Source organism: Canis aureus, chromosome 12, assembly GCF_053574225.1.
Source record: "Canis aureus isolate CA01 chromosome 12, VMU_Caureus_v.1.0, whole genome shotgun sequence".
NCBI classification, from domain to species: Eukaryota; Metazoa; Chordata; class Mammalia; order Carnivora; family Canidae; genus Canis; species Canis aureus.
In genome coordinates, this window is record NC_135622.1 from 47889625 (window position 1) to 48121269 (window position 231645).

The 231645-nt window shown below is 36.5% G+C and overlaps 2 long non-coding RNA genes across 4 annotated transcripts; one reads left to right on the plus strand and one right to left on the minus strand.

Annotated features, from left to right (window-relative positions):
* Nucleotides 1–74348: 74348 nt before the first annotated feature.
* Nucleotides 74349–196083, plus strand: LOC144281156 (uncharacterized). Of its 2 annotated transcripts, XR_013349604.1 has the most exons (6): nucleotides 74349–74706; nucleotides 75031–75102; nucleotides 75414–75486; nucleotides 177600–177685; nucleotides 177883–178005; nucleotides 195624–196083. It is a non-coding gene; the product is annotated as an uncharacterized LOC144281156 (long non-coding RNA). The 2 variants fall into 2 exon arrangements; XR_013349603.1 differs by having other exon boundaries at nucleotides 177600–178005.
* Nucleotides 163804–201686, minus strand: LOC144281155 (uncharacterized). Of its 2 annotated transcripts, none has more exons than XR_013349602.1 (3): nucleotides 201505–201686; nucleotides 176555–176665; nucleotides 163804–165959 (listed from the first exon to the last, which is right to left on the minus strand). It is a non-coding gene; the product is annotated as an uncharacterized LOC144281155 (long non-coding RNA). The 2 variants fall into 2 exon arrangements; XR_013349601.1 differs by lacking the exon at nucleotides 201505–201686 and adding an exon at nucleotides 177193–177330 and having other exon boundaries at nucleotides 163805–165959.
* Nucleotides 201687–231645: the final 29959 nt, after the last annotated feature.

The window sequence follows — 231645 nt, forward strand, 5'->3', positions numbered from 1 at the left end:
TTGTTCCTAACTGCTGGCTACCTCCTCCTTACTATACTTGGTCATCCATTCCCTGCCACTCTTGTCAGGCTTGGCCCTAGTGTTTAATTCTTAACCCAGAACCTTAACAGGATAGAAGAAATAATCTTTTGTAGAAAATAAGGAGAGAGACCAGTGACTGCACTTTACAAAGCACTTCATTCACTCAGCTGATACTCACCAAGTACCCATTTCATGTTAGGTATTGTGACAGTCTCAATGATAAGGGCTGCTTAGGCTCTGACCTTCAGGACTCAGTCTAGGGAAAGATATAGAAAAATTATTGGCCAACCAAAATGAAATATGATTATACTGATATTAAATCTGTCTCTGAATTAGATTCATGCAAGATATTTCATATAAATCCAGATTTCTTGCCCCCTACCCGTTTTTTAAAACTAGATCTCTCAGGATGGAACCTAGAATTCTGCATTTAAAAACATGAAACCTTTTTCAGGTGATTCTGATGGCCTAGTTCACGGACTTCCTTTGGGAAACACCACTGTAATAAATGTATGCAGCATGGACAGTAGGTAAACAAAAAGGTGGTGTTTTCTCAGTCTCCTGTTTCCTCAAAGGTTCTCCTTCAACCATCTTTGACTTTATAGGTTTCACACTTTCTATGCTTAGGGAAACTGTTTTACTTTTATTTGCTATCACTAACAGAATGCCTCCAAAGGGTGGCTCCTTTTGTCTGTGTAATATTAGAAAAAAATTACACTATGTACTACACATCTGTAGAAAAGTCTTCGACTTTTATGTACTATGGATTTCAGCTCATGTTTTGAGCTTAATAGCAATGTGCTTTAACACCTGGTCTGTGATATATTTTGGAATGCATTCAGGAGCCTGCTACTTCCTATGCATAATTTAAAAATATAGGCACCATGTGTCGTTTAATGGAGGAGAAACCACCAACTGCAAACTGACCTTGCTTGCTCTTCCATTCAAGTGCTCTGCTAAGTTAATTGTCAGTAAGAACAAAATAACATTTTATGAGAAACCATTCCCTGTGATCAACCCCAAGTCCCCATCTCATCCCCTGCTAATTGACTTGACCAAGACCTTTTTGATGAATACATTGTGTAAAACTGGCAAGGAATTTTCTGTCTGAAGCTCTGTTGACTCTCAAATCTAACGTTTCAGCAGAAAGAAAATTGATTTTGTTACTCTTTTTTTATGCCAAGAAGTATTTAATATAGATAGAACCAAAACTGCTCTGAATACCCTGGTTTGTACTTCTTTGCACTTTATTTGGAGAGAGTCCATGATCTAGGTGGGGCCCTATTTTTCCATCTCTAAAGTAAGGAGGGCTGTATTCATATACTTAGAAGAAATTTTGAAAAATAGGAAAAGGAAAATGACTACAAATCTGATTCTGACAGCATTATCACCATCACTACCACTATAATTTGCCCCAGCTAATAGTTTAGAAATTGTATATCTGGCCGTATGGGAATCAATACATTTCTTTTAAGATGTTATGTTATGATAAGTCTCTGAAGGGGTAAAGTTTATGTCCTACTTCTTTCTTGTTTTTCCCCTGCATAACCTAGAGCCTATATCTACTTAGCAAGTATGTAGCATCCACTTAATAAGTCTTACTGATATTGTTTGCTTGGTTATGGTCTTATGGTTCAAAATCTTAACTTTGAAAGGTGCCATTCCATAGTTCACAAAGTCTACCCTCATGCAATACCTCGCCACCCCAGGAGCCCTCCTATGGAAGGAGATGTGCCATGATAGTAATAATATTACCATAGTGATACTATAAATATACTATCCTATAAATACTAATACTATTTATTGACTGCACCAGGCATTGTACCTAAGAAGCAGATGCTAATTGCCCCTAATTTTACATATGATGAAATTGCAGCATTATAGTAACCATGACTTGCCCAAGATAAGGTTGCAAAGTCAGGAAATCTAATGCCAGAACTGCCATCCTAATCACTACCCTCTCTGAAGTGCAGGTATCATGTTGCCCATTCACCTCTCCAATACTTTGCAAGCTCTAATTAAACAGTATAGTTCTGAGTTCATTAGTTTTATGTATTGAGTCTTTACAGGCTATTTCAAATAAAACTATTGGTGAATAAACCACTCTTGTACATAACAGAGAAAAATATCCTGTAATGTGTTCATAAAATGTCTTTTCTAGAGCTTTTCTTATGCTTCAAGTAACATCATAAAAACTAGTATTTTAATTCAAAAATGATATAATTTAGAGGAAAATGCAAAGAAATGCCAATACCTGGACATAAATGAGTTTCATTCATCATTTATTGTAAGCTAAGCTTTGTGTAAGGTACTAGGTTTAGACTGAGCTACCTGTGCTTAACATTCTTTGTGGCTGAATGTATTGATGTTCTAAGTTAACTAAGCTACAATGATGAGGCTGTCATTTTTATTGAATGTAAGACACTGTATATAGCAAGATGTATCATTATTTTATGTACCATTAAGAAGAAAAAATACAATTGTTAACTGTATGATGACATGCAACAAATGCGAGATGAATTTCATTTCAGACATCTTAAAAGGTGAAAATATGCATTTAGGAATTAATTAAATGTAATTACCTTCAATTCTCTTGTGAGGTTGCTAGTCTTAAACTTTTATCTTAGAAGAGTAATAATTCAACCTCTGTAGATACAGTTGTGGTTAAGAAAATGAACTCTGGATTTGAACTTCATAGGTTAGAATCCTGACTCCACCTCACATAGCTTATTTTTGTGATTTATTTTCATTGTTTATAAGTAGTAATGAATAATATTATCTACCTCATGGCATGGTGAAAATGACACAGGTAATTTACATAAAATTATTTGACACATAATGAGATTGCTCGGTGCAAAATAGATATTAAGTATTTGTAGTTTACAATTACATATGAAAATAGTAAAGATTATGAACATTTTCTTCAAAGGTAAAAAAAATGACCAAAGACTTTGAAGTTCCTTCTATCAAAAGGAACTCTTCATTTCTCTACTCTTTGAATATGAGCTTGGCCATATGAATTTCCTTAGCCAATGGGAAACCAGCAAATATAATACAAGCAGAAAGGCACCTGTGTGGTGTTGTCACTTAAGCATCCAACTCTTGATTTCCAATTGGGTCATGAACTCAGGGTCATGGGATCAAGCCCAGCTTCTGGCTCTGTGCTCAGCATGGAGTCTACTTGAGATTCCCTCTCCCTTTCTTTCTCCCCCTCCCCCTGATCATGCTCATTCTCTCTCCTTTCTCTCTCTCTCTAAAAATAAATCAATAAAATCTTTTAAAAATAATACAAGAGGAAACTTGAAAAGTGTTATTTTCCACTATCATGTGAATTAATTATTGGATGATGAGAGACATGTAGGCATCATTCCAGCTGACAGCCAACCATCAGGCACATAAGGGAAGTACTACCCCCATATTCACAGCTTGCCAAATACCAGAAATGTGTGTGAGGCCATCTAAGACCAAGGAGCCCTCATCTGAACTGTTGTCTGACTGTAACTGGGTAAATCAGCTCAGAAAAGCATAGCAGGAGGACTGCCCAACCGAACTGAGCCCATGTTGTTGATCCACATAATTGCCACCTCTTAACAATTGCTATTCTAAGCCACTAAGTGTTAAAATAGTTGTTATGCATCACCTAACTGATACAACTGCAAAAGAAAATATTTCCCTGTGACAGTTTTTTACGGTTTCTTTTTTTACAATGTGAAAAAAAGTCCTATTGGCCTTACTGGTCTAATTTTTATTTTTAAATGAAGGTCAACATGTGTAAAATCCTACTTTTAGTCTACTAAATACTTTAGCAAGATCTGAGAAGCCTTCAAGCTTTTTCATTATTTTTTGTGGTGGAAACAAATTTCAATTCCTTTGGAGTTATAATTTTTTAATTTTGAAACATTCAATAGTAAAGAGATATTTCAAATAGAGGTATACAGTAGTTTCTCCACATTTCTGATTTGGAGTGTTATGAAAAATAGTAATAAAAACATGGGGCATGTAGGGAAGCATCATGTTGACAGTTCACTATTTAAAATGTCTATGAAAGCCTGTTTATTTTTTTTAAAGCAATAACATACTATTTAAGCCTGGCCACAATTAAAAATAAATCCATGGGAGAACCTTGGGCATGCAGGAATAATGCAAAATCCCTGATGGTGTCAAAGAACAGCAAAATGAATGTGCTATAAACACAGACCCCAGAAGAAGTGTATTTAAAATGCTAACATCTCAGAAGACACTACCCTTCTAGCACCAACTTAAACATCTCAATCTTTCATACCATTGAGAAGTCAAATCAGTCTTTTTCTGAAAGTCCTCAAAGTCCATGGAGAGCTGAAGAATTGTGTGCTGCCTTTTTAGGCAGGCCAGCCTTAGTTAAGTTACAAAGTTATATTCATTAAAAACATTTTTTAAAGAGTATTAAAACCCCCTGGCCTCACAATGAACAGGACTGAACAATGACAAAGTAGCAATATTGTCTGATTTGCTGTATACTTGCTATTGAAAAAAATTCTATGAGATTCATTTTAAAAAATGTATGTCAGCATTTGAAACATTTCATTAATATAGAAAACTATTCCCTGAAATTGGAGACAGCTTCAGAAGTGTCTGCCTTGGTGTTGGTTTTATTTCCTACAGAGTTTACTGCAATGTTCATTTTATTTAAAAAGATAAAAGATATTTATGTGGAATTATTCTTATAATTGTGGAATTATTATAAAATTATTATTATTAGACATACTAGTAGCACTAGTAGCATGTGAAATTATCATATAAACATGAGTTGCTTTCTCCAGTACAGAGTTTCTTCATGGAGGGGTCAAATCTATGCCTAATATACTTTGGACTCCCCTCACCTTCCCCAGCCCATGTCTTTTGGTACCATCCTTGTCCTGTTGCAGGTGCAGAGTAAAGCTGTTTCTGATAGACAAGTTTTTAAATATGTTTGCATATGTGCTTTTACAGAATATTTTCCTTGCTTCTTTTCCATCTTCATGGCCAGTATAGCGCTGAACATAAAGAAGGTGCTTAATGTAATACACTAGCTTTGAGGATAATACATTCTCTGAGGATGATAATGCCAGCTAAGAAATTATTTTATTTTTATTCTCAACATTCTAGATTTTAATGCATGTACTGAATCAAAAAGAATACTTCCTTCTGGCACGAATGACTTAATTGGAAATTATTAATACTCCTTTAATAAAAAAAAAAAACTAATTTGAAGAACTCTGGAAAAACTAGGAGACACAAATTAGGAATTCTCTCACAATTCTCTTTGCCTTCTCACGTTGTCAAATGAAAATAGCAAGGAATTTTCAGACTCAAACTTTATGATTATTGAATAATTAAGGAAAGGACAGATCTGAAAGTCTATGAGGTTCTTCCAAGAACCATCTCACTACTTGTTTGTTTGTTCTTACCACAGCAAAGAAAGTCATTTTTTCATGTTTTGCACCAAAAAAATAGGTTAGTGATAAGACAGTTGCCATCACACTTATACATGTTTTTGTAATATGTCATTAAATATTTATATACCCTTCTCTTCTACCCATCACTGAGTTATTCTAGGATGTATACTTCTACCTTTTATCTTTTATGACTGGCATAGTACCAGTAGCATAATGCTTCAGTTATCTATTGCTGCAAATTTAGAGCCTAAAATAACAGCAGTTTCTTTGTTTTTCATGATTCTGTGAGTTGATGGGTCTCTACATTCTGTTGGGAGCTGAGCTGTGGCTGAAAAGTCCAAGATGGCCTCATTCACATGTTTGTCTAGCAATGTTGGCTGCTGGCCGGGCAGCTCAGTTATCCTCCACATGGTCTCTCTTCTTCCATTAGTGTAGACCAGCTTTCCTAATGTATGGTGACTAGATTCCAAGAGAATAAAGCTCAAGCTGCCAGGCTTCTTCAAGTTGGGCCCAGAACTGGCACAGTGTCCCATCTGCTGCTTTCTATTACTCAAAAAAAGTCACAAACCCAGATCAGATTCAAGTGGAAGTGAAACAGAACCCATCTCTGGAAGGGAGGAGGAGCAAACCAATTCCTGGATGGGAAGAGTTGTTGGTAATCATCTCTGAAGGCGATCTTAGTTTTTTTTTTTTTTTTTTAGCTTCTAGTAAATATTTGTGGAATTAACAACTGAGTAGTAGGAAAACCCAGTCAGGATGACAATCAGAATTGAGAAACATCAAATACTGGAGAGAGAACATACATATTTTTGTTTTCTCCTCTTTCCCTTGTTCTCCTCCACCTCTCTCTTTTTTTTTCACTTATTCGTAAGTTCTGAATAATAAATCTGCATTTGCCTGAAAAAGAATGAAGTGACTGACATTTCAGATAGAGGAAATTCCCTATTCAAAGAGCTAGGGTGATGAGATTACATAATGGGTCTGAAGAACAGCAAGTAATTGGACGTGGCTAATAAAATGAGATGTTTGTAGAGGAGTGAAGGGGCATGAAGATGAAAATGTATGAGGAGTTTGTATATTATAGAAGATTAGCATCTGTTCTTTAAGCAATGTAGAATTTGAGGATTAGAAATAGGATAACATCATGAACATCATGGTGAGTTTTCCTAGTATGTGTCTAAAATAGATTATTTATGGACTCTATTGAAAACAAAAGTCATACATGCTTTATTCTTTGCTAGGTCTTCTCTTCTTAAAACTCTGCCATAGTGTACCTACCATATGCTAGGTAATGTTAAATTAACTTAAGAAGAAGGTTGAATACTTGATTATTAAGTGAATGAAGCTATCATGTGCCAAATTGTTCAGAAAAAACTAAGTATGAGGGAGCTCATGCACAAGATTTTTTGCCATTAACTGGAGCCCTAGGTGATGAACTTTGCATACAGGCTTTGAAAGTCCTGATGAAGATGAATGGATCAATGTGAGATCTTGTTCAACTAACCCTTTCAAAAGGAAAGCTTTGCATAGATCACATCACTTTATTTATTTTATACCCAAGACATATTCTAAGTAGATATTTCCTGTTATTTATATAATTAAATGTAAGTTACCTCTATTATTTTAACTCATTATTTTACAATAACAAATATTTTATTTTTGTCATTTTACTTGTTCTCTTTATCTGTTTGAATTTTGGCCTACCTGGAATAAAGACTCATTATATTCTTTGCCTACACCATGTTATGATTGGTCTGGAGGGAATAATGGTTAACAGTTACCTTTTCACAGTTAAAATTTTCTAGGTACATAAAATTTTTTGTACATAATTTAATTATAATATTGATCCCCACTGCAAGTATGTGAGATAGGTTGTTTGGGTATTAGAATCCCTTTTACAAATCCAAAAGGACAAAAGTGTGCCATTTTGATTGTTTTAATAACTGATGGTAGAGAACCTATGCATTTATTCTGATTTTGGAGAAATTGCTCCCAATGAACCATATAAGTAGAAGCAAATAAAAGATGGACTCAATGAAATTTGGAAGAGACTGGAACTACTTCTTGTATCTGACATCTGGGTTCTTTGCTCTGTGACCTGTGGCTTGTCGATTTCATGTTTCTCAGTAATTGCTTATTTAATGCCTCAAGCTGAATACCTCCTGGGTGACCAAGACCAAGAACAAGTACACATTTCTCCTTCAGATCACCTGACCATTAGGGCTACAGGCCAAGTCCAAATTTACATCATTCTGTAATATACAGGAGTACCCAGTTACCATGCTTCAGCATACACAGGGCTCCAGGGACATGCCTGTGGCTCTGCCTTCAGGTTCCCCGACAGCCTTTGGACACAAGTTGGAGAGCAGACTGTGGATTTTTATAAAGTCTTCCATATGCATTTGGAGCCTGTTATTCTATAAACTGAAAACAAATTCCACTAAGTATTAAAAAAAATGAAAATTTGGCTCAAATTTCCTTAAAGACGGTCACTAACCTTGATTAATAGAATGGTTACATTTATGGAAGTAGTGGTAAGAAGATAAGTTGATTTTTTTCAAAAATTCTCTCTTCTAAAAAGGGAGTGCTTTGTAAATAAGAAATGAGCAGGTACCTTCCTGAGTTTCATCAAGGATGTATGGAAAGAATAAGCTCAAGTGGGCCGTTCCTATAATCATTCTTGCTTACATCTCTTTCTTCCTCCTCTGCTTACCCTAGTGTGTTCACTTTCACATTTCCCACAGCCTTATTTATTCTTTTATTTTTAATCATATGGATGGACCCAGGATGCTTTTTAATTCAATATATTCAGACACAAATTCATTCTGGAGATACTGCTGGGTAGCATTGGAATGCATTAATTCTGGTATTAAACTGTCTTCCCTCTGTCTTTCTAGTATCAAGAATTATATTGTGAATGAATTCATGATCACATTTTTAAAGATGTTACTTGGGAGGCTGATCAAGTTACTTGTAGCTGTCTGAGTATCCAATGTTGTATTTTTAATGTCCTACTATGGGCCATCTAGATGTGAAATTACAGGCTCTCATACATACCTATTCACACACCAACACATACACATTCCTTTACAAACTGGCCACTACTCACCCTGATTTCTCATTCACAAGTAATGCTATGTGATGTCCATGTGGATTGCTTATTTCTACTGCTCAGGTTTCCACTGAGAGAATTTTTTCCTTACACTTCAAGCTTCTTGCTCTATTCCCTCACTCCTTTCTAGGAAAAAAGGAGTGTATTCTAACTGATGCTACAGGGAGTAGAAACTAAAGATGTGAAACGGGATGCTCCCCCTTTTCTCTTTGGGATATCTTGCTTGCAGAGAGCTTACGCTTTGGTCTGTCCTTGGGCGTGTGGTGTGCTGACCTGCAGGTGAGGCCCATGGTTTCCGAGCATTGCTTGCAATGTGATAAGTAAATTCAAGGATGTAGTATCCCTAAGTCCACCTAGTTAATAGTCTTAAATCCTTATCCTGCAAGCCAGCCTTTGAAAGCCATGTATGTGATATATTTATCTCTATCTTCCTGATTCATTTCTCTTTCAATGTGATCAGAACTGGGATAGGGAAGCAAAGGTGCAATTGATTAGTCCCCTTGAACTCTAACATCTATGACTGAAATTTTTTTATCTATAGCTCGTTGTCAGGCTCCTCTGAATGTCCTTCCATGTGATGAGAATGATCTCGTTATATCCTCTTTTGCTTCAGTTAGTAAGCCCATATTAATTCCCTCCATAGAACTAGGAAGAAAAGTACTTTGCCTAAGACATGTATGGTGGTGAATAATATAACCATAACTGCTGACAAATATGAACAGGACTGTGGAAGCCCAGAGGCATGCAATTTATTTGGAACTTTCCTATAAGACACTGTTTTTTCTTGAATGAAGGAGAGGTACCAGAGTAGCATGTGATCATTTTTAATTTTTTTCTTTCATCAAAAGAATCCCTTTGTTTGAAGATTTATTTTAGTTCAATTCGTAGAAGAGGTAAAAATGATGCCATCATAGACAAAATGGGGTGAAAGTCCACAGTTAGATACTACCTCCTTTTCCATTATGATGCCTCAATAATACCCTTAGAATATATGGCTGGAACTCATTTTTAAGACCAGAGAAGAAAGATCACTGCACTGGAAGTCAAGCATATGAGAATTTATGTCCATAAACACCTAAGTGAACAAAGAACATTTGAACTGGTCCATTTATTTTTTCATCTCCTGTTGGAGACAACTGGTCTCTTAAAATGCCTCTGGCTTATAGAATTAAAGATAATATTTTTAAAACTAGAAGATGACCCAGTTTCTGAATTCCTATGGTACCACATTTCAACATTCCATTCTTTAATTTTCTACAGTGTCTAGAATAGTACACCTAGTGCAGAGCTGATAGTGAATGTTTCATGACTGAATGAGTGAATGAATGAGTAAATAGAAAAAGTTGGGGGATCCCTGGGTAGCTCAGCGGTTTAGTGCCTGCCTTTGGCCCAGGGCATGATCGTAGAGTCCTGGGATCGAGTCCTACATAGGGCTCCCTGCATGGAGTCTGCTTCTCCCTCTGCCTGTGTCTCTGCCTCTCTCTCTCTCTCATTAATAAAAAAAATAAAATCTTAAAAAAAAAAGAAAAGAGTTGATAGCTGTCCTTAGGAGAAGCAGAATGCAGGAACCAAGCATGTACTATGTAATAAAGAATCTCATTCAGAAAGTTCTCTATTGACTTTTCAAAGATCAGAAATCTATAGACCTAAAATTACCTTCTCCATTTTCAAAGGTACATTTTCACAGAGAAGTCCCTGTCTGTTGAAATATACCTCTCACCTGCTGAAAACTCCTGTTCCTGATATATTTTGCTTCTTTACTCTGCCAATGCATTGTGAAGAGATTACCCATAGGCTTCTAGAGCAAAAACAAAACAAAACAAAACAAAACAAAAAAACATTGTTTCATTTAGTGGCAAGACTGAATCTTGATGAGAAAAATTCTTTTTCACGTGTATCTAAGTTTCTAATTTCAACCACCCTTTTTTCTTTTCCTGTAGAAAATAAATGCCAGGACTTTAAAAAAAAAAGTATTGTCTCCTCACCCTCATCCCTGTCACCTTGTACCTCTAAACCATAACTATTGACATTTATAGGAAGACTGTGAATGAGAGGTTAGTATCATTCTTTTATATCTGTGGATCCCAAAATGTTTGCTAAAGTGCTCCAGAGCACTGTGGCAAATTCATAGGAGGCTTTTAGGATAATTTAAATGTTTGGGTGAAACAAAACCTTTGTTGGACATTGCCTAAACTACTACCTAAACGTGATTCACAGTTTCAATATTAGATTAAGCTACTTTCCTTCAGATGGTGTCATATCTTTACATGACTGGACTTCAGAGGATTGCCATAAAAAAAAAGGTCATAGGGTTCATTTCTTCTAGGAGTTATACCAGGGATTGAGCCTGAATTGCTCTTTCTCATGAACTGGTGAGTTAGTATTTCCTATGTGACATCTAGTTACTATCATTCATAACCACAGGAAAGAAGAGTTGCAGAGAAGACTTAATAAGGAGAAAATTGATGCTTAGATATCTAGAAATTAAAGAGCGTGTGCCACAGCCAGTGGCTCTATTACCAAAGGGAGAGGTTATAGGTAAAATATATAGGAAAAATTGTGCAGAACATTGTGTGAATCCTGCATGAGCTACAGTAGTGCTTCAGAATTCACCGGGAAAATGCAACAACAGAGATTGGGAAAGGACATAAAACACAGTGTGCATCCTGCAGAGTGAGGCTTCAGAGGAGCATCCTGATGCTGGGTATCTCAATGGCTTGCAGGTTTGGCACACTGGGTGGAAAGCAGAAGGCACCATGGAGGGCACCTCTCTTTGTTCATGAGGAAGAAATTCCTTAGTTGGTTGGTAAACAGTGAACATGTGAGGAAAGCAGAATCAGAAGGAGTAAAAAGAACATATTAGAGACTCTACCTGGGGACTCCCAGAAATATCTGAGGAGACTTCATGGAGGGGGGTGCTGTTACATCAGCAAGTTAGGGTGATTAATATGTTAATATGAACACCATTATGGGGCAGCCCCGGTGGCGCAGCGGTTTGGTGCCGCCTGCAGCGGAGACCCAAGGTCAAGTCCCACATCGGGCTCCCTGCAAGGAGCCTGCTTCTCCCTTTGCCTGTCTCTGCCTCTCTCTCTGTGTGTCTATGAATAAATAAAAATAAAATCTTTAAAAAAAATATGAACACCATTATGTCCACAAACTGCTGGGTATGGAATTTTTCTTTTTGCACATTCCCAATAGAATTTATTTCTTCCTCTACTGTGCCTTGGCTTTTTCCCGTTATCTGTAGAGGGTAGAAAATGGAAAAAAAGCCATATGGCCATTTCACTTCTGTTTCCAGATGCTTTTCTCCCTGACTATACTATAAGCTCTTTGAGGGCAGGCACCATGATCTTTCCTGTACTTTTTATTCCCTCACTGAATACAGTGCCAGGAAAAAGAGTAGATGCTCATTAATGCTAATTAACTAGAATTGAATTGCGTCTGCAACCTTAGAGAAGACTAGATGACTGAAGTATTATTTTCTAATTTGCAACTAAGAGGCAACTAGCAAGCTTCCTCATAATCAAAGAAGTGATAACTATCAAAGCACTATTAATCAAAATGTGTTTTATTTCCTACCAGACTTTACTCATTAGGAAAATGAGGGAGGGGATTTATGTGCAGGCATAAATCAAAGTTTGTGATGCTAAAAGAGTTGTGTGCTGCTAGAACCAGACAAATGACCCCCAGCTTAAAAGAAACAACATTTAAACCTCTCTATGCATAGAATTCTCTCCAAGAACATTGCAGCTTTCTGTAACTATGGGAATGTTGAAACAAGATTTAATATTGAAGGAGAGAGATTTACTTATACATTGAAGCATTGTTTGTATCTTTTCTATGTAATTCCAAAATTATTTGGGTTTTCTTTTACACCATGTTATTGAAGGGTCCCTACAATTTATACACTTCAATAATAGAACTAGAAATTGTGATGGAAATAAAAATAAATAAAAATTGCTTTCTTTCTATTGATAGTTATGAAAAAAATGAATATTCTTGTTAACTAAACGTTCACCATATTCCAGGAAGGAGCTAGGGCATCACAATATGGAAAGACAGGCAAAATCTGCCCATGCCTGGGAACTAGGTGCAAGTCTCAGTTATCACTGGATGCCATGATTGTATTGTCTGCAACAGTGAACATAGTCCTGCCTCTGGTTTTACAACTATACATAGAAAGGTTACTGGCTGGAACATCCCTTACTTGAGGCAAAAGTGAAGGTAATCAATAGAAATGTAGGGAGAAAATTTGATATGGCATATATGATCTCTGGGCTTCAGTTTTTGGATTCTTGCCCTATAAAACAGAAGGGAAAGGAGAGTTTTGTAGATGCCTTAGATAGAATAGATAATTCTTAAGGATTCATTTGGTGATAGCCTTAAACCCCACTAAAATGTCCTTTATACTCTCAGATGTTCTGGAGGCTCATGAGTTTCATCCTAGGTTCATTTAAAAATGCTCTTGAGTTCCAGCCTTGTAACAGTATATTGTTACTATACCACTTTCTGTTTGCTCTTTATACACATAACTCATTTGCTTCTTACAAAAATCTTATGAAATCAATAACATTTTACCATTATCTCACAAGAAACCTAAGTTTAGGGAGTTTAAGAAATTTTTCCAATCCTTCATGTGGCTATATAACATAGCTGGATCTTGAACCCATATCAATGAATGAGATTGATTCACCACTAATTATATTGCAACAACCTCACAGAAACAGAATATGACTTGTAAAAAATCAACTAATTTAAGTCATCAATAAGTGATGAAAGAGTCCTTTCTAGATGGATTTACAACTTTCTGTGCTAATTTCTATAATTCAAATTTTCTATATAGATTTCTACCTCTGGGCTAGACATCTTTGTATTCTCTTATTCCAAGAAGGTCTTAGGGGAAGAAACATTTCTAAGTTTCCAGCCATGAAATACCATGAGAAGTGCTATAAAGAGACATAAATGACAATGACATGAGAGGTTCAAAAAATGAGAGATTAGCTCTGAGTTAGAATATCTACTAATTTTACTTTAATTCAACACAGGACCTGGGTGGAACAAGAGACCTTGAGAGAGAGAGATGGAAACGCTAGATCTTATAGGCAAAAGGGTAGCATAAACAAACGTGTGAAAGCAGTGAATGAAGATCTTGTTTCAGCATAAGATATTTTAGGTAAAGAGTTGGGACAGGATATAAAGAAAGGGAGGTGTAAGATAAGGCTAGGATCTTAATAGATGTAAAACAAGTTGTTTGATATAATTTCTCCTTTCCATTTAACATATTCCTGGAATTTCTAACATTAAGATTTAATTACCATACTTGAGAGAGATTTTGATCAAAAAGGAGTGCATCTAGATTTAAAAACTTTTAAAAATGTTTAGAGACTAATGTCCAGCATATTAAAGGTAATAAGTAAATATTTCTTAAATGATTGAGTAATCACACCATTAGTGGCTATCTAGAATTTGTGATGAGTTTTCAAAATCACTGATTTTTTTATTGTATAGGCAATGTGAATTAAATTGTAATGAGTTTTAATTTAAACTTGTTCCAAATGTGAATTTTTTTCCATAATAAAGTATGTTCTAATTATTACCAGAGTAGTTCATATTTGGTAATGGCTGGCATTGCTGTTGGGTAGTCCATTAAATCATGAAGTGATTGATTTTCTTTTCCTTTTCTACTTTCAAGGGGATTATTTCTACCAAATATAATTGCCCTTTAGTGAACAGTGTTAGTTTGATGTACTGTGAACTTCCTTGGGGATGATCAGCCTCTGTGAATAGTAGCATTAATCTAATACAGAAACATTAGTGGCTTGTAAGGATTAATTCTATTTTAAGAACCTTTTACGAACCTTGAGTGTACACATGCTCCATAATAACTTGTTCCCAATTTCTCAACTGTCACATCTTTAATTTGGTTATTCACATTGTTTCTTCACAGTTGTTGATTCAAAAATCTGCTATACATTCTTTACATAACATTTTCAACCACTTCTTTCTTTCTGAGAATAAAAAATGGATGACAGAAATGCCATTGGTGTTTAAAGCACATGCATCAAAGGTAGAATGGGTCTTTCGATCTTCCTTCCTACTGTAGCAAATAAATAGCCCAGGTTTTTCCTGATTAAGTTCTGTTTCTTATATGTTGTCAGCAGAAATTTAGGTTTAAATTTTGCATTCAAATTTCTAAAACAATTATCACTTCACCTGGGCCTTCCAACAAGTTAATCAGTGGTTGAACTGAGATCATCATCACCTCATCAAGCAATTGCACAGAGTATCTGCTAATTCAGTTCCAGTCAATTAATCCTCAGTGGAATGAAGCTGCAGAGCAGATGGAGATGGAGGGAGTTTCTCCTATCCAACTTATCATTGGTCCTAACTCATCAAGGAACCAGTAAGCTTTCTTTCTGGAACTTACAGTTGATGCACGAAGGCCATATCATTTTCCTATTTAGCATGATGGATTATAAGATTCTCTGGGAAAATATTTGCATTGTGTAATGATCATAGGCAGGAAATGTTTTTCTTTAGAGAGGGCTATTCAACAGCAGATAAGGGATGCCTGCCTGTTTCTGGCAAGAGAATTAAAAATAAATAAATAAAAGGGAAGCATAGTCTAATATTATGCCTGGGATTAATTCTAATTGATCCCAGAGAATTTAGAACCTAAGTCTGGAGAGGTTAACATATGAAGTAAAGCTCCTTAAAAATAAATGACTTTTCTATTGACAGTTTGATGGCTATGACATCTCTGGGCATAATAGCCTTTTTATCCTGAAAGATCCCCAAATTGGGGGAGGACAGAGCTGAATTTTGGCTTATTATCATTTGTCACACCTCAGTTCCTGTGGATGACAGTATTGTTTACTAGCATACTAGAGTGGCTCTAAGCACTTAAGAGAGTATACATGTCATTTGGACATAGGAAAGCTTACTTTATAACCTCCCACTGGTAAATGTTTTCTGGCTGAAGCCCAACATAGGCTAATAGGAACATGGTAAATTAATGAACCATTTATTCTTTTTTAAAAATAATTATCTATGTTCTCAAGTAAATCTTTTATCTGAAAGGATATAGCTTTTGAGGTAGGAAGCATGCACAATTTGAGAAATTCAGGGAAATGAGCCTGCCAATGTATCACTGTGGCTGGATCCAATTATTCACTTTTTCACCTATACGACTCTTCAATAATTTTGACTAAACATATTTCATGAAGATAATGCTGTGAAAAAACAAAGCTTGAATGAGAGAATTCCTTTAGGCAAAAAGGTTTAAGGCCATCATTCAATGAACTATGATGGCTGGTTTAATGTTACAGGGGGAAAAAGAAGAATAAAGAATTTAAGCTCCAGCAAATTAAGCACCATGCCATTTCTCAGACACTTTTTCTTTTTTTTTTTTGGCTAGCATAGGGCCAAGCATACATCAGACATTTGCCCAAAAGCTAAAAGGATAATGTTAATGCCAGAGTCATGAGTCTGAGCTTTTCTGTGCAGTGATCCCATACTTCTCTCGTAGTCATGTAGGTGAACTGTAGATGTTTCAGGATAATAATGCCTTTGTTTTAGTCAGTAAATCCTTTCTTAGCAAGCCATTGGTTAAGGTTGGGGTGGGGGTAAATGCTCAGTAGTTAATTTGAAGAACTGTAAATATTTGGAGCAAGCCAGAAAAATGGTGTAACTTTGTGTATGTTGCTAATTTCTAAGTCTCGCTTTTTATTGCTCTAGAAGGACATTTTGAAAGTTAACAGACATCATGCAGAATCCTCTAAGTGATTCAATTTTTTTAAAAGGCAAATCTGTTAAAAAAAAAAAACCTATCTGATTAATATTCTGCTTTGTAACTTACATAATCCATATTCAATTGCTTAATGAGTTTTTGATTGTCACAATGTTCCTTGTATGTACTTGAAGGTGAATTGAAAACAAAAGTAGTGGAAAAATATACTGAATTCTCAAATGCTATAGAAAAGCCATTCAATTAATAATCAATATTTGATATTTGAGATATATATTTGTATATATTTAATTATTAAAATAATATTAAGCTTGAAGTCAGATTCAAGAAAAAGTATATAACATGGGCTTTAAAAATTGTGTATTTATATAAACTAGCAGATCCAGACTGGGAAGAAACAATGCATTGATTGTCTATATACAGTTATAAGTAATGTGGTAGAGATTTTCTCCCAAATCCCTAACATGCTAACATATCCTTAAATAATATGACCTGATTTTCAGATGAATTACAAGCATGGTCATCTGTCATGACAAAGAAAATCAAGAATCCTCAAATAGATCATTCATAACGTCATCGTACATACCATTGTTTAATCATTTAATACATTATATTATGATTGTATATTTTCATGTTTTTATTTCTTATAAGACATTTGGGTCTTATCATTTTAGTTTTGTAGATTCAACTCCTTACACAGGTGCTATAAAAGAAAGAAGTATTTATTTGATAATTTATTAGATATTAATAACATATTAATTTGCAGAACTTACCTTATTCTTTGGTTAGTACTACAAAGAAAAAAAAAGAAAATCAGAACATTTCATTATTTTGAAAAAGAGTGAGACCAACATTACAAAATTTATTTTTGTCTAACATTTCACAGCATTAAAATAAGCAAACATTGAATTTCACCAAATATCAGCTAGGGATTCATTTCACAATGACTTGTTCTGGAAAAAAAGATGCATTCAAAATTCATATGTTCTATACAAGCCATTCTGGGATGGCAGACTAGTTGCTTTAAATATATATATATATATATATATATATATATATATATATATATATCCAGACCCTGTGGTCCATCTCTACTACACTATGATGAAGAACTGAGAGTTACATACTTGGGCAAGGTATATACTTGGACAAGAACAACCTTGGGGGAAAAAAAGTGTTCCTTTGAGTATGACATGCTTATAGGATGTCCTTATAACTAGTCAGGAAACGAAGTCTGACTTTTATTTGCATAGCTGAATGTTAGCTTTGCCATCTGGTCATCTTATTGGTCAAAGACAAAGATATCTAGAGCTCAGGATAGGATATTGAATTGATCTTGACTGGATAGTTATTGAGTTTCCAAATATTTTCTAGAATATTTGTTTTTAGTTATTCTATTTTAAATATTATTTTATTTTAAATTACCTCAAAACATTCTTAAAATATCCACAGTATATATTATGTCCATACAATGCTCATATTTGTTTATGTGACAAGATATATGTACCTAGCTATGCAATTTTTTTTGTATGAATACCTACTCATGAAATTTTGAGACTTTAATAAACTTTTTGAAAGGAAAGAGATAGTGGGTCTTGAAACATGGTTAGGATTTGGATATACACATATTTATTCAGAATTTTATGTGAGATTGGCTGGATCCTCTCATTCATGGCAGAGCAAACTAGTCTGGATGACTGTGTAGTAGAGGTATAATAAAATAGAAATAAGGAAAAACATTTTTAAGATTATTTATTTATGGAATCTCTATACCCAACATGGGCTTGAGCTCTTGACCCCAAGATCAAGAGTGGCATTTTCTATTGACTAGCCAGCCAGGCTCCCCAAAATAAAGAAAATTTAAACACAGGCTCCAATAAATGGGCTTTAAAACTAGATGTTCTTTAGTATCTTCTTTTGAGGTCTTTCTCAGCTTGTTGATTCACCGAGATGTTTTAAGCATGATCAAAAAAATTAAAATAATCATTATAGATAAAGTAACCAGAATTTGGAATTTAATTATTCTTTCGCATTATTTTTACATTGTTCCTTTTATATTTGCTATCTAAGATTTTGTCATAAGCTTCTTTCTGATCCTGATGGATAAGTCAATGATCTACCATTTAATTCCCATTTATTTAAGGCTATTTCTTAAAGATGATGTTTAAAATATGGTATACATATAATTTACTCTGATTCCTACTTGAGGAGTTCTCTTGCTAACTTAGTAGCCTTTATTGAACCCAGAGAAAATTGCTAGTTCAGTGATTGCCGGGTCTTAATTAATTACAAACTGCTTTGCATTACCTGTGACCTATGGATTTATAGTTAGAGAGGAAGCATCTTGCAAAGGATCTTTGGGGCAGAAAGATATGGAAATAAAAATCCATCTCTCTGTTTTGCCTTTGTAAAGAGTGGATATTGTCAATGTAATTATGTCTGTGTGTTAGTAAGGAAGCTTTATTCTCTGCTTCTCAAATTAACATGTGGAAAGTCTTCAATTAGACTAACTGTCCTGGCTTTTCTCTCCATCCTCCATCCCTATAAGAGGAAGAATATGTTATCAGACTGATGAATTTAAAAGGATAAATTCACCAGGCTCAGCTCAGCCCGTTTGTTTCTCTTCTCTTGGATCTTTTTGCTGTGGAAGATACATTATGATCTGCTGTTACATTCCAGTAAAGGGACTCTGGCAATACTAAATACTAGATTCTGGGGAAATAACTTGGCTTTGGATAAATCCTTTAGTTAGGATTGGTCTGTTTGGTATGCATGCTAAACTGAAATTCTTTATATTCTTTCATGATAAAGGCACATAAGAGACTTGGTATTGTTGAACCAATGCAACTTATATATTCCTGAAAGAACATTTTTCTACACTGGCGTCTGGAATTTGTCCAGTTTTGCCAATAAGGGATGAATAAGGCTGTTTAATATTAAGACAGTGAGTGTTAACCAACTCTTTTATTGGCAGATCTAAAGTTATATTATAGAGCTTTTTTTTCTACCATTAACGTAGCTAATGTTTTCTTTTCCATTTTTCTGTCTTATATGTTGCACAGTTGGTTCCAATCTTAGGAAATAAAGAAACGGGTAATGTTTACCAATCCTGTAAAGCCCAAGTCATATGCCTATCTAACGATAGGTAGCAATCAATTTTAACACCTCCTATCAAACCTATTTCAGGTATGAACATAAGCACATTAAGGGTACTTTCTACGTGACCAAAAATTCTGGCCCCTTTACAATAGTTGTAAAAAAAAAAAAAAAACAACCCACTGTAGTTAATCTTAATCCCTACACTGAGCTTCTATCTTATCTTTGATCAAAGTTAAGTGTATCTAGAAATTTCTTTATGATATGGATCACAGATAACTGTGAAAACTTACGGTATATTATATTATTATTCCCAAATGTTTATTGCCATTCTCTATCACATTTGTCATTTCAGGGCCCCACCCTTTGGGAGGAATGTAAACCCCACCTTCCACTGGTGTTCAGCTTGGCTCTCTGACTTGTTTTGTCCAATGGAATGCCAGCAGAAGTAAGGTAGGCCATGTATGAGAAGTTTAAAAAGCCGTCCTCAAATACATCATTGCTTCTTTCCCATGCTTTGAAGTATGCATGTCTCAGATGTGGGCTGGCCACTACTTCAGCCTGGATCTCAGCTAATAAAGGTAAGAAATACACCCTTGTACTCATAAACCACTGAGATTAATTGCTTCTGTACATGACACAGCCTGTCACATGGTGGGTAATATGATACAGATTCAGCAGTAATCATCTACACACATATTTTTTCATTTCTCATTCTTGTGTTTCCCTTTATCATTATATATATATATAATATATATCATTATATATATCATATTATCATTTATATCATATATCACATTATATATACATATGATCATATGTATATATATGATCCCTTGTCCTTTTCTCCTCCCTATTTTATTCTTCCTTTAGATTTCTGATTTTCTGCTCATTTGTGTCTGTTTGTTGGTTTGACCTCCTCAACCCCACTTCTTTTTTAAAAAGGCTCTGTCAGAAATCTGGTCTTAGCCAGAGTTGAAAAAAAATCAATTTTCCTAAATCGACTCATCTGGGTGGGGTTTATATCCAACTTATTGTATTTTTGAAAAGGTCTATGAGAAACTTTTGACATTGAACGTTTTGAAAAATTTTACTTATAAACATTCTTTGGTCTCTTAGCATTGTCATACCATGGAAAAGAAGAAGGAGGACATGCATAAGATTTATATAGCTGACAGAGATTTCTATGTACTGTGTGCACTACATTTATATTTTCAGCTTAAATCATTGAGTGATTATTTTCTGAAAGAATTTCGTCTTTCTTGGGGGAGGTTGAAAATCATGTCTACTCGATGATTTATTAAGTGAATAAGTAAGTGAAAATGAACAGACTGGTACTGATTTTTACCATAGGCAGCAAATTATGAATAATGATTCTTCCATGCTTGAACTCCTTTGCAGTGATTCTGCAAATAATTCTAGTTTTCTCAGGTTGTTTCAGCCAAATGGATTTGCATAGGCAGGAGAGGCTGAAAGACAGCAGGTTAGGCTTGAAGCACTATGTCGGGGGGCACGTTAGAATTTTATTAGAAATATGGGCTTTTGTGCCATTCGGTGCCCTGCGTTTATCACTGTCATATGCTTGCAGCTCTGTAACTGAATGGAAGACTAGAAAACATTTAGAATAGGGTGATAGATAAACAATATATGGGTTAAAGAACTTTTAAAATGTACTTAAAATACTAAAGGTCTTATAATTAAACTGAAGAGCTTTAAGAAATCTGTGGAATCTGTCACTGCCTACCTTTATAAATAAATACTGTTAACTGGCATTCTTTGAGAGGAAAACTGCTTCTTTTTTCCAAGGTAGCACTTTTAATATATAAGACTGAACCAAAAGTCATTTCCTTTTTTTTAGATCAAAAGTAGTTGAAATTTGGCAATTTCATATTGTTCAAGCAAATAACTTAAAATTTGCAATCCAAGTGCACCCCATGACAAAACGTCCATTTCTCAGTGTGCACATTTGAATCAACATGCAGAATGTGCATTTGTAGATTTATAACGATCAATTTCTATTATAACATAAATATTTTATACCATAAGTATTTTGCTCCTACTCTAGGAGGATCTCTAGAATACGAGATTTTTATTGATATGTCATAATTTATTAAATTATCTTAATATTGAGCACATAGTTGTAGTAGCAAATTTTGTTTGCTTTTGCTTCAATAGATTATAGTAAAATACCCCTCTCCCAGTATATATCATGTGTACATACTACATATGTTGCATGCTTTTCTTTTTCAAATATGTCTATGGTTTCTTTATTTTATACCATTTTGTTTTCCTAAAGTATGAATTTAAAGTAGGATTGTAAATAGTTATCATCTTTAATTCCATTACATAATTATAATATCCTTATCTTCATATGTCAATGTATGTATAATCATTATCTCACTTGCTAGAATTTGAATTACTACATTTCTAGTGAAATCTAATGTTTTAGGGGGTAAATTATCTATTAATGTTTTGGGGTCATTTTTTCTATTGCAGGCTTTCATGTTTTCCATGCCTTAATAATTTTCTCATAGATACATGCAGAGATGTTTGATAAATGTGAGAAGGCGGGGAGCAAGGGAAGTCAATGTGCAAGGAGAAGCAAAGGTGACCCAGAGAGAACATGACTGGGAAGGAGGAGGAAATCTGTCAGAGCAGTGCAAATGTAATATGAAGCCTCAACAATGCAGAGTCAGGATAAAGTGTGGAGATGTGTCTGATCTCTTCGATTTTTTCTTGTCCCTAAAACTCCCATCCCCTCACCCTGCCATTCCCTGAATTTGTACCTTTGTAAAGTGAAGGCTGCATTAGAAAGGCGAAAGACAGTTTCATTATGCTGTGAACCTCAATGGGAAGAGGCAGTAGGCAGGATTGTGGTCTGGAGTGTGTGATGACAGGATGTGTGCTCTGGAGGCACAGGTCCTCAAAAGGGGACCCCACATGAGCTGGACTAAAGCAAAAGGCAGTGGTGCCTTGGAGGCAGGACACAGCTTCTAGTGTATCTGAGTCCCTTGAAATCCCATGTGGGGACACAGATGAGAACTCAAAAGGAAAAAGCAGAGGTTCCTCCCCAAATATACTTAAGCTTTTAATTTGTTCATATTTCTTATTTGTAGGGAATCTGATTTAGAAAAACAATTATTTTTTGGCATTTAGTGAAATCTCAAAATATTCTTTTATGTTTTACATTTTCACCTGGGAGATTTAAATGTTCTTTTATTCAAATCTTTAAAAAACAGTTTTAAAACTTAGTATTTTTCTCTTTTCTTAATAATTTAATTTTTTATGATGAAATATGTCACCCATGTAGAAAGTTTATAAAATGCATATGTAAAGCTTCAAGAATAATAAGATGATTACTCAGGTAGTTAAAAACTAGCTTAATGAAAAGAATATTACCAGACTTAGAGCCTGTGAGAGTGGCCCCCACAGACTGCATACCCCTCTATCCCCCTGGGGAAACACTGTTCTGGATTCTGTGTTCATCACCCTCACAGTTTTATTAAAGATAGTCTATTTTCTTTTTATTAAAGATAGTCTATCTTCTACCCATGCACACCTGAACAATATATGGTAGGAATGTTTCTTTGATTTGTCTCTGCTGCAAAATTATGCTTCAATTTCTCATCCAAGTGGTTACAAGTTTCTGAGTAGTGGAGGCATAGTTCACATTTTTATTCCTATAAGGACATCTTAGAATTTATATTTACATTTTACAATTGATAGACATTTGGGTTTTCTTATTTTTTAAAAAGATTTATTTATTTGTCTTGAGAGAGAGGAGATAAGGGATGGAGGCGAGGAGTAGAGGGATAGGGAGAAAGAGAGAGAATCTCAAGCAGAGTCCCCATTCCAAGCTCAGTGGGAAATCTGATGCAAGGCTCAATCTCATAACCCTGAGATCATGACATGAGCAAAAATCAACAGTCAGACACCTAACTGACTGTGCCACCCAGGAGCCCCTGGCTTTTTGTATTCCCTTGAGTGAGTCTATTTAACATAAGAGTTTAATAATTTGTCTCTTATATGAGACACATATATCTTTCCTATTGTAGAGCTTGCCATTTACTGACTTTATGAAAACAGAATTTCATGAATCTGTGATATTTTCTTTTCATGTTCAAACTTTTTACATGTTGCTTAAGAAATTTTTCTAGGGGCAGCTCTGGTGGTGCAGCAGTTTAGCGCCGCCTGCAGCCCAGGGTGTGATCCTGGAGACCCGAGATCAAGTCTCATGTCAGGCTCCCTGCATGAAGCCTGCTTCTCCCTCTGCCTGTGTCTCTACCCACCCCTCTTTGTCTCTCATGAATAAATAAATAAAATATTTTTTTAAAAAGATAATTTTTTCTATCATGAGATCATGAAAAAGTCTCTGTTGTTTCCTAAAAGTTTTATTGTTTTTTCCATTTAAGTTTTTAACCCACTCAGAATTGATTTTTGTAGGGTATGAGAGAGGGATAGAAATTAATTATTTTGCATGATAACCAATTATTTAAGCACAGCTAGGTAGATTGTTCTTTTTCACTGATCTGATGGTCCAGTTCAGTTGTAAACCACATTTGCATACATGTATGAATTTTAATGACTACAGTTTACAATAAATCTTGCTAACTATTAGGGGAAGTCACCCCATCTTGTTCTCCTCTAAAAGGACCTCGCTCTTTTTCATCTCTGGTGTTTTCATATAAATTTTAGAATCACTTTGTCATTTCCATGAACAATTCTGTAAAGATTTGGTTTGGAATTTCATTGAAGTTAAAAGTATATGGAAAACATTTACATCCTTGGGATATTCACTCCTCTTGTCTTACAATATATCACTTACTTTATTTAGATATCCTTTAATACCTTCAAAAGAGTTTTTAATTGTTTCCTTAAAGAATTGATAAAACTTCTGCTAGCATTATTTCTAAACACTTTGTTTTTCCATCATAAATAGCAGTCCTTTCACCTTTTAGTCCTTAAAGTCTTTCTGACATTTTACCTTCATTCTATCTCCCATCCAAGTTATCACGTGTAATCACATATATTAGTTTTGATAATTTTTAACCTTATAATCATACTTATGCTGTACACTCTTTTGTGTCTGACTTATTTTTTTCAAAAGTATATTGGTGATAGTGAGATTAATACTAAATAATGAATAAATAAATAAATAAATAAATAAATAAATAAAGTATAAAGTGTAAGTATTATTCCATTCTAACAATGTATTAATCTTTATTGATGGACATTTGATGTATTTCCAGCTTTGTGTATTAGTTAAAATGACACATACAATATTACATACTTATAATAAATATACTTATGAATAATTTGATGAACATAAGTATGCATTCCTGTTGGGTGTACATATACATTTAAGTGAAAGTATGGTGTCATAGTCTATGAATATGTTCAGCTTTTATAAATATTATCAGTTTTTCAAAGTGGTTGAAAAATTTTAAAATTATCCTTCCATAGTAATATATAAGAGTTTCAGTTTCTCATTATTTCTATGTCCTTGTGTAATAGGCTTTTTGATTTAATTTTTATTTTTTCTGGTGGGTATTTAGTAGTTGTCTCTCATTATGGTTTTAGATCATATTTCTCTGACGTCTAGTGAGATTGGACACTTTTTCATAATGTCTATTGGCCATTTGATTTCTTCTCTTGCAAAATGCCTGGCTATGTCTTTTGATACTTTTTAAAAGCACAAATTGGAGTGCCACTTATTTTCACTTTGAAATGTATAAGAATTTTTCATACATATTTGATAACAGTTTTCTATCATATGCAATTTAAATATTGTCTCCCACTTGGCATTTGCCTTTCACATTGTTGATGGTGTCTATTGATAAACATAAGTTCTTAACTTTGATTTTTTTCTTCATATATTTCCTCTTTACTATTGTCTTCTTCTAGAGATTATGTCAGGAATTTCTTATACTTAATTCTGTACATCTTTTTTTTATATCTTAGCATTATCAGGTTGCGTTATATATAACTTCATCAAATGTGTTTTTCATTTTACTAATTCTCTCTTCAGCTATACAAACTCATAGTTTTTTTTTTTTTTTTTTTTTTTTTTACTTCTTGATGAAGATTTGCCCTCTATATCTAAACTCAAAGGAAATAAAATTTCCTTGCTGTTCTCTAATGTGTAGTAAGTAGGTTTAGAATTTGTTTATTCTTGCCATATAGGTGTGCATTATGAACTCAAATTTATGTGAAACTTTCCTGATACTTCATCTTGGATACTTTCAAGACTTAAGGCTTATTTTATATCCCATAAATTTGTGTGGCTATAAATTTGAAAGCTCAAGATCTCCAGGGATTATTAAAAATCTTCAAGGTGGATACAAAATCAATGCCCAGAAGTCAGTGGCATTTCTATACACTAACAATGAGACTGAAGAAAGAGAAATTAAAGAGTCAATCTCATTTACAATTGCACCAAAAAGCATAAGATACCTAGGAATAAACCTAACCAAAGAGGTAAAGGATCTATACCCTAAAAACTACAAAACACTTCTGAAAGAGATTGAGGAAGACATAAAGAGATGGAAAAATATTCCATGCTCATGGATTGGAAGAATGAATATTGTGAAAATGTCAATGCTACCAAGGGCAGTTTACACATTTAATACAATCCCTATCAGAATACCATGGACTTTCTTCAGAGCGTTGGAACAAATTGTCTTAAGATTTGTGTGGAATCAGAAAAGACCCTGAATAGCCAGGGGGATATTAAAAAAGAAAACCATATCTGGGGGCATCACAATGCCAGATTTCAGGTTGTACTGCAAAGCTGTATTACAGGGAAGCTGTAGCCATCAGGGATACACAGATCAAAACCACAGTGAGATACCACCTCTCACCAGTGAGAATGGGGAAAATTAACAAGGCAGGAAACAACAAATGTTGGAGAGGATGTGGAAAAAGGGGAACCCCTTGCACTGTTGGTGGGAATGTGAACTGGTACAGCCTCTCTGGAAAACTGTGTGGAGGTTCGTCAAAGAGTTAAAAATAGATCTGCCCTATGACCCAGCAATTGCACTGCTGGGGATTTACTCCAAAGATACAGATGCAGTGAAACCCCGGGACACCTGCACCCCAATGTTTATAGCAGCAATGTCCACAATAGCCAAACTGTGGAAGGAGCCTCAGTGTCCAAGAAAGATGAATGGATAAAGAAGATGTGGTATATGTATAAAATGGAATATTACTCAGCCATTAGAAACGACAAATAACCCCACGCTTCCACGTGGATGGAACTAGAGGGTATTATGCTGAGTGAAGTAAGTCAATCCGAGAAAGAAAAACATTATATGGTCTCATTCGTTTGGGGAATATAAAAAATAGTGAATGAGAATAAAGGGGAAAGGAGAAAAAGTGAGTGGGAAATATCAGAAAGGGAGACAGAACATGAAACTCCTAACTCTGGGAAACGAACAAGGGGTGGTGGAAAGGGAGATGGGCGGGGGGTGGGGGGATAGGGATGACTGGGTGATGGGCACTGAGGGGGGCATTTGATGGAATGAGCACTGGGTGTTATGCTATATGTTGGCAAATTGAACTCCAATAAAAAAAAATCTTCAAGGTAAAATCTATTTTGGGATATGACTTATGAACGAAAGTCTGGCTTTTACTTTGATTTTGATTTTGGCCTCTGCAGGTAGCTTCAATTTTTCTAGATCAGCAATGTGTTCTTAATGATTGATTTTCTTTTAATCAGCACTTTTATTTTATCTGTTATTTAATTTGTAGTAAGAAAGGCCATTGAGGGTATCTGGTCTGCCATACAGCTAGAAAGAGAAGTCTAATTATCTTGATCACAAAAACTCATGCACATCAAAATAAGTGTATTTTATACCTTATTTTGAGAAAAAATGATTTTTTTTGTTGTTGCATCCATTGCTTTCATTAAATAAAGTTACTGAGGATTTGTCCTGTATTTAACTCAACTATCTTTCCAAGTATAGTATTTTTAATGGATTTATTTCAACTTATTTTTAACCAAAGTGTTATGTTATTCATAAGTATTAACTTTCGCTGATTTTCAATAGCATTTTCATAAAATTATGCCTATAACATTAAATAATTTAAACTTTTATGTTTTGTCAACTTAAAATTGGTTTTCATTTGTATACTTTTGAATTATTTTTTTAAGATTTATTTATTTATTCATAAGAGACACAGACTGAGAGAGGCAGAGACATAGGCAGAGGGAGAAGTGGGCTCCTCACTGGGAGCCCGATGTGGAACTTGATCCTCGATCCCAGGATCATGACCTGAGCCGGAGACAGGGGCCCAAACACTGAGCCACCCAGGCATCCCTTGAATTATTTTTATATAAGCTCTCATAATATTTGTATACTGTTTGCTTATCAGAATACTTGTTTGGTTTTGTAAAGTTTCATCTTGTATCTATTGAAGTAAAGGCTCTCACTCCTAACATCTTCCAATGAGTCCCATTTAGAAAGTTATTCCTAGAGTACACAAATATACACTAATGGTTCTTGAAATAAAGTAAGTGAGCAAAGGAAAAGAATTCTCAAAGCCAAATTTGGAACAATTTTAACAAGATAAATGAAGTAGCACTAGGTTATTACCCAAAATATAAAATATATACCCATGAATCCATATTGATATAAATATGGATAAATAATGCTTGAATAAACTTATAAATGGAGAAGAGACAAATTTCCCAAGCAGAAGAATTCCAAATAAATCAAAAAGATACTCTACTCTTAAAGAAAGGGAGCTCAACTCCTGACCTTTTAAATTTGGGCTTTGCATAGTGACTTCCTTCCAAAGAGTAGAGTATGAGAAGGGGAAAAAGTGTAACTTTGCAATATAGAAATCTGACAACCATTACTTCAAGAAATAGATGATCAAGGTCAACATTAACCATAATAAATCATATTAATACAATGTATCCTTGACATGATATTATGACAATGACATTTTACCTCTATTATATTCCTCCCTAAAATCCATAACCTCTGTCTCACCAGAAGAAAAATATATCACAAATAGCAGTAGTGGGGCATCCCCCAATATCTCTAACCATCACTCCTCAAACTCCAAGTCATTGAAAACAAGGAAACTTTGAGAAACTTTCATAATGAGCCTTAAGAGACATGAAAACTCAATGTAATGTGGATAGAATTCTAGAACAGAAAAATGAGATTAGGTAAAAATAAGAAAATCTGAATAAACTATGGACTCTAGTTAATAATAATATGTTATGATTGGTTCATTAATTGTAATGAATGTGACCTGCTTGTGGAAGATGTTAATTGTGGATGTGGGACATATGGGGACCATTTGTACTACCTTCTTGATTTTTCTATAATTCTAAAACCATTCTAAAAAAGTCTATTAATAAAATAAATAAAGCCAGGGAAATGTGTAAAGCTGAGGTGCTTTCAGGGAAGTTGCTTTCAATTCAATTCCGAATATTCCTTGATCCAGATATATTGCCATTCAATGTATTTTACATCTTGAATGCAGTGACACTCCTGATTATCAATGATTGCCTGTAAGTTACTTTGGAACCATTGCATCCAAATGAGTGAGCCTTGTCCAATTTGTAGTACAAGTGAACATCTTTTTTAAAAAAGGAGCTAGGTAATTGAAATAATAATTATCCATCATCATTTATTATAGCCTGTGATGGGAGCTAGTGCTCCAACCTAGTACACTTAGCAGAAACATGAACTTTTATAAATATTGAATGATAATTAATCAAATTGAAATACTTTGCTCCAAGACATAAACCTTAATTCTTTAGAAAATTAATTGAATTTAAAGTAATATTTTTGTAGGTTTGGGTAACTATTCATTAATACCGGGGGACATTTACAATTGCAAGACTTTAAGAACATTTAATAGAAATACAGACTCATAGAACTAGAAGGGAGATCATCTGCTTCTAGTCTCTCATTTACTCTACTAAGGAGAGAGATCAAATGACCTGGTCAAGACTGCTGCATTGTTTGTCACAGAGTGCTTAGAATTTATTTCATTTTTCCACTGAAGCTTAGAACTTGAACCAAGGGATTTGGATTTGGGTCCTGAATGTGTCCTTCAAAGGCTATATGAAAATAAGCTGGTTCTTTAACTTTTATTTTTCTAAATATTATTTTTCTTTATTATGAAATGAGGTTAAAGATGATGATATAGTAATCATTCTCTGAGTACTTCATAATGCTCTTTAAGGTTTCAATGGCAGCTTGTCCTGGAAGGAAATTTTAAAGCTCTAAAGTAAAATACAACTTGTTAATATTGTTCTTATTTTTAAAAATTTTAAAAATTTTAAAAATTTTATCTGTCTTTAGCCTCTGATTTTCCTTTTCTAGATGGATACATTAGTAACCAAGCCAAGAAGCCCAGTCTTACAGAACTGTTGAAATTTTACATATACTTAGGTATGGACAGATTGTACACTTTTCATCAATTTCTGTATATCTTTCTCTCTTTCTTTCTCCCTGTCTCTCTTTCTTTATTTGCCTGTAGCCTGTTGGGTGCTTTAAATTGGTTTGCTAAGCTTTATAGTACTAAGAGTAGGAGACAGTATTCCTCTGCAGCCTTAGATTGTCTTCATCCTTTTTCCTTCTTATATTCTCTTTTCCAGGGATTTCTACAAGGATGCTTCTGCCCAGTTTTCCTTCTACTTCTTTGAACACCCCTTGGCAATGTTTCCTTCCTCCTGTGCCTTAGACAGTAATGTAACTCTGAATTCTATAGTTAGCATCCTTGTCTTTTCATTACACATATTTTTCTTGGATAACTTCATTTAACTTCCCATGACCCCAAGTTTACAGTATGCATCAGTGAACTTCATATTTCCTCCTCTAGCTCAGACCATTCTCTTGAGTCTCAGACTTATAAAGCTAACTACCTACAGATACTTCTCCCAGAAAATTTAATAGTCACATTGAATTCAAAATATCCAAAGATAAAGCCATAGCCCCAACCCTCCTCTAATTTTTCCATAACCTTTTCTCAACTTTCAACTCATATCTATTGTACGCTTCAGAATTCCAGAAGTTATCTGAAGCATTTCTTCTCTTAACATTCTCATTTCTAATTGTGAAAAAAATATCCTGTTGAGTTTATTTCCCAATAATTAACTAAATATGTCCCCTTTTCAGCTTTTCCACTTTCTCTGTTTTGGCTAAGGTTTCCATGATCTCTCCTCTATACTCTCACAATAGTCTCTTAGCTAAGGTACTTGGGATTCAGGTAACTGAATCATCCTTTTTTAAAAATAATTTTTTAAAGATTTTATTTATTTATTCATTAGAGACAGAGAGAGAGAGAGAGAGAGAGAGAGAGAGGCAGAGGGAGAAGTAGGCTTCATGCTGGAAGCCTGACGTGGGACTTGATCCCGGGTCTCCAGGATCATGCCCTGGGCTGAAAGCGATGCTAAGCCACTGAGCCACCCAGCCTGCCCTAAATCCTCTATTTAATTCACATTTCCCCAGGTTTCTAAGTTACATGTATGCCATGTGATTTTACTGTTTAAAACTGTTTGTTGGTTCCCTGTTGATAACATACACATTGAAGACCAAATTTCTTAGAAAGTAATGAAGGATCTTCGTGAGCTGAGGATCTTTCCAACTTCATCTTAGTTCTCCACATAATATGCTTAAAGTCCCAAATGAAATGCCTTAAAATTTTTTATTTACTCATTTGAGAGATAGAGGTGCATATGAGTGGGGGGATGGGCAAAGGGAGAGGGAGAAGGAGAGAATCTCAAGCAAACTCCTCACTGAGTGCAGAGCCCAAGGGGCTCCATCCCACAATCCCAAGACCATGGACACAAGCCAAAACCAAGAGTCAGGTGCTCAATACACTAAGCCATCCAGGAGCCCCAACTGAATGCCTTTTAATGAGTGTTCACTTTATGTAGGATGTATTATATGTAGTTAGTCTATTGTGTTCAAGATCCAAGTCAAATGTTACTTCTTATAATTCTTCAGACAAGGTATAGCAATCCATGTCTCTAACAATTTTTCATGGAAATGAAATTGGTTAAGTATATACTTTTATGGTTAGGCTACAATGCACCATATTGTTCTATAAGATAGAATAGTAATCCAGTCCTGGGTATTCATTTGACAAAGTTAAATTAGAAGTATAAAGTGGTAGAAGATTCCCTTTGGTGTATATCACATGAATGATTCTAACGTAATTAATAAATATCTAAATTGGTGGAAACTGGATCATTTGAGTATGATCAACTGCCATTGGTTTTCAACACTGAAGTGAAAGGGATCAATCAGTATAGGAGTCCTTGGCCCAAACTCCCTTCCAATAAAAAAGGATTTTTTAATTTGATAATTAATTGAAATATTCTGCTCTGGAAACATTTACTGAAGTGTTGCTTATGCATTTTTCCTATGATGTCTTCTCAGGAAAACTTCTGGTCACTAGTGTTGCCACAAGAAAGTTGTTGTTAAGGTTGGGTCTGCTAATGAACTCTGTAAACGCATTCAGCATCTGGCAGACATTCCAAGGTGAAAGCCAAGCAGATGGCTAATTTAATATAATCTAAGTGACTTTGGATCAGATAAAGCAATTGAATTAACAGCACTTTAACTCCGCATACATCAGTTCCCAGCCATTCCTACCATTTCATTCCAATAGGCATTTCTTCAGGATGAAAATCAATGCTAATTGAAAGCTCATATGGTGATGTTTATGCCTGTAAAATGTGTGGTTAAATAGCATATTAAAAACATGTGGGCATGAATATTAGGATTGGGAAATGGGTTTAATATAGAATAAATCATAATGCCCTTAGAGTTGCTCTATGGATTTTAAATCACAAATTGTATCTTATCCATTGTGCCTACTGTATTAATCTCAATTTCTTCCAGACTCTTTCCATTAGATCCACTGGGATTTATGGTTGATTCATAGTGACTTTCAACTTTCTATCCTGTGGGATAGGGCTCTCTCTCTCTCTCTCTCTCTCTCTCTCTGTGTGTGTGTGTTGATAGATATTTTATTTTGTTATTCCATATTATATGTGTTTTTAATATATTCACTGCACTTGGCAAAGTATATTTTAATCTTATTTTATAAAGAGAGATTCATGTGCAGCACAAAGTTGTAAATAATTAGTCTCAGGTCACTTAGCCAGGAGGTAGCAGAGTAATCTCACAATTGGTGACTTTTAGCTATAGTGATGGACACAGTAATTAGAAAGACCAGGGTTCAAATTCTAGTTCTGTGACTAACCACCTGGGTAACAGACCAACACTCTGCTTACTGAGAGGACAGCATGGCATGATGCTTGTAACTCAGGGAACACAGTATATCAGGTATTTGATAAATATAAATCATTATTGTCAATACCTTCCCATGTTTTCACCTTTAGCACAATAGCCCTAGCCATCCTTTAATCAATGTATTTAATAAGCACTCATGTACTGTTTGCAGAGAGCTACTCTAAGTATTAATAATGGAAGAGTAATACAAGGGAGGGAAGATAATAAAGTAAAGTGAACAAAGATGTAGACTTTGAAGTCAAAGTGCATGGGTACGAATTCTGGCATTACCACTAACTGGTCCTTTCCCTTCAAGCAAAGCACTAACACTCCCTCTACTTTAGTCCTTCCATGTTAAGTTGGAATTAATACCAGTACTTACTTCATGGGTGGTTCCTTTAACATGTTTATAGTTGTCTAGGCTTTGAACATTGTTTGGAATACAGTAAACATTACAGAAGTGATAGGAAAATACTAAAATATAAGCTGCATGAGAAAGGAGATTAGTTTACTCTTTTGTTTACTACTTCAGAAAGTTACAAATATTTATTTAATAAATGGAAAGCAAATTCCTTTTGTTCAAGAGACATAGTAAAGACTTTTAGAATCACACAGATCACAATCAAAGTATCTTTTTGTGTATGCTAAATAAGATATGCTTACACATGACTCCTGCCCTCTTAGAGGGATTTGTGAGAAGCAAGAAAAACATTAATAAAATATGTGTGATGACTTCACAATTAATTATTGTACCGAAGGCATAGACTTTTGTCTTTGGATAATTCAATGAGAAAAGAGAGAGTTCTCTTAGAACTCTCTAAGTTAGAGTCTGATGAAACCTCATTGATGCCATGATCTCTCTGATTAGGGATGATGCCATTTTACACTCACAGCTCAAGAGTACAGTCGATTTAAAACCATGCCTTTCTCTCCATTGCCCAGCACTCTCCAGTTCAGCACATCTTCTCTCATCACTGGTGTCTCACATCAAAATGAGCTAAAGGACATTTTATTAAGGAAATATAGGGGAGCAACCTACAAATATGATCCAAACTTTCAATTCACAGGTAATTTTATTACTTTCTTGTAGGACATTGACATCTTGTGATATGTAATACTCTAATAAACATTACTTTTCACACGGAAAGTTTCCAAGATAAGGAGCTATTAACCATTGAACTGCTCTTGATGATACTTTGGCTCTGTATGTACACACACACACACACACACACACACACACACAGTATCCTTTAAGTGTCTTTCAGGCAGGAGAGATGATTGCAATAGAACTTGGCTGTCCCATATACCCCACAAGCATATAAGCTATGAGAAAGATCATTTTTCAGTTTTCACCTGGAAGTGCCAGATTAGTAGCTTCTAGTTTTAAATGGCAGACTCTTATGCTCTCTTCTCTGTGTGTCTCTCTGGGACTCTCCAAGAAGATACATGAGCAGTCCCTTTATTCCTAGGTGTGGTGCGTACTTTTACTGCTGTCTTCTCCCCTATAACTCTCCCTCACTGTAGACATCTGTCTGCAAGTCACCCACATGATTATCCCACTCCTAACTTCTAAGGCCCTTGGCTTATCTGCTTTATTTTCCAACATTCTGTCTAATGGAGAAAATGCCCTTTGCAAATCTCTTGTTTTAAAATATGGATCTCAGGCAGAGTATATCAGACCCCTAGATGATACAATATTTTGTTCATTATTATACCAGCTTTTCTTTCCCAAACTTTAGTGCTCACTCTCTCTTGGGCTTTGTTGCTTTGCTTTTTTTTTGGGTTCCACCAACTGCTCACTCTCTCTTTGGGCTTGTTGCTTTGCTTAAATTTGGGTTCCACCAACTGCTTTATTCCTTTTCTGTGTCTTTCCAAACTCCAATTGAAAATAAGTTTCAAATTTTTCCTCCACAGTAACTCCAGAACCATGAAGCAGGGGATGTGACAGGACACCTGTAAATGTCACAGTCTATTTTACCATGGTTATCCACTGGGAGACATAAGTGACTCTAAGGGGCCACACGCTAGCTAAGTCCATGGGGAGTGTACAGAGACATGTGAACACAGCACATCACTGCAAGCTATGTTGAGCAAGTAAAAACCATTGTTTCAAAAATAAATAAATAAAAATAAAACAAATTGGGAAGATGAATGAAAGACAGGGGTTTGAACCATATACAGCAGGCCCTTGCTTTTAAGTTGAATGTCCAATTTAGCTCATCCCAATTTTAATTGAGCATTTCCTTTTATAAGCATTCATAAAGCAAAAGACATATTACCATGTCTGAACAAATGTGTAAGAAATAGTATGAGGGACACCTGGGTGGCTCAGCAGTTGGGCGTCTGGCTTTGGCTCAGGGTGTAATCCCGGAGCCCTGGGATTGGGTCCTCGCATCGGGCTCTCTGCATGGAGCCTGCTTCTCCCTCTGCCTGTGTCTCTGCTTCTCTCTCTGTGTCTCTCATGAATAAATAAATAAAATCTAAAAAAAAAAAAAGAAAGAAAGAAAATAGTATGAGCAATAATGGTGTACGTGAGTCATGTGACTGAATCTAGTTTTAGATCCTATTTAGGACAAGTCAACAACTTCTTGCTTGTAGTTTGACATGGCTAAAAGCCTCAACACTGTCCGGTCCCTCCCTACCTCTCCTGGCCAATTATCCACAGTGCTCATACCAACTCTCTCAGTTCCATCTATACTTGCCTTCATTTCATTTCTCAAACGTGTGATGTGCTTTCCCATCCCACAGCCTTAGCATACGCTATTCCCTTCCAGACTTGAGTTCCATCATTGTTTCCTTGGGGAAATGCTGCAAGACCCACTGGCTATACCACATCTCCTCATCATATGCTCTCATAGCACTAACACATGTCAACTGTATTACATGTCGCTTTTGCCACTTTATATTTATCCTGAGCTAACTTGCCTAAATATCTCTGTCCACCTCTAGCCTGGAAGGTTCATCAAAGTAGGAACTCCATCTGTTTTGCTCACTGTCTGTTCCTTTAGCCCTGACCCAAGGATCTGACACATAGTGGCTCATTGAATATTTGTTGAACAGATTACTGATTTAGATTTTGCCTCTTTTTTTCTTCTTCATTTTGTAATATTTTTCAGCTTTGCCTCTGGCCAAGCACTTTCATGTTTTAGTACGTGTATTTTTTCATGTACTTCTGTTATTACTTTGAGAGTTATTTCCTGATTAATTAAAGCATTGGTTCTGGAAATTCTTTAATTGGAGAATGGAGAGGATCTTGATGAACAAAGAAAGGATCAGATCAGATTTTGCAAGAAGGTTTAGAATTGATCTTTGTTAATCAGGAATGAGAAATAGCCATATGGTGAACAAAGAGAAGAGAGAGAAAGAGAGAGTATGAGAGAGAGAGAGAGAGAGAATGTACAACCCAGGGGCCTGTTCCCACTGCTATGTGTCCTAGGAGGAGTGGATGTGAGTATTTGGGATTAAATAAGCTTGTTCTTGGCCCAAAACTTAAAGTACCTGTCACTGCAGCTGGCCATGATGAATTAAGTGGAACCTGTTCTAAACAGGCCACCCTGCATATTAAACTTCTCAAATACACTAACAAAGCACTTTTGGAAGTATTCTAACTAGGTCAGCAATACATTTGCCATATATCACACGAATAATTCTAATGTAATTCATAAGTATCTAGGCTTATGGAAATTGATGTTTTCTGTAAATATTGGAGTGTGAACAACTCTCACTGCCAGTCAAAACAGAATTAAATTTCAGGCTGGGCTATATCAAGGGAAATAATAGAGATTCATAGATTATAGGGTGAGAGGGGTCAAGTGCTACGTATTATCTGGCATAAACAGAAACTTCCAGACTTATAGCTTTTTTTTTCCCATAGAGTTATAGACAATCTGCTCTCCCTTTGAACTATGTTCCTGAAGGCACCTCAGTGAGATTTTCTGGAGTAAATGATTCTATTGCCTGCTTGAGCTTATTTGAAAGGATTCATCCTAATGCATCCTCTGAGCTTCTCTTTCAAATCACTGGCCCTCTTGACTGCCTTGATTAACTTTTCCAGACTTATATCAGTATGATCTCTTCAGAAGCCTCAATAACTTTAATAAGAAATCATCCAAAAATTTTCACTGAATTGTTAACAGTGGTTAACTCAGGATAGTAACATTACACACACGTACACATATCTATTTTCCAAACTTTCTATAATTAGTATGTATTGATTTTATAATGTGTCACTCAATTATTTATTCAGCCAATATTGATTGAGTGCCTACTGTGTACTCTCAGTCTTCTAGCTGATAGAGATACAGAGGAAATAATGATTGAAATAAATCACCAGAGTGTCATGTGGGAAGGTGTCGGTAAGAGCCATGCTAACTCCTGCCATTACATTCTACACAATACCTTTCAGAACCAAAAGAGCAGTCTGTGGCAGGAGCTCCTCTGGTCTAAAACTTGGGAAGGAAAAGGCGTAGCTGAGAGGAGAGGAGGTTCTACTCTTTAGTTAAAGTCCCGAGTTTTTATTTCAGAATCAAGTTAAAATTACTTCCTGAAGGTGAACTAATTTTCTCTTCTATGTTTTTGGAGTTTCCTGTGGAGTGAAGCATTTACTGACCTAATTCTTGGTAAGATTTTGTAATCTAGAGGAATGAAAATTAAAAGAAGAGATGTGTGCTCAGGAAAGAAAGGAAGAAGAAGTCAAAAAGGATGGTTGATCACCACAGATTCTAGCAAGAAAAAAAACAAAACAAAAAAATCTGTTAACTTGCTACTATATTGATTTTGTGTTCAACTTTTTTTGGGGGAGTTGTTGACATAAAAAGTTATATGATAAAAGTATTTAAATTTACTATCCCAGATTCTCTAAATATCTAATAGGCAAGAATTAGATCTTTTAAATACTAGGTTTAGTTAAATATTTATTTGGTGTCAACTGTGTGCTCAGCAATAGACAAAATGCCTAACCTGCCCATAGAAGCTAGTCAGTTGTTTAAAATTTTTTTATATGTGACAGGTAGCTAAGGCATAACATATAGATGTCAGCTGCCATTCTCATGGCTTGCCCCAGGCACCTGTCACTTCAAGAAGCTTTGAGAGGAGACCTGGATTTCCTGCCCAAGGCTTCAGAAGGAACATATGGCTCCAGGAAGGCTGTCAAAGATGATTCTCTTGCTGACCCTACCCTTGATGGACAGCTCTGTCTTTGAGCTGCCTGTCTCAATAGGAGGTTAGCCTGGTTTGTGCCATAGGACCCTTCCTATGACTTATCTTGCGCTAGCCTGGTCCCTGGGAAGATGCCACCCCCCAACACACACACACATTTAGTTCCAGAATTCCCTGTACATATTCAGGAAGTGGGACACATCTTGGGATGTGTATGCTTTTTTGTCAACCATAAATAGTCACTGTGGCTCATATTCAGAACTTGACCTATCATGGATGGGCAACAGAGAGAAACTGGAGAATATGTAGGAAGATTCTTATTAGATGTATATCTCTACTTTCTTTTAATACAGCCTTTTCTTGATACACTCAACATAATGGAATTTACCATCACAGAAATTAGGTGAGCATGCAAGTATGGGTCCACCTTGAGCTCTTCTTTTTCTCTAGGTCTTTTTTCTAGCAGGACAGCTTCCTCAACTGTGGTGCAAACCTCTATTAAGCACATCATACCCACTGTGTTACAAACAAACAAACAAAGCAAGGCACTTGCTAAGGGAGTCTTTTTCTGCCTCCTCTGGCTAGTCTCCATACACAGGGAAAGCAGTCTTTTAAAAATGCAAATGAGATTGTGACAATAAACATTTTTCTTCTTTAATCTTCATTTTTAAAAAAGATTTTATATATTTATTCATGAAAGAAAGAGAGAGAGGCAGAGACACAGGCAGAGGGAGAAGCAGGCTCCATGCAGTGAGCCCGATGTGGGACTCAATCCCAGGACTCCAGGACCGTGCCCTGAGTCAAAGGCAGACACTCAACCACTGAGCCACCTGGGAATCCCTAAATCTTCATTTTCAACATTTTTAAGTGGCTTCCATCACCCTCAGAATAAAATCTTGATTAAGACCTGGACATCCGTGAACTTTCTGGCTTTATTGTGTGCCCTCCGCCTCTTGCATTCTTGGCTTTGTCCACGTAAGTTTTCTCTTAGGACACCTAAAACTGCCACTTAATTTATATTTCCTTTGTGCTTTTGCACATAAGATTCAATTTGTCTAGAGAGAACCCTTTCCCTAAGACTCACTGCCCCATCTTCTAACACATGTTAATGTCTCAGCTTACATACCATTTCCTGTCTTCAAGGCCATGCTAAGTCTTCATGGTCAACATGCCTATATATCCCAGCACATTGTCCACAAGCACCAATGATGCTAACCAGCCTTGCCCAATGTTGATCTTTATTGCTGATTTAGATATTCAGTACAGATAAGAACACTTTCTTTATATCTACATATTTGACAAGAAATAATCAGGGATTGAGTGAATTGAAAGCCTAGAGTTTTCTCTTGCTCTAGAGTCTTTATCTTTCTGGGAGAGAAAGCAAACACAAACATTTTAAATGAGTGCCATACCTGACAGGAAGAAAATCTGATTATGGACCAATAGCTTGTATTTACATTATGGATTGAACTGTGTAACTTTTAATACCATCTTTGTGGTATTTTTTGGCCCTTAAATAGGTTCATCTCCAGCTATATAACACAAGTCAGAAGGGAAGTATGGTTCAGGAAATGGAATCCTGTTTCATGTATTCTCCACAAAACTTAATTCAGGGATCCCTGGGTGGCGCAGCGGTTTGGCGCCTGCCTTTGGCCCAGGGCGCGATCCTGGAGACCCAGGATCGAATCCCACATCGGGCTCCCGGTGCATGGAGCCTGTTTCTCCCTCTGCCTGTGTCTCTGCCTCTCTCTCTCTCTCTCTCTGTGACTATCATAAATAAATAAAAATTTAAAAAAAAAAAACCTTAATTCATACTGGCCCTTGAATCTTTGACTAGGCATTAATGTCAGAAACATAAAAAAATAAACAAACACATACATATATACATACATAAATAATTGAAATTCACAGATGTCTACAAGGTACCCATGATTCTCCCCACTTAAGACACAAGGACAACAAGAAAGTACTTCATCAGCAATTTATCAGTAAGTGTCTTGCAACTTTCCCAAATTTTCTCCATCTGAGCAATCAGGAGCATAATTGAACACAACGAGGTGTTGAAAGCTTTTTCAAAGTAATACAGAACAAGATTAACTATTCAGTTATCCTTTACAAATCTAGAATATCACTTCTCTTGTTTCATAACCTTACCTTACAGAAAATTGTTATGACTCTTTTGAACTCTTTAGTAGTTACTACCCCATCATTATTGGCTGTCGTTCCACCCATTTTTCAGATGAAAAGACTAAAGTAAAGAACAATTTATTCTTCAAAGGGCAGCAACAATATAAGTTATCATGATGTGAAAAAGAACGGTGATCACATATTTACATCATTTTTATATAAAACAGAATAACTATGACAAGTATTTTCACTGTACATATCAAAGCAACATCAGACAGTGCTACAGGAGACATAAAATCATACGAAGCAGATATAGTAATTTAAAAACATAGCAGGCTGGGTTATTTATTATGGGGGAAATATGTCCTTTATGACTCACTAGTTTCTGGGTCATTGCTGAGTGACAGTCCAGGATGGTTTGTGTATTTAGCATAATGACCCAGAGTCATCTAATCAATTTGAGTTATTTTTATATCCTTAGGTTCAGGAGTCAGAGAATTGTGTCATGCATTTTTTAAAGATTTCAAGCTTAGAATTGAGGTATAAAAGTTTATTATGGATACTTTGTGCAGTCAATAAACAACATGATTTCAGTGGTAAAATTCAGGCTGGTTTGACTCAGAAGCCCTGACAAGAGGAGCTGCTCCCCTGGGGGCCCCCAGCATCTTGCAAACACTTGTCAGATTCTACTGTAATTGGTTGTACATCTGTCTTCTCAATTATGCTCTTAGCCCCAAAGAGGAAGAATTGAATTTTCTTCTGTATAACACACAACACCTGGAGCATAGTAGGCAATCCATAAGTGTTTCCTAGAGGAAGGAGACCCACTTGGAATAGTCTGTGTCAGTCTGCATTGGCTGATTGGAGAGCGGCCAAGAAACTCTGAACTTCCAGATTCTTCAAATCAAGTCAGGGAGGAAAACTCAACTCTTTTTTTTTTTTTTTAACCAAATATGGGCATGTTTATAGTTAGGTCAATATGTATGTGAGGCATTGATGATCAATCATTCAGAAATTTAGATGTTAAGAAAAATGACTCAAAACATGGGAAGGATTACGGAAAGTCTTTTCAAATTGTGCCACTAGACATTATCTCACAGCCCTGCCAAGGGATTATCCAATTCTCTTGTCTTGTATATTCCCTTTGATTTGCTATTTATTATCATTTAGAATAGTTTGAAACTTTGTAAGGATACGTGTTTCCCTGCAGAAAATGGACAGCAATGTAGATTCTAATCCTGTAGCAATGAGAATTAATTGCAAGTGATTTTTGACTAAAGATAACAGAATTACTTGTTCTTGATGAACTTTAACTTATTTTGCACATGGACTAGCAATCTTTCTCAAACTTTTTTCCTTTTAGCCACTAAAATATCTCTATATCTCAACGCTTTTGAACCAGCTTCAGTGTCCTGGTGATTTCATCAGCAGTAAACTAAATAATCTTTGACATGTGCTTACTTTATATTTGCATATAATTTATTATTTTAGCTTTTTCAAAATTACACTTTGACAAAGTAAGATCTATATATAGTTTGTATAACCATGTTTTAAAGGTACTAAAAAACACAGAAATAACCATCCAAATCCCCCCACATTACATTTTGTATTATATTTAATTTTTTAAAAGATTTTATTTATTTATTCATGAAGGACACACTGAAAGAGGCAGAGACATAGGCAGAGGGAGAGGAGCCCGGTGTGGGATTCGATCCCAGGACCCCAAGATCATGATCTGAGCAAAAGGCAGATGCTCAACCACTGAGCCACCAAGGTGCTCCTGTATTATATTTAATTTTTAAAAAAATTTTTTCAGGAAGAGAGAGTGTGAGTGGAGGTGGGGAGAGGCAAACAGAGAGGGGGAGAGAGAATCTTAAGCAGGCTCCACGTTTGGCGCAGAGCTAAACATGGGGTTTGATCTTACAACCCTGAGATCTTGACTTGAGCTGAAATTAAGAGTCAGATGCTTAATTGACTGAACCACCCAGGCACCCCTACATTTAATTGTTTAAATATTGATGTAAGAAACCAAATATGTGTGTGTGTGTGTGTGTGTGTGTGTATGTGCAGGTGCTAATCTATAGATTACAGGTTGGATTTTGCATGCAATTATTTTTTTAAGGAAAAACAAGATGGCACAAGTGAAGAAAATAGATTTTGACAATGAGCACACCAGTGGGAAAGTGATACATTTGTCAATATGGAGTGCAGGCAATAAAAATACAAGGAGGCCAGGAAATATGCCAGTAAGGGAGTCTGGGCAAAGGGGAGGTGTTGGGTGGTAAACTGACAATGTTGAGGCATTCTATTCCAAATATCCTTGGAAAATAAAAATTAAAATAAAAATTATAACAGCATAGTTACATAGGCTTTTTTTAAAAGATTTTATCTATTTATTCATGAGAGACACACGGGGGCGGGGGGGGCAGAGACACAGGCAGAGGGAGAAGCAGGCTCCATGTAGGGAGCCTGATGTGGGACTCGATCCCAGGACTCCAGGATTGCGCCCTGGGCCACCACTGAGCCACCCAGGGATTCCCACATAGGCATTTTTTAATGAAATATTTGGTTCAAACTCCATTTTAAAATAGGTTATTGAGGGGAAATTCAGGGACTGATGTTAAAACAGCAATGCCAGTTAAAGCATGGCATATTTTTTATTCAATGCATATGTATATATATGATACGTGAGATATATATGGTATACATATATACATATATGTGTTATATGTGTGTATATTTTATATCTACATATACATACATATATGTAGGTATGTGATTTACATATATATGATATATATATACTTATATATATATGGGGTTTCTACTATTTGCCAAACTTTACAAAGCACATGACAGATATTTTTTTAAATGTAAATCATGGCCTTTTTTCCCAGTAATGTGAAATTTATTGAGAATATAAGGCATAGAAATGCAAAACAGTGGAAGTGAGAGGAGAAATTAGATACGTATATCAGAGGTTGTGGGGAAAGCAGACTATGAGAATAGCTTCTTCTTGAGTAGCAGATAGTTATGATCATTTCTAAACCCTTCTTGATATTTGTCTTCAATCTTCAGCTTAGGGAAATTCTTATGAACAGATAAAATAACTGAGTAAGTTAATATCATTTTATTAGGAAATGGGACCCTTTCAAGTGAATATAGGCATCATCGACCTGGACTCTTGCATGAGGCCCTCGATCATGTGTCCACAGCACTTGGCTCAGATATGGCTGTGGGCAGTGTCTACTCCTCTGTACATCTCAGGGAGAAAGCCAGGGAACGTGTCCTCGGGCAGCTCTAGTCTTCATTTCTCCTTTCAGTTCTCTGAGTGGATAAAGGGGAGGTAGATCTGTAAATCTCCGAATTTGTTACATTTCCCTTTATTGCACAGATACCCTTAGAACAAAATTTGGTTAGGGAGGGGGTTATGAAAAAAAAAAAAAGAATCTCCTCCAGCCTCATTGTTGGGAATATTTAAAATGCTCTATAATTTTTCCAGCTATATATTGCTCTAGTATTTATCCATATGTGAGCATGCTTCTACAGAATTTTATCTGTAGTATTGAAATAGTTATTTTTCCTGTTCATTTAATGCTCTTTCATAAATATTCCCCTTGTAATTATATGTTCATAATTATTTTATATTGCTGCATAAGATTTAGACTTGGTATACTTCACTTAGATGTTTATCTAGTTGTAGGCATTTATTTAAATATTAGTTTTCTATTTTAACTAATTCTGCCTTAAATATGTTTGTGAATGTCTCCATGTTTTCATCATGTGAATGATTATAAACTCTAAATCCTAAAATAAATATTTTTAATATATTAACTACTCTAAAATCAGGGTATGTTTTACAATCTATATGTATTTAACATGGTTATTAAGTATTATTAACAAGCTGTATTAAATTGATGGCATGTCCGAGAATCAGTATTAGTTTGGAATCTAGAAGTTTAAGTATTTCCTTAGTGTAAATTACTAAATTGGTGATAATAAACATATAGGAGGATATGAATGTGATAAAAATAAATTGTAGGATTTAAGATAGAATACAAAAAAAGAAGAAAGTTTTGAAATGCTCAGTATTATATACATGAAACACATTTTATGAAAATAAAATATCAATATTTTATGAAAATAAAATATCAATGAATTACAAAATATTTAAGTATTAAGTTTATAGAAGTTGTAAATGCCATTGCCACTTACAACAGAAATACAAAAATAGATATTAAGAATGAAAATAGAAACTAAAGTAGGGAGAAACTATCATAAGTAATTGTATAAAATATATTTTTAAAGATTTCACATTTAGCTAGGTAAGTCAAGAACAAAAATCAGGAAATTACAAATAATATTCAGAAATAGAAAAAAAGACAAATACTAAGAGGTATAGAAGATTATACATGTATCTACAGAATCTTACAGGAATCATTTGGAAAATCTAAATCAAATGCAAATTTCTAGAAAAAACATGTTAATAAAGGTTACCAAGAAAACACATAGAACATAAAGGATGAACTAAAAAAACCTAAACAGACTGATATCCATATGAAGTTTTGAAAAGGTAGTCAAAGAATCATTTCTAGTTAAAATTGAAGGGTTCAGATATGTTTCTAGATAAATTATGTTAAATATCTAAATAATTTTTATATTCTTTATCAACAATTTGTGACATTGAGAATAAATCAATGTATGTATATTTAATGTCATTTTTAAAATATCATTTTGAAAAAGGTGCCTGCGTAGCTCAGTCAGTTCAGCTCCAACTCGATTCCGGCTCAGATTGTGATCTTGAGGTCATGAGACTGGCCTGCATTGGGCTATTTGCTCAGTGGGGAGTATGCCTGGGAATTCTCTCTCTCCCTCTCCCTCTGTTCTTTCCACTCTCTTTCAGAAACAAATAAGTCTTTAAAAAATAAAATGTCATTTTAAGAAAATGAAAAGTAAGCATGTGCTAAAAAGTATAAGTCAATTCATTTAGGAATGCCAATGCAAATTCCAAATAAAATAAATATTAGTAGTTAAACCTATACATAAAATACATGGCTTCTCGATTCAGTAAATTATTTGAGCATTTGATACATGTGAATTACTGTCCTAACACTCCTAAAAATGGCATAAATGAAGTAGATGCATAATAGACAAGGTCTTTAGAGAACTAACACTCCCTAGGGAGAAATAGACAGTAGCCAAATAAATGTTTACCAGTTACTTAGAGATTTTTGACCTATGCTGTAGAGTAACTATAAACAAAGATGAGATAGAAAGTATTTGAGGACATCACTTCAAATAAAGTGGTAGTAGGTGCGTGTGTAAGTAGATGGCATTTGTCCTCAAGAGAGTTTCATTCTAGAATAAAATTATTTGATAAAAGTCAACATTAATTTCTTGTAAAAGCATTAGCAAAATTGAAGTCAGTGGACAGTTCCTTGACTCTCTTTCATCCTCTTCCTCCCTTCTTTCACCACCCCCCAAAAACAATATTTTCCCCCCACCTAATAAAATAAATGATATAAGTAATCCCATTAAACCAAGAGGAAGACAATGGGCTCGTTATTACCAGTATTATTTAAATTTGTTCTGGTAATGCTAAAAAATGTAATTAGATAAAACCACAATGTAAGATATACAAATGCTGCTAAAGAGGTAAAGTTGTCATATTTGTATATTGCATATTATATGGTTATTTATAAAGAGAATGGAAGAAAATGAGCTTAAAAAGATTAGATATAATAAGGTAATATAGCAAAGCAGGTGAAAACAAAAAATCAATTTAAAAGAATCAATAGCTTACCAATGTATATTGTATGATAAAATCTAATTACATAGTATAACAAGGGGGAAAAATCCCTTCACAGTAAAAGTAAAATAAAAACCAACCTTTTAGGGATATATTTATCAAAAATAAATAGGTTTTTATATAAAATGAATTCTAAAGAGTCTTCTGAGGACATAAAAGAATTAAAGGAACCACAAACATTGGAGAACATCAATAAAGAATAAAGATAGTCATTTTAAAAAATACATAAATAAATTCAATGTGATTCATTCAAAATATCAACCATCTATTTCTTAATTTAATGAAATGATATGGAAAGTTCATCTTGAAGAATAAAAGTGCATAACAAAAAAGTTTTAAATATATAATAAAACTTACCATGACTTTATAATACATTTTGATGCCTTGCAGCATTAATTTTCCCACCTCCCACTTCCCATTTTACATCCTTTCCAGATTTGTCCTGGCTAGCTTCACCGGCTGCTTCTTATTCTAGATAACATCAGTATCAGGTTGTTGGTACTAAACCAGAGATACTTACATCACTGAGCAGAAATGAGCACCAATTCACCCTCTGTAGCAATTGACTATACGTTATACTTTGTATTTCAAGTAAGTGAACAACAATGTTAACTTAATTCATGCTATAGGGATAACTGGCTAAATTTTTGAAACCTAAAAAGTGAATTAACATTGATCATCATAACAAAATATTGAAAATATATAAAATGCTTATATGTAAAGAAGAAAACTCTACAAGTGCTTGAAAAAAGTGTAAGTGCATTACTCTTAAAAATATATATTTTTAATGCTTCAGACCTTTCTAAACATAATATGTTACCCAGAAATTACAAAAGAAGGATTAAAATGCTTCATTGTCTTAAACCTGTTAGGGTGGTCAGAAATATCCTAACTGTGGTTAAAAGACCAATGGTAAGTTGATAACAACCATTTGTAATTTATGACAGAAAATGGCTAATTTTCATCACACAAATTAGTCCAACGAATGCATGGACAAAGTACTTAAAGAAATCCAAGTGACAAGCAAAGAGAGAAAAACACATAACTTCAGTTTTCATTAAAGAAATGAAAATGAAATGAAATATTCATTTTACCTATCATAGTGCCCTGTCTTCTTCCTGCTTTTTTTTAAATTTTTATTTATTTATGATAGTCACACAGAGAGAGAGAGGCAGAGGGAGAAGCAGGCTCCATGCACCGGGAGCCTGACGTGGGATTCGATCCCGGGTCTCCAGGATCAGCGCCCTGGGCCAAAGGCAGGCGCTAAACCGCTGCACCACCCAGGGATCCCCTCTTCCTGCTTTTTAAAAAAGTCTGACAAGAGCATTTGTATGCCAAGACAGAGGAAAACACATGGGGCTGGTGTGTTTCTGTGCAGAAAGGGTTAACACCACCTGAGACCGATGTTCTTAGAAAGGTCTGCTTGCAAAGAAGGCAGCTGGGGACTTCAATTTCCACAGTTTTTCCACTTTTTCCTAATTGGTAAGAATGACTCACTGTACCTAGACTGTTTATACAATAATATGGTTTCTGCCGAACACTTCCTTTCCTTCTGGAATTTTGATAAATGCCAGATAGAAGATGTCTACATGGGGCACCAAGGTGGCTCAGTTGGTGAAGGGTCTGCCCTTGACTCAGGTCATGACACCAGGATCCTGGAATGGAGTCCAGCATTGGGCAGAGTGGGAGACTGCTTCTTCCTCTTTCTGTCTCCTCCCCTGCTCATGTTCTGTCTCTGTCTAAATCTCTCAAATAAATAAAATCTTAAAAGAAAAAAAAAAAAAAAAGGTGCTACAGGAAGAGCCTCCCCTGGAAACCTCCAGCACTGCAACCCTAATGCACTGGAGAGAGAAATCACACACATGTTGTTGCCTTTTCATTGTTGGAGGGAGAGGGCTCTGTGTGGCTCCTTGTGAGATGGAGAGTGTCTAAGAAGACTACACGTGGGCTCCTCCAGACTCTGCTGCCTGTTTTACCTTTGTGATCTAGCTGTGTGCCCTTACTGTGTCGCTGTGATAAACCCCAGCCATGAGTATAATTGTATGCTGAGTCCTGTGAGTCCTTTCAGTGACCCTCTGAACTAGCTCCTCAGTTTCCCATTTGTGCCTCCTTGATGGAAAATGTTTGGCAAGTACTGTCAAATATGCATAATCTTTGTCTCAGCAATCCCATTCAAATATACACTTTTATAGTTGAAAACCACGGGAAGATATGATGGGGCAAATTCCAAACTTAATTCCAGTATAAGAGAATGTTGCATTAAATATGGTAATCCTAGGCAGCCCGGGTGGCGCAGCAGTTTAGCGCCGCCTGCAGCCCAGGGCCTGATCCTGGAGACCCAGGATAGAGTCCCGCGTTGGGCTCCCTGCGTGGAGCCTGCTTCTCCCTCTGCCTGTCTCTGCCTTTCTATCTCTCTGTCTCTGTGTGTCTCAAATAAATAAATAAATAAATAAATAAATAAATAAATAAATAAATCTCAGTAAGTAAGTAAGTAAATAAATAAATAAATAAATAAATAAATCTAAGTAATATAGGTAAATAAATAAGGTAATCCTGGAAGTGTAATTGCTAGGTGAATGTATAACCCTGTAACCATGGCTCTTGATACAGAGTGCTAGATTTGTTTTCCAGAAGGGTTGCATCATAATGCATACAGATGCTACGTTTATTATCATGTTAGCTTATCACAACCTGTCCTTCATTGGTTTCCATCATACATGTATTGTTCCTTTAATAAAAATGTAAAATTCTTTATTTAAATGGATGTTTCTTTTCTGAGTTGAATATTGTTTTATTTGTTGTATTTTTTTTTTCTGAGTTTCCTAATTCTGTCCATGGTTCCAAAAGTGTTAAAATGGGGATCCCTGGGTGGCTCAGCAGTTTAGCACCTGCCTTTGGCCCAGGGCGCGATCCTGGAGTCCCGGGATCGAGTCCTGCGTTGGGCTCCCGGCATGGAGCCTGCTTCTCCCTCCTCCTGAGTCTCTGCCTCTCTCTCTCTCTCTCTCTATGTCTATCATTAAGTAAATAAATAAATAAATAAATAAATAAATAAATAAATAAATAAACAAATCTTTAAAAAAAATAAAAATAAGAGTGTTAAAATTCATTTCAAATTATAAAGACAAATATTTGAGTACTACATCAATATTTTCCTTACTGATTTCAATTATTATTGAAAAATTTAAAATTAGCAATTTGACGATATAAAAATTATGACACTAATGTGTCTGTATATAATTCTCATTAGTTTAGAGATAATTTCTGTTATTTACTTTTCACTTTAAAATATCGAAGTATACTCTAATTTGATATACTACATATAATTTTCCTATCCATAGGTCTTTTGATGACTTATCATAAATTTAAGTATTATATAGTCTAAAATCTTTCTGAAAATTTATTAGGAGGTGTATGTATATATGTGTGTGTATATATATACATATATATATATATATAAAGAGAGGAAGAGGTAAATATATAATAAACATGTGATAAATAAATATATAATATATATTATGTATAATATATTATGTATTCTATATTTTTCTTCTGCACTCTTAATTACTATTGCTTAATGATTTATTAACTTAAATTTTATTTATGTAAAACAGTTTGTGCATATTGTGGACTAATTAAAAAAATAAAGACAAGGAAAAGGCATTAAGTATCATCCTTAATCTAGCAATTGACAGTTAATCATTAGTCACACTTTGTGCATAGCTTCTAGAATGTTTCCTATGCTAATATGTACTCGTACCGTGTATAATGATTTTTATCCTGTTGTTCATTGGTTTGTTTCTTCTTGATAATCTACCATGACCTTATTTTCATGTTATTATTTTTCTATTACCTAACCTTTAATTACTAAAAAGATTTCCATAAAAAGATCTGGCATGATTATCTAACCACTTCCATGTTTTAGGAAATATATGTTATTTTCAATTTTTTATCAACTGTGAGCAGATGACTATTATTGTAAATTAATATTTTCACACATGCTTAATCACTTCCTTAGGATAAATTCCTAGTTGCAAAATTATTGGATCAAATGTTATGATTATTATAATAATCTTTGATACATATCATAATATGGCCTCCCAGAAAGATTTTACCCTTTCACAATCTCACCAGGAAGGTATGTGGGGCAAGATACATGTTTGTTTACATATTTTCCAGTATTAGATTTAATATACTAGCCCATCCTTTAGAGGAAAGTATCTTCTCATTAATTAACACATTTATTTTATATGAACTTTCCATAAGTGTATCAGCTATTTGTACTTTTCACCTTTAAAGTTTTGGGGTTGGTTATTCTTTTTTTTTAGATAGTTCTGAAGTTAGCTTAATTTTCTTTGAGATGCAAGTACATGAATCAGTAAGGAGTAAAATAGACCCCTACCTGGCTGATGAAATAATGGAATTAAACATCTATTTCTCTATTGCTTGTGGTATGGTAGAAAAGTGACAAAATTAGGTTTATCTTTAATTTTGTGATTCTTGTTTTTATTTCAGCCTCCACTGTGTATGTGAGGTGTGTATGTGTTTCAGTTGTGTTTTCTGTGTAATTGATCCTGATACCATTTACTAAATGTTATATTAGTTCACTGGAGACAGTTTAAAATTGTTTTCCATTTGAGCTCAGACTGAAAAAAAAAGAAAATCCATTCATTTATTTGTTGCTGACTTTGCTTATTTGATCTTCACTCTAGCTTTTTGATCTTTCAATGAGCCAATAAAAACATGTTTCTTCAAAAAAAGAACTTTTTATTAGTCAGCTTAAATTTAGTTATTGTGCAGTGAGAAACAACCCCAAAGTCTCAGTAGCTTTCACATAGTAAAGGTTTATTTCTCACCCGTGCTGAAAAATATTGTGGATTAGCTGCTGCTCTATTCCATGTTACCTTTACTAAGGGTTCAAGCTGTCAGAACAACCTCTAAGACATCACCAGTCTCCTTCCAGATGGAAAAAAGTGCATGGCAAGTCATGCATTGGATTTTAAAGCTTCTTCCTGGAGGTGAAACACATTATTCAATTCACAGTTCATTGGGCAAAGAAGTTATATGGCCAGACCTGATGTTAAAGGAGCCAGAAAATATAATTCTCCTCCCAGAAAGATAACAGCAAATATTTTGAACAAAAATGCTATCACCTTATCTGTTCAAGTTGTTTGCTAATATTTGGCTCTAGAATTATAAAGCCATGCCAGTGTAAAGCCCCTTGTGCATTAATTAGCTCAAGAAATTGTACCCCAGGGCAGCCCTGAGTGATTTAAAGCAAGGGCCTGCAAACTTTTCCATAAAGAGCCAGATAGTATTTTTTTTTTTTTTCTGGGCCATACAGTCTGTTGCAATACGTGGAACTTCTCAAGTCTGCTAATATAGCCAGGAAAGTGCCATAGTTATTGCAGAAACAAATATGTATGTCTGTGATTTAATAAAACTTTATTCAAAGATAGGCTATGGGCTGGATTCGTCTGGATGGTCGTTATTTGCCAATCCCCTAGATAAACCAGTTCTTACCTGGTTAGTGTAGAAATTCAGAACATCTTGTTGGAATCTGGAGTTTTATCTGTTCTTACTAAAAGAAGTTCTACTAACAGATAGAAACTGTGAAATTTTGTTTATGGTAGGTCCTGCTCCAGTCTAAGGCAGGCCATATTTATTTTAATAGCTGTTGATTCTGTGAAAAATATTCCAAAATAGAGACATAATTTGAAACATCATTTTCAATACACTTGCTTTCTTAAAAAAAGGCTTAAAAAAGAAAGCTCTATGAAATTTGCTCGGCTAATAGGGACATGCAAAAAACTGGGAAATATTGTAAGGGACATGGATTAAGAAAAAGATGAGAAATTCTGATTTAATTGTTACAACAGAAATAAAGAGAATAGTTTATTCAAAAGGGTAGACACATCACCGTCTTCTTGGAAATGGCATATTACTATTTAGCATCTAAATAGATACAACATAGTTATAATCAAAATCTAGCCACAGAGTGTGTGTGTGTGTGTGTGTGTGTATACATATATGTATACACATATATGAAACTATAGTCACAAAAATAATGAGATCACAAAATATAGCCAAGGATGGTGATGTCTATGTCTTTTAAACCTTCAGAGGAGTTATTATAGGTAAACATAAAAATAGAACTATCTATAGTTGACAAATTAAAACATTATCATTCTATTGGTTTGAGACTTGCTGAAAATATTTAACAAAATTATATTGCTCAATTTTGTTTGTAGAATAGGTATGAAGTTTTCAAATTTCTTTCCCCAAAAATGCAGGCTTAAATACAAAGAAATGTTAATTGATGCATTGAACTTTTGAAGCAACTATTTAACATTTTCAATAAAAAGAAGCCTACCTCTCATCCCAGGTGGTAGCTTTACTAAGGACATACATTATAATTATGCTTCTGTGTTCACTTTCTCCTAATAACAGAGACCGGGGAAGCCTGCTTTCTACATCTGGATTTCAAGTCATCATTCAGACAAAGCTTCATTAAATCCTACCAAACACTAAAGGTCACTGTGGTTTCATATGTTTGTGTTATAGCAACCAAATGTTGCAAAAACTCTATCAGCAGCCAGAAAAATTCCAAAATACCGGAAAATGGCAAGAGTCAGATGAGGACATAGGTGATAAGTTCATCTGTTCAACAAATAGAAACACAGATGAATAGAATATAGTTCTTTTCCTCAAGGAAATCATTCTACATAGAAGAGTAAAACTAAATTGACAATTAGAATATTTCATGTAAATGCAAAGTTGATTTCCATTAAAGAGCTGGCCCGGAAAATCTTTTTCCTATTTCAAATATATAGAAATGCCATTTAAAATATAACAACTGCAAATGTAAATATTTTGCGGAGTTTAAGATACAAACAAGGAAAAAAGTCTCTAAATACAGAGGGAATTCAAAATTGGAACAGTGAATGGAACCTGAAGCCCAGGGCACACAGGCCTTACTGGCTGGGGCTTCGGACTCTGCTAGCCATTGGCAGAGCAAGACACCATGTTGAGGATTAGAAATGAGTTATTGGGTAAAACCAGGATTCATAAAGACTGACCTAGTCATAAAATAGAAACTATTTAAATTATTAATAACCCAGGAAAATAGCACAAAAACTTTCAGCCTGCCTGAGGGCATGGACAGAAACAATGATCTGAAAAGAATTATAAACTCAGGTCTTTTCACCTTTTATGAAGTCTGAACTCATACTCTATAATCTACACCTCCAGCTAATCAAAGGAAAATACTTATTAGAGGCACATATTTCTGAAGAGATATTCTCACAATCCAGGAAAAGAGAACTTCTACTGAATGTGGCTTCTTGTGAGATGAACTTATTCTAAAAATTACAAACTATGTATGAGAGTCAGCAAGCACATCAAATAGAAAAAAAAACTGGAGATAATAAACTAACTTAAAGAATTTAAGGGGATTTTGAAATTTTCATACAAAGGAAAATAATACTGTAAGAACAAACTATGATAAAGGGAAAGGCAATATTGAAAAGCAACTAAATAGTCTAAAAAAACAAAACACACAATTGTTAAAATAAAAAAAAATCCCTCTTTGGATCAGATGATAAGTAGATTGGATATAGTTAAAGAGTGACTATATTAATTGGAAGACAGAATGTAGGAAATTGTCTGGGGTAATGTATAATAGACCCTCATAGTATAGAGGAAAAATAATTAACCAAGCCAAACTTTACTTAAGAATGAGGATGAAATGAGGGAATTTCCTACAAAGGTTGAGGGAATTTCCTTCTGGCAGATTGATAATAACTACTAAGGATATGTTTCAACAAGAAGGATATTGAAGCCAAAAGAAAGGAGTAAGATAAAAGAAACAGCAAATGTGGATCAATTTAAATAAGCATTGAGTGTAAATAAGAGGACTGACTCAGTTGGAAAGTGAAGAAACTAGTAGATCTGAAATACTGAACAAAAGTAGGAAAAGTGAAAAAAAAATAGGAAAAGTGAGACTTAGGGAAGATTGTTCTGAAAGAATTCCAATGTTCTTATAAACAAATTCTGAATATTTATGTTAAATGTTAAGTGCTACTAAAACAATACACATAATATGTACATCTTTCCAACAGATAGAGGAAACAAAATATACAAAACAAAACAAAACAAAAAAACAGGGTATTATACTGGGTGGGATAAACCAGACTGAGAAAAACAAATACTACTTGATTTCACTCATATGTAGAATCTTAAAAAAGACAAAAACAAAGAATCAAACAAAAGGCAAAATCAGACCTTTAAATACAGAGAACAAACTGATGGTTGTCAGAGGGGAGAGTGGGTGGATGGGCAAAATGGGTGGAGAGGAGAGGAAGGTACAGCCTTCCAAGTTATTGAATGAATAAGGCAGAGGAATAAACGGCACAGCATAGGAAATATAGTCAACGATATTGTAATAGCGTTGTATGGTGACAGATGGTGACTACACTTGTGGTGAACACAGCATAATGCATAAACTTGTTGAATCACTATGTTGTACACCTGAGACTAACGTAACAGTGTGCATCAACTGTACTCAAGTTAAAACCAAAACAGCAGTAACAAAAACAACAAAAAACCCCAAACACTTGGTCAATCCAATTAAGGGCAGAAAATAAGAAAAACACAATGAACAGTTAAAGGAAGACATGCAATGAGATGATATAAATCATGTACCTAATGTACAACAGAATGTGATTATATTAAACTCATCTATTTCATTGTGATGTAAGGAATTGGAAAAATAGAATAAATTCAGCCATGTGCTAGTCAAAAGAGCTATGCACATAGTAAAAATAACTTTGAAAGACTATTATAAAGCAATGGAAATGAGAATGTGTACTATTAGATTAGTTCAAATGTTACATTATAGTTACATTACTGTTTGAAATAAATTTTTTCCATGAAGTGTGTTTCAGTGGGGCATTTGATAAATATTTATATTTTATGTTTTGATTTTTTAATTATATTCTTCCACTATGTTTTTCTAACCAATTATTTCCTGTACACATAAATATAATTACTTTTATGTATTTATTTTGTAATCATTTATATTCTTAAACCTTGTTAATCATCTAATCTATACAGAATTGTACATTAGCTTCTTTTTTCCAAGTGATGGAAAAAAGATAAGTTTGTGATATTTCAATGACTAGACTTCCAGAGAAATACTAAATTACATGGTGACGGCTGGTATATGTGTTTTGTCCCTGAATTCAATGGGAATTCTTCTAATATTTCAGTATTAGATATACCATTATTTGTTAGTAAGATATAGTAAGATATTTGTTAGTAAGATATTTTTTATCATATTAAGGCAGATTCTTTATTTCTTATTTTATATAATTTTTTTGTTAGGTTAATGATTTTATTATAGTTCATCATATCTAATAATATGGTCAGATAAGTTTTCTTTTTTTCCCTAATGATAAGAATATTAACAGTTTCTTGTTATCAACCATTCCTGCATTTTTAGGATAAACCCTAATTGGTTATAAAGTGTATTTTTTTGTTAGAGTGATTATTTGGGTGGTATTTCATTTGGAATTATTGGATCTATTTTTTTTTAAAGATTTATTTATTTATTTATTCATGAGAGGCAGAGACACAGGCAGAGGGAGAAGTAGGCTCCATGCAGGGAGCCCAACATGGGACTCGATCCCGGGTCTCCAGGATCAGGCCCTGGGCTGAAGGTGGCACTAAACCGCTGAGCCACCAGGGCTGCCCTGGATCTATGTTTTTAAGTGAGATTATTCTGCAGTTTTCTTGAAAATTGTATTTTATCCTGAAAAAATCCTTTAACATTTCTAAATTCAATAAAGAAGGAGCTAAGTTTGTTAAACATTTATGCTTATTTAACACTTATGCTTAGCACAGTGCTGGGCACATAGCAGAAAATCAATAAATAATTGTTAAATAAATAAGGCAAACTGACTTTTATCAGCAGTCTTCTACTTAAACTAAGCTTTTTAAAAATCTTTTATTCTCTTCAGGCTTTCCTTTCCCAGGTTCTTCACTAGCAAGGTAATTGTCAAAGATCTCTTGTCCTGAAGAAAATCACATTAGGGCATCTGGGTGGCTCAGTGGTTGAGTGTCTGCCTTTGGCTCCCATTGTGACCCTGAGGTCCTGGGATCAAGTCCTACATCGGGCTCCTTGCAGGGACCTGCATCTCTTTTCTGCCTATATCTCTGCCCCTCTTGCTGTCTCTCATGAACAAATAAATAAAATCTTTTAAAAAAAGGAAAATCACACTAAATTCTTTATAACTCATTTAAAAGTCTAAGGAAAGAGTCTTCTTTTACTTTTTTTTAAAATAATAATTGAGGAGAAGTTTATCTGTTTAATAATTCCTAGTTATGCTTGCCTGCTTTTGGAGATGGAAGGAATGAAATCTCTAATATTTTGAAGAGTAAAATTTTATTTCAAGATGTTCCCTTGTTTCTCAGAAGCACTTTGATAGTAACTGTCTTAATTCTCTGCAAATGGCAATAACCTCTAAGTATTCTATTGGATCATAGGGAATAACAAGAAATAAATTGATCCCCTTTTGCAGGCAGTTTAATTCTTGGTTCCCTGGCCTGTCTAGCTGGAGTACTGGTGGACGGGGAGGGTGCTTTAAGACAGTCTGATGAACATGCACTTCTGGATCATACTTAATAAAATGTTAGTCTGAATTGTTTGTGTGGAGCTACTGGAATATATTGTCAGCACCTTGGCCAGCGATTATTCTAGGCCAATAAGAGCAGGGCCTGGATTTGCTCTCTTACATTTCATGTGGCATTCATTGTTCCTTTTCTCTCTTTATCCTCCTCATAGGGCTACCACTTTCTCTGACTCTTGCAGATGCTTTTGCCATTATGTGAAAATTTTTGAACCAGAAAATAGAAGTTACTGAATCTCTCTAAATTCAGCTTCTCCAATTATAAGCTGTAAGAGAAAATCCCTAACTCAGTAGGTTGCTATAGGAGTGTGAGTGTTCAGTCTTACGAAGAATGCCGTATGGTTGCTAGCATACAGTAGGGTCTAAAAAGAGATAAATGGCTGTTAGTTTCCACCAGTGTCTCATGGTTATATAATGCTTTAAATATGGTTTCTCTTTTATTCTTTAATTATTTGTAATATGTAATACAAAATCCCAATATTATCTGTTGGGAAAGGCAGTCTTGTGTGTGCCGTCTTTCATCCCCATTCAGCTGAATAAGAATGAGCCTGGGGCCTGAAACACTCATTTACCAAGAGATAAAGAGCCCCCACAGCCTTGTGCTGAGCTTATCACCTTGTGGGGGGCTATTTTTCCCTGTTTCAAACTCAATGTGCACTCCTTAATACTGTTTAGTGTGTGTGTCATTAAGCACTTGACCAACCCCATTACTGTATCTGAAGTACAAGAGGGTAGCATGCAAGACAACAGCCCTGTGTTGGCTTCCAGGACTGACTGCTGGCCATGGGGTCCAGCACCCCCTATTAAAACTGATCTTCCCTGTCTCTTCTCCATGTGAGCAAAGCATTGTTCTATTCATTGCTTGACTGCACTGTGCTTTCCTTGATGACTCCAATACCAAGATGCAGTGGGCAGAAGTGTATATTCCTTGTGGTCTTGGCAGTAAGCAACAGATGCCACTTGCTCAATAGTTTTATAACAATTCCAGAGAATTGCTATAGATGTAGAATAAAATATGAAAGTCTCCTTATTAATTCTCACTTTTTTCTCCTGTATCTTACCCAGAGGTAACCGTCATTAAAGACTTAATGTGCATAACACTAGTCATTTTTAATGATTTTAATGTATATATGTATATATGCATGTGTATGGTATCATCAGATAATCACATATCATAATTTTTGTGACTTTTTCTTAATAATATAATCTTAAAGATCTTGTTCTTTCTTTAGAATGCTCATAGAATACCGTGGTATGGCTATATTACAATAATTTTTTCTCTATCCTTTGAGGAGTGTTTGAATTTTACTCTTTTAATTCTGAAAAATATAGCCAATTTTTCTTCCAAAAACAATTAAATAAATTTACACTTTTCCCATTGATGTATGTAAATATCTGCTTTGTGAATGAGCAAATTATTTATTTCACTTAGCATAATCCCCTGCAGATTCATCCATGTCACAAAGAACAGGATTTCCTTCTTTTTTGAATTTATATTTTACTTTTACATTTACAATAACACTCCTTTGCTTACATGTTCTTTATCCATTCATCTGTCAAAGAACATTTAAGTTGTTTCCCAAATTGGCTATTGTGAATAATGTTGCAAGGAACATGGGTGTGCAGATATCTCTTTAAGATACTAATTTCAATTTCTTAAAATACATATCCAGGAGTGGGATTGCTGGATCATATGGTGGTTCGATTTTTAATTTTGAGGCACTGCCATACTGTTTTCCATAATGGCTTTGCCATTTTACATTCCCATTGATAGTGTATGAGTTTCCTTTTCTGCATATCCTTGCCAACATTTGTCTTTTTGATAATAGTCATCCTAACAGATTTGCATTTTAAAAGGATGCTCTTCTGTAGGTTGGGGAATCTAGAGGTATAAGAATGAAAACATAAAGATCAAGTTTTTGTTTTCCTCAAAGAGATGACCAGTTCTCTCAAAACGATATTAAATAATCTTTTTCTCACAAAGTTGAGGAGGTAAAATGTAATAGATCTGAAGCTGATTCTATTGATACCCCTCTTCATTTCTTTTTGTATGTAGGACTATTCTAGTTAACATATGGTTTGAATTGGGCCAAGTTTTACCTCATTATTCTTCTCTTTACACTTCTTTACTGTTGTGCATTTTCTTCCTTATCAATTGTAGAATCAGCATGAAAACATACATTTTCAAAATGTATTGAGATTTATTTATAGATGAATATGGAAGAAATATTACATATTTGCAATATTGAGTCTTTCTAAGGAGGGCACTTTATTTAGGTCTTTTAAAAATGTCTATATCACTTTAAGCAGAAATCTAGTACACTTCTTGTTAATGTGTTCTTAGGAATTTAATGGCTTTTGGAACATTTGTAAGTGGATTTTTTAAAGTACACTTTTGGGGTGCCTGGGTGGCTCAGTCAGCTAAGCTTCTGATTTCAGCTCAGGTCATGATCTCAGGGTCCCGGGATCCAGCTCTGCATAGTGTGGTGTCAGGCTTTCTGCTCAGTGGAGAGTCTGCTTGTCTCTCTCCTTCTACCTCTGCCCCTCCTCCCACTCATGCTGTCTCTCTCTCAAACAAATACAATTTTTAAAAAAATATTTATTCATGAGAAACAGAGAGAGAGAGAGAGAGGCAGAGACACAGGCAGAGAGAGAAGTAGGCTCCATGCAGGGAGCCCGATGTGGGACTCGGTCCTGGGACTCCAGGATCACGCCATGGGCCAAAGGCAGGCACTCAACTGCTGAGCCACCTAGGTGTCCCTAAAATCTTTAACATGAAAATTACGTTTTAAAAATTTTTACCGGGTTAATTGTGTGTTTTATACAAATGTTTATCTTGTATTCAGAGGCTTAATTCTGTTGTATTATCTTTAATAGTTTATTAGTTAATTCTTTATAATTTTCTTTAGAATTTTCTAGGTAAATACTTGTGTTACTTTCAATGAGTGACTACTTTGAATATTACTTTCCAATATTTCTACCTCTCATTTTATTTTATTTTAACATATTTGTTAGGACCCTCAATAAAATGTTAAAAAATGTTAAAAAGAAAGTTGGCATTGAACATCTTCAGATGCTTTCATCACTAATATAGTGAGACACATGTTTTATCATCAAAGGCATTTTTAAGCCATCATTTAGGGACTACTTACCAATTATTTCGTTTAATCTTCATAACAACCTAATATTGCTGTAATCTTAGCACACCACTTTTTGTACGAGGAGACTGAGCAACTTGCCTGGGGTACATAATAGAAAGTTGAATACATAACTTAGAAGACTAACTTTAGAGTGTATGCACTTGGAAAATCTTTTCAGGTTAAGAAAGTTTTCTTCTCTTAGTGTACCGAGGGTTTTATCAAGTATGAATGTTGAGTTTTATCAGCACTCTACTGAGATAATCATATAGTTGTTCACCTTTAATCTTTTAATATACTGAATTACATTAATAGATTTCCTGATGTTAATCCATTCATGCATTGCATTCCTGGGATATACCCTAGCTGGTAATGACACACTGGTGTATTTGATTTGCTAATATTTTATCTATGATATTTCATCTAAATTTATAAGTGGAATTGACATTTTTATTTCATTTTACTAGCCAAGATAAATATTAGGATTAGGATAGGCTTTTAAAATGAAATAGAAAGATTTCCATGTTTTCTAATAACAAAATAATAATATTAATCATCAAAAAATGTAGCTAAAATTTTTGATAATATTTTAAAGCTTTGCACATATAACCTCACTGAATCCTTACAATAAGCCCTATGTAATAATAATATAATTATCCACTTATTAAGAGATAACAACAGCTAGAATGTTGAGTAACTTGAGAAGGGCCACACAATTATGGCACAGTCATGATTACAACAACTGAATTTTTATGTCTGCAATGTCTTTATTTCTATGGCATGCTTTCAAAAGGTAGTTTAGCTGATTAAAGAATTTAAACTTGATAGTTTCTCACTCAGCACTTTGAGGATATTATTCCTCTAGGTAGTAGCATCTACTATGCTGATGCTAAGTCAAACTCCTGGCAATCTGACTGTTGGCCTTTGAAGATCTGTTTTCTCTCTCTTGAAGTTACTAAATGTTTTTGCTTATAAAGTGACTTTTTCTTATCATTTTTACAATAGGCCCATGAGTGTGGACTGGGGTGGGTACTTGGGTGTTTTAATCAAAGGATTTGGTATTCAATTTTTTAATTTATTCATTTAATAAATATATATTGGACACTTCTTGTGTTCCAGATACTGTTCTAGGTGTGGCATATAAGCTAGTGAATAAATAAGAGAGAAAATCCTACCCTTACAGAGATTATTGTCTAATCTGGAGAGTTAGGCAAAGGATAAAATAAATAAGTAAATAAAAAAGCATGTTGTACAGTCATAGTTCTATGGGGGAAAATAAAACAGAAAGGGCGATGTGGAAATTCAGGTTTGGGACTAGAAATTTTAATAGACATGATCTTCACTGGGAAGGTGTGTTTGAGAGAGTGAACAATGTGTATGTGATATAAGGAAGACACCATAGTTGCAGAGAAGTCAGAGAAGTCAACAAGTAGGATAGAGATAAGCGATGCAATAAGAGAGTTACCATAGGTCTAATGGTATAGAACTTTCTAGGCCATTTAAAAAGAGCTCAATTTTAATCTGTGTGAGATGGTCAACCACCAGTGCTTTTAGCAGAAGAGTTTCTCAACTGGATTTGTGTTTTCACAGGATCATTCTGACTACTCTATTGTAAATAGATTATAAAAAGGCAAGGGCAGAAAGATGGATGCCTGGAAAACCAGTCATCAAGTTATTGTATTATTTTTAAGATTATAAGAGCATAGAACAGGTGGTAGTAGTGGAGGTTATAAGAAGTAGTACGATTCTGTACATATTTTGAGAGTAGAGCCAAGTGAATTTGTAGGTGAATTAGAAGTGGGTTAAAAGAAGAAAGGAGAAATCAAGGAAAATTTTTTGTCTTAATCACAGGAATGATTGAGATACCGTAAGTGGTCTAGAAAAGACTGGGAGAAGCAAGATTGAGGAGAAATAATAAACCAGGCTGGGATCTATTACATTTGAGATAGTTATTAGAACTCCATAATGAGTAGGCAGTTGGAAATCTGAGTCTGTGGTTTTAAAGAGAAGTCTGATCTGAAATACAATTTTTAGACTGTCCAATTTACGCATGGTATTTAAAGACAAGCAGTTGAAAAATCTCCAAAAAAGAAACTGGATGTAAACAGAGAAGAGATTAGAAGGAAGGACTTTTTTAAAACTCAAAAAAACAAAGATTGAGACCTGCAGCACTCCAACACAAACAGTGAAAAGATTATTAGTTTCTTTCAGCAAAGGAAACTGAAAATGGTGAATCAATAAGGTAGGAGGAAGATCAGAAGTGTGTGATGTCTGAGAAATTAATTGAAAACATTTAAGAAGCATAATTCAGATGCTACTAATATGTCAAAACTTACAGTGGAGTTTTGGGGAAGGTCTAGTTCAAGTTGGTTTAAGAGAGAATCAGAAGGACAGGACAGGGAGACAGTAAAATAGACATATAGACAGTGGTTTCAAGGACTTTTGCTTTAAAATAAAGAAGAAATATACACTGCCAGCTGGAGGTAGAATTGAAGACAGCAGTGGGTATTTTTTTATGAGAGGAGAAATGAAAAGAGCAATTTCATATGTTGATAGAAATAATTCAGTAAATAGGGGGAGGCTGATAATACAAAGAAGGTAGGAAAAGTTGCTGGTGTGATGTCCTTGATTACATCTTGAGGGGCTGAGAGCAGATACACAAGAGAAAGGCTTGATCTCAGTTAGGCATAGGGAGTTCATCTGTAGTTGCAGGAAATAACGCAGCATATCTGGCTGCAGATGTTGGTAATTGCATATGCGGCAACTTGTGAAAGTTATCTTTTAATTGCTTCAGGTTGTCAATGAAGTAGGGAATAAGGTCTTTAAGGAAAATCAAGGATAGTGGGGGAGGTAATATAGGGTTGACAAAAAAAGAAAATGACTGAAGTAGCCTTCTAGGAGATTGGGAGAGTCAAAGCACTAGGGAGATATATTATGATTAATATATATAAAGAGCTCTTATAGATGAACAAGAAACGGATAAACATGCCAATAAAACATGAGAGAGAAGGTACATCCATAATTCATACACACGTACATACAAATACATATGGCTAATTATCATTAACCTCAATCGTGGTGTAAGAAAGGAAAAACTAACACATTGGCTGATATCACTGGAGGGACATTCTTTCTAGAGAGAAATTTGTTTTTTGTTTTTTAATTTCAAGTTGTTATTTAAATTCTAGTTAGTTAACATATACAGTAAAATTGGTTTCAGGAGTAGGATTTAGTGATTCATCACTTACATAGAACACCCAGTGCTCATCACAAGTACCCTCCTTAATGACTGTCCCCCATTTAATCCATCCCCTTCCCACCTCCCTCCAGCAACCCTCAGGTTGTTCTCTATAGTTAAGAGAGCAATTTGTAAAAGAAATAATTTGTTTCAACAATATGCTTATCCTTTCACTTGCCTTAAGGAATTTTTCCTCCAACGAAATAATTGATTATGCTTGAAACTTATTTAATCCTATATTGTTTATCTCTACTATTTCTGAACATTCGTGGGGGAAAGTAAATGTTGAAAGAAGAAAAGCAGATAGGTAAATTGCTGTGCAAGGCAATTCAATTATATTCAACTAGTAAAATATCATTAATTGTAGACGAATATTTAATTAAAAAGTTTATGAGACACATAAATGAATTCATGATGCTAATTATGGTAGTGTCTTCTTTTGAAATTGTGATGCATATATTTCTATTATGAAAACATGAGATAGGCTGTATATGATTTTGTTTTTTGTTTTTTGTTTTTTTGTATATGATTTTGGTATTGGTTTGTCTTTATTTGTTATTTTAATTCCATGGAAGTTTTTCTTGATTTTTTTTTTGTTGTTGTTGTTGTTGTTTGTAATGATAATTTGTAAATTGGTGATTCCACTGTCATCTTTCTGGGAAGCTCAATTCACTGATTGTTTCTGCTACATCTTGGCCTGATCTGACTTTCATTTTAAAAAGATTATTCAAAAAAAAATAAAAATAAAAAAATAAAATAAAAAGATTATTCAAGTACCACAAGTGGTATGGTTTCGATAAAGAGAAATTGGGCACATGGAGAACACTTAGAGCCCTCTTTAGGAATCCCTGAGGGAGGTAATGAGGATCAGGGATGTGAGCAGTGGGAACAGAGAATAGGGAAAAGCATAGTGGATCTAGATGGGCTGTATGAAGGAAAAGTCCATGACATTCACCTGGAAAACCACAGACCAAAGTGAACATTCAGAGAAATCTACAAATGCGGCGGCATAAGCATGAAGCAGAACCGATTTCTTCCCTACTAAAAACGCCAATCTCTGCTTATACCTCAGCTTTACTATCACAATTTAAAATTATAGGATTATTTTTGTCTTCAGTTACTCCGTCTGTGTTTAATTATACACCACTGTGATGATAGGAAAATAGCAGCTATTTTGAGGACACTGTACCTTTTCAGGCTCTGTATCCCCTCTCCATGTGATACTGGAGTTAAAAAGAAGAAAATGAAACAGAAGAGGCGCAGGTGGTTGTGTTTATGGGCTTCAGGGAGATATGATTACCTCACTCGGCTGATTGCTACCTGAAGGAAGTCAGATTACAATTAAGACTGTCAGGTAAAGCACACAATTAAAGTTCATTGCAAATGCTGTCGACAAACTGGTATTAGCTGGGAAATGCACTCTGGCAAACAGATGTACCTTGGAAAATAGAAAGGGAATGTTTCCTTCTAGAACAAATCTACTTTATCAAATCTGACAACTTTCACTTGAGCTCTGGGTCCTGCGCTAAAAGGAGCTTCTCATTTGATTTAAGCAATTGGCACGTAACATGCAGGTTGAAAATGAGTTGACTCATTAACTTATTTTGCTTAGTAGGAAAGGTAAAGGTGAGAGAAAACATCCTTACATCGCTACATTTTGCTCGTTGCTCTCCAGATTTGCTTAAAATCTAGAAATATTGCATTCTACTATGTTTATTAAGAGGTGAGGTTGTGGTTCTAGAATTGGAATATTCTTATCACAAAATGTTGGAAAAAATCATACCTATCTGTTTTTAAAAATTGGCTTTTAGTCATTCTAATGATGTGGCTATACCTGGCCCATGCATTATCAATCTCTTTAAGTATCTACTTACATTTATATGACACTAATAAGAAAGAGTTCCTATAGACAAATAGCAATTCTGCTATTTGACTTTACCCCATAAGTAACTATATATATCATTTGCTCTTAATAAAGTGGAGTATTCCCTCAGCTTGCACACATCACAGACATTACTGCTAATGGAAGTTATGCATGGGGACTGAGTCGAAACTACGGCTCCTACTCTCAAGCTTCCACTCTGTGTTTTCCTATAGAAATGATATTTTTCATCTAGCCAGTAATGGGGCAGTTGCTCTGGGGAATGGCTATCACAGAGAAATTCTACTCTAGGGCAAAGGGTTTGCTTTTCTCCGTAATACTAGGAACCAATGGTCTAGATCAAACCTCTTTCTATGAGAAGCTGCTTCTGACCACCATGAGAATCTCAGGAAAACACCCAAATTAGAAATGTAGAAAGTAAAGAAACACATAGTATTCTGGTTTAGGATGAGAAGAGTTTTATGGTATAACCACTGTCTTCTCTTTCTCATGGCACATCGCTCCCTTGGGAAAATTAACCTCTCCAAGACCTGGTAGTAAGCCCTCAAGGAATGAGGGTGTTCATCCTCCTTTCCTCAGAATCTTTGGGGTCCTGAGTGCACAGCCATTGGTCCCATGCTCAGTCTTTCTAGAAGACCCCTTCACTACTAACATAAGCTGTAGTGTCTATGGAACAGCCAGTACAAGGCCTGAGTCGTGTCTAGCTCTGCTATTGGCCACTAGAGGCAGTAAGCCAGTGTGTTCTGTGGAATTCAGAAGGTGCATTGACCTACTATATTCCTTCTAAAACGTGTTTTTTTGTTTTGTTTTTGTTTTTAAACTGCAGGTTTTTTAAAAGAAAAGATTTATTTATTTATTTATTTATTTATTTATTTATTTATTTATGATAGACATAGAGAGAGAGAGGCAGAGACACAGGAGGAGGAAGAAGCAGGATAGGATTGGGCTCCTCCATGCCAGGAGCCCAATGTGGGACTCGATTCCGGGACTCCAGGATCGCCCCCTAGGCCAAAGGCAGGCGCTAAACTGCTGAGGCACCCAGGGATCCCTAAAACTTGTTTTTAATTGGAGTAACCATTACTTACAATAAGGTCTGAAAAATGCACGAAGCTTAAGTGAACAGCCTGATATATTTTGGTCTATTTCTACATACCTGTCCATTCCTGTAAGCACCATCACCTCATTTTAACAAACTTTATTTCCACTTCTTTTAGTAAAATATCCAAGAATACCTCAGCTTCTACTTCCTTCAGTATATGAAAACATTATATTCCTACCTGCTCTTTTTTGAGGTGCTTTGGAATTATTGTTGCCCTCAGATATGCCCCACTTTTAGACTTCTGCTACCTGACAGGGAAGTTTGGCTATGGAAATGTAAAAAAAAAAAAAAAAAAAAAAAAGCCACACCAAAAAAACAAAAAACCAAAACTCTTCCTAATCACCAAGCATTTATGTAGCAGTAGTAAAGACATTGTGATACACTCCAAAGCATGAGGGATAATACCTGCTTGTAATGTGTTCATGTTAGTCAAGGCAAGGGAAAATACAATGACACTAACATTGAATCTGTGCCTGTTCTGGATCAAAGGTTATCCTGGGTGGTTTACAGAGGTGTAACCTTTAACCTTTAACCTTGCAAGTATTTTCTGCAGAAAGCCACACTTAATACTCTCCTGCATCTCCATCATTTTCTTACTCTTCTAAACCCCTTTGTAGTGACTATCTTGCCACAGAACTATTCTTTGTAGGTATTGCCTTGTCCCTAGCCCTTATTTCTATCTCTCTCTCTCTCTCTCTCTCTCTCTCTTGTTTACACTCTCCCTTCATCTCTCTCTTTCTTCCAGTCTCTCTCTCTCCTCCCCCTCTCTCTGGCCCTTCCTTTAGCCTTACATTCCTCTTTGACATTCATGAGCTTCCTTTCTTGTTTTCTTATCTTCTTTTCATCTCTATCCTCTCCACTGCACTCTGATATCTCAGATTGATAAAAATCCATCTGTTATGGATTCCTGAGAACACTAGTCCTCAATCTTGAATGCCTGGCCAGCTCATAAAGTGTTTTCTTCAGTCATCTCCCACTGGTACAGGGAGACTCAGGTTCCAAAAGTAACAGTTCTTTTGTGGAAAGGAGCATATGTTGCTTTACAAATTTGGCCACTGGTCCTAGCTGAGTCATTTCCCACCCTTTTTAAATGCCTGATTTCTTCACTTGATTCCAGTTTATCTCTCTCTCTCTCAATGGTTGTAGGCATCCTTCATCATTCTGAGCCAATATCCACATTAATCTTTTCTATTATGTTAATTATCATAATTCCTTAACATCCTGCTCAAAGCAATTCAAAACAATGAAATAACATCTTACTTGAATAGAATTACTAATGTTTCTCAGGAGCTCTTTCATTTCATTCTCACCCTACACTGTAATCTAGGAAAGGTGGATATTTATTATTTTCATATTTCAGAATATTGAGGAAAGGGACACAAGAGAACTAAATAACATGCTGTGGGTCACTTAGCCCAGCCTGCAATGAGATCTATGCTGGTTTTGCATCTTCTCTCTCCTCTACTACAATATAAACTTCAGAGGACACAGGAGTATATCTGTGTAGTCCACTTTTTTATTCTCAATGCTTATCTCATGCCAAGCCCTGAGAAAGTAATAGTGGCCTGTGGATTTGAACCTGGAGCTCCAGTCTAAAATTGTGCCATCGTGGGCAGCTGGTGTGCTGATACTGCTCATCTCTGAGATTTCAGTTTCTATTTCCCTTCATCTGAATTGTCCCTTATGACCTGTAAGCCTTTTGTTGATGTGCAGGTTTTCCACGTTGTAGCTGTCTCCAGTAATACTCCTAGAGTTATTGATACTTCACCTGTTTCGCTGCTAGGTCCCTTAGACATACTATCTCTTAAATATCCAGGTTTTCTTCAGCTAATCTTCATAAGCCTGGGGAAACCAGTACTCTATAGCCTGAATATTGCCACATGGCAGAGACTCTTTCACCTTATGCTCAATAGTATGGTTACTGGGGTGAAGAGACTATCCCTAGGGTCCTTTCTGATTCCTTTTATTCCTGGTTCTCCTGCTATATCTCTGTTCCTAGTCTCTGAGACCCCATATGTCTTAATTCTCCAGGGCTGTCATTCCCTTAACCCATATTCAATATACACAAAAACAATAATGGAAACAATGGCCCCCAAGAAATAACAATTCTTATTTTTGTAATATGTTTTCAAATTATGATGTGACTATGCGAATAAATTATCCTGAATAAGTTCTTTTCTGAAAAGCATTTTTAAATGAATCATATTGCTCTCTTTCTTTCTTCCTCCAGCCTCACTTGGGATTAATCAAATCAATCATCACCAGATTAAATTCATCCATAATGTCAGTAGAGTTTTATCATGTTCCAAAATTTCCGACGTCTGCAATTATCAGGCACCTAAGAAACAAATCAGCCCTTTGAAGAGCCCCATTTTGTATGATGTTCAGCTAACGAATAGGACAAGTACCTTTGGCTTTAGGATAAAAGTCAGGCTTCCCACCAGAGTAGACTTGGCCGAGCATTGCATACAACTTCAGTTAAACTCTAACTTGCAATATGATGGTAAAATGAGATTCAGTTAGAGTGAATTTTTTGAAGAACAATCATTTTGAAAGAGCAAAACACCTGTACTGACGTTTTAGAGCTGGAAGTTCCTCTGCCCCCCCCCTACAGGCATACATGCTCTGGACTCCTGGAGATGATTGTCAATGGATTTATTAGTGCTGTTGTATCATGGACTTGCCAACTCAACCAAGCACTAGACTTAGTGCTATGAAAACGAGGAATTCAAAATTTTAAGGATATGTGTTTTCCTTAAAAATATATATATATATAGGTGGAGAAGGAGAAAATTATGGAATCCAGGTTCAGTCTGAAGTTAACACTAGGTTGGGGGTCTCTGATAAGTCCATTCATGTGCTGAATATCTCACCCCTGGTTATACCAGTGCTTTGGATTCAGGCAGACATCCATGTGAATCTTGGTTCTTCTGGTTGTTGGCTGTGTAAACTTGTTTGTATTTCTCATTCTTTCTGAACCTCTGTTTTCTTGTCCATGAAATAGGGATAGGAATACCTCCCTTGTGGTCCTGCCCAGAGGATTAATTGGAATAATGTATATATGGCACTTCACACACTGCCTTCAATGAGAAAAACATAGCAAAGGCATTGGTTATTATTATTATTTTTTGTTCAACCTTTATTGCTTTATTCATTCAACAAATATTTGTTGTTCCAGGCACCTTGTGAAATGCTATGAATAGAGATACAAATAAAAACAATAAAAATAACAATCAGTGCCCTTCATGAGCTCATGCTCTGGTTGGAAACACAGGTAAGGAAATCCTGCAATTGTAGTTCAGTAACCTAAGTGTAACGATGGGGGGAAAATAGAAACTGGAACTTCTGTGTCCCCACAACATTGCACTTGCTGCAGGGAGGAAGTTTTCCCTCTATTTAGCACCATGCTAGGAACACAGAGTGTTTGCTTTCACTTTCACCTGCTGGCCCAAGCTGTACTTGAACCGCAACAGTGGGGGGCTAGCAATGCAACCCACACACATTGTTTGCTGGGCACAGGGTCAGATTTTCCTCCCAGAATCCATATTTTCTCTCTGTGCTTACTTCTTAACCAGTTGTGAAGAAGCACCAGTCCCCTGGGAAACTTTTATCAATATGCTGGTGGTGTCCATCTCTAAAACAAGGAGAAACTGGAAACCCAAAAGATCTTCTAACAATGTGTCTCCAGTTCTTTTATCTCTATAGTTATATCTGAGGCTAACCATAGCCCTCTTAAGAAACTGAGACTCAGAGGAGAAAGTTATTTGCCTTAGATGAGACAGCTAGTTTGGGCAGAGCCAAGACTAGGACCTAGGCCTCCTAACTCCTGGTATACAGCTCCTTCTATCTGCTAAATCTGTCAGAGCAGTGTGACAGAGCAGCACTGTAGGGGAGGAATCATGAAAATCAGTGTCATAGCAACTCTTAATAACAGCATCTAAGTATTACCAAGTGCCTATTTTGTATCAGGTACTGTTCAGAGATTTTGTATAGTGCTAATTTATTTGGGTCTTATAACAACACTAAGACCTAGATCCTTGTATTCATATTTTATAAATAGAGTAATAGAGCTATTAAGTAGTTGTCCAAGATCACATGCTAGTAGCCGGCAGGGAAAGGCTTTGAGCAGCCTGTCTGACTCTCTGAATGCCTCTCTGTACTGTTCTCCCTTGGTACTATTTTCTAAATGACCACTGCCAGCTCAAACTTGTGTTAGGCACACCTGGGTCAAAGGCATCATGTGACTCCTGGTCACAGGGTTTAATCATCACCTTCATAGTGGAAAGTATTAGTGACAAAATCAGAGCAGAGTCCCATTAGACCTTGAACTGCAAGAGCTGGTCTTTAAAAATATCAGCCTTTTTGTTAAAAATAAGGAAATGGGTTGGAAGCCTTGATCAGTAAGCTGGCTAGACCCTGATTGCTTCATTCTTTTAAGCATTTACTCAATTTATACTTGGAAGTATCTTATGGGGCAGCCCTGTGGCCCAGTGGTTTAGTGCCGCCTTTGGCGCAGGGCATGATCCTGGAGACGCAGGATCGAGTCCCACGTCAGGCTCCCAGCATGGAGCCTGCTTTTCCCTCTGCCTGTGTCTCTGCCTCTCTCTGTGTGTCTCTCATGAATAAATACGTAAAATCTTTAGAAAAAAAAGTATCTTATGAAGCAGGCACTGTCCAATGCATTGGGAGAGAGTTTGAGGGGACCAGACATACCCTGGCACAGTGAGTAAAGAAAGAGAACTATAGGGTCTTGCCTTTCTGAAATGCAGGGAATCCTGATATCTACATTTGCCCTCACTTATTTTTTTTTCTTCCTGAAATGTACACCTTCCTCTTCTGGCAAACTCCAATTTGTCCTTCAAGACCAAAACAAAATATTACCTTGTCATTTCAGCTTTCCCTACATTTATGGGGAAATTATTCACTGTTGTCTCTGTGTTCCCAAACCACTTTCTATATGCAAATCTTATAGCACCTGTTGCATTATATTTTAGTGATGAATTTGTGACCCCTTCCCAAATCCCAGCTGAAATCTTATGTTGTCATCATCATATTTCTAATACCCAGAATGGAGCTTGAATCATAATGGAGTTTTAGTGAATGCTTATATTCTGTGTATTAGTCCTATCATTTCTTTGATTCTTACCATTCTCATTACTCTTTTTGTTTGTTTGTTTCCTGGGTCCTGACTGTAGATACCTTGATGTATCTTGCTCCTTGTTTTTCCTTACTAAAGTGCTGAGTGCAATGCTAGGAAGATGGCAGTTAGCATCTAAGTGCCAACAGGTGAGTGAGGGATGATATGTATATTTTCAAGTTTAATTTCTCAGACTCTTGGGTCTTTAGAAGGTGGAAGTACTAGTATGCCTCCAGCTTGTTCAAAGCTTGTGTCAACAAAGATCCCAATAGGGTCCAATACTGCAGAGAGGATTCTGACATCCAGTCTTAGAAACCATGTGTCTGGCCTCATTTGTATATACTCAGATAGTTCTGTGTCCTTGGAAGTCTTTTGACACCTTCTCTGGTTGCACTATCTCTAGGTGAGCCATTCTTGAATTACCCAGGGTTTGGTAAGGATACAGCGTCTACTCATTCTTTTATATTCTATGAAAACAACTTCCTGATTATCTCCTAAGTGCCTGGCACTATCCTACACATCTGTAATGCATGAGTGAACAAAAGCAATAAAAAATTGCCAACCACATAGAGTTTACATAGTGAGGGGACATACACTAAATAATACATGGAATAAATAAATGTATTTTATAAGATGTTAGAAAAAGGATCAGGGTAAAGAGGAAGGAAAGAGTTCAGGGATAACTAGCAAGGTGAGACAATAACGATTTTAATTCTAACGGTTAAGGTAGGTCTTCTTCTGAAGATAACATTTAAGCCAAGACTTGACGGAGGTGAGGGGTTTAGCCCATGGACATTTTTGGGGAAAGAATATCAGAACAGAAGAAACTGCCACTGAAAAGGTAATCTATCTTTCTTTCTTTCTTTCTTTCTTTCTTTCTTTCTTTCTTTCTTTCTTTCTTTCTTTCCTTCTCTTTCTTTCTAATGGTGTAACAGATTTTTATAATTGTGTGCCTGCCCCTATATCTCCCTCTGAGATTTCTCCAACATTTTGAAATATAAGTTAAATTAACAGGTTTTAAATGGTAGAGTCTGTCACGATTGATAGTAAAACCCCACAAGGATGAATACTACTGCCACAAATGAGGCTTAGTCCATTTGATGGTTACAGATTTGAACACATCAGAAGTCAGAAATTGTCACAGTTATTAACACATTCCAGCCTTAGGGAAAGAGGTTTCCATGCAGAGATCTGTTCAGGCTTGCCTCCCTTCAACTGCCTTGGGTAAAAGCCCTTTGGACCCCAGATACATAAGGGAACAGGGAGGTCAAAGGGCAGGTGGTGGGTCCCTGAGCCTGATTTATTCCTTTTACTACCCATGAGGTAGCCTGATCTCATTCTGGAGTCAGTTTTATAGTAAGAGGCAATACTGCCAGGGTTTCCCAAGAGGATTCAGTCACCCTCATGCTGTACATTGTTGTGTCTGTGTCTACTCTGCTTGCCATGTCTCTGAGTCCTGGCCTATGGTATGAGGGTGAGTGGCAGAAAAGGAGCTGCAGTTACAGCAATGAGCAAATACAATCTCTATTCAGAGTGAGTCAATAAAATACTATGGAAATAAGAATCAGTCATGTAAAGGTAGTCAACAACTGAAATTCCAAATTAAGATTCTAGAAGTCACTGATATAAGAGCTCAGAAAAGAAAGAAATCTTCATGGATCTAAGGCATCAAAGAGGGCTTCCTGGGGGAGGTGAGGACCTGAATAACACGTGGAGAGTAAGGGGCTGTTGAAGGAAGATACTTCCAGGCTAGATTCAGTGACTGGCAGAGTAAGAACCTGCATGAGAATTAGAGGTTGGCAATGGAAGAAGCTATGAGATCATTTAAAAGCTTCCAAAGTGCCTAATAAGTCTCCTGGTCCCACTCTGCATCTGCTATGCAATGATTGTTGTAATAAGAATCATTAGCAACAAAAACTGAGGTGCAGTCTGGTAACAGAGATTGGAATTTGTCTTTAGAGCACCTGGTTAAATCCTGGAACCATCAATTCAATACCAGCTAACAGGACCAGGGATTCAGTTTTCTTACTTATAAAATTAGGACTACTCACAGAATTTTCAGTCTGTTGGAACAATTGTGGATTCCTTATAAAGTATTAATGAGGTACATATGCCTGCTCCTAAATTAGCACTATCTTGATTATGTCACATGGGTTGTTGCCTTCCAGAAACTTCTAATTTAACCTTGAGATAGCTGATAATTTGATAAAGCAAATAGACAACAACAAAAATGTAAGTGAGGTCAAGTATTAAGCTAGAATGAGATCAGATTGAATTGACGAAACCTTATTTGCAAAGCATGGTAGGGCCTTTTGTCTATGGTACAGTTTCTAAACAGTTTTTGTGTTCTCCACAAGGGTACTTCAAGCTATCCTTCTGGTTTACTTAGAAGTCTGCTGCAGGAAAATAGATGTCTGTGGCTCACCTCTGCATGTCTTTTAGAAAGAAGGGAATAGTTAAGAGTTCCCATATAGTTAATAATCTAAATAAGGACATTTTTGAGAGTGAAAAATACTAGGAACTGGAATTATCCTAGAAAAACTGGGTTATTTGGTCACCCAGAGTACAGTTCCTTTGCTTTGATGAGTATAGTAATCTCAGGGGCTCTGAAATGCACCCCAGAATTACAGAGCATTGTGTTTATAGAATTGTTGCCACAGATCATAACTACCATTATTCTGGCTCTGATGAGGTCATCTCTGGGGAGAGACAGGAATGCATATGGCATATTCAAGGTTAGGGCTATAATCAATATCTCTCTACTGATTCTGCATGAACAGGCAAATATCCAAGGATTTCTAAGATAATCCTCTGGATGATTTATATTTTCAGTCTCTACTACATTTAGTTGCCAATCCTGTGTGTATATTGTGCTATGTAAAGACTTTCTGCTTTGTTGGCATCTAAACTGCCTTTGAATCTTGTGGGTTGCCACTTTCTTAATTTACCTCTCCATCCTGTTCATAGAATCAATGGGTCAGGTAAAAAAGGAAGGTGGATCTGTATCCATTTTAAAAGCAGAGAAGCTGGGGTTTCAAGTTCACACAAAGGTTCAGATTCTTGTTAACAGTCATGACTTCCAAATATTATCTCTCCCTCGAAGACTCCCTTGTCCAAGTATTGACTTGTTTTTTTGTGTGGACCTATTATACATTGGGTATGCCTTCCTTTTGGTAGTTAATGTTTGTTACTGTGAATTCTTCTAGATAATTAACCTCTAGAAAGCAGAGACTATCTGTAAATTAGCTCATATTAAATCATTCTGCATACTCCTGTTTTCTGTATTTGTTTAATGAGTGTGTCTCAACAAGCATTGTGCCTGGAATTACTTTAGTCTCATGGCTGGTGATAATACTCCAGGTTCTGAGGTCCCTTTGGAGATAAAGAACATCAAGAACCTGGTGCAAAACAGTAGATGTAGATTTAGATAGGAAGAGTTCCAAATGCTGATGCTGCTGAATCAATAATTAGCTGAAACCCGTAAGAATGGATAGATGTGTAGCATCTTCTCTCATAATGCCAATAAAAACCTCTGGCATGCAGGAAGCACTTAATCAGCTCTGCTCAATTAATTAATGGATACATTCTATAGTAAGAGAAGAGAACTGAAGTGTCGTGGAGTTTCAAGCCATCTCCACTGTATCCACTTATTGAGGTCAATTCTCTCCTCACTGGAAGACACTCTGATGAGGCAAGATGATGACCTGTCAGGGATGATGGGAGAAGGTGAAACCAGATGACAAATAAGGCTCCCTTGGGATGAGAAAATGTATGATTTAGGTACTATTTTTATTTTTTAAATTTCTGGCTTTTAAAATTTTGTCTTATGAAGACAACTAAAGTATCTTGACTCAGAGACATTTACCTGAGGGTTTTTCATTTTCAGTAATTTCCTAATTCATGTCATTGCTTATATTTTGCTGTCAAACCTGGACTGTGATCACTGAATAATGATGGTGGAGATAGATAGAGGAACATTGTTGGTGGAGGAAAGATGGATCTAAACTTTTTCTCTTCTGAGAAGTCTTAATCTTCCTCAACACTACCTTTTTGGAGTTAGTGGGAGGGGTATAATATTTTGATATTGCCAATTGTCTGTTCTAGATCGTTTGTCTGTTAGTGACAAATATAGAACAACCGTCTTAAATCAACAAAATTTGGTATGCCAGATAAGAGGTAAGATACATGATTTATCCCTTTCTATTTTACCCTTGTTAAACTATTGTGACTAATCTCAAAGTCTGAGGGCTAGTTTTCTTCAAAAGCCCAAAAGTAGCACAGTTGCTGAATGAGGGAGAAAAGAGAGAATCATGATGTAATACCCTACCATTCAAAACATTCTGCTTTCAGGAGCCTAGAACTGAGATGGGAGAGATGAAGTGTTTGACACTTCTCTCCAAGTTTACTCACATCATATGACTGCTATTATTGTTATTGTAATCATGTGCCAACATGATCCAGTGTTTTTTTCTCCTGCTCTACACTAGATAGTCATTGGACCTGAAGCTTCTGCCTCATTCTTTAAAACTGAAGATCATATCAAAATGTACAAAATCACAGGTATGTGAGGAGAAATATCTGAAGGCAATGTCTCTTATAAAATAATCATTTTCATAAACCTAACTTAATCATATCTGTAAAAGACTAGAACCCTGGATTCCTATTATAAATGTCAAATTATAAACATGTCATTGATTTAGAGTAGAGGCTGCAATGGAGATCCTGGAAGCAGCCTAAGAGCACCAGATAGTTGGTAGGGGTTTGGAGAAGGAAAGAAGGGCAGGTAGTAGCATAGAAAGTGTTTCTTTTTATCTAGGCCAAGTCTCTGTCATTTCCCCACCCAGGGTTTCACCACCACTTATAAAAGATTATTTCCCCATCAGGGAAGGGCAGAGATTTGTGGAGTTAGTAGCCACTTAGATAATAACTTCTTCATCATTTTTTTAAAGATTTTATTCATTTATTTGAGAAAGAAAAAAAGAGAGAGCACAGAGGGAGAGTGAGAGAAGCAGACTCCCCACTGAGCAGAGCCAGACATAGGGCTTGATCCCAGGACCCTAAGATTATAACCTGAGCCAAAGGCAGATGCTTAACCAAGTGAGCCACACAGGCATCCTGGATTAAAACTTCTTCTCTTCAGCTAAGTCAATATTCATTCTTCCAACCTCTGCAAAAATGCAGAAAGTTTTACACCTGGTTGCATTCTCTTTTATTAACTTTGTCTTCCTAAGATAATACAGGTTTTTAAATGTCTGTTGTAACTTTAATGGACTCACAGAGAGAAAGGAGATAAACAATGGTAAAATGAAAGTTATTATTTGGGCTTTCTTATTTTTAATATATCCTGCTTAGTGTTGAGGTAAACATTAACAAGTTAAAGCGTTTATATGGTGTTAGTGCATAGGAAATACTCTAATGATATCACCATCATTATTATTATCCTCCTTACTTGTATAGCCCTTCTATCATATATTCAATGTGTCTCTGATTTTTGCTCTGCCCTGTGGCCTCATACCTTTGTGCCCTGACATTATAGGCAGTTCATCTATTGGATCATAATACTTAGTTGTAAAGCCTAGCTTACACTTGGAATTTATGTCTTGGCTTTTCCCTTTTAAAACAATGACACCAGACAAGTCTTCTCCCTAATCATTGACAACTCTCCCAGGTTCCTAGAACCAATACCTGGAACCTGTGCACTGATTCCCATTGGCTTGGGAGTAAATGTCTTTTCCAAAGAAGCTAGCAATCCAGCATAAAGAAAGATAAGAACAAATAAGTAGCAATAAATCATACAATGCAAACTCTACAAAAAAAGCATGCACACATTATAGTGAAAATCCAAAGAAGGTAGCAATTAACTGCATGGAAATCTTAACCTAGAGAAGATTATTTCTTGAATTGCAAGTGTCTTCCCCCAAGATTATTCTTTGTCTTTCACCCCACAGTCTAATCTTTTTCTAAAGTCTCTCATTTTTTTTTTCTGACATACTTTCTCTTACTGCGTACTTCTCCCCATTAACACTGTCCTTATCCCAGGCCTGACCTTCATCACATTCCTAGAGCATGATACTGTTTGCCAAATGGGACTGCTTATAACTATTTTCTCCTAGTCTAACATACCCTACATATTGCTATCAAGTTAAGCAACCTTCAATACTATTTAGATCATGATACCCTATGATTGGAAAGGTAGAATTTTTCCTGATTCTATTACCATGAAAGAGACTTCTAGTATGTTTCTAATATCTTCCTAACTTGCTCTCATTTGCTACTAAATGTTCATTCCTGTATTCATTTATTAATTCATTTGTTAAATCAGTTAGCAGTCAACATATATTTAATAGTTGCCTTCTACTCATGAAACCAGTGCCATAGCCAAATTTAGGCATTCAAGTTCATGCTGCTCCTTCCCTCCTTCCTCTTTCCCTTCCCTCCCTCCCTCTCTTTCTTATGTGTGCTTATTTTTCTCTCTTCCTCTATGTATATGTGTGTGTGTGTGTGTCTGTCTCTTTCTCTACCTCTGTGTAATGAGAATACTTCCTTTCCATTTTGCTGCCCACTTTGCCCAGACACATGGCATCCATACCTAGGTGTTCCCTGGTCTCTTCTGGCTGGCACAAAGGCAGTAAGCAGGTGGGTGTGTGAAATATGATGAGCCAAAAGATTCATTCCTTTATTTTCTTCTAACTGCTTCAGCCTTCATAAAATCCAGTTCTATAGGTTATTGATTTTCACAAAAAGAAGAAAAACGAGTGGGGGTGGAAAATTATGATGTTATGTCCTAAATGAATTTTTCAGAGAAAAAGAAGAAGAAGAAGAAAAACAACAACTATTCTCTGTCTTGGACAGTTGGTCAGAAATGAGGTTTGGGGTATGGAACAGGAAAGGCAGGAGTCCGTCTGTCCCCAGGGGAGAACAAGCATTGATCTCTTGGGTGATTGCCCTGACTACCTCTGAAGCTGAGAATTAGGTTCAATATGTTAGTGCTAACATTTAAGTCCTTTCAAATCTCCAGGGGCAGAATCTGCTTTCTCTCCCTCTACTTCATTTATGGTTAGGTGAAAACTGACTTAACTCTTTAGTTTCCAGGTATGCTCTTTATGCAGAAACTTAGGTGTCAGGAAATCCATGAAAGCTTTGATGGGATGTTTTAATTATTGTTTCATGAGCAATATTGAAAACTGAGATAAATAAAGCCAAGTCTCTACCTCTGTAATAATTCACTTTCTAGCTAAAATAGCAGTAACAGACCCATTTCTTTTGTTCATCATCTATGAAGAACACTCAGCAGCACGGTGTTATAAAAAGCCATACATCAGAATCACTTAGGGAGATTTTTAAATGTGCATTTGCAGATGCAGCTTCAGACCTGCAATCTGAATCTCAAGTGTGAGGCCTGAGAATCTGTATTTTAGCTTTCTTATAGTTTACATTAATTGGCTCCTAGATATAAAACAACAAAGGCAATGAAGGCAGGGGCGGGACACCAAACTCCATGGAGAAAACTGCTACAGATCAAAAATTTAAAGCTGCTTTGCCTAATTTCATGAATATAGCACCAAAGAAAGAGCATAATAAGAGGAAAATGTTCAACTGCAGACTTCTAGCAACATAAAGATGTCCCCCAAAAGCATATTTAACGATCTATTGATCAGTGTTATGAGATCTAGTGTCAGGCAAGGGGTAAGGAAGAGGTGGAAAACAGTCCTGTGGAAAAATTCCTCAATGTCTCTCAGTAGTCAGCAGGGAAGGCTTGAGAAGAAGCATACCTACCAGCTATTTCTATCACCTAAAATGCAACTTGTTCTCTTAGAAGAAAATCTGGTGAGGGAGTGCATTGAACAGAGATTTTGTAAGCTAAAGGACTTTGATTTGAGCCACACGAAGCTAGTACATACAGGAACCTGGGTAATATGTGCCCTTGAGGCAAAAGATAAATCAGATTTGGCCTGAGGACGTTTGGAACAACAAGGTCATATAGAGGCTGATAAATACACCAAATTGTTCCCCTCCAGCTTTCTGAACAGGATGTTCCAGCAAAAGCCAGAGTTACTCAAGAAAGAATAATTTCAAGAGAAATAATTAGAAATAAGCCAAGAGGAAACCTATGAACGAAAACCAGTAAGCCATATTTTAGCCAAGTTAATGAGTTCCAAGGGAAAAAGAAGAATCACAAGCCACTGACACTGTGATGGGTGGGGTGGGAACATCTGATTTCTGTATAGAGAGCAAAGAGGTCAAAAGAAAAAGTCTTCAGCCTCCATATCCATAAAAGGAGAATTCATTTATTCACTCATTAATTTATTCAACTACTATCAATTGAATATATACTATGTGCCAGTCACTATTGGAGGATTTGGGGATATAGTGCTTCACAACAGAGATATGTCCCAGCTCTCAGAGAGCCAATATTCTAATGGAGGAAAGAAACAATACAAAAAATAAACAAGAAAAAGTGTTTTGGAGTCAAAATAACCTGGTTTCAAAGCTCAGCTCTGCTACTCACCATCTGTATTGTACTTAACTTTGTTGTGACTATTTTCTTCTCTGCAAAATTGATAGGAATGCCATCCTTGAAAGGTTTTAATGAGGATAAGAGAAAATTTGCGCTGCTGACTAGTATCTGGAATATAATAAGCATTTTATAAATGTGTTGGATGAAAAATTGGCAACATGTAGGAACCAGTTAAAAGAGAGAGAATGAAATTCAAAGCACAGTAGAAGAATGTACTCTTAAGGAAGTAAAAAAAAAACTGACTGATGCACACACACACACACACACACACCTCTATATACACATAAATATGAATTAATATATATATGTCTATAGGAAAGGCAGAGAGCCACAAAGGGACAGAGAGAGGCAGAGAAAGAAGATATATGGTTGAAGATAAAGGTGAGGTGATTTGGTGAGTTTGGAACAGAGAGATGAGGAACTGGTGGTTTCCATTTCATCCATAATATGGAAGTGAGGAAGGAAGAGCTAAATGTTTAAGGAGGGTAATTATGTTGAGGAGAATAGTTGTGTAAAAGAATTCATGACAAAATGGCATAGTGAGTTGAACAGAGTTTCACTTTTGCAGGCTCGGAATCCTAATTTCATCATATGGGAAGAATTCTATCTTTCAAAGATATCTATAAGAAGTTGTTGGAGACATAGGTACCTATCAATATGTACCAAGAAATCAGATGGTCACAGAAAAGTCAGAACTCATGGGCATAACTAATCTTTTACAATCTGAAGGCCTACGTGGGAAGCCAGATGGCGATCATGGAACTATCATAGTGTCTTACAGAATCTCAGAACACATCTGGCTAAGGTAGCTCAAGGAACACTCTTTGCACTTTTAGGGAAGGTTTTGTCAGTGGGACTAGAGCATTCTCTCCCCCACCTCATCTAAATGAATACTAGCAACATTGATTTCTCTGACTGTCCTGCTAAGCTTTCATGGAACCAACACTCGTTCTGGCCAGCATAATCTTTCCTAGATATGTTAATACATTCAGTTAGTCTCATAATACCATTCAATTGACCTGGAAACCTTTCATTTTCTTTAAAGTAGCTTTGTGTAACTTTATTTTCTTATTTATCTATTGATTTATTAACTTAGAATCAAGTACTACAGGAAGAGTTTTACTGTTTTCTAAAGTAATGGGATGACAGAGCCCCCACTTTTTTTGAACCCCAGGAAGAAGATAGATTCTTCATTCACTAAGGAGTGCCATCAGGGAGAATTTCTAGGTCACATGATTAATAATTAGAAAAAATAAAAAGTGGGCACAGAATCTTCCAGAAAGTCTGTAATGTCTTACTGTTTGGAATCCTAAATTGAAGTAAGCTACGGGAAAGCCAATGGCAGGTTAAGGCTGTATTCATTCAGAAAGACTCACTCTCCTGTTTACTGTGGTTAAGATTTAGCCTGTTAACCTAAAAAGGCTCCTCCCACCACCCACCAATCTGTATTGTGGTATCCTTTATAATTTGCTCTTTAGTAATAATTCTAAGGTTTTCCTGATAGCATGACTAAGGGCTTTTTCCATCCAAGATTTGAGGGTAGGATTTTTGGTTCCCAAGATGCACCAATTTCACAGTCCCTGTCATTTCCCTATTTGTGAACTTTCATTCTTCCTTACTTTTCAGTTCATAGTGTAATGAATAATCTATGTGGCTTATCACCACAGTGATGCACAAGAGTGCAATTGGGAATAATCAGTGCTAAGTACCCTAATGGAGAGGTGAACTCACTCTACAGAATTCTAGGTACCAGTAAATGTTCAATCATACCAAAACCCATAAATATGTCCACAAAAGAGAATAGAATCCAGAGGGGTCTCTCCATTACAACTTCAGAAGGTCATTATAGATCCTGGTTCCTTAGAGAGCTATGCTCCAATTTAGGAAGAATTACCTTAAATTTCCAGAGAAGCTACTTTTCTATTTGAAATCATATGTCCCCGATGTGGCTAATAATTGTGTGTATAATTAGAAAAGAAGCTCTGACTCCCAACTAGATCCTTCCCAGACATTGACTCTTAGTAACATATGCTATTTGCATGATGATGGCTCACATCATGAGATTTATTTTTTTTTAAAGATTTTATTTATTTGTTCATGAGAGACACAGAGAGAGGGGCAGAGACACAGGCAGAGGGAGAAGCAGGCTCCATGCAGGAAGCCTGATGTGGGACTTGATCCCAGGATTCTGGGATCATGCCCTGAGCTGAAGGCAGACTCTCAACTGCTGAGCCACCCAGGCATCCCTCTCACTTTCCTTTCTTTCTTTCTTTCTTTCTTTCTTTCTTTCTTTCTTTCTTTCTTTCTTTCTTCTTTCTTTCTTTCGACTTCTTTCTCTCTTTCTTTCCTTCTTTTCTTCTCATGCAAATCCCTCCTTCCTGTTCTTTCTCCTCTATGAAGTGCTTCCTTTTTTATCCATCATGGCTCATGGGTAAAGTGAGTATAAGGGAGACTGATTCATGTGTTAGGATGATGAGTTCCCACTGATTCTGATTAGAGAGCTGCTAATCAATCAAAACCAAACCTTTGTTAGGGTTTACTGCATTAAGGGAAAACATCTTGACAGAGCCTCAGTAGTGCCTGAACTGAGGAGCCAGAATTTGAGTATTTACAAGGATTTGGGGTCTGAGTTTAAGTGGTTAAAGGCAGATCTTAAAAGGTAGGAATTGACAGGGATTGGGTATACTTTGTAATGTAATTGGTTAGAATGGTAGACATAGCAGAGTGAAAGTCTTGAAGTGAGTCTTGATATGTAAACTGTGGTTAATAAGTAAGCTGTTACCTAGGTGTCTCTTATAAACTGACCTGTGGAAGTTCCTGAAGCAAGGTGTGAAATTATTTATCAGATTATAGCTTATGTTTTCTGGGCAAAGCTTTCTTGGAACAAATGACCAAATTATTTTTAGATCAGAGGCCTATACTCTTATCTAAGTTATTGTAACACAGATGGCCTCAATTCTAATGAACTAGTTGACAAGACAAGATATCACTGACGACACATGATGAGTCTTTGAGGGTTGGATATAACTCACCAGTGCAGAAGGAAACATCTTTCAAAAAAGGTGACAATAAATCCTAATGCACTTTAGCTAGGACTTAGAGAATGGATAGGATGTGTTTAGAGGAAAGGGTGGAGTATTTCACCTGGGGTTAATGATATCAGGAAATATATGGAGGTGACAATTATGTTCATGCATTCATGGAATTCTGATGTGATGTATCTGTATGAAGCAGAGGTTAAATTTGGAGAGCTATGCTAAATAAAGTCGAGTCATGATAACTCATATTATGAAAGGCCCAGAATTCTAGATAAGTTGGTTTGAATTGGTTAAGGTTATCATGGAGGAATATGTGTCATGGGCTTCCCTGTAGTCTTTTTGGCCATTTGAGACCACGTGGTAACTTTAAAGAGAAGGCCAATCTGTTGACAATTATTGAAGATTTTGCTATCCACATGAGACCAATGAATCCAGTAAGAAATAGACAACAGAACACCTCAAACTTCCTTCAAACATGTATTTATTTATAATTTACATAATTCCCACAATACAAAATCATCATTTTAATGATTTTAAGATATATAATTCAGTGGCATTTATTATACTTATGTTGTAAAACTATCATGTCTAGTTTCAAAATATTTCATCACCTCAAAAGGAAACTCTTTTCCCAATCCCCCCTTTCCTTAGCTCTTGGAAACCACTAATCTGCTTTCTCTCTCTATGGACTTGCGTAGTCTGAAAATTGCATATAAATGGTATCATACAATATGTGACCTTTTGTGTCTTCTTTTCCCCCCTTTAGCATATTTTCAGGTTTCATCTATATCATTATATGTATCAGCACTGCATTCTCTTTCAGAAATGAATAGTATTCCATTGTATGGATATACCACTTTTGTTTATCCATTCATCAGCTGATAGACACTTGATTGCTTCCAGTTTTTGCTATCGTGAATATTGCTGACATGAAAACTTGTGAAAATGTATACTTTTCTCCAAGTATTCTACAGTTTATGAAAGCTGCACTCCTTCATAATTTTAGGATATTTCTAACCTAACATGATAGCCATCTACATCATTTAACAAAGACCCTGAATGCATATGGTATCAGGATATACATAAAAAGAATTAAGACACATTTGCCAAATTAACTTTGGTTCTAGTAGATCATCTCCTGTTTTTCCCTTGAAAGTTCTTGGAATCTTTTTATTATTAATATCTACTCTAAAGCACTAAATAATCTAGACATATTAATGCTTGATGATTTCTTAGCCATAGAAGGCTGTCAAACTTACAAAAATCTTACATGTCAAGGGAGAAGATGAAAAAAACAGGGGTTCCCTGGGTATCTCATCGGTTTAGCACCTGCCTTCAGCTCAGGATGTGATCCTGGAGTCCTGGGATCAAGTCCCACATCGGGCTCCTTGCATGGTGTTTGCTTCTCCCTCTGGCTTGTTCTCTCTCTCTCTCTCTGTCTCTCTGTCTCTCTGTCTCTCTCTGTGTCTCATGAATAAATAAATAAAATCTTAAAAAAAGAAAAAAATAAATAGTATAATTAATGGATTATCAAAAGGTGACCCTGTTAACTAGCTAACTAATGGCAAGTTAAAGTTTACACTTACATTACAGAATGGTGCAAAGTTGTGATTTGCCTCATCTGGGAAGTTCTGACTCTGGAACAATGATGGTGAATGGGAGTGTCTAAGAGAAAATGATCTGAATCTATTCTGAGAGAACTGTTGGAGCTGATGGAAGATTTGGAGTATGAGAGCAATATGATAAGAATGATATTTTGATATCATTGAATGATATTTTGAAAGATGACTGATGTGCAACAGGATGGATTCATGAGTCAATTCTTAAAAAGTGTTTAAAAGACTACCTGGCATGGGGCTCCTGAGTAGCTCATTTTGAGCATCTGACTCTTGATTTCAACTCAGGTCATGATCTCAGGGTCATGAAATAAGAGTCCCATGTTGGCTTCCCACTCAGCAAGGAGTCTGCTTGAGATTCTCTCTCTTTCCCTATCCCTACCACCCTCATACTCTGTCTCTCTAAAGTAAATAAATCTTAAAAAAAAAAAAAAGACTACCTGGCAGACAGCATTAATAATAGAAATAACAATAACAATAATAATAATATTGATAATTTGGAGAAAGAGGACAGACGAGGCAGGGAGAACAGTCAGGATGTCATGAAATAACACAAAGGCACTGATGCTTGTCCAAGGGTGTAGGTAACGAGGAAAAGTCAACCCAGTGCTAAAGCAAGATAAATTAGAAAGTCAGATAAAACACTGTGCCACTTTTTCTTTGCTTACCACAGCATTTATTAGCCATAGGCCTGGTTATTCAACATGTGACACAGCAGGAGCAATTGTTTCATCTGGAAGCTTATCAGAAATGCAGATTCTCAGGCTCCACCCCAGTTGTTCTGAATCTGAATCTGCATTTTAATAACTTACCTAGATGATTCTGTGCCTCTGATTAATGAAGGAAAATTCAAGTGTTTCCTGGGTGCAAAACGTATTTTCATTTATAAAAAGTTCATGGTCTTTATTTGTTTGCCCTCTTTGATGCCTATGTCCACAACCACTGACATTTCCCAACGTCAGAAAAGATAACCTCTTCACTCCTTCTTTTAATATGAGTATTTAAAAGACAAATTACAACCCTACTTAATACCCTTCAAATTCTAAACTTCTTGTACTTATTTACTCATTTATTCTATTAGTTTAATCAGAACAGTTTCCGTACAGATCTGTTGTTCAATGTTTTTACTCTTAAGACATTTTGAGAATTTGATAAAGTCTATGGAATTCCTTCACAGAAAAATGTACATAAATACATGCAAGGATTTTTTCCCCACACAACTTATTTTTGCATTGTAAATGTATTTCCTTCACATGTATTGACTATAAAAATCTTCATAAATATTATACCTCTTGTTTTTCATGCAAAAATAAATATCTTCTTCTTGGAAAAGGGCAAATAAACCCAAACCATACAAAATAAACAGAATATAAAACACTTTATAACTGAAAAGTAAATTCCAATGAGATGCCAACTTTGACATTCAACTGATTCTAACTTTCTGTTTTGAATCCAACAAGTGCCGAAAGCTCTTGACTTACAAAGGTAAGGATAAGCAGAGAGTATCAGAGTTCCCATGGCTCACATTGCAGATGAAAGTAGGCTGTCTTCAAGTAATAAGAGAATTCTTTAAAACCCTTCATGTTGAATCTATGTCCCAGTATTTTCTTTTCTTTGTCCTCAAGTCAACAGGACAATCTTAGGCAAAGCCTGAAACACTGATGTTATCTAAATAAGTGTGAGACAGGTTATGAATTTATTACTTCTCTGAATCTACCTAACTTTTAAAATTATTGAAAAGAACCAACCTCCAAAAGAAATTCTGTAGTTTCTTTGAAGGTATAACTGACTTCCAATTGCTGAAAAGCACACACACACACACACACACACACACACTTCTCTCATCTTGGCTATAGCCAATGAGCCAATGGAAGTGGTTCTTTTATAGCAGCACAATCTTTCCTTCCAGAGTGGAAACTTACTTTAACCAAGAAAGATTATAGTTTTGTTTTGGATTTTATTCTCCATACCCCTACACCAGTGGGAGTCATAACAATGATTTCTAGGTTATATATTAAAATATTTGTTTTATTGATAAGGTTAAATACATGCAGCACATAAGTGAATGATTAAAGAAATTCTTCCCAAATTGCCTTTAGAGGCAGTTAGAGGATTTTTTTTGGAGGCAATTATAGACAGATTTGTTTTTCTCTCTTTCTCTCTCACCAAAATGAAAAGAAAGAGGGAGGGAGAAAGAAAGAAAGAAAAATGAAGTTCATTCAAGTTTTAAGAATTCCCCAGTAAGCCAAATGATTTCTGTATGATACTAATATTCACATTTTACTCTAATTTCTTGAAAATTGTCTTAAATAGTAACGTTTCAAAGTCAGGCTGATAAAGATAACAGTTTGCATGACAATAAGCCAAGATTTCTTTAAATTAAATTATGTGACTCTAGAAAGCAATGAATAACAGTAACTTTCCTTCAGCAAAACACCAAAATCATGTATGTTGTACTCACATATTACCGTCTTTCCTAAAAACACATGGCCATCTAGAGTATCTTGGCCTGATTCGAAAGAATCCGCTTGGAAGGAAGAAATGCCACATGGTATTTCATTGGCTGATAGAGGAAGTCAGGAAGTCTCTTCTTTCTTAACTCAGAGATAAGGGCCTCCTTCAGCACATGTGAGTTATCACATCCCTCATAACTCCCTCTGTCTCCTCCCATTCACCCCATTTCCAAACCCTGCCTTTGTAGAATGAATGAAGAAAAAGCCTTTCATGCTCTTTTGTTTGGTTCCTTTATCTCACACTTTAATAATTCAAATTTGACCATGAGATTCAAAGAAATAAATTACTTAAAGTTTACATATAGGTGGGGCTGGGTCTCATCCAAATAATCATATAAGAGGCACACTAAAGCAACTTTGTGAGACAAAGGAAGGAAAGACAAAGGAAGGTCACATGGAACTGTCATTGACCACCTAAAAAAAACCTAGAGAGAGAAAGTGGAAGGTATGAGACTTCTTCTCTGTTGAGTTCTTGATATCCTTATAATAATAGCAGCTGCTCTGACCTATTCCTTGTGGAGTAATAAGACTTTATATTCATGGAATTCTCCTTGTCAAAGAAACCTTTTCCTTGCTATCAGCCACTTTGAATCTCTAATGTGGTTACTAATAGAAAGTCATCCATGATTTATTGAGTCTATTTAATTGATTTTATTTTAGTGTATGATTTTTGAGTGATTATCGTATGCCAGATGCTGCATGAGTCAAGGAACAAACATTCAAAAATTTTTGACATAGGTTCAATGTTATCCCCATTTCATAAATGAAGAAACTGAAGGTCAGAAAAATTAAGTAGTGTGCAGGCAGAGCTAGGATTGTGTTTTAGATTTATTTTACTTCATAATCATCAGTCCTAACTGCTGTACTTCACTACCTCCCATGAAAACATGTGTTCATCTGGCAGACAAAATTCAGGAGCTAGTTGCATGCACCAGAGAAATCCGTGAAACTCATTCAATATGTTTTTGAAAAAAAAAATCTCTACAGTCGTCCCAAATGTATGCTCTCCCTAAGATATTCTTGGACTTTTAAATATTGTTTAAAACTTGAACAAACATGCAGATGTTCATGGTAGAGTTGCCCATGTGAGAAGCCACTAAGTCACACATCATTGCCTATAATTTAAAATATCTGTGCTTGTGACTTCCAGTTTAGAGTTAACACCGTTTGTTTTTCATGTACACGATATGTTATTATGTATGACTCTTCCCTCCTGGTTGATAATCGAAGAAACCTCTCAGTAAGCCTCACTTTTAGCTGCTCTGGTGGTAAGGGTGACTTAAGAGATCCTCCAGAGCACTTTCCCCCAAACTGAATGTCATGAATGCCATATAGTCTATATTGTAAGCCAAACGCATGCTCCATGTGTGATGCCAATTTATCCAGCTTTGGGGGTTGAAGTAGTATTAGGCAAAAATAATTTTATGTGCATTGCTACTAAGTGCTCTCTACATATTTAAAAACAGCAATTGTAAGAACCAAAATACCACTACCCTGATGTCTTCACAAAAGAGTCCAGGCTCTGTGTGGGCTTCTGCTCTGTAAGACTGGTAATCCCAATAATGTCCTATTACTGTTCAATGGGCAGAAATCAGACAGTCTGAAAGTAATTTTAGTAAATGAATCTTCTCATACAGAGGGAAATCCCTCCCCTCCTATAGCATAAATATTTCATTAAGGGACATGTCTTCTGCCTTCCCAACAAGGAGACTCAGGTAGTACAATTTCCTGGAGTACACATTTGATATGTTTCTTTTCTAACCTAAATCATAGAAACTTGCCTTGATGAAGGAAGTTTTTTTTTTTCTTTTTTTCTCCAAAGGGTTTGCCTGTCAAAACTGTTTTACCACTTTATAATTTTTCATTGCTTCAATAAGTTCCTCATGCCCCCTAGGGAAAGTCCAGCCAAGCTTGTTTGCTGACGTCAGAGACTTCAATACAAATGTTCCTTTTTGTCCACAGGAAAAATAATGGACGTGGGGAGCCACAGCTACATCCAGGCATTAAGTCTGTTTACCAAAGACGGTCATTATTCTGTAATTCTCTCTGCTAATTTTGTGTGGGAACAAAGCCTTTTGGCTCCCTGATGCTAATGAGCTTAGGGCATTTCTCTTGTTTCAGTTCCAAGGCAGGGATTTTTCTTATTTTCCTTTCCTGTCACCTTCAGGTGAGCTAATCAGCAATGAGCAGCCACTGCTTTTGGAGCCGGAGATTTTCCAGCTTCCCTCCTTCATACTTCCATCTTTAGCCAGGTCCCTTTTCTTTCCCAAGTCATTTTTGGCTCATATATCCTTTGTGTTTGGCCTCCCATGTGGATGCCTGATAGCTTTCCTCCTGGAAACTGCTCTGTGGGGATTTCTTTTTGTTTTCTGAACATGACTTTTAATTACACTTGGATTATTTGGCCATCAGCTGCTATGTTAAGCCTGAGTTAGTGCCATCTAACAGCATTAGGGTAGAGAATGGCTACTAGCCAGAAAGGTGGCCTTTGCTCTTTATTCTGAAATGGGCCATCTGTGGAAGAACAGGGGCTATGGAGATATTCCCTTATATACTTGATCCAAGCTCTGCACGTAGCTTATGAGTCCTACCTGATAGGCTTGGCAAGGAAAGACTTTAGCATATTAAAATTCTTTACTATGTTCTCACTCCTCACTATACTATCTACAGTTTTTAAATACCTCAATGGGAAATATGGAGCTGTGGTTACAATTGGCATCTTATATTCTGGATACATATTTGATTAATGGAGAAATTGTGCTTTATTCATTGATGTCTGGGTATGGTATGGCCTTAAATGAGTCTCCCTAATTGATTATATGAGTTCATTGATTGTGTGCAGTGGGATCTTGTCTCAATCATCTTAGAAGAGTCTTTGAATTTTCATTTCTTCTTAGAGTTCTTACATTCTAGCACACTAGCTTGATAACAATAGACATTTAGAAGAAGTTTGCTAACAAATCAGTGATAAAGCTCATTAATAGTAATGCAAGGCTAAGAATGTTTGTAGGAAGCTCACTTTTAAAGATCACAGTCTTCAGAAGATAATTCTTTTTAAAAATGAATGATATAGTCTAGAAACATTTATAATAACTTTTTCACTTTATCTCTCATTTGGAAAAACTAAAAATAGTCTTGTTCCTTGGTGGAGAATTACAAAGGAAATTATCAAATGATCAAAACCTGCTATTTCATGTAACTTTTAAAATTATGGTCAAAACATCTTATTTGACAAGACATATTTTGGTGTTTGTTTGTTGCTGTTGTTGTTTTGAAGTACCTTTCCATCATTTAGAACCAGGTCTTAGTGCATCATTTACTTGTTTTATAGAAACATTTACTTCTAGTTCCTATTAAAATAAATTGTAGAAGAGGAAAAATATATGCAAATGTAGCCAGATTTTTAAAATCCCTTAGCATGCATTTTGTAAATTTATCATAAATTCTTATCCATTCAATTGTATAAGATGACAATTTATTTCCCTGGTAGTTCAAAAGATACGTCAGGTCCCCTTAGGAAATCCATACTCACCAAACAAAAGCAGTACAGTGTCACAATCCTGGAATAGATAGCACAGATAACAAGGAGAGGTAAAGGCAAACACATTTCTTTGATTTCCCTGTGGACACTTCTGGTCATGGTATTTAAAAGGAGCAGCCCAATGGAAAATGTTTTTCTTGCAAAACTCAAATATCTAATACTAACATTTACCTGGACCTGGATTCACCTTTGCAAGCTGTAACTGACTGATCTCATAAACTTGAAACATACCCAGTAAGTTCAAGGTGACGTCTGTCTGCACACTCCTTCTCTCTCTGTCTCTCTAGGTAGTCTGTGTCAAGATCTTTTGTTATGTGGAAACTAACATGCCAAAGAAGCCAAGAGAATTGTTCATGTAGCACTAGTATTTTGGCTAGAACAGAAAAGAAGCTTTAGATTGAATTTTTAAAATATTCATTTGATCACTGGCATTAATGCAACTAAAATGGAGACTAAACTTGTCATTATAACTCTTTCTTGTACAATGAGCTAAGCTGTTCTTTTTTTTGCTAGATCATTTCACAAACTAGTATTGGCTTCCCACCATGTATTAGGAGCTGGTTGAAAAAAAAACTAGATAAAATATATTCTCTGCTCTCAAGGTGTACACTGTCTGATGAGGGGGACAAACAAATATTTCCAAAACATTGTGGAAATGAATAGATAGCTCTATGTTGAAAGCACCACGGGAATGGAGAGAATAGAAGAAATGCAATGAAACTAGATGTCAGTATCAATCAAGACTGATTTTCTAATTATTTTCTAGGAAATAAATGCTCATTTTAACTTCAAAGAATAAGGAGGAATAAGTCATGTTCAGTTTGCTTATATGCAGTAGGTATGGGAATGGTCAAAGAAGCAGAGAAAAGATCAGGAGAAAAGAGACAAAACCTAAAATGACATGATGTATTAAGCAGCAAACAAAAAGATTGGTGTTGCTGGAGTATAAACTATATAATAGTAAGTTCTGAACATGTTGCTAGATAGATAAAACCAGCAATAGAGAGTTTTGTATATATAAACACTGTAAATATTATCCTGAAGGTTACAGTAAGGAAAAACCTTCAAATAAGGAATTGAGTCATCAAATTTGTGTTTTAGGATTAATTCTTCAGTGGTTATGTGGAGAGTGGTTGGGGGATGCAAGAAGATCAAATCAGGTAAGGACACTTAGGAGGTCCCAAATCCAGGCATGATGAAGAGGGTGTACCTAAACTAGAGAAAAGGTAGAGAGATGAAGAGAGGAAATGAAGAGCTATTTAGAAACCAAAACCAACAGAAAATAGTACTTTGATAAAGGTATAAAAGAGAAGCCAGAGGGAAGTTTTGATCTTATGTGTTTAGCTTGAGGACTGAATAGATAGATCTCAGTGATACAAATAGAGCATCAACAGTTTGCTAACGTCAGGTGCCTCAGTTTTATACCTCTGCTGAAATAACTGGCATTTAGTAGATGAAATACTTTCTCAAAAGGTGATAGTTGAGTGAGGCCTTCAAAGGTGAATATTGTTTTAATTGATGGAGACCAGAAATTATTTAGACTAGTGGAATTAAACCAGGTAAACTGGAGATTAGAACCTAATCTCCATTCAATTGTATAAGATGACTACTGAGTAGTAATGATGAGAGAAGACAGCAGTGCTGATCTTGAAGAAAGACCCATATAATGGCAAGCGATTTATAATCTATAAGTAAGAAAGTGGTTGTTTATTTAGGTTTTCATTATTTTTCCTAATCAATAGGGGCAAGATATCGTGAAAGAAGTAGTTTAGGGAAGCTATCTTGTGCAATATCTAAGATGAGAGGACAGAGGCTGCTGTCAAGCAATAAAAATATGATACATTGAGATAGTGGGACAAGGGGGGCTTAGTTTTGGGGGGTGGTAATAGAAATGATGGGCAGGCAGAGCTGGTGGTTGAATAGAATTGGTTTCTTTGAGAGAGGAAGTCGAAGAGAGAGAGAGAGCGAGAGCGAGAGCTATTTCTTCTATTTTGGTGGTATTGTGCAAGCTTTTAGCAATCCCATCATAAGGCCCAAGGGTGAACCATATGTTAACTACATTTCCACAACAGAAACATCAATTGCTCTCTGGCAGTGAAGACTGGCTACTCAGATTTGTAAGATGCTTGAACACCCATAACAGGACATCACCTGGAAGACACAGAGCTAGCCAAAAATACCTTTCTATGCCAGTTTCATCTTTTTATTCTAGTTTTCTTAATTGTGAAAACAATACTATAATATCAATAAGGGGGATTTTGAAGAAGAAAAACAATTCCTTTAAAATTTTATTTCCCTTATAAAAATTATCTTTCACATTATCTTCCAGTTAATTTTTCTGTCCAAATACTTTTTTGTGAAGTTCTATATGTATTACACACACAATTCTTTTGTTCCCTTTTCCACTGATACATGTATTCTACATATTGCCGTTTCTATCACCTGCATACCATGAATCACTTCTACATTGTAATGCTTATAGCCATTCTTTCTGAATGAAGATATTCTGAAAAATATTTCGGTTGTATACTGAAATGCCTACATCATGAGCTATTAAATGTATAATAGTAAACATCTTTATAAGCTTGTAGCTCCCCTTTTTTTTATTTTTAGGACATTTGTCCAATAGGAATAAAATGTAAAACACAAAGGCAAGCCGCACACACAACTTTAAATTTCCTAATAGCCACATTAAAAAGGTAAAAAGAGACAGGGGATATTAAATCTAATAATATATTTTATTTGAACCAATATCTTAAAAATATTTCATTTCCACATATGTCTAAATTAAAATTACTAAGATTATCTCCTATATTCTGTTTTTTAAAAATTGTCTACAAAATCCAGTGTGTATTTTATTTCTATACGATAGCACATCTCAGTCTGACTAGCCAAATATCAGGCACTCATTGTGGTTTATGGCTACTGTGTCGAACAGCATGTTTTTAACATGTTCCCTAAAGAGAATTTCATAGTCATAGAACCAAAGGTTCAAAAAGTTGAACTAAAATAAGACTTTTGCTTCATATAGTTATTCATTTTTTCCTAGTAAATCTATAAACTTAAGCATTATGTTTATTTTAATTGGCTAACTCAATATTTCCTATATATTGATCCTGAGCCAGATGTTACAGAAAAAGTCCTAGAGAAGAAAATGCTGCCATTCAACTCCAATATGAAATCATACAGAAAGGAAGGTTGAGATGCCACAGCTTTACTTCAGAACCAAACACAACCAAGTGTTATGTTGTAAAAGTAAAATAAACATATAAATACACTTGCAAATTTTAAAATTTGGCCACATAAACAAACTGACTCAAGAAATACATTCAGCATTGTTTAAAGTTCCTTATAAAAATCTATCCTCCTAATAATTATATGCCATTATCATAATAAAAAAAATAACCTAAGTCTACACAAACATAATCAGAGAAAAACTGTTCAGTATGGCCCATCCAAATAATTCCAGTCCACCCTAAATAAAACATGTGTCTTCATCCTACCCCTACAGATGGCTGGTGTCTATAATTCCCTCAGCAGCAAATACCACTTTGCCCAGGTAGATGTTTTCAAACAGCACATATCTGGGGCTGTTCCACTCCACAGGCATGAATTGCCAATCCTATCATAGCAGCTTCCGCGTGAATTTTCGGCTGTAATTGTTCACATTCTTGCAGTACTTATGCTACGAGGGCAACAGCATCAACAAACAGAAGCATTTGCAGTTTCTCTCCATCTACTGGGAAGCCGCCTTCCTAATCAATTCTCCTCAGCAAATGCTCCAGGACAGTGGAAAATTCCTTGGGCGAGAGATAATACCACCCAAGGGAAAATGCATTTATAATTGATGTGGTAAAAAGCTGTCAGACAGACATGGGTTTTCTCAACCATTTTTGTAAACACTGTTAGCAGCACTTCCTACAACAGCAGAAGTCTACAATCTCTCTACCTCTGGGTAGAAAATTGTCTGCAGCAAGGAAGAGCCCACATGCCACATCTTGTGCTGCTGCGTATCAGAGTCTCCCCCAAACTGAATAAGTACCGTAGATACTCATGGCTCACATTTACCCAGCCATACGTTTATTTTTAAAGTATGCTTTTAAATGAAATGGTTGATTTACTATTGAGTACATTGCCAAGGATGGGAAAGAAAGAGAAAAATGGAAAGGAGCTCTATCCAAAATTGAGGTTTCCTTCTTAAATGGTCTTAGAAGTTATCAGGAAAAGGACATGCTTTGTCATATTTTTGGGTTATAAAAGATTTCAGAGATCTGTGCCTTACATAAAGCCAGGTATATTCTGCAAGTGTCAGAGTTTTATAGCGCTTAACAAGTTTAAATTATTTCAGCTATTGGATGTTAAAATCCCAACTGTATATACGGAGTCGTGTTCTATTCTTACCTCTCTTGTGTCTGCTTTCAGGGTACCTTAAAAAAGAAAACAAATAAATTTTTATTATATCTGCATAATATCAAAAGTCAGCCAAAATAACATACATATTACAGAACTAGGAAAAGCTTAAGTAGAATTCAAGGTGTTTTTCACCTTTCCAAGGACATTGAATTTTGAATTACTGTGTAGTTCTGCACCTTTGAGTACAATAATTCAAAAAACATGCAACATTGTGAGTCATATTTGGAGTTTGAATCCTAGTTTTCCACTCACATTTTGAGTCTGAGAAAAAAACTTAATTAGTCTGATCCTCTACTCTCCACCTGATAAATGGGACTAATAATATCTACCTTTAAAGGATATGGAGAAAGTTAACAATAATTTGTAGGTAAAGTGCTTCAAATATAGTAGGCATTTAATATGCAGTGAGATTAAAATAATATTGAATTTATGGGTAATTTATGACCTGCTGTAGGATTTGAGTATCCCATCAACTATATTGACTTCATGGGAGTCTCCTTTCCAAAGTTCCTTTTGTAATTAAAATTCAATCTCACTATTGGTTTTAGTTTGGGCAATGGACTGGCTTCAGTCTTGGAAGTGTCCAGTTGGGGTTTTGATCTTATACTATAGTTCTTTATTACTCCCTTGTCTTATGTTTTTAATTGTGTGATATCCTTAGTTTATCTTAAATCCATGTGTCTATCTCTACTGTTTAAATGCAAAACAGGCAACAGTAGAACCCAGAAGATCATATGAAAACCATGGCCAAAAGACATGAACAGAAATCTCACAGAGGAAGACATAGACATGGCCAACACGCACATGAGAAAATGCTCCGCATCACTTGCCATCAGGGAAATACAAATCAAAACCACAATGAGAAAAAAAAAAAAAAAAAAAAAAACCACAATGAGATACCACCTCACACCAGTGAGAATGGGGAAAATTAACAAGGCAGGAAACTACAAATGTTGGAGAAGATGTGGAGAAAAGGGAACCCTCTTACACTGTTGGTGGGAATGTGAACTGGTGCAGCCACTCTGGAAAACTGTGTGGAGGTTCCTCAAAGAGTTAAAAATAGACCGGCCCTATGACCCAGCAATTGCACTGTTGGGGATTTACCTCAAAGATACAGATGCAATGAAATGCCGGGACACCTGCACCCCGATGTTTATAGCAGCAATGTCCACAATAGCCAAACTGTGGAAGGAGCCTCAGTGTCCATCCAGTGTCCATCGAAAGATGAATGGATAAAGAAGATGTGGTCTATGTATACAATGGAATATTCCTCAGCCATTAGAAACGACAAATACCCACCATTTGCTTCAACATGGATGGAACTGGAGGGTATTATGCTGAGTGAAATGAGTCAGTCGGAGAAGGACAAACATTATATGGTCTCATTCATTTGGGGAATATAAATAATAGTGAAAGGGAATAGAAGGGAAGGGAGAAGAAATGGGTAGGAAATATCAGAAAGGGAGACAGAACATAAAGACTCCTAACTCTGGGAAATGAACTAAGGGTGGTGGAAGGGGAGGAGGGCGGGGGGTGGGGGTGACTGGGTGACGGGCACTGAGGGGGACACTTGACGGGATGAACACTGGGTGTTATTCTGTATGTTGGCAAATTGAACACCAATAAAAAAATAAATTTATTATTTAAAAAAAAAGAAAACCATGGCCAAATGCAATACTTTCTCATAGTTCACTTTCCCCACACCCTTTCTGAAATTGATCTGATGATATTTAGCTCCTGGCAAAAAAGAAACCTTTGCTCTTGGTTTCAGCCAATGAGAAGAAATTGAAAGCCTATATACATGTTAAAACCATTTATCTGGCTAAATTTGGAGACCCAGAGACAGTGTAGGGTAGTCATAGGAGCACAGATTGTAGATCCAGACAGCTCAGATTTGAATCCTAGCATGGCTACTCACTAGCTGTATGATCTTGAGCAAGTAACTTAATATCATCATGCCTCAGTTACCTTACTTGTAAAAGTTGGTGTCCAGGAAGTAAGATATGTGCTCAAAAGGGACAATTTAACAGAGTTTAAATGGAGGAATATTTACAAAGCCATGAAAAGACTTAAGGAAAACTAACAATAATACACTCTGACAATAGAAAAATCTTACCCTTCCCAGGTATGAAGGGGCCAGGGAGAGAATGGTTAATGGAATCTTAGGAGAGTTATTGCTTATAGAGGTGGGCCAGCTGTGGAGATTATGGGCTTGGTGGAGAAAAGTATCTATTGTCAGAATGCAGCCTGGCATAAAAGAAACTGATGGAGTAAAAATATTGACCTTTCTCTCCTCCTACTTTCTCACATATTTCTGGTATCTCTCATGGCTAGATTTAAGGACAAACCAGAGGGCAAGGAGCCTGAAGCAGATGAAGAATGAAGGAGACATGACATAGGGTGGTGAAGGGAGACTATTCAGTGGAGTAATAGTATCTATTTCATGACATTTGTATACAAGTTAAATGAGTTAACATCTATCAAGCTCTAGGAATTATACCCAATACACAGTTGGCATTATATAAGAGTTTTTTTAACACAACATTTACTATTAACTTTAGTATTACCAATAACTTCCTAAGTGATCAGATCTAAAGATAGCTCAAGATTCTATAAGAATAGGATTGTCTCATCTTTAGAAAAATTTAAAATCTTTATTATGAAATTTAGGAACAAGATGCTAGTCTCTGAGATACCAGAATGTGTGAGTAAACCTCAGAAAGGAAAAGCGTGCCCATTAGCATGCCCATATCTCAGCCAGGATTACATTAGCTATTTTAGCTTGATTTTTCTTTGTTTAATAACAGGTACTCACCCTAAAAGATGAAACTATAGTCAGGATGGGTGAAAGAAGAACAGGATGGAAATGCAGAAGTTACTGGACTGAGTTCCTCAGCTTAAAAGGAGAGCAGGGTCCTGGAGGAGATTGGTCAACTTTGCTTAACATGACATTAGCAAGAGGTTTGAGTGCAAGCATACCTATACTATTGATTCAGTTTTCATTAGGTAACTACATGCAGTCAATAAGCTACATGGGTCAAATATACATAAGATACCCCCAACACAGCCCCAGATCATCAGGTGTCATTAAAAAAAATTTTTTTTTAAATTTTTATTTATTTATGATAGTCACAGAGAGAGAAAGAGAGAGAGGCAGAGGGAGAAGCAGGCTCCATGCACCGGGAGCCCGACGTGGGATTCGATCCCGGGTCTCCAGGATCACGCCCTGGGCCAAAGGCAGGCGCCAAACCGCTGCGCCACCCAGGGATCCCATCAGGTGTCATTATTTTGTTAGGGAGCAAACACAGAAAACTAACCATGCTAGAAAGACATAAAAAGACTCCTAATTATTGCTAACGAGAATAAGTGCTGGAGGATTTTGGCACCTGGACAATCTCCTTAGAGTAATGGGGTTAAAGGCTAAATGGAAGAATAGAAAATATAGTCTTGGGCACGGCTTTTATTACAGGATGATCTGTTTAGACAGGAAAGAGATGGAAAGGACATTTATGACAATGATGGAGTTGAAAGGTAAAGGGTTGCTATTTGTGGATACTGGAAAATATGCACAAAGAAGTACATATTGCAGGGCAAGGCAAATTAGACCAGTCCAACATAAATGTCTGGAAAGAAGACATGATGAAGTCTGAAGAGATAACACGGATCCAGAAAATGTAATATTTTTAGTACAGAGCCAAGAATTTTGTCATGTCCTATTTTCTATTCAGCTAAAGATGTAGCTCGAGGAGTTGATTTCCCTATTGGCTTTTAGATGTGGATACAAACACATTAGCTCTGGACTACCTATATCTGAATCAATGACTAACACAGAGAAATCCATGCATGCTAACCGGTTCATATACACTATGTATTTTCTGACTTGTTGTTTGGAATTTATTGATCCCTCTCAACTTTCTATCTACTCTGTGATAGACAGAGAAGTCAATGTAACTATATTAGAATTGATCTTGTATTCAAAAAGCTAACTTCGAGCCAATACTAATGGATTGGGGATATAGAACTGAAGCTGGACATGAGTGCCTGTCAGTCCTGCATTGGGAATGACATTGTTTGGTGTGATGAAGTACAAGACACGAGAAGGCTGCAATCTTGTAGTCAGTCTTCTTGGTTAATACACACAGCACTTAGAACCTTTCAAATCAATAAATGTGGATGAGTGCTTATGCCTTGCTTCTCTCTTCCTGGTGGTTGGAACCATCTCAAATAATAGTATGAAACAGCAAAACAAAACATTCCAGTACCGTTTTTTCCAGTGGGAGATTATGTCAAACCTACTACCTTCCTGTGCTTAGGAGTTATAGGGTACAGCATAGCTCATACTGGGATAGAAACAGACCTTGAAGAAGACAGACATTATTACAAGACAAAACAACCCAAGAGAAAAATAAGAAAAGAAAAGAAAAAGCATCACAAAATAGAAAATCTGAATGGATATAAACATGTAAAGAGTTGCCAAACATGATTAATAACCAGGGGTTGTTGAGTTACCATTCCATAACCGCAAAATGGATAACAACTGAAGTCTGAGAATTCCAGGTGTTGATGATGTTTTGAAGCGGTGAAAACCATCAGACACTGGAACAGGGGGTATAAATTAGTACATTTTGAAAAACAGTGTGTTTTTACCAAACACCATTGAAGATGGGTGAATGCTATAACCCACAAATTTGATTCCTGGACATATATCCTAGAAAAAGTAATGCATTTGTTTTATCTATTAGCAATAAAATAGGTAAAATAATTTTATTATATCCATATATCAAAATAAATACTACACAGCAGTAAAACTGAATGGGCCATAGCTACATAAATTAAAATAGGTGAATCTCAAAAATACAATGTCTATTGAAAAAGTAAGTCAAAGATATTTAGAGAGTGTGTTCCCACTTAAATACAAATTATTATGATGAATTGGAGTAAACAGTAATACTGTTTGGGGATATATATGAGGATAGGCACCTGGGTGGCTCATTAGGTTAAGACTCTTGATTTCAGCTCAGGTCATGATCTCAGGGTTCTATGCTCAGAGGAGAGTCTGCTTCTCTCCTTTTCCCTCTCCCTTGGCCCCTCCCTCTGCCCACATTACTCTCTCTCTCTCTCTAGTAAATAAGTAAATCTTAAAGAATATATGATTAAACTATTTTTAAAAAGCAATGGTATAATTAATACAAAACTCAAAGTAGCAGGATAAAGGAGAGAGAGATGCAATCAATGAGGGGCATGCTTGTAGTATATTCAGTTCCGCTAATGTTCTGTATCTAAAGTTGGGCAATAGGTAAATGATATTCCTTTTTAATTTTTTTTTAAATTTATGATAGTCATACAGAGAGAGAGAGGCAGAGACACAGGTAGAGGGAGAAGCAGGCTCCATGCACTGGGAGCCTGACGTGGGATTCGATCCCGGGTCTCCAGGATCATGCCCTGGGCCAAAGGCAGACGCCAAACCACTGCGCCACCAGGGATCCCGATATTCCCTTTCATACTAATGTGTAAATGCATTCTCCTCTCTCTCAGTGTCTTTCTCTACACATACGTACATTCATACATACAAATATATGTATATGCAAATGTAAATACATATAATTACTTTTCTATGGAAGATATATTTAATAATAGAAAGCCTCTTACATTCATTACATTGAATCTAGACAATGGCTAGTTTGGGTTTGGATTTTGCCCACTTGAGGAGACGTACTTGCTTTAATTCCATTGGTATAAGTTGTCTACTTCCCACACAGAACAAACTGGAAAGCAAGGTTTGCCTCTAGTTGTCTTCCTATTCTCCTCTCTTTATCACATAAAATCTTGAGCTTTCCATTCTCTCTGGTTTTTTAACTCACTTCAATCAGATTTTTGTCCCCATATCACCACTGAAACTTTTTTTTCCTAATACCAATCAAGTCCATCAGCAACATGAATCATTATTTCTTAGTCCTGGTCTTATTTGATGTATCCATTTTAGGTGGTACACTAATAACCTCATTTTTTTTGAAGCAAGATGAACACCCTGACCTCTGGACAGCTCTCAGTAATCATAATTTTCTGATCTATATTCTCAGTCTCCTTGGCCAATTTCTATTCAATTTGAAACTTCTTAATTTTGGAATGCCCCAGGTTTGGTCCTGAATTTCTTCTATATCTACACTCATTTTGGATGAATTCTCCACCAGTACCATTGTTTTAAATAACCATCTACATTCTGAAGGCTCTAAAGTCTTCTTTCCAGTCCAAAACACCAGACTTATAATCAAGTGCCTACTCACTGTATCTACTTTTCAATGCCATTCCTGCCAGTGTGCTCTTCTTCCTGGGTCCCCATCAGGACACGGTGCTACCATTAACTCAACTGTTAAAGCCAGAAACTAGATATTCCTTGATGCCTTTTTTTTTCACTCTTCCAGTATTCGATCCATCCTGTTGGCCTTAACTTCAAAATCTATCCCCAAGCTGATCATTTTTCACCATACCCAAGTTTCCACATCTCTTGCTTGGACTATTACTGTAGTCTCTTATGTCCCTACTCCTATACTTTCTTCCTTCAGTCTATTTTTTCACAAAACAACTGGAATGAATCCTCTAAAGGACAAATCAAATTATATCAACTTTATAAAACAAAACAAAACAAAAAAACCTTCCTAAGGCTTTTCATCATATATTGATTCAAATTTAAGGTCCTTAACTTAAACTAAGTGCTTCTGTTATTTGACCCTCTGGCTAACTCTCCAGCCTCATCACCACTCTTCTCTATCTCACTATACTCTAGCTTCATTGACTTTTTTCTCTTCCTCCATTGCAGGAAACATAATCCTGTATTAAAATTTTATACTTACTAATACTTTTACCTTTAATAATCTTTCCCTAGATATGTGCAAGACCATCTTCTTCTCATGGGTCTGATTTCTTCCTAAATGTTACATAGGCTTTCCTTGACCACCGTATTTAACAAAATGCCTGGTGAAACTCTTTATCCTTCCACTCTGCTTATTTTTTTCTTTAAGGAATTTACCATTACCTGACATAACACTAACTTCGTTTTTTGTTTGTTTCTTATTATCTGCCTCCTTCTAGAATTAATACTTCATGGATACATACTATTTTTGTTCATTGCTACATGTTCAATACTTAGAATGATGCTTACCATATCATAGGCCTCAATAAATATTTAATTGAATGAATGAATCTCTGGATGAAGTGAGTATATAGTTTAAAATTTCATTCCCAATTTTTACTATGATTTTTTTCTTCTTAGCCATTCTGAGAGGAGGCTCATCAGTTGCTTATAATATCTAGGTAACTTGTGTATTCTTGGCAAATATTAGTGGACAATTCTCTGGATAAACAATTCTAATAAATTCATGCTTAAGTGCTAAAATTATATTTGTTTCGTCCTTTGTATGTCTTGTATTCTTAAATGGCAAGAATTTGATCAGAACAGACTGAGTGGATTCTGACTCACCACTTGACACATGATTGGTTATGCGTCCCTCTCCTACAGTCACTATGAGAGTGTGATATACACAGTGATATGCAATATAATCTTGGCCTCCACTATGACCCATCTATGGCCCAAGATTACACATCATGCTGACTTTTTGCCCGAAATTACTTTGATGACTAATGATTTGATAGAGTGTAGATGTAATTCAATTAGCTTTTTGATAGTTTATTCAAAATGATTTAAAATCTTGTTGAAGTTTTGGCAAGTCAACCCATTGCTGACTCTTTCAGAGTCTTTATTATCTCTATGAGATAATAAAATTATTCAACAAAATTAAATTGCCACGAAGTAAAGCTAGGTTTCCACAAGCTTATCTAATAACTATTAAAGTACTGAATACTGTAATGAATTTAAAACATATAAAATCACATTTAATTGTCTGGCAGCCTCTGTAAGAAACCAACATTTCAGATATTCTCTGAGATTAATCTTCCTTTCATTCAGTTATTAGGGCCAATGTTGGAACTGCTTGATGCTGTGCATGATGACTGAATCTCTCCTCCTTAATCCTCATGGTCCTTCCTTTTATTCTGGTAATGAAGGACCTCTGTAATCTTGCCAAATGGCTCTTTTCAAGATTTACCTGCTTTTATCTTCTGCACAGATCCTTTGTTCCCACTTAAGTGATCCCATGGTCTTCTACACAGGATTGCTCAGTTTGTCTTTAAAGTCTTCAATAATGATATTCCCAACTGATCTGGCTATATGTTTCCCTTTTACACAAACACACACACACACACGTGCACGCGCACACACACAAACATACACAAATACACGCCTGTGGTTTAAGGTAAACCTAATCAAGGCCTCCTCCATGGAACCTTGCCTGCTCCTCAGCAGGAAGGAATTCCTTCATTCTCTGAAATCTTAGAGCCTGTTTATGCATGAGCACCTATATATTTGACAGCTGATCAAACATATTATTACTTTGTAATGTTAATTCTCTCTACATACACAAATGTGCCTATGTTCTTGTGTGTATAAACTCCTAGAAGACATTTGAATTTTCTTGTTAACAAGGGCTATCTTTTAATTCCACAAAGTATTCATATAATTCATCTTCACAGGTTTTTGAACCTTTTTTCTAAAAAGCTTTCCAACATGCCTTTGCAACTTAAGAGACTGTTGTCTGTGTTTCACTTTGGAAATGAGGTATTCCAAGCTTATTGCTCCTCATTATCTTTGTGGTCTATGGCAGCTGACAAAGAGACCCTGTACTTGCTACATACAGCTTTTTATGACTTTGATGCATCCAGGGTGGGGTTCAGGACACTCCCGGTTGCTTTGGTGGCAGATGGCACCACTCTTTCATTCCTTACATATCTGCCAAAATATTTAGAGGAGATGAAAACAGGAAGGCTAGGGATGATTAACTATCTAGTGGTATTAAAAACAAATAAACAAAAAATATAAGATGTGGCAATCCCCCAAGTGGAATTGCTACAGAAAGAATGGTGTCAGTGGATTATCCAACAAGCAGGAGAATCTGCTAACCTTCCAGCCCTGATTAATAACACAGTCCCCAGGACACGTCTGCTTTCCTCACATCTGTCAGGATTCTGGGTTCACAAAGCATTTTTCCATGATCTCAAATTCTGTCACAGCAGCCTTATGAGTAAGAAAAAGTAGAAATTGTCCCAATTTTTATATTATCCCTATCAAACAATGTTTTCTGATTCAAAAATCCCTTTCCCTATCAGAAATGGTTTTTTCTCCCCCTTTGAAATCTTTTCTTATGAAGTCCTACAAGCCAGGAGTATGCCCATTGTGGCTTCTGAAAGCCTTCAACTGATTGGCTTGCCTCTCAGACCTTCTCCTGCTGTGTGCTTCTTTTCAGCACCAAATAAGTGTCAGACAATTAGAGATGGGACTGGAGATGTGTAAATTGTACTGTCGCCAGCAACAAATTAGTAATTTCGTGATAATACACTGTCCTTGTAACATGGTTAGAGTTAGCACAGTTACCTGCCTCTATTTGTGCTAAAAGGCCATGGGTAAGATTGATGAAGATCCTGTGTGGTAATTCATTTTCCTTCTTGACACTCTCCCTCACCACCCCCCTCCCAAGAAATGAGATGTTAACCAGCCTCTGGGAGTTGAATGAACAAAGCCTCTAACCTGGCTTTCCCAAACTCATCATGCTTTCCTTGTAGTCCTTACCTGGAAGGTATTGTACCACCCATGTTGAATGGGTGCAGGCAAAAAAGCTCATGACGCAGTGGAGGGAGTTAACATCCCACATCTCTTGATCTAGCCTTCTTTTATTCCATGATACCGGGGCCTTAGTGGGAACAGATAGTGGGTTCAGAAATCGCAGTTACTACTTAAACTTGAAAGCTTATAAATATGAATGGAGGGTATCCTGGTCTTTGTCCTTCCTTAATAGGTAGATATGGGAATAAGTCCTCCACAGAGTTGCTGTTCCCAGGCCTTGACGCTTTCCAGCCTTGACCTTTCTGCAGGGGGAATTTGTGCATTTCTGAAAGGTCCTCCCATTGATGGATAGGTGCCTGCTCACTTGCCTTGTTAGCACTCTGATTGCTCTTCTAAGGAACAAGAGAACAGAAGTGGAACCATTTACTCTAGAAAGTCCCGGTTAAACTGTGCCTGGTGCTCTGATACAATTTAGGAATGAGGCAGTCTTATCAGTGGGATTGGTCATGGTGCTATTATAATATTGTGATTTATAAGAAATACATTCAGATGACCAAACATATTTCTCATATATATTTGGTCTTTGTCCACAGTTTCTGGCTCACAGCTCCCAAACCCTTGTAATTTCTGAAGTGTTAAGGTCAATAAAGATATCTTTTGCTGTGTTAATGAAGGTGAGATTTTTATCTTGTCCTAGGCAGGGAGAGTGGGGGGCTTGTTGCCAGGAGGAAATCATGTGATTAGAGCATTGGAACTTTCAGTCCCCCCTGGTTTCAGAACCCCAGGCCCTCTGGGAGGAGGAGAGGAGCTGGAGGCTGAATCAGCCAATGGCCAATGATTTAGTTAATCATGACCATACAATGAAACCTTCATAAAACCCAAAAAAGAGAGCTTCAGATTGGTGAACACGTGGAGATGCAGGGAGGAGGGCATGCCTGGAAAGGGTATGAAAGTTACTTGCCCTTTCCCCTACCTTGCCCTCTATATCTCTTTATGTGACTATTGATTCATAACCTTTATCATATCCTTTAATAAACTGGTAAAGGTAAGTGTTTCCCTAAGTTCTGTGGGCCACTCTAACAAATTAATGGAACCCAAAAGGTGTCGGTCACTAGAACTTCCAACCTGCAACTGGTGGGTTTGAAGTGGAGGTAACAGCTTAAGCTTGTAACTAGCATCCAGAGAATGGGATAGGTGGGCACTCTTACAGGACTAAATCCTTAACCTATAGAATCTGATACTAGCTCCAGGTAGATAGCATTGAGTTGAATTGTTGGACACCCAGCTGGAGTCTGCGAATTAATTGTGTGTGGGAGGGAATGGTTCCCCTATTGAAAACGGGCCTGGGAACCCTAAGAGAGCCATCAACACACTATTTGCTACCTACGTATAATTTTCTATACCTTTGTGGCAATGATTTGCCCATAATCATGATAAATTTACCACACACTAACTCCACCACAATTCCCACAGGAAAGTAAAGGTTCAAGAATAGCCAGGGAATTTTAAATAGGAAAGGAGAATGAATCTTGCTGTTTTTTAAAATTAGGATGTTACGTAGTTATACTAATGTGTGGCAATAATGTAGCAGTAACCAATATCTAAGGTGAAGGGAAAGAGAGTCAGGAGACTGACCCAGACATCTATAGGGAAATGGAATATGATTGGTGTAGTTACAAATCAGTTGGGAAGTGAACTGGTAAAATAAAAGTTTATGAACTAAGTAGAACTGGGAAGGAAACTTCAATCTCATATTCTCAATTCAAAACTCATAGCAAATATCAAAAATAAGACTACTTTTCTTCCTTCCCTCCCTTCCTTCCTCCTTTGCTCCCTCTTCTTTCCCTCCTTCCCTCCTTCCTTCCTTACCTCTCTCCCTCCTTCCCCCTCCCTCCCTCAGGTTTTTTCTTTTCTTCCTTTTTTTCCCTCTTTGTCTATATCTTTCTTTTCTGTTTCTCTCTCTTCCTTTCCCCTCTTCTCTCTCCCTCTCTCTGTATCATATATATGTATTATGCATGCATGTATGTACCTATCCATCTGAAGAAATTTAGAAAGCATAATATTGAAGAATATAAGCCAGTTATAAAACAATATTTAAAATATGCACTAAGTATATACATATTTAAAACATATGCTAAAAGCCCTTGGTGTCTAATTAATAAAGTGTGTGTTTATGTACATATAGGTGAAGCAAATAGAGGGAAAAAAAACAAGCAGAATAAGCAACATACTAACAGGAAAGATACCCGTATATTTCATAATAGGGTGCACCTCGAGGGAGTCAGGACAGAAATGGAGCAATGGATATGGGACAAGGGATGATACTTATTCCTTAGGAAAAGTTATAGTGGATATAACACAAAAAGTTCACATTTCCTCTCTGAGCATTGGGTATATGACATATGTAATAAATATTTTTTCTCTATTTCAATAACGAGAGAAAAATGTCTCTGCTGACCTGCCAGCTTACTAGAATATATATTCTGAGTATTGTCCTCTAATTGGCAGGGCTGTGTTTATATACACACACATACACACACACATACAACCAGCCAGATTTAGGAGTATTTTCAAAGTCCACAGAATTCGGAAAAACAATCTGCTTTTACTCTAACTTTCCTAGTCACTTTGTCTTCAGAAGGAACTTACTGGGAGGAAAGTAAAGTGGCATTCATATATATTTCTCCTCTACTTTTAAAAAAATCTCTAATAAATCTTCGATAAATTCTATACCACCTCAGCTTTTTGATAAGGATATGGAAAAGTATTTAGATTTGCTTCACACTGAAGAAGAAAGGAAAGCTTTAGATCAAGCCTGATGAAAGCTGTGTGTGTGTGTGTGTGTGTGTGATGTGGCAGCTGGGATGGTGATGGTGGTGGATTGATGAGTGATGATAGTGATCAGAGGAGGAAGACTTGGTGGGAAAGCAGAAAGAGTCCTCTAGATTTTTCCTATAGCTACTTATCTGTTCAAGCCACGAAACTTTTTCCAGCTTTAAACCAAGCCAGAGACATTAACCCAATCTCTCAAGTATTCACTGGTGTTTATGTTGTTCATGGAAGGGGTGCAGCAGACGGAGGTTTGCTGAAAGAATAGTTATCAGAATTTTTGATAAATGGAGGGCAACATAGCAGGAGGGAAGTCTTTGTTGCTGAGTGTCCAGGAGAGGGGAGGGGAAAGCAAATATATTCTCCTGGATATGTGGAGGCAAAATGCCCAGTGTTCTAGAGACCAATTTCACTGACTTTCTCAACTTTAGCAAAGCCATTCATTTTCCTCTAAGTAAGAACCATTGTCATTTTCTGCATTGCAGGATAATTAACTAACATGGATAAAGAGCTATTGAAATGTTGAGTGTCATTACCCCGATGACTCATTTTTTAGAGTAGCTTTGGAACATGATTGGCGAAGTTTGTGAGTCATGGTAGGGAAAGTTTCCAGAGTAATAAAGCCCTAGATTTCTAACTATGCCGAACTCAGGGTGCAGGGCAGAAATAAAACTTAAGGGTGACAAGTTTGAAGCTTTTGTCACCTGTCTGAAGATATTAAGCTGCCTGTGGAGAAGCGCTGAAAATTCTAGGTGCTTCCTAAGATCGGCTGTTACCCTGACTAATGAAGCAGCTTCAGATCTAATCATCAGCAAATGATCTCACTCCATCCCTTTTTTTCCCCAGTAGGTGTGATGTGAATCATTTGACCATCAAAAATGAAATTTAGATATAAATACTCTGTTATTATTAAGTATTAACTATGGAAGTTAACACTTACTTATTTAGTGTAAAGTATGGAAAGGTCAGTGGTCTTAACCTTCAAAATGTTGATTTTATTTGTACAGAAGAAACTATCTTAAAACAGAAAAGGACAATAGCACAATTTAACCAAGCATTTATATTTGATTTTTTAAAATGATGCCTGTGTTTTAATACAGACTGAGTATCAGAGAAGGATCTGCAGATAATGGACAATGCCCACATATGGGTAAGGAGATAAAAAGCAATTATTTCAGAAGTAGAAGCCCGTGATATAACATAAATAGTGAAAGCTTCCTTTCCCTCCATTTTCTTTATTTTCTCCACTCATGTTATTTTAGGAACTGCAGGGAATATGTAGTTGGATCATAAATGCTGTTCAAAGATCATATGGTTAATGTTGCAATTTTTTAAATATAGAAATGGCTTCGGGCTGGCTCTAATTGAGCAGTCTCTGCAAAACATACTAAACCACAGAGAACTTATGCAGAGAAGGAGTTTTTAATTTATTTGTATGGCCTCTTTGGTGTGGAGGCGGAGGCATTAACAACTTAGAATGGCATTTTTTTTTTTTTTGTAAAATCAACATAAATATGGGCAGTTGGATTAGAGGATTAATGGCGCCCTCATTGCCTGATCTTTTTTTTTTTTAATATTCTTTTCAGACAGCATATTGTCCATAAGGGTTTCTGATTATCTTTCCTGTTACGCTTAGCAAGAACTTTGAAAAACTATGAAATTGGACTCAGTAGGTGTTAAAAAAGTTTATTAAATGCTGATGGGAATCTGTCTAATTCTGGAGACTTTCCAGTTCTAAGGAAATTGCCTTATTTGCAGCATTTCCATTCCATTGTTAAGTGATTGTGTTTGTATCTTTTAAATATATGTCACTTGATAGGGAAAAAAATCAGAAAGACAAGTTATGACAAAGAATTATTACTGCCTTTCTCTGTTACTTATTCCTTTGTTTGTGCATGTGCTATTTACCAGAGGACTGGACTCCTTTATAGGTCTCTGGATTAGTCATTAACACCTTCATGTGGGGGCGAGATACATGGGCATCCTGTGGGGAAGATAACGAGTTTGGGATTTTATTGCAGGGACTGCATTCCAGTTCCCAATTTTTTCTATAGGTCACTCATATTGCAAGTAATTCTTGAGCAAACCATTCCCCATCTGTTCAGATCTTGTTATAACAAAATCAGCCATGACAGATTATGGTACATAAAACAGAATAAACTTTGCCCAGCTGGATGTACAAAGTAAGGAGAGGAAGGATATACAGGGCCCTCTGGCTACAGAAAACTGCAATCAGGAGAACACTCTCCATCAGAAAGGGTGAAAGGTGTGAAAATGTTACGGGGAGAGAAAAGAAGGGTTGCCTTTTTGGAAAACCACTTCTCACTGCTAATGAGTGATGAGTGTAAACAGGCAAATTAGAGCTTTTTCTTTTAAATTTTATTTTATTTTTTTGTGGTAAGGACACTTAACACGAGACCTACTCTCCTAATACATTTTAAGTGTATAATATAGAATTGTTGACTATAGATCCATTGTTGTACGATAGATCTCTAGGTCCTATTCGTCCTGTTTAACTGAAACTTTATGCCCATTTATTAGTGACTGCTCATTTCCCTTCCCTTACCCCCAGCCCCTGGCAACCCACTATTTAACTCTTTGATTGTACGATTTTGACTATTTTAGACACCTCATATTTAAGTGGAATCATGTAGTATTTGCCTTTCTGTGACTGGCTTATTTCACTGAGCATGCTGTTCTCAAGTTTTATCCATGTTGTTGTGTAAGATTGGGTTTCCTTTTTGTTTAAGATTGAATAGTATTCCATTGTGTATCTATACCACATTTTCTTTATCCATTCATCTGTTGATGAGCATTTAGATTATTGCCATAGTTACTCCATGTTTTGACTATCATACTTAATGCTGCCATGAACATTGGAATGCTAGTATTCCTTTGAGATCCTGATTTCAGTTCTTTTGGGTAAACATCCAGAAGTGGGATTTTTGGATCATATGGTAGTTCTAGTTTAATTTCTGAAGAACCTCTGTACTGTTTCCTGTAGTGGCTACACTACTTCACATTCCTAGCAACAGCGTGCAAGGGTTCCAATTTCTCTCATCTTCACCTAGGCTTCTTGTCTTTTGTTTTTTGTTAATTACTTTGTCTTGCTATTCATGTCCCCAGGACCAGCCCTTTGCTCCCTCACCTCAAAAATGTGTGCATGGAGCCTGATTTCCTCAGTGGGCATATCCCATTTTAGGGAACATACACTAGCCACTCTGGCTGTAGTCGCTAGCAATGACAGAATTCCATCATCATGAGTTGAAAAATCTCTAAGGGATTCTAATGAAAAAGTCATTTTGTTCATGACTGATCTAAGAATCCCAGAGTCTGCCTCTGAAGATCTGCTTTCAACTTTAAGGCAGCCATGAGTTCACTTTGGTGGGGACTATTCTGGAGAGTAGGCTTGTTTATAATATTTGCTCTGAATTTTTCACCTTTAATGTGAAAGGAACAGCCTAAGTTATGGAAGTCAAACTAAAGGTGGCATTTCTGATGTCCATGTTCTTTTTTTTTTTAAGATTTTATTTATTTATTCATGAGAGATACAGAGAGAGAGAGAGGCAGAGACACAGGCAGAGGGAGAAGCAGGCTCCATGCAGGGAACATGATGTGGGACTCGATCCCGGGACTCCAGGATCACGCCCTGGGCCAGAGGCAGGCACTAAACCACTGAGCCACCCAGGGATTCCCAGATGTCTATGTTATTGAAGAAATTCTGTGCAGGCCACCCATAGGCCTCCCATGTCTCCCAAGTGCCCTTTTTCGGAGATAAGCTGTAGCATCTGGTTGGTGATGGTGTGACACAACCACTATTTCTTTCTAGTCCTAAAGTAGTGGGGCCGTTGGGTCTTTTTACATTGCTTTGGCAAGAAAAGCAAGAACTCCACTTTTCATTCCTTTCTCAGTTTGGTGGGCGTTTTTGATTCATAGACCTTCTTTAGAGAAATCCACTGACCCACTGCCTTCCTTCTCGCCCAAACTTTCCTACCTGTCACCAGGTTCATTCTTTAGTGTTCTTCAGAACCAGTCAAGTCAGTTGCTCCTTAAATCGAAAAACAAAAGAGCAAATAAATCAAAACCGCAACAATCAATCAGGTGCTCTGGCCTTTCCTCTTCTTTGCTTTCTTCAACTCACTGTCAGCTTCATAGATGGGGAAAGGCCAATTATTTGCTATTGTGTTTTCATAGTTATAGAGGTTATTGCTATGTGGTCCTTAGGTAGTTCTTTGAAGTGATCTAGAATATTTCTTTTGAGAGGTGTGTTATGCCTGACCAATAAGATAGGCTTTCAGGGGGCAAATGGGTGGCTCAGTTAAGTGTCTGCCTTCAGCTCAGGTCATGATCTCTTTGTCCTGGGATGGAGCCTGAGTAGAATTCCTTGCTCAGCAGGGAGTCGGCTTCTCCCTCTGTCTGCCCAATTCCCTGTGCTCTCTTGCTCTCTCAAGTGAATAAATAAAATATTAAAAAAAAAATTATTGGAGGTCAATTTGCCAACATATAGGATAACGCCATTCTCATCCTGCCAAGTGTCCCCCTCAATGCCCATCACCCAGTCACCCCAACCCCCTGCCCACCTCCCCTTCCACTACCCCTTGTTCATTTCCCAGAGTTAGGTGTCTCTCATATTCTGTCTCCCTCACTGATATTTCCACCATTTTCTCTCCTTTCCCTTTATTCCCTTTCACTATTTTTATAATCCCCAATAGAATGAGACCATATAATGTTTGTCCTTCTCCGATTGACTTATTTCACTCAGCATAATAGCCTCCAGGTCCATCCACATCGAAGCAAATGGTGGGTATTTGTCGTTTCTCATGGCTGAGTAATATTCCATTGTATACATAAACCACATCTTCTTTATCCATTCATCTTTCGATGGACACCGAGGCTCCTTCCACAGTTTGGCTATTGTGGACATTGCTGCTATAAACGCTGGGGTGCAGGTGTCCCGGCATTTCACTGCATCTATATCTTTGGGGTAAATCCCCAGCAGTGCAATTGCTGGGTCGTAGGGCAGGTCTATTTTTAACTCTTTGACAAACCTCTACACAGTTTTCCAGAGTGGCTGCACCAGTTCACATTCCCACCAACAGTGCAAGAGGGTTCCCTTTTCTCCACATCTTCTCCAACATTTGTGGTTTCCTGCCTTGTTAATGTTCCCCATTCTCACTGGTGTGAGGTGGTATCTCATTGTGGTTTTGATTTGTATTTCCCTGATGGCAAGTGATGCAGAGCATTTTCTCATGTGCATGTTGGCCATGTCTATGTCTTCCTCTGTGAGATTTCTGTTCATGTCTTTTGCCCATTTCATGATTGGATTGTTTGTTTCTTTGCTGTTGAGTTTAATTAGTTCTTTCTAGATCTTGGATACTAGCCCTTTATCTGATACGTCCTTTGCAAATATCTTCTCCCATTCTGTAGGTTGTCGTTTAGTTTTGTTGACTGTTTTTTTTTTTTTTTTCTGTGCAGAAGCTTTTTATCTTGATGAAGTCCCAATAATTCATTTTTGCTTGTTTCTCTTGCCTTCATGGATGTATCTTGCAAGAAGTTGCTGTGGCCAGATTCAAAAAGGGTGATGCCTGTGTTCTCCTCTAAAATTTTGATGGAATCTTGTCTCACATTTAGATCTTTCATCCATTTTGGGTTTATCTTTGTGGATGGTGTAAGAGAATGGTCTAGTTTCATTCTTCTTCATGTGGCTGTACAATTTTCCCAGCACCATTTATTGAAGAGACTGTCTTTTTTCCAGTGGATAGTCTTTCCTGCTTTGTCGAATATTAGTTGACCATAAGTTGAAGATCCACTTCTGGGTTTTCTCTTCTGTTCCATTGATCTATGTGTCTGATTTTGTGTCAGTACTACACTGTCTTGATGACCACAGCTTTGTAGTGCAACCTGAAATCTGGCATTGTGATGCCCCCAGATATGGTTTTCTTTTTTAAAATTCCTCTGTCTATTCGAGGTCTTTTCTGATTCCACACAAATCTTAAGATGATTTGTTCCAACTCTCAGAAGAAAGTCCATGGTATTTTGATAGGGATTGCATTAAATGTGTAAATTGCCCTGGGTAGCATTGACATTTTCACAATATTAATTCTTCCAATCCATGAGCATGGAATATTTTTCCATCTTTTTGTGTCTTCCTCAATTTCTTTCAGAAGTGTTCTATAGTTTTTAGGGTATAGATCCTTTACCTCTTTGGTTAGGTTTATTCCTAGGTATCTTATGCTTTTGGGTGCAATTGTAAATGGGACTGACTCCTTAATTTCTCTTTCTTCAGTCTCATTGTTAGCGTATAGAGAGGCCACTGATTTCTGGGTATTGATGTTGTATCCTGCCATACTGCCGAATTGCTGTATGAGTTCTGGCAATCTCGGGGCGGAGTCTTTTGGGTTTTCTATGTACAGTATAATGTCATCTGTGAAGAGGGAGAGTTTGACTTCTTCTTTGCTGATTTGAATGCCTTTTATTTCTTTTTGTTGTCTGATTGCTGAGGCTAGGACTTCCAATACTATGTTGTATAACAGTGGTGAGAGTGGACATCCCTGTCTTGTTCCTGATCTTAGGGGAAAGGCTCCCAGTGTTTCCCCATTGAGAATGATATTTTCTGTGGGCTTTTCATAGATGGCTTTCAAGATGTTGAGGAATGTTCCCTCTATCCCTACACTCTCAAGAGTTTTGATCAGGAATGGATGCTGTATTTTGTCAAATTCTTTCTCTGCATCTATTGAGAGGATCATATGGTTCTTGTTTTTTCTCTTGCTGATATGATCAATCACATTGATTGCTTTATGAGTGTTGAACCAGCCTTGAATCCTGGGGATAAATCCCACTTCGTCATGGTGAATAATCTTCTTAATGTATTTTTGGATCCTATTGGCTAGTATCTTGTTGAGAATTTTTGCATCTGTGTTCATCAGGGATATTGGTCTATAATTCTCCTTTTTGGTGTGGTCTTTGTCTGGTTTTGGAACTAAGGTGATGCTAGCTTCATAGAATGAGTTTGGAAGTACTCCATCTCTTTCTATCTTTCCTAACAGCTTTAGTAGAATAGGTATGGTTTCTTCTTTAAACGTTTGATAGAATTCCCCTGGGAGGCCATCTGGCCCTGGACTTTTGTGTCTTGGGAGGTTTTTGATGACTGCTTCAAATTCCTCCCTGGTTATCGGCCTGTTCAGGTTTTCTATTTCTTCCTGTTCCAGTTTTAGTAGTTTGTGGTTTTCCAGAAATCCATCCATTTCTTCTAGATTGCCTAATTTATTGGCATATAGCTGTTCATAATAAGTTTTTAAAATCGTTTGTATTTTCTTGGTATTTGTGGTAATCTCTCCTTTCTCATTCATGATTTTATTTTATTTTTTTATAGATTTTATTTATTTATTCATGAGAGACACACACAGAGAGGCAGAGACATAGGCAGAGGGAGAAGCAGGCTCCATGCAGGGAACCTTGACGTGGGACTCGATCTCGGGACTCCAGGATCACACCCTGGGCTGAAAGCAAGGCTAAACTGCTAAGCAACCTGGGCTGCCCTCATTCATGATTTTACTAATTTGAGTCTTTTCTCTCTTCTTTTTAATAAGGCTGGCTAATGGTTTATCTTATTAATTCTTTCAAAGAACCAACTCCTGGTTTTGTTGATCGGTTCCACAGTTCTTCTGTTCTCTATTTCATTGAATTCTGCTTGAATCTTTATTAATTCTCTTCTTCTGCTGGGGTGGGATCTATTTGCTGTTTTTTCTCCAGCTCCTTTAGGTGCAAGGTTAGCTTTTGTATATGAGTTCTTTCCAGTTTTTGGATGGCTGCTTATATTGCGATGTATTTCCCCCTCAGGACTGCTTTTGCTGTATCCCAAAGATTTTGAATGGTTGTATCTTCATTCTCATTAGTTTCCACAAATCTTTTTAATTCTTCCCTAATTTCCTGGTTGACCCTTTCATCTTTTAGCAGGATGGTCCTTAACCTCCACATGTTTGAAATCCTTCCAAACTTCTTCTTGTGATTTAGTTCTAGTTTCAAAGCATTATGGTCTGAAAATATGCAGGGTATGATCCCAATCTTTTGGTATCAGTTAAGACTTGATTTATAACCGAGTATGTGGTCTATTCTGGAGAAAGTTCCATGTGCACTTGAGAAGAATGTGTATTCAGTTGCATTTGGATGTAAAGTTCTGTAAATACCTGTGAAATCCATCTGGTCCAGTGTATCATTTAAAGCTCTTATTTCTTTGGAGATGTGCTTAGAATATCTGTCAATTATAGAAAGCGCTATGTTCAAGTCACCAAGTATAAGTGTATTATTATCTAAGTATGTCTTAACTTTGGTTATTAATTGATTGATATATTTGGCAGCTCCCACATTCGGGGCATAAATATGCATGATTGTTAGGTCCTCTTTTTGGATAGATCCTTTAAGTATGATATAGTGTCCCTCTTCATATCTCACTACAGTCTTTGGGATAAACTTTAATTTATTTGATAAAAGGATGGATAACCCTGCTTTCTTTTGAGGACCATTTGAATGGTACATGGTTCCCCAACCTTTTATTTTCAGGTTGTAGGTGTCCTTAGGTCTAAAATGAGTCTCTTGTAGCAAATAGATGGGTCTTGCTTTTTTATCCAGTCTGAAACCCTGCGCCTTTTGATGAGGTCATTAAGCCCATTCACATTCAGAGTTACTATTGAAAGATATGAATTTAGAATCTTTAAAAAAAAATAGGCTTTCAGGATTCTAGCCAAAAGAAAATGGGCTAATAACATTCTTTAATACATCGGTTATGTACATTATTTTTACGCAATGATACGCAATGATGAAGAGAAATGTGCATCTGAAATGTATATCTGCTATATTTATTTATTTATTTATTTATTTATTTATTTATTTATTTGAATTTCCCTATTTACTTACTGCTCCTGATCTTAGGACATTTATCTAATGGGATTAAAATGCTTAAAGTTATAAATATTTATACATTTCTTATTAATATTTATTACCTTAAATATTTAATTTAATGTTTTTATTTTTTCTGTTTGTTTTAGATTTTTAGGAAATAAATATTTCATTGTTAATATGTCAATATATTAATTAATTTATTTTTTTCTTTGAAAATGTAGTCACATTATTATGAAAATGTATGAAAATAAATGTACAGTATATTCGTTTGTTTATTTATTTATTTTAAGGTTTTAAATTTTAATTCCAGTTTAATTAACTTACTGTGTTATGTTAGTTTCAAGTACACAATATAGTGATTCAACAATGCTATGTATTACTCAGTGCTCATCATGATAGTGTACTCTTTAATCCCCTTCACATGGGGTGGCTGGGTGGCTCAGTGGGTTAAGCATCCAACTCTTGATTTTGGCTAAAATCATGATCTCAAGGTTGTGAGATTGAACCCTGCATCAGGCTTCATGCTGGGTGTAGAACCTGCTTAAGATCCTCTCTCTCCCTCACCCTCTGGACTACCTTTCATCTTTCTTCTCCTCTCTCAAAAAAAAAAAAATGCCCTTCACCTATTTAACCCATTCCTTTATTATTTTTAAACTTAGATTATCCTGCTCCAATCAAATATATTTTTGACTTTTGAAAATATTTTCTATAATTTTCATAATTGAAAATTAATCTGAATACCAATATAGAATTTTTTCTTGATATGTTTTTTGAGATTTTATGTAAGATTTGATGGCTTACTCAAATAACCAATTTTCTAGTATCATTTAATAAATTATTTTTGTCTTTTCCAGTGATTTATAATTTTTCCTCTGTGGATATGAAGTTCTTAGATAACGTAAGACATACACAGATGTGCACTATTCTGGCACACTCACTACTCTTCTGTAAACATTCATTAATGGATAAAATAATACATGGGAATTTCTGGACTAATATCTTTCCATCTACTTCCAAAATGATCTTCTAGCTGTGACCAATTCAAACTATGTTTTAATATCTGAAAGTAGAAGTTGCTTATGATAACTTCATAAAATGATTTATATACCAGTGTCCACTGGTTATTCATTCAAGGGAACATGAGAATCACTTTAAGATTAACACTGAATTGCTACTGGGATTTTGACTTTTATTAGGTTAAACCAATTAATTAGCACATTTTTCCAAGATGTTATTCTGCACAACACTGTGTCATAGGTTAATAAGGTGCTACCAGAGACATGTATTCAATAAGTCTTGGTTAAACAAAGCTGCATATACTGTAGATTTACATATGGTGGATTATCTGAGAACTACCAACATTTGAATTCCTGTATGATTATCCAGTAAAGAAAGAGAATAAGTAACATTTCCCAAACTTCTTTGTTATGAAATGTGTGCATATGTGTGTGTACTTGTGTGTATATATATTTCATCCATACTGACATACTTAAATTGATGTCCTCAGCATTGGCATTTGGAAACACTGACATAAATAAATTTGAAAATAAATGTCATTTTTATAAGACCCAGCCTTCTTAGTCAGGGATGTAATAGTTCTCCATTCCTTTTATTTTTTTAATGTCTCAACAAAGTTTTATTTTATGCTTGGTTCCCATAAGTTTTCTTTAAAGCATTTCAACATATTATTTGAATCTGTTATTATGAATAATTTTTCTAATGTATTTTCCAAATGACTATTGTTAGTATATAGAAATATTTTCTAATTAAGTTTGTGTTTATTTTATTTAACTTTCTTGTTAATTTTCATGGATTTTCAGCAGATAGTCCAATGTTTTCTCAGCAGAAAACTATAATATGTAAAATAATTGTTTTTTATTAATTTCTCTTTATATTTTTGCTTTAAATAGGAGTTCTAAAATTATGTTATATAATAATACTTTTAAGCAGTATAGTGTAGTATAAAAGAGGTAGAATAGAGCACAAAATAAGCATTTAATAAATGTTAATTCAGTTTATTCCTACTTTAATAGATACACTCGTAGTCTTCCACCATTATGATAGGATCATTTTTATTTCTTAATTTGATGAGTATAACTGAATTTGTAGTATATATCATTCAGAATTTTATACAGATACTTTATTCTTATATTTTTCAGAGGTGTTATTTTTACTCAGTCAGAATACTCTGTAGAATTTATTAGGTTAAATGCCTTTTTAGTGTCCTAGAAATACAGCAATAAAAAAAGTTTAAAATCTATACCCAAAGTAGCATACATTTGAATGAAAGAAAAATGGATAAAAATAAAATTAAAAAGTCAAATTCAAAGAACACGATATAGATGGGAAAGGGTAATAATGTTCATGATATATCTAACCAGATTTCACAGGTGACAATGGGGAAGAGACAATAGCTGAGAAAAAGGCCTGAAATATTGAGAGATATTGAAGAAACTCGATAACCCTAGGAAGATTAATGTGCTTAAAATAGTCATTTCAACATTCTTGTCTCCTGAAATCAATATTTAGATTATCTGTTCATCTTCCATTATGTGTCTTTTGCTTGATTTTCAGATCCTTTTTCCTGGCTTTTCATCTTTCATGACTTTTTACGATACCAAGAACCACAGAGACTGTGAATGATATTATTTTCTCAGAGAGACTGTCCACTCTGTGCTCTGTTATAAGCAGAGGGTGGTGGGCAAGTAATCATCACAGCTAGGGATTAGAATGTTCCATGTTGGGCTTCAGTATTAGTAACAATGTCCATCTTGAATTCATCTGTTTCTAGAATGTGGGGTTTTGAATTTAGCTTCAGAAGAATGAGAGATTCACTTATACCCTTTAGTTCTAATCTTAGCTCTTTAATTTCTTTTCCAAAGTCTTCAGAAAAGACTAGTCATAACTTGAGTACTTTTGATTGAACTTTATTTTCAAAATAGTATGAGACCACGAGGCATTTTTTTCTGCCTTTTACAAGTTTCTGGTCTAGCTCCCTAAATTCGCATGCCACCTAGAACTTAACAGATGGGGATCCCTGGGTGGCGCAGCAGTTTGGCGCCTGCCTTTGGCCCAGGGCGCGATCCTGGAGACCTGGGATGGAATCCCACATCAGGCTCCCGGTGCATGGATCCTGCTTCTCCCTCTGCCTGTGTCTCTGCCTCTCTCTCTCTCTCTGTGTGTGCGACTATCATAAATAAATAAAAATTAAAAAAAAAAGAACTTAACAAATGCTCTGTAGGGAAACCAGCTGTGTTTTTGTGCCCCCCCTCCCCCAGTCTGTTTCATCAGCCTGTGCAAACTTCAAAAACTTCACTGTTTTCTATTTCCTTCAGCAGAATCCTTCTGCCCAGGTAAAGTCTGATCATTGGTTAATGTCTAGAATGGACAAATGCCTTCAGGAGAGAATAATAGGCAGTGAATGTTAACTCACTAAAAATCCCACTCTTTTCTTTCTGGGATTTTAATTTATCTAGTCTTCATTACTTTCACAACCCTCTTCTGTCTTTTAAAATATAATATTTGTACGTCATGTATTTTTTAGGTGTTATGAACATTGTTGACCTGGTGTGATCTACTGCATTCTATCCAAAAATAATAATTAAAAAGTAACCACACCTAGACACATTGTACTGAAATAATAGCAAACCAACAGTGTTAAATGGGAATAGAGATGGAAGAAGGGCTTGTGCCTACTAATTTACTCTGCAACCAAGTGGGACACATTCAAATTGAGTAGACACCCAATTTCTTGAAAAGCTTTTCAAAGTCAATTGGCATAAAGCAAATGCAATGAGAATATATGGACAAGTGTTCAAATAGAAAGTAAAAAACCAGACACAGAAGGATGATGAATTTTAGAAAATAACATACAGGAAAACATTAGGAAAAATTCTCAAGTAATAGGTTCCAAAAACTTTGCTGGGTTTTAGGCATCTTCCTACCATGGAAGACCCTAAAATAAGCAAGTTGTGACCTGTGACCTCATGTCTAAAGTTGCTATACCACTGACAGGTGATTGAAGCAAGTCTCGTTGTAAGAATAGGTGTTAAAGGCACAAGCCGTGTTTCTAGGACTGTTACATAGATCAGAGTGGAATCAGGATACAACTGACTTCATCCTGAATTTTCTGAATCCCTTAGCTGAAATTCTGCAAAGTCAAATTCTCTTGTCTAAGGGTACGATTATTCTCAGAGCCTGAAACAGACCTGAGAGGAAAAACATGGACCTGGGCACCACGCTTTGCTTTTCTTCCTAACTCTGCCTTGATGTGCTTTCCTACAACTTACCCTTGATCAGTCGTCTTTTGACCCTTATCTGTCACTTGTCTTATTACTTACTAGTGTGTTTTAAAGTGTTACAACTTAGAAAGAAGCCAACCCTGAATAGCATTTCCCTTGGTCAAAAACTTTCTCTGGCAAAGAGAAAAGACTGTAAAGATCAAAATAAATGGAAATCAATACAATGAAGACATTGAAATTCCAGCCCATTTGCTACTGTCACCTGCACAGGGCAGACGGCCTGGTAGCAAAGAGGAAGCGAGAATTGTTGAAAACAAGTTAGAAACAATAAAGTTTGCCAACTCAGGGGTCCTCTGTGGATTTGAGTGGTCCCTGCTACGGCTGTAGGACCTTTTCTCACTGCTGAACATTATGAGTGCATGGGGTCTTAACAGAACTTGGGTTCACTTAGATGCCTGCTTCCCTCTCATACTCCTGCAGAGGTGAAGAATGAGGGAGAAGCTCCTGAGCTCTCTCACTGACACAGACAATCAGAGCTCTGAGAAGCAGTCAGAGAGAGACAGACAGGGCCCCAAGAAAATAGCCTGACAATTTTTTAGAAAGTATGGCTAGGATCAAGTGACTAAAATTCAAGAATAACTGGACATACTTTGAGTGGAATGAGAGAGATGATTAATCTGCCAAGAATGCTACTACATTAGGGGAGGGTTGGATTACAAGCATTGAAATAAGATAGGGTTTTGTTTTGTTTTGTTTTGTTAATAGGACAGGGTTTCTGGAGAGTGAATTGAAGGTGAAGTAACCAGATGTTTCCTGTTTTATAGTTAGGAAATGTTTATTATGCTAATCTTTGAAGGCACAATTTATAGTCAGAGGTGCTACATTTTCACCCTTTCTGGTGTTAGGATAGTTACCAACTGGTATTCTTCTTCAGGAAAAAAACCCAAATCATTTGGTTAATTCCTCTAGGTTAACTTCCCCTGTAACCAGCAATCCTACACTGAACTTAGAAGTGCACTACAGATACAAGTAGACAAATAATCAACAGACTAACCCCACCTACTCACCACCATCACAAGTATTGATTCCAGATCACAAACTGGATGTCCACCAGCCAAATGCTGGCAAAAAAAAGATGTGTTTGTGACACATCTTTTTTTTAGATGATTATAGATTAATTATAATTATTTAAATACTAGAATAACTAGAATATTTCACAAGTGCAGAATTTCCACTTAAAAAAAAAGACTTAGGCATTCTTGGAATATGGGGGCTAACATTTTGCAAGACAACAATTAGATAGAGGGTGCTTGCTTTACGTGGGGCATGCACTATACATTATTTTCTTTTACATCCAGCTTCTTTATTCATTCATATTCCTGGCTGGATAGCATCAGAAATTAAGTTTACAAACCAGGTAAACATTAATTATTAAAGTTGATATATATCAAGAAGTTCATCTTGATAGTTTCATAAAATTTTTGGAGATAAATAGAATTTCCATAGTACCAAGCACTGCCATCACTAATCAAGAAATTTCTATCTTTTCAGTCATGTTTTTTGTTTTGTTTTACTTTGTCTGTAGCTCAGTTTATTTAATAGTCAAAAGTAATGGCTACAGATCAATTTCTTCATCTATAAGATAAGGTCATAACTCAGAAGATATTAATAATTAAATAAAAGTAATGCACATACAATTTTTGGAGTAGTTACTATAATCTCATAAGTGTAAAATGATATTATTTGTGTATCTATTAACTTTATTCCATAAAAAAACTGCCTCAAAACTCTGTGGATTAAAACCACCATGTATTTAACAGTTATTTGGATTGGTTGCTTAGTATTCCTGGTCTGGAGTAATCCGGTTGGTCTTTTCTGGATACTTCTAAAGTCAGCTGTCAGGTCACCAAATCACATCATGGCTTGGCTAGTGGCTGGATGATCTAGGATGGCCTCACTCACATACATGGCTAGTAACAGGCTGATGGGGCAACAGGGTAACTGCGAAATATGTCTCTGATTATCCAAGAGGCCAGACCAGACTGCTTCACATACAGTTTGAGGTTTTCAAGAGCAACAGGAGTAAGGAGCCTCTCTATTAAAGCCATTTCTAAGTCTCTGAGGGCTCTGATGGTTGAATTAACCAAAGGATATCAAGAATATCGCATACCAAGCAAAGACTCAATGATTAGAGAAACTCATTTTGACTCATTAAAAAAAAATATTTATTTGAGAGAGAGAGAGAGAGATAGTGAGTGAACAAGCCTGGGAAGAGGCAGAGGAAGAGGGAAAAGCAGGCTCCCCGCTGAGCAGGGAGCCCAATGTGGGGCTCAATCTCAGGACCCTGGGATCATGACCTGAGACAAAGGCAGATGCTTAACTACTGAACCATCCAGGTGACCCTATTTTGCCTCTTGATAGGTGTTGCTGCAGAGTTATTTTTCAAAGGGACACACATACAGGGATGGAGAAATTTTGTGGCCAGTTTTGCAACCTACCATTATTGCTTTTGCAGTCAGACTATTATTATTATTATTATTATTATTATTATTATTATTATCCAAATAAGAATATCTGGACACCTGGCCATTTAACTTCCCCGTGTCGCTCCTCTCACCAGCTCTCCATTACCATAGATAAAAAGCCCTCTAAACTCTTTATGCTAACATTCGGAGGATCCTCTGGGATTTGATTCCATGTACCTTTCTAGTCTCATACCCTCCTCACCATATATTGGATAGGCTTCACTCATTCTGAACTACTTGCTAGTGTCCCAATACTATACTTTGAAAACTGTGTACTTTTTATATATCACCTGCTACTCAATGACCACCTAAGAAACTCTAATTCAGGGATCCCTGGGTGGCGCAGCGGTTTGGCACCTGCCTTTGGCCCAGGGTGCGATCCTGAAGACCCTGGATCGAATCCCACATCGGGCTCCCGGTGCATGGAGCCTGCTTCTCCCTCTGCCTGTGTCTCTGCCTCTCTCTCTCTCTCTCTCTCTCTCTCTCTCCCTGTGTGTGTGTGACTATCATAAATAAATAAAAATTAAAAAAAAAAAAAAAGAAACTCTAATTCAGGTCTCAAATTTTGCTCAAATTTTAATTCCTCCATAACAGTTTTCCTGACCCCTTTTTTTCTCACCCAGAGTAAGTTTCTCCTTGCTTAATAAGACCTTTATTTCATTTTAATGAAAATGCCCACATAACTGCAAATATTGTGTAACTATAAGCGGGGACCTCTATCTTCTCTATGTCTGAAATTTTATCATTTGCCAAAGTATCTAGAATCTAACTGGTTCTCCATGAATGCTTGGGGGAATGAGAAAACAAATAACAGAGTGACATAAATAACATGTCTTTAAATGTCCCCTAGAATCAGGGTTGAAGAAACCACCATTATGCATCCTATAGTATATGAAAGGCCTAAATATCGAGGTCATATTTGTGTGGCCAGATTTCCTTAGCCTCAGATAACCTGCTCTTTACTCATCCAAATTTATTTCATAACAAAGGAAACTCTCTCTCCTTTCACTCTCAGTGAGAATAAATGCTTTGTCTAAAGTAGACCATTCCCTGCTATGAATTGATAGGATAGGGTCAAGCATTTTCCAGATCCTGAAACTAAGTTTTGTGTGCAAGTGCATAAATGCTGTTAGTAATGTATCTGGAGAGTAGAATGTAGTCAGTCTGTGCCAGGGGACAGACTGCTCTATGAGAAGGATTTATGATCTGTCAGGTGAGAACTTTTATGGTGCTGTGCTAAGAGACAAAGAAATTTTAGGAGCTGCTAAAAGCAACACAAAATATGCTTTCAAGCTTAATGAGGAGAGGCGATAAAATCGGGTTGGCATGTATGGCTGGCTCCATGTGTTAGAGAAAAGCTGAAATGTTCTTAGTGTTACATATTTTGATTTTGCTAAATTTGTTTTGGGCAGAATGGATATTTATGTCCCTGCACGATGAGCAGCAATTTCAATGTCTATCAATATAATAGAGTTTTATTTGAAAATTGTGCCCCACGAACAGTTTTTATGTGAGTTTGTCATAATTTTTTTCCCACAAAAGCTTTTTTTTTTTAAGGAAAAGTAGATAATAAATCCATTTTTCATTGTCTTGGCTAAAGAAAATAGCCATACACTGGCTGAATATCATTTTTATTTCACTGATTGAAAAACATTCCCACAGGAATGGGTTTAAATAGGTAAAGTGTTCAGATTGGCAATATTTCTAAACTTTTTCTCTACAGTCCTTTGATCTAACCACTAACCAATAGTCTCTAGAATATAATAAACTTCAGGATGGACAGGAGTAACAGACAGACTCAAACAGACCACACTCATAAAAGTTAAAATAGAAAGCACTGTTTTTAACATTTTAATCTGAACCAATATATTAAGGATAGAGATCAAAGCAGTTTAAATGATAGATTAAGGTTCAAATTGCTCAAATATATGTTGAGCATAAGGGGTGAATTCTTTCCACACGTTGGGACTGTTTGATGTCTGAATTAAAAGTTGACAAAGCCATATTTCTAGTTATTCTAATCAGGCTGCATAGTATACTCTCAACTTCACTATAAACTAGTGGAAGAAATTATTGATTTGGTAGAATTCACTTCAATATCATTTGCAATGTTAAAGGCACCCAAACAACCACATCTCTTACTTTAAACCATAATACCACAGGTATGCATAAAAATTTGTGTTTATTGATCTAGGGAGCAATGAAAAGTATCAATAGCTCACAAAAATTACATTTCTTTTCTTTTATGACAAAAAGAAGAGGCATGATTAATGTTTTCCAAATCTTGATGCCATATATAAAATTATATATATATAATTTTCAAAGATAAATGTGAAGTGTTGTATTCATCCATTCATACAGCCATCTGAAAAAGCACTTACTTGTATGTTTAAGTTGTCCTGCAATAATGCATGTTGGTATATGAAAACTGCTTAGAACTGTAGGGTGACCATTAAACAGGTAGCTAAATCCTAAACCAGGAATCCTGACTCTCCCCTTGAATCGAAAAGTCTTCAAGTGTAAGCAGTCTTGTTTCATTAGCTGGTGACCATCCAAGTGGTGCAGATGGAAATGCTTCAACTCCTTGGATTAATGGGTGCAGTAGATTGCAGAGATTTTGATTCAGTGTATCTGCAGTGTTGTGAGGGAGTACAAAATTTCTCACTTTTTAGATTATCACAGGTGGAAACTGAAATTTGGTCCATAGTACTTTGAGAATCATTGCTCCAAGCTTTAAATGAGGAAGTATATGGATTCCTGGGTCAGAGGTTTTCTTATAGCCTGATGAATTGTTGTGCATTTGGAATAAGAGAAGGTGAGTGGTAGAGAAATAAAGATAGAGAGAGAAAGAGAGAGAGAAAGCAATCATAGGAGCTGCACAACTATGTTTGTGTCAGAACTCCACCACAAATTAGCTCTGTGACCTTAGGCAAATAAACTAATCTCCTTGAATATCAAATTTCTTGGCACAACAGAGCTAATAACAATACTTACAAGGTTGTTTTGCTGATTAAATTAATTGACAGAAAGAAAAAGAATATTTTAAAAAGTGTCTGCCACATAATAAATTCATAGTACAGCTCTTCCTTGACTTATGAAGAGGTTTTGTCCAGAAAAATCCCTCATAAATTGAAAATATCATAAGTTGAATATGAATTTCATATACTTAACCTACCAAACATCATCATGCTTAGCTTTGCCTATCTCACATATATTCAGAAATCCCATTAGCTTTTGTCGGCCAAATCATCTAATACAAAACCTATTTTATACTAAAGTGTTGATTATCTCATGTAATTTATTGAAGACTGTACAGAAAATGAGGAACAGAATGGTTGTATGGGTGCAGAAGTGTTGTTGTCAGTGTGTTGGTTATTCACCCTAAGGGTCATGTGGTTGACTGGGTGCTGTGCTTTCTGACACTGACCAGCATCATGAGAGAGGGTCATCCACATATCACCAGCCAAGAGAAAAGATCCAAATTCAAAATTCGATACATAGTTTCTACCAAATGCATATTGCTTTCACACCATTGTAAAGTTGAAAAATTATAAATTTAACCATTATAAATCAGGAACCATCTATGATATAGAAATTAAATTAAGGTATAAATGTAGGGAGAAGTACTAGAAGAGTTCTTGTGAACTCCTTTATTTTGTGGACAATGAATTTACTTAGAAAATAAGAAAGTAAGAAGACAACAGAAAGCCTTTCCCATGACCTGAAAAAAGAATCAATGTGCATGGGAGAAGATTAGAGAAAGTCATAAAGGATTCACCATCATGCAAGATTGACTATCTTGATCCTTTTTTGTGTTCTCCTCTGCAAATCCATGGGTAGACACCTGCCCTTTAGAGAGCATATTCAAGGGAGCACCCCTTCAATATCTAGCAATTATTTTCCAAATAGACATGGTCTTGTAGGAAGTTGAAGTAATTGAGAGATGGAGCTATAGTGTGTGTATTTTTTATAGGCTGTGATCCTGAGTCTGACATCTAGCTCTGGTTATATCAAACAGTAGAAGAAAGGGATTATGAACCGAAATTCAACAAAAGCAATATAGATGTGTTTCTCCTCAGTGAGGAAGATTCTCTCTCTAAGATTATATAGGGATATACTTTGAAAAATGCATTGGCAGATACAAAGGGATTTGCACTGAGAAAACAGACAGTATATTGTTTTTTAAACAATCTTTCACTGAAACAATACTTATTCTTAAACAACAAAAAAAAAATAATGTGCTGCAGTAGCAGAGATATACTCATGCATTTTCCAATACTGAGAAATTATACAATTGATAACATTTGAGGGTGTGTCAGGTCTTTTGAAAAACCTCACTATATAGCCATCTATGAAGATTATACTGGATATTTGATTTGTATCCCATATTGTTCATTAAACATGGCCTCATGGCTAGGCTTCTGTGTCTTTAAAATTAGTTGAAAACCTAATTTATATTGATGCCCTCTAATGGGTATGGAAGCCTTCTGATTTTGGAAAAGTATATTGTTTCTAATTCTTCTCTAATACAAATAATTATTTGTGTAATAAATTGTTCTAGAAATGCAATTCCAATTTATCAAGTTATAGCACAAGGGAAAGTCCATTTTTCTGCACCCTTGCTAACACTGAGTATAGATGAATTTTTTAAATTTGTAAATTAGCGAGTTAAATAAAAAGACTCTCATTATTGTTTTGTTCTGAATCCATTGTTTACTAGAGAAGTAAACTTAGTTTTAGCCAATCAAGGGTATAGAATTTGGAAATGAAAATTTGATGCCAACTTTTATGATCTGCCTTGGATTCTTGACTTCTATCCCTGCTGGTTGGGATTAAAAATGAGCCTGTCACCATCTGTCCGTGTCTGCCCCATTTCTGTTTCTCGGAGTCATGCATGGGCGCAATCACACAGACACCCCTTGATTCCACACATAATCAAGAGGAAAATTTAAAACCCCAGGAAAAAAGCTTTTCACAGAACAGGAATTGTGTCCTCGATCTTTACATGCTAGAAACAGTCTTCAATTTTCTCCATGGAGATCTGTTTTATGTGTTATTTTGGTTTGCTTCTAACCCTGTTTTCTACTGCAAAAAGGCAATTTCTATTACTGGACTCTTGATTCGATGTGCAGTTAAATGCTACATCACAGCTGAGTTTCGATATTTCACAGTGGATAGGAAAAGTATTAACAAAGTTTGTGTTTTCCTCCGCATGTAATAACCACTAATTCACGGGAGTTAGGGGTTTCAGTGGGCTGACTCTGTACTTCCATAACAGTAGATTTTCTACCTTTTTCATCAGAATTTCACCCAAATATAGTGTTTGTCAGAAAACCCTCTGGTTTGACTATTTGACAGAATGTCAATCTCTTAGTCATTTAACTCAAGTACTTCAAACTTCTGACCCCTTTGGCCAAAAAAAAACACTCAAGGACAAGAGTCAATTCCTGGCTCAGTCTATTATTAACAAAGTTTTACGTTTCATCATGCAGTTGTGCTATCATTGTCTGTTCTCTGTGGTAGGTAGTTTTTATTTTAAAAAAGTCACTTATATGGGCCAGTAAAATCCAACTGGTATCTGTAAATTTGTCTCAAAGATGGTGGTAGAAGAATTCACTCTCTGAAAGCTATCAGGGTTCTTTCTTGTCAAGAAACTTCATTTTATATATTCAAATTTAGGAGTACTAAGTGACCTTAAATATCAACATACATTCTGAATGATACAAATCAGTGAAAGGTGTGGACTATTAGGGGCGTCTGGGTGGCTCACTGGTTGAGCATCTGCCTTTGGCTCTGGTCGAGATCCTGGGGTGCTGTGACTGAGTCTCACATTAGGCTCTCTGCAGGCAGCCTGCTTCTCCCTCTGCCTATATCTCTGCCTCTCTGTCTCTCATGATAAATAAATAAAATCTTTTTAAAAATATAATAAGATGTGGACTGTTAGTCGAAGTCCAAGAGCAGAGAATGAACTCAAAAATGAGAAAACAGAACCTGAGATGAAATGGATAAATGAAAGAGCAAGTATTTCCTTAGCAACATTCCTAAGGGAAATGTTTTAATGTTGTTGTTATGTTTGATTTGTACTATTTTCTCACTGATTTCTCTTTACATTCTATAGTCTCCAAAACTACACTAAATTTTTCTAGGGCGGTTTGGATCCTGATAGATTTGGATTGTAAACCAAGATTCACCAACTAGTAGCTGTGTGACATCAACAAATATATTTAACATTTTTCTATTAATCTCAGTTTCCCCATGGACTAAAAAAATATATAATAACATTGCTATGGGTATTAAATGCCTACTGTATAGCTTGGAACTAATGAACATTAATATATGGTTGCTGTTTTTAAATATCATTCTTTTGAATCTCTACAACCTCAAAATTAGGTTGGCCATAAGATCAGTATTTAATTGGGGGGGGGGGTCTGAAATGAACTGGGATATTTTAATCTGTCTTATTAATGTATTTATCCTTTAAATACCCATGCCTTCATATTTGAAAGATTTGTTTGAAATATGTCATAAAAACAGAAATGATAGGAGAGAGAAAAACAAATGATATCATTTTGAAAATAGTGGCTGGCACACAGTTGGCATTAAATAAATATTTGCTGAATGAATAAACGTATATGCATATTCCCAAGCTACTCAGCTCAGTAGAGGAAATTATGTATTTTAATCATGGGTCTCAAGTATGGTAGAGAGGTGAGGAATGCAAGGGATTTCAAGCTACCAGATAAGTGCTAGAAATTTTAGATGCAGAGCATCTAACAAATTATAAGTTTGTTTTACTGAAAAATTAGTCTCCCTAAAGGGGAACCTTAAACAAAGCTCTATCTCTATCAAACAAGGAAGATTTATGGATTAAAAGCCAAAGTACCTTGGAAGACAGCATAATGTCCAAAACTTATGATAGCTGGGAAAAGAGGACTGTATTTGGGGAGTCTAAGATATTAAGAACCAAGAGGAAAAAATTCACAATACAAGGTTTTAGATGGGGAGGTGATTCAGTCTTGCATAGAATATTATGAAAATTAATTCTAAGTCTACAATGGTAAATGCTCTAGATGAGCAATACAGTGAAAATTCCTCAGCATCCCTATAAACATGCCAAGGATCTCAGAGACAGAATCGGATTTTGAAAGGTACATAAGAAATGGTGTGAGAAAAGCACACAACAAAGATCATTCACAACGATGTGCAAATTCTTTTTTCTCCTTAATAAGTTAACTTTTAAGAATTACCTAGATTTCCTAACATTTGACTTACCTTCTTTGTCTATTTTGATCCTGCTACCACTCCCACCCTTCCATTGGCATTGTCTCATTTACAAACATTAATCAAAAAGAAAAAAATTCAGTCCTTGACTTGCTTGTCCTTGCATCTTTAACTGTTTTATGGTTTCTCCTCAGTCTTCAGTGCCAATTCTTGACATTAATTTCTTTAGCAAGTCTTGAAATGTTGGTATTTCTCAATGCTTTGTCCTAAGCCTTCTATCTTCCCTTTCTTTTGCAACAAACTTTTCACGAGCCCATTTATTTCTATTTTCTACTTGTTAATTTAATATAGATCTGCTTCTGCTTCTTAAATTCATGTTTGCAACTCAGTTTTCTCTTCTTAGATGCTACTTGGCAGCTCCATTCAAATTCAACAAATTCTGCAGATCCAAAATTGAATTCATGACTCCAATGGTCTTTTAATGGCTGAAGCTCATTCTCTTCTCTGTATTCACAACTACCTACTCAGTCATGCAAACTAGAAACATTTGAGCTATTCTTGACCACTCACAGTGATTATCACCAGATATTTCCCTTCTGAATATGTCTTAATTAAGGCCAAGTCTCCTCAGGTTACTGATCACCCGATTCCTAAACTATCATCCCTCACTTGAACTAAATTGAGAGGCTGAAAAATCTACATTCTGTCTTTATAGTTGAATAATTTGAAGGCATTGCTTCCAGGGTTGCTACTGAACAACTAATGTCATTCTGTCTCTTGATTCTTTTTCTGTAATCTATTCTTTCCCTGCTCTGGAAGCTTTGAAGGTCTTCTATTCATTACTGGTGTTTTGAAATTTCATAATGAAATATCTTTGTGTCAGGTCTCGATTTATTTTGCCGGGAATTCAATGGTTCCTTTTAATTCAAAGATAACTTTCAGATACAGGACAATTTCTTAAATTATTTCATGTGTAATGTTCTTTGGTCAAAATCCTCTAACCAAAGACAATCAGCACTCATCTGTAATTGAAAAAGTTGGTTTTATTGACTTTTGTCAGTGTTGGAGAACATATACCATGATGAAACATGGGGCATCTCAGGAATAGGGTATAATAAAGGATAAATTATAGATTTTTGTCTTGTGGCAAGAGAGTCTGGGGAAGGTAAAATGAGATGGACTCTGCTCTAGGGTGCTGTCAGGAAGTAGAGATAATTTTTTGGGGGGGTTTTCCTAATCATTCTCATCTCAGATGAAGCCTTGCTCAAATGCAATTGATAAAGAACCAGCAATTTTTATTAGTTAGGAAAAGAAGTTGTTTGGGTATTTTTGTGGTTTAGACAATGTTCTCATTTCTGTTTGTGCTTATCATGCTTATGGAGTAGTCTTGTCTTTTTCTTGCTCCATCATGGAGCAAGAGTAGCCTATTCTGATGTTAAATTTTTGTGAAATTATTTATGTTCAATAGGAGAGCAACAAAGCCTAGCCTACCCTGAGCATTTGAACACCTCCTCCCAGTACCACCGTTCAGCTCTCAGCTGCTTTTCTCTTTCTCACTACTATTTTTTCTTCATTGTGGAATTTATATTGTTTTGTTGTTGAACAAGGTGGGCTAGCCCTTTAATTATCATCCACTTTTGTTTTGTCTTTGCTACTTTCCATCTTTGTCTATTTTTGTTTTCTTTCTGGGAGATTTCCTAAATTTAACTTGCATCTTTTCCAGTGAATTTAATCTTTAAGAGTTCTTTGTGGATCTCCAGACATTTCTTTTCATGGCATTCTGTTCTTGTTCATGCATGGAATAGCTTATTTTATTGCCATAAAGAAAGGAGAATTTTAAAAAGGCTGTGCCTTTGTTTTGCTTTATTTTTGTTTTAAGTTTTCTCTCTCTGCATTTTTATCTTTATTCATACATCCTATTCTCTAGTTAATTCTTCCCTCTTCTATTGATTCTTGTTTCTTTTTTCATCTTTAACAGTGAAACACTAGAAAGCTCTATACATGGGAGTGTTTTTCATATTGGTAGACTTCACGGTAGGGTGATATAGTTGGTCTGTTTTATTGGACCATCTACAACTGTTGCTATCTATAACTCTAGTTAGTTAGTTTAGTTATTTAATTTTGTCTGAATCTAAACATTATGTCTGTCTAGGAATCCACCTATGGCTGATAGGGATTAAGGGGAAGCAAATCAGGCAGGAAGCTTCAGGTTTCATACTCATTATGTACGTTTTTATTATTTTCCCTTTTGAGTACAGCATCCCTGCCTTATGCTGGTCAAAGTGTTCCAAATCCATAATCACATGATAGAAAGAGTAGGAGCAGTTTCCCATTATTACCTAGTCAGTTAGGTGGGAGAGTTTCTTAGAAAATCTAGTTTCTTCTCATAGATTTTCAGCCAATTCTCCTGAGCTTCACTTGGACCTCGCTTTTAGAAATTACTGAACTTCTAATGTGTTTCCTTTTTTTCTGGCATATATCCACATTCATTTGATTGTTTTTATTCTCATTGCTAGCTTATATATTTATTCTCTGTGTACATTGAGTTACTACCTGTTCATCTATTCTCTACCTTATAATTTTTTTGTGATTCCTTAATTTTCCTTTTGCTTTGTCACTGAGGACTTGAGGGTTACCAAAAGGAATCAAGGGAGCTCAAGCCTCTGTGTTTAACTAGAAGTTTCAGTTCCTACTTTAGAAACAAGAAAAAATGAGATTCTGAAATTTGAGATGGTTATGGCATGGACACTGAACTAGAATCTAAAATGAGATATTAAAAAGAAAATCTATGCAATTGTGGTATATTACATAATTGCATATAATTATATATATTATATATTAAATGATTATATTATTATGTAAATATAATGGATAGTGCGGAGTAATGTGGAAAAAAGAATTGACCATGAGTTGATAATCCCATAACCAGATAACTTAATGCTCTATTCTTGACACAATATCCCAAAACGTATATACTAAAGCACTAGGACAAATGAAAGTATTACACTTATTAGAGTGTAAATATAACACAGGACTTAGGTCAAAAAAGGAAGATAATGGAATCCATAGATTATAATTATTCTGTCTTGGCTCAATCAAAGAAAGTTTTAATAAAGATTTTTAAAGTTTGTTAGTATTCTAATGAACCTGTCATCTTTCTTTGTGTTTGCCCTGGATCTGTGTCTTATTTGAGCAAGTGACCTTGTACTATGGAGCTCCACATTTCCCTCAGCACTTAGCACAGAGCCAACCATGTAAAATATCCTCACAAAGACTTATTAAATTAATTTTCTTAAATCCCTTCTGGACTGCCCATTTGCCTTCATTAATTATGTTAGACCAAGAGGAGATGACCTCTACTTGCTGTCATGATTGAATTACATCTTAGACTTGTGGATTCTTTGAACAATAAAATTTTTGAGGGGACGAGATAAACTACAAGCATTAGAGCGTATTCATTTCACATATGAGCATACATTCTTCCTCAAGCATGGATTTTTCTACCTCCCTCTCCCAAGCACATATATGCATTCATGTCTTCCTTACACACTTTCTCTCACAATTATTTCTAGCTGCAAAAGAATGGACTTGGAATAAGAATGGAGATATGCCTTATCTTTTGTCTTTTCAGCTGGTAAACTACAAATAAACATCAGTCTTAACTATTGTAATGCAAAATACAAATATGTCAAGCTATTTTTTTAAATGATAGATTTTCATTTTTTAATTACACCAAGTATTTCTTTTGAGATTTAAGAGATTTTAAGCTTTATGAGCATTAATACCTTTGTGATTGTGATTTGCTTGCCCCTAATTAAAAAGAATCAGGAGCATAGTTGGGAGAGAATATTGATGCACTAGGAAAAATTATGAAGAATACAGCTACTTATTTTTTTCCTTTTGTGTCAAAGATCAAAAACCTAGCACGTGGCAGAAATGAGGCAAATCTGTTATGATGGGATAATTGTGACTGTAGCCTCTGTTCCATCATTCATTAACAACAGGATAAATATGAATCCTGGATTTTGCTAATCTGATGGTCTTGGCTCTGTTTTCAATAAACAGTATAAATTATTTCCCGAAGAGCTGTGGAGAAAAGTGTGAGATATTATTGCAAAATCCAACATTCTCATAAATCTTACAGAATTTCTGTCTGGCCCAGGAGACACTAACTACCAATGTGTCTTCAGGAGCCTAGGGGAAGACATCAGACAGGCTCTCTCACACTCAGTACCCTCATCCCCAGTTCTAGTTGCACCTGGATGAAAGAGAGTCTGCCAGAATTTCTTTAGCAGGCTTCTGGCTGTCAAAACAAACTAAAGCCTCATGGGGATGCTCACACTTGCCTGCTGAGGAGAAAACACTGTGTTAAGTGTTTTACACACATTATCCTATTATATCCTTACAAAGCCTTTTGAGTAGAGTCTCCATTAAACAAATGAGATTGTTAATACTGTATGTCTTTTCAATGGAAAAGCTGGGATTTGAGTCTCTATGGCTTGGTACTGAAGAAGGAAGTGTAATATACCACTTTCCAGAAATGGTCTGTTGTTAACATGAGCCCTAGGACCCTCCTCATTCCATTCCATTCCTTTGATGCTTGAGATTATCTGGTGAATGAATTAAGGTATTTCAAGTGATGTAAAGAAAGTCTTTCTAGCCCACTGTGTCCTAAGAATGCTGCTGTTACATGATAATATTGGCAGTTAATTAAAATATTATTACTGCTGGACTGCAGGTTCCATGAGAGTGGAATATCTGTCTGTTTAGGTCAATGATGTATCTCAGTTCCTAGAAGAGTCTTTGACAAAAGGAAGAAACTCAAGAAATAACTGTGGATGAATGAATTTTCCAGGTTGAGATGACTTCCAATGCCAACTTCAGACTGCTCACTATTATTTTTGTTTTGCTGCAGAAAAGAAAGGTTGCACTTTGGAGAAATAAATGAACCTTTTAGAATTCACTGAGAAAAAAAATAATAGAAGTTCCTACAAGCCACAACTAAATAGATATAAAGTCTCCAGCTGCTCTTTCAGAGTGGTTCACCACTGGTTATAAACCATAGGCATTTCTGCTTCCAATCCACTAAAAGCATTCATTTTTCTTCAGAATAAGTTTTAGTCCATTAATCACACTCCTACCAGCAATGGTTGGTGCACACATGGTAGGAAGGAAAGGTTGCCTTGGTCTAAACAACCGGAATGCTAACTGCCCAAAGAAACAACTTTCTTTTCAGAGAACTAGGTTGCTTGTTTGATTGTTCCTAATTAATTTCTCTCTAGTAAGGAGGAAATTCAAAGAGATACCTGACTTGCACGGGGTTCCAGTAGCTGCTTTCCTTGTGTATGTGCATTTAAAACCAAGAGAAAGGAGAACAGATTTTTTAAAATGATAGAAAGGCATAAAGGGAGAGGACAGAGATGTGTGCCAGAAAAACAGAGAGCAAAATACAGACGCTAGGAAGCATGGGGTTGACAAGAGAGGGAATTGCATTATATTGCATAGGAAATGAGTCTGAAAGTTGACTATTAGAATGTGATGAAAAATATTATGTCCGTTGAGAGAAGCAATGTTGTGAGCTAATGAGTTCTTCCATATTTTCTATTATCCACATCTGAATTGCACAGCCATCTGCCAACACCTGGTCACAGCTGACCCCCCTGAAGGCATGGTATCTAGGAGAACATAAGCAAAGCAAATATCAAAATTTTGAATGTGTTAACTCCTAATTTATATTTTTCACTGATCCCCGTGTATGAAAGAGAGACTATTCACCAGTGCATGGTGTTACTCTAGCAAAGGAAAGATTGCAGTCTTTTCTTCTAACTATAGCATCCAGGCTTTGCAATAAAATAGGTATTTTGATCATTTATATAATCATTATTTTTAAGGGAGCAATTCAATCCCCAAATTAAAGAGCTGATGTATGTAAACAGATAGGATGCTCCCTTAACACTCTCATTGAGAAGTTACTTTTTAATTGCTTTGCTTATAATTTCAACTTCAAAGCCAGTAATAGCTTTCGAATTAATAGCTCATAGCCCATTTGATACACTGATATTTAATTAATGAGTTCATAACTCAAGCAGCACATTGCCTTTCTGACAGCTCCTCCAGGTTGTTAGATTCTGGTCTGCCATCCATTCTTAGAGAGGTCATTTCGCCTATGTGATCTTTTCCAACTGAATGGTGAAAAAGAATGGGTTCAATCAGAGGGAAAGGTGTCCCTATCCTGTTCGGTGGAATAGCTAAGCTTTGTTAGGCCTCTGGGGATAGCTGGAATTTTGTATTGTTTTTTTTTTTTTCAACTTTAGGATTATTCACACTGATGTTTTCCACAGTACCACTAAGTAAATAGTTGTACCTCTATAGGGTACCTCCTCTAATGGAAAAGTAGATAAATGGGTCCATATCTCTGCCTTTTTCTTTCAAGAAACCTTCCCAAACCATCCCATAGCCCACCATATGCTTCCCTCCTCAGGACTTGCCTTGTCACTTTGCAGGAGTTGACAAACAGTGGCATTGGAGTTAAAAATGTGTTTTACATTTTTAGAGGATTGTGACCAAAAGCAAAAAAGAGAGAAAGAAAGAAGGAAAATTATGAAAATTATGCAAGCCTTTACAGAAAAAAGTTTGCTGACCCCTGAAGGATAATTTACACTTACCATCAGCTTCTATAATTGAAATCTTTTTTCATTGGCCATGACTTGGCCAATTTTCCTTTCCAATGCACAAAACACATTTTCTCCTGGTATTGATGACAATGATGAGGCCTGTCCACAAAAGCCACTCCTACTAACAGGCTCTTCCTGCTGAGGAGGCAGACAGCCACTCATAGGTCTACTTGGCATTCTTTGTCCCTCCTTTTAGGTGAACTAGCACCACCTACTATTATGGCCTCTCACAGAGTTTCCAAGTAAAATAAAAATCTCCATTATCCATTATTGGATCTCCCTCTATAAAATTCCTCCTGAATGTCTTCAGTTATGACTACCAGCATTGAGACCACCATTTGAAATCAGCTTTGTTGACTTTTAAATTTTGACCTTTTAGTAGTCTCTATTAATAAGCAGTGACTAAGAACATTCACATGTATACTTGTAAATGGCCCATGTCACCCACTGGTAGTTGGTTGGTTGCCAGCTGAGCGCCAGAGCCAGAGAGAGTATGACACAAGACAAGTGCTGAGAGAGGGACAAAGGACCACACCTTGTGTGTATCAGCCAATTCCCCTTGCTGAGAATTTATTTATCCAGAACCTTTCCAAGAGCAAGTCTTCACAGGAGAAAAGAAAGAACAATACCAAAGGAATAGAGGAAAAGAAACAAATGCAAGTACGTCTACTTGGAGTTTAAAGTTTAACTGAGGACTGGCCCAGCCAGAACATTATAGATTGCCATGAAGTTAGAAATAATTAATGATAATTGAAATAGCTGTGAGTTATTAGTAGTATTTGGATTATTAAGATAAAGATAATTATAATAAAATTAGGTACTACAAATAGTGATTGCAGTAATGATTTTAACTTTAATGATTGCTTTAAAAATGTGCTAGAAATAGATTTTCCATAAATGGACTAATAATAATAATGATAATAATAATACCTACCATTTATCGAGGGCTTACTATGCATCAGGAGCTATGCTATGTTCTGCATATACATTATCTTAACCGATTAAAAATGTGTTGATGATGTGGATTCATGAGAAGAGGGTATGAATTTTGTGGGAGTATATGTCTAGAAAGTTACCCGAGAAAAGAATTAGCTGAAGAAAGGTTTCTTTAGAATTCTACATATAAGGACTTTCCATTATAACAATAGCACTTCTGAGGTGCATCTTTCCAAGATCAGCAAGGAGAGAATATTTGAAATTGACTCTGAGCACTCTCCATGGACTGCTGTGCAGGAGGCTCATTCCACATGCATGAATAGGAGGCTCTGGCAGTAAAAGCAACCTTGGGAGGAACCCTTACTCAAAACTACCCACCAAAACTACAGCAAAAGACATTTCTGCTTGGCTTGAGTCTGGAATATGTCATCTGTTATCAGATCCTGAAAATGTTGAGCATTTGTGCAAAAGGAGTTCAGGTATGTGCAATTATATATAAAAGTTTGTGATAAACATGATAAATAAATTGGAATATCCTTTATATATTGATTAGTTTTGAACTTGTCTCTAAAGATATTGCATCAAAAAGAGATGAACAAACAATAATAAAAGGTGTTATTTTGTGACTGTTTAGAATGTGCAAAGTACCGGACAAGCATTTGGTGTGTGCTATATAGCTTTTGAGTGAGTTGGTAATATGATCTTCACTTGTAAGGAACTGAAGCTTAAAGAGATTTCTTAATTGCCTCCATGCCATGCAAACAATATGTAGTGTAGCCAAGATTTAGGTGCATATTTATAGGATCTTTTAGCCAGTAAGCCATTATTTGTTCAATTTGGGGGTTTGATGTAGTGTGTGTGTGTGTGTGTGTGTGTGTGTGTGTGTGTGCCTTTGTATTAGAGCCCAGGAGAATAGGGGCCTCTCCTTTCACAGCACTGAGTAGTGTTATGCATTTAATTAGCACGTGCTTAGATGATGTTGATAACATGCAGTATTTTCCTCTTTCCTCCTCTGAGATATCACCATGGATCAGCCTCCTTCTTTTTTGTACTACTGGGAAACTAGCCTTAAGGTTTATTGGGAAAGGAAAATCATTCATCTGATTTCAGTTTCTTGCTCTGCTTTTGTTTCCTCTTTTTGTATGTGAACACAGCTAGCTGCTCTAGAATTTTGAAGATTGCAAAGCCCTCCTGTCTATTGAGTTAAAATCCTTCCCCTCTGTTTAGTCTGTGAACTAATGTCTTTTTCTAATCAGAAACCTTCTAAAAAGCTAATGGATAAAAAGAAGTGTTTATGTAATTGTAGAACCACTACTTATTTTTTATGCCACTCAGAATCTGTTCAGCACACAAGGGTTGGGAATTGGGTAAAAACTCTAAAAGTCATTATATACATTAATACAAAACCTAACCATTAAAACAAAGAGGGGTTATTTCTTGAGCCCTCTGAAGGTAATTTTCAAAATGCCTTTGTCCCTCCACAGAGAAACATTCTGTAAGCATCAAGCTCCTTCCTTGGCACAAATTTAGACAAGATGGCCTATTGTGTGGACACATTAGTTTGAACAAAGTCCAATTGAAGCCCAAATGACGTTCTAAGCAAAGCAAAGATCACTGGAAACTTCTATTACTTGTAATGATCTTTTGGAATGTATAGTACCTCTTTTTTTTTTTTTTTTTTTTTTTTTTTTGGTTTATGGGATGGTAGCTTGCAGTTGGCAAAGCAAATCAAAGGAACACCCAAAGTTAAATGTGTGAATAAAATACAAGAAAAACATAGTAATGACTAATAAGATGTAAATGCCAAGAAATTTTCTTGTCTTTTAAATTAGACATCTGTGCCCTATTTTTACATGCTCATCACCATAAGCGCTTTAGCATGTTTTCCCCAATCTGTCAGCACAGACATATTCAGAAGGCCTTGGAGCTTTAACACCTTCACTGCTACAGAAATGCCCTGGCAGCCACTCTCACGGAACATCTGCTGAAAGCAAGAGATGTGTGATGCGGACCCCGCCCTTGAGTGCTTTGTTAGAGGGGTTGGCACAGTGCCTCTTCTCTAATGAAAGAAAGAACTCTGTTTCTGGGTTGCATCTGTAGGAAGATCAGCTTGAGGGACACCACATCTCCCTGACAGGCCTCCTTGTCATATGGATTCACCAGTTCAGAACTTGGCCTTGTGTCTGCACAGGAGGAGATGAGCAGATGAAGGGCTGTCTCAAAACTGAGCTGCCTCAAGCCCACACATGTTAACACAGCTTGCATGAGTGTGGGCTGGTCCTATCTGCAAAGAAACAGTTGCTCTGGAGTGCTCACATCTGACCAGAGAAGGTGCCTGCACTTGGCTTCGTAGCACCAGAAAGATGAGAACCAGGGACTGGGTAACCTGCTTTGTCCACTAGTGGGGAGCCTTATTTGAAGGCAGAGGGTCTTTAGAGGACCTTGAGATCTCTGACACTTCCAAAGCTACTAGTTCACCTTCCAGATATCTCAGAACCTGCCTCTCTCTACCATACCCTGGAAAAATCTGTATTTGAACAGTGTGAGATGGGCTTAAAAATCAAATCCCTTGTTGTGGTACACATACAATGAAGTAGAAATGTCTGATAAGTTTGTGGAGGCCGAGAAAATTAAGGCCATTCCATTTTAAGTTCAGCGTTAGCACAAGTACAGCCATCCCAGGCCCCTGTGAATAAGAGCTGAAATTTACATTACTTCAGTTACAGGGAAAAAAACAGCTTACAGCTTAATGTCCTAGAAAGCCCCATATTAAAATTAAAACAGAGTCCAAGCCAGTGGCAGGAAGCCCCATATTAAAATGAAAACAGAGCTCAATGCCCTTGAAAGCCCCATATCAGAATGTAAACAGAACTTGAGAAAGTCTTCCACCCCTTCTGGAGGTCCCCTAGACCAGCCCATAAAACTAAGCTGAAACCCACCTCAGGGTCCAAGTCCCTGCTCCCCTGTGTTGGGTATACTTGGACCCAAGCTCGAGCTTGTAAATAAACCCTCGTGTGTTTACATCGGTGTCGGCTCCTTGGTGGTTTCTCGGATTCGCAATCTTGGGCACAACAAATTGTTTCAGAGAGAAAGATGAGAACATCGACTGGCCGAAATGCTGTATGAAGAGTTAGGAGAAGAAAGGCAGAAACCTCAAAAAAGACAAAGTCAAGGACACCAAAACCTATTTGTGGTTACATTATTAAAGCTCAAGGCCAAATGCATTTTCTACTTTAAAATGTACCTGTTCCTTTGTTGAGCATTATATTCACCAACTTGTTAATTTAACCAAGAATCCTGTGAAATTCTTTCCATTTTATAGATGAAGAAAGTAAAGCTCCAGAAAGATCAGTGATTGGCACAACGTTAGCTAGGAGAGGTGCATGGATTATAATAGAAAGAAAATGGAACTTGGAATCAGATAAGCCTGAGATGTGAATCCCAGTTTCAGAAATGATGAGTATTTGACCATGAGTAAGGTGCTTCAGCAATCTGTGCGTCTGTACTTTAGGGGTGAGAATATCCTTTCATGACACTAAAAGGTTAAATGACTTGCCTAAGTTTACACAAATGGTGAAGAGTCAGCACGTAAAGCACAAACTACAATTCTCAACACATGACGAGTTGGTGAATAAATGTTTGCTAGTATTAGAAGTGGCAGAGCCTGGATTTAAATCTCTCAGGTTTATGTGTTTTATGTCCTGTCACCTGTTATACTATCATATTCACAAAGGATGATTGCACAGGAACAAGGAACATTTTGCCATTTATGCTTTTTTTTTAGGCACGACTGTGGCCAATGACAATGTCAAGATAGATCCAGAGAAAATTATTCATATTGATCATCACCCTCTGTTTAGGAGATAAAAGCAATTTCTGGAAATGAATCTCAGCATAACTTAGGAGAATAAAGAAGCATTTCCATATACACAAGGTTTAGTCTGTTGATCTGTGCTTCCTGGAGCACCTCATTCACTCACCCTCTCTGGCAGCTTTCCCTCAGCCCAGCCCACTGATTTCAGCTTCTTCTGAGGTCTTAACGTCTTTGATACAAATGTTCATTCATTTATTCTTTCAAAAATATTGAAATATAGCCCAAAAATATTGGGCTTCTGTTTTATGTCAGGCACCATTTGGAATGTTGAAGATAGAGCAGTGAACAAAATAGAAAAGGCCTCTGCTTTCATGGACCACACATTCTGGTGTATGGACAGGGAATGACAAACACACAACTAATAAGTAGATAGCGTATTAGTCTCCTGTGGCTTCTGTGACAAATTACCACATGCTAGATGGCTTGAAACAACAAGAATGCATTCTATCACAGTTCTAGAGGCCAGAAATCTGGAATCAATATTACTGAGATGAAATCAAGGTATTAGCAGGACAAACTCCCTACAGATTCTCAAAGGGAGATTACGTTCTTTGCCTTTTCCAGCTGCTGGTGACTGCTGACATCCTTTGGCTTGTGGCCACTTTAGTCTCTGCCTTCTCCCTTCTGTGTGTGTGTGTGTGTTTCTGCACAGGGAGAGAAGGGCCAAGAATGCCTCTTATGAAGCTGAACCAAGAAAATCTTTTCTCACTACTCTGCCTGTCAACTTCTCACTTCTTTTCTGAGAAAAACACAAAATAATTCATCTCTGATCTGTCCTTTCTTATTTCCACATTGACCCTTTCTTTCCTCCTTTAGCCTAGTATATAGTTCTTGTCACCAGAAGTCCAAAGTCAGCCTCCTGAGGGCAAGGTTCCATGTCTTTTCCTTGTCTTCTTGCTCTCTGGAATATTATAGAATATGCATATAAAAGCTCCTCTTTGAAACATCTATTTTTCAGATTTTGATAATGCTGAATCCTCCTGGATTTTACTTCTTTCTACCTCACTGCCAGCAACTTCTAATTCCAAGTGCTTAACCCTCTGCCAGGTTAGGCATCTAAATGTGCTTGCCTTGCTAGCTTTCTAAAAGTCTCTTTTCTTGTTAAACTATCCTGTTTGAGCAATCATATCCCATCCCACAAGTACAACTATAACCCATAAGCTGAAACAGTTATGGAAGACTATTAGTTGTTCTTCCACAAATCTGTTTGCTCCAACCTCCCCAGTGATAGGATTTTAGCTGGATATCCCAGGCTCTCTTAGAGTTAGGTGGAGGCAAATCAGTAAGTTTTCATCAATGAAATGTTTTTTTTTTTTTAATTTTTATTTATTTATGATAGTCACACACAGAGAGAGAGAGAGAGGCAGAGACACAGGCAGAGGGAGAAGCAGGCTCCATGCACCGGGAGCCCGACGTGGGATTCGATCCCGGGTCTCCAGGATCGCGCCCTGGGCCAAAGGCAGGTGCCAAACCGCTGCACCACCCAGGGATCCCTCATCAATGAAATGTTAAAGAGGGAATCAGTGCAACATTCATGTCGGGTTTTTTTTTTTTTTCTTGGTAATTTTTTTTTCATTTCCTCTGTTCTTCCTTTCTACTAGTTTGGGAATGGCTCCAATGATAGCAGCCAGCATAGACCTAGAAAGGGGAGTCACGTGTCAAAGAGAGTAGTCTACAGAAAATAGTCTCTCCAGATCCTTTCTAAGAGGTCTTTAAAATTTTTGAGTCTCCCTTCCAGTACTTTTACTTTCAACTCTGCATCTGGAAACTTCTGCAAATAATTTATCAGACAACAAATAGCAGGTCAAAAAAGAATTTCTTTAAATAAAAATGAACAAATACATATACCATCATCATGTGAATAAAAACCACAGGGAACTTAGAACAATCAAAACTAAAGATACCTAACATTAAAAAATAAAAAACTAAAAAAATAAAATAAAGATACCTAACATATATACTCTCAGTGTAAAATAAAATAAAAATAACTTGAAAATAAACCTTGCTGATATCAAGAATAATATCCTATCACCAATCTTGGTGTGAATAAAAGCTTAAAAAATCAGGAGACAATAACAAAATTGCAAGCACATAGGGTTTACAGTCAGAATTTGTACTATGCAGGTAGACTTAAAACTTAGAGAATTTAAAGAAATCCTAAGTTAATAGTGTTCTTAGCTGCCTGAAAGAAGAAAACACAAATACTCTCTGGAGAAAAGCACCATCAAGCTAGGCCTCAAAGAATTTCCACAGAAAAACTTCTAAGGAATATGAGCTGACTGTCAAAATTAACATAACAAGCCAAGAAAAAAAAAGGTATCACGAGAGAGAGTCAGCAGAAATATAGATAACAAAGAAACTCACAATTTTTCTTAGATTTTTCAAAGTCAGATATTGAGTATAAAACAAATGTATGTAGCTCAATAAATTTTTAAAAAGTGAGAGATATTATTGAGAAGAGAAATATAAAAAACAACTGCTATAATCTGATTCTGTCCTCCCAGATTCACAAGTTAGAACCTTAACACCCAACATATCGGTGTTAGAAGGTGGGACCTCTAGAAGAGGTTATGACAGTGGAGGGTGTGTTCATAAAAGAGACTCCACAGATCTACCTACCCCTTCTACCATGTGAAGAAATCTGCAAACTGGAAGACGGCCATTGCTTGGTCATACCGGCACTGTGATCTTGGACTTCCAGCATCTAGAACTGTGAAAAAATGAGTTGCCTGGTGTGTGGTATGTTGTCATAGAAGCATAAATGGACTAAGATAGAAACTAAGTTGAAAATAATCAAGCAGAACTTCTAGATATAAAATATGAATATTAAGGAAGGACAGAAGAAACAATTAGGCCTGAAAGATAGATCTACATAAACTATCCAGAATAGATCACACAGAAACAAAGACAGGGAATGTGAAAGAATAAGAGAAATTGAAGCTAGAATACAGAGACCTAACATTTTTCTAATTAGACTTCTGGAAGAGAGAATAAATGATGACTTAAATATTTTCCACTAACCATAAATCCCCAGATTCAGTAAACCCAATGAAACCTAGGCAGGGGAACACCTAGGTGGCTCAGTGGTTGAGCATCTGCTCCAGCTCAGGTCCTGGACCCTGGGTCCTGGAATCAAATCCCACATCAGGCTCCTTGCAGGGAGTCTGCTTCTCTTTCTGTCAATGTCTCTGAATCTCTTTCTATGTCTCTCATGAATAAGTAAATAAAATCTTAAAAAAAAAAGGAAACCTAGGCAAGTCAAAAAAAAGTGTCTACACCTGGAAATTAAAAATAATAAGACTGAAGAACACTAAAGAAAAAAAAAAAAGAAGAAGAAGAAAAAAAAGCAGGGTACCTGGATATCATCAGTGAGTTGAGAGAAAATAACTGTTAATCTTGAGTTTCATACCCAGCAAAATTATTTTAAGTTACTATTAAAATTAAGTTCTGTACCTGGGAAATTTATATTTTCAAAAACAAAGGAAAGTTAAAAACATTTTTGTTTCCCATCAAGAACAGAGTTTTTCCCTACACACACACACACACACACACACACACACACACACACACACACACACACAGTCTTAGCATTCACTAAAGGAAATTTTCATGAAGGTAAGATGAAAGAACTAAGGTACAGGAGAAATAATAAGCAATGAAAATGGTGAATGTAAATAAATGTAAAACAACAATTTCCTACCGAAAGAGTAATTCTGTATTATAGGATTAAAGTAAGGTAAAATAAAAATAGAAACAATGACATAGAAGTTGAGATGTGAGTGATTGATAATATAAATATCTATGTATAGTTTGGGAGGAGAGTAAAAGTAGGTTTTTCCCCCCTTATTTTAATAAGAAAACATTGACTTCTCTTGGGTACCAATCAAAGAAAACAGCATATAATTTCTAAATTGATACAGTTGAAAACAAAATGAGAAATACAATAAAAAAGCAGGCCAAAAAAAGAGAAAGAAATACAAAAGTTTGTATAAATGAAACCATTAAAATGCTTTTAAAATGTACACAAATATATTGGAAATTACAATAATATAAGCTGATTAAATACTCCAGCTAAGTGATAAAGATTGTTAAATGTTGTTAAATTGGATATAAACAAAAACTCAAATATAACTGTATGCCATTTGTAAGAGATGTATCTAAAATATATAAGACAAATAATTAACATACATAAAAAGATCACTATACACTAATAAAATATTCAATTCACCAGGAAAACATGGTAATACTCAACTTAGGTTATATAATAACTGACTAAACATATATAAGCCATTATACTAGGAGAGTTAGATATACTTCTTTCTGTAATTCATAAATTATATAGGAGAAGTAGGTGAATAATTTTATAGGAGAATTGAATTGCAAAATTAGTTACATTGATCCAATTAACATTCATGGAATGTTGCACCCATGAAATGATTAATACATATTATTATCAAGTACTCAGAGAACATTTATGAAAATTAATCACATATTGGAACATGAAGCAAATTTAAAGACACATTTAAAAAATGGTTTTATTCAAACCATATTCTGTGATCTTAATGAATGTAAGTTAAAACTCAGCAATAAATATGTTGCTAGAAACATTCTTACATTTTAGAAATTAAAAATCTAATTTTTTAACACACATAAAAATGAAATCATTATGGAATTTAGAATAAGCTTAGAACTAAATGATGCATATGCCACATATCAAAATTGTTGAAATAGTTACAGTGGAACTTGGATGGAAATTTGTAGCCTTAAATATTTTTTTAAAAGTCTGCAAATGAATGATCTAAGCACCCAAATTGAGATTTTTTTTTTTTTTTTTTGTCTTGGGAGTGGGGAGATGAAAGTGAGAGGAAGAATCTATAGAAAAATAAAACAAAAGAAAATGATGAAAACAAGTAAAAGCAAAAGAGCATGATAAACTTGTAGCAAGACTTATCAAGAATAAAAGAAAATGGTAAAAAAAAAATCAGTATTAAGGAGACATAACTATAGTTAGTGCAGATTTTAAAAAATTAATGAATGGACATGATGAACAACTTTAATTATATGAGGACTTTGGTGAAATGGACAAATGTCTAAGAAACCATAACCTATCAAATCTGTCTCAACAAGAAATATAAAATGGAAGAACAGTTCTAAAACCACTAAAAAATGATCAGTGGTTTACATTTTTTTTTCATAGAGAAAGCATCAGACAGAATGCTTTATGGCATATTGTATCAAACATTGAAAGAATAAGTAAATCAAATGTTACAAAATGAACATAGAAAGAGTGGGAGTGGTCTGCAACACATTTTATGAAGTCCACATAATCTTGATTTCAGAACCTAACAAAGATAACTGACAAAGATAATCTAACAAAGAATTTGGCTAGTACAGAAATGTACTAGCTAAATTCACTTGTAAATATAGATGCTAACACTCTAATTTAAATAATCAAAACTGGGATCCCTGGGTGGCTCAGCAGTTTAGCGCCACCTTCAGCCCAGGGCATGATCCTGGAGTCCCAGGATCAAGTCCCACATCAGGCTCCCTGCATGGAGCCTGCTTCTCCCTCTGCCTGTGTCTCTGCCTCTCTCTCTCTCTGTGTGTGTGACTATCATAGATTAAAATATATATATATATATATATATATATATATTAAAAAAAATCAAAACTGTCTGTAGTGAAAAAAATAACATAATAGACCATGAATGCATTGGATTTTCTTAGAAATATAATATTGGAATTTTATTTTATTTTATTTTCATTTATTTATTCATGAGAGAGAGAGAGAGACAGAGACAGAGACACAGGCAGAGGGAGAAGCAGGCTCCATGCAGGGAGCCCAACCTGGGACTCAATCCTCGGTCTCCAGGATCAGGCCCTGGCTGAAGGCAGCGCTAAACTGCTGAGCCACCCCAGCTGCCCTAATATTGGAATTTTAGATTGAGATTTAGTACTTAGATATAATGTTTGGATTGGTATTTAGGTTAGGAAATCTATTGAAATAATTCAGTGAAGGTACAAAAGCCATACATTAAGTCAACAATTTCAGGAATAGCATTAGACAAAATTTAATATCTATTCATGATGGGAAAAATATTAGCAAAATAAAAGTAAAAGTAATAAAACAACCTTTCTTAATATAATAAAGGATATATTTAAATCCCTAAACAAATATTCTTAATGGAGGAATATTGAAAGCAATTTGTTCAAGATCAGGGCAAAGAAGCGAGAGAGTCCCATGTTATCCCCACTTCTAGCTCATGCTATATTGGTAATTCTAGCCAGGCCTATAAAACATAACAAAATTTTTGGTGAATGAGTTAATTGACTGGTAAGGCTTGAAATGAATTAAAATTGTATATTTGCAGATGATTTATCTATGAAAAATCTAATAAAAATAAAGTGAATTAATAGAATTGATAAAATTATTTACTAAGGCTGCTATACAGGGTCAATATTTGAAAAAAATCAATTAACATTTTATAGAATACAAATCAATATATAAGATAAATTGTGTTGTATTTTAATAAATGAAAAATAAAAATACTCGAATGTAATTAAAGAGTTTTAAGAAATCTACAAAAAATGTAAATTTGTATTAGATTTGTTAAAAGCTAATTAAAATAGTGAGATATCTCATTTTATGGATAAAATGAATCAATATCCAAATGATGTCAATTCTTCCCCTATAAATGATCTATAATCCAGCACAATTATAATAAAAATTCCAAGTGATTATTTTGTTGAGTGTGATAAGCTGAATCTTAAGTTTATGGAAGAATAGAGGGCCAAAATTATTTAGAATAAATAAGAACAAGAGGGGGATATTTTATATATTTAGGATTAATGGCATCTGCTACCATTTCTAAGGCATGTGCCTCCTCTATTGCTTATTCGTAAAAGGCGTGAGAACTTGGCTCTGGAAGGAGGGCTCCAAGTACAAGTCTTTCATCCAGACCACTCAGCAGGTCTTCCAGGAAAGAAGTTACCTTGCCTTTTTTTTTTTTTTTAAAGATTTTATTTATTTATTCATGAGAATACACAGAGAGGAGAGAGAGAGAGAGGGAGAGACACAGGCAGAGGGAGAAGCAGGCTCCATGCAGGGAGCCTGACGTGGGACTCGATCCTGAGTCTCCAGGATCACACCCTGAGCTGTAGGCAGTGCTAAACCACTGAGCCACCGGGGCTGCCCCTACCTTGCCTTTTATAGAGTATTCCTTCCCCAATTCTTCCTGCAGACAACAAATACTGTCATTATGTTGTCTACTTATGAGTTCATTGTGTACTTATTAGAAGACCATAGTCTGTAACAGGCCAGAAAACTGTGCTCTAGAGGAATAACTAACACTGAAAAACTACAAAAAGTATAGGTTCTCAGGCCTTTAGAGTCAGGATTATTTATACCACTGATATTCTTCATTCTTCAGCTTAAAAGTTTTGAAGGGCAGATTTTAAGATTTCTTGGTCTCCATAACTATGTGAAGTATTTCCTATAGTAAATTTTCTTGAATACAATTCCTTATATATCCCATTGGTTTTGTTTCTCTGGAAAAATCTAACACATCCAAAGGATGCCATATATTGGTATATGCTCTAGGCACTTGAAAACAATTTGTATTCTGCTATTGTTAGGTGGAGTATTGTATAAATGTTGATTATATCCTGTTGGTTGATGGTATGCTGAGTTCTTCTGTATCATTGCTGATTTTCTGTCTCATTATTTTACTAGTTGTTAACAGAGGGGTGTTCAAGTCTCCAACTCTAATTGAAGATTTGTCTATTTTTCCTTTTATCAGTTTTTGTTTTACATATTTTGCAGCTTTTTTGTTACATGCATTCACATTTAGGATCGCTGTATCTTTTTTGTGGATTGACATCTTATCATTATAAAATTTCTCCCTTTGTCCATGATAATTTACTTTACTCTGGATTCTACTGTATCTGATATTAATTTAGCCACTCCTGTTTTCCTTTGAGTAATGTTAGCATGACACATCTTTTGTTGTCTTTTTACTTTCAACTTGCCAATTTTCTTATATTTGAAGTTTCTTTGTAGGTAATATATTGGATTGGTTCTTTTTTTTTTTTTTACAATCTACTTTGCTAATCTCTGTCTTTTAATTGGTATGTTTAGACAACTTATATTTAATGTGATTATTGATCTGTAAGGACTTAATTTGTAGTTTTAATTTTTTTTTCTGTTTTTCCTCTTTGTTTTTGTCCAGTTTTTCTGTCTTCCTATGGGTTATTTGAACTTTTTAAAAATAATTCCATCTTTATTTATCTACACTGTTTTTTATTGTATCTCTTTCTATAGCCTTTTTAGTAGTTGCTCTGTGTATTACATTATACATATATAACTTATTGCAGTCTAACTTTTTGTTGACTCCCACTGGTGTTTCCAAGTTATTGGTTTCTTCAGTTCCATGTCTGGGCTATATGAGTGAAAGGAAAATCCAGGAAATTTACCACTTCTTTGCATCTTGAGGTGTCTAAGTAGTCTGCATTTCTTTAACCTACCTTTTCAGGTTGTTTTTATATTTGTTGCATATACAATGTTCACAGTTTGTACCTTTTGACTACCTTCACCTATTTTATCCCTTCCATTTTCAAAGCTAACGATTATAGCACTCTGACCACTGCTTCTATTGTTGCATCTTCTTCTCTGAATCTTACTCCCCTATCTCCCTCTTTCACTTAGAGGAATCATTTTGATTACATTGGTCCCACCTAGGTAATCCAGAATAATAGTCCCATCTCAAGATGAGTAGTCATAGCTATAAAATCCCTTTGCTATAAGAAGGTAACATATTCACAGATTCTGGAAATTAGGACATGGACCTCTCTGAAAGGTCCTCTTTCAGTCTATTGCTGAAAGCTCTGTTTGGAAGAGCTCTTTCCTCTCACTTTTAAACTATAAATACATGTAATGAATTTTGAATCAAATAAATTGGGGACTTTTCCAAAATAACTCTAAATAAAAATTTTAAGGTTTTTTTGTTTTTTTTTTTTTTTAAACAGATTTAGCAAAATACTTACTATGCTAATTCCAATGGCTTAAGGTCTTCTTAAAGGAATATCAAATGCATCATTTCCTGGAGATAGTTATTTTTTTTAATTTGTAAGATTTGTTTTTGTGCAGAATCCATTAAAATGACTTTTTTCTTTTCTCAAACATCATAGAAAAGACTGTCTTGGGCTGGTTATGTAATAGTTTGCTATATGTATCCAGTACACAACCCCTTTCTTGAGATTTACCTGGCATGTTATGAACTCTTGCTCTAGCAAATGCTTCAAATCACTAGTTTGCCACATTACCTGGAAAAAAACTCATTTATTACAAAATGGGCATAAAGAGTTGACTAGTACTTTGATCTCAGGAATCAGAGATCTTGATATATACTTGCTTCAAAGGTGACAAAAGCATATTTGTTAATTTGTCTGCTTGTCATTTATTAGCATTCATTGAGAGTTCACTATATTCCATGCTGAAAACTACACATGCACTGTGCAAGGATTTAAAAAAAAAATATGGGCTTTGCTCCTCAGGAGCAGAGGTAAGTAGAATTGGGAAGTGAATCCAAGGAATAGACTCAGCCTATTTGGAAAAGAAGATAGGAGGAAACTCAGAAAAGCTTCCATGAGTTGGTCTTATTCTTAAAGAATTGAAGTGAGATGCTAACTAGGAGAGCTGTTACAAAGGGAGAAGTTGACCAAGTGATTAGTTACCTAACAGGAGAGAATAGGAAAATGATCCAAAGACAGATGACATCTGCAAAGTCAAGACATTTCAGAAGTAAGTTTTGAAGAGCTCTAAGAGATTTAATGATTTGGAGTGGGGATGTGAGACAAGGAGCGGCAGGAGATGAGACTGCAGAAGTATTTAGGGCTGGATCAGAGAAAATAAAGTTTTAATTACTATATTCCATTTAGAAAACACAGACTTATCAAAGCTTTTTTGAGCTTTCCAAACTGCACATTATTTTTCCTTGAGCCAATTAGACCTGAGGTGAGTGATCTATAGGGCTCAATTTACCCAACAATCATTTATGTTCATAAACATTGTCCTAGAATAATCATCAATAGTACCCAATTTCACTCTCAAAAGTATCTGGTTTTCACTTATAAATTATACAATAACCCTTAGACAATGGCATTATTTACTGAAGAAACATAAAAGCATTACATAATTAATGGTGTGTCTCATTTTATTTTATTTTTTATAATCCCTGCCATCTGAGACTGAAGTTCTGAAAACAAAATTGGATTGATCCTTATAAAATGAGGTTGGGCAACTTACTATTCCTCTCTACCCACATTTGGGAAATGACTGTAATAATACTCATGGTACTATTGTAAGGATTAAATGCACAAAACATTTATAGTGGTATTTGCCATAAAGTAAGCACTATGTATGATTTTCGATTATTTCTAAGTGGTTTGCTTATCCTAAATTCTAATCTTGACTTTAGCTGCTGTGTAACACCCAGAGAGTCCATTAGGGGTCAGCTCCTTCAGAAGGTCACAGCACACCCTGCTAAAACTGATAACAAATTTGCCATCAATACCATTATACTTGACCCAGTCTATCTCCTCCAGTGTCATATCCCCCACTAGTTTGTGAGCTCCCCAAAGGCAGGGCAAAAATATACTGCTTACTCAAATTTACATCCTTAAGGCCTGAAATAACTCGGCCTGGAAAATAACCAATGCTAAATGGATGTTTTTGAAAGACATGAATGAATGAGTTGATACTGTTATTTTTTTGTGGTAAAGAGAAGTTCCTGGAGGATTATCTATAATCTGGGTTCTCTGTAATTTTTCTGACATGCTAGAGAACCAGAATAATACCTCATATGGCTTTCAGTAAATTGCCTTAGGTCAGTGGTCTTAATCACAGGCTGTTTTGCCACCCATGGGACGTTGGCAATGCCTGGAGAGTTTTGGTTATCACATTCAGAGGAGTATTACTGGCATCTAGTGGGTACAAGCCAGGGATGTTACTTAGGATTCTACAATGTACAAGGTAGCTTCCAAAGAATTATCTGGCCCCAAATGTCAGTGTGCTGAGGTTGAGAAACCTGATTGAATCATGGATATAGCACATAATTTGTGTGACCTTACCACATCTTTTTGATACTCTTGATTACAGTTCCCTACTTTAAACCCATATGATACTTCTGACCTTCTGTTTATTTATTTGTTTGTTTACCTCAGGAATTTATTTCCCACAGACTTGGGAACTTGGGTAGCCCAAATTATGTGTACTGGGCAAACTGGAAGTGGGAGGAAATTAGTGGTCCTTCAGGACAACATTACACAATGTGGGACAGAAGTTAGAGGATAAATGGCTGAGCTTCCAGATAGTTCAAAAGGCAATTTTTTACTTCCTTCTTCACGGTTATTCAGATGCTTCTTTGTGGGATTGAGACCCAGTTGACCCAAGTGGTAATCTGTACACTTGATTGGATTTTTCTTCTTCCCATTCTTGTTCCCCTTGCTCCGTCATTCCCACTCCCAGATAAACTACTTGTATTCAGGTCCCTGCCTTGGTTCTGCTTTTTGATGAACCCAAACATAGACAATGGATCTTCCACTAAAAAGCAGTAAACTAATAGTTCCCAGCATTAATGGGGCAGGAGTATGAAAATTCAGCTATTCCAAATCCACTATTTAATATACTAGAAATATAATAGTGAAATGAAATAGTCAAACTAAACAGGTTACTGTGGGTCAGTTTCATTGATGTCAGTCATCTATCTGACTGAAGCATAAGGAAGGAAGGTTTATGTGCCCTGAGTATTGAGGCAGTGCTAGAATAATTACTAATTTAGAAGTAGTATCTGCCATTCTTGCTTACTCCTTATCTTACTTTCCTTTGACCTGAGTAGAGTGTGAGATATGGGGCAAAGAAAAAGACCTAGCTATTATAATAATCAGGAAAGAGGAGATGAGACAATTGGTATTCATTTACAGTATTTTCCCCTGTGCAGATGTCATAGATGCTTTTTGAATCACTTCACAAATTTATAGAGTCTGTCATTCAGTGGAAAGCATTAATGAAACCCTATTGAAGGCATTATATTGTGAAAAAGGACACAAAGAAATGAGGAAGACATGTAAGTCTTCTAGATCGAAACAGAATCCACACAAGTCTCATAGTATAAATTTATGCATAATTTTCCTGAAGGTTGGTAAGAGTTGCCTTAGCAGGTAGTGTTAGCTGGGGACCTTGCTATATTGTGATCCTGACATCCAAAAGCTTTCAGGGTTCAATGCAATCAGTCATATGAGTGCCTACATGCAATATTATTCTGCCTGGAATTCTTCATGCATTATATATAGGTTAAAAGAGGTTGCCATAAATAGTAGGTTCATAGAAAGGACAGATTGAACATTTGAACTCGTTGCAAAAGAAAAAAACAAGTGAGAGAGAGAGAAGGACCATTTTTCACTTTCTTCCTGGACTCCCCATCACCCCTCTAATGTGGGAGACTACAGAAGCAACATTAGTTCAGCATTAAAATCCAATAAGCCTTTTTCTTGATTCAAGTCTGACAGTTTCCCTGCATGGCAGAGAAGCCACAAGGCTTCTCATTCTGAATGAATGAGTTTCTAAACAAATTGGGTCAGATGTTGCTTTTGCTTGACTTACTTGAGATTGATTGGTAATTAAGTGATTTAAAATTGGTACTTTCCGAGTGGAGCAAAGTTGCAGCACAGTTTTTCAGGTTTTTTGAGACCTTCAGAGGATTGGGGATAAGCAAATGATAGTAAAGAGACATGTTTTTGAAGGGCCTTGGTGTCAAAAGCAGAATGGGATGTGGTTTACCTTTTTGAACATGCCTCAAGCATGGGGCAGATATATTTAATGATGGAAAATCCATCACTGGAATTATAGGGGGTAACAAGTGCTTTCTCTTCTGGAGAATGCAGAAAAATAAGTGTGCATTGACCCTCCTCCTCAAATCTAAACTGGTGATTTATGGACTGACCATCATATATGGGATGGAATTGATTCTTGTTGCCTAGATGTTTGGGAGTGTAGAGAATAAAGTAGAGGAAGATGAATTCCAGGAAGAAGCCCAAGTTGGAGTCCTGGATAGGCAGGTAATCTCAAGGTGAGACTAAATAGATTGTGGAGCAGGACTTGATAGAGTACAACTAAGCATTACTAAAAATCAAAGTTAAAGTCACTTATTTTGTACTTCTGTGAAAATGTAGAAATTTGTGCATAGTTATCTTGTATTAAATATAATGGAAATTATAAATATTATGAAATATGAGCTTATTTGTTTATCTCAACCCCTAACATATGCACTCTGCTAATTCTACTGTGTCTATTCCAAGGTGACAGGTGTTATTTATTTTTATTTCTCTTTTTTTTTAAATTTTTTTATTTATTTATGATAGTCACACAGAGACAGAGAGAGAGAGAGAGGCAGAGACACAGGCAGAGGGAGAAGCAGGCTCCATGCACCAGGAGCCCAATGTGGGATTTGATCCCAGGTCTCCAGGATCGCGCCCTGGGCCAAAGGCAGGTGCTAAACCACTGCGCCACCCAGGGATCCCTATTTTTATTTCTCTAGAATGTGACGCAAGCTTCTATAGAATTTGATGCAAGCTTAAATCTTCAATAATATTTAGGGCCAATCAGAAGACATTGTTATTATTGTTTGTTTGGGGGAAGCAAGGGCATAGAGAATTTTATCTGGTTTTATATTTTGAGTTCCCTGGAAATGTCAAAAGAACTTCTAATGCATACATTAATCTAGTGAAATTTTCTGGAGAATAAATAGTTGCAAGATGCTGAAGAAAATAGGACAGTCAATCAATTAGACAGAAATCCTATCTTTAAAATCTTATATATCCTACAGGTAATAAGATGATACTGACTCTGTAAAGTAAAACATCATAGGGTGAAAAAGTACAAATTAATCATTAGTTGGATTAAGTAGAGACTTTTAAAGGGGGAAACATCAGGGAAAGCCCTGGGGAATAGACACAATTTAACCTGAAATTGGATGGTTGGTTTGAATAAATTGAATTATAAGTTTGTATAAGTTGAATGTACTATATGAAGTTTTTTTTTTTTTTTTTTTTTTTTTTAGGAAAGCACTATGTGGGGAAGAGTAGGGATATATCCACAGAGCATCAGGTGACTTTATACTATGTACAGACTGTGAAGGAAAATAATGAATAAGGTGGGAGAGATTGTCCATGATTTAGATGATCAGGGGCATTAAGTGGAAGTTTGAGAATCTGAGGCTCTGTTCAGTGATCAATGGAGACCTACTGAGGATTGATGAACTCAGTTATGCCCAAGGTAGATCAATTTCAATCATGGTATTTAGGATGGATTCAACTAGGGAGATTGGAGTTGGGCAGTCTGAATTAGCGTTGAAAGTATGCTAGAGGAGAAGTACAATGTACACAAGGCATTGGCTCAGTAGTGGAGAAAAGATGAGAGAGCAGGTGGGGTTTCAGACATGCTGAATTCAAGTACCACAACCTAGTACTTCAGTGAAGAGGACCTGATTTTCAGATCCTTTGTTTATGCATCATTGTACCAAAGATACTATATGTAATGATACTTTTTTAAAAGTGCGTTTCTTAATTTCACTAAGCACTAATTACTATACAGTAATCTTAAGGATTACTTTCAAGCTCTAAACAAATATTTTTTCAAGTTGGACTATATATTTAAATCTCCTGAGATGTTCTTAAAACTGAGAAAGCCTGGGGAACCACTCCGTACTTGTTTAGGATAGGGCCCAGGAATCTGTATTTGCAGTGTTCCAGAGCCCATTCAGATGCGTATCCTAGCAAAATTGGACAATAGTGCTCACTTTGTGAGTTTACCCTCCCATGTGAAAGGCAGTCTTATATTATCTGCTGCCTGTGTCTGCAGAAAGGGACGGTAATTAATGCAATCACAGATACTTAAGTTGGGCGATTCATGGAACATTTTAAAATTTTATGAAATCCTTAAAAGAGTTTATGGTTATGCATTTTGAGAAGCTTTTTTCCTTTCTTTACTAGTTGATGACTAGCATTACTATTGAAAATTCATTACTAAGTGCTTATTTTTGAGTTATTATTTTAAAATCGCACTATCATTTGATAGGCTGGAGCTAGAAAACGTTTCTAAGTGTCCACCCAAAGCTGTTTTTTAAGTTTCCAGTGTATATATTTCAGTGTTCTAAGAAGGTGAGCAGAGAGCACTCTGAAAAAGCTATCATACTATGTGAATGGAATTTCAGTCAATTGTATCTAAAATATTAAATTTTAAATATAATCTAAAAAATTATTTATTCTGAAGAAAAAAATTCAACAAAGAATCTACAATCAACCATTTTTATATTTCTGTGATATTTAGGTTATTTCATTTTGCCTCCTGATTCCTTTCATGTATGTACATTTTTGCATAGTTATTATGTAAGATCTTCAATAAAATTTCCTTCTTTTTCATGAACTAGATTAGTTTCATTATATCCTTAGGATTTTTCAGCATTTGATTTTACAATAGCATTTTAATGAGTGTGCAATACTTCATCAAATGGATACATTGTAATTAACAGACCATGTCCCTCTCTCCCCCAGTAGAAATTTGGGTTGTTGTTTTCACTGATATACAATGCTGATGTGAACATATAGTCTATTTTCCTTTCAATTAACATATTTATTAAACAATAATTTATAGTATTTACAGTTGGGGAGATTTAGATCTAAATAAACTACTGTCTAGCTTCATGGAGCTGACAATCTCATAGGAAATTATGTGAACCATATTATAATATCATAACAGATGAATGTACAACTATGTAAACACAATGGAGGAAAACATAATCATTATATATGGACCAAGGTCAGTTGATAGGATGAAATAACACTTGCATTCAGGCCTAAAGGTTAAAGAACGGTTTAGTAGGAAGACAAGGTAGGGAGGGAACCCATTCTGAAGAAATTAAACAAGACTTTTTGTGGAATTTGGAAGCTTATGGAAAGGAATAGAAGCTAAGTTGGAAGAAGCAGGTTGTTTGATATCATGGTAGTTTAGAATGTTAGATAATGCATATAATTAGAATGATAGATAATGCATGTGGAAAAAGAGGAAAGATTTTGATCTTCCATATTTTTTTCCTTATAATAAAGACAAGTAGTAATATTATGGGGTCAAAAGGAAAGTACAATTTTTATAGGTATAGAAATTATTGCTAAGTACTTTGGAAAAGGTGCGTTAACACACAAGATTTACTAGCACATCATAGGTGTTACAAATATAATTAACAATTTAGGTGTACTGTATAATGATTTGGTTAATGTTACATGGTTAACTTTTTTATTGTGAAATGCATTGTATACACTGAAAAGTACATACTATCTATAGCAGAGTAAAATAATAAGAATTGAGCACACATGTATCCAACTCTGAACTTAATAAATAAAAGTCTTCCAATGAATTAAAAGTCCTACCATCTTATCTCATCCTCTTTACTGCTCCCCCACAGGAATAACAATTCCCTTAAATGCACTAATTTTTTATCTTTCTATAGAGTTCTAATATGTATGTATATAATGCTAAATAATATTTGTGAAATTTTCTTCATTTTAATCTTTGCATACATAGAATCATTCCCTTTGACCAGCTATTTTGGTTAAACATTTTATTCTTGAGATCCATGTTGTGACTGCTTTGCTATAATTCATTTATTTTCACTGCTTTATAGTGCCATATGCATATAATACATAGCACCATTTATTTATTTACTGGTGTTTCTTGTCTTCTGTTGAATTTTTGCATCATTATTACTGTTTTGAACATTTTGTACCTGACTCTTGGTGGCCAATCTCCCTGAGATATATATGTAGGTATGAAAAGGCCAGGTGTAGGTATGTGCATTCAACAGCTTTACTAGGTGATGTCAAACCTTTTCCAATGTAACTGTGACAATGGACACTCCCACCACCAAGAGTGAAAGTTTCATTGTTCTATCACTACATTTTCATTTGGGTTAGTCTAGTGCATATTCAATAGTGTGTCATTGTGATTTCATTTTGAATTTCCTTGATTTTGATTAGTATTGAACAGCATCAGTGTTTTCAAACAATTTATGTTTCTCATCCTAGTCACTACTACCCCATTGTACCCTTTGCCATTTTTATCTATCAGAATTTTTGAGTTTTAGAAAAATGCACTTCATATATAATTGGCTTATTATGTTTCAAGTTCTTCTCTCAGTTTGTTGCTTGTCATTTTTCTTTATATGTTTCCAATTGGCATTAGAAAAAGAACTTTGTGCAATCATCTTCTGTGAGACACAAGGATGCACAGTGCTTCAGAATTGAGATAGCAAAATAGATTTATATAGGGAGAGAAGAAGCAGGCCCTGATCACTTTGTTTGAACTCTGAGCCAAGGCATGCCTAAATATTGTCCCTGAAATATACAGATTCTAGTAGATTCCATTTTTATTAATGCCCACCCAGGTTAGGTTTTCTTTTAATTGCAACATATATTGTTTATAATGGACAGTGATATCTATTAGCTAGGATTTTACTTACACTACTTCATGTCACCAAGTTCAAATTACTATACAGTTGTTAAATAAAAGCCCAACTAACTTTCATTTGTCTTATTTCAAAATCTGGTGATTTTTCTCTGCACAATCCCTCAGGATTCTTCATTATTTTTCCAAGCATGTTTCTTACTTGCCTTGAATGTAGGCAACTCTTGAATGTAGGTCTTTGTGAACCAGAACAAACTTCTCCCTTAGGGATTCAGAGAGGTAAAAAAAAAAAAAAATGCATTTCACATTTCTGCTCTGAAGGACGTTTTCTTCAAGATGAATTGGTAACCTTCAAATATTGGATGACTGACTTTTCCGGCCTAATTTAGAAAAGAATGACTTCAAATCCTATGAAAAAGACATCGCCTACCAAAAGACCCCTCTAGTGGGCCAGTCTCTCCCCTTGGACCCTGGGTCTCAATCCTCCTCGCCTTGTCAAGGGCTTTGTTCCTTTATTTATTTCTCCTCTTCTGTTCCAGCAGTCTCTGTTGTATTGTTTTCTTATTTCTATAAACAAAGAAACATGCTTTAGAATCTCTCATTAAGAAAAAAACAAAAACTAACAAGCAAAACAAAACAAAGTCCCCTTTCTCCTCGTGTCCCTCTGACTACATTCCTACTCCTTTCCTCTCCCTTTGGAGCAATACTTTTCACAATAGTTTTCTATGCAGGATGTTCCCAGTTCCTTCCCTGTCAATCAAATCCTCATCACTCCACTGAAAGTGTTCTTGTCCATGGTCACTTTTCTGTCCTTGTCCAACCCAAACTCTTCAGTTTCTCCTTGATGCAGGATGTTCCTCTCTTGACCAACAAGACACCATACCCTCTTCCCGGCTTTCATTTGACTATCTTCCTTGACTCATTTCTCCTTTTTGACTATTTGCCTACTAGAAGAACTGCATCACAAAATAATATAGAGCCTTATTTTTCTTTACTTTTACCCCTAAGGTGATCCATTCTTTACTATACTTTTGACAACCACAAGATTCTTATCTCCAGCTAGATTGCTACACTGAAAGTATAGGTTACAGACTTGTCTACTGCATGTCTACATTTAGATGTTTCAAGGACATTTCAAATTTAACATGAGCAAAGCTTCTCATTTTGAAACTTTTCCAGAAAACACCTTTTCTCTTATTCTTCCTCATCTCTTTTAAGAGTGCAGATACTACTCACTTGATCAAATCACAAACCTAAAACACATCCTTGAGTCTTCTCTTTACCTCATTCACAAAATCAAACTTATTGACAAGTCATGAGTATCTCCACCAAATATGCCTTGTACTTTCCTTTCCTCTTGACAAGTACTTTTATGATCATATTCTCAGAAATAATCATATCTCATCAAGACAGTTTCTAGAGCTTCTTGATCTTTCATATTTACTCCACTCTGTTTCATTTTCTTCAAAACAACCAGACTGATATTTTTCTAACATGAGTAAAACTATATCATTTCCCAATTTGAAAACTATCAGTCATTCCCTACTCATTTTAGAACAAAGCTCAAACTCCTTTCTTTGGCCTACTTGGCCCTGCCTGATCTTGCCCTGATCTCTATCTATTCTTACTTTATGATAGTCTCTCCTTCTTTTGGTCATGTCCTTTCTGACTTCAGAGACTGGATTTTCCAGATGCTTTGCCTGGATTCTAGTACCATTGTACCATATTTCATTCTTACAAGGCCAGCTCTTTCTCATCCTTCAGGTTTCATCAAAACCGACAACCGCTTCATCTCAAGTCGTTTACCTGAACATATGATTTTTTTCCATCACCTGACTTTCCTGTATTAATGATAGCACTTGCCACAAGTCTAGAATTATTCATACATTTGCCTAGCTCATTGTAGACATTTAAGAAATATTTATTGAATGAATTAATAGCAATGATTTGCTAGAATTAAAAAAAAAAAGATGTATATGTGGAAATTATCAGTCTCACATCGGCATGAATTTCTTCACAAAGCTGTGGTTCTTTCCATTGATACTGCTTACCCAGTCTATAGATCATAACCTGAAGGAGTGCTGTAAGGTGCTTGTCTCTGTTTTGTAGGAGGTTGGACTAATTTGCCAATAAAGTTAAAGTTTGGAGGAACTAAGTTACATAATTAAAATACTAACAAAAATGTTTAAGTGACAAAATTGTATGGCTCAAAAAGTAGATAAGTAAGAAAGGTAAACAAATAAGGAAAATTTTACTTGACAATAATTTTTTAAAGATTTTATTTATTTATTCATGAGAGACACAGAGAGAAAGAGAGGCAGAGACACAGGCAGAGGGAGAAGCACGCTCCATGCAGGGAGCCTGATATGGGACTTGATCCCGGGACCCCAGCATCATGCCCTCAGCCAAAGGCAGGCACTCTACTGCTGAGCCACCCAGGCATCCCTACTTGCCAATAATTTTTATACTTGCTGTAACCTGCCAAATCTCATTTGATTCTCTAGAAACCAGCTGCTACAAAGGTGGTCCCAGTGCCAGGTGCCCCAAGCCAGAGGTCATATATTGGCATTCCCCAGTCAAGAGGCTAACTGACAACTACAATCATCCAGGTTTATCTTCCTGAACTTTTCTATTCTTTCGACATTTCCCTTAGAAATTTTTACAAATATATTTCAGAGTCTGGCTGCAATTTTCTTGACATCTGGCTCTTATTTAAGCTTTTTACATTTGTGTGTCGTTTTTCTTTTTAATTTAGTCCAATTCCTCAAACAAGAAAGTGAACTTCAAAAGTACAAAACATGATGATCTGATAAGAGAAAATTAAAGTGTTTATGATTTTGAGGTTATTTTAGGTCTACATCTGGAGCAGGTCTAGAAATGTGTATAGTTACAAGCTAATTTAAAGAATGTTGGAAGGTGGTGAAAAACATTCCTTGAATTACCAAACTTGCATTCTTATTTTGTTAACTACAATGACACTCACCTAATTAAGTGGCTGAATGGGCCAAGGTTCCATGATGCCATTCCTATCTTCATGGGTAAACACAAATTTGGAGAATTGCCAAACAAGAATCACAAGAATTCATTACAAAGAAACAAACTAGGACATTATTAGCCAAGCCATGTATTGATATAAAACAAGTAAAAGGCTCATGCCTAGGGCTAATTACGCACATACAATAGCTGAGAAACATAAATATCTGAAGTTGTTCATTGTACCAGGAAGTTCCAAGTTTGTGAACTAAGTTATTTATTCTAGTTTTTTAAATCCACTGCCAGATAATGAGAAGCTCAAGGAATATGGCTTATTCATATTTACATCATAGATATATGGCAAAGCTTTTTGGCATACAGTAGCAATTTTGAAATTAATGAAATATTATTTGTCCAACCTTCTTTTTTTTTGTTAAATAATAAAATTTTAGAGTCACTACTTTTACCATGAATAATAATGGCTATCATTTCTGCTGTTTGGTTTTGGATTGTGTCCTTTTAGGAAGAGGCTATATGAAATTCTATAGAATTTCTTCTTTCTAAAGAAGTGAGTATATATTTTTTTAAAGATCTTATTTATTTATTCATGACACACACACACACACACACACACACACACACACACGCTGAGGCAGAGACTCAGGCAGAGGGAGAAGCAGGCCTCCTGCTAGGAGCCCAATGTGGGACTTGATCTCAGATCCTGGGATCACACCCTGAGCCAAAGGCAGACACTCAACTGCCGAGCCACCCAGGTGTCCCAAAGTGAGCATATATTTGACAAACTTTTTCCTTGCCCTAAATGTACTTTTATTTATATTGCAAATATGTTAATTTCTACTTCTATTTGTTTGTTTTAGGAATTGACAGTATGGTAAAAATATAGTATACATAAAGGCAAACATAGATCTGTTTTTTAAACGTTATTATAAATTTCAGATAATGGTGTATCTCAAGAAATTTCTGATGATAAAGCTTTAAGAAGATATTAAACTTCCAACTAATCTAAAATTTAGGAGTGTCTTTTACTTATGTTATTAACCTCATAAATTATGTTAGAGTTCGGGATAAGAAAACTCAACAAAATTATCCCAAATTTTGACTCTTTAGATAGGAAGAAGAAATAACAGCCACAATGAAACTGTTTTTAACTAACTATAGATGTACATCAAGAAGTTAAACAATGATTTAGTGATCTTTAAAGATGCTACATGGCAAGTAGGAAACAAGGCAAAGAGCAACAAGGCAAATTCCTGTTAAAAGTTAAGCTGCCACTTAAGGACTACACTTCCTCATATAGTATTTTTGTTGTTGTTATTTTGCTTTTTACTTTTTCTATAATGGGACACTATTCTCTCTGTTCATGCTTATCGCTGAAACAAAGGAAGATGAGAAGGCTTCTAACTTTAAGGAGGGAATTGGGAGAAATTTGTTATTTAGATCAGGGAGATATAATCAGATTTAAATTATTGAGTAATAGATAACAGCTAAGATTTACTGTAAGGTATTGCAAATTATGACCAGGTGTTTCTACTTTTAAAGTTGTTTTAGATTTCATCTTAAAGGTGATATGCAAATGGTAGGGATTTATTATTATTGCTATTAACATAATAGAGATATTGGTGCAGACTAATTTAAATGCATGCTATTTAATGACCTCACAGATATTTCTGCTCATTAGAAACCTAACTGCCCCCAGCCACCATGAACAGTGTCGCTCTTCATCCAGTGGCAATGAATAGAACAATTAACACAGTTCTGAAAATGACACGGATTTTAGGAAGCTGATTTTATTCAAGAAAGGATAGGAAATGTCTGTCATTGTGAACAATGCTTTGATTGAGGAATCTGTTGTATTTTTATTATTTAAAATAAAGATATTTAAAGTCATCAACTCAGAAAAATTTTTACTTGTAACAGAAGATATTATAGGTAGTAGATTCTAAGGAAGAGGTCATAAGAAACCATTGTTAGCTCTAAATGATTTGTCACTGCACCTCTGTGCATCTGATACAACATACAAGTTCTGCCCAGCTATAGATTATGCATGTGTTTTGGCCTCATCCTTAAGGATTCTGATCCAACAGTTCCAGGTAAAATCTGGAAATTTATGCAAGTATTTTATGGGCTTCCAGTCTGGTTCTTGAAGGAAAACATATTGAGAAGCATACATTTAAAATACCCTCCCCACTAGCAGAGACCGGAGTTGCCTCTGTAAGATCTTTCTCTTACGGTACTGAATTATCGCCTTATCCCACATGTTCATCTTTACACTCTGAAATCTTTGCAGATCGCCTTCACAAGCAAACACTTCTTCCCAGTGCTCACTACCTGTCCCTTTTTGCCTTAGCACTTAGAGCTATAATTATTTTATTTTATATTGTTCTCAACTAGTTTGTAAGCATTTTAAGGTCAAGGACTGGAACTTTTTTTCTTTTTTTTTAATTCTTGGAACAAAGGATACTGTCTAGTATGCACTCTCTCTATATTTATATGTATATATTAAATGTACATACTGAAATGAATGGATAAAAACAACTAATCATCTAGGATTATCTGTATAAACATGGCTCTGGCTTTCAAAGAATATGAAACACATGGAAAACATCATTTTGTAGGATCTGTGTTCTTCCTTTGTGTCCTATTTCATCATCATTTTGCATTCTCTGCATAATTTTTAAGAACATAAGTTCTTGGCAGATTTCCTGGTTTATAACTTAAGTAACAAGTGTCTGAGAGTCCAGAGTCATTAGTATCTATTGTGTATATCTATATTTAGTATCATAAAATCTAATGGAATCCCAAATTACTGATCATAAGAAATGGCTGATTTTTAAATACTGAAAGTAAAACATCATGCTAAGTGCTTTAATTATTTTTTCCTTGAAACGGATGGTTTTATTATATCTGACACTATTAAGAAAAATGAATTCTTTGGGGAACTAAAATCTGAAAAAGCTGCACATTTTAAGTGCTTTCTCTTTGGGTGAAGATTTATTTTACTTTAATGTGGGACCACTTAGTGAGTGAGGAGGTTGTAAAAGACTTTTGTGTGCACATTAAAATTTTACATGCTCTGTGTTCTTAATATTTTACAATGTATATCATTATATATTTCCTGAAAAAGCAGAGGATCCCTTGAAATGGAAATGATAATACTTAAAATTGCTATTTGTGTGTACCTACTATGTGAAAAACTACATGCCTGCCCTGCTTTATGTAATATATTTGAAAGGGTTCAGTGGGATATGGCTTTTCTTGGTGGGTGAATTTTTTATTGAACAAGAGACTTAAAAGTTTGAATAGATCTTCTAAATGGCACCTACTTGAGTTCTTTAATTAATACTCTTTAAGAGGATATACTTGCATTCGTCTGATTTAAGAAAGACCAATGATCATGAGAAATATGCTTGATTAAACATATAAAGTGACAATGGGACATAGCTTTTGAAATTGGAACTACTTTGAAAATTCTGAGGAGAATGGTCACTGCAACTAGTCGTCTGAGTTTCCTCTTGATATTAAGAAGCTATGTGCCGATGTAATCCCATGTCCATTATTGGCTTGAAATATATTGCCTCTTCAACTGGAAATACCTAGTCAAAACTAAAAATGCTATTAGTCTGTAGTAGATGTAATCGCAGCCTGGTTTAAGGAAACTTTTCCGAGGGAGACGTTCTTGTCATGGAAATACATGGTAGGCTGAGTGAATGCAGGTTTGAGGCCAGATTTCAAACTTAATATACTAGATGACTTTGTATTTCTATTTTTCCTTGTGAATCTAAGGCAGAGGATCCATTTTTAAGTACATCAAATATGATAAATTTTGCGATAATTTCTCTTGCATTTAGAATGCATTTGGCTTTATCTTGTATCACTTGAGTTAATATAATCCCAAGATGCAGCATCTCTCAGAACTTCACCTACACATTTCTTTCCCAGTTTGAAAACAAAGGAGTTTCTGCTCCACAATTTTCTCTTTTCTTGTTACTCAAAATGAGTAACTATTGCCAGTAGCTGCTGAAAAAAAAATAAAAAGATTTGGATGAAAGATTATATTTGTAAAAATGTGACTAAAAGGATACATGCTGAATTGTACATTGCTATTAAAGGCATATTCCAGTAGAGCATTAAATTCTAGGAAAAAGGATTTTCTGTAGAAAGTGTGTATTTTGGAATAGAACCTTAGATTCAAATACTATTCTTGCATTCATAGCTAGAAGACTTGGGAAGGTCTACTTCTCTGAGATTCAATTTCCTAATTTGTGATATTTGTAAAATAAAATTATACCTACCTCAAGTAGTAAAATAAAATTATATCTACTCAAGTAGTTGCTATATATGTAAAATGAGTCAAGAGATTTAAGCACATACTCCAGTGTCTGGCATATATTAGCAACCTCAGATGTATTAGTTTGCATTTCTTCCAGCCTGGACTGAGCATCTTACTGGTACTGGCATTGAGAAAAAAAAAAAAAAACAACGACCACAAAGTCAACATTTAATCAAATATACACAATACACCTCTATGCTTTAAAGCTTTCACAAGTGTATATAATCAGTTAAACAGAGCAACACGGTAACCAGTCACACAACAGATGCATTTCATTCAGTATATTTTCATCGTGGCGTAAACATAATGTAAAGTCTCCTCATTGCCTCCTTCACCAATGTTCTGTTTGCTTGTGCGTGTTTTCATGGCAGCAGCAAATTGAATAGTGTGGAACATCTTCATTAGAATTCTGGAATTCAGAAGGATTTTTCTAAAAAGAAACATATACATGTGCTTTAAATGTGTGTGTGTGTGTGTGTGTGTGTATATATAATTTATATAATTTTTGAGAAAGAGGATGTATGAGTGGGGTAGGGCAGGGATGAAGAGAGGGAGAAAGAGAAAGAATCCCAAGCAGGTTCCACGCCCAGTGCAGAACCCAATGCAGGCCTCAATCTCACAACCCTGAGATCATGACCTGAGCTGAAGTCAAATAGGATACTTAACTGACTGAGCCACCAAGGCACCCCAAATGTATGTATATGTTTTAAAGAGACTGTTGCTTGAGTATGTTTGAGAAAATTATTGAGGAAATATTATATCATACTTAATATTATAAAGATAATGTAATCTATATCAATATATCCATCCACCGGTCTTTGATTCTCTGTTGAGATCTAAATCTCAGGTTTCGTTGGTCTCAAATCAAAATATCTATGTGTTATAGAAATCTCAAGCAAGAAATTTTTCAGAAAACACACACTCAGAATGGGTGAAGGACATGTAACTGTGAAAAAATACAAACCCGTCTTCTAGGTATTCCCCACTGTCCAGAGCTCACATAGAGGATGAGATGATATTGAGGATGAGTTCAATGTGCTGAAAAAGTGAAGGGTTCTAATCTCTATATACATTTAGGGAACTGGGTTCTGTTTCTTACCAAGCATGAGATGCATTTGGCTTCTGTTTCTTGGTTGGCACTGAAAATTAGACCAGACTATCTCTACATGGTCCTTATTTTCCATAGATTCTTTTTTTTTTTTCTCTGTATTACTCAGAAATTGTGCTCATGACTGAGTACATTTCTTTATCTCAATTTTAGAATATATTTTATCTATCATGTCTATATGTCTTGAATGGAGGGTTAGATTTTATATTGCTTACAATTTCCATTTTGCAATTTTCTTTTTTTATTTTAAAAGACAAAATTCCTGAACCATTATTAATGTGTATTATTTCCTAGTTATAAATATAATGTGTTAGTTATAAAAAATTGTGAATTATATTTTCTTAACATCCTTCCTAGAAAAATAAGATACTTTGAATGGCATAAAAATGTAGTGCTATGATGCCAGCAGTAATCTTTCAACCAAATAATGCAAAGACATTTAAAAAGCAATTGTATATTAACTATTTTCCTCCATTCTTTTAATCAATCTGGGCACGTCTTGAGTTTGTTCTGATGGTCACTGGTGCCTCATATTCCATTATTCAGGCCAATTTTGTAGTAATATTGACTGACAAATTACACATTTTGATATGTTATTAATATTTACAGAGCACCCATCCCAGGTTTATCACTAATGTCACCTTGAGTGGAAGAATGATGCTCAAACATTATTTAAATTTATGGCAACAAGCAAAAGCAATTATTATTATTATTATTTTTAGTTTAGAAATTGATGCAAAGAGTTCATCTCAAATGGCTATTGCATAGAATATTCATAACCCTGGATTGCTGTCACCTTTTCTGTGAAGAAAAGGAGTTTAAGAAAGGTAGTAACCAAACTACAGTTGAAGCAGGAGCCCTAGGAGAAAATACTACTCATTCTAGTCTTGCTTTTCTGGAAATATACTTGTATTTCCAAGATTCTTAAAAGACAGAGGGAGAGGAACCTTGCTTTCTAAGTTGCCCCAAACCTGGGAACATAGTGGTGGAGGCTGGCCTTCTTTGCAGAAAGACGAAGACAAAGGACACTGAATTTTCCAATGAGCTATAGCAACTGTAGTTGGAAAAAATAGGGAAAATGAAACATGGGCCCTCTTTCTTCTTTCTGAGAATTTCAGCTGTGCACAATGCCATACAGCCAAGGACTATATTTCACAAACTCCATTGCAGATAAGTGTGGCCGTATAATTAAATTCTGGTCAATGCAAAATGAGAGCAAGTGCTTCATTTTGATTCAGTCACGTCCTTATGAAGGAAAAGTATGCCCTCCTCTTACAGTTTTTCCCTTCTTGCCAGCAACATGTTTTCATTATGGTGGGACCTGGATCTGTCATCCTGGACTATGAGATAGATGTTTTAAGGTCCACAGAAAAACAAGGTAGAAATAGCTTGAATCTCTTACAACACAGAGCCATGGCACCAGCCTTGTTGTGAGAACCTGGGCTTTTTAATATTAGAGATAATGAAACATCTGTCTTGTTTGAGCCACTATATATTGGAACCACTGTGTTATAGTACCACACCCTGTGTCCTAATTAATATGCATCACAGACTAGAATAAAACCAGTCTGCAAAAATTAGTATCAGCTATAAAATTTATAATATATAAAACACTTGAAATCGATGAAAAAAGATATCCTACTGTTGAAAAATGTACAAATATTACAAACAGGCAGCTCATAGGAAAGGAACCCTGAAAAGCAACTAAACATATGAAAAGTCATTCAACATCCTTAATAACTGGGATTGTAAATTAAAACAACAGTGATGGTTTTCCAGTAGTCAAATTTTCAATCAATAACATTTTTGAAAATAGCAAGTTTTTGGAAGGGAAATTGGTACTTTCATAAATCGTTTTGGGGAGTATAAATTGTTGCAACCACTTTGGAGAGCAATTTTGCACTGTCTAGTAACATTAAAAATGTACATGTTCCATGTCTCAGTAATTTCCATTTTTGGATAAGTACATCCCCTACTGTATGCTTTATAGTAGTAAAAAAAAAAACCCTGGAAATAACTTAAATGCCAATTGGACATAAACAAATATTACAATGTGGTCTATGTATAGTATGGAATAGACCCAAACACACATACATACATAGTGAAACCATGAAACTGAGAGATAAAAGCAAGCTGATATGGATAAACAGGTACAGTAATAAGTAGTGCTACTTATTACACATTTTAAAGCACATATACAAAAGGCCATATTATATGTATAAGAAGAGTAGAAAGATATTAAATCTATGGTATCCGTTACCTCTGAGAAGGAGCATAGGTAATGGAATTGGCCAGAAGAGGAAAAACACAACTATCTCTAAAGATTTATTTTTAATTAAATACATGACAAAATTAAAAAAAAAAAGACAAAATGTAAACAGCCACCAATTTAGGGTGTTGGAAACATGAGTGTTTTTTATAGTATTATTTCTAGTTTTCTGACTTTGTTCCTCTAAAAATAGCACTGAAAAAAAATTGTTAAATATTACAAAACCATTGTTAGAGGCTCCCACATTCTATTTTGGAAAATTATAAAGCACTTTGATTAACATGAAAATTAGAGACACTGTCCTGTGAGATTTATACACATTGAGGTAGACCGAATTTTCTAGAACCAAGTTATTCAAAGTTCCAAACACTCATATTCTAGTTTCTGCCTCCATGCCCAGAAGAGACCTTTCAACATGTGAACAGACTCAGCTTATGATTTTTGTGTGTGTGCCCAAGACATTCCAAAATATTTTCCATATTCTTTAGCTTTCCCTACTGGAAACTTCACCATACTTTTTTTTTTTTTTAAGATTTTATTTATTTATTCATGAGAGACACAGAGAGGCAGAGACATAGGCAGAGGGAGAAGCAGGCTTCCTGCGGAGAGCCTGATGCAGGACTCCATCCCAGGACCCTGGGATCACACCGTGAGCCAAAGGCAGATGTTCAACCACTGAGCCACCTAGGTGCCCCTCTACCATACTTTTAAAATTTGACTCCCTCCTGGAAGTGAAAAAGGTGTTGTCTGACTACCCAGTATAATGAGACACAGTGATCCACTGAAATGATTTTGCTTGCAGAAAGGCTTCAAAATTATGCTTTGTATAAGAAATGCCTTATAAAGAACAATTTAAAAGTGGTGATTAAAGACATCCTGGATGTGTGTGTGTGTGTGTGTGTGTGTAATTTAGAGGTAGTAAAAAAATTGTGGGGATGTTTACACTTCTTTTAGGGACCCAAAGCAGAGACTTAGGAATATTTAGAGCACCAAGTAGCACCTGGTGCTATCCTCGGTCGAGCCCTCAAAGTCAGGAGGGGTGGGAGATAGACAGGACCTCTGATAGGATTCAAAAACTGATCTGGAGACAAAGCAAGACAGAGCTCTCCACAGACAAGAGAGCTGCCCATTACATTAAGGAGGTTCCAGAGTAGAAACCAAGCAGATAAGAGAGACAGGATGTATGCTGAAGAGCAGTGAAGGTCAAGTTTGTCTGCATAAAGTTGGCTCTGGTCACCCAAGGTCATGGCAGCCAGGTTAAAACTGGAGTTCAGTCGAAGATCAAGGACCCTGGAAATCTCCAAGCCTGGGAGTGAAGATAGTCACATAAGGGTCCTGGGTACCAAACTGAAAACCTTTGATGACTGGATACTGATGATTTTCTGCTTTGGGTCCCAGTTAGAACTGGAAACTTCTGGTTAAAGGATAAACGTAGGACCTGTAACAGCCGCGAGAGTCTAGCAAGAATTCCTCAGAAAGAAACCGAGTTCGAGAACAACAGATTCAATAACTTCAGTTGCCACTGTGAATGTCAATTTAGCACCCTAGTCTTCTTTTCCTGACAACAGACCTGGTTAAGTAGTACATGTGGAGCTTCCTGTCAGACACAAGCATGTGCCATTTGACTACTCACAACAACACAAGTGAGCGCTGTTACTGCTGTGTAAAGGAGGAAGTGTAGACACAGAGACTGCCAGCCATTTCCCAAGGTCACACAGTAGACACGAGTTCAAGCCTGGATTAAAACGGGTTTGGAAGGCTTTGGATTCTGTGTTCTTTCCATTGCTACTACCTTCCAGAAAGCCAAGTGCTATTGTGCCAAATATACCACAGCTAAAATAGGATTCCAGCCACAAATTCTGGTTTCCAGATCCTTGTGTTAGCCACTTGCGAGACTACTCTGCTCTTTTTGTGAAGGAAGCCTCAAGACAGTGATTTAGAAGATGAAATGGGCAGTACTTGGGGGGTGGGAGAAAGAAAGCACAATTTGACCAAAGACAAGCATGGCTGTATCTGGAAATAAATGCTCTGCTTCACTACCTCCTGACTCTGTGAGGATATTCCCCTGGGAGCACAGAGGGGGTTATTACATGCAGTACTTAGATTATCAGTAAGTGCTGGGTACAGCTCTGTGGTGGGCGTCTCTCTGAATTGCTGAAGCAAGAGATAAGCTTGAGGCTCATTCAATTGTGAAATTGGTTAAAGGGGAGAAAACAAATATCACCCCCCCACACACACATACATACTCAATGCCAACCATCTTCGTAGGAAAAAGTGATTCTCCTGATATTGAGATTAACCATTTTGTTACTGCCACGGGCTTCTCCCTGTGTGTTTTTGAGAAATACATAAACGACTTTTGGGGAGATCAAGATACTTCTAAAAGTAAATGGTTACTGGAGAGCCAAAAAAAAAGAATTATAAATAAATGATAATTGAGAATTTAATTTTTTTTTTAAATTTGAGAGAGAGAGAGAGAGAGAGTAGGGAGAAGTAAGAGGGGGAAGGAGCAAAGAGAAAGGGAGAAGCAGACTTCCTGCTCAGTAGGGAGCCTGATGCAGGACTTAATCCCAGGACCCTGGGATCATAATCTGAGCCAAAGGCCAATGCTTAACCCTCGGAGCCACCCAGGTGCCCCTTTAATTGAGAATCTAAATAAAGTCTACAGTTTACCTGAAAACAATGTACTGATGTCCATTTCATCATTTTGACAATGTATCATGGTTGTGAAAGATGTTATTGTTTAAAAAACATAATTCAGGTCATTTGGATAGATGGAGTCTATCTTTTGTAAGATTTTCTAATTATAGAGGTCAGAGGTCATGTTTGGAAAATGAATTCTTTATACCTGAAGAGCTAACACTTGGGCTAGAATGGATGCACTATTTGCCCAGGACGTCTCCACACATTTCCACTTGTTTCCTGTTGTAGGGTCTCATGCAAAAAGAAACCGTTGCACTAGCAGAGCACAGAACACCAAGTTCAACGTACTGATGCCTCAGAAGCTTCCTGAGCCTATCTAGGCCTTGGGCATTGCACTACTGACTGTGATTGTCAGGAAATATATGTATATGTACTTTTATTCTAAAATGTTCTTGGGCTTTCTTGAATGGGATAACATTCATAGTTTCATACTAATTTTCTAACAGTTAAGTCTGCATATTACTTTCTAGATAATTGACTTTTTCTTTGTTAGAGTTACTATTTGCTAGAGTTTTTTATTATTTAGAGTTATTATTTGCTTGAGTTTGACTCTCTGCTTTTAATTAGGGAGACAGAACGTAAAGACTGCTAACTCTGGGAAATGAACTAGGGGTGTTGGAAGGGGAGGAGGGCGGGGGGTGGGAGTGAATGGGTGACGGGCACTGGGGGTTATTCTGTATGTTAGTAAATTGAACACCAATAAAAAATAAAAAAAAAAAATAAGAAAGGAACTAGTTAGAGGTGTCTGACTGGCTCAGTGGGTTAGGCATTCACCTCTTGGGTTTGGCTCAAGTCATGATCTCATGGGTCCTGGATGGAGACTTGCTTCAGGCTCTGCACTCAGCAGGGAGTCTGCTCCAGAGTCTCTCTTCCTCTGCCCCTCTTCCCTACTCACAGGTGCTCTCTCTCTCTCTCTCTCCCCCCTCTCATTCTCCATCTCTCTCTCAAATAAATATAAACAGATTTTTTTTTTTTTAATAAAGAGGGACTAGTTAAAGAGTTTTGGAAGAAGGAAGAGGATGTTAATGAGGCTGAGGTAACTCTGGACTCAGGAGGGCTTTTTAAGCATACCTAATTTCCTTGGTTTCCTGAAACAATTGGCATTAGAAAGTGGACCATAGATTTCAACTTGCTCCAACAGTCCTGATTTCCATTTGTTATCCCAGTGACCTCTTTCATCTACAAAAGCGCACCACTTCGGGTGATTAACCAGATTGTCACCTAATGAGATTGAATAATAGCACTTCTTCATTTTGCCAATTATGAAACAGTGATTCAATAAGATTAAAAGACTTACATGAGGCCACCCAGATATCTTAGCACTGAAGCCAGGTCTTCGAATCATGTCTGTAATTGGCTAGGTCACTTAATAGTAAATGAGGATAGGTGATAGGTGTCAGCTTTTAGGGGGACGTTTTTTGAAAACCCAAACATGAGCTGTTCATTTTGGCTTAACACTCAACCAAGGAAACCAGAGCACCTCTGGATCAAAACTAAAGGTACTCTTCTGTGATCTGTGTCACCAGGGAAGCCTGCCAATCAGTGATGTCACAGAAGCATCTGAATGAGAAGCACTTGCCATATGCTAACTTGGTGCTTATAAACTATTTTAATAATATAAATTATATTTAACTTACAAGGGACTTTACCACATGGGAGTAGAGGGAACTAGCTATTCATAATAGTGAATTAATTGGGAATTGCTTCCTCAAAAGCAGCTGTGTTTGCAGCTACAGAATACCTCCTCCCCTCCTTTCTCCTCCTTGGCTGCCGTGATAGGAGTTGAGGAGAATAATGCGCAGTAAGTGTTCGCAGACACAAAGCAATCTAGTCCTAGGGCTGGATGGGTTCCAGTTCTTAGGAAACTATCCACAGCAAAGCTGCAGCATTAAATATGACAAAGCTCCTCCGCATACAGCAGCCGTGATAGCAGAGGGCCCTCCGCAGCCGACCTTTAGATGAACTTAATTACAATCGGCAAGAGAAAAATGCTAGGCCTTCTATACAACATAATGGAGTTGCTCTAATTTGTTTACCAGTGGTGCCCAGCAAGGGCCTTCTCCTCACAGAAGGCTTTGGTGTGCAGAGATGAATCCAGGCAACCACATTTTAGAGAATCTGGCAGATTAGGCTGTGAGGTGTGCATATTACAAATGGAGCAAGAGTCCTGGAAGACAAATTCCTTTTGCAGTCTGCTGTCACTTTGGGGGTTATTGTCTAACTAGATGTTCTGAATTTATTCAGTCCTACTTATGAAACCATTTAAAATCATTGATGGCAACAAGCAACAAAATTTTCTGATTATTAGGGTCTTGTAGAGATTTTGAGTGACAGATAAGTAATTTTCAAGCACACAGAATTGACATTTCTTACTTAACAACTTAGATTTCGTTTTTCTTTTTAAACTAGGAGAGTAGAAATCTTTTTCCTGCTTAACATCTACTGATCTGAAATCAAATTCTAATATAACTTAAATATACATTAATAAAGAAGAAAGTGATTGGAAAATCTAAAATTATTTCCAAAATTCATAGACTCTATTTCCCCATTCTTATCTCCTTAGGTTATATCACACACATGCACGCATGCATACACACACGTTTTATACTAAACTCTGGTTGCAAATGCAAGATGAATATTAGGATAGATTTTATGTATTTTTCTTTGCTCCCCTTGCAACTTGGCTGAAAAAGAGTGCACCGCTGTCACTGTAAAGTTTACTGATATTATGGTATAGGCTAGGTAACTGAATGCAGAAATAAATGCTTCTGGGATCCTTGGGTGGCTCAGTGGTTTAGCGCCTGCCTTTGGCCCAGGGCCCGATCCTGGAGTCCTGGGATCGAGTCCCACATCGGGGTCCCAGCATGGAGCCTGCTTCTCCCTCCTCCTGTGTCTCTGCCTCTCTCTCTCTCTCTCTCTTTCTCTCTCTCTCTGTCTATCGTGAATAAATAAATAAATAAATCTTTAAAAAAAAAAAAGAAATGCTTCTCCATTTAGCAAATGACAGAAGTGTTCCACATTATATATTTTGTAAGCAAAGGTACCATACTATGAGCCTTTTGTACTGGTGAATTTTGGCTGCTTTGATGGTTGGGTTTAGCCACCTATACTCTAGGATAGTGTTGCTCAAACTGTCTGTAGTGAAAAACTTTTTTTTTTTTTTAATTTTCAGTCCGTTATGCACAGACAAAATAAAATCAAATTGCAAGGGTAAGATTACTTAAGAAATATAACATGTAAAGTACAAAATACAAGTCCAATATTTTAGTTATTATTATATTCAACATACATTAACATTACTTTGTCAAATCACTATAGAAGTTTCTAAATGTTTACTCTCAATTTCTGTATTTACGAATCAGAAACTGACATCTTTGCATAGACCATAATTTGATTAGCAGTGCTCTAAGGCATACTGAGTTTAATATTCTCATCTTTCCATGCTATAGATCAGGGGTTGGCAAACTTTTTCTGACAAGGTCCAGATAGTAAATAGCACTGGCTTTGTAGGCCATATGGTCCGTGTTGCAGCTACTCACCCCTGCAACTGTGGCATGAAAGCAGCCATGGACAGTATGTCAACCAATGAGCATGGCTATGTTCCAATAAAACCTTATTTACAAAAGTAGGCTACTGGTCAGATTTGGCCTATGGGCTATAGTTTGCTGACTCCTGCTTTAGAGAATCTGAACTATATTCCCACATACCCTAAATATTTTATTTGTGTTTTCAAAAGACATTTTAAAACAGGGTACTCACAGCTGTTGCTGTACATTTAAAACATATTTCGCTTTAGTTTTCACACCTTTTGGAAATGCTACCAATAAAAAGAACTTATAATATTTTAGATTAAAATTTTCTGGAGGGGGAGAAAACACCACGACAAGGTAGCAGAGAAAGAACCCCAAATCAGCTTCATATATAGATGTAAACCATTCTTGCCTAAGGCAGCTGGGAGTTTTTACTATTAGCAGCTGTGGGCTGAGAGGGCTGGGGTAGAAAGGTCTCTGAATCTTACATCAAAATCACACAATCTCTTTCATTCTGGTCTGTTTTGTGAGTTGTTGTTTTTTTTTTATTTCATCCTGGCCTGTTTTCAAGTGAAATCTTCTGTGTAGAAGGGATTTTGGCCCTCTGTGAGATCTACTTTCCTATTTCCCCTAGAAAGTGGCAAGCATTTATTTCCCCCCACAAACTCTTACCATTTATCGAATTGTACAGGGCTGTCAGTTTATATGTTCCTTTATCTTCATAGAATGAACTCTTGGGGACAGATTCAAGTCTCTCCAAAGGCTCTTTGTTATTCCCAATGTCTAGCATAGAAACACATAGAAACATATGTTTCTCCATGAAACACATGGAGAGAGATATTATATAGATATTACATAATATTAATAATATATATCATTTATATATAAAATGTGTACATGTAAAATATATATTAAAATATTGAGTAGTGTACATTATTATATATTATAAAATTATATATCTTATACTTTTTATAATATAAAATTATAAAATTATATATGTGATCATATATAATATATATGGATATATACACACAAAAAATACCTATACATACATCTGTATGTACACGCGTGTGTGTACTTTTATGTGTCAGTCTTTCATATGTGAAGGGAATAACTTGAAGTGAATCACACCCAAGATAGTTGCAAAATACAACTGAGATTATATATAAGGAAGTGTTTGGAATCTATGAGTAATTATGCAAATGTGCTGCTGGGGTAGTTTTTTGTTAGTTCAGCTCTGAATTTTTCTTCCCTCCCATCCCTCCACTTTTGTATTACTTTCTAAAGAATTTTGGTATGAGTCTCCTTACTGTATTATCTGCGATGGCTCCTTATTCCATTGTCCATCCACCCTGTGCTCTATTCTAATATTCAAGGCTAGTTCCAACTTTCCCTTGAAGACATAAATCCTTGGGTGCCTGGGTGGCTCAGTTGGTTAAGCATCTGGCTCTTGGTTTCAGCTTAGGTCATGATCTCAGTATTGTGAGATCGAGTCCCGCATCAGGCTCTGCACTGGACAGGGAGCCTGTTTGAGACTCTCTGTCTACCTCTACCCTTCTTTCCCACCCTTGCTTTCTCTTTCTCTCCCTCTCTTAAAAGCAAAACGAAACAAAAATCCCACTCCTCTCTCAGCTGCCCTGGTTTAATAATAGTACCGTTAACATTTTCCCCAAATCCACCCAACTTTTCCCTATTTTTTTTTTTCATCTCTGCTTAGGTGATTCCCTCCACCTGCAAGATCTTATAAATGCCTATGGCTGGAGGTGAGACCTGTGTGTCAAGCCTCTCAGAATCACCTCTTCTGTGAGTTTTCCCTGGACCTTACAACTGAAAGATTTTCTTCACAGTTTCTTCCATAGTCCCTCTTAAAGAACACATCACTTTCCACCATTTGAAACTGTGGGGTGTACATATACTACTCTCTGTATCTGAAAATGAACATTACAATGCCAGCAACCTTGCCTGTTCACCCTGAGTTGTCTTTACTTCTGATCCCTTAGTATGTTTTGCCTAACTGAAGAAAGAGAAGAATGTCAAATTTGAAGTGAGACGTACTGACTGTCTTGCCAAAAATCTCTCCTCCCTTTCCTACTCATCCCTACCTACAATCCCCTACCACCCAGGTAAGTCAACTCTACCTCCTGCTATCAGTGTCCTGTTGTCTGAATGAATTAGTCCCTTTGCTGAAGTGGTGGCTTTACAGCATCCTTCTCTGAATCCAGCAGGCACTCTGGCCAATTAGCCTTTTGGAAAATCTGAAGATTTGGGAAGGTTTGTATTTGTAGAAACCCACCCAGAGCCTGTGTTCTTTCCTACCTCTATTCCTGGTCTGGAAGATACAACCAGTGGAACTTTAAAAAAAAATATTTATTTATTCATGAGAGAGAGAGAGAGAGAGAGAGAGGCAGGCAGAGACACAGGCAGAGGGAGAAGGAGGCTCCATGCAGGGAGCCTGATGCATGACTTGATCCCAGGACTCCAGGATCATGCCCTGGGCCAAAGGCAGGCATTAAACCGCTGAGCCACCCAGGGATCCCCACCAGTGGAGCTTTTTAAAAAGACTTTCTGAGTCTTTTTTGATACTTCTCTCTATGCAGTATCATTCACTTCCAGGACATGGTAGCTAAAGTCCTGTTGATTAATTCTTACTGTTGCCCAAAGGGTGAATGGATAGGTGAAGACTGGTCTGGCAGTGCTGCCACAACATAGCTAATGAACACAGCAGTCACTTTGTATTGTGGTGGGGAGCCTTGGAGTCTTCTGGGGATGATGGTTTCTATTTCTTCAACCCCCAAACCACCTGCACAATACCTATGCACACATGGGGAAGCTTGGTATTTATTTAGTCTCACCTTGTCGTCTCTCGGACTAAATCAAGGTCAGCTCACCTACTACAAAGCGTCTCAATTCAACAATCCAGGATTTTGTTTAGGAGCAGAATAGTAAAACAAGATACTGAGGAAATAAGTCTTAGGAAATAGAACACAAATTCTCAGATTGGTCAGGCAATATCCCTTCTTGGAATTTCTTGATGACACATGGCTTTGGAGGAAATAAATAATTTTTGAGTATATCCACAATAATTTCTGTTAATTTCTCTCATTATGCATGTTAGAATAGGCTAGTTTGGGTACTGAAAACAAATTCAGTTGCTTATTCATTATTACTTTTTTTTATTACTTAGAAACGTATAAATCAATAAGAAGAGTTAGGTATAATATTTATAAATCAGTTTTACTGCCAACCCCTAGGGACTTTTACTTTTAGAAACTGAGGTTTGCAGGTTAGCATTGTTGAGGGAGGGGGCACTTCAGACAGTCTGAGAAGTTGAGAGCTGAGGAGGAGTACCTGCTAAAAACTCTGTCCTTCTGGAAAATGTGAAGTCTAGAAGAAAAAGAAAGAGCAAGGGTGGGCTGAATCTGAGAAGAGAACAGATGGGCTACGGTTATGCCTGCCAGAGGCATGGGCAGAAAGAAATGAAAAATTATTTCTCCTTTCCTTCCCTTCTAAACAGAGAACGTGTACACCAGAGCTCCTTGTGGGTTGGGGCATATGGGATGCTTAGAGGAATAAAAGTCTGCCAATGTCTTCCTCAGAAGAAGAGGAGGCTAGCCCATGAGCCTCAGTTCCTCAGAAACCAGTCTGGCCTTTGCTCTGTATGTTGGCAAGGAAAACTTATCAGGAAGCAAAGCTATTAAGAGTCTGCAAATAGTACACATAGCAGGTCCCATTCTTTAAGAATTATTCCTGATTTGGAAAGATTTATTTGTTTCAATACTTTATTATAGGTAACACTTTATAGTTTTCACTCATGGATACTGTTTTGATAAGCTATATAGCCTTACATCAGGAGTCTGTCTCAATCCCTGGTACACCAGCTTCACTGTGAACTTGTTGCAAATTCATGGGCACCACCAGACCAACTGAATCAGAAATTTTAGGGGTGGAGTTCAGTAATGTAAATTTTGTGCAGGATGAAGAGACTGAAGGTTGAGAACCTCTGTAATTGAGTTTAGGGATAGTTCTCTCAGTGAATATCTTGGATCACTCCTTTACCAGCGTTGTGGCTTTGGGCAGATTTCTCACATACTCCAAAGCCTATATCTTGGGTTGTTGAGAGAGTCAAAAGTATAACCCATGTGTCATTCCTTAAACAACTGAAAGGTAAAAAATAAAACAAAACAAAAAAACAAACTCCAAACAGATATCTGTTTATAAGAGACAGACAGACAGACAGACAGACAACACACAGATAGATTCCAGAGCAGCCATTCAAGTCTCTTTAGGAGAGAAAAGCAATAATCTATTTGCTCCACCATATTTCCCAGCCTCTTCTGAAGTTAGTTTGAGGCCTGGTAACTGTTAACTAGTTCTGGAGAATGGCCTGTAAGAAGTGATGTGTGTCACTATCAGCCAGAGGCATTAGAACCAGGGTCCTTCCTCCATCTTTTTGCTCTCCTGCCATGAAGCACACTTCCTGTTCTACCAGATTCTCTGTGAGCCAGGAATAAATTTTTGTTGTGTTCAGCTACTGAGATTCCAGGAGTGATATGTTGTGGCAGGTTGCATAAATTATCCGGGTCAGCAGTGTAGAAGGAAAAGCAATGAGAAAGAGTAAGATTGACAGCAAAATGTCAGAGAGAGGGTAACACTGGTTCAAAGAGAAAGAATGATATTGTCTCCTGATGATAGGAAGCAGACACAGGGCCATGTCTTTATTTCCATAAGTCCTAGGAAGAAGACAGAGATCTCTAAGACTATCACTAAAGGAAGGACAGGTAAATTTCTAGAACATTATTGTCTAATCAATGGCTTGTGAACATGACCAATTCAGGCAGTTATTCTCATTCTGTGGTTGTAGAGTGAGAAGAGGATGGAGTGGCTTGAGCTTGCTTCTCATAAAAACCTACAGATTCTATCTGTTAAAAACAAACACTATGCCAAGCCCCCTAATGGCTTTCCTGCCTGCATTTGCATATTATCAACCCATTCTCTGTAATGTATTCCTTTTCTCTTATACCAAAAAAGGGTCAGGAATCCATTTATGATCTGGTTCCCTTCCATTTGCCCCTTCCAGCTCTATCTCTTGACATTTCTCTGAATTCCTTCTTAGTTTAAGTTTCAGTCATACTGGACCACTGGTGTTTTATGAATGCATCCTGCCCTTTCTAACATTAACTTTTGCAAAGTTTGACTTCTGGGGCCAGATTATGGTACTGCTTCTTTCAGAAAGTCTTCTCTCACTCCCTAATATTAAATAAGTTGTTGAACTTATGTGATTTCTCAAGGTATATGTTTAATGCACTTCATTGAGGAGGGTAAATAGAATGACAGCTTGTCCTACACCTAAGGAGAGAGAGCTCAGGTCAGTTGGAGGAATCTTTCTATTCAGAAATCTCTCTCTTTTTTCACTTAAAGATTTTATTTATTTATTTATTTATTTATTTATTTATTTGAGAGAGAGAGGGAGAGAACACAAGCAGGAAGAGCAGCAGAGGGAGAAGGAGAAGCAGGCCTAGGAGGGAGACCAATGCAAGGCTCAATTCCAGGACTCCAGGATTCCCAGGACCCCAGGATCATGAACTGAGCTGAAAGCAGATGCTTAACCAACTGAGCCACCCAGGTGCCCATTCAGAAATCCCTTGATGAACACTTTTAGTTAGAATAACAGGGATGCCTGGGTGGCTCAGCGGTTGGGCGTCTGCCTTCAGCTCAGGGCATTATCCTGGAGTCCCGGATTGAGTCCCACATCAGGCTCCCTGCATGGAGCCTGCTTCTCCCTCGGTTGATGTCTCTGCCCACCCCTCTCTCTCTCTTTGTGTCTCTCATGAATAAATAAATAAAATCTTAATAAAAAGAATAATACAAGATATTTAGATGACCATTGTCTTGGACATAAGAAGCCAAAGGAATCTTTATTGCCTTGAAACTGTAGTTTGCAAAACTGATACCTGGGGAAGACATGGAGACATTAAGAACCCCTTTCTCCTGCTTTTTCTTACAACCTTTACTTTTGTGTTTCTGTCTGGGATTATTTTATTAAGTTCTGACACAAGATCAGAATTTATTTTAATTGGGGTATTTTAATTGAGATAGTTTATTTAGTCTTTAAGTTTCTGAATATTTATTTATTTCTGCTTAAATTTAAAATATACTTTTGCTATGTATACAATTCTAGATTGATAGTCATTTTTTCCAGAATTAAAAAAAAATAATTTGTCTTCTGTCTTCTATAATTTCTGTTGAGATATTATTCTTAGTGTTGTGATTTTGAAGGTAATTGTCTCTCCAAATTTTGCCATCTTAGGCTTATTTTCTTTTCTGTGGATTTCAACGGTTTTGCTTTATTCATGTGCTGGTAGGATTTTCTTTGTATTTATTCTGCTTGGGGTATGCACAACTTCATGAAACATGATATGTGTATTGATGTCTTTATCAATTGTCTACCTAATATTTCTTATTTGTTCAAACATTCCTTCCTCCCCTTCTCTCCACTCTCTCTTTCTGTGATTCCAATTATACACTTTTTTTTTCTTATAATGAAGAAATTGTAGGTGACCCAAATCACATTATCTTTCTCAAGAGAATGTTCACCATTTTTCTTATTATGCAGGCAGAGTGAGAACCTATTCACATAAATTCTTAGGGACTCAGCTGACTTGAGACAGGCTTACGTTTTAGGTGAGTTTTCTATTTCTGACTCATTGCTTCTCTCAGGGCATATATCAATAGGAATTATAAATAAGAGCCTATGGTGTTCATTGGAACCTCTTCCTCTTCTGGGTCCTGAGCTCTAGTCCTTGGTCCCTCAGCACCAAAGGCTGCCAGATACTCTTCACTTTTTGGAGATTTTTGTTGGCTTGTTTGTTTTTCTTTTTTTTTTTTCTTCTTTTCTTAGCTTATTAATCTCTTTCAGTGTGCAACTTAAAAATTTGGCAAATAAAAAAAAATTTGGCAAATATTTCATTGTAGGACTCAATGATGGTCCCTTCCTTATTTATGAAGTTTTTAGCTATTCAAATCTCTAGGTTTGGGGATCCCTGGGTGGCGCAGCGGTTTGGCGCCTGCCTTTGGCCCAGGGCGCGATCCTGGAGACCCGGGATCGAATCCCACATCAGGCTCCCGGTGCATGGAGCCTGCTTCTCCCTCTGCCTGTGTCTCTGCCTCTCTCTCTCTCTCTGTGACTATCATAAATAAATAAATAAATAAATATTAAAAAAAAAATCTCTAGGTTTTCATTTGCATCATTTGTTCTTTTTGGTTTTTCTCATGAATTCCTTGAAAGTTCCAGTTTAATTCATTTTTCTCTACTTTTTAGTATCAGATCCTTTGCTTGGGCCCTTTGTAGGTGTTCAGCCTCTTGCCTACTGCCCAGAATCTGCAAAAGCCTCAAGGTGAAAAGCAGCTACAGAATGTTGACTCCTTTTAAGTTTCCTCTCCTATTAGGTACTGCTCTCATAATTCTTGGATTCCACACAACCTATAATGTCTTCAAACAGCTTTCTTTTCCTATTTTATCTGTTTTCCTATTTGGTCCTGGTTATCATATTATTTAGCCACAAACTATGCACCCTCATCCACCATCTTACCTGGAAGAGGCAGTGCCCTCCTCAATGTCTTGCAGTTCTTAGTGAATTTATGCATCAGATTATATTCTTGATGGTCAATTGGATATCACAGTCTATTTATTATGCATCCTTATAATTTCCATGTTTATATAGTATTCTTTCTGTTTCTTATTAACTTTCAGGAATTATTTTCTAAGTAGGTCCCATGCCCAACATGGGGCTTGGACTCACAACCCTGATATTAATAGTCAAACGCTCCACCAACTAAGCCAGCCAGGCACCCCAGGGATTATTTATATATATATATTTTAGGTGTTAATTCTCTGCCCATAAGAAATATTTCAAATGGCCAATCATGGGATGCCTGGGTGGCTCAGCAGTTAAGCACCTGCCTTCAGCTCGGGGGTGATCCTGAAGTCCCAGGATCAAGTCCTGGGATCAAGTCCCACATCAGGCTCCCTGCATGGAGCCTGCTTCTCCCTCTGCCTGTGTCTCTTCCTCTCTCTCTCTCTCTCTGTGTGTGTCTCTCATAAAGAAATAAAAATCTTTTTTTTAAAAAAAGAGCTAATCATAAACTCTCACATCTCTGCTTATACCATATAATATCTTCCAATGAACAGAATTTTTTTTAATACAGGGAATTTCATTATTTCTCTCTTGTGTTCTGCTTTTTTATTTTTGTTAAAGAAATTCTTCCCTATTCTAAGGGCCTCCTTTGGCATCCTTCTATGTTCTCTATTATTAACTTCATTATCTTACATTTCCCATTTACAAAGGCAAAAGGGAATAGCCATAGAAACTGAGACTCAGATCTTGGTTTCTAATATTTTTCGCAATAAAAGGAACCAAATTTCCTTGGAGATATGATTGATTCTATGACTAGGACTCCAAATACACAAAATAAGCTGGGATATCTTCCATTGTCATAATGTAAGGAAATGCACACACACACATACACACACAAAGGTGGATGACAGTACAATCTCATTAGAAACAATACAAGTGGGAAGAGAGTGGGAAAAAATATTTAAAGTATTGAAAGAAAAAATCCTGCCATCCTAGATTTTATACCCATTGAAAATATTTTTCTTTTCAAAAATTGAAATGAAATAATTCTTCACAAATCAAAGAGGAAAAATTCATTAGCAGCAAGACCTGAATGATAAGAAATGTTAAAGGAGGTCTTTGAGTCAGAGGAAAGTTACACTAGAAGGATATATGGACATCAATAATATCAAAGAACAGAAATATTCAATATAGTAAGTATATGAACAACCATATAAGACTTTTTTTCATTATTTAAAGATCTTTAAAAGATAACTGACTGCTTAAAAATAATAGCAATGTAGTTGGGATTTATCATACATTTATATGGAAAAGTTATGGCAACACTATCTCAAAGTTTTGGAGGCACAAAATGGAAGTAGGATATCATAATATTCTTATATGTGAAATAGTATAACAGCAGTTGAAAGTAGACTTTTATAAATTAAAGATATAGGGATCCCTGGGTGGCGCAGCGGTTTGGCGCCTGCCTTTGGCCCAGGGCGCGATCCTGGAGACCCGGGATCGAATCCCACGTCGGGCTCCCGATGCATGGAGCCCGCTTCTCCCTCTGCCTGTGTCTCTGCCCCTCTCTCTCTGTGTGTGACTATCATGAATAAATAAATAAAATCTTTAAAAAAAATAAATAAATAAAGATATATATACTATAAACCTGAAAATCACCACTAAAATAACAAAGAATTATAGCTGATAAGCTAGCAAAGGGTGTTAAATGGAATAATTTTAGAATATATTAATATAGAGGAGGAGGGGCAAGATGGTGGAAGAGTAGGGTCCCCAAATCACCTGTCTCCACCAAATTACCTAGAAAACCTTCAAATTATCCTGAAAATCTATGAATTCGGCCTGAGAATTAAAGAGAGAACACCTGGAATGCTACAGTGAGAAGAGTTCGCGCTTCTATCAAGGTAAGAAGACGGGAAAAAAGAAATAAAGAAACAAAGGCCTCCAAGGGGGAGGGGCCCCGCGAGGAGCCGGGCTGAGGCCGGGGCGAGTGTCCCCAGGACAGGAGAGCCCCGTCCTGGAGGAGCAGGAGCTGCACCGACCTTCCCGGGCGGAAAGGGGCTCGCGGGGAGGTGGAGCAGGACCCAGGAGGGCGGGGATGCCCTCGGGCTCCCGGGGACACTAACAGGCACCTGCGCCCCGGGAGAGTGCGCCGAGCTCCCTAAGGGCTGCAGCGCGCACGGCGGGACCCGGAGCAGCTGGGGGGGGCTCGGGGGTGGCTCCGCGGAGGGGGCTGCGGGGCGGGAGCAGCTCGGGGGGGCTCGGGGGCGGCTCCGCGCTGGGGGCTGCGGGGCGGGAGCAGCTCGGGGGGGCTCGGGGGCGGCTCCGGGGCGGCTCCGCGGGGGGGCTGCGGGGCGGGAGCAGCTCGGGGGGGGCTCGGGGGCGGCTCCTCGAGGGGCCTGCAGGGCGGGAGCAGCTCGGAGGGGCTCGGGGGCGGCTCCGCGGGGGCGCTGCGGGGCGGGAGCAGCTCGGGGGGGCTCGGGGGCGGCTCCTCGAGGGGCCTGCAGGGCAGGAGCGCGAATCCACCAGCGCAGGCCCGGGAGCACAGGGCGCCGGGACACAGCCCAGGATCCGGCCTCCCCCGGGACAGGCAGAGGCCGGGAGGGCCCAGGACAGCGAGGACGCTCCTGCCCCAGCTGAGCAGATCAGCGGCCCCGCCCGGGAGCCTCCAGGCCCTGCAGACCGAGAGCTCCGGAGTTCCTGCGGGGGCTGAATCCAGGGCTCCAGAGCTGCAACCGTTGTTGTTCCTGCAGGGGTCTCACAGGGTAAACAACCCCCACTGAGCCCTGCACCAGGCAGGGGGCAGAGCAGCTCCCCAAGTGCTAACACCTGAAATTCAGCACAACAGGCCCCTCCCCCAGAAGACCAGCTAGACGGACAAGTTCCAGGGGAAGTCAAGGGACTTAAAGTACACAGAATCAGAAGATACTCCCCCGTGGTTTTTTTTTTTTTTTCTTTTTTTTCTTTTTGATTTCTGTTTGCTTGCCCCACCCTTTTTCCCTTTCATTCTTTTTCTTTCTCTTTCTCTTTTTCTTCTCTTTTTTCTTTTTTTCTTCCTTTTTTCTTTTTCTCTTTTCTTTCCTTCTTTCTCTTTTTCTCCTTTTCCCAATACAACATGTTTTTGGCCATTCTGCACTGAGCAAAATGACAAGAAGGAAAACCTCACCTCAAAAGAAAGAATCAGAAACAGTCCTCTCTCCCATACAGTTACAAAATCTGGATTACAATTCAATGTCAGAAAGCCAATTCAGAAGCACTATCATACAGCTACTGGTGGCTCTAGAAAAAAGCATAAAGGACTCAAGAGACTTTATGACTGCAGAATTTAGATCCAATCAGGCAGAAATTAAAAATCAATTGAATGAGATGCAATCCAAACTAGAAGTCCTAACGACAAGGGTTAACAAGGTGGAAGAACGAGTGAGTGACATAGAAGACAAGTTGATGGCAAAGAGGGAAACTGAGGAAAAAAGAGACAGACAATTAAAAGACCATGAGGTTAGATTAAGGGAAATAAATGACAGCCTGAGGAAGAAAAACCTACGTTTAATTGGGGTCCCCGAGGGCGCCGAAAGGGACAGAGGGCCAGAATATGTATTTGAACAAATCCTAGCTGAAAACTTTCCTAATCTGGGAAGGGAAACAGGCATTCAGACCCAGGAAATAGAGAGATCCCCCCCTAAAATCAATAAAAACCGTTCAACACCTCGACATCTAATAGTGAAGCTTGCAAATTCCAAAGATAAAGAGAAGATCCTTAAAGCAGCAAGAGACAAGAAATCCCTGACTTTTATGGGGAGGAATATTAGGGTAACAGCAGACCTCTCCACAGAGACCTGGCAGGCCAGAAAGGGCTGGCAGGATATATTCAGGGTCCTAAATGAGAAGAATATGCAACCAAGAATACTTTATCCAGCAAGGCTCTCCTTCAAAATGGAAGGAGAGATAAAGAGCTTCCAAGACAGGCAGGAACTGAAAGAATATGTGACCTCCAAACCAGCTCTGCAAGAAATTTTAAGGGGGACTCTTAAAATTCCCCTTTAAGAAGAAGTTCAGTGGAACAATCCACAAAAACAAGGACTGAATAGATATCATGATGACACTAAACTCATATCTGTCAATAGTAACTCGGAACGTGAACAGGCTTAATGACCCGATCAAAAGGCGCAGGGTTTCAGACTGGATAAAAAAGCAGGAGCCATCTATTTGCTGTCTACAAGAGACTCATTTTAGACAGAAGGACACCTACAGCCTGAAAATAAAAGGTTGGAGAACCATTTACCATTCAAATGGTCCTCAAAAGAAAGCAGGGGTAGCCATCCTTATATCCGATAAACTAAAATTTACCCCGAAGATTGTAGTGAGAGATGAAGAGAGACACTATCTCATACTTAAAGGATCTATTCAACAAGAGGACTTAACAATCCTGAATATATATGCCCCGAATGTGGGAGCTGCCAAATATTTAAACCAATTAATAACCAAAGTGAAGAAATACTTAGATAATAATACACTTATACTTGGTGACTTCAATCTAGCTCTTTCTACCCTCGATAGGTCTTCTAAGCACAACATCTCCAAAGAAACGAGAGCTTTAAATGATACACTGGACCAGATGGATTTCACAGATACCTACAGAACTTTACATCCAAACTCAACTGAATACACATTCTTCTCAAGTGCACATGGAACTTTCTCCAGAATAGACCACATATTGGGTCACAAATCGGGTCTGAACCGATACCAAAAGATTGGGATCGTCCCCTGCATATTCTCAGACCATAATGCCTTGAAATTAGAACTAAATCACAACAAGAAGTTTGGAAGGACCTCAAACACGTGGAGGTTAAGGACCACCCTGCTAAAAGATGAAAGGGTCAACCAGGAAATTAAGGAAGAATTAAAAAGATTCATGGAAACTAATGAGAATGAAGATACAACCGTTCAAAATCTTTGGGATGCAGCAAAAGCAGTCCTAAGGGGGAAATACATTGCAATACAAGCAACCATTCAAAAACTGGAAAGAATTCAAATACAAAAGCTAACCTTACACATAAAGGAGCTAGAGAATAAATAGCAGATTGACCCCACGCCCAGCAGAAGAAGAGAGTTAATTAAAATTTGAGCAGAACTCAACGAAATTGAGACCAGAAGAACTGTGGAACAGATCAACAGAACCAGGAGTTGGTTCTTTGAAAGAATTAATAAGATAGATAAACCGTTAGCCAGCCTTATTAAAAAGAAGAGAGAGGAGACTCAAATTAATAAAATCATGAATGAGAAAGGAGAGATCACTACCAACACCAAGGAAATACAAACGATTTTAAAAACATATTATGAACAGCTATACGCCAATAAATTAGGCAATCTAGAAGAAATGGACGCATTCCTGGAAAGCCACAAACTACCAAAACTGGAACAGGAAGAAATAGAAAACCTGAACAGGCCAATAACCAGGGAGGAAATTGAAGCAGTCATCAAAAACCTCCCAAGACACAAGAGTCCAGGGCCAGATGGCTTCCCAGGGGAATTTTATCAAACGTTTAAAGAAGAAACCATACCTATTCTCCTAAAGCTGTTTGGAAAGATAGAAAGAGATGGAGTACTTCCAAATTCGTTCTATGAGGCCAGCATCACCTTAATTCCAAAACCAGACAAAGACCCCACCAAAAAGGAGAATTACAGACCAATATCCCTGATGAACATGGATGCAAAAATTCTCAACAAATACTGGCCAATAGGATCCAACAATACATTAAGAAAATTATTCACCATGACCAAGTAGGATTTATCCCTGGGACACAAGGCTGGTTCAACACCCATAAAACAATCAATGTGATTCATCATATCAGCAAGAGAGAAACTGAGAACCATATGATCCTCTCATTAGATGCAGAGAAAGCATTTGACAAAATACAGCATCCATTTTTGATCAAAACTCTTCAGAGTGTAGGGATAGAGGACACATTCCTCGACATCTTAAAAGCCATCTATGAAAAGCCCACAGCAAATATCATTCTCAATGGCGAAGCACTGGGAGCCTTTCCCCTAAGATCAGGAACAAGACAGGGATGTCCACTCTCACCACTGCTCTTCAACATAGTACTGGAAGTCCTAGCCTCAGCAATCAGACAACAAAAAGACATTAAAGGCATTCAAATTGGCAAAGAAGAAGTCAAACTCTCCCTCTTCGCCAATGACATGATACTCTACATAGAAAACCCAAAAGTCTCCACCCCAAGATTGCTAGAACTCATACAGCAATTCGGTAGCGTGGCAGGATACAACATCAATGCCCAGAAATCAGTGGCATTTCTATACACTAACAATGAGACTGAAGAAAGAGAAATTAAGGAGTCAATCCCATTTACAATTGCACCCAAAAGCATAAGATACCTAGGAATAAACCTCACCAAAGATGTAAAGGATCTATACCCTCAAAACTATAGAACACTTCTGAAAGAAATTGTGGAAGACACAAAGAGATGGAAAAATATTCCATGCTCATGGATTGGCAGAATTAATATTGTGAAAATGTCAATGTTACCCAGGGCAATATACACGTTTAATGCAATCCCTATCAAAATACCATGGACTTTCTTCAGAGAGTTAGAACAAATTATTTTAAGATTTGTGTGGAATCAGAAAAGACCTCGAATAGCCAGGGGAATTTTAAAAAAGAAAACCATATCTGGGGGCATCACAATGCCAGATTTCAGGTTGTACTACAAAGCTGTGGTCATCAAGACAGTGTGGTACTGGCACAAAAACAGACACATAGATCAGTGGAACAGAATAGAGAATCCAGAAGTGGACCCTGAACTTTATGGGCAACTAATATTCGATAAAGGAGGAAAGACTATCCATTGGAAGAAAGACAGTCTCTTCAATAAATGGTGCTGGGAAGATTGGACATCCACATGCAGAAGAATGAAACTAGACCACTCTCTTTCACCATACACAAAGATAAACTCAAAATGGATGAAAGATCTAAATGTGAGACAAGATTCCATCAAAATCCTAGAGAAGAACACAGGCAACACCCTTTTTGAACTCGGCCACAGTAACTTCTTGCAAGATGCATCCACGAAGGCAAAAGAAATAAAAGCAAAAATGAACTATTGGGACTTCATCAAGATAAGAAGCTTTTGCACAGCAAAGGATACAGTCAACAAAACTCAAAGACAACCTACAGAATGGGAGAAGATATTTGCCAATGATGTATCAGATAAAGGGCTAGTTTCCAAGATCTATAAAGAACTTATTCAACTCAACACCAATGAAACAAACAATCCAATCATGAAATAGGCAAAAGACATGAAGAGAAATCTCACAGAGGAAGACATAGACATGGCCAACACGCACATGAGAAAATGCTCTGCATCACTTGCCATCAGGGAAATACAAATCAAAACCACAATGAGATACCACCTCACACCAGTGAGAATGGGGCAAATGAACAAGGCAGGAAACCACAAATGTTGGAGAGGATGTGGAGAAAAGGGAACCCTCTTACACTGTTGGTGGGAATGTGAACTGGTGCAGCCACTCTGGAAAACTGTGTGGAGGTTCCTCAAAGAGTTAAAAATAGACCGGCCCTATGACCCAGCAATTGCACTGTTGGGGATTTACCCCAAAGATTCAGATGCAATGAAACGCCGGGACACCTGCACCCCGATGTTTATAGCAGCAATGTCCACGATAGCCAAACTGTGGAAGGAGCCTCGGTGTCCAACGAAAGATGAATGGATAAAGAAGATGTGGTTTATGTATACGATGGAATATTACTCAGCTATTAGAAATGACAAATACCCACCATTTGCTTCAATGTGGATGGAACTGGAGGGTATTATGCTGAGTGAAGTAAGTCAGTCGGAGAAGGACAAACATTATATGTTCTCATTCATTTGGGGAATATAAATAATAGTGAAAGGGAATATAAGGGAAGGGAGAAGAAATGTGTGGGAAATATCAGAAAGGGAGACAGAACGTAAAGACTGCTAACTCTGGGAAACGAACTAGGGGTGATGGAAGGGGAGGAGGGCTGGGGGTGGGAGTGAATGGGTGACGCTCACTGGGGGTTATTCTGTATGTTAGTAAATTGAACACCAATAAAAAATAAATTAAAAAAATAAAATAAAATATATTAATATAAAATAAAGCAGAAAAAGGAAAAATGGGGAAAAAATTAGAAAAACCGAAAAACAAATGCCAAGATGATAAAGATAAACCTAACTACATGAATTATCACATTATATATAAGTGGTCTAAACACCCCAAGTGCAGCAGTTCTCATTTTTTATTAAAAAAAATATGACTCACCTATATGCTGCATTGCAAATAGAGTATGTTAAAAAAAATAGTCACTGCTAGGCAAAAAGTGATAGAAAAGAAAAGATATATTTTGCTCACATGAATCAGAAAAAGCTTCAGTGGCTATATTAATATCAGACAAGGTATAATTCAGAGAAAATAATATTATCTTAGATGTAGAATGTTATTTCATATTGATAAAGGAGTCAATTCATCCAAGGGATATAACATTCCTAAAAGTTTATGTATTAGTAACATATTCAAAATACATGAGGCAAAAATTAGTGTAAGTGCAAGGAGAAAGATATAAAACCAAATTAGAGCCGGACATTTTGATAACCTTCTCTCTCCATAACTGACAGAACTAGTAGATACAAAATCATAAAGGATGGGCAGCCTGGGTGGCTTAGCGGTTTAGTGCTGCCTACAGCCCAGGGCCTGATCCTGGAGACCTGGGGTCGAGTCTCACGTCAGGCTCCCTGCATGGAGCCTGCTTCTCCTTTTGCCTGTGTCTCTGCCTCTCTCTCTCTCTCTCTCTCTGTCTCTGTCTCTCTCTCTCTCTCTCTGTTTCATAAATAAATAAATAAAATATTTTTAAAAAAATCATAAAGGACATACAAGACTTAAACAACAATATCTACCAACTTACCTATGGACATTTATAGAACACTCCAACCAACAACAGACTACACATTATTTTCAAGAGCACATGAAATATTTACCAAAATAGACCACATTCCAGGCCATAAAAATACCTCAATAAATTTAAAAGGATTCAAGTCATACAAAGTATGTTCTTGTGCCACAATGGATTTCAATTAGAAATCAATAACAGAAAGCTCTCCAGAAAATCCCTAGGTATTTGAAAATAGTTCTAAATAATCCAGGAACCAAAGGAGAAGAGGGAAATTACAAATGTTTTGAACTGAAAGAAAGAAAAACACAACATCAAAAATCGTGGGATGTCATTAAAGGAGAATTTAGTGGGAAATTTATAGCACAAAAGCATTTATTAGAAAAGATGCATGGTCTTAAATCAATGACCTCAGTTTCTAATTTATGAAGCAAAATAAGAAGAGCAAATTAAACCCAAAGTAAGCAGAATAAAGGAAATAATAAAGACAGAGTTAAATTCACTGAAAAATGTTTTAAAAATAGAGACAATTAAATCAAAGTCTGGTTCTTTCAGAAGATCAATAAACTTGATAAAACTTTAGACAGGCTAATAAAGAAAAAGAGAGTAGATACAAATTACCAATATCAGGAATGACAGTCGATGTCACTATATATCCTAAGAGCTATTGAGAGGATAATAGAACATTATGAACAAATTTGGTAATAAATTTGGCAACTTAGATGAAATGAACAACTTCTTTGAAAGACATAAACTATCAAAGTTCACTCAAAGACAAAATAGATGATCTGAATAGACCTATCATCTATTAAATAAACTGAATTTATGCTTAAAACCTTTCTGTAAAGAAAACTCTAGGCCCAGATGTTTTCACTTGTAAATTCTACCAAGTAATTAAGGAAGAAATGAAATCAGTTATACACAAAGTGATCTAGAAAACTGAAAGGGTGAGAATATTCCCAAATTTGTGTATGAGACCAGAATTATTCTGATACCAATGCAAGACAAAGACATAATAATAACCACAGCAAACACTTGAGTATAATATCCCTCATAAATATTGATTTAAATTTTTTATTAAATCATATCCAACAGTATATAAAAAGGATAATAGATCATGATCAGCTCTGGTGTTTATCTCAGAAATACAATGTCAGTTTAGCACCCAAGGTCCACTGATGCATTTAATATATTGATAGAGTAAGAAAGAAAATATGTGATCATATTAAGTAGAGGCAGAAAAGCATTTGATAAAATTCAACATCTATTTGTGATAAAATTCTCAGCAAAATAGGAATAGCAAGACACTTTCCCAAACTGATAAAGGAAATTGATGAATAACCTATACCTTATACCTAATGTAATCAAAACTGGTACAGCCGTATTGGAAGACAGTTCGGTGGTTTCTTATAAAAGTAAACATAATCTTACTGTAAGATCTAGCCATCATGCTCCTTGGTATTGACCCAAATGAGTTGAAAAGCGATGTACACACAAATCCTGCACAAGGATGTTTATAGCAGCTTTATCCATAATTGCCAAAACTTGGAAACAACCAAGATGTCTTTCAGTAAGTGAATGGATCAAAAACTGGTACATCCACACATTGGAATATTATTTAGCTCTAAAAGATATGAATGATGAAGGAATGAAAAGATATGGAGGAAACCTAAAAGCATCTTACCAAGAGAAAGAAGCCAGTCTGAAAAGGCTACATATTATATATATGATTCCATCTATAAAATGCTCTGCAAAAGACAAAACAATGTCTCCATTAAAAAGATCAGTGGTAGGTGATAAGGAAGAGAGTGATAAATAGTTAAAGCACAGAGGCTTTTTAGGGCAGTACTCTATATTATGTCATAATGATGGATACATGTCATTATACATTTGTCCAAACTCATAGAATATACAACATAAAGAATGAAACACACACACACACACACACACACACACACACACACACACACCAAATACATAGTTGTTTCATCAAATAAATGCTTTGTAAGACAAAACTTGGGGAAATCTTAAGGGAATAGATTCAGGTCTATAAATTTTTTTTTTCTGATAGTTTGTGAAGTGTCTTGCAGCTGAATAATTCTGAGAATCATTCAGAAGATGGAAAATTTTAAAGAAGGGCATGGATGCTTATTTTTTTAAATAAATGTTAGGAAGTAACAGTGGGCAAAAAAATAATGTAGAGATATGTAAAAATGGCATGCAGCCTCACTGAGTCACCAAGCCACCCTCCTCACACAAGATTCATTAGTCTCCGCATCAGTTTTGCTACTGAGTACCTTTATAGAAATGCATGCAATGTAATGGAAATGTACCTGTACCTTATTATACAAGTCTTCTGAATATAAATAATGCAAGAGGCCTGTTCTTTGCAAAAAGATGTTGTGTTAGAAAATGAAAACTGTAAACAGATTTCTAGTGATAGGTATTGTATATGCTCCAGACAGCATCAAGCTTTAATGCATGTGCTAGTTTTAAGTGCGATATGCACACACACACACACACACACACACACACACACACACTCCTTTAACTGTACTGGATTTGGATTTGGTTTTGTTTTGTTTTCTTTTTTCCCCCTTTTTTCTTTTCTATTCCTCAGTGAATCTGTACAGAATCTGTAATGTGAGTGTTCTTTGTTCATGATATTGTATACAAGGTTCCTCTGAAAATTAATAAGGCTGTCTCCAACTCACAGCCCTATTTGCATACTTCTCCCCTACCAGTTAGCTTTTGATTTTCCCCTGTATCTCTTTATCTTCAGGCTATAGCTGAATGGTTCCTTTGCCAAATTCCAAAACAGCCTTTCATATGGATCCCACATAATACTCTTTTTCAATTCTGGACCATGTATTTGGGGTATTTACTCCTACAAGGTTCATATGATTATTTTATAGTTCTTTTCCTTTAAAGAGTAAAATACATATGTGTCAAATTAATTTGATAAGGCACTGCTAATGGGTTAATAAAAACAGAATTCTATGATAATTAGGATTATAACCAAGAGCTTTCCAGTAAAGCTACAGTGCAACTAACCCTTTAAGAGTATAATATTAAGCCAGATCTAATTTAGTAGAGTGTACAATTAATAAGTCTTGGTCTCTTTTTTTTCCTTGCTACTGGGATCATCTCTGAGAAGAACTCAGTGAGAGGAACACTTATCTGCTCCTTTGAGGCCTGAGGTAACTAAAGTCTTTGATAAAAGGACAAACAGACCTGCTGAAGATGGGTTTCCAACATTTTCTCTTCTTGGAATAACTCATTTCCCAAGAGGGTTTTATTATACATCATTAGTTAATAGTGTTTACAGGACCATTATTTAGCCACTCATGATTTTGAAGTTGAGATTAGTAGCCCGTTTTATTGGCAAAATGTAAATAATTCCCCTCAGAGAGGGTATATTCAGCTCTTAAAAATTCATGGCCTTTGGCCTCTCCCAAGATTCTGAAAATTTTCTCCTCCCCATGAAATCTCATCCTTTCTTTATAATTGCTAAGACATCCTAGGATGGGCAATATGCATGTATTTGTCTTTCTAGTCAGAAGAATAAGAAAGCTCACATACTTTACTCTCTTAGATTAAATTGATTACACCTTGGATGCCAGGGCAAAGTCAATGGAGAGTCATTAAGAAAGCTATAATTAAAACTTTGAATTGTCTCAGAAGGTAAATTGGAAAAAAATGTAAATATTTCCATTTTAAAGCTCCTACTGGGCATTTCTTGTTGGAGAAGAGTGGTGAAGGGAACAAGGATGCTTTTGTAACAGGTTATTCCTCACGGGTCAATAGGCACAGAAGTGCCCTGTACAAGCAGTGTCAAACAGAGGACAGCTGCCCTACTTTGTACAAATTGCACACCTGTGTAAAGTATCACCTCTGCCATGGTTTAGAGTAACTGAACAGACTTGGTGGCAGTTAAGAAAACTTTTATCTTCCCCTAGGTGGATTTTTACTTTTTTGTCTCAGAAAATGAAAGGTTTGACTTTGGAAGTAGAATCTGTGTTTGACTCAATAGTTAACCATTTGGATGATCAAGACGAGTGAGCAATCATATCTGCACTTCACACTAATAGGGAGATAACACAGGGGCCAGAAAGGAGCTGAACACAAGGTTTGTCCTAGCTTGTTCTCAAGCCATCCTCCCCTTTCCTACATGTGCTGTGGTGTTATTATAGTATAAATTACTTGTGCTTTGGAAAACATACTGAAGCAAATCGGTATATAGATTTTCTCTGTGAGGGGAGAATTGAATGGATTTTAAAGTCAGATAAGCCCACTCAGATAAACAACTTGGGTTTTTCTAAAAGGAGGAGGGATTCTCATTGTTAAGGTGGGAACAGGAGACACTCTCTAGGCAGGTAATGGACTCCAGATGGGGGAGTAAGCCGGGAACTGGAGTATGTCCACAATGAAAGGTACCCTTTTTGTGCTGACTTCTTGCCCTCTTTGGACTAGAAGGTTAGTTATATGCAAAATGCAGTTTTTACTCTGAAATATTCCTTAATACATTGCAAATTCCTTTTGTTACCCAAGCTCCTCAGTAAAACCTATATTTCCTTAGAAAGCTGTAATTTTATTTAAAAAAAAAAAAAAAGAAAGCTGTAATTTTATTGTGGGGAATTAAACACTGGGCACTTAAAGAGCATACAGTCTGGCCCCATATTCTTCCTGCTTAACTTTGAAGTCAGTGAGGAAAGACCACTATCTTGTAGAGGAAGAGTGTAGTATGGAAGCTTTAGGTGGTATCAATATTAGTAACCCCAAGGAAACTGGGAAAAGCAAGAGTTCAGAAGCACACAACAAGATGATTATTAGCCCAGGGACACAATTCAGCGGCTGAAGGAAACAATTTCCTCTTTCTCAAACACCTCACAGGAAATTTACCCTTAAAACCAAGATTATATTTTCCTATACACTTAAAAATTTGACACAATAGTTAGCCCTCTATTAAATATAGATATGATGAACTCTCATACAGCCTTTGAGAAACACTGAGATATGCAAGGTGATTTTTCCTTCTTAAAATGTCCCAAGACTATAGTGCTTTTGGGATCTGCTTTGACTTTCCCTATTGGCTCTGTCTGTTGTATCAACCCTCAGACTCACTTTTTCCCAAACAACAGGCCTGTCCCTACAGATTTATTCCTTTCTATCTAATCTATTGGCTCGAATCAGGTATGAAGCAGAAGGCAAGGATAGTGAACTAGAATAAGAGAAAAAGATATCATAAATTGTGCCTGAAAGCATTGTTTTTGAGTAAAAAGCAGATTAGGTTTTAGGTTAGGTATCAGCTTCTCTGGGGAGGGACCTCCCTGGAGGTACTCCTGGGAGCCCACTCAGCACTTCCTATGTGGTTTTCTCACATCCCTCAACAGAGTGTACTGTGTCCATGTGTTTTCTTATCAATCTCTGTCCCTAGACTCTATATTCCTTGAATTCTGGGATTGGGCCTATTTCAATGATTATTTAACCCCCTCCCCATCACTTATCAAAAAGCCTGGCAAAGTGTAGATTTCCAAAGATGCTTTTAAACTAAAAAATGAATGAAACATACTACAGCATTTAAAAAAATATGTTCTCCAGCTCACTCCTATCTCCATTCCCCATGTCCATAAGCAGTCTCTACCCCAACACCCCTCACCAAATTACTTAAACTAGGGTAATCAATCCTATATATCAGAATCAATGAGAACACTCTATGAAGTTCTCATGTCTGAACCCCACGAAGAGCAGGAATGCGATAACCTGTGAATACTTTTATGAATGTATGCATTTGTTAATGTTTTAATGCTATAAGGCAATTTAAAATGTGTAGCCAGAATTGAGAATTGCTGGGCTAGTCTATTTGTTTTTACTGGTTTCCATGCTCATGACTATGTATTTCGTCAGTACCATATTCATCATTTTGTTTCTTTTCTCAATTTATTTGAATTTTTTACTGTTCTTTTTAATTTTTTTATGTTTGATCATTTTTTTTAGTTCTCAGTGAGTACAAGTGAAAATTTGGTTAAATATAGAATTATTGGGTACAAACATTTTTCCTCTTCAGCAATTATTGGAAGTCCCATTAACTTCTAGCATTTACAGGTATCAAGGAAAAATTTGATTATCAGAGTAGTTCCTACATTTCCATATGTAATTCCTTTAGCTCCATACATACAATATCCCCTTGAATATCTTTGCAAATAGGAATTAGATAATTTGTAAATTTTTTAAAAAAGATTTTATTTATTTATTCACAAGAGACACACAGAGAGAGGCAGAGACGTAGAGGGAGAAGCTGACTCCCTTGCAGGGAACCTGATGTGGGACTCCATCCTAGGACCTCGGGATCTACTATCTGAGCCAAAGGCAGACACTCAACCACTGAACCACCCAGGTGTTCCTAAACTTTTTTGGTAGAATAACTTTGCTTCTTGGGATACCTGGGTGGCTCAGCCGTTGAGCATCTGCCTTTGGCTCAGGGCATCATCCTGGGGTTCTGGGATGGAGTCCCAGATCAGGCTCCCCACAGAGAGCCTGCTTCCATCTCTGCCTATGTCTCTGCCTCTCTCTGTGTGTCTCTCGTGAATAAATAAATAAATAAATAAATAAATAAATAAATAAATAAATAAATAAATCTTTTAAAAAAAAGAATAACTTTGCTTCCATTTTAACTCTGTGAAGAAATGGCATTTGACTCCTTCTTTCATATTGGTTGCCTTCAATTTCTTTGAAATTGTCAAGTGTTTTCATGTGTCTGGAAGTTTTTCTCAGATGGGACTATTTGTCCAAAATTTGGATTAAGCATGTTTCCATCAGAAGTTTTGTGAGTTCCTATCCAGCCTCCTAGGCCCCAGTGAAGAGACAGATGCTCAAACCAACTAAGCTTTTTTTTCTTTTTCCTTTTCTTTTTTTATAAATATGAGTTCCAGGTGCTCACTGAGTTGAGGAAATAAGCTACAGCTGGAGGCTGCCTGACCAGCGAATCACTGCTGGGCCAGAGATTGTCTCCCCGTGTGCCAGGAGACTAAGTCACTATTTCAGAAGCTGCCTATGGTCTGCACCTGTGGCCCCAAGAGGAGCTGGGATTCATAGGAGCACACTGCTCTTTTGTTTGGAAAACACCTTCACAGACATTTTGCCAAGCAACCAGGTTTCTCTTGGTAGGAGAAATGACAACAAAAGGAAGTGAGTCGGTCTGTGTAGCAGATTAACAGGAGCTGGAGTTGTTTTCTGGAAAACTGAAAAAGAAGGTCAGGAAAGAAAGAAAGGGCTTGGGAAAAAAGGGCCCTCAGTCTGCCTGGATAACTAGGAAATTCCAGAGACTTATGCCTGACATTTAATAGTAAGTTGTTCACTGTTCCTTGCTGTGCTTTAGAACTCTTTAGTCATACCCAAATCTTTGGAAAAGTACATTACAAAAAAAATGGGCTTGTGTCGCTAGTGCTTTAAGGAATATAGATGGAAGGATTGTGTTGGGTTGAAGTGCCCTTCAGAGGGCCTGTGGAGTAAGAGTTGAGGAAATAAATGTTTCCCCATTTCTAAGTATCTTCTGAAATATTGGGATAGATCCTGGACTTTTTGTAGTACAGTAAAAGCAGACTGGAGTCATTTTTATTTCCATTAAAGAACACATTCTGGGGCACTTAGGTGGCTCAGTGATTGAGCATCTGCATTTAAGGGCATGATCCCAGGGTCCTGGGATTGAGTTCCACATTGGGCTTCCTGCATGGAGCCTGCTTCTCCCTCTACCGATGTCTCTGCCTCTCTGTGTGTGTGTCTCTCATGAATAAACAAATAAAATCTTAAAAAAAAAAAAAAAACATTCTGGAGGAATTGGAGGCAAAAGACTATGCTTACTTTTATTATTTTTTAATAAATTTATTTTTTATTGGTGTTCAATTTACCAACATACAGAATAACACCCAGTGCTCATCCTGTCAAGTGCCCCCCTCAGTGCCCATCACCCATTCACCCCCACTCCCCACCCTCCTCCCCTTCCACCACCCCTAGTTCGTTTCCCAGAGTTAGGAGTCTTCATGTTCTGTCTCCCTTTCTGATATTTCCTACCCATTTCTTCTCCCTTCCCTTCTATTCCCTTTCACTGTTATTTATATTCCCCAAATGAATGAGACCATATAATGTTTGTCCTTCTCCGATTGACTTACTTCACTCAGCATAATACCCTCCAGTTCCATCCACGTTGAAGCAAATGGTGGGCATTTGTCGTTTCTAATGGCTGAGGAATATTCCATTGTATACATAGACCACATCTTCTTTATCCATTCATCTTTCGATGGACACCGAGGCTCCTTCCACAGTTTGGCTATTGTTATGCTTACTTTTAGAAGTGGAAGTGAATCAGCTCTTGAACTTTCCTGAGTATGCCAAACAACTATCATTATGCTCTTCACCCAAGGTGTGGTTAGGGCAAAGGGTACATTAGGACTAAATCTTCAACCACTGAATCCTAGGACTCAAGACTGAAGGCTGTAGTTCAATTGATAATTCCCAAATTCCTGCTTCCTTCAGCCCCAGCTTCCTGATTTAGGTAGTATATGCATGATTCCTCTGAGGGCTCCATTCCCTCTCCCCAGATAGATCTTTTTATTCAGATATTTAAGTTTTACAATGTTCTTCATAAACTTTTCTCTGCTATAGGTTATTATAGGTCTTAAAGAATTATCTTTTCTATGGATGGGACTCTTCCATAGCCATGATTTTATTTTATGCTTTGCATTCTTGTGAATCTAAGAGGGCAACTGGATAACCCACTATGTTGCTTATCTAATCAGTTTACTTCATGTTTTCATGGGAGAAATTTCAAAACTCTATGTATTTAAACAATTTTCTCTTAAAGGTAAATAGGAAATAGTACAACTATTGTGCTATTGAATTAGCTTATCATTCCTAGTGCCTTGGAATAGAAATGAGAGAATTTAAGGTACTGATGAATTTATTCTGGGAAGAGATTGGTGAATGTATTAGTTTCCTATTGCTGCTGTAACAATTATTACAAAATTAGAATATTGCCTTACTGTTCTGGAGGTGAGAAATCTAATGGATCCACAGGGCTGTGTAACTTCTGCAGGTTCTTGGGGAGAATCCACTACCTTCGCTTTTCCAGTTTTTAAATGTTTTCAGCATCTTCTTGGCTTGTAGTCCCTCCTATCTTCAAAGACAGTATCCTAGCATTTTGAAATCTCTGTCTCTATTTTTCTCTCTCTCTTTCACTGGCCTCTACTTTTGTCATCACATCTTCTTTGTGACCTCCCCATCTTGTTCTCATGTCACCTGAGTACATTATGCCCACCTGTATTATCCTGTATTATACAGCTCAACATCCTTAACTTAATCACATTTGCACTTTTGCCCTGTAGGGCAACATAGTCACAGATTCTAGGGATAGAGTGTGAACATGGAATTAGGTTACCTACAGTTGTCCCAAATGATAACCTGAGAAGATAAGGAATCGTTTCATCAAAAACATTGTGCTTGCTCTTACCTCCAGCATTCAAAGACCCAATGTTTTCTATGTAGAAATTTTTTTACCGTATCCTCATTTGTCTACTCATCCTTCAAATCTTAAAGTTAATTAATGTTGAAGCATTGTCAGATGGAGTTTTGCAGGCCTGATGATTTTGGGTAGCACTTTGTATATTAGTACCTCATCGTCTCTGGAGTTGCTTGCTGAGTAATTTTAGATGACTACTAACCTCATAATTAGATAAATAATTGATATGGTTCAATTACTTGCTACTTTACAACTTTATTAATATTCGTGTTGGAGCTGTAGATGTCTTTTTGCCCTTTACCTGCCTGGGAGAAAACCTAACCCTCTACGGATTTGGTGAGACGTGCTAGAGAACCCTTGCTAGAATCCAAGATATGTAAATTAGCCATCTTGTTCCCAAGCATTAGCAGCTGTAGTTTTTAACTATTAATGAGATGGTCAGTATTTGCTGTAGGAGAATGAAACCAAGTGAATGGGTTTGGTGTTCATGTCATTTAAAATCAATTTATTATTCAAGGATTATTAACCAAAGTAGCTGAGTTGCCCAGAGGTGGCCAGAAGACTGCTGGCTTTGGTGGTTTGTGTCTCTAGGCTATGCATGGGGATGTGTTGTTGCAATCTTTTTAGGGGTTGGCCTCTTGCAAGCTAGACTGTAGTCAGTAAGGAATAATAACTCGATGAATATCAGTTGAAAAAATAAATGATAACAATTTGCAAATACAAAAAACACTTTTTATTATTGCCTATAATTAACTGGAGAAACATCCTAGAAATGTCAAAATTCAGAACATTTTATATATAGCTGAATTAAGTACTAAAAAACAGTAAAAGGGAAATGGGTAAAAAAAGATGAAAAGGTACAAACTTCCAGTTATAAGATAAATAAGTCCTGGAGAGGAAATATATAGCGTGGTGACTAAAGTTAGCAATACTGTATTGTATTTTTGAAAGATGCTGAGAGATCTTAAAAATTCTCATCACAAGAAAGAAATTGTAACTGTATGTGATAATCACTTCACAATAGATGCATGTATCAAATCATTATGTTGTATATATAAAGCTAATACAATATTATATGTCAACTATACGTCAATAAACACAATTAACACATCAGTGCTGAGAGGAAAAGTAAACATCTTCTAATTTCTTTTAAGGGCATTATCTTAGAATTCCACTTTATTAATCATAATTTTTATACCTTTAAAGCTTTCATCTATATGATACATCATAATCTTACTTTAAGGGAGAAAACATAATTTGTATTTTATCTGGTTTACCCTGTAAGAGTCTATGTGTTTAATAAGCACATTCAAATTATCTTATTCTCCGACATAATATACATTTAATTTTAAAAGAAATTTATAAAGTAACTATTATAAGCAAAAAAAGAATCATTGGTACTGTGCTACAAAAGATTGGAAAAAGAAATCAGCATTTGCTTTGAATATTTCTTAATGAATTAGTTTCATGGGCTTAGCACAGAAGTATATAAGAAATTAAGTATTTACTCTGTTGACTCAAATTATATTAGTTCAGGAAGATCTAATTAGATGATTAGTGATTTAGATTATAAAGCTCCAAGTGGTAGATAGACTTTATTTCTCTAGAACTTTAAGCTGTTTTTAGGCAGATGTTTTCAAATGATCAAGATACATGCCATGGTTCTATGTAGACCAATATAAGTTTGTTTTATGTTATCAGTGACTTCTTTGTGCTTTACATGAATGGAGAACTATGGTAGTCTCTGCCAAGGTTTGCAATTAAATAGCAAGACTAGACAGAAGTAGTGGTGTACAGAATGTCCAGGAAATAGGAAGAATTAACAGGGAGAAATTTTTCATCAACCGTTATCATGGGCTTTTATATCCTGCTGAAGATGGCATTCCTTAAACCTGACATTCAATTAAGATGATATAGCAAAATGAGGTATGTTATCTTCAGAGTCTGAACATTTGCTGTAAATGTTGGTTTGACAAATAATTGTGGAGAAGATCAATACTGCCTGATTAGAAACAAGTTGGTCTGTCCAGGGAGACATGGACATGCTAAAGGTGGGCTTGTTAACAAAGGCCACTCATCATAGGGCTGTGATGCTCCATTGGTTGGAGACATTTAAGATCATTTGGAGCAAAGATTCTCCCTGCCTACTCACTCTGCTGCCATTTTAACTTTTAATTAATCAGCAGATTCCTGATTAGTCAGAAACTTGAACTCTTTATAGACATAAGAATGAGGATAAATAATCAGTGGTTAGTGACCGTGTTAAATGACTGGCTTATTAATACCTTAGGCAAGTGGGGTGAGGAAGAGACCAAATGAATTTAGCTGTGATAGCTGGTTGCTCAGTGAAGACATGAAACCACTGAAATGATGGCTTTGCTGGAGGTGGGAGGTGGGTAGAAGCTAAATCTACCAATACCAGTAACTCACACATACAAACTCTTTCCTACCCCCTTCCTATTCTTAGGACATTTAGGAAATTTCCCTAGTCTCACCTGTAGAAATACCTAACACTTTGAAAGTGCTCATCTCTTTTTTTTTTTTTTTAAGTGGGTTCCACATGGGCCTTGAACTCATGACCCTGAGATCAAGACCTGAGCTGAAATCAAGAGGCAGAGACACTTAACTGAGCCACCCCAAAGTGTTCATCTTTTTAAGCAGATTAAGAATCAAGTAATCAGGGACACCTGGGTGGCTTCTGCCTTCAGCTCAGGGGGTGATGCATCTGCCTTCAGCTCAGGGGGTGATCCCAGAGCTCCAGGATCGAGTCCCATATCAGACTCCCTGCGTTGGAGCCTGCTTCTCTCTCTGCCTGTGTCTCTGCCTCTCTCTCCTTGTCTTTCATGTAATGCTATTCTAGCAATAAGAACCATAATACTTATTTTTCCTCAAGGAAGTAATTTTAAAGTAAATTTAAAACTGCTCAAATCCAGTGCAGATTGCATATCCAATGAGTAAAAATGATTAGAAATAAAGGACTAATCTTGTAATAGAAATGTGACATTCATGGTAGCAAACCAGGAAGTATGAAACTCTTCCTCCCACATTGTGACAGAGACTGAGGAGGAAAACTGCACTCTGCGAACTCCAAAAATATACTTTCAAAGTTTAAATGAAGTCTTTGGGAATATAACAGGAGGCCTTGAACTAAGTTTGAGGTGGATGCTATAGAGAACTGAACTGAATAGCTTTGCTTACAAAAATGAAAGTACTTTGGCTTGGTTTTGTCTTTTCTTTGTTTTTACAGGGATAGAGAAGAGAGAGCCAATAGGGAAAAAAGGGAGAGGAGAGACTGAGCAAGTCACTTAGCTGTGTGGAAAAAAATGCTCATAAGGACAGGAGAGACATTCATTGTCTCAGGTGAAGCCTCTGGAGTTGTTAAACATAAGCCTGCTTTGTCTCCTCAAGGCAAAATGAGTTCCCTGGCCAATAAAGTTAAATTTTATTGTGCATGCATGAAATTGTGCATGCATGAAAGCATGGGGCATGGTGGCTAGGATAAACAATAGACCAGTAGGTAGGTTCATAACCGATAAAATAGGTACTCATGAAAAGTGCTATAATGATCTACACATGGAATTTTGATAGCTACTATCAGATGGTACCCTTCTTATACTGGGTGGTCTGGATAGTCCTGCCTGAGAAGGAAGCTCTCAGGTCTACAAAACACTAAGGTAATGGGGTTCCAGGGTGAGCAGATAACAAACACAAAGGTCCCAAGGGACATGAGGGAGATCTTGTGTTTAAGGAGAAGTAGGGGGCCAATAGGAAGGCAGGAAATTGATGCAAGGAGAGAATATAACAAAATGAGGTTTAAAATTTTTATGTGTTTAATATTTTTAAATTACTCTGTGATGTGGAAAATGGTTTGGAGAGGGGCAGACCAACCCCCCTAACATCAGGATTAATCTTTCATTAGGATACCATTCAAAGTCAACATGCAGGTGTCTAGCAGTATACATCTTTATTAATCATAAAGGAAGCATTCAATCAATTTCTTCAATCAATGATCAAATAAAAGAACAAATGAAAAAATAAACTCTATATAAACAATTTAGCTTGACTGTGGTTTCCAAACCAAAACAAATTTACCATGTGTTTTCTCATAAAAATCTAAAATAGGTTTGTGGCAGGTAGAAATTATGAATAGGAGATCTTATTAGTAGGAGCAGCCCTCATGATGAACTGTCAGAATTAATGGAGATAGTTAGTCATCTCTGATTTTGCTTTAGGTGAGACAATCTCTGTTAGGCAATATGGATTGTGCCACTTGAATAAAACTGTAGTTTTACGAATAGCTTCTTCCTAAATTTGGGGGGTTCTTCAATGCTAATCTCAAATGCAAAACAAATCTGAATCACAGTCTCAGAGAGGTTAAAGGTTCCAGTGGGGGAACACTCTATTTTGTCATTGTGTCATCTGGAATTATTTTATGCATCTCAGTGCAAAGTAAAAATGTAAAGGGATCATCACTTAGTAATAAACTGTTGACTTCTAGACAAACATTTTAACTGATTTACATCTGTTTTTCCTCTAGGATAGCTATAGTATTTGATATATCTGTTCTCCAACTGATCAGTGATAGCTGGGGGAACATTTCTTTAGCTGTATGCAAATTGACCATGAAATGCAGAAAGCCAGACTATATGCCTGTGGAAGGAGATCTGTTATGAATACCAGCCATAGAACTACTGAGCCATTCACCAAACAAAGAGCACACCGAAGACCTCAGGAGTAATTAATTGGTCGAGTCACATGGTAGTGTCAGGACATATACTTAAAAGAACCCTGAGCACTCCTGGGATGTTCAATAATTGACCAAAAGTAGTGTTATCAGAGACAAATCAGAAATCGATCATTTCTTCATTGTTTGGATACATAGAGACAGCTCCATTTAAAGTATTTGTCTTGCCAAATTTCTGAGAGAGGGAAAATATGGAATTTAAGTTGCTGTTGACTAAAGGAGGTAAAAATCAAGAAAAATTATTTCTCTCTATTGAGGGAAACAGGATTTAAACCATCTTATTTTGGGTCACTACTATATTTTTTAGGCTTCCACTTCATGACATCTAAGCAAAGGGAGAGATGTAAGAATAGAGAAATCTAATTTCCCTGTGATCCATATGAAGATAAGAAAATATGTAAGGTTACTGAGGAATGGGGCATTTGTATCAAAACCTTTGACAAGTTTGAGAAAAACTTGAATCTCCATTCCTACTTTCTGTCCAAGGGGTCAGGAACTCCCTCAGGAACCAGACAGATGGGGTTTAAATCTGAGCTCTGGGTTCCATTACTAATCCTGTTTGATGCTGTGCTAGATACTTACTTTTTACATTAGTGTCCTTATGTATAAAAGATATCAATTATTATCTTCAGAATTATTAAAATGATTAAGTGAGGTAATGTTTTCTTAGTATTAGTAGCTATATGAGTGTTCAAAATGGAATTAGTTATAATACTAGTAACAAAAACCACATTTCTTTCATAAACATAAGAATGAATAATTATAGAAAAAAGTGAACAGGAATGTAGTAGAAGAAAGCATAAATATGTCAGAACAACACTATATGCACGCAAAACATTGGAGATGTTTATGGATAAAATCAGGATTTGGGATATAATTTTGGCAGTAATAACTCAGGCATCCCCTGCACCTATATTGCTGAAACACATTGGCTCTTGCCTGGGAGTGATAATAGTGGAGGGCAAAAAAAGATTCTATGGGGCCAGAACATGCTACTGCTGCAGAATTACTCATCTTCAGTACCCTTGAACCTTAAGAACCAATGTTGGGAAATTAACAGCTGCACCTTGGGGAAGCAAGTGCTTGTCAGGATCAGACATCAAGAACTCCAAACTACAGTGGGCAGACTTCATGCCAATGTAGAGAAAGATTGCATCTGTGGTATTTCATTGAACCAATTCATGTAGACTAGTAAATATGAAAGCAGTTACCAAATTAACTGGACTGAATGATTCTTATTATTAAGGGGAAATAGATTTGCTGCAGTATAGTGAGAGGCAGGAGAAGTATATCTGAACAAGAAAGCCTGGGGGCAGGGGAGTGGTTTCTTAGGACACTTCAGAAACTCCATACAAGGACTCATTCTTCAGGCATGACAGTTTGAGCTGTGCAAGACATTTAAGACCCTCAACAATTGGTGTGCCAGGTGAGGGTAAAGGAATTTGGGAATGTAATGTGAAAGATGGAAATTAGAAATACCTACCATGGAGAATTAGTAGGAAAAGGAAGTTATCTGAGATGTAACCTGCTTCTAAAAATATAAGTGACTTTTAGAAATAATTAACAACTGCATGAATTAAAGTTAATAGAGAATGAATTCTAGAGAGAAAATTAGAGCTAATTGTCAAGTCCTTTACTGTGTACCAGGCATTGTACTAAATGATTCTCAAGCATAATTTCATTTAAGCCTCATAACAACTATATAAATGCTATTATTACTGCCATTTTGCAGATGCAGAAACTAAAGTTCCCAGGTGTTAGATACTGTAGTATTTAATACAGGTGGTAGACCCTGGATTGGAACCCCAAAGGCTTACCTTTAGATCTCTCTCATTAATGATTACCCTATGTTGCCTCTCAGTGATCTGTAGGGCATATTTTCTGAACAGGTAACTAAAGAACTTGCCAGCTAGAATGGTACCTGAGGTTTGATTTCTCCAAAAGTTCTCTGCATATGGGGGAAATTGGAAATTGTCTGGAGATAGTTTTTAGTGTCATGATTGGGGACAGGAGGTGTGCTAGCCGACATTTAGTAGTTAGAGGCCAGAGTTGGTACTATATATTCTACAATGTGAAGCATATTGCCCACAACAAAGAATTACCTGACTGAAAATGTCAATAGTGTCAAGATTGAGAAACCCTGAGTTAATCAAACATTTCCTAAATTGTCCTATGGACTTTCTGTATACTATGAAAAACAGCCTTGTGGATTAAAAAAAAAATAAATCTTGCAACATGTTATATATTACTTTTTGAATAATCTCTATGAAGATTGTATTTTAAATCTTATTTTAACATAATTTAAAATTCTGAAAAGGCCTCCAGCAAAGACACCTGTTTACCTTTTACTCCATAGAGAGATGCATAGTTTGGATTACAGATGGGGTGATGCTTATGCCAGTCATGAGTGACTTCACCAAAGTTTGGAAGAAAGAGCCAAAATTAAAATGCTATTCTCTTGACATCAAATTTAGAAGCTGAGATATTTGTTCTCTTGTAAAGTATACATTACCCTTAAAGATTTGAATATTTAAATTAAAAATAGGCCAATAAAATATAATAAACCACAGATTATAAATCCTATTTCATCCAATTGACAGAGATCAAATAAACTTCATATGTATACAAGGTTTTATTAACTATATCAACACATTCCTCTGATTTGAAGGCAGAAGATGAACTGTATAGATGACTATGCACCTATACAGAGGTTCTATTCACTAATAGCCTATCTTTCATCACTGAGTATAACAAATAGAGTTAGTTAGGCCAGGGGTTAATGGCAGGTGATGGGTTGACCTTACAAGGCTATTTCTGCTTGCCAGTCTTGTCTTTGATTATTAAGCTATATGCCGGGATGCCTGCCTGGATGGTTCCATGGGTAAGTGCATCTGCCTTCAGCTCAGGGCATGATCCTGGACTCCCTGGATCGAGTCCTGCATTGGGCTCCCTGGATAGAGCCTGCTTCTCTCTTTGCCTGTGTCTCTGCCTCTCTCTTTCTGTGTGTCTCATGAATAAATAAATAAAATCTTTTTAAAAAGAATAAGCTATATTCCTGCTTGGCCTTTGCTTTCTTTGGAGAACTGACTATACACACTATTTCAGTTCTTTCTTTACATACTACCTCTGCCCAACATTGCATGTCCCACATGCATGTCCACTATGCAGTGTTCTCTTGTTCCCTTGCAGGATCCTTAGAAGAGTAGAAGGTAACACAAAACTATTTAGCAATGCTCTTGAAATGAAAGATACAGATAAACCATTTTTCAATGAAGTCTAAAAGGAACTCATCAGGAAAAACATAAGCCTTAGAATGGTATTTCTCACTATGCTCCAGATTGAATTGGAAGAGAAGTGTCTGCCATGTGGATTTCTGACTGACTCCTTTTCTGCACAGCCTAATGGATGGCTTGGCATACCTCTGGGTTCCTTCAGACTTGGGCACAAGTGCTTTTTCCTTTGTCATAATGAGATTTAATCAAGCAAGCCAAAACCATTGCTGCAAGTTAAACACTCCCCAGGGAGGGGGAACCAATGACTGGGGGAGTAATGAACCTCTATTTAACTTTCAGATTTTGTTAATAACAGTTTGACTTGTACTGGTTGGAGCTAATTAGTTGCTGCAGCTTCTCCATTAGTGGCTTATAAAATGGGGCTTACCTTGCTCATGTTAAGCAATTTTCTCAGTGTGGGTCATTTTAGAGAAAACAGAAGGAAACTAAGTGTCTTAAACATGCATGATTATTGCATTTTGTTGTGGTTTCCTTTCATATGGAGTTTCAAGAATGTCTACAGATCCAATTCTGACAACTTCAGAAGCAAGTACTAAGATCAAATAACAGGGGTTTATTTGAGGATCAGCCCAATTAGTTATGAGGCATTAAGGAATGGAGTTTTGGTAGCAGTATGAAAAGTAGGGTGCTGTTGATATTGAGTAATAAGTTGAAGCTTCTACTTAGAATGAAAGGTATTCACTGTATCCTTAAGCTTATGATGTTTGGCATTGTTCCCAAAGCAGACTGCCTTCACCATTCATATTCTCTCCTAGAATAGTATTCTCAAGTAAAACCAGAAAAAGAGTTTGATTACAACATAGCATTTAAAAGACACTGAAAAGGGGATCACACAATATCAGGGCTAGGAGAAGGGAAACGTTGGTCATGACCCCACGCCGTGGTAGGGTCATCTCCTTTTAGAAGGAGATGTTTATGATAATTATGGAACATGCCTTGAGACCAGATATTTTAAATCCCAATGTAATCATCTAAACCCCAATGTTACTAGATTGCAAGCCAAATTTGGAGGCGGAGGCCATCCAAACTAGGAGTCGTGGATAGGAGGGCAGCTTAGCACACTCTGTGGATCACTGGACTATAAGTTATCTTTTTTTAACCCAAGATCACCCTTTAACCTGGGCTGATCTTGAAAACTCAGATCTCTCAGCTGAAGTTTTGTGTTCTATGCGGTCCTTACCACATGTCTTTGTGTCTCATGTCTCATCTTCTCAATTTCAAAATATTTGGAATCTAATCTGTATGGTATTTGGGATTCTATAATGAATAGAATTAACAGGCTGTTAGTATGTATCAGCTAGGTAGCTTGATTTGATTTCCTGATAGGAAGTGCTCTAGGCTATTTTAAGTCCTGGGCATCTGATGATGTAGGAAAAATTGAGGAAGGAAAGGTGGGAAGGACTTGGGTCTTGATTTGGAAAGAGAATAATTAGATTCACAGTACCATATACTAAGCTTAGTAATATACCAACACTGGATTTAAGCCACTCACACAGCATAAGCAGGTAAAGTTGAGTAAACTTGGTCCTGATGTTGAATACTTGAATACTGCATCCATTCCTGAAGTCTATAAAACTATCATTTTTGCAGGTGTCACATCTTAAAATCCAAAATATGACACATTCAACTGTTATTACAAATTTTCAATTAAGCAAGATATACCCAAGGGTTATAACCTCTCCATCTCTGGTGCCAGAATGCAGATGTTCTTAACAAACAGAATGAAAAATTAATTTGGTGACATACATAATGAGATGCACTTTTAGTACTGGTTGTTCATGTAACATTAACGAAATGGGTTAATCCTTCAAATGACACAAATCCCTCTGCATGTTCATCAGTATGTCTGATAGTTAATAATCCAATGCTTACCCATCTAATGCATGATGTGACCTAAAAAAGTAGTCCTTAATCCTTAGGGAAGCTGGTGCCTTGTAACAGGTTTAGTCTGAGAACTCTCTTTGGAGTAAAAAAGACACCACACATTGTTTTTAGGTGCTGAGGATACTAAACCTATATTCTAAAGAAACATATGGATCCTTTTTGTGAGTATTAAAGGAGTTGTATTCTATATAAATGCTCCAGTGACATAATATTAGTCATACTAAAGTATATTTTTTTCAAGTAGAAGATTTTGGAACCCAGAGGAATAGAATTATGTCTTCATTTACATTGTACTACCCATTCTTCTCTCTATGTGGGTGCCAGAGGTGGATCATTTCTTCTCTAAGGCTAAATGCTACTCAGCTTTGGCACAGATTGTGCTTGTGTTCTGGTTGGTTTACCTATCCTAGCTTTCTATTTGGTACATAAAATAATGTAGCAAAGAGGAGTACAGAATGCAATGATTTTATGAAATGTAAGAGGAAGTGAGGGAGGCTTTGAGAAAGATAACCATCAAAACCCTTTATAATCCATGGTTACTTGAGTTTTCTTGAAGATTATAGAAGGCATATTTGTGAGAAGACCAGAAATGGAAGGAGACATTGCAATATGGAAACCAACAGTCTTCATTAAAGTCTCTTTAGTCAGTTAAAAAATGTGTGCTTCATTTAGGTGCCACAAGCACTGGGATATTAGTATAGTTTAAGATTTTGTAAACTAACCGTACATTGCCCTCAGGACTGGAAGAGGCCACTACTGGGAAAGGTTCTGGTATTGACAAAGTTTTAATATTCTCTACTGCTGAATCTTTATCCTTTGAGGGTTTATTAGGACCAGCCCTGACTCATTTAGGTTTCATTGTGGCAAATAAATGAGGCGATGAGGTCAGCATACATAAAATTTTAATGTATTTCATTAACCTAGTAGTTTATTAATTATAGAATTAATATATGCCTTTAGGTAAAAAATAATCCACTCATCAAAGAAAAATAAAAATAAATTAAAAGTTTCCTTCCCCCACTCAAAAAAAGTCTCACGCCTGAGAAACAAGTGGTATTAACGGCTTTTTGTTTTTCTTTTGATGTGGTGATCTTTTTTCTTTATGTTTTTTTCTTTTTTTCTTTTTTTAAATTTTTTATTTTTTAATTTTTTATTTTTTAAATTTATTTTTTGTTGGTGTTCAATTTACCAACATACAGAATAACCCCCAGTGCCCATCACCCATTCACTCCTACCCCCCATCCTCCTCCCCTTCTACCACCCCTAGTTCGCTTCCCAGAGTTAGGAGTCTTTATGTTCTGTCTCCCTTTCTGATATTTCTCACACATTTCTTCTCCCTTCCCTTATATTCTTTCACTATTATTTATATTCCCCAAATGAATGAGAACATATAATGTTTGTCCTTCTCTGATTGACTTACTTCACTCAGCATAATACCCTCCAGTTCCATCCACATTGAAGCAAATGGTGGGTATTTGTCATTTCTCATGGCTGAGTAATATTCCATTGTATACATAAACCACATCTTCTTTATCCATTCATCTTTTGATGGACACCGAGGCTCCTTCCACAGTTTGGCTATTGTGGACATTGCTGCTAGAAACATCGGGGTGCAGGTGTCCCGGCGTTTCATTGCATCTGTATCTTTGGGGTAAATCCCCAACAGTGCAATGGAATCAGAAAAGACCCCAAATACCCAGGGAAATTTTAAAAAAGAAAACCATATCTGGGGGCATCACAATGCCAGATTTCAGGTTGTACTATAAAGCTGTGGTCATCAAGACAGTGTGGTACTGGCACAAAAACAGACACATAGATCAATGGAACAGAATAGAGAACCCAGAAGTGGACCCTGAACTTTATGGGCAACTAATATTCAATAAAGGAGGAAAGACTATCCATTGGAAGAAAGACAGTCTCTTCAATAAATGGTGCTGGGAAAATTGGACATCCACATGCAGAAGAATGAAACTAGACCACTCTCTTTCACCATACACAAAGATAAACTCAAAATGGATGAAAGATCTAAATGTGAGACAAGATTCCATCAAAATCCTAGAGGAGAACATAGGCAACACCCTTTTTGAACTCGGCCACAGTAACTTCTTGCAAGATACATCCACGAAGGCAAAAGAAACAAAAGCAAAAATGAACTATTGGGACTTCATCAAGATAAGAAGCTTTTGCACAGCAAAGGATACAGTCAACAATACTAAAAGACAACCTACAGAATGGGAGAAGATATTTGCCAATGACGTATCAGATAAAAGACTAGTTTCCAAGATCTATAAAGAACTTATTAAACTCAACACCAAAGAAACAAACAATCCAATCATGAAATGGGCAAAAGACATGAAGAGAAATCTCACAGAGGAAGACATAGACATGGCCAACATGCACATGAGAAAATGCTCCCCATCACTTGCCATCAGGGAAATACAAATCAAAACCACAATGAGATACCACCTCACACCAGTGAGAATGGGGAAAATTCACAAGGCAGGAAACCACAAATGTTGGAGAGGATGTGGAGAAAAGGGAACCCTCCTGCACTGTTGGTGGGAATGTGAACTGGTGCAGCCACTCTGGAAAACTATGTGGAGATTCCTCAAAGAGTTAAAAATAGACCTGCCCTACGATCTTTTTTCTTTAAACAGTGAACTTATAAATCTGTTTAGTGACATATTGTCAATACATAGAATTTTTGAAATGACCATGAAAATTGAAGATGCATAACATTTATACCATTAAACTACCCTGCCCGACTTTATAGCCTAATTGTTAGAACATATATGGAATGAGAAAGTATTTCATTTCTTTTGACTGATGTCACTAGTTGAAATAATTTTAAATTATTATTTCCTGATGTATCAATTTTAGAAAGAATCTGTTGCTCTTCGCTTAATGAAAGATGTAGAATTAGGGCACTTACTGTACCTTACTAACATTCCCATTGATTCTTTTCCATTATTATTATTTCTTTTCGGTCATTTTGTTATTTTACATCAAGGATTGTAATATCACATTATCTCTTGTATCTCTAATTGAATTTTTTATTGCATCTGTAGTTTGTTTTTAGAACATGATATCAATATAAAACTTCAAGCACAATTCACTAGAGAACTAAATAGAATGAGTGTATCTTTAGAGAAGAAAATGTAATCTAATGTCATTAAAAGTTATTGTTTAAAGAAGAATCTATCCACTGTCAATAATTGATGAACTCTCATTTCTGGATCAGATTCAGTTGCCAATCTTTCTTTTAATCATGTAAACAGACTTATTTTGCATTTGTCCTCAATATTTCACAGCTATTAATATTTGACTATATCTATACATCTATGAAAAGTACTTTTCATCAAAATTTTGAAGATACAATTTTTCTGTAGTTCCAATATTCCTGATATGAAGTCTGATAGTCTGGAATAAGTAACTTGTTTTACTTTTGAGACACTTTATAATGTTCTCTTTTTCCTTGGAATTTTGGAAAAATCATGAATGAATGTCCGGGTCTAATGGTATATTTTGTCTTTTTTTTTTTTTTTTTTTTTTAGTTTTTCAATTCCAGTTAATATACAATGTAATATTAGTTTCAGGTGTAGAATTTAGTGATTCCTCACCTATATACAACACCCAGTGCTTATCACAAGTGCCCTCCTTAATCTCATCATCCATTTATCCCATCCCCACCCACTTCCTGCAGCAACCTTCAGTTTATTCTCTACAGATAAGAGTCTGTTTTCTGCTTTGCTCCCCCACCCCTTCTTTCTCTCTGTCTCTGTCTCCCTCTCTCTCTCTGACACTAATTCTATTTCAGAAAACACAGACATTTAATATCTGACAATGTTTTCCCCTAGATCCATTGTTTCTTTATTTCCTCCTTTCCATTATTTCTGCTTTTTCATTCTGGAACTTTTATTTGGAATAAGTTGAAAATTTATAACTAATTTCTCAGTATATTTACTGTGCATTCTTCTTCCATTGCTTTGCTTGTTTCTCTATATTTTAAACATTTCAACTATACTTGCAGATAACCATTTGCTTTTTTATTCATGTCCATTTTGTAAGTCAGACAATCTACTCTAAAAATTTAAGCAATTTATCAAGTATGTATTTTACAATTAGTATATAACACATCATATAATTATTTTATATAGAATGATGTAAAAGAACATATATATTTTTAGTGTCAAATTAATCTGTTTAAAACAGTCTGGTCCTGTTTTACTGCTATGTCTGTTTACTGGCTTATCTATTTTCCTCAGACAAGGGTCCTTATTATTCTTGTTGGCATTCTCTTTCAAATTTATTCCTTTTTTTCTCAGGTGCTTATTAATTTCTAGATCTTTGAATATCTGTGAACAAAGAGTTATGCTAGACAGAGATTACAAAGAAAAAATGCAATGATGGTGGGTGTCCATCTTCTGCATAAATTGGAAGGGTTTCTGTTTTTGAACTGAAATCCAATATGAAAATACACTTTTCTTTTTTGTCCTACAGATTTTCTTTAGTATTAACAAATGTAGGAATTTCCAACTAGACAATTACATCATCACTGTAAGTACAATAGTACAATATACAAAAATTCCTTTCGAGGAAAAAGAACTCTCATTTAGATACAAAATCCACGTCTGTCAATATTATTTTTAGTTTGGAGTAGCTATAACTCATAAAATATCAGATAAAAATAGGAAATTATACTTCATAGTCAATATTATTTTAGTGTGCTTCATGTTCAAAAAATTTTATCAATATGTTAGGGTATCTAATCCCACTGATACGAACATTATGTGAAAAGACACATTTATCTAGATCTGAGAGTACAGCACCAAGTCTAATCACTTATTTATTTTACTATTGTTTACTCCATTTCTACTATATACCAAGCATGCCACTGCAATCTGGTTTTACAGTGGTAAACAAAACACAGTGAGTTTCTTTACATGGTAGATGAAGATGATATAAAACAGATATATAACCAGTAAGTTATAGATGTAATATATGATGGAAAATTATAAGATTCTAAAAGGAAATATTAGTAATCAAATATTATCTTTTAAAGAAGTGATATTTAAACAATAAAATTAGGAGGAGGAGAAGATAAGGGACTCTGATAATAGAGTGTGGTCATGTGAACATTTCAGAAAGATGAAATAGCAGATGGAAAAGCCTGGTACAGGATCAGACAAGTATATTATAAGATTAATCAAAGGACAATGTCATTTGGAAGGAAGAAAATTTTGCAAGTCAAGTTTGGAGAGCAAAAGAGAGACCACAGCATGCAGGACTTATTCTATGGAAAATTAGAAGTTATTGGGTTATTTTGGATATTAGAAGTTACTGGATTATTTAAAGTGTGTGGGTAGAGTGATCAAATTTGCAATTTAAAAATCAATTCACTTCCCTGCAGATGGTGAATAAATCAATGGAATAGAATGAGAGTCCAAAAATAAACCTATACATCTATGATCAATTGATTCTCAACAAGACACTTCATTGGAGAAAGAATAGTTTTTCAATAAAGCATATAGGCAACTTTAATCCATATTTAATCTAGATGTCATGCTACATTGAAAGATTAACTCAAAATGGGTCAAACCTAAATGTGAGAGAAATAACTATTAAAGTCTTAAAAGTAAACATAAGCCTGTGACATTGAATTATTGAATAGTTTCTCAAATCTGACACCAAAAATGTAAGTCACCAAAGAAAAATGTTAGGGAAATTAGATTTCATCAACATTAAATTTTTTTAATATTAGAAGACACTATCAAGGAAGGGAAAAGACAACCCACAAAATAAGATATGGTATTTGCAAATCACATTTCTGATTTAGGTCCAGTATTCAGAATATAAAAAGAACTCTTATAGCTCAACAATAAAAGACAAATGATCCAATTTTAAAAATGAGCAAAGGAAAAAAAAATGAGCAAAAGATTTGAAAAGATTTTTCTTCAAAGGAGACAGACAACCAATAAGCAAGCACAGGGAAAGAACAACATTAATCATCAGGAAAACTCAAATCAAAACCACAGTAAGTCACTACTTCATACCCATAGGATGGCTGTAATCAATAGATGAATAACATCAAGTGTTGGTGAGGATATAGTGAAATTGGAAGCCTTATGTAATGTTAGTGGCAACCTAAAATGGTCCAGCCACATTGGAAAGTTTGGCAGTTCTTCCAGATTTTAAACATGGAGTCAATGTATGACCCAGCAATTCCCTCCAAAATTGAAAACCTATATCCACATAAATTTTGTACAGAGATGTTCATAAGCAGCATTATTCTAATAGTCCAAATATGAAAACAATCCAAATGTTCATCAGGTTGATGAATGGATAAACAAAATATGGGATATCCATATAGACATGATTCCATTTACATGAAATGTCCAGACTAGACCAATCCATAGAGATAGGAAGTAGTTTAGTGGTTGCCAGGGGCTGGGGGAAAGGGAGAATGGGAGTGACTACTAATGGATGCTACTAATGTTTCTTTTGGGTCTTGAAAATATTTTGGAATGTGCACACAAGCTTGCAACTTTACCAAAACCTTCTGAATTGTACACTTTAAAAGGGTGGATTTTGGGTTTATGTGTATTTGTTTTCTAGGGACGTCATAACAAATTACCACAACTTGAAACAGCAGAGATGATTTTTTTTTTTTTTTCCTAGTTCTGGAGGCTGGAAGTCTAAAATCAAAGTGCTGGCAGGGCCATACTTTCTCTGAAGTATCAGGGGAAGAATCTTCTTTAGCCTTTTGCAGCTTCCTGTGGGCATGGTTCTTCCTCATAGTCTATGGCAGCATTGTTCTAACCCCTGTGTGTTTGTGTGTGTGACCACTCTCTCCTTCTCCCTATTATAAAGGTATCAGTTACTGGATTTAGGGTCCACCCTCAGTCTAGAATTATTTTATTCTGAGATACTAGTTCAAATCTGTCATATTTCCAAAGAAGGAAAGTGAGGTTCAAGTGGACATGAATTTAGGTGGATACAATTCAACCACTAGGGTATATAAATTATATCTCAATTTAAAAAAATACATAGTAAGGACTACAACATTTAAATATCAAATGCCTAGTTCAGGTCTTACATTCTTATCAAAACCTTCCTTAATTACCCAAGATGAGGAAACAGTGTCCATTAAATTTCATATTCTCAGTGCCTTAAGGAAACAAAAAAGCACTTGTATTTAGGCAATAATGATTAGGTGAGTGACTGCACTGGCCAGAAATATGAACAAAGTAGATTTAATTTCAACAGTTATAGACCTAATAGTTTTGACCATGTCTTAAACCAAAAAGCAATGTAACCATGTTTCAAAGATTAATATGTTTTTCTTTCATGTGTAATATTTTATGTTTTATGTTACATGGTTATATACATATTCATTCAGTTATATGGTCTTTTCCCTGTGGCCAAATTGGCATATATATATAAAATCATTATTTGAGCACCATTGTGCCAGAAACTGTATCAAGCTTGTGTTAGTTCACTTAATTTCTTACAGCAATCTTATAAAATGTACACTTTATATTATCTTAATTTTATGGATGAAAAATAGGAGAGACTAGCTAAACAACTTTCTTATGGTCACACAACTATTAAATGAGTTTCCGAATTTATTTTCCACGGACAAGGATTTCAACTTGATGTATCTTTATTGTTCATCCACAACATGCAAGTTTTTTATCTGATTGAAGAGTAATTAATTTTCCTAAAGGAAAACTGCTTTTTTCTGGTACTACATAGTCCCCTTTTAACATGACAAATTTCAGGATCTAATTGTATTGTATTGCCATTTGGTTATGCTTTTTACATTGCAATTCACATTTTAATGTGTTTTCATTTGATTCCCACAGCAACACTGAAACAGAGTTTAATAGGAATTATTATTCCCATTCTGCAAATGAAGAAAAGAAGGTTCATGTAGAGGTTATTCCGCTAGCCTATGGGCTTGCATTTACTATGAAGCTGACTCAATTGGCTTCAAGGCCAGTTGTATAATCCACAATATTATGTCTATCTATGTTTCTAATGTTTCATTAAGGCTGTGAATAATTCATACAAGTAAACTTTATTAATAATGATTTCTCCACTTTGTCAGATAATGAAACACTATAAAGTTCTCTATTTTTATCTCACATGAATTGTTCAACTCTGAGCTGTCCTCACAAATTTCATTGTCCATCATTACAATGCTGCCCTAGATCTCAGGGGAGAGAAACTTTCCATTCTTTCAACAACCCAAGGATAAAAGGGACTAGAGGATACAGTGCCCAAACAATTATAAATGGAGACCTAAGGTATACTGATTGGACACACACTAAAAGGGGGTGACAGACTTAATGTGTTAGGAAAACGGAGACAAGAATTGAATTTATTTCATGCCATTCTGCTTCAGCTCTGAATAGAGTCAAAGCTAAGATGTCAGTGTTGGCAGTAAGAAAGAGAAGGCTGGTGAGCTGGCATGTAAAATTAAGGAAAAGGAAGAGATCCTTGTAAGCATGAAATTTACAACTCTAAAGAGTTCAATGGAGCTCCCTCCCTTGGGCAATTAATGAAGGTTCCACACAAACATGCATTGGCAGATGGGTGGCTCTGAACTCCGCCTTTCCTGAGACTGATCAATAATTGTAGAAACTTCAGCTGATTTGGGAGTAGGGGCCCTTGGGAAGACTAACTGAATAGAAAGTGTGGATTTCTGAGATGTAATTTCGGAACAGATTCAGCAGTTTAAAATGCACAGTTCAAAAGAGTCTTAGAGAAAATGGCCTTTCACTAATGGGAGACTGTGAAAAGCGAGTAAGTAGAACTGAGATTTTGAAATATTTACCTTGAGGATCAGGCTGGAATAGTCCCTCTGACTACAAGGAGTTTGGGGCTGAACTTTAAAGCTTTTTGGGCAGCTTTAAGCTTGCCCTGAGGCAGAGGCAGTCTCCCCAGTACACCATAAAATATCTCTTTGGTTTTACTATTAAAAAATAATGAGTTTCCAAATTTTCGTTTTCAATCTCTGTTTAATTGCCTAGAAACATGCTGTACCTCAGGGCTCCACCCATCGCGGGTAAGGTCTTATTTTCCTACAATAGTGAAAAAATCTGTTTAATTTTCCATTACGCTCATGGAATTTGTCAATAAATTTTAATTATCGTAACAGACTCTTTAAGTATTGACGTTATCTAAAAAATACAATTTTGGTTTAAAAACAATCAAAATAAATTTCGACAAGCTGTATTTGTTAACTTTTCTTAAAAGGGAAACTTATGATTGGGTTTTTGAGTTTGTCCAGAAATCTCACCGTCCATTTCCCCAATCCTTGCATGTACACATGGACTGGGAGGATTGATCATCCACTACATTGTTCCCAGCTAGGTGCTGAGAACCTTGGGAGCAATTAAGTTTGTATTAAATAGGGGGTCCCTGGGTGGCTTAGTGGTTTAGCACCCGCCTTCAGCCCAGGGCGTGATCCTGGAGCCTGCTTCTCCTTCTGCCTGTGTCTCTGCTTCTCTCTCTCTCTCTAATAAATAAATAAAATCTTAAAAAAAAAAAAGTTTGTATTAAGTAAATGAATAAATGAATAAATGAAGCAAGATCCCATTTAATCTACCATGATTTTCAAAGATGGGCTTTCAGAAAGGCTTTGAATTCTGCTAATGCATTCAGGACACCAAACACTACACCATCAGGAGAAATCCTGTCTTTGCTTCTCATTAAGCATAATATCATTGAGAAATTTATGGAGTTTAAGGTCCTAATTAGGTGCACAAAAAGAGTAGATCTTTCACAAATTTCAAAATGATTCTGAAAAATCAGATGACATTAGCCACATGTTGCTGCCAGGAGTCTTAAGCTCAGAGAGGGCAAGAGAATTCCCCAGGTTCCTTCAGCCAGAAGGTAGCTGAGCCTGTATGGCTGTCCACTTCTTCACTCTATGATACTGTAAAGCCTCCATTCTTTCCAGCAGGCTGGGCTCTCTGTTCCCTCAATTACCATTTTATAAGGCTTGGAGAAATATCTTCTTTTTTGTTTCTATATTTTGGATTCCAGGATAAACGTTTTACCATATCAAAGCCAAATTCCCACTGGTGTTACTCCCTGTAGCCTCTTCACAAAACAATGCACTGGACATGCTATCCCTGGCCCTTTCTCTCGCTTTTGTATTCTAGCAGTTGGATGAATCTGTGTTCAGGCTCCTTGTAAACATAAGAAAACCCTGCCCTTTCATTTGGACAGTGCCTCAGAACAAGTGATTTTTGTGACAGGGTTTATGATTTTGGTCTGGTGAATGAATAAAATTGAAGACTTAGAGGATTTGGCTGTTCTTAGGTCTTAAATGTAAAATGTTTCTAAAGCCAGTGTTCCTGCCTCACAAATGATAGTCGAAGTGTGCAGCACTGTGATACCAAAGCTTAATGTGGCCAGACCTTGAACTTTCTGTCTCCATCTGACTTTCTAACATTTAGCGGCTGGAATACAAAACGGTCTGCGGAGGCTCTGCCTCCCGGGTGTCGGCAAGAGCAAATGCTGAAGGACTTTCAACTCAGTGGGCTTCACACAAACTATACCCCAGAGAGAAAATCTAAGCAGTGCTTCCGGCAGGTGCATGATGTGGTTCAGAAGCAGAAAACATTTGATTCATGAGCAGGAGGCACTAAAATAGAGGTTGGGGAAGAAAGAAGGGATCAAGCAGCGATGGAAGCAATAGTGCGTCTGAGTTTGAACGTTTGCACTGGTTCACCCACCATCTCTCCCCCGCGCTTTAAGGTTCTAAACAGATCAGAAGGAGCAGGGGAAGCAGAGGGTGTGGTGTGGAGCACACCAATCCCAAAACATCCTGGAGAGAGAAGGAGGCAATCCTCCTTCCAAGGAGGGGAGAAGGAGATTTGCCTCCCACAGAGGAAGAGCCTTCCAGAACCTTGTGATTAACTCAAAGGGCAAAGGCATTAAGTGGATATTTTCTGATTTCCTCGCAGAACAGTAGAAGAAATTGGTGGTAGTGGTGTAAGTGTTGCTGGTGCCCAGCTCCTCCTCCTCGCCCGCTCCTTCTTCTGTATCATCTTTTCCCTTCTTTCTTAAAGCACACACAAACTTTGTTGTTCTCAGATAGGCTTAGCAGAATTTGTAACAAAGTTGGTTTTTTGAGTTTTCTTGGGTTTGTTCTTGTTTAACACACTGTGCAGGTAAAAGTTTGTGTGCTGCTCTCTAACAAACCAATTTTGTTAAGCGACTGTTAGGACTGGGCTGTTTTCAGGTTTAGGGTGGATTTTCATGGATTTAGGGACAGCCCGGTGGTTTGCGTTTACTTACCAGAGGACCTTGAACGCCCTTTTCGGGACAAAATCCTTGTATGTGAACACTCTGTGATCAGATGCTTTTCATTATCTGCCCATTTAATCATCGTATAATGAAGGCTATGGCTGGAATCTAGGGATTTGAATGGCAGCACAGAACCTGTGGCAATGAAAATGGAATTCCATAAAGTCAACAAACATTCAGGTGTGCCAAGCACTCTGCTTAGCTCTCAGGGAGTAGTTGGGGATACAGAAATGGATTTAGCCTCGTGTTTACTCTTGTTGGCTACCTTATTTTATTCCATTTGTTTATATGGTGATATTAGCCCCCAAATATAACTTCTTTAAGGAAAAGTCAGATTGAGCAGAATAAACTATGATGCAGTGTGAGCGTTTGTTTTGATCCTTGTTAACCCAGATCTTCCCAAAGGTGGTGTAAATGGTGTTGAAGTTGCTAGCCATATTGATCCTGTCAGCCTCTATGGAGGCCAGGACAAGCCCTGAGGCAGCCAGAGCCCCTGGGCTTGTCACCTCTGGCTTCAAACAGTCTCATCAAATTACTACAGTGTGCTGTACAAATATTATTATATTCTGAGTATACCGATGTCATGAAGGCCCACACTACCTTCTAAACTCTAGACATTTGATGTCAACAGACATGCAAAAGAATAAACAAAATAGTGGAAGCCTTTCCCTTCTAATCCCACAAGACTGTATTCATACTGCTCCAGAGGCGAATTTTGTCAAAAAGTGTCCTGAAACTCTATCTAGATTATTGTTCCATGTTGGAATCAATAGAGGCAGCCCTTTACAACTTAATTTTTTCCCATAAAAGATTATCTGTTTGAGAATTATTCTTCTTGATAATATGGATGTAGATGACTCAACCATTAGAACGCTGCAAGTTATGCAGCTAACTCTGTCTCTCCATTTTATTTCACTACGATGGTCATTTAGACTCAAATTTTTCACCGTAAATGACAGCGCTGCTATGAATATCTGTATGCAAATATGCTGAAAATACTTCAGGGAAATGGTGCCCACGTGGGGGGCATACTCCTCCTAGGGTGTGTTTGGAAATGCGCATGTGTAGCTAGTTCATGGGGATGTCTGGAGGACACTACTGGCAATTGATTCTGGGGGGGCTGGGGATGCTTCACATTCTAAGATAAGTATCTGGCATCATAAACAATTAGCCATCCATCCGAATCACTAATACTTCCCCTCTGGATAAACAGCGTACTAGGTTGTGTGCTTAAAAGTGAAATTGCTGGATGTGGTAGATTTAGTAGATTCATGATCGATGTGCATGTGAAACTTCTCCTTGTTTCCCTGACCTATTGCAAAACTCGGAAAGTTAGAAGCTCCTTGCGCCTGTAGTTGCAGATCTGCGGTAGCTTTCCCAGTCAGATGTTCACATGGAGACCTGGAAGGGAAACAACAAGGTGAAGGTGGGCTGCTCTGCTGACAAACAGGCACAGAGAGAGGCCATTTAGTTATGTAGTTATTTATCTTGCCAGCAGCCAATGCTGTCCCACTGTCAAGAGCCAGCATACAGGGAACATTTTTTTGTTTTTCTTTTTTATTTCCCTGTGAGCCAGCAGATGTGTTGTGGCCCTGGAGCTGACAATTGTGGTGACAGCTTCCTGACCCTGGGGTAACAGCTATGTCTGGGTACATCCCATCCCAGCTCCCCAGGGTCCCCTTGTGGCAGGGATATAGCAGCATCCCAGGTGTGTCAGAGAGGGCTGCTGGGGAGACATTCCCAAAGGCCCTATGTGGGGCTATCCCTTCAGCCTTTCTGAGAATTGCATGCACCCCCACGCTCCTGTTTTGAATTACTTTAAGCTTCAGACATCTAGACTTGTTTTCACCATATTCACCTGAACCGTGGCTGAAGCACTAGGCTTTAGGAATTAGATATCTTCACTAGATTCTGCTATATTGTCTTTCAAAATAATGGATCAATTTACACCAGCACATTTATGAGTTCCTGTTTCCTCACCCTCTCCACATTTAGATTGTCACTTGTTGAATTATTACTTCTCCTCCTCCTCTTTCTTGTGCTTATCATTATCACTTGTCCATCTGATGACTATACAGTAGCAAACTGATGTCTCTATTTAAGTGCCCTAATTATTTGTAAACTGCACAGTTTTTTCATGTTTACTGTGTGCTTTCCTTTTTTTTAATAATGCCTGATGATCTCTTAAATCTATCATCTATTGATTTATAATCCCCTCCCCCCTTTTTTTAAGTACTTATTTGAGAGAGAGAGAGCAAGGGAATGGGCAGGGGGAGGATCAGAGGGAGATAGAGAATACTAAGGAGACTCCATGCTGAGCACAGAACCCAACATGGGGCTCAATCTCAGGACCCTGAGATCAGGACCTGAGCCGAAACCATGAGTTGCACACTTAACCAACTATGCCACCCAGGTGCCCCATGGTTTGTTTATAATTTTCTGTGTCAATATGTAGAAGTTCCTAGTGTCACTGCCATTCCCAGTCATTGGTGGAAGCAGCTCATTGGGGGCTTGATTGCGGGAAAACTCAGAAATGGATTCCAAAGCTCAGCAGCTGAGGCCCTGGTCAGCCCTGCTCTGTGTGGTAAGAGGTCAGTGAGGCACATTCTTACAGCTACCACACTCCTCCCTGTATTGTTCAGATTTGCTTCTTCATATAGGTCTGAGGAGCAGCTTCTCTGCATGTTCCATTCCCTTCTTTCCTGGGGGGGAAAATGAGAAGAACAGGGTTAATGGGATAACCTAGAGGCCCCATTGCTGCAGATGATCCCAAACTGTAACTGATGCTCCACTCTCCATTCTGAAACTCCTCCACCCTCAGCTACCCAACTCATCAGGTCTTGGTGGCTTGCCTGGTGGTATGATCCAAACCTTCGCTTCTGGAAATCCAAAGCTTTCATAGTCATTTCCTTTTCAGTTCTGGATTACTGCACATAGTCCTATACACTTAATTGTAGGAGGAAAATACCAGGAGGTGTCCAAGTTCCACAGGTATTTCTCCTTGCCCCATATGATATAAATGGAGCCTTATCTCATCCTGATGATCAAGGCCAATTATTCCTACAAATATAGTGATTCCTTTATTTCTAGCTTTTCCCTGGACACAGAGTCCAAAGTGCCCTGGTAGGTGGTATAATTATAGTTCAGTAGGATTCTTAGCTGTGTATCTTAGCAAGAATGTGCACCTTTGGGGACCAGGATCTCTAATCCTAAAGGGCCTAGAGTTATAGGAACAGAAATCATAAGGTCCCTCAATGAATAATTTGGAACGATGGTGAATGGGGCCATCCAGGCTTCTACCCCTTGGTTTCTGAACACATGTATCTTTCCTACTGGGGACACACCACTAGACAGAGAGACATTTGACAAATGCATTGTGCTGTGAAGAGTCGTGCTTACTCCTTTCAGACAGTTCACTCTGAGCTGGCATTTTAGTTTCACCTTTAGGAGGTCATTCTTATGTTCTATAAAAGGCCAGAAGCCTCCTGATGGCATAGTATATAATATAACCAATGAATCTCACAGGCATTGGCCACTCTAGCACCTTCTTCATCCATCACTTAACATCAGTCTCCAATCTGATGGGATGCTATATGTAGAGAAGTTCATGCCTAGGATCAGGCATTCTGTTAGCCCCCAGATAGTGCTGGCTGTAACTGTTGTTATGTGGGCAGGAGAAGAATGCCCATATTCACAATTTATTTATTATCCCTGTGAGGTTGAACAGATGGTCTTTTCAGGATAGGAGGAACTCAATGTAATCAACTTGTCACAGCTTAGCCAGTTCATGTCCTCGAGGAATGGTGCTATACTGGGTATTCAATTGTTGATCTCTGTTACTGATAAATTGGAAATTCAGAGGTATCAATAGATCTGCCTTGATAAGTGGGAGTCTGTGCTATTGGGCCCACTTAAAGCCCCTGGGTCTGTCACCATGACCACTCCACTTATGTGCTCATCATACTAGTTGTGGATGGCCGATGACAAAGGACAGCTAAGGATAACTGGCTCAGTCACATTGTCTATTGTTGTTCAGGCAAGTGCTTCTCCTATACTTTATGTTCTCCTATGGGAGTTAACAAAAGAATTACATTTTGTGCCTACGTCTCTATGACCTCCATATGCCTTTACCCAGAAGATGTCTCCAATATTCCAGTTCTTTTCCTCCAAAGTCTTTGACTGTCACTTTGGGTCATTTCTCCTTCCACAAAAAAAGGTAAGTAGGTTAACTGCTCATAGTTTAGCCCATTTTGGAAATTATCCCTTTTGGCCATCTTTCCTGACCACCCCTGAATATTGATCTGCAGTCATTGCTTATTTTCAGTTTGTACTCATATACCAACTCAAACTATTCATAAAACTAAGCCCAATTACTTCCTTCCTCCTTCAGCTGGTTGCATAGGAACCCCATATGGTCATTGGTACAAGTTGATAGAGGGGCACTGGTGCAATTGTTCAGATGATAAAAGGTCTAGAATATGTTCATGGGTGTAACTTGTGCCCTCCGGCCCTGCTCAGATTCATTCCCAAGTGCACATTTCTATTATATTATGAACAGCTGCTTCTAGGCCTACTGCTTAGTGGGCCTGACAAAACCCAGTTCATAATGGGAAATTCCAAAGGCATTGTCACTTTGTGTCCCATGTTCAAGTGCTCCATCAGTAAGATAGCAAAAGATATATATTTCTTAAAGGACTGAAAATTCTCTTGTAGATAACATGGCCCCAGAATTCCTGGGACCCACATTGTGATTCTGCAACAGATCTTACCATAAGGTCCATATTGCATCCTTCTTCTCACTGACACTTCTAATACCATAGTTTTTGCTGCATTGTGTGGCCCAGCTGGCAGCACTGATGACACTATGGTTTGGACCTGCTATAGGGTCCTTTCCTATGCCAAAACCCTAACAGTCTTTCATGTTTCCTGGTAATTATTCTTAGGAATGAATGTGTTACCTGTAGACCCAAAAGGGTCTAGCAGGCATGTGTTTCCTTCCTTGTGATGGAAGATGCAAGCTGCAGAAATTTGTGTTTTACTTTGAAAGGAATATCATGACAGTCTCCTAACACTAGAATCCCCCACATTCCACTAAAGTGTCCAGCCCCTGAGTCTTTGCAGGGTTTATTTCTCCTTTCCTGGGATGCACATATCTCACCAAGTCCTATAGAAGACTAGCCACTTCTTTCTCACCTTGCCAACTCAGCATGATGTTTTGGTGTCGTGGAACATTGCAGCATACTTTGAGATGTCCAGGTGGCCCAGATCTTTTAGGATTCCTGACAGAGGATGAGAGACTTAACATAGTCCTGAGGCATGATCATGAATAAATATTGTTGTCTGTCCTACATGAATGCAAACTATTTCTGATTTTGTTTTCTAATTTGAATGGAAAAGAACACATTTGCCAAACCAGTGGCCACATCCCATGTACCTGAGACCTTATCAATCTGTTGTAGCAACGATAACACACTGAGTGCCGCAGCTGTTGCTGGGCTAAGTGCTTGATTAAGTCTGGCTTGGAATACATTCTCCAGGAGCCGTCCAGTTTCTGAAGGAGCCAGATTTTTGATTTAAATAAAGATAGGCGAAGGACCACCACACTTGACTCTTTTAGGTATTTAAAGATTGAACTCATCTCTACCATCCCCTCCAGAATATAATATCATTTTAAAAAATTATTTATTTATGTGAAATTCACAAAAAAATTTATTATTTAAAAATGAACAACTAACTGGCATTTAGTACAATATTGTACTGGATGTTACAGCGTTATGCAGTCATTATCTCATCTAGTTCCAAAACATTTCCATCACTCCAAAGTAAAACCCCTTACATATTAAGGAGTTTCTCCCCATATCCCCCACCTCCAGCTTGTGGCAAGCAATAATCTGTATTCTTTCTTCATGGCTTTATCTATAATGAATATATTTTTTAAAGATTTTTTTTTATTTATTCATGAGACACAGAGAGAAAGAGAGAGAGAGAAGAGAGGCAGAGACACAGGCAGAGGGAGAAGCAGGCTCCATGCAGGGAGCCTGATGCGGGACTTGTTCCCTGGTCCCCAGGATCACACCCTGGTCTGAAGGTGGTACTAAACCGCTGAGTCCCCCCCACCCCGCCCCTCTGCCCTGTAATGAATATTCAATACGAACAAAATCATACAGTATGTGTGACCTTATATATTGAAAGTTCATCCATGCTCTCATATGTATCAGTACTTCATTTCTTTTTATGGCTAAAAAACATTCCATTTTGTGTATATAACAATTTCTTTATTCTTTCCTCCACTGGTGACCTTTGGGGTTGTTTTTACCTTTTGGCTTCATTATTGTGAATAGTGCTACATTGTGAACGTGCATGAATGTATATTTGTTTGAGCTCCTATTTTCAATTATTTTGGGTATACACCTAGAGGTAGAATTATAGGAGTCATACAGTAATTCTATCTTCAACTTTTTGAAGAACCAACAACCTCTTTTCAGAAATAGTCAAACCATTTTGCATTCTACCAGCAATGAACAATAGTTTCATTTTCTCCATTTCCTCCAATTGCCAATATTTATTTTCCTTTTTTTTTTTTTTTTGATTCCAGCCATTCTAGTGGGAAGAAAATGGTATCTCACTGTGGTTTTGATTTACATTTTCATAATGACTACTGATGTTGAGTATCTTTTCATGTGTTTATTGAGCCTTTGTGTATCTTCTTTGGAGAAGTGTCAATTCTGGTACTCAGCCCATTTTTTTTTTTAATTTATTTTTTATTGGTGTTCAATTTACTAACATACAGAATAACACCCAGTGCCCGTCACCCATTCACTCACTCAGCCCATTTTTTAAAACTTTTTTGTCTCTCTTGTTTAGTTGTAAGAGTGTTTTATGATCCTGGATATTAGATCTTCATCAGATATATGATTTGCCAACGTTTACTCCCATTCTAAAAGTTGTCTTTTCACTCTCTGGATGTTTTCTGATGCTCAAACATTTTTTCTTTAATTTTAGTAAGGTGTAATTTATCCATTTCTTTCTCTTTTTTTGTGTGTGCATGCTTTAGAGTCATGTCTGACCAGATCATTATTATTTTTGTGTTAACTTCAGCACTCACCATAATGACTTTCACATAACTGGCCTGTTCTGTATTTCTAAAATTTTTTTAATGTTTTATTATTTTTTATTATTTTTAAAGATTTCATTTATTTATTCATGAGAGACAGAGAGAGAGAGAGAGGCAGAGACACAGGCAGAGGGAGAAGCAGGCTCTCTGCAAGGATCCTGATGCAGGACTCGATCCCAGACCTGGGATCACACCCTGAGCCAAAAGCAGATGCTCAACTGCTAAACCACCCAGGCATCGCTACAAAATTTGTTTAAAACTGGGTTTTGTTCTGTCCTAATATGGTATGGGCTCAATCTAATGATCATTACCATGTTTGAGCATCCTTTAAGTGACTTTCTTTATTCTTTAATATTAAAAGTGATCTGAGTACTTTCAAAGGGATATGTGTAAGTTTTCAAGGTATCCAATTTACTAGAAGCTTAAAATATTGGGACTAGAAATATATTTGAGATCTCATATCCCAACTTCTACCAATGCAGGGATTCCCTTTGATTCTGTTCCTCATGGATGACCATCACACTTGAATTCTTCCAGTGACAAGGAGACTCATGCCTCAGAAGGGTCATGTTGTGTAACTGAATAGCATTAATTGTCATAAAACTTTTCAAAAATGATATAAACTCAAGGGTGCCTAGATCACACAGTTGGTTAAGTGTCTGACTCTTGGTTTTCACTCAGGTCATGATCTCAGAGTCCTGAGATCAAGCTGAGCACAGAGCCTACTTAAGACACTTTGTCCCTCTGCCTGTCCCCCGTCCCAATCTCTCTCTCTTTCTCTCTTTCTCAAATAAATACATCTTTTTAAAAAAGATGTAAACTCTAACATATTTCAACATTATTCCATTTGACCTACTTTTACTATCCAAAGCTACACAATATGAAGGTATATTTTTAAGGTAGTGTGTCAGATATGCAAAATTATACAGTGTCTTTCTTATGTATTCAAGCTAAACAGTTACCATACCAATAGCTCTTAGTTATTCCTAATTTGGATTCTAGATATTTCATCCTCTAGATTACCGTCCTCTAATAAAATTTCATTTTGTCTCAATGTTCTTCAAGTGTAGGAGTCAGAATAAAACAAAATGCTCAACTATGATCAAAGGCAAGAGATGTAATTATTTGTACATCATGATTTTATTAATGAAACTCTTGTTGCTAACTTCCTTATTAGTGAGCCTCATTTAGATGAAGCCTGTTTCATGTACTGTCATTTATTTTTGCCCTAGTGACAATACCAACTCCCAAGGAGAGCTCTATGTCTCTGCATGTGAATTAAGGTGTTTTCCCCCCATTCTGAAGTAT